Source organism: Heloderma suspectum, chromosome 14 (genome assembly GCF_057233095.1).
Source record: "Heloderma suspectum isolate Gila_16-S chromosome 14, 16-S_ref, whole genome shotgun sequence".
Taxonomy (NCBI): Eukaryota; Metazoa; Chordata; class Lepidosauria; order Squamata; family Helodermatidae; genus Heloderma; species Heloderma suspectum.
The window spans coordinates 10544828-10765191 of record NC_139471.1 but is presented as its reverse complement, the minus strand read 5'-3'; the positions used below and the strand labels follow the sequence as shown (position 1 = coordinate 10765191).

Below are 220364 nucleotides of genomic sequence, written 5' to 3'. Positions count from 1 at the left end.
TGGTTGCCATAATCTTGGTTTTTTTGAGGTTTAACTGCAACCCAGCTTTTGCACTTCCTGCACTTTTTTCCCTTCATAAGGCACCCCTATTGGTATTTCACCGCAGGAAGAGACGCATGCCCAGCAAAAAAAGAGGATGCGTTTGAAAAACAAAAAGGAGAAGGAAAGAAAAACAAGCCGGTTGCTATCTTAATTTGACAGCTGGGGAAAGTAATGTATTCGGTCGAAGAATTATGGCCCCCTCTTCTATAACTCCCACCTATTGTTCCTTCTAGTCTACTTAAGTCGTTAGGCGTATACTCATGCACAAATAATGTCTTTGCAGCCATATGAAAGCAGAAAGACTCCACTTGGTGTTGATAGTGGAAATCCAGGAGTTTTGTCCCAGCCCCCATCACGCTGTAGGACCTGAACCATTGGACCTGGGACTGGATTCATTTCCCCAAAGAAGAACGTTTCATAAATCCCAGAGCACGTGCTTTACCACTGAGGGATGGTTGGTCGAGGAAGAGAAGAAGGCTCCTGTGAATGACTAGGATATTATCTTTTTATGTGCTTGTACGTTTTAATAAATTTGCCTGAGCTTTCATGGGTTAGGAGAACCCATTTCATCAACGCTATAAGTGGAACTGGAGGTTTGGGGTCTGACGCCGACTCTCAAAGCCTCCCGTTCCACGTATAGCATCCGATGAAGTGAGTTGCAGGCTCGGCCCACAAAAGACCATGCAAATGTATGAAAAACATCTTTACAACTAAAGCAGGTGGTCAAAAGGCTAACGCGGTTATACTATAGCATCTTTTTATATATTATATATACTTCACCAGAATGACGTGTGAATAGTTTATATAGTGTTTGCCTTTGTGATGGAAAAGAACTCAAACCAAGCCCATGCAGTCAGCCCAGTACAACAGCACTGTGGATGGCAGTCTGGAAGGTTCTAAATGGTATTTCCATTCATTCATTCATTCATTCATTCATTTATTTGCATTTGGGGGTAGCTGTTTCCTCTCAGGGCCAGGATGAGAGGCGAGAAAGAAAAGTGGGTTGTTAACCAATAGATGCTGTCTTGTGAAAACTCTCCCTGCTTCATACTGGAAGTATTTGCCCTAGTGAAAGGGTGGGGAATAGCAAGAGATGAATCTGTCAATTTTGGTTTCTCCCAGTTTCTCATTTTTCCAGTCTTAGGTTCAGTTCATCTTGAGCTTTGAGAATTTGTTCCAAAACGCTTGCCTAAAAATTCAGAAGTATGAGAAAACTGGAAAGCATCCAAAGTTGATTCAAAAACAGAGAACTAGTCTCAAGATGCTGGAAAAGTATCTTGAAAAGCTCAACATGTTCTGGCTCAATATTTTATTTGGGGCCATCCTCAGGGGCACATTTTTTGCAAGGCATTTTCCTTCTATAACACATATTATTTCTCTAATATATGCATCTAGATAATAGATGCATATCCAATATATGCATTAAAAAATATGCATTTTTGTATGTACAAAAAGTGTACATACAAAAATATGTACACTTTTTAAAAAAAAAAAATCCCAGGCTTAGAGCTTTTCTACATGAGGCATTTCTTGTGCACTCATCATTCCTTACTCACAGTCATTTATGGGTTCTTTAGATGATGATGTGACCCTCCAGTTTCACTTCTGGGTTTTGTGGGGGGTTAGCACTTTTGCAGGGGGGGGGGTTTAGAGAGGGGAAAATGGAGTATTATTTGTGAAAGTGAAAGAAAATGTATTTTCCTATTTGTGGAATTGCATTATTCCACTATAGCACAGCACCACCTAGAGGTTATGTAAAGGAAAGCTGGAAAGAAAAGCTCTTTGCGTAGAGCTCAGATCTCAGTTCTATGATGAAACCGAAAGATACAGTGGATTAACAGCCTTGTGTTGAAAAGCTCTTTGACTAAAGTATATCTGATATGATACCCTTCTTGTGTATGCCTTCAACTCCCAGTGGGGTAGCTGTGTTCATCTCTTGCAGAAAAACAATGAAGAATCTTGTGCCACCTTACAAAGTAGCCCAGAGTCAGAGACCCACTGGCTGAAAGGGGGCGGATGTCCAATGTGGAGGCCCCTGGTGCTCCCATGGAAAGCTCCACTGACCAAGATTTACTGCTGCTGGTAATTGGCCCCCAAACTGGACATCCTAGGGGCTGGCTGGATGCAGCCTGTCAAGGGCTCCTTGGAGGGCTCTCTCAGTCTAATCCAGTAGCCAAGTCCAGACACAGACAAAGGGATTCTTTTCAAAGCTTTATTCTTCTTTTACAACTTAACAGCTCTACAGGTAGCAACTAGATCTGAGCAGCAGCATCCCTATGCCCTAAGTTGGAACAGTTGGTCCCCGTTTGAAAGGCAATTACTGGCAGACCCCTGAATATAAGGACTAGGGAGAATCCCTCCTCTTTTCCCTTGAATCCTCTGGGCGCAACTGTTCTTTGAGCGCCAACCGGGCGCTACGCCTCCTTTCCGCACTCTCCATTTGGCGCCGCTCTCTGCGTCTGCGCCGCGCATCCAACCAGTCTGCTATCGGTGCTGGGTCACTCCCTGGACTGCTCTCTAATCTAGGAATGTTGGTGGGAGGAATCTCTGTCAGCTACGGGCCCTGGGAAAAAGGGGCGCGCTCCTCTCCCAGGAGCAACTGCTCTTCCTCCGAATCAGAACTACTCTGGGATTCTATGGGCTCGGTGTCCACCCTGACACAGCCTTGCATCTACTGGTTCCAAACTGCCTTCATGTCCAAGATCAGGCCTCTCATCTATGCCAGATTGGAGGTGTTGGGAATCCCCTCTACCTCCTTCCCTTCACTCCCCACTCAGGACTGTTCTTTTAGGGCGCAATCCTATGGGGATAGGCGGCCGCCGCTGAACTCGGAGGCAACCACCTATCCAATGCAGGGCAGGAGAAGCATGGAGGGGATTGTTCCCTCTGCGCTTCTCCTGCCCTGCATTTGTGGCTGTCTAGCTACGGGAGAGTGGAGCGGGGAAGGAGGCTGCTGGTATGACACATAGGGTGTGTCGTACCAGCATTTCTGCCTTCCCTGCCCCAGAATGCCCCATTTTGGTTGCTCCGTGCTCCTCTTCGGAGCATGGTGTGCAGGACTGTTCCATGCTGCCTTGCAGACAGAGTGGAAGGGAGGGAAGGTCGGTTCTCCAGAAACCGACCTCAGAGCACGGGCTCCGAAGTCGGTTCCCGGAAAACCAGATATCCTACAGCTATCTAGCCGCTGAGTAGCAGCCATAGGATTGCTCCCTTAATGACCAGCAGATTGATGGTTGCAGAAACTCCTACACAATAAGGTGTAAGACAAGCGCAAGACACATTGCTGATTAAAGGTGGATCAGAGGAGGACATGCAAGATGGTCACATTAGGGAGGCCTCCCAGTCCAGAGAATATTGGTGATACTTAAGTGGCAGTGAAAACAACGAGACATTAGTTGCAATTAGGGATGTCAGAGAAAACCACAATGGAATCAAATGAGTTTGGATTTCTATGAAACTGACCCACAGATTCTGCAGTGGAATGGCTTTCCCTGTTTTGCATGGATTCCACAGGCTTGCAGACCCGTTTTTTTGACTTTCCAGAATTTTATGCAAATGTAGTTGTTGAAAAATATGTAATATAAAAAAATAACAACCAAAAAGGCACATTTCCTTCATAGGCTAAAGCATGAAAATGAGCATTGGGTCATTTTAGGTATTTTAGGGAGGATTTGTGCATTTTGGGGGGTTCGTGCATTTACTCAAAAGCGAATTCGCACAAATTCAGAAAATTGGGAAAAAAATCCAATTCCGCCAATGAGTGGACGATGGAACAAAAGGCTCCTGACAATCCACGAAACGCAGATGGGACAGATTTTGCAAAATCTGTACATCCCTAGTTGAAATTAACTGCTGTTTGTTGCAAAGTGACCGAAGCATGACTCAATTTATCTGGATCAGGCCTGTGCATCACTTTTCTTTCATTGGCGGTGTCCAAGTTCAGACTGGGCAGAGATTGGGTGGGAATCCTTTATGTGGATGTTGGCCTACTTTAGAACAGGGAGTTGATTCAGGGCTGAACCAGATTTCTCCTAAAGAGGTATGCTGTCTCCCCTCCGACTGCCATCACAGATGTGCAAGGGTTGTAGAGTCAGAGTGGGGACCCCCTTTCAGTCCAAGAGCCAAATTCAATTTCAGAGAATTTAAGAGAATTCAATTTCAGAGAACTGAAATTGAAATTTCAAAATTGAGAATTGAAATTGAGAATTGAATTTCAATGTCAGAGAATTCAGTTTCAGTGTCAGAGAATTCAGTTTCAGAGAATCCTTTACGTGGATGTTGGCCTACTTTAGAACAGGGAGTTGATTCAGGGCTGAACCAGATTTCTCCTAAAGTGGTATGCGGTCTCTCCTCCGATTGCCATCACAGATGTGTAAGGGGTGTAGAGTCAGAGCGGGGACCCTCTTTCAGTCTGAGAGCCAAATACAATTTCAGAGAAGCTCTCGGGGGTCACATTTCAGTGGGGAGCATTGCAAAAGGGTCAGGGCCAAAAATGCAACACTTGCCAGCATGTTGTAGCTTAAAGCTTTTAAAATGGGGAAAATGTACTGCAGAAATGTAATTTTATATACAAATAAAAATACCCAAACTAGTTGCTGGCCAGAGCTCTAAAGCGGCATTCCCCTATGTGATGCCTGCTAGATGTTTTTGACTATGATTCAAATAGTTTTTGACTATTATCAGCCCCAGCCTGCATGGCCAATGGTCAGGGTGATGGGAGTGGTAGTCCAAACATTTGGAGGGCACTATGTTGGGAGAGGCTGCTCCGGGGGACCCATTTGGGTCCCTACCTCCAACTCTAAGATGGCACGTACGGTCCTGCAATTTTTCATACTCGTACAGCTTACCTGACCGCCTCCTGACACATAGTTCTGGGGGGAAAACATTAAGTATGCAAGGAACCAGGTGTTCTCTCTCCTGGCTGAGAAAAGCAGACAGGATACTGGAAAAGAAGATGAGGCAGCTGTTTGGAATGGGAGTTTTGGAAGCTAAGTTGTGCTCCAATGCTGATCCTTCGGGATTAGATGCTGTTCTGAGCCAGTTCTTGAACAGAAGCCAGTCCGACCTTCCTGACTGTGCTTTCTGGAGACCCTTCATATCACTTTCATGTGCCGGCTGGTCTTGATAATGACAAGTAAATGAAATCTAGGACTGTGGGCAGCCAGTTCTGCATTGTAATGAAATCTAGGACTGTGGGGTAGCCAGTTCTGCAGTGTAATGAAATCTAGGACTGTGGGGTAGCCAGTTCTGCAGTGTAATGAAATCTAGGACTGTGGGGTAGCCAGTTCTTCATTGTAATGAAATCTAGGACTGTGGGGTAGCCAGTTCTGCATTGTAATGAAATCTAGGACTGTGGGGTAGCCAGTTCTGCATTGTATTGATCTGAACGTTGTTTAGGTGTGTGTTGGGGGGGGGGGTACGAGCTGGGGTGAGAGAAGCATCTCTAGTATTGATGTATATCAGTCGGTTAAAGACACTGCAAAGTCGGCGAGGGAGCTGGTTTGGAGGCACCGCCCCTTCATGCCTGAATGACTGGGCAGACCTCGTGGCGTCTGCCCCTCCAGTGAAGTAGATCTAGCATGTGGTTGGTGTCCAATGCTGTAACATGTGGACTTGCGAAAACTCCTTAATAAAAAGGAACTCATTGTTACAGATCTGTTGCTTTGTGTACTGCTCTTTCTCAAGACATACATGAGAGTCATCCACCACTTTCTCCTAACAGCAACAACCCTGCGAGGTAGATTAGGCTGAGAAAGAGTGGCCAACCAGCCCTAGAGCCTCAACTGAGTTTTCAATGAATGCCAGCGCATTCAGCCCCCCAAAATTGGTGGAGAAACGGTCTGCCACCCCCCCCGCCACCCCCCGGGATGGGACTTACCTTGGTTGAATGTCCCTGGCGGCAGCGGGGCAGCGGCGGGCCGGCGGCAGGGCAGCGGGGCGGCAGCGGCAGCCAGTCTTCCGACCGGCCGCCGCTGCTGCCATTTCCAAGTAAAAACAAACAAACAAACAAACGTGATAGGCTACGTAAAGATTTACGTAGCCTATCACGGCTAGATTTTTAAAAAACACCGTGATAGGCTATGTAAATGTTTACGTAGCCTATCACGGCTGACTTTGGGGGGAAAAGAAAGTGCGTATGCAAATGGCGGCGCCCATGGGCGCCGCCATTTGCGTTCCTTATTTTGGCACGTGTAGTCTGCGTAAACATTTACGTAGACTACGGCGAAAATAAGGGCAATGCAAATAGCGTTGCCGTTATTTTCGCCAGAGTCTACGTAAATGTTTACGCAGACTACACGTGCCAAAATAAGGAACGCAAATGGTGGCGCCCATGGGCGCCGCCATTTGCTTACGCACTTTCCCCCCCCCCCCAAAGTCAGCCATGATAGGCTACGTAAACATTTACGTAGCCTATCACGGCTGACTGCAGGGACGCAAACAGCGGCGGCTACAGCCGCCGCCATTTGCGTCCCGGCAGTACTAGAGGATTCGCGGCCGGAGGGATGGGGCGCCTCCCCCCCGGCCAGAATTTCGGCGGGGAGGGATGGGGCGCCTCCCCCCCGGCCAGAATTTCGGCGGGGAGGGACGGGGCGCCTCCCCCTCGGCCAGAATTTTGGCGGGGAGGGACGGGGCGCCTCCCCCCTGGCCAGAATTTCAGCGAGGAGGGACGGGGCGCCTCCTCCCCAGCCAGAATTTCGGCGGGGAGGGACGGAACGCCTCCCCCCCCACCGCGAAGCAAGCTTCAGGATCAGGTAAGTGACTTTCGTCCGTCCCTAGTTTTCATGGATGAATCAGGGCTCAGATCCAGGTGTCCTCCATCTGAGCCCAACATTCTGCCTACGAATATCAGAGAAATCCATTTGGGGGGTGGAGTTCAACAGGTTTTCCTAGGCTCAGCCCCTGGGACTTTGTGTCAGTTCCTGCTGCAGCGCTCAGCTTGAATTGCAGTGAGTTGGGCCAGTTAATGGATTTTCCAAGGATTCTGTGCAATTACAGCCAACTTTGTGCAAATTACAGCTGAGTTTGCAAAAATTCAGCTGTAATTAGCGCAAATTGCTCAGAAATTTGTGCAAATTGCAGACCCTTCCCCAAAACTTAACAAAAAAGTTCCCAGAGTTCGAGGAACAGCCCACAGCCCAGCTTGCAGATGCAAAGCGAATTGTACACACGACTCTGTCAAGCCAAAAAAGAACCGGATTTCCCAGCGACGGACATCCCAAGTTCTTCCTGGCTCTTCAAAAAATTGTTTTTGCCCCGGGGAGTGGCACGAACAGAACCAACAGCATGAGAGCCTCGCAAACTTGGCAAACTCTTCGCTGACATGAAGCACCCCTATCGGAGCACCAGCTTTTAAGACTGAGAGCTGTAAATCAAATTAGTGCTCAGCGGAAAGCCCTGAAGCCAATCCTTATAACCAAGTATCATGCAGACACAGCAAGTGCTTAGGCCTTGTCCAGCAACGGATGAGGGGTTAGATCTGAAATCTGCCTTCTGTGGAGTGAAGGACTCCACTCACAGAACATCCCAATTTGGGGGGGTCCCTCCTTTGCCCCTCCACCGCAGCTCACCTCATCCAGCAGGATCCCCTGACCCTCTGTGTGGCATTTCCAGGGAGCTGAAGGGGCTACCGTGGGGAGGAGGGGGCAGAGAAGACCATTTCCCCCAGCACATGTGTGAATCTGGATCCAACCCATAGGGGCCAGCTGCCAGCACTGATGGGGGATGTGTCCCCTCCTGCAGAATTACCTTCCTGCTTTCAACCCTGCCCGGGAGCAAAATGTATTGTCTTTTCACCTGCAATAGCCCCAAACCAAAAAAGAATCAAGAGTGGCTGTTGACATTCCAGCTTGTGGGCTTACCAGAGGCGTTTTGTGGGTCATTGTGGAAAACAGGTAGACTGTTGCTGTGATCCGGCTCTTCTTATGTTCTAACAACAGAACAATCATTTCTCAGCTACATTTCAGAGAACCCTGGGATTGTACAGAGCCACATCGGGACTAGAGTTTCTCACGGCAGCTTGGTGTGTCTCCTGCCAGCCTCTCCTGGACAGGGATCGCTTGGCCACAGTGCGCTGTACGTGGGGCTGCCCTTGGGGCTGGTCCGGAAGCTGGAGCTAGTGCAGGGTGTAGCACTTTGGTGGCTTGTAGGATAAAATTCAGCACCTTGACTGTAGAGGCACCGCTGCTGAGAGAACTACATTGGCTGCCAATTTGCCACTGGGCCAGGTTTCAGGGCCTATTTGCCACCAGGCCAGGTTTCAGGTTTTGTTTTTGGTGTATAAAACCCTAAACAAGTCGAGATCCAGATATCTGAGAGACTGCCTGTGGCTCCAATTTCAATGGGGCAGTGGATCCATTCCGGTTTCACTCAGAACCAGCCAGAACACTAAAGGAGCTATCCAAGGTGCAAAGAGTTCTGACTGAAACCTGGAGCAGATTCACTGCCCGCTGGGAGAGTTCTGTGTATAGTTCTGCTCCCCCCCCCCAAAAAAAAAGAATATTGCAGAACTGGAAAATGCACAAGAGAAGGCACCCAAATGATCAAGAGGCTAAAACATCTCCCATACAAGGAAGAGCTACAATGTTTGGGGCTCTTTAGTTTAGGGGGGAAAGTGGCATGACAGGGGTATCAAATTTGTATGGTGTGGAGAAAGCACAGAGAGAGAGACAGAAGTTTTGCTCTGTCTTTCATAATACTAGAACCCAATGGGGTCGCCCCATGAAGTGGATTGGTGGGAGATTCAGGACAGATAAAAGTTAGGTCTTTTCACACAGTGCAGGGTCACACTATGGAATTTGCTACCACAAGACATAATGATGGCCACCAATTTAGATGGCTTTAAAAAGTGATTAGACAAATTCATGGCAGAGAAGGCTATCCATCTAGTCCTGATGGCAATATTCTACCTCCAGAATCAGAGGCAGTGTGCCTATGTACCCCAGTTGCTGGGGAATGGGAGAGAGAGAGCTGTTGCCCCCATCCTCATATCCTGCTCATGGCCCTCTTAGAGACAACTAACTGTTGAGGGGTCATGTAAATGTCCCCTATGCCCACTTAAACTCAATGGAACTTCCTTCTGAGTAGACATGTATAGATATGCACTGTAATGCTTGTGAAGGATTTTGACCACTTGAAAGCACTACACAAATGTTAAGTATATCATCATCACCATCACCACTCCAGTGCCGGCCTGTCTAGTGAGGACTGACACAGTTCTATTGAGGCTTTATAGGGCTATTGTCCCTTTCGTTAGCAGCTTCCTCCTTTCCCCTTTCTTTTAAAGCTGTTAATTAGTTGCTTCCTGTTCAGTCTTACAAACCACTGGTTCAAACCCAACAGAGAGCAATTTTGCAATTTGTCAAAAATACCCAAAGACCACTTACCCTATCTAATAGTACACACACACACACACGGTAACCATATAGCTTACCTTCGTTGTCAGTATCACTTTCTTCTTCTTTGCCATTGCTTGGCACTAACTCAAAGCTAATTATCAAGGTGGGCCTGGAGCTCCTTTGGGTTTCTGTCCTTTTTTCTTTGACTTTTTTAATATCTCAAGCAAGCTAAACAAAACGGAAGCTTGAGACACTCATCAGGACGAGCCGTCAGCCCATCGTGGAAGCTCAAACCAGCCCAATCAGGTCTTTGCATGTGTCCCCCTCCCCCACCCTGCCATGACCCCAACAACCACAATTGCATCCTAGACTCTGGAATGCACAGCAATAAGCTTATCGAAGTGGAGGGGAAGGTGATAATTAATGAGGGGTCTTATTTAAGGAACAGGTCACATGGGCACCTCACTCGCATCCCAGTCTGCTGTACAAACGGAGGAGCCTCGGATCCAGAAGGAGCAAAAACGTAAGTACTCAAGCGGCTTTGCATTATTTAGACAGAGGAAAATGAACGGCTGTTCATTCATCCATCCATCAGTCCATCCATCCATCCAATAATATTTTCCCAGCAAGAGTTCTCTCTTGTAAAAGACTGCGTAAGTATCCATTCCTATTTGGTAACCTCTGCATTCATCTTTCCCTTATCTAAGGTGCCTTCCCCTTGTCACTGAGTATCTTCAGCCCATCCTTATACATCAAAATATTGGGGTACGCGTCCCCCACCCCCTTCCTATTATGTGCTAAGCGGCATAACAATAGCATATGACATCACCAAGAGCCGATCAGGTTACAACGGCCTTGTTTTAATGGAACTAGCATGCCTTTAATGTGACCTTGGGCACCGTTGCTAATGCGGAGGAGACGCTTCATTCTGCCCAGAAATAAGCACCAAAAACGTGGATAAATCCAACCTTTTTGCTCTTTGCCCCAGCACCCCAAGGCATTTACTTTGCCAAGGCAGGCACCCCTGGGGTTTGGGCACCTTAGTCCTTGTTTGCTTCATCCCTCTGAAGGAGCTACAGTGCTTGCACATCAGGAAGCAAACAGGCAGGCTACAGCTGTTGGTTGATTTCCAGGGGTAGTCAAGGCACGGAGCTACGGATTTCCGAAGCAAGATTCTGATGAGTTCCTGAGTTGAACTGAGCAGCTTCGGAAGCAGCCTGAACTGAATCGGGCTGTTTTCTAGATCGCTGAATCAGGGTCCAAACCAAATCTTGCCGTCAGTGCACACCCCTAATTTCAGTACTGTAACCCTTGTGCTGTTTTGGCCATGGCACCATCACTAACAAAGAACAGACATCCCATTTCATCTAGAAGCATGCATTTCAAATGTGGAGCATTCCCACACACACACACCTACACACACACTGCGTTGCAAGGCTCTTACTTCCGTGAGACAGGCACCCCTGCAATTTTGACACTTTAATTAGCTGCCAAGTTTGCCTGTATGGTTGAGCCGGCTTTGAAATGTAGATATAAGTGCCCTTTGTACAAATGGAGCCCCTGGCTATGTTTTATAATAGGGTGGCCACGTGTCCTGATATACAGACATCAGTCCTCTATTAGGGATGTCAGAGAAACCCGCAACAGAACCAAATGGGCTCAGTTTCTCATGGATCCCACCCGTGGATTCCACACTGGACTGGTTTTTCCCCTGTCAGGTGGATTCCGTGGACTTGAGCACCAGTTTTCTAACTTTCCCAAATTTTGCCCAAATTTTGTCATAGAAAATACGCAAAATAAAAAAGCCCAGCCAAAAATGAGCATTTCCTCCATAGGCTAAAGTGTGAAAATGCGCATGGGGGGATTTGTGCATTTACACATGTGCGTATTTGTGGAAATGTGAATTTGCGTGAATTTGGAACCAAAAAAAATCTGATTCCATCAATGGGCAGACGATGGAACGAAAGGTGCCTGACAACCTGCGAAACATAGATGGAACGGACTTTACATATGCCATACATCCCTTTCCTCTTTTGAAGGTATCCTCTGTTTTAAGGACTGTCCCATCCATTTCCAGTTTGAAGATAAGGCAATGAAGCCAGCAAATTATCAAGCACACAGGTCTCAGTCCTGCGATGTTCAGGCTCAGGCAGGAGTGGTCAAGATAGTGGGCAAAGGTCAATACACAGTTAGGCAATCAGATACATTACACAGTCCAGACACAGAGTCAAGGAGGAATCCAAGGCTCAGTAGCACAGGAAGCTGTGGCAAGCTTTTTCTATTGCTTGGACCCTTGATTAAAATTTGGTAGGCCAGTTAAAATCGCCACAGGACGAGATTCGGCTCACTAGTCAGCCCTCATAGAAAGCAAAGTATTCCAATGTCTTGGCACCATATGGATTCCATAGATGTCTTGTAAAACCGAGAGTAGGTACAGCAAAACAAATCAATCATCATATTTAGACAGCTTAATTTGGCAAGCTCAGCAGACTGAGTCAATTTCGGTCACATCTGATTTTATTATGCTGTGATTCAGAGGGCTTGATGTGGGGTCCCCTTTGAGCCAAGCCCCATATCTCACGTATGGGCTTTTGGAGTACAGAATATTTATGTCTGCCTTTTGCGGCTCTGTTGCTGTGAAATTAATGCCCTCTTTTGAATGGCAAAATTTGCTCACCTTCGAAAGTCCCATTTGCTCTTGTCTCAGAGGATGTGATGGACTGTCAGTGACGTATGGTTTATTGAATCGTGGTGTAAAGCATTGCAGGCTTTGATGACCCATAGCTGACTTTTTCAAACACCGGTGTTTATTCATAAACAACAACAGATAAAATTATAAGAATAGATCTATTTTACTTCAAGCTGATGACTGGTTGCTTAACTTTGGGGTTATTTTTACACCTTTACTTATCTGAGCTCTTCTACATATTAACCTTCACACCAGTGGAGGCGGGTGGCTCCTATGTCAGTGGGGCAGTGAATCTGCTCTGGGTTTCAGTCAGAACCAGTCAGAACTCTAAAGGAGCTCTCCAAGGTGCTCCGCATCTTAAGAATATAGGAAGTGGCCTTAAATCCATATGCAAAGTGTCACCTACACCAGGGGAGCAAAATCCGTATGCTGCATGCAGCCCTCTGCTGTGGGTTGTGCAGGCCCCACCTGCTTTTCCCCGCAGGTCTTTGCACGTCTACTCAGAAGGAAGCCCCAGTGCAACAGGTTTCTGGCATGCAAAGCACAGCTCAGTTCTTTGCTTTCTACTCAGATGTAAAACACCCAGACTTTTAAAACACAAGCCCGAAGCCTCCAATATCCACATCTCCTTGAGCGACCGGTTTAAAAATCCCCAAATGCATAAACTTAGTGAGGCCCTTTGAAAGCTTCTCTGCCATGCTACAGTCCTGCAGGGAGCACAGAACATTGGATTGACTGCAGGATGGCGCTCAAATTCTGGGGAACGGGAAATCCTTCATGAAAACTATAAGCCCCATTCCCTGAGCGCCCCCCCCCCAATTTTAGCCAACTAATAGCTCCCCTCTGGACTTCTAAAGGGGACCAGCACAAAAGGCAAGGGGGCAACCTTCTCTAGCCCCCTCCTCTGTAATCTGAGCATTGGCACACTTCATTACCCTAGAAACCCTCATTTTTAATTTAAATAAAAAGCACGTTTCTAGCCCTTATGATTAGAAATATAAGTTCTCAGGAAAGCAAGTGGGCAATGCCTGATTGGGGCTGCAATCCTGTACCCACCTACCCGGGAGTAAGACCCATTGAACTCAATGGGACTTACTCCTGAGTAGACATGTACAGTAAGTATATGTCTGAGTAGACATGCATTGTAAGGGTGGCCAAAAAAAAAACATTTGGGGCAAGGGCTTTGGAGCCCTGCATAGTCCCTTCTCTGTCCACAAATAGCAAGATGTAGAACATGTTACGCAAAGTAAGAAAAATCACACTAATGTGCTTATTTTCCGTTAATTAAACAGGATGCAGAATACAGACATAAAAGCAGTCTTGTTGGATCAGGCTACAGGTCTGACTAGCCCAGCTTCCTATCCCTTTCAGTGGCCCCCGCCAGAGGTCTCCAGGAAATCACAAGCATGGCATGAAGGAAGCAGCCTTTCCTATTGTTGCTCCCCATCAGCTAGTTCTCATGGAGGTTGCATATAGCCAGTGGGACAAATAGCCTGTGGCTGGGTTCACACATAATGCTAAACATGGTCTGGGTTGTTAAATTCTGGGCTGTTGTGCTGCTTGAATCCAGCCTCACTAACAAACCATGGTTTGTTAACCATGAACAATCCAGAAAGAGAACCTGTGGTTTGTTTTCAGGTTGTGACTCTGGGGTGTTTAAACTAGGGTTGGCGGAGAATTTCTCCCTGAAACTTCGGGGGGCCAAGCGCCAACGTGTTCGGCCCCCCGAAGAAGTTTCAGGGAGAAATTCTCCGCACCCCCCCCTGCACCCCGTGCCCCCCCCGGGACGGGACTTACCTTTGGCGAATGTCCCTCCCGGCGGCGGGTCTGGCCGGCGGTTCGGCGGGTCTTCGTCCGGGGCGGGAGCGGCAGCCGGTGTTTTGACCGGCTGCCGCCACCGCCATTCCAATAAAAGAAAAAAAAATGCTCCCGTGATAGGCTACGTGACGATTAACATAGCCTATCACGGCTAGATTTGCAAAGTCAGCCGTGATAGGCTATGTAAATCATCACGTAGCCTATCACGGGTGACTTAAAAAAAAAAGCGTGTATGGAAAAAAAAAGCTGCGTTGCCCTTATTTTCGCCGTAGTCTACGTAAAGATTTACGTAGACTACAGCGACCAAATAAGGAACGCAAATGGCGGCTCCCTATGGGGGCCGCCATTTGCGTACGCGCTTTTTTTTTTTTTTTTAAAGTCACCCATGATAGGCTACGTGACGATTAACGTAGCCTATCACGGCTGACTTTGCAGATCTAGCCGTGATAGGCTACGTTAATCATCACGTAGCCTATCACGGGGGCGTTGTTTTTTTTTTTTTACTTTTTAGTTCGCAGCCGGGCGAGGCGAGGCGCCTCCTCCCCAGCCTGAATTTCGGCCGGGCGAGGCGGGAAGCCTCCCCCCCCGGCCTGAACTTCGCAGGGGGAGCAGCGAAGCGCCTCCCCCCCACCGCGAAAAGCTTCAAGGACAGGTAAGGGACTTTCGTGCACCCCTAGTTTAAACCATGGGTTGTCATTATGTGTGAACCTGGAACTTTGGGTTGTGCGTGGGTTGTTTCGCCAGGATTCCGAGATGGCGGGCAAAAGTGGTAAAAAAAAAAAAGCACCAGCCATTCTAGATCCTAGCACTACAGCACAACAAAGGCATTTGGCATACAGGGAGGGAGCGAGTGAAGGATAAGGGAAACAAACAACTCAGGGGTTGAATAAAGGAACAGTGGTTTGTTCAATCGTCTGTCACACAAACCCTGGGTACGACAACAAACCATGGGTTAAACAAACCATGGGTTAGCATTTTGTGCAGACCATGGCACTGATATACTTCTCCTTAGGGTGGCCAGTTGTGAATTGCTAAAAAAAGTGGACACGCTTCAGCAAACAAAGAGGTTGCATACATTTGACATATGCTTGCAGGTATAGATGCAAATTTAGAAATAATTATGATAATTTAAATAGAAATACAGTACATCTCACCACAGTGTGGTGGAAGATTGTGAGCTGGTAACCTCTGGCCAGGCGCTGTGGATGGGCAGTTTCAAGGCCCAGGTCTTCTGAAGAGCCTTCTGATGGTTCTTTCTCTTTAAACCAGCCTTGGACTGGACCATCCTTCAAATAAAGGACACCTTCAAAAGAGAGAACAGGGCTCTGGCAGCCCTTCAAATAGAGGGCTGCCTTCTGTAAAAGCGGACACATGGCCTCTCCTCCGGCTTCTCCATGGATTTGTCTAATCCCTTCTGAAGGCCATTTGCGGTGCAATCCTACGCATCTCCTCAAAAGTAACTCCTACTGAGTTGGTTGGGGCTTACTCCGAGGTAAGCCAGTATGGGCTGTCAGCCAAAACTAACGAATATTTCTTTGGTTCCTGCTCTGTAGATGAAGATTCCCTGCTCCTTCTTCTGCTTCCTCTTGTTGAGCTCTGGTGTCTGCTTCCCTCCAGATGAGGGCTGCAAGTCGAGATACCCCGGAGGGGAAGAATTCCAAGCAATGGAGGAGTGCCCCAGTCTCCTCTGGGCGGCCGAAGCCCTAAAGCGGCGCCATTCCCCCAAAGGCCCGAACTCCCCGCTCTTCAGCATAGCCAAAGGGCTGCAGCAGGGTTTTGGGAAGGAAAGAGCCGGCATCCAGTTCCGGTTTGGGAGGCAGCTAGATGGCCAAAGTGATGAGAGCGAAGCTGTCAACTACCTGCCTGAGGAAGACGGAGAGAAAAGGGGTGCTACCTTGGGGAGTCTTGCAGAGGAGCTGACCGGCTATAACAGAAAGAAGGGCGGGTTCAGCTTCCGCTTTGGGAGGGGGAGAAGAATGGCTGCTTTTTTCTAAAGTCAGCCCCACCACCACCACGGGAACTGGAGCCCTCACTTCGTTCTGTTCTGTGCCACATCCCCATTCCTCTGCCTGTGAGCAATTCTCGCTGGCCTATTCTTTCTCTTTCCCCGCTTTCAAATCTTTATCATTTCCTGCGGAGGGACGTCAAATAGATCAAGTCCTTCATCACCACCTCTGCTTCCCTGCACCACAAGTCATTCAGACTGAGTGCCTGGCAAGGCAACACATATGGGGACAAAAGAAGAAAGGCGGAAGAACATCTGGCCCAGCCCTACCATTAGGCGAAGTGAAGCAACTGCTTCAGGCAGCAGATATTGGGGGGCGGGGGCAGCTTCCTGGGCCATTCTGCCTGAGACCCTAGTACAGGAGTAGGATCAAGATGCACATACAATTTCTCATGAGTAAATGCACCAAACTGGGGGGTGAGGTGGGGGCAACATACATCTTGTATATACTATATCTTATACTGTACCTTATAGCAAATATTTATCCCTGGTCCTTGTCTAGGTTCTTTGGGTTTCGGAGACCCGTATCTTCAGTCCCTTGGGAAAAAGGAGGCAGGTGGCATACTGGTGTGGATTATGTTTGCTCCATCTCCTGACCTAAAATAAAATGTTCCCTTAAAGTCAATTCTGTGCATGTTTTGGGGATGTTATGCAACTTGACATGGTGTTGGGAAGACATTTGCTCCTCTGGCTGGTCTTGAAGAACTGCCCTCCAAGGCAGTTTGTCCACCACAACAAAACACCCCCTGCCATGTGCCACGACAAGGAGGTGGCCTTCTTTCCCGGGGGTGGGGGGACCTGCGAAACCCACAAAGCCTGGCCAGTGCTTTCATCAGGGCTGCACAACCTCTTTCAGCCTGACAGCCAAATTCAATTTCGATGTAGCTCTTGGGGCTGCATTCCAGTGGTATGCAGGGCCAAAAGGGAGCAAGCAACACCCCCTCCCCAAATACCAGCATAGTTTGGCTTAAAGCCCTTCCTGCTAGTAACAAAGCCTCAGGGGAGGCATTTCTACCTTTGAGGCTGGGGCGGGGGGGGGGGGGAAACGGCGCAAAATCTGGGAACCCACCAAAGGATGAGCGGTTGGGGAAACAAGGCAGGGTTCTTCTGCATAACCTCACCTGAAGTTCTGTACCCCTGACCTACAGGAACTGAACATATGCCCTAAAACAGGGCTTTGCAAATAGGTAGATCATCAGATGGTTTGGACTAGAACTCCCAGAAGGCCCTGCCAGCATGGCCAATGCTCAGGAATGCCGGGAGCTGAAGTGCAAAACACCTGGAGATCTACCTTCTGCCCGCCGCTGCAGATGCATTTGTGGAGAAAAAGCTCTCTGGAAATCCACAACTGGAAAGCCCTTCACTGACCGAGAGTCTTGGCTTTTCCTCTCTTATTGCTGCCTTGCTGCCCTCGAACGGAAGCAGGAGCAGTGGGCAGTCATGGGGGGAGGGAGGGAGAAATGACAACAGCTCCATCCCCACCTAATCCTGCAGCAAAAGAGCACCTGATATCACAGCCCCGATATCAAGGGTCAAAGAAAAAGGGTCCAACTGAGGCAATATAGTATTATTTGCATGGAGAGGGAGAGATCTGAAATCTGCTGTTGCACAGTGGTTTTAAAAAAGCTACCCTGGCAGCTCGAGGCCCTTCGAAGCAAGGCTGCGATGATGAGCTGTCAGTCCATCGGTCCCCTAGCAAGCGGCGCCCCGACTGTTCTGAGCAGTTGCTGGTCCTTGCATTTCTGTGACACAGGGTGGGCAAGGGTGGGCGAAGACGCCCCTCGCCTTGGAGCGGAAGGGGGTGGACGGAGCGGCTGCGTAGCCCGCACTCAAGGCGCTGCCACGCTCCGTGGGGAGCCCCTGCTGTTGGCATCCAGTGGGAAAGTTCTGCCTCACTTTCCCTGGCCCATTCATGCCAACGTCCCTCTAGCAGCACATTTTGGTTGAGGGTGGCTGGATCAGGAGCACCGATTCAGGGTTCAATATTTATTTATTTATTTATTTTATTTATTTATTTATTTATTTATTTCGTTTCTATACCGCCCAATAGCCGAAGCTCTCTAGCCGAAGCTTCAATGGGACGGGGATGGGGAAAAGAGATTCTCAACATCGTTTTGAGGCCATTACACCGAGGCCCCTTGAACTTGTGGCAAAAAATTAAAGGCCTTTCATGATTCAGGGGCCAAGAAAGAAAAAAAAAAGACCTGCTATGTCTTTGGAGATTATCCATTGCAAGTTCTTTTTGATATCTGCTTATAAACTACAGAAATGCCATCAATATAAAAGTAAAAAAGGCTGCCCTTCCCACTTCTATTTTTTTATGTCTGTACCACCCAGCAGCCAAATGTCTGGGCAGTCTACAAAGATTAAAACCCTAAAAATACCATATAACAACATAATATAAAACCAAAATAGATAAATATAACAATTTTATACAATCAACAGTAAATCCCATTAAAAACCTTATCATATGATGTCAAATGCCTGGCAGTAGAGGAAAGTTTTAACTGAGCACCAAAAAGATGGCAGTGTTGATTCCATGCGGGCCTCACTGGGGAGTGTTCCTTGATTGGGGGGGGGCACCACCAAGGAGGCCCTCTCCCTTGTTGCCATCCTCCATGCCTTCCACAGAGGAGGCCTTTGGAGGCCTCAGATGATGAACATCATATACGGATAGGCTGTGTGTGCTTTTGGTCTGCAGATTTAGTAGTTCATTGGCCCAGTTATGGATAACTATGACTTGGATCCAGAATCTGCCTTCCACAAGAGGAAGGGTTCACCTTTGGAAGATCCCTCTGCCCAAGTGGTGGGGATTCTTGCTCCAGTGTCAGCTCTAGGTTTTGGAGGGCCCTTGGGCAAGACACCCTTAATGGGCCCCCTCCCTCCATGTATTTCTTTAAAATATTTCTAGACCACATTCTAGTACAGGAGCCCACCCAAGGCAGCAAAAATCCATACAAACACCAGCAATAAAACATCTGGCCAAAACAATACTAAAAACATACAGCACAATTGCAGCTATAAATGACCACAGTCCAAGAAAACATAATCAGAAGAAGGCCAGAGGACACAGGTAAATTTGCAGGTAGATCTCCAGAGGAAATAGGTAAATTTGTAAGTTTCCCCTAAAATTTACAAATAAATAAATTGAATTAATAATCATCGGAAGAAGGCCAGAGGAAATAGGTAAATTTGCAGGTCAATTTGCAGGTCGATTTCCAGAGGAAATAGGTAAATTTGTAAGTTTCCCCTAAAATTTATAAATAAATAAATTGAATTAATAACAATTGGAAGAAGGCCAGAGGAAAAAGGTAAATTTGCAGGTCAATTTGCAGGTCGATTTCCAGAGGAAATGGGTAAATTTGTAAGTTTCCCCTAAAATTTACAAATAAATAAATTGAATTAATAACAATTGGAAGAAGGCCAGAGGAAATAGGTAAATTTGCAGGTCAATTTGCAGGTCGATTTCCAGAGGAAATAGGTAAATTTGTAAGTTTCCCCTAAAATTTACAAATAAATAAATTGAATTAATAACAATTGGAAGAAGGCCAGAGGAAATAGGTAAATTTGCAGGTCAATTTGCAGGTCGATTTCCAGAGGAAATAGGTAAATTTGTAAGTTTCCCCTAAAATTTACAAATAAATAAATTGAATTAATAACAATTGGAAGAAGGCCAGAGGAAATAGGTAAATTTGCAGGTCAATTTGCAGGTCGATTTCCAGAGGAAATAGGTAAATTTGTAAGTTTCCCCTAAAATTTACAAATAAATAAATTGAATTAATAACAATTGGAAGAAGGCCAGAGGAAATAGGTAAATTTGCAGGTCAATTTGCAGGTCGATTTCCAGAGGAAATAGGTAAATTTGTAAGTTTCCCCTAAAATTTACAAATAAATAAATTGAATTAATAACAATTGGAAGAAGGCCAGAGGAAATAGGTAAATTTGCAGGTCAATTTGCAGGTCGATTTCCAGAGGAAATAGGTAAATTTGTAAGTTTTTCCTTAAATTTACAAATAAATATATTACATTAATAATAATTAGAAGAAGGCCGGAGGAAATGGGTCCATTTGTACATTTTCCCTAAAAGCTTGAAATCATGGTGACTGACGGCCCCCGATGGCAGCTTATTCCAGAGGCATGAGGCCGCCGCGTACAGCTGCTCACTGCGCTGATGGCCAGCTGATGGCCAGCTGATATTGCGTCTCAGCCCAGTGGTGTGAATGGTAAATGCCAAAGAGCAGGTGCTCTTCGTGGCGATCCCCATAGCGACGCCCCTCAAGGAGTGTCCAAAAACTCAGGCGGCTGCGTTGATCCAGATGAACAAACCCGCTGGAGCAGTTGTATTACATTTTATTATTACTTGTATATCCCGCCTTTTTTCCTCTGGCAAGGAACCCAAGGTGGTCCCCTCCATTTTTATCCTCACAACAACCCTGTTGCTTTATCTCCATCAAGAGCAGGTTTGTAACGCTACTGGTCTTAACTGCCCATTCAAGAACAAGGCGCCCCAAAGGACCTTGTGTTACAAGGGGAAGCAGTATCTTGTTGCAGGGAAAATTAGTTTCCCCCCAGCTACTGTGGGAATTGCAGCTAAGCTCAGATGGAACAGGATGGTGGGTGACTGCTTGGCAGCCATCTCCCGCTCCTCCTTCTCACCACCACTGTTGTCTGGGCCGGAGCGAGAGGCAGGGGAACAAGCGGGTCGCAATGGCGAAGAGGAGGAGCAACTCCAGGGGGCTTTTGTCAGTCAGTGGCCCATGCTGGAATGTGGGCCCTTAGCAAGTGCCCAACCATGCCTGCCCTTGACGCCGGTGCTGGTCTGACATGTATCAGGACTGAAATACATGCTCTGAATATCCGAATAGCCACTTCCCCCCAGTCCCTGAATGGTGTCTAGGGAAGGAATTGAGTCAGGTCACAGAGGGCCCAGTGACAAAATCGTACAGAACAGGACCGTGGCAGTGTGTGACTGAGGATGAAAGCAGGACAGCCAGAGATCCCATCATCAGCCCCTGAAATTCCATCAAATATAAATATAGATGCCTCCCCCCGCCCCCTTGCTTGAGCGCAGCTGACAGAGTCGCTGTTCCCGCAAGCTCAGCGGACCCGTAGATTGCACGGCTGGCTCCGAGATCTAATTAGGGAGAGCGGCCTTTTATTAAACATTTATTAAAGCTCTCACAAGCGATAAAGTGGCTGACAATTTTACAGTGCGCCCTGCCTTGCTGTCAGATTGCATCTACCTTTAACCCATGATAGGGGATTTGAGGCCTTGAAATTACCTCCCTGTTCAGAAAAACCACTTGCGGGGGAGGGGGGGGGAGAGAGAGAGAGAAAAAGAAAGAAAGAAAGAAAGAAAGAAAGAAAGAAAGAAAGAAAGAAAGAAAGTCTTAATTTTACAGAGGCAGTGGGAGAGAGAGATTCCCTTGCCACGGTCTCAAATTGTCACTGCATATTCAACACAGCTCCGTCCAGTGAAACAACCCTTGTGGTGAGGTAAGCAGGGCCAACATCAATGGTAGGCATGGCTGGGCTTTTGCCAATGGCCCACACCCCAGCTGGGGCCCGCTGACAAGAGCCCCCTGGAGTTGCTCCTCCTTGTAGGCCCCTTCCAACCCTACTATTCTATGATTCTATGAACTTAAAACTGGTTCAGAATGTCAGCCTAGAAGCAATCTTCTCTGTGGCTAAAAATCTGTAGTTGTTATCATTTGAAATTTAAGCATACCTAAGGCATGCCATCAGACATCTCTCTGGGGAGATAAAATTGCTTTGATAATGGAATTGGGAAGATTTGTGATGGAATGATAACTGGAATGCTAATGAAAAGGGTGTTTTTTTCATTAAAAAAAAGAGAGAGGAAGGAACTGATCCTGTATGCCCCCATATAAGAGCCATCTAGACAGATCTGGGATGCACAGAATCCCGCCAGCTGAGAGCTGGCGGAGTCAAAGCGAGTACTGAGATGGGAAGATACAGAACAATCTATAAACCTCCATGCAGACGTATCTTAGTAGCTCATTGTCCGTCACAGTTCTTGTGGACTCAGACAACAGAGAGCATGTGACTGTGTATATGTTCATTCTGGCTGGCAAAGCTAAGGATTCGCCCTTTACAAATGCAGGACTGGGGTCCTCTTAAATATGTCTAGGATCTTTTAAGGGGTCTTCTTGTAGGTCTCCCCAAGACATGCAGAAAAGGGCAATTAGAGTGATCAAGGGGCTGGAGCAACTCCCCTATCAGGGTAGGTTGCAACAGCTGGGATTGTTCCGATTGGAGAATAGGTGAGTGAGGGGAGACATGATGGAGGAGTACAAAATCATGCCTGGTGTGGAGAAAGTGGAGAGGGAAAGTTTTCTCCCTCTCTCATAATATTAGAGCCCGATGGGGTCATCCCATGAAGATGATTGGTGGGAGATTCAGGACAGATCAAGGTAAAGACTTCTTCACACAGCAAAGAGTTAAACTATGGAACTCTCTACCATATGACATAGTTATGGCCACCACTTTGGATGGCTTTAAAAGGGGATTGGACAAATTCATGGAGGAGAAGTCCATCCATTGCTTCTAGTCCTGGTGGCTCTGTGCTACCTCCAGTACCAGAGACAGCAGGCCTATGCACACCAGTTGCTGGGGAACATGGGCGGAAGGGTGCTGTTGCACTCATGTCCTGCTTGTGGGTTTTCTGTGGACAACTGGTTGGCCACTGTGTGAGCAGAATGCTGGACTAGATGGACCCTTGGTCTGATCCAGCAGGGCTCTTCTGATGTTCTTAACCCTCATTCAGACCATTCAGCCATTCCAGATCAGACTAGCCCTCTTCAATTTGAAGTAGCCTCTTCAGTCTTTTGTTAGCAAAATTATATAACCCTTTCAGTGCCAGTTTAACAATAGGAAGATTGGAAGCTGGCTTATACAGAGTCTAGATGGTCCGTCTAGATGGGTACTGTTGACAGTGACTGGCAGTGGCTCTCCAGGGTCTCAGACAAGGGTCTTTTCCATCCCTACCTGGAGAAGCTGGGGGCTGAACCACTGTCTTTCTGCATGCAAAGCAGGGGCTCTACCACTGAGCTACAGCCCCTCCCCTAGAAACACATATAGGGCCTTCCCTTGTATGGAGAGTGTTTCCAGACAGAGGTTGCTTCCAGCTGGTACTAACAAGCAGAAGGCATTATGCTGGCATTCCATCTTTTCTTCTTTAATGGATTTACCATGGTAAGGGAAAAGATGGGGGAAGCAGTGAGGAAACCCAGAAGGGTCACAAGAGGGAGATGTCGTGTGGGCCTCCTGTAAAATCCCACGATTGCGAAATAAAAGCTTCACAGAGCAACATCCAGAGTCAGACGCCTGGTCCTTCTCACTCCATATTGCCTGGACCAGCTGCTGCCAGTCAGTGCTGGTTGGCTTTGTTTCTGCCATGGGCCACATTCCTTCATAGATCATCTATTGGGGGCCACATGGCCGCTGTGGTCAAGGCGGGAGCTCAAAGTGCGCGGGTCTCACCTTTCTTCTTTCCCTTGCTCCCTTTTTACTCTCTTTCAGCCACCCCCTTCTCTCTCTCTCTCCCTGGACAGATCGCTCTTGCCAGAGTTCTCAACTGATCACTGGCACAGGGCTTTCAAAATTAGGCTGAGGGGCCACATGGGGCCCAGCCCCAATCTATCCTGACCGACCGCAGCTCTCCAAAGTTTCAAGGAGGCGTCTTTCCTAGACCCACTCTTACCGGATATAGGGATGCTGGAGAAATCCACCGTGGACTCAAATGAGGCCAGGTTCCAAAGAATCCAACCTCCAGAATCTGCAATGGACCAGCCGCACTCATCTCTGCATCTGGAAGAGTTCCCACAGGGTGGCTCTCCAGCTTTCTGCAATACGCTAATGGCAGCTGCCATTAGCCTATCGCAGGAAAGTTACAGCCGTAAGTGGCATTTTGTACTCCATTTGCGGCCGTAAAGCACTTACTTTTACCTAACTACAGCTGTAAACAGCTGCAATTTAGGTAAAAATAAGTGCTTTACGGCTGTGAATGGCGTAAAACGCGCCATTGACGGCTGTACTTTTCCCGCAATAGGCTAATGGCAGCTGCCATTAGCGTATCGCGCTTTTTAGAAAGCTGGAGAGCCACTCTGCCAACTCTGGCCGACGTGGCAGGGCTCCAGAGGAACCCGTGGGGCCCAAAGCAGCCCGAATTTCTCCGTGGCGGATTCCTGCCCCCCCGGACCAGACATTAGGAGGCTTGTACATCCCTAACTGGAGTATTGGAACAACCCTGCAAGCTTCCAGACACTAGGGGATGATAGAGAACATGTTACATCAACAGCCACTTGTCTTGTTCATCGCCCTTGTTGTCCTGTAACTTCTAGCTCCTTTTTCCTGCTCTCTCCCCTCCCGCTTCCTTCTTGTCTCTCTGCCTCTGCAAAAGCACCATGTGCTCTTCCCAGAAAGGAAGCAAGTAACAGTATCTCATGCCTTTGCTTATTTACACCCAGTGTTAGGGGATGCTTGTAGTTAAGCAGTGTCAGATCACCTTCCCGGACTATGTATATAAAAGCACTAATAAGTGTCAATCAAGTAAGTTGATTTGAACTTCTTCTAGATCAGCTCTAGCCTGTGTTTATTGCCTCCAATACTGGATGCTGTGTTGCTGTGCTTTCTCTATATTAGCCAACTCTGCTGTAAGTCCGGCCAGACTTTCCAACAACTTGGAGGTGCCGGGGATTGAATCTGGGACCTTCAGTATGGAAAGCCTACTGAGGTATGGCCCTTCTCCTAGATGGCAGCAAGGCTGCTAAATCATCGTACATGGCTGATTTCTGGGTGCCAAAGCTGGGATGGGGGAACAGAGAACTGGGGGTGGGGTGGGGGGATAATGCATAGACTGAGTCCCTGCCTGACAGCCCTCACATCGCCAGTTCCAGACCCACTGTGGGTTGATTGAGGTCCAGGTAGCATCCATTCTCCTTTCTGTTTCGCAAAGTGCCAGCAAAGTCAACCCCATTGCCTCTTCATCTGCTTCTGCAAAATAAAACTTCTGATGGAAAGCAACCGGGCTGTGTCCAAGTTGCAATGGAAGACCAGGACCCAGAGAGCAGAGGCCCACCATCAGGATCCTTCACAAACCACTCTGTAGCCCCGGCTTGAGTCCCATTCTGCAGAAGACCTCAATTTCAGAGAACATCCCTGTGTTTTTATGATTGAACAGCAAAGCTGCAGGGAGCTTTTATTGACGTTACTATGGAAACAGTTCCCTTATTTCATACCCCCCGCCACCACCTTAAGTGTTCAAATCCTTAATAAATATTCACCCCGTCAATTTTCTATTGAGCTGCAATGAATGGACAGAGATTTCAAACTGCACCGGGCTGTGCTAATTGGGAGCCTCCAAAGCCAATGTTGATTTTTCTGAGCTGGGAAGCGGGTGAGCGGAGAGGCTAACAGACCAAATCGGCTTTTGCCAGCTTGTGTGGGTGCAGCCAGTTCAATTAGGAGACTGTGGTGCTAAGGGGGAAGGTGGGATCCTGTTCCCTGCTTTGAGCTGGGTGAGGCATATATTTTTATTATTATCATTATCATTATTAGTATTATTATTATTATTACTACTGCTGCTACTACTTAAAGTATTTTGATCCCAATCCTCAGTAGGTATGGCTTGTTTAAAATCTGTTCCGTCTGTGTTTTGCTGATTGTCAGGTGCCTTTCGTTCCCTTGTCTGCCCATCACTGGAATCTGAATTTTGTTTCCGAATGTGCACACACGTGTGAAAATGCACAAATCCCCTCGAAATGCGCATTTCACACATTAGCCTATGGGAGAAATGTGCGTGTTTGGCCATTTTAAATTTTTTTGTGTATTATTCTATGATGATATTTGGGGGAAAGTTAGGAAAACAGTTTGCAGGTCTATGGAATCCACTCAACAGGGGGAAAGCCGGTCCATTGCAGAATCTGCCAGTCAGATTCATGAAAATCTGTACTCATTTGTTTCCATTGCGGATTTCTCTGACATCCCTATTCCTCAGTCAATAAAGGCTCTTGGAACGGCTTACAGTCAATCAGCAAAAAAGACAGGCCCTGCTTAGAATCTTATGGTCTAAAAAGATACAACCCATAAGAAACTGGATGGGGAGGGAAGAGGAGGGGAACCCCCCCCCCCAAAAAAAGATATTTACAGCACCCTTCCCTTCCCCAGTCTGGTGCCCAGCCAGCAGTGCTAATGGTCAGGAATGCTGAGAGCTGTAGACCAAAACATCTCAAGGGCACCAGGTTGGGGAAGGCTGATTTACTTGAATCCATGATCTGGAAACCACTGAGCAGATTTTGATGGATGGTGCAGAACTCACTCCTGGGTTGCCAAGTTTCCTTTGAGCCTTGGGTGGGGTGGGGTGGCTGGAAGCACTTGGTGATGCAAAAAAGAGCAATTTCACTCTCAAGCCTTCGTTACTCATTCATCTCTACTGCAAGATTACTGTGCTTTCCCCCCATGTTTTCTTTTCAATAGATTCAATGTAGTATTATACCTGAATTGGTGTCTACCTCTTGCACAAACGGTAAAGGTGTCCCCAACCAGTCGTGTCCGACTTTAGGGTGCGGTGCTCATCCCCGTTTCTAAGCCAAAGAGCCGGCGCTGTCCGAAGATGCTTCCGTGGTCATGTGGCCGGCATGACTGAGGCGCACGGAACGCTGTTCCCTTTCCCGCCGAGGCGGTACCTATTTATCTACTTGCAATTTCTTGCTTTCGAACTGCTAGGTTGGCAGGAGCCGGGACTGAAGACGGGAGCTCACTCCGTCACGCAGCACTCGGGTCTCGAACTGCTGACCTGCCCACCTTCCAGTCTGCAGTTCAGCGTCTTAACCACTAAGCCACCGCGGCCCATATCCTCTTGCACACAGCAGTGCTATTAGGCAATTTTACACTCTGGACATTATGATCTTAGGATTCCCACCACCCCCGCTTTATTTTTTAAAAATTATTGTTATGTTTCTATCTTGCCTTTTTTCCTTTTGCAAGGATCCCAAGGTGGCTTACATAACCCTCCTCCTCTCCGTTTTATCCTCACAAGAACCCTGTGAGGTAGGCTAGGCTGAGAGTCAGTGACTGGCGCAAAGTCACCCAGGGAGCTTCATGGCTGAGAGAGGACTAGAATGTGGATCTCTCAAGTCCCGGTCCAGCACTCTAACCACTACACCACACTGGCTACTCTTTAGATAGCAGTGTGTATTAAAAATGTCTTAAGACAGCCCTGCTGCATTTGTGCTATGCACCAGGCCCACCAGGCCCAGTCTTCAGCAGCTTCTGACCCCCCCCCCCTCCTCAGAAGAAGAGGCTCCAGAGGCAATGGTTCAGGAAAGATGACTTGGCCATGGGGCCAAGATGACTTGGCCAAGATGACTTGGCCACATCATGAGGTTTCCATCTCACCAGGACCAAGTTCTCCAGAAAGGCCCAAGGAGTTGGCTCCCCTGTATTCAGAGGAGGTTGCAATACCATCCTCAGACTCTGAGGGCTCGGGCCATGAGGACATTAGCATACCTCAGTCACCCCCATGTCACTGGAGCCTGAGATTGCTAAAACAGGCCAGGCCCCTTTAAGAGACCAAGCCTTAGTCAGTACAGAGGCGGGGCCAACCAGCCTAAATGCAGCCAAACTCCTACTTAAGTCTCAGCCTTGCTCTGCTCCTTGGAGCAACATAGAGACAATTCTGTGTGGCGTCCAGCCCCAACACCACTTGGAACGGTTTGTGGTGCTGATCTCTTCCCAAATTGCTTACCTGAGAAGCCTAACCTGAACTCTGCTCAAGATCTGATCCCTAACAGATCTCTGCAAACCAGGCTAAATTTGCAATAGGGGGTAAAGTTCTGGTTGGCCCATCTTGGAAAGGATTAGTATAGTTCTAGGAAAATATGCATAATGTAGCCAAAATGATCCAAAGGGCAACAGCAGGGCCTTATTAGTTTAGACAGAAGATAACTGAGAGACATTATAGGGGTTTATGAACATTATGAATGGTACAGAGAAAGTGGATAGAATAATTTTTTCCCCCATCCTCTTTCATGCCGCTAGAACTGGGGTCATCCAACCAAGCTGATTTGCAGGAAGTACATGACAGAGAAAAAACACCATCATTTGGGAATAAGCATGAAATGTTATAAGTTCCATAGAACCAATTTCTCTGCATTTATGGATAGGGAAAGGTGGAGGGCATCTGTCATTTTTTGTTGAACTGCCCATTGTATAGGGCACCTAGAGATTTTTATCCAGTTTTCTTTCTTGTCCTGAGATGTCAGATTTTGAGAAAATGTGTAATTTGGTTGATCAGAACAAATATGTTACATATTTGCTATTTGCAACGGTTGCTTTTAAAATCAGACAGAACAATAACTATATTTATTAGTGGTGATTATCTGACTTTATGCTTTGTTGTGGATTTGTTTTGAGCTTTTCCCTTTCTCTCCTATTTTGAAGTGACTTTTTGGTTTTGGGCAAATAAAGATTGACTGATTGCTCGGTTGATATAAAGGTGCACATTTCTATTAATGCACCTCTCACTCTTGAAACCCAGAGCTATCCAAACTTTCAAAGTGTAGTATGGGGTGGGGGGTGGGGGTTGAGATCCTGTTTTTACTTTAGCTAATCATAGAATGATAGAATCATAGAATAGTAGGGTTGGAAAGGGCCTATAAGACCATCGAGGCCAACTCCCTGCTCATTGCTAAGATGGACTAAGATGGACTGCATTTTGCCAGCCAGGAAGTAAAGAAGAGGGCTCTTGAATCATTAGAGAGGATTGCTGGCCAGAACTCAGGCCAGGGTGATTGCACAAGCAACGTGAAAAGTCAGTTTGGGAATGGCACTTTTTTAAAGGGCTCCAATGCAACAGTGCACATCCCGAGGGGTGTATGACTGGGAGACAATTGTCCCCGGTGTTGGGGGGGGGGGTGCTTGGATACATCACTGCCACGTGCAACTGGCAACAGGTTTCAGCCCAAGAAGCATTAGCAGGTGGTATGAAAACTTTAAAGAGAAATGGCATCCAGTGTGGATGTCTTCCAGGGAACTTGGTTCTGGATTCTCTTCACGGACACAGCTCCATTAATTTAAAAACCCTCCTTGCCACCTTTGGTCCACCTATAAATTATCATAATGCCGAAGGGACGCCATCCATCATTTCCAAGGTAGGCTGGTGAAGCAAGAATCGAGCCACAGGTCAAGCCAAGCAAAGATGCGGAAAGCTTTTTATTCCTTTGCTGAACTTCTTCTCTGAAACAGGGGAGAAAATGTGGAGGGCAGCAAAAAATTGCCCTTGTTCACTCCCAGATCTGAGAGCCAAGCTTACTTCAAGGAGAGGTTTCTCACACAGGAGGCGGTGGCAGGTCTGCCAAGGGAACAGGAACCAGGACCAAGATTTTGCTGGATCAGCCGCTTTGTCAGTTTCAGGTGATATTTTCTCTACACAGAAAAGATCATCTGAAACGGACAAAGTGACGGAGCCAAAGTGACTCTCTCACAGCCACTCCAACCCCTGACCTTGGACTTCTTCCAGCAACAGGGGAAGTTTGCCAAGACAGAAAGCAGGGGCAGGGTTGAATGACCCCGCAGATGGCACGCTGCTCTCCCTTAAAGAGCATCTCAAACACCACAGTGTCCTGTGTTCAGTGGTGCAGTGGTAAATTTTGAAGTGCGGGCGCTCATCGTGACAGTCTCCACAGCCACATCCCTAAGGAGAGCCCAAAAATTCAGGCAGCAGTGTTGATCCGTATCAGTGCACCTGTTCTAGCTAGTGCTGTGCTGAAAATTTCTCCCACATTTTTTCAACCGCTCTCATTCAACTGATAGAAAGGGAATTGCTTTCGAAAAGCAATTCAAAGGAGAAGAAATTTCAGGGAAATGCTCAAAAGTTGGGTTTGGGGTTCTTGTGCTGACCGTACATAGGAGGTGGCCAAGGGGCGTACACAAGTGTCCTGCCTTTCACTGCACAATCATCTCTGTGGCAGCCTGCAGCCTCCTCAGCTTCCCACACTTCAATTCAAGCCCAGGGGGAGACCTAATAAAATAATACCTGCCGTAGGGCTTTTGCAGATCAGGAAGCGCAGGCAGCCTGGGAGGCTGCAGAGCAATTGGGAGATGTGTAATAGAAAGAAAATACACACACACAGTGCCCTTCGCCACAGTGCAGTGATACGGTAAGCTCAGAAACACCACCAAAATAAATAAGAAAATGCCCTGAGAACGATGCAGAAAAGGGGAAGCCTCAAACTTAATAGTGACAGCAGAAAAAAACCAAAAGCCCTTAGGAAAAAAAAAGAGAAGCTGTGCCAGAACCCCTGCCCATAGTGAGCACTACCTGTGAGAAACTGTTGGAGGATTTCTCCTCCCCTTGGAGAAATTTGGTGAAATTGTCCCCCCAGTTTCTCTGCCCACAAATACTCTGGAGAATTTTGAGAGGCCATTTGCACACAGCTCCAGTTTTAGCCATTTTCATCTCCACCAGGATTGGGTCTTTGGTAAAGCTAATGGAGCTTAATGGCCCGTCCCAGACCAAGCCGTCCCCAAAGACTTCACCTTACAGCAGGGAACAATACTGCTACTGCAGCTAAGCTCAGAGGGAATAGGGAACTCTGATGGGGTTGGCAAATGGCATCAGCATCCCTGCTCCTCAAAAGCTCCTGAAGTTTGGACCCTGTGAGCCCTGGGTCCACAACAATGTTGTCTCTTTCTCCTCCATGAGTGGCTGAAGTTGACAGGTGTGAGCAGTGGAAACAACATGGTATCAGTACACACCTAAATCCCATTAGGCGTTCCATGGGAGGGGAGAATTAAACTACAGACCTACCCTTTTTCATGGTGCTTGCACATTTAGAATCCCCATTTTGTTTGGCCCTTGAGACTCATCCCACACATTACCTTCTTTTGCACACACTTGTGTTTGAACATACACAGTAATCTGTAAGGATCTGGAATTAACATCATGAACCAGAGGGACCATTTTGCATAAACAGAGGCCTGGGGAAAAAAGAGGGTTCTTTGCCTATCCCAGTGTTAAGCTTGAGACGCTTAACCCGGCCATTACATAATGTACAATGTAAGCTCTTAGCATCTATGCAAAGAAGTTCCATTAGAAGTCAGAAAGTGTTTTCCTTTGGTATTCTCTCTCTGGGCTTCTTCACATGGAACTTTTATCCTGCTATTGAGATTGGTTACTCAAGGAAGTTTGCGGGTCCTTTGGATGACGTTGTCAACCTCCAGGGCGTCTCCCACACTAAATGACCTTTATTCCATTTTGTAAAAGATCAGAAATAATGAGCTATGAAATTACAGTGCTTGAGTTACCTCGTGAAAAGAGGACAACTCGCAATAAGAGGAGCTAGACCACAGCACCGTCTAGTGGCTGTATAATGAAACATATGGAAGACTCAGATAAAGGGGAAAGGGGGGGGAAACGGGAGGAAGGAAGCATGTGTAAAGGGAGTCTGTCATGATCCTGCATTTAAAACGGAAGCAGAAATCCCCATTTTAAATGTGGGATTTTAGGCTGGTGTAGAGATGCGCTCTCTCTCTCTCTGACATTTTCCACCTAGGAAGCTGAAGTTATCTTTCTGCCAAGTTCCATCTAAAGTGCAGGCGGGCATTAAAGGCAGGCCTGACAGTAAACATTACCATTTCAACCACCAAAACACCAAATAAACAAACACTATTTTTCCCCTCCAGGGTGCTTGCACATTCAGGCTCAATAACCCTGAAAATTGGAGCTATCAAACTGTTAAATGCATCAATCTGTTAAATCGACTCCCACTGTATTAGGCTAAGTTTAGTCTTCAACCCCACTGCCGCTACTTTGTCCTAACCCCCGCCAGGCTCGCTCCATTCAGTACAGGAACGCTTCTTCTCCTGACCAGGTCCAGCCAAAGGAACACATGCCCTCACACCCCACTCTGTCTGCTACCCAGAGGCAAATGGAGCATCTAGGTCAACTTCAACATGGCTGCTAATTGTGTGCAAGTCTTTTATTCCTGAGATGTAAAATGCATTTATTTATTTATTTATTTACTTACAATATTTATATACATCAAAGATTTCGGAGTGGTGAACAACAAGATAAAAGAATAAAAACCCATAATTAAAACAATTAAAACATTTTGAAAGAACAGATTCTGAACTTAATAAACCACGGCTAGTCACTCAGGGAAGACTTCTCGAAATAACAATGTCCTTAGAAGGTGCCGAAGCAACACAACCTTGGCGCCTGCCTGACTTCCAAAAGCAGAGTTCCACAGGAAGGGAGCCAGCACTCTGAAGGCTCTTTTCCTGGTGGACTCCAACCAGGCCATGCGGAACCACTAGGAGCAAGCCCTCTGATGACCTTAGTGACTGGGCAGGTTGGTAAAGAAGGCTCTCTCTCAGGTATCCTGGTCCCAAGTTGTTTAGGGCTTTGTACACTAGTACTAATACCTTAAATCTGGCCCAGTAGCGAATAGGCAGCCAGTGCAGTTCCCTCAGCAAACGGCTTACCTGCTGAAAAGGGGCAGCTCCTGACAACAGCCGAGCTGCTGCATTCTGCACTAGCTCCAGCTTCCAGATTAGCCTCAAGGGCAGCCCCACATAAAGCGCATTGCAGTAATCCAGTCTTGAGGCCACTAGGGCCTGTACCACTGTGGCTAAGCTATCCCTGTCCAGGAGAGGCTGTAGCTGGCGAACCAGCCAAAGCTGGTAAAAGGCACTCCGAGCCGGAAATAATTTCCAGCTTTCCATCTCTCAAAGGGGGCACCGGCAGCAAACGGCTCAGAGCTACCTGCACTATGATTGTGTGGGCCCAGCGAAGGAAAAATGAAGAAACAACAGATCCAGAACTGGTTAAATCTACAATGCCACATACCAGCATTGCTGATTCTCCTTTCTCTAATTAAAGGCTCAATTAACTCTTCCCTGGGGCAGCTACCAAAACCAGCCGGGTGTTTATCACTTCCCAGTTTGGGTTGCACTGAGTTTTATATAATTAGTCTTGGGATAAGGACATAGGAAGCTGCCTTATACCGAATCAGTCGTTGGTCCATCTAGCATCTGACTGGCAGGTGCTGTCCAGAGTTTCACACGGGGCTCCTTGTAAACTTGAGATGCCAGGGTTTGCCACAGAGCTTTGGTATCTCACCTTAAACTTTAAAGATAATGGAAGGATGACCGGTCTGTCTTCTTCTGTTCTCCACCTTCCAAAGCACTTGTGAGTTCTGATTAGGACCAGGGACAGATTTTGTTAATTGCTAATTAAAAGGGGCAGGGAGGAGAACTCCATTTCTTCACTATCCCAGCATGCTTTGCATAGTCCAATAATTTTTGTCCCATGAGGCTCAGGGTTTTATCCAGATTAGTCTGCAGTGGGCTTCCTCAGTCCCCATCTTAAGACGGAAAGCTGAGGATGGGGCTCACTACCACGCACTTTAAAGATCTCTCCCCCCACCCCTCATTTTGTTTTGGCATCCTGTCTGTAGGAGAGTTTTGTGAAACTGAAAAACTTGCACAATACATAATGTAAAATACAGTTGTAATAGAGACACATTTTTGTTGTTGCTTGTCTTGTGGTTCCTACTTGGATTTCTTTCCCCTAATGAGCCCACACAACTACCTATCTTTGATTTACAATGGAGCACTCAAATCCAGGAAAGCACAACTATCAAATCCCTGTTAAGTACATTGTTAAGAGAATGAGGTGGTCTGAGACTGGAGAAAATCACCTTAGGCAGAGGGCATTTCTGTCTTCAAGAAATCTGGGTTGGATCCAATCCTAGTCATAGAGTCAATCCACTGGAATCAATGGAACTTAGCCACGATTAATGTGTCCTATTGATTTTCAATGGATCTACTCTAAGCATGACTTAAGTCTGGAGCCAGCGCTCTTATCCCCAAACCTTAAAATATATAGGTAGCGCTGGGAATGTTGGAGACCCACAGTCAGACAGTACAGACCAGGGGTAGGCAAATGTTTTGGACCCGTGGCCCCATTGGGTTGAGAAACTGTCATGGGCACCACCACAAAATGGTTGTCACGGGAGGCATGACTACTCACAAAGGACAAGTAATTTCCCCACTCGACTGCATACAAGGCAGAAGTGGGGTCTGAGCCACAACACGCTAAGCAACTTCGTTGACCCTACACTTTTCAGTGTCTACTTCTCCACACCCCGTTCTTTTTCTTGGTGGCTGGGCGGACTGCAGAAGAAAGCATGGGTCTACAGTCGCCTGCATCTTCATTTCCCAAGAATCTCTCGGCCCCATCATGTAGCCCAGAGGCATTCATGGGAAAAGATGGCAGCAGCTGGAAGCCCCCACTTTGCTTAGAAGTGATCCCAGCTGCCCTTCAAAAATGTGCCAATAGGAAAAAAAGTAAGAGAAAATTTAGGAGGGGTGGGGCACCTTGAAAGGTGCCAAGGAAGGTGCCTGGGGGCAAATCAGCACCCACGGACACTTTGCCTATCTCTGGCATAGACAATACTAAACTAGATGGGACAAAGGCCTGACTGCATATTAGGCAGTTTCCTATAATATTCCTATGGCAAGCAGCCATCATTCCTTCTCCTCCTCCCTTTCAGCCCTTTTTAAAGGCTCAGCCCCCTCAAGCAGGAATGCCAAATTTCTAGTATTGCTCTGCAGTCTTTCCTAGAGCAATAATATTCAAGCCAGGTGGCCTTGTATATAAAGAACCACATCATGTGTTAGGGAAGAGGGGTGGGATAGGAAACACACATCACCAGCACTTCCTATCTGGCTGCTTCTACAATTCAATTAACAAAAAACCTTTCCGTTTAACGTGTTAAGGGTCTTCCGTATTCACTCAAGCTCCAAAATGCTGGGAAATTATAGCTATTAAGAGCCACGCCCTTAACGGGCACGTTATTTTGGCAATATGCATACAGCATGGTTTCCCGTGCTGTGGTTAGTTCCAGTTTCACCACTACCTTGGAGCTGGATGGCTGTCAGGGGCCATGAATCTAAGTACCAGATTTGTCTGTTGGCTGGAGTAGGTAATATGGAACTGAAGCTACCATTCCACATCACAAGTACCCAACCAGCTACCAATACCACCCACATTCCACAACAGTCTTTAAACTCCTATAAATAAGCCCGTTCTTGCCCCTTCTACCTCAGTAGCAGCACAGGGCATCTTCAAAACCACCTCTCCTATACTGCCAAGTTTCAAACCAGCCTGTTGAACCATTTTCTCAGTATAACCCATGCAACCTACTCTGCACCCCCCATTTCTGCTTATAATGGCGGAAGGCAATTCAGTCGACCCACCCTGAACACAGGGCCGCTACAGCAGCCCCATGATATGCAAAATGGCTCTAAGGCTGTCAGAATTAAGCTATCGGCATGTTGCAAAGATCCGCTGTCTCCACTGCAATGCGTAGACAAGGGCATTGTCCATTATCATCCAGGAGGGTAAATACATTTGTGGCGTATACACGATTTTGTTGTTGCATGTGCAGGCATGCCTCTGTCTGTCTGTCTGTCTGTCTATACCACCCAATAGTTCTTTGGCCAGTTCACAAAAATTATGAGAGTTCCTAGAAGAGAATAGGAAGGGTCCTGCACACAGTTTCACCTAAACTTCAGGGATTCTTATCCATGCTCCAGAACCAGACATCAGGTAGCACTGTACTAGTTTAAGATTCTCCCTGATACACTGGCTTTCTATGTGCAAGGGTTTCCTTTTGTGGAAGAGCATTGAAACACACAACTCCCTGCCTACAGTCTGAAGAGGCAGATTCTGGGAGGTTTTGCCGTATGATGAGCTGTTTCGCCTAATCTGAAACAGCAACTTTTGTAGGGGCTTCTGAACACGCAGAATGCTTCAATGCAAGAAATTCAGAGATAGAAGTGCTTCTCTCAAAGGCTCACACAACTAGGTTTAAGCAGCTTGTCAGGCATTAGAGGACTTGAACCTCTGTTACTAAGGTCAGGAAGGATGGGTACAAACCACGCTGTACAGAGGTAAACTGGGGATAATAAACACGGTAAAATTATCTTGCGATTGCTGTCAATACCCTGTGATAAAAGCAAACATTAGAAAGCACTCTGATTTTGCCAGTGTTTCAAGAACATACTGATTCCCCATGTGACCAGATTTTGGCATGGACTTGTGGTTTCAATGGGCGTTGGGATAGTGGGGGGAATACCAAAACAATATCAAGGTTCTGGTCCTCATGCTCATAAAGTGAAGGGAGAGTTCACTAGAGAGCAGCCTAAATGAAAATTCCAACCTGGAAAGAAGTTTCCCCATTTCCCAGTGTTATGAAGTCTATCCCTCTTTCTTCTGTTCCACAACTGGGGCCATCTCAGATTAATGCTGATGCCACAGATCAGCCTTCTCCAACCTGGTGCCTTTCAGATGTATCTGACTGCAACTCCCATCATCCCCAGCTACCATGGCACCAGGTTGGGGAAGACCGCCATAGATGCTATGTGCTGCAAAAGTGTTTTTGGCTCCAAACCCTGGGCAGAAATAGACTCGATCTCTGTCTATACCGCTCCTGGGGATTTGCTTCCAATGGTCCATCCAGATCTGGTCCCAATCCTACTACAATTTGCACTTCACGTCCCATGTACTCAGCTCCTGTGCTCAGCACTGACAATGTACCCAGGCATGTGCATACAGAAGTGTGTGAATGTATGTTTAGCTATCTAAATTTGAGAGTCTACTTAACAGAAACACTTCTTTCTTGGACATCAATTTATTTTAAAAAATACTAAGGAAGAAAATCTGGAATTATTTAAAAAACAAACACGAAGTCAGAGAAGGAGAAAGCCCTGTAGAGGGTGGGGCAGGGGTTTGAACTGGACAATCATAAGCAGGAGAGGAGGAGGAGGAGGAAAAAGACCGAGGCCTGTGGGTATTACAGAAGTGAGAAAAGAGACACAGCTATTTATACAATGGAAAAAATGCCTACAAAAGCTGTGTGTAATACTGAGATACAAATGTATACTATAGTGGCAACAATAGATTATCCACAAAATATCAGTACCCTCTGAAAACAGTACAATCCAACAGGTAAAGGAATTGTTTTGTTTTTCATAGAGCACACATGAGTCTTTAAAGGCAGATTGTGGTCATGTTTTCATTTTTGCTTTTATTGTCATGTACAAAACATGTCAGTTAGGCAAGGAAGTGCGTGTGTGTGTTGGGGGGGGCAAACAGTCTTAGAAATCTCACACTTGAATTTATCTTAAAGGAGAGGGGATAAATATAATTAAAAGTGGTTAGTGCTGAAGAGCCACAAAAAAGTATTGCTGTGATGCAAGGGGTGTGTGTGTATGTGTGTGTGTGTGTCAGTAACAGAAAGGGCGAATCATCCTTTTGATGTCTTGTGTCTGCCTTTTCAGGCCGAAAGGAGGTAAACAGTGCGGTTCGTAAACTGTTGAGCAGGGCTTTGGTCCGCAACTGAGCAATAGTGTCAGGAAGATGGCATGTAGGGTTGGCACTGTTGTCAAGGCAGTGAGGATGACGAGGTGATGGGGAAGAGGCTTGGTTGGCTAGATGAAGAAGCGTGGTGGTTATTTAGCAATGGAGGCCTAGTTATTCCTCATGATTAAGAGGTTCTCTCGATAAGCATCTCATTCTGCTGATAAAATTGCTCCTGGCTCATACTTCTACATGCACAGTGTGAATATGATCAAATGCTCCCCCTGTGGGGTTGGGGACACAAAGCCCTACAAGCAGAAAACTAGAATGTCGGGGAGAAGACCCCGACATGTTTGTTTTCTATGTGCAGGGAGTGATTAAAAGGGGAAGGAGCACTCAATCATGTGATTCCCTAGGTGAACTCTGAAGCGGTACAGTCCAGGAGTGGTTCTACCTTGGTTGAGAGCCTCTCAATGCACGGAGTTTCCAGGTCGTTTCTACTAATGGAAGCTCAAAGTGAATCAGCTCAAAGTCAGCCCCCAAAGGCTGTCACTTTCTTCCTATCCTAGATTTGTACTGCATGCCTGGGACAGTTCTCTTGCAACTTCCTCCTGCTTCCCTCTAGATGCAGCCAAGGCCAGAGAAAAGAACATGGGCAAAGGCACCTCTGACAGTTTTTTTCCCAGCGGTTTCGAACAATGGCAGAGAAACCTCACATGCAATCCTTCAAGAAGGGGGTGGGAATAAATGGATCCAACAGAATTAAAGTTGATCCCCCCTCCAATGAAGGTTCCCTGTAAGTGAGGCAAGGCAAAAGCGGTGATTTGGGCAGAAGGATTTTAGTCAAGGGGTGGTGAATTCCAAGTGGTTCACCTCAACGGCCAGAAATTTAGCAAAGGCGACCGCTGAGATATCAGTGCTTGTCCATCAGGACTGTGCAAATTTAACCAAAGCAGGCCTCCAAAAGGAGAGATGTTTTCTTGCACTTCTACTGCATCTCCGTGTCAGGAATGAATGGATCAATCACACCTGAGGCAGGGCACACCTGCAGGGAAGGGTGATTGTGAGGAAGCCAGGCCGGCGGGGCCTCTCATGCAAACGGGCAACCCCCTGTATGGATGCATATTCTGACCTCCCGGGAGCTTCCCAATTAAGTTATTTCTAGCAGGACACTTGCAAGAGATCTTCAGTGACACACATTTGGGGAATTTCTGCTTTAACTGACGACCTGGTTGTCTCTTTCCAGCCCCAAGTTAATTTCTCGGAAAGGAGGGGAATGTTTTTGATTAGTGGGTGTGGATAATGGTGGAAGCCCTTCTGGTAACACATTGCATCATTGCCAACACACATACACTCCACCCATGGCCAGTTCCCAATTTAACACTGGGGGAGGGGAGAGAAAATGGTGATGGGGGGATGCGCCGCGGGAATATTGCTATCAGCATACACCATTGGGGGGGGGGGGATAGGAGGAAGGCATTTGAATGGATCCCTCCAAAGAAACCAGTCCTGACGGCCACGCCCGTCAGGCCCAGCTTCCGATGTAATGCTCAGTCCAAAAGTAATAAAATATGAATATGAATATGAGAAATGATGCAACCTCGACATTTTAAGTCTCGCTAAATCCCCCAAGGCAAGAACTGTGCACAGATAAGAGGATTTCGAGTACGCGAGAGGCCGGAGGGAAATCCGGGTTAGAAAAAGAAGGCACCAGGGGGAAAGACATCTCTCTATCTCTCAAAGAGTCCCTGGCTTCTGGGCTAGGCCTGCAGTGAAGGGCTGGGTATGTGCACGCCTGATGGCAAGGGTGGCCCAAAGAAAGGCAACCGTCTCTGTCAGTGGATTCTGAGTGCCATTCAGGGCAGCCAAGAGGGAGGCAGGCAGAGACCCACGGAGCACAAGTCCTCCTCTGCCAACCCCATTGAAATCGATGGGAGCTGCTCTCACACAGCTCCTGTCTATTTCAATGGGGTTTGCACGGGAGAACTCTCCAGCAAATTGTGCCCCATGTTAATACGCCTATGTGTGCGTGCGATTGCTTTCTTCCGCCTCAGGCACCAAAAAGCATCGGGCCAGCCCCAACCAAAGTCCCCCAAAGTCCCCCATTTGCGCATAATGCCGTGGCAACCCCACAGTCTGCTGATGACACAGAGACATCTGCTGGCTCCTGCTACCTCTGGACGATATCGCTGATTTCTTTCACGGAACTGAGCAACTTGCTAAAGTCTTGTGTGGCCGCCGGGCCGCTGCTGGCTGTGGCGGGGCAGATCTGGAGTTCCCGGAGGTTGTTCTCCAGTTTGTTGATGGCCTCCCGGAAAGCGAACTTGTTCCGCATCTGCTGAATGGAGTCCACATAGCTCACGCAGAAGGTGTAGAGGTTCTTGCCTGCCTCCAAGACAGCGCTGTGGCTGGCCATCTGTTCGGAGTTTTTGCTGATGGCCGTCCGCAGTGCCTCGGAACTCTCCAGCACCGTGCCCTTGGTGACGGTGCCGCTGGCAATCTTCTCGGGAGGATGGCGGGTCTTCCGCAGGGAGACGCGGGTGGAAATGAGGGGGATGAAGGCCGTGGAGGTCGGCTGGTCCGTGCTTGGGGCAGAGGAGGCAGTGGGGGCACAGAAGGGAGAGGCAGGAGAGGGGGATGTTGCCATCAGGAGCAGCTTTGAAGAGGAGGGGAGCTTTGGCACAGAGGAGATGGCTGCCTTCTTCATCCCCTCCACTAACACACCAGGCTTGGGGGTCTCGGCATTCACGGAGTCTGCAGCCTGAGCTGGCTGCTTGCCCTTGGCCACGGACCCCTCCGGCCCGTCGTGGCTAGGGCCGGGGGCCCCCTTGCCACTTTTGCCAGCGGAGGGGGCCGAGGAGAGCGGAGGTGGCGGGGCCGGCTTCAGCTTGGCGTGCTTGCTCTTGTCCTTCTCTGCAGCCCGCTTGGCCTTCCTCAGTCGCGGCTCTTCAGCAGCAGCCTTGCCGATGCCAAGGAACACGCCAGCACCCGCTTTGGCCGCCGGACCTTGCTCCGTCGCCAGCCCCGCTCCTACGGCACTGGACTTCACAGCTTCCTCTTTGTGGGAGAGGCTCACGGCCGGAGGGATGAGCGGCTGCCTCCGGAGGAGTTTCGGCGTTAGGGCGGGCGGGCTGGATCCCGGGCTGGGCTCGGCATCTTTCGATACGTCCTCGGGAGGATCCTCGCTTTTCTTGAGTGGCCGGGGAGGCGGGGTCACTGTCCCCCTGGGAACCAGGTCTGCCTTGGCCTCATTTGCCCGCTTCCGGGGCAGGGCGGGCTTTTCGCTTTTGTGCCCGCCAAAGGTGGAGGAATCAAACTGTCGGCCCGTGGGCTGCGGGTTCCGGGGTAGAGTCACCGACCTCCACTCTGTGTCCTTGGCCCCATGGGGCACACAGGAGGCCGAGCACGAGCGGAGGAAGCGCTTGCTGGAGTTCAAGCTGTTCTCTTCTTCATTGGCCCCTGGTCGGCTATTGGTCGTGGGGCCGGATTTTTTCCAGAGGTGGGGGGACAGTAACCCTGAGTTCCCGGCCACAGTCCCATTGGTGACTCCAACCTCGTTGCCGGGGCTCTGGAACCTGGAACGGTCCTCCGTGTCTGCAGGGTGCATGCTCAAGGCTCCGTTGCTGCCGTCTTTGTTCTCTTCCTCACCCCCACCCTTGCGGTCCAGATGGCTCTCGACCTCACGGAAGGAGCTGCTGCGCTTCGGAGGGGTCGGGGCTATCTTCTTCTTCTTCTTGATCAGAGCACTGAAGAGGTTGGTCTTTCTGTCTTTCGGGAGCAAGCGGTCGTCTTCATTTAAACCACTGTCCGCAACGACCCTTTCCTTCCGCGGCAGCAGGGGAGAGACAGCTGGCTCGTGCTCTGTGGCATCTGCAGAGTAAAGAGAGAGGGAAAGGGGGAGAACAGGTTGGACGGAGCTTTGCTGAAATAACAAACCAATCGCCTCACCTTAGAGGCCCCTGTCTGGAGGCTGGTTTTAAACAGAGCACACTTCGCTTACACTCCTCATGCTTGCAATAATGATGAACCTCCTCCTTCACCGTGAATTTCTAATCCCCTTTTAAAGCCATTTAAGCCAGCGGCCAACACTGCCTCTTGCACTTGCAAATCGGTAGCAGATGAGCTTCTTGGATGAGCTTCTCCCAGGCTCTGAAAACCTGGCTGTTTCAGGCTTGGATTAGCTTCTGCCAGGCTTTGAAAACCAGGCTGTTCAGGGCAGGCATCTCAGGTGGGTTAGGGATTTTTAGAGCAAGGTCGTTTTTTTCAGCCGAATATGTAATTTTGTTGTATTTCGTGTTGTTGTTGGTACTGTACGCCGCCTAGAGTGGCCAGGTAGCCAGCCAGATGGGTGGCTAATAAATCTAATTAATAAATAAAATAAATAAAATGATGACGATGGTGATGACGGCGGCAACTTGGTATTTATTTACCTTTTCCCCCTAAGTGCTCAAAGTGCGTAACATAAATTATGTCAGTAACCCCTATTAAAACACTCCAGATCCGGGAGAAAGGAGGAGGCTGAGAAACAGCAGCTTATCTAACAACACCAAGTGAAGCTCATTCTCTTAACTCAGGACTGTTGAACCTCTTTCAACCCAAAGGCTGAAATAAATTTCAGAGAAGTTTGGTCTGTGTGTGTGTGTATGTGCGCGTTCAAGTGGTGGGTGTGGCCAAAGACAAAAAGAGTTGGGCCAAAAACACCAGTATATTTTAGCTTAAAGCTCCTACTGCCAGTAACCAGGGCCGGCGTCAAGGGTCGGCATGACTGGACACCTGTCAAGGGCTCACAACCCAGCAGGGGCCCAATGACAAGAGCCCCCTGGACTTGCTCCTCCTCTGCCCCATCGCAACCTGCGTGTTCCCCGGCCTCTCGCTCTGGCCCAGATGACAGCAGTGGTGAGAAGGGGAAGCAGGAGATGCCACGGCCTCCTTGCCCACTGGCTCTCTGCCTGCCAAGCAAGCAAGTGGGAGCAATGATGAGGAAAAGGAGGAGCAGCAAGGGCAGCTGGCGACCATGCTGGTGAGAAGGGAAGCTCACTGTGGGAAGGAGGGTGTCTTGCTGAAGGGCCCCCCAAAACCTGGAGCTGGCACCACCAGGAACTAATGGGGAAAAACTGCACAAAAGCTGGGAAGCCACCAAACCACCAGTGGTTGGGGGAAGGGGTAGTGGCACTCTGGGGCAGAGTTTCTGCGCCCCTGTCTTCACTGCTGCTGCTACTGATTTGCAACTGCGAGAGGTGGTGTTGGCCACTGGCTTAAATGTCTTTCAAAGGGGATCAGATATTCACGATGAAGGAGGAGATTCATCAACAGCTATTAGCCGTTATAGTTAAATGGAACCTCCCCATTCAGAGGCAGTGTACCTCTGAATATCAGGCGCTGGGGAACGATAGTAGGAGAGATCTATTGCTCTCATGACACGCCCATGGGCTCCCCCGAGGCATCTTGTTGGCCACTGTGCTCAACTACATGGATTCTGACCCAGCAGGACTCTCCTCTGATGTTCTTAATCTCATAACTTGCAGCGGAGAGCCCTGGGCTATGGACCAATTCATAGAGCTTGCCTGGTGTGCCTGGAAATGGGCTGGAGCGATCCGGGTGGCAGTTCGTTTGTGGCGATGTGTCCATCACGAGCACCCATCGCGAATGGTTAGCTCAGGGGCAGAGGACCTGCTTTGCACACAGAAGGTCCTGGAGTCCATCCCCAGCATCTCTGGGTAGGGCTGGAAAAAACTCTTGCCCCAAACCCTGGAGAACGGCTGCTAGTCAATCTAGAGTAGATAACCTTTTTCCGTTAAGAAGCAGCCACCAAATAGTGTCTCAGGAGATTACTATTTGGCCACAGGTGCTGCTAGAGAATAAATGGCCTTGTACCTTGCCCCAGGATGTGAATCAAGGGCTATAAAGCCTTCTTCAAATTGCACTCTGAGGGAAAAAGTTAAAGTGGAAATAGGTATCTGCTCCTGCTCCGAAACTGCTGCCCCTTCTACCGAGGAGAGAAGAATGACTGAGGCCTGAGAGAAAGGGATGATTCCTCAGCCGCCCAGCTGTCATCCTTGGATATAGCCTGCCTCCTACTGGCCACGCAGGGAACATCATCTGGTGTCTAGGGTCCATGTGCCACAATAGGGGAAAAGCACTCATGACAGCACCCAGCTCTGATTATACAAACTCCCCCAACCTCTCCAATTCAAAGGCTTTGCACAGAAACAAACATCTGTTGATCTTTCATTATTGTTTCAACAAAGGGAGTTTTGTGGCACCATAAAATGCTAACAGGTTTACTGTGGCAGAAACTTTAATGGCCCAGAGGCCACCTCATCAGGCACGTGTCAGACCAAGTGGGCTTCCGGCCCACAAAAGCCCATGACACAAGACATCGCCTTTTACAGCGTCACCAGACTCTTGCTTTTGCTGCCGCCAACTCATACTGCTAAACCAGCCTGGAATTTGTTAGCCGTTCTATGGAAGCTGCCCGCCACTGTGAGTGACTGATTGAAAGGCTGTTTAATTTCATGGTAGATTTTTGTAAATAAGCACATGGTGCCCCTTGCTGAAATTATATTTGGTACCTGCCAGAAGTGATACTCTTCAATGTTCACTGAACAGACACCCAATACAAGGGGGCGTGGGGGAGGAAGGAATATCTGGCCCTGAATTCTACTCAAGAGGGGAAGAAGAGAGGAGCTGGGAAGCGTCTCTCTGCTTGAGTCCAGCACGAGTAAAGTAACCCTTTTTCAGTGTCCACGGAAGGCAAAGGTGAGCCTGCCTATAGGCACTGCTTGAAGGGACACAAGGCCTTCTCAGAACTCCAGTCCCCAACCTTTTTTGGGAGAGTGGGCACATTTGGAATGCTGAGCTGATGTCGTGGGTGCTCTCACAAAATGGCCGCCCTCACAAAATGGCTGACATGGCCGGTCACAAAACACTCATTTCCCAAAAGGCAAACAGGTGAGGCTAGAAGAAAAGTAACTTGCCCAAGAACCGAAGTACAAGGCAAAGGTGGGGGCTGAGCTCCAAAACACAGCACCGCTCTTTGGAACCCAAATAAAGATGATGCTGGAGGGTACCACTTTGCTTTGCAGCATGCTAGGCTCCCAATTATATATATATTTTAATCTTAAGAAATAAAATAGAAATCAGCAGGGGTGGGGAGCCTGGTGGGTGCCTTCAAACCACGCCCTGGTTTGGTGTGAGACGGCTCCCCCATATTCCTAATAATGTCACATAAAATGACTGTAATGGGTGGCCCTGCTGTATGGTTGGTACAGTAATTGGGGATGGGCACAAAGTAGACTCTTACTGGTGGTGGCTGATTTTCTTCATAAGAACATAAGAAGAGCCCTGCTGGATCAGACCAAGAGTCCATCTAGTCCAGTATCCTGTTCACACAGTGGCCAACCAGCTGCCCAAGGGAAACCCACAAGCAAAGACGAGTGCATCAACACCCTCCCGCCCATGTTCCCCAGCAACTGGTGTACACAGGCACACTGCCTCTGATGGTGGAGGTAGCATAGAGCCATCAGGACTAGTAGCCATTGACTGCCTTCTCCTCCATGAATGTGTCAACCCCCCTTTTAAAGCTACCCAAATTGGTGGCCATCACTACATCCTGTGGCAGCGAATTCCATAGTTTAACTCTGTGCTGTGTGAAGAAGTCCTTCCTTTGATCTGTCCTGAATCTCCCACCAATCAGCTTCATGGGAGGACCTCCTTGGGTTCCTGTTTCCTGTTCAGGAGATGCCAGAGCAATAACTCTGCTTTTCGACACCATGTAGACAATGAGATTTGTCCGTCGCCAAATTGGAGTGAGAGTGAAGTCCCTCACTGTGATTTGGCTGCATCGTCATATATCTTATTTATTTGTTTGTTTATCATTCATTCATTCATTTCATTTCTATACCGCCCAATAGTGGAAGCTCTCTGGGCGGTTCACAAAAGTTAAAACCAAACGGCACACAATAAACCTCACTGGCTACATGGCGTTGACATGAAGCCAAGACAGAGTGATTACTCTACCATCTTCTGGGTGGCCAGTGTGGAAGACACATGGGTGTCTTGTGGATAGAAAGCACTGAAGTAAAATGGCGCCCAACAGTGGTGGAATGCATGATTTCCTCCACCGCCAAGACTTCATGAACAGGTGATAGTGAAAAAATCTGAGAATTTTGTGAAATCTTTTACCCCACTCAAGTTTTGAGCTGAAAATGTTCTCTGAAGGTATCTTGGCTCAGCCCCCCTGGATTCAAGGGAGTGATACAAAGGAGGAGGCATCCAAATGGTGCATCAGAGCTCTTAACGCCATTGCTCCTTTTGCTCAAGGTCCCCTCCAATCCCCTTTTTGGCCTGCTTCACAACCAGAGCTGGAACGTACCACATTCCCCTAGGCCTTTTGTGGGCACCGTCTCCAGGCTTTCATTGGCATCTTTGCATTCGGCTGGTCTTCTAGATGTTCTTGTTTTAGTCGGAAGTTCTGGAGCTTGCAGGAAGGTATTCACAACGCTCCTCATCCCTTTCTTCCCCAGCTCTTTTTCCACCTCTGGAAAGTAGAGGATTAAAAACAAACACTCAGCAGACTCTAAAGGGTTGTCGAGGGCTGCATTGCCTCAGGGTTATCTGGTGCGGGGCGGGGGGCACATAACAGTGGTGGGTTAGCCAGCAGTGGGCATGGCCAGAGCCAAAAGTGGGCAGTCACCCCTTCTTTCTCCTTCTGTCACCCCCCCCCGACACCCCTTATCTTGCTCTCTCTCTCCCTTTCTGCCCAGTTCTTGCCAGATTTCTAAAATGATCACTTGGCAGAGGGCTTTTGAAATTACCCAGCTAGCGACTAACAGAAATTAATACTATTCTGCTATTAATGCCTTCTGCTATTTCCCCAATCCTTCACCCTATGCTCTAACTTCACAATGATCAGAGCTGCAAAGTTGCTTGGGTTTTCTTTTCCCATTACTTCTAATTATTTATTTTTTACAACGCTGACAAAAATGCACAAAAGTATACAAACAAATATTATCAACAATTGGTAGAGAATATAAACAAATTTACCAATAAAACCAGCAAATATCACAAGGCTCCCAGTAACACAAAAGGTTGTGCATTCTCTTGATTCTTGTTACACTGATATGTTACAAATAAGGACCACTTTTTTATAAATCTATTATTTTGCTGTCTTCCCTCCCTAACCCCTACTATGTTAGTTAACTTAGGGTGCAATCCTACATAAGTTTAGACAGAAAAAAGTCCTACAGCTCCCAGCACTCCCCAATCAACCAATCTGGCTGGCAAATGCTGGGAGTTGTAGGACTTTCTTTCTGTCTAAATATGCATAGGGTTGCACCCTTAACCATATATATTATTCCCATAATTTAATAATCCAATCATCAATTGTGGGAGCTTTCGGGTTTTTTTTCCTCCAGTTTGCGGATATCAGCATTCTGGTGGCTGTTAGTAAGTACACTATCATCTCTATGTCATCAGATAGAACAACTTCCTTTACATAACCGAAGAGAAGAACTATTGGATCCAGTAGGAGACTATACCCTTTATTAAAAAAAAAAATAGAATTTTTTCTGAAGGCAACATCCCCCAACCCTGATCTGAATTTATGCTTATGCTATCAGCATGGCTACACATCATGCCAAAAAGTGATGTACATTTGCCTGTATTCTGTCATTTGTTCCAACCGCTGTGTTTGTGTGCATTTGCCTGGGGGAAGAATTCTGAATATTTAAGGCAAGGACTGAGGTGATAAAAGGGAGATGAAGGAGGGATAGGATGGGGCTGGGAGTGGGACAAGAAGCTATGGAGAGCAATAACATCATACTCCGTGCCCAGTTGGAGCCCTTTTGGGTCTATGTTGAAAAAACCCCCAACAAGATACCATAACTTGGCTCCAGAAAGGGGAAAAAAAAAATCTGTCTGGCACATAATATACTTTCCCTCTCCTCCCACACTGTCTTTCTGCATTCCTGGGACTTTCAAAGCAGGCGCTCTACAGCCTGAAGCATGGGTCCTCTCTTACCACCTCCAGTCATGCATGAAGCTTAAATGTAGGGTGGGAATTCACCTCCATGTCTCAATCCCCCCAATATATAAAAGTTACTGGGCCGTGTTGCTCACTGATCTCAGGTTTTCAGGCCCAGCATTCTAATGCGTTGAAGATCCCATGCTCTGGCTTACCAAAAAAAAGAAGAAGTACGTTTTCCATCGCAAAGAGGGAAACGAAATACGCGTGGGGTTATGCAGATGGAGCAATCATGCGGAAAACAAAGCACTTATCTCGCCTCCCACAGAGCGGGAATTATCTGTGATGGCACCTACCGTCAGATATGCTGGATTCTTGAAACATTGTTTCAAACGCTTGGTGGATTTCGGCAAAGGAAGGCCTGTCGGAAGGGCTCCACTGCCAGCCTGTGAGGACAGACGATATGTTAGTGCTTCAAATACCTCGCTCTCTACCGCTCTCCAGCGAGGGTCCGACCTTGGGGCGAACGTCCGGGGCCCCCACAGCCTAGTGGGGGAGGGCCCGAATGACCACCCAGAAACCAGCAGATGCAAACTCAATTTGGAGTCTGTTTATTTGTTTTTCATTCTTGTTGGCAAACAGTTTTGTTGTGGTGGTTCTAACCTATCGGGAATGTAGAAGCAGTTTTAAAGCATGGAAGGGTGTGTGTGTGTGTGTGTGGAGAGGAATGTTATTTTTGTGCTTCACAACTGAAGTAATACAGTTCTAAGGGGGCCTGTCATAATGCCACTAAATCCAGGATCTAAAATTACCTCGCTGCCCCACCCAGAAGCAAAGAAAACAGCAGAGCGGGCGGGGGGGACACCCTCTCTCACTGCTTTTTATTCATTCCAACCAAATAATTCCAACAATTTATTCCAACCAAATAATAAAATGAGGAAGCCTTCTTACTGTCTCCAGAAACCATACAAATACACTAAAAGGAAACAGTTCTAAAGACAGACCACCAGTAAAGGGGAGGAAAATGTTTAAAATAAAACTGTCATCACATGGGCATGGATGGCCACTAGCGTTGTGTGAGAATGTTGTTTTTGCTCACAAAACAGGCAGGCACGCTCTGTTGGAAGCCCCAAACGTGATCGAAAATGTTCACGAATTGCCGGGCACGTGCTCACGTTCGATTTGCGCAACGTTCCCCTGCAGATGGAAAACCCCGCTTTAGTCTATGGAGGAAATTTGTGCAAATTTCACATTAGCTCTCTGCTCAATTTGCACAATTTTCCTGTTTGCACAGAGTGAGCAGCAAACATGAACAGGAATCAGGCATGAGACGAGTGGTGGGATGAAGTTCAGTGAATCCTAGCGACCTCAAACATCGCCTTCAGAAGCCACCTCAGGATATATTGAGGAAACGCATTCTTGGAAGTAGATTATAAACAGATGGTAAAGAAAGGCACAGCATTATGGAATGTATTATTGCAACTGATGTGTTTTTGATGTAACGCTTTAATTTTTTTTTTATTTGTTACATTTATATCCTGCCTTTCCTCCAAGGAACTCAAAGCGGTTTACATAACCCGCCTCATCTCCATTTTATCTTCACAACAACCCTGTGAGGTAGGCTAGGCTGAGAGTCAGTGACTGGCCCAAAGTCACCCAGTGAGCTTCATGGCTGAGTGGGGACTAGAACTGAGATCACCAAAGTCCCGGTCCAAGACTCTAACCACTACGCCACACTGGCTCTCTTTTGTATTAAGGTTCTTGTTTATTTGTTATTTATTTATTAACAGCATTTGTATACCGCTCCATATCTAAAACAGATTCTGGAGCGGTGAACATAAGAAGTAAAAAAAGATAAAAATGATTAAAACATCATTATTAAAATTGTTCTTTTAAGAACAGAATGCCAATACAAAAAGTTGTGTGAGAAAGCAGCAAACAAATGAAAAGTGATGGTGCTCTTGGCGATGGATGGGGCATACAGGTTTTTAACGTCTGACCAGGAGGAGGCTAAAGCTGTTTGGGAGGGGTAGCCAAATTTCTCAGAACCGTGGGAGAAGCTGCCCCAGTTTGACTTCACCCTCTGATTCAGTAGAAGGGTGGGGCAACAGGGGCACCTAGCCCAGGCGCAGTGTGAACATGGGTGCAAAGTGTCAATCGAAGGCCATATGAATATACTGAGAGTTACTAAAACCATGTTTGATGAAGCAGCATTTCCTTTTCCATTGGAATAATAATTAGACACATTTTCAAGGTGATATCTGGGCTTTTCACCTATCAGCTTGCTGTGAGGCTTAGTAAGGGCAGCAGGTTAGGTGGAGCACCACCACTGCAGCTTCTCTGTGGATCTGTGGCTGCAGCTTAATACGGCCAAGCACATTTGGCCACTGAGAACTAGAGACAGGCAAATCAGTCTGTTTCAAATCACCACATACACACACGTAAACACACACACACACACAGGTGCCACTGGCTGTTTTTCATTAAGACAATGGCATGCCCATTCCTAAGGATTTAAACACATTACCATCTGAACAAGTTAAATTAGGGAGGTGCCCCAACCCCAACCCCTTTTAAGGGAAAAGACCCAGGAAAGGGAAGCCTTTGGCTCCAGAGGAACCTTACATGCTCTCATGAGTTCATAGACTTTCTCTGGACAGCCTTCGGGGCGTTCCATGCGATAGTCCTTCTCCAGGAGTTCGTAGACCTGTGAGAGGTCAATCCCAGGGTAAGGGGACATGCCATATGTTGCGATTTCCCAAAGCAGGACGCCGAAGGCTGCAAAGGAAAGATAACATGTTTTGAAACACGGTAACTCACAAACATGGTGGGGGAGACACATAACTCAGGGGAAGAGCACCTGGTTTGCAGGCAGAATGTCCCAAGTTCAAATTCTGGCACCTCCAGCTAAAGGAAGTCTGGGGGAAAGACTTTGGGGAGGGGCCATAGCTCAGCAACAGAGCACCTGCTTACACATAGATGGTCCCAGGTTCAACCTCTGGCATAACCACTTAATAGGATCAGGAAGTAGGTGATGGGGAAAACCTTTCTTTAACTGAGACCCTGGAGATCTGCTGTCAGATGAGAGTCGTAGACAATACTGTGTTAGATGGACAAATATGAAGTATGCCTTGTACGAAGCACATTCCTTCCTTGCATGCGGCAGAGATATGCAAGCAATACATAACTTACACAATGAAAGGCTTCTGTAAGCCCAAACACCCTGCCTTTCAAAGAGGAGACTGCCTGTTGCACCTCTGTATGATTCACTGCCCTGGCGCTGCTGCCTTTCAAACTGACTCCACTATGAGGAGGAAATTCTGCTTCCTCTCTCCACCTGAAGTGATTGGAGTGTTCAGTGTTCACCCAATGCAGAAATAATGCAGAAACAGAGGAGGCTGCCCAGTGCATCTTTGCATGAGTCACTAGGACAGGCTCACCTCCTCCCAAATCATTTTAATTCCAGGAGCAGAGGTGAGGAAGAGCTGCCTCAGCCAGAACAAATTTGGGAACGTATAAGTGCGTTTCCTGGGGGGGTGGATGCATGAGCTAAGTGCTCCGGCACTTTCCTGCTTTGGGCAGCCCACGTTCCACGCTCAATGGCAGTGGAGATGTTAAAGAGGACTTACAAGCCCCCTTATCAATCCAGACAAGTCTCCTGAGATACGACAGGGCAGAATTAGCCTAATTTTCAATTTACTAGCTTGTCTCCAACCTGAATGCCTCGAGTTCCTTCAAATCCTGTTAAAGGCACAATTAAGAGATGTCACAGCAGATTAATTGAAACCTCTGCTGGTGTGCTCTGTAAATCAGATAAGCTCTTCTTTATCTCCCCTACCCTGCCACACCCACTTCTGACCTCTCTGATGTCAGGTCTGACCCCAAAAGTGAATATTTCGGGGGGGGGGCCTTTCCTTCCTCGAACAGAGCCAAGACCCCAGGTAGAGAAAGCAACAAGTTCAAGCGGCAAGACAAAATTGATTCGCCATAAGCCAAATGAACCTAAACCTCCAGGCAGAGGCTGCAGAGATGGGATTGCAGCTGGAAAGCACTGCCCTGTCTCCTTTCCCCCACTCCCCTGTAACACCTAGAATAGCCTTTCCCAACTGGACACCCTTTGGAATGGCTGGACTACAACTCCCATCGCTGGAAGTTGGGAGACCAACACATATGGAGAGCACCAAATTGAGAAAATCGGATCTAAGGCAACATCTCAACAAACAACGAGGGGGCCATTTTTAACTGACTACCACCCCCTCTCTCTTTCTCTCCCCTTGCCTCATCTTCCCCTTCCCTTGCACCCTCTCTTTCCAATCCTGTCTACTGCTCTTTTCCCTTCCCTTAAAAGAAAGGACAATACCAAACTTGCAACCTATCTGCACAGAACAGTGGGTCTCAAACCAGCAACAGCCGGTCTTCAGTGCCTTGCTTCCGGCGCCACAAGTCCTCTGGACCCTCAGGCTCAGTAGGCTCTCTGGATTAAGGGCGCTCTCTAGCGACATTTCTAGCCTGAACCCAGTCCGCTGAAGCCACAGGCCAATCGGGACACAGCTGGCTGTATAAAGCCCTCGCATCTGAGACAGCACCTCTTCTTGTCTCATTGGGTAGCTACACAAACTGCTGCACTTTGCCTGGAACTTAACCGTCTCCACTGCTTCTGGTTCTTTGCTGGGGCTACGACAGGACTCTCATGCTGCAGCCAGTCTTGGGGTTTGGCCAAGGCCTGACAGCACCTGAAGCAAGGGGGTGGCCCAGACCATTTCAAAGATTTATCTGAAGGCTAGTGATCTAGGGAGATTCAAGGCATGACACAGCATAAGCCCAGGGTTAATTTTACCCAGAAGGTGCAGCTAGTGAAGTGGAGCAGGGGCAGGAAAACCCATTGGCACAGTGATGTCATGTCATGCACTGACAATCCCTAGTCGTTACAGCAGGGGTGGCGAACCTCAGGTCCATGGGCCAAAATCAGGTCCCAATCAGGTCCCCCTTTTCCTCGCCACACCCCTTTCCCCTGACCACCAGTCACTTGGTGGCTTTCCAGCTTTTGCACGTCCCCCCGCCCCAATCCTAAAAGGTTGAAATGCCTCTCTTAAGGCTTAGTTATTGGCAGCATTAAGAAACATGATGTTTATTAATGCGGCTTGATTGGCTGTTGAATACAAGTGCTGATTGTTAATCCAGGCTCTCTCATTGAGGTTTGGCCTGTTCCTGATCGGTCCTGGGTCAGCTTATAAGTGGTATCGTAGCATGCTCTTATTTGTAGCCGAAGCTGGTGTTTCTTACCCAAACATTTCACATTTTAAAATATATGTGCGTGTGTGTGTATGAATCTATCTATATATGTGTGTACGTGTATGTGTGTGTATATGTGTTTATATGTGTGTGTATATGTGTGCGTGTATATGTGTGCGTGTGTGTATATATATGTGTGTGTGCGCGTATGTATATATATATGTGTGTGTGTGCGTATGTATATATATATATGTATGCACGTGTGTAAATGTGTGTGTATATGTGTGCATGTGCGTATGTATATATATACGTGTGTGTGTATATGTGTGCATGTGCGTATGTATATATATACATGTGTGTGTGCATGTATGTGTGCGTGTCTGTGTATATGTGTGTCGGTGTGTGTGTATCTGTGTGTCTGTGTCTCTCTCTGTGTGTATGTATGTATAGATGTGTGTGTCTATGTGTGTGTGTGTGTGTCTGTGTATATGTGTGTGTGTCTATCTATGTTTTTAAAAATTTAAAGCTGTAAAATTTTAAATTTTAGATTTGTAATTTTTAAAAAAATCTGTAACAGTTTATAAACTGGATGCACTACTGGAGGTTTTTTGTTCTGCCTTTGGAGCACGGTGTCACGCGCCTGGCATCGCCTGCGTTTCGGGTGATTTGGCAGTCAGAGCTTTCAGCTACAAGATGCTGGTATTTCGGCCTTTTGGCCTTCTGCCCTGCCCACCATTGGAATGCAGCCCCTGAGAGCTTCCCTGAAACTGAATTTGGCCCTCCAGCTGGAAAAAATTCCCCACCTCTGTGTTAGAGAGAGAAAGAGGAGACACAGGCTGCTGGCTCCAGCCTGACAGGGCACCTGAACATAGCAAAACCGCAGGAGGTGGAGGAGTCTTCCTGAAACCCAACGAAGGAACTAGACTAATGTGACATCCCATAGTACAAGGTACGGCCTCTTGCTATCAGTTCAGCGACCTGTATGTAATTACTTCGGTCACCCTGCACATTCCCCCTGAATGCGAAGAGAACGCCGCTGCCATCTCGCATAAGGAAGGGCATCACATCATCTTACGTGAGAAATAGCCACCGGCCATTTCAGGCTAGCCTTTTCCAGAATAGTCCTTTGTCAGAACTCTGTCCTCAAGTAGCTGGGGATGAGGAGGAAATGTGTTGTTAAAGAAAAAAAAGCGTGTGTGTGTGTGTGTGTGGGGAAACCTGAACTCAGCATCACAGCAAAGGCACTATCTAGCTGGGAAGGCTCTGCTTTACACAGTTATGATGGAATCCAACCCCCACAGAAGCCAGGCACAAGGTGGCCGGCTGCTTCCCTGACCCTCAACTGGGATTGGAAGATTCACAAACATGGGCCAGTTGTACACACTCCTCGTGACAATATTGAGCTTTTTTTGTTTTGGAGTGGGGTGGGCAGTTTATGAGGAAAAATGAGACTGATCTGTATGAACAATGCAGGTAAATTTACAGAGGGAAATCTGATTCTTTAGTATGATTGGCAAAAGCAGATTGAGGCGGGGGGAGCAAATCTATGCACACTTGCGCAATGTGCATGCATGTTCACAGTCTGAATGGCCACACTGTCAGGGATGAGGGACTAAATGGATCTGCCCCAGACTGACTCAAGAGAACTGGTCCACCTAGTACACGATGGCCTACTCTAACGGGCAGTGGCTCTCCTCTCAGGCAGAGCTCTTATTAAGTTCCAATGTGCTCTGCTCCTGTGCGATTGGGCTCTCCTCACAATGGAGAGTTTGGGCTCCCTTGGCACATCGTGTTGACTTTGTTTTCCCACAGCAGACAGAGCTCTGACTCTTAGGAGCCTTGAACTAACTTAGGAGTGTTGAACCACTTTCAGTTTGAGGGCCCAATTCAATTTCGGAGAAGCTCTCGGGAACTGCATTCCGGTGCTGGGCAGGGCCAACCCCCCCACCCGAATAGCAACATAGTTTAGTGTAAAGCTCTTACAGCCAGTAACTAAGCCTTAGGAGAGGCATTTCAGCCTTTTAGGATGGGAAATAAACTGCACAAACGCACTAAATAATCTGTGGATAGGAGAAGGGGGGTGGGGCCAGCTGGGTACTGAGACCCCAGGAAGGCTGGATTTGGCCCCGGGCCTGAGGTTCTGCACCCCTGATCTAACTGCTTGAAGGAAGTGCTAAGCTCTTACCCCAGACGTCAGACTTAATGGAGAACTTGTTGTAAGCGAGGCTTTCTGGCGCAGTCCACTTGATGGGGAACTTGGCTCCAGCGTGGGCTGTGTACGTATCGCCCGTCATCAGCCTGCTCAGGCCAAAGTCGGCCACCTTCACCAGATGGTTCTCCCCTACAAGGCAGTTCCGGGCAGCAAGATCCCTAAGGTGGGATGGGGAGAAAGAGAAAGAACACAGGCGATGACATTTCTCACGAAAGAAGGCATACGTCCTTACTGCAGCGACAAGAGCAGCATCCGGCACACAGGAAGAGGCTTCTGAAGAACAGGGATTGTGCAGCAGATGTGCAGAAGGTACCCCTGAAGGGAGAAAGCTTTGAAAAACATGGCCCGGTTGGAGTCCACCAGGAAAAGAGCCTTCAGTGTGGTGGCCCCCTTCCTGTGGAATTCCCTGCCTTTGGAGGTCAGGCAGGTGCCAACATTGTATTCCTTCCAGCGCCTCCTAAAGACACTGTTATTTTGAGAGGCCTTCCTTGCATGACCAGCTGTGGTTATTCAATTTGACCTTATTGGAATTTCTCTTTTCAAAAAATGTTTTCACTGCTTTAACCTGGTGTTTTATTCTTTTATCTTTGTTGTTCACCACACCGAAATCTTCTGATGTGGAGCGGCATATAAGTATTGTAAACAAACAAACAAACATGGATCAAGAGAATTTGGGAGTGAATAGCACCAGGGGCAGAAATAGGAAGGTACTTTATCCTGAGTCAGACCATCTAGATCAGAATTATCAATATTGACTGGCAGCAGCTCTCCTGGGTTTCAGGCAGGATTCTTTCCCAGCCCTACCGGGACATGCCAGGGATTGAACCTGGGGAAACAGTACCAGAAAGAAATCTATCAAACAGTGTTTGTGAATGGGCCAGGAAACCACATTGGTTGATACTGCCAGTTCCTGATAGCGCTAAACAAACTGGGGGAGGGAGAGCAACATCACTGAGAAATGTTTTAGAAGCCTTAACATATAAGAAGAAGATGAAGGAAATGTTTCCACACTATGTCATGCTAAATTGGAAATTGATCCTACTGCAACGCTCTCCCCGCATCCGAGCAAGAGATATGAATCTCTGTCTCCATGATTCTTGATCTTTGAAAAGTCACTAGCAGAACTAGTAACAGACTCCTTGTTCGATAAGAGCAAGTCGTAGCAAAGGGCACGTTAATTTGTCACACAACGTTCCGGCAGGTCCCCTGTTCTTGGCGGCAAATGCTGCTGAAACCTACACATAAAGAAAAGTGCCTTGTCATTAGCACTGATCCTGCCCCCTCTGCTGCTTGATTCATTCAATGAGGTCACTGCTGTGCATCTGAAAACTACTGAGGAGGACAGTGACAGCACCCCTGGAGGGATTGGGTAGAAGGCTGAGGGGGTGGGCGGTTTGTAAAAAAAAGACAGCACTGACAAGGCAGAAGGGAAGAAAGCCTTTTTTCTTCTCTTTTTTTGCTCTCTGGGATCATAGGCAGCAAAGCAGAGAACACAGTGCCCAAGAGCGCAGAAGAAATGAGCTAGAGCACGACACTTTTTTTTTTAAGGTTAACACTACTGCAGGGGCGGCCAGGGAAAGGAACCCATCACAGAACTGGCTGGGGCAACTCTGCTTGCCACTGACAGAGGTGCTGAGCCTTCAAAGCAGCATAGGAAATGTTACGCCATAGGACAAACCTTTAGCATGGCACTAAACAAAGTCAAGAAATCACTGGGACAACATGCAAGCATGGCCTTGGTGTACAAAATGAAGCAGGACAAAGGCTAATAGAGTTTTGTCAAGAGAACACGCTGATCATACCAAACACTCTTTTCCAACAGCACAAGAGGCGACTCTACGCATGGACATCACCAGATGGTCAATATCGAAATCAGATTGATTATGTACTTTGCAGCCAAAGATGGAAAAGCTCTATACAGACAGTAAAAACAAGACCTGGAGCTGACTGTGGCTCATATCATGAGCTTCTTATTGCAAAATTTCGGCTTAAATTGAAGAACGTAGGGAAAACCTAACATGACCTAAATCATATCCCTTATGAATATACAGTGGAGGTGAGGAACAGATTTAAGGGATTAGACCTGATAGACAGAGTGCCTGAGGAACGATGGACGGAGGTCTGTAACGTTGTTCAGGAGGCAGCAACGAAATCCATCCCAAAGAAAAAGAAATGCAAGAAAGCAAAGTGGCTGTCTGATGAGGCTTTACAAGTAGCTGAGGAGAGAAGGGAAGCGAAAAGCAAGGGAGAAAGGGGAAGATATATCCAACTGAATGCAGAGTTCCAGAGAATAGCAAGGAGAGACAAGAAGGCCTTCTTAAATGAACAATGCAAAGAAATCGAGGAAAACAATAGAATGGGAAAGACTAGAGATCTTTTCAAGAAAATCGGAGATATCAAGGGAACATTTTGTGCAAAGACGGGCATGATAAAGGACAAAGAAGGCAGGGACCTAACAGAAGCAGATGAGATTAAGAAGAGGCGGAAAGAATACACAGAAGAACTATACAGGAAAGATCTTAATGTCCCTGATAGCCATGATAGTGTGCTCACTGAACTTGAGCTGGACATCCTAGAGAGTGAAGTCCAGTGGGCCTTAGGAAGCATTACTAACAACAAAGCTAGTGGAGATGACAGTATTCCAGCTGAGCTATTTAAAATCCTAAAAGATTATGCTGTTAAAGTGCTGCACTCAATATGCCATCAAATTTGGAACATTCAACAGTGGCCACAAGACTGGAAAAGGTCAGTTTACATTCCAATTCCAAAGAAGGGCAATGCCAAAGAGTGTTCAAACTACCGCACAATTGCGCTCATTTCACATGCCAGCAAGGTGATGCTCAAAATCCTACAAGCTAGGCTTCAGCAGTATGCGAACCGAGAACTACCGGAAGTACAAGCTGGGTTCCGAAGAGGCAGAGGAACTAGAGATCAAATCGCCAACATTCGCTGCATCATGGAGAAAGCAAGAGAATTCCAGAAAAACGTCTATTTCTGCTTCATTGACTATGCTAAAGCCTTTGATTGTGTGGATCACAACAAACTGTGGCAAATTCTGAAAGAGATGGGAGTACCAGACCACCTCACCTGTCTCCTGAGAAACCTGTACGAGGGTCAAGAAGCAGCAGTAAGAACCAGACATGGAACAACCGAGTGGTTCAAAATTGGGAAAGGAGTATGACAAGGCTGCATATTGTCGCCCTGCTTATTTAACTTATATGCAGAGTACATCATGAGAAACACCAGGCTGGATGAATCACAGGTCGGAATTAAGATTGCCGGGAGAATTATCAATAACCTCCGATATGCAGACGATACCACCCTAATGGCAGAAAACGAAGAGGATCTAAAGAGCCTCTTGTTGAGGGTGAGAGTGGAGAGTGCAAAAGCTGGTTTGAAACTCAACATTACAAAAACTAAGATCATGGCATCTGGCCCCATCACTTCCTGCCATATAGAAGGGGAAGAAATGGAAGCAGTGACAGATGTTATTTTCTTGGGCTCCAAGATCACCGCAGACGGTGACTGTAGCCATGACATTAAAAGACGCTTGCTCCTTGGGAGGAAAGCTATGGCAAACCTAGACAGCATAGTAAGAAGCGGAGACATCACCTTGCCGACAAAGGTCCGCATAATCAAAGCTATGGTTTTCCCAGTAGTAATGTATGGCTGTGAGAGCTGGACTATAAGGAAGGCTGAGCACCGAAGAATTGATGCTTTTGAACTGTGGTGCTGGAGAAGACTCTTACAAGTCCCCTGGCCTGCAAGGAGGTCAAATCAGTCCATCCTAAAGGAAACCAACCCTGAGTGCTCATTGGAAGGACAGATACTGAAGCTGAAGCTCAAATATTTTGGCCACCTAATGCAAAGAGAAAACTCCCTGGAAAAGACCCTGATGCTGGGAAAGACTGAAGGCAAAAGGAGAAGGGGACGGCAGAGGATGAGATGGCCAGATAGCATCACCGATGCAATGAATATGAACCTGAGCACACTCCGGGAGAGAGCGGAGAACAGGAAGGCCTGGCGTGCTATGGTCCATGGGGTCATGAAGAGTCGGACACGACTTAACAACTGAACAACAACAAACAATTGTGATGTTTGCCACAGAAGACAACATTCATGCTCCTATTAAATGGGCAGGAAAGGTCACAACTATGAAACGGAGAACATCTCAATATATTTTTATATACTGTAACGTGCATGTATGTATACCTATAAACACACACACAGATATGCAGCGCAAGCACAGATATACATTCCTGGATGGCACTAAAAACTTTTCTCCTCAGCCCCTGCGTAGACTGAGGCTAAGTCAACACATGCAGCAAAATGAAATGGTAGACTGGATTGTGTCACTTTGACTGCAGATGGACAGTGTCAATCTTGAATGCTCCCCCATGGAAAAATTCTGCCACCCCCACCCCCACATCCCTAGCACATCAGAGAGAGAGGTTCTATATCAGCCAGCTCCCTGCCTCCTTTGATAGTTTTTTACCTGCAGGGAGGTTTTTGGGTTTGGTTTTATAGTAGAGGAACATTAAACAAAATGCAGTTTCTCTCACCTGTGCACCAAATTTAAGCTTTTTGGATTGTGTAGAAGTGCCTTAATCATTTTGAAATGTATGCTGGGTCCTTCATATAGGAGAAAGAGATGCACAAAATGTCTCGTTTCTGGATTTGTCCAGAAATAGTGGTATCTTGGAGTACATGGTGGAAGTGGACTTCCCTGCCCCCCTCCTTCCCAGGGCAACCCCTCCAGCCCCCTGAAAATGCTACATGGAGAGTCAAGAGACCCCGATAAAAGGGGTGAGCTGTGGTGTGTGTGTGAGGGGGAATCCCCCAAAATTGGGCAGAACCTTTCCTTTTGTATAAGGTGGATCCAGGATCCAACCCCACATCTACTGAATTTCAGCTTTCTAAGTCACAGGGAAATATCTCAACAATTTTGACACCCTTCAAGGCAGTGAGTGAGGCCCAACTTTCTTTGTGCGCGTGAGACACATACAGACAATTCAGTAAAGTTGATCAAGTCCCCCACCAAGATCTGCTATTACATTGCTCAGAGGCCATTTCCACAGACAAAGAATGTAAAGCACTAACCATAATTGCAGCACACTTAAAGGTCAAAATCCTCCAGACAGCAAGACTTGCAAAGATACTTAATAGAGAGCGAGAGAGGCACACAATCCAGACAATAGCAGGGAAAGAATCGCTAAAGCGCAAGATGACAAGGTGAGAGAAGGATGGTAGGCATGCTGAAAAGGTGCCGGAAAAAAGACTGGGAGAAACAAAGATTTTCTGAGAACTCTGGTAAGTGTAAAGCAGTGCCAATGGTTTGGGGGGAAAGGTGTCATTATGGGCGATTTGTCGGCTTCTGGCAGAAGGGAGGGAGAGATCTATTCCACAAAGAGCTGCAATGATTAAGGAAGGAAGATTTCATCATGAGCCTTATTGTAAAATTGCAGGGGAAATGGAAATAGTGGCTCACCTTACTGAGCTTGGCTATACAAAATGCAGGAACGGAAAGAGATGCAAGCAATGTGGGCTCAAGAGGCTTCTGTGGGTCACCACTGCACAGTGGATGGAAACACTGCATTATTTAACCTCCCTCCCAGACCCCTTGGCACTATGTTCCTGGTAAGAAATATGACAGCCACCACTGTGTGTGTTTGCACAGAGATGCCCCTGAATGCAACCCAAATTAGCTTCCCCTTGTCTCAAGTGCTGTGGGGCTTGTCCTTGAAGACAGCTTTTGGGAATCACATCTTTGTTCCCAGCTTCCTGCACCACTGATTATCAGGGCCTGCTCCAGCGTAGAGATGTAAACTTTCTGGAAATTTTGAGGCCACGGGAAAAAAAACCTGGGTTTTTTGGGGAAAAAAATGAAAATTTTGGAAAAAATGGAAAAATAAACAATACTTATATTTTTAGTGCTCTTTCCAGATGTAAAGTCACGTTGTTGCCTTCGGACAGCCTTCCCTAACCTGGTGCCCTCCAGATATTTTGGTCTTCAGCTCCCATCAGTCTCAGGCAGCATGGCCAATGGTCAGAAATGCTGGGCATTGTAGTCCAAAACATCCGGAGGGCAACAGGTTGGGGAGGGCTGCTCTAGGAACATAAAGCAGCCTTTCACTTCCTAAAGTTATTTTACGTATAACTTAGTTTGCTCATAACATTATTATATTTTAAAACCTTCAAAAGTAAACTCAGTTAGTACATTTGTAATTATTGTCTGAATGGATTAGAACTACATTTAATGACTGCTACAGCATCAGAAACACAAGACTCTATAGAACAAAACCCAAAATGTCAAGAACATTTACTGCAAATTTACTGTCGAGAATGCACCATGGTGATTCTACTCACATATTGGGAAACTGAGCATAAATGTCTATAAGTAAAATATACTTTAGATAATAATTTTAATAAGGAAGGAAAGAACTAATTTTGTTGGGAATCTTACAGAGAGGATTAAAAAACATTTTTCATTTTTTTCGGGGGGAAACAAAAATGGTCTTCGGAAAGAACAACAACATTTTTTTCAGATTTTTTCCAGGTGTTTTTTTTCCAGGCCTTCACATCTCTACTCCAGATGGATTGTCTCCCTGCCCCACAGAGCTAACTGACATCAATGGCCCTGTGGGAAAGAAGTTGAAGTGAGGGAGACAGGAGGAGGCACAGGGAATATCAGGGCCTGCTCCAGTTGTACTGCCCCCACCCCCTGGAAGATAAGAGGGTAAGGAGGCCATTCCACCTGCCCTGGTGAAAGCCTACTTAATTTTTTCCTCTTCCCTCCCCATCCCTTCTTCCTTCTGTGTCATGTCTTTTATAAATTGTTAAGTCTGTGGCCAGGGATTGTCTTGTTTACTGATTGATTGTAAACCACTCCAGGAGCCTTTTTTGGCTGAGAAGAGGGATAAAAATACTTTAAATAAATAAAGGAGGTGACTGCAGGCAATTCAAGTGAGGACATATTACTTATTTGTCCTGTACTATACTTCCCTTCATAGACTAAAGTGGAGCCGATTCAGTCTACTAAGGGAATTTGCACAAATTGAACTGGAAATCAGGAACAACATGAATGCGAGCGTGTTCAACAATTTGTGAATATTTTTGGTGGACATGTGCTCACACTCATGTTCGGGGCTTCGAATGGGGCACGCGTGCATGTTTTGTGAGCAAGACCAAAATTCTCATATATCCCTATCTGAGAGTGTTCAAAGCATTTCACATTTGTTATCTTGCTGCAGTCCTAACACCAGCCCTGCAGGATAGGCCATTATTATTAACTCAACCAGGCAGATGGGCAGTTGAAGCTTTGCCTAAGATTGACTTTGTGGGAGAGGTGAGATTCGATCTGGTTACTTCCTGGTGCAAAGCTCAGGCTAAGCGACACCAGCTCATATGGCTGTGCTGCCAGGAGCACACTTCTGTCCTGGTTGTTGGAGCACAGAGGTCCACCATGCACTTACGGGTCCAGTGAATTGACCCTGAGACTCAGAGGACTTACTTTTCTGTAAATGGTACATTTGGTATGTAAAGTACACTTGGGAGGAGAGCTTACCCCATCTTCCCCAACCTGGAGCCTCCAAATATTTTGGACTTCAACTCCTAACAGCCCCAGCCAGCATGGCCAATAGTCAAGAATCCTGGGAGTTGTACTCTCAAACATCTGGAGAGCAAGGCTTGGTTAACCCCTCCCTGCCAGCTGCTTTCCCCCTAAACCTCTCCCCAGCTGCTTTTCCCCGTTGAGGGATTCTAGACCTGAGGTCTTGAGGCAAAGGTGGATCTGTAACACTTGCTGGGATGGGGAGAGAACAAGGAGCTGGGGGAGGGGATTTCTGTGGAGAAACTTTGGCTGGCAAGGAAAGGATTGAGTACCCCCCACCCCTCTCTGCTGCAAATACCCCCTCTCAAAGGTGTTCTGCAATGGAAAAGGGACTGCCAGTCTCACGTTATATGCGGCTGCAGAGTAAACATGTACCTTCGCCCTGAAAACAGCTGAAAGCGAGAGCTTGCCAAAGGCTAAGCTATGTATGGATGTGAAGTAGCCTTGGCTGGAAACAAGAGGCAACCCCTTACGGACTGCTGGTACATTCAAGGATGACGCAACACAATTTCATGTAAAGCTACAACAACATGCTTGTTTGCTAAAATGTTGTTAATGGTCCCTGTGGAACTTGGAAGAACAGTTTTGGGCATGTGTTGGGGCGGGGGAAGGAGGAATGGCTCTGTTTTCTCTCCTACCTGTGGATGAAATTCTTCTTCTCCAGGTACTCCATGGCAGAGGAGATCTGGGTTGCCATGTACAAGAGCACCACAGCGTCCACCTCCTGCCTGTTACAGTCTCGCAGGTAATCCAAAAGGTTTCCATAGGTCATGAACTCAGTGATGATATAAAATGGAGGCTCCCGGGTACATACACCTATGGAACAATTAAAAAAAAAATCCTGCTGATGTGCACTTTATACAGCTTGTAGTAGCTTGAGTGTCTGACCTTAGAGCAGTGTTGCAGACAAAGGGCGAAAGAGGAGAAGAACAGTTTCCCCAGAAACTGGTTAAAGATGTCTAAGCTTTAGTCCTTTCATATATTAAATACAAGTAAGAGGAGTTCATTGAAAACACTGTTTTACATTTTATAAACTGCCAGCTCCTGCCAAAAAATTGAAATGTCTCTCTGTGAAGCCTTGGGATGGTAAGCAGCTTATCTGCTTCTTAACATGCGTATTGCTGCGCAGGGCTTTGGTTCAAGTCGCCCTGCTTGGTTTTTCTGTCACTTACCCAGTAATTGCACCAAGTTCGGATGCTTGATCTCCTTCATTACTGCCGCCTCTTTCAAGAATTCTTCCACCTCCATGGTGTCCTCCTGCAAAGGGAGGAGGGGCGTGGGGGGGGGGGAAGGAGCCAGAAAGGACAATGTGCATTGGGAAAAGAGAAATATTTCAGCACATGGACTAGATGATGGGATTGCTGGTAGTTAAAGCTGGAGGATGCCAGTAACCTCCAAGCACAACTCTGCCCTCAATGCAACTATGGCCTGGTTCACACATAATCTAGCCCATGGTTTGTTGCTCTACCCAGGGTTGTCTGGAAAACAACTGAATAAACCATGGTTTATTTTCCCAAAGCCTGGGCTGTTTGTTTACTGCCTCCTTTGCCTGCTCCCTCCTTGTATCTGAAATGCTTTTCAGCACTGCAGTATGGGCATGTAAAGAGGCTGTTTTTGTTTTTTTTAACTGCTCTTGACCACTGTTCTGTAGCCTGGTGAAACAACCCATGAACAACCAACACTTCTGGGTTCACATGTAACAAGAACCCAAGGTTTAAACAACTCACAGCTGACAACTCAGAAGCAAACCATGGGTTTTCTTTCTGGGTTGTTTGTGGTTTGTTAGCATGGTTGTGTTCACACATCACGGCAACCTAGAATTCAACAACTCATACCATCAGTTAGCGCTATGTGTGAACCAGGCCAGAATGGCTATTTCTTTTGCTGATGCTTTCCCCAAGTATCACAATGTTGTGACATTTCACCTGCTCGAGTCCATTTTCTTTTCCCAACGGCTTCATAAATACGAAGCTTTTTGTCTGTTTTGAAAAGGCCACAGGTGCAATCCCCCGCAAAGATGCTAATCAATAAGAACAACTGAAATCAATGCAACTTAAAGAAGAAATAACCAAAAACTACCAACACCATGACAGCCTATTTTCACGTGTGGTGGGGAGGTGGAGGACAAATCAGAGGTTAAGAGTGAAGTGAAAACTAATCCCCTTGGAGAAATGGATGCACTTCTGGCCGAACTCTTCATTTGCTCATTTACTTGCTTTTAAGGCTGTCATCCGATCAAAGAACCCACAGTAACTTTTTGTCTGAGTTTTAATCAGTGGAATCTGCATTCCTTTGCCTATATATAAAACAATAATTCCAAAGCAGCAGTGTGCTTTGTTTTTAGATGATTGGTGTATTTGTCCTGTTAGTTAGTGTTGTGTGCGAGAAATGGGCCAAACAGATGCCACTGGAAAACCCATAAGGAGAGTATACAGGCAACAATCCTCCCCTGTTTATCCGCCAGATGATCTTTTCTATTATACAGAAAAGATAATCTGAAACGGACAAAGTGACGGAGTCAAAGTGACTCTCTCACAGCCACTCCAACTCCTGACCTTGGACTTCTTCCAGCAACAGGGGAAGTTTGCCAAGACAGAAAGCAGGGGCAGGGTTGAATGACCCCGCAGATGGCACGCTGCTCTCCCTTAAAGAGCATCTCAAACACCACAGTGTCCTGTGTTCAGTGGTGCAGTGGTAAATTTTGAAGTGCGGGCGCTCATCGTGACAGTCTCCACAGCCACGTTCCTAAGGAGAGCCTGAAAATTCAGGCAGCAGTGTTGATCCGTATCAGTGCACCTGTTCTAGCTAGTGCTGTGCTGAAAATTTCTCCCACATTTTTTCAACCGCTCTCATTCAATTTGATAGAAAAGGAATTGCTTTTGAAAAGCAATTCAGAGGAGAAGAAATTTTGGAGAAATTCTCATGGGCTGGGTTCAGGGTTCTTGTGCTGACCGTACTTAGGAGGTGGCCGAGGAGCGTTCACAAGCGTCCTGCCTTTCATTGCAGAATCATCTCTGTGGCAGCCTATAGCCTCCTCAGTTTCCCACACTTCAATTCAAGCCCAGGGGGAGACCTAATAAAATAATTCCTGCCATAGGGCTTTTGCAGATCAGGAAGCGCAGGCAGCACGGGAGGCTGCAGAGCAATTGGGAGATGTGCAACAGAAAGAAAGCACATACAGACACAGCACATCACGGTGATTCAGGAAGCTCAGAAACACCACCAAAATAAATAAGAAAATACCCTGAGAATGATGCAGAAAAGGGGAAGCCTCAACACTTAATAATGGCAGCAGAAAAAAACAAAAGCCCTTAGGAAAAAAGAAAGAACCTGTGCCACAACCCCTGCCCATAGTGAGCCCTATCTGTGAGAAACTGTTGGAGAATTTCTCCTCGCCTAGGAGAAATTTGGTGAAATTGTCCCCCCAATTTCTCTGCCCACAAAGAGGCTGGAAAATTTTGAGAGGCCATTTGCGCACAGCTCTAGTTTAAAGCAGCTGCTGCCAGTCACTAAAAGCCTTTGGACAGACAGTTCAACCTTTCAGAATGAAGAAAAAGCTGCACAAAAGCCAGGAAACCACCAAACGATCGAAGGTTGGAGGAAAGTATGCAGGGTTAGGGGAAGGGGGCGTGGCCTTCTGGGGACGCCTGGAGGGCCAGATTTGGCTCCTGGGCCAGAGGTTCTACACCCCTATTACAGCTAATAGCTGTTGATAGGTCTGTCCTCCCCCACAAAATTTGCTGCATCGCATTTAAAGCCGTCTAAGCCAGAGGAAATCACCACATCTTGATAATTTCATGCTGAGTTATGTGATTAAGGGCTTACTGTGGCCACTGTGAATCTACCACCCATCAGCTTCACCAGGTGACCCTGAGTGACAGCATCATGAGAGAAGGAGAAAAAGCTACCTATCTACTTTCTCCATGCTATGCACAATTTTATCAAGCTTGATCGCGTCCCCCCATTAATCATCTCCTCCCCCTGCCTAAACTGCTGTATAAAAAGACCTGTCTCATGTAAGACATCAGGTAATCTGACATTCAAGGCTTGATTAGACAATCAAGATTCACGGAAGACAGGTGTATCAGCAAGTATTGGCCCTGGCTGCTGTTCATAGGCAGTATACGTCATCCTTATAAATAAGCCCACAAAAGTTACTAGTCTGCAAATGTATTTACTTGCCTGCTAAGCAGGTAGTACCGAAATGTAGGCTACTAGCTGATAAGCAGGCTACTAAAAACAAAAACACCCCCCCCCCCAAAGCTGCCTTCTGCCAAATGGATGAAAGGCAGAGAGTTCTGTCCCTCCTTGTCCAGTCTGCTTGGTTTCCATGCTAGCTATGGTAGAAACACATGCTCACTCACTTGGCATGGAATTCCTGGTCACCTATGGAGACCAGGTGAATTGTTAAATACCCACATGGTTTGGGGACAAACAACACTGGAAAAATCATTGGTTTGTGTCCTGCTTGTGAGCTTCCTCGAGGCATTTAATCTAGCTGGCAAGATGCTCTGATCCAGCAAGGCGATTCTTAGATTCATATAAAAAAGTAGATAAACCCATGGTGGACAGGTCTGGCAACAATTATTAACCATGATAATTGATAATGGAACCTCCATGCTTAGAAGCAGTGTACCTTTGAATTCTAGATGTTAGGAACACACAACATGGGCAGAGCTTTGCCTTCATGCCTTGCTTCCTCATTTCCCCAGAACCATCTGCCTGGCTATCACAGGAAACAGAATAGGGGACTACAAGGGCCTTTGGTATGATTCAGCAGGGCAGTTTTTCTAATCTTATTCAGAGGTTTTAACTGGATTGCTACTATACCAAAACCACCACTTTTGTGTGTACATCAGGGGTGGGGAAACTGTGGCCCTTCAGATGTTGTTGGACTATAACTGCCATCTGCCCCAATCAGCATCTCCAGTGACCAGGGATAATGGGAATTGTGGCCCACAAATGGAGGGTCACAAGTTCTCCATCCCTGGTGTACACCCAACCAAAGGATTCCCACTCCTTGGTGACTATCTTAGATCGCTCATAAGATCACTGCGTTTCTCAAAGCGATTGTGAAATATATTTGCTAGGCAGAAATTCCCACCCCAGAATGAAAGAGAGGCCAAGTCAAGAGCCCCAGATCATATAAGGAGGTTGTTTTCTCCCTTTGTGCTCCCTTTGGCCCAATAAACCTTTGAAGGTACATCCTGGGACAATTCATTGGCTCAATACAGACATTACGTCAAATAGCGTAATGCCTAAAAACTGACAAACCATGGTTTGCAATCAGCTGGCAATCTAAAATCTGAAAACCATGGTTTGCCTGTAGATCTGGATGCTCAAACAATGGCTAGGAATCAAAATTATAGTTAGTGCAAACCATGGTTTGGTGCAACGTCTGAACTGAGCTGTGGTGTAAAAGAGCCACTGAGTTGCATTTTGAAAAACTATTACGAGTTTCCTTGCAGGGCCAGCATCAAGCGTTGGCATCGTTGGGCACCTGCTGAGGGCAGCAGGGATCCCCAGGAATTGCTCCTTCTCTTCAGCCCTGCTTCTTTACCTGCCTTTTGCTCTGGACGAGACAACGGTGGTGGTGAGGAGATGTCATGGCCTCCTTGCTCACTGGCTCCCTGTTTGTCAAGCAAGTAAGTGGTAGCAATGATGAGAAAGGGGGGGGGCACTGAAGGTGTCTTGCCAAAGGACCCTCAAAACCTGGAGCTGGGTGTGGTTTTTCATCACTACAATTCCTCACTGACTATGCTCAACCTATTGTCATAACTTGAATAATTTGCCCCATTTCACTGGGGCACCTAGTTATGCTCAGATAACATCTGTGTTAACAGAACTGCACTGGCTGCCTATTAGCAAGTGAACCACGTACAAGGTTCTCATATAAAGCCCTAAACAGCTTGGGACCAGGATATGTAGCAGACCCCCTTCCCTTATATATACCCAGCCACCATCTAAGATCATCAGAGGAGGCCTTTCTGGTCATTCCAAAACGAAAGGAATGTCGGCATGAAGAACTCTGATGGTGGGCCTTCTCTGTAGGGGCACCCACCCTCTGGAAAACCCTCCCCTGTGCAGTTTGGGAGGGAGAAAATGTGGCATCTTTCACAAAACGCACCTTTTCACCCAGGCTTTCCTTGGGTTGTAACTGCTGCTAGGTTTTACTTGGTTTTATATACTACTTTTACACTTTTAAAGTCTTATGTTTTATCATGTTGTATTTTATGGTTTTAATTGTTGCGAACTGCCCAGAGAGCCTTAGCTGTTGGGCAGTATATAAATGTAATAAAATAAATAAATTTCACAGAAAAGGAGGAGGGGAAGAGAGGCTAACGAGATTTAGAGGAGAATTCAAGAGCAGCACGATCCCTCTAAAGAGGAAGTGTGCCTTGACAGAACATTTTCCAATCCTATCTGCAAAACCACAAGGGCTAGAAATACATTTCAAAAAAAGTCTGATAACCCAAAAAGTCTTGCCCAAGGGCTGGCACTGACTTCTTGGTGTGGAGACACTCACAACGGGTTAAGAGCAGTCCTGCTTCATCAGCCCAAAACTCAATCTACTCCGGCATCCTGCTTTCCACAGTGGCCAGCCAGATGCCCCCAGGAAGCCCACAAGCAGGGCATGAAGACAATAGCCCTTCCTAACTGTTTGTTCCTAGACGCTGCTATCCAACGGCACATGGCCTCTCTGAATGCTGCGGCTAATAGAACAAACAGAAGTTTGAGAACTTCTGCCACAGATTTTTCCCTCGGACATTTTGGTGCCATCTGATCTGTGGAGACACAGCCTTGGATTAAAAGTGGCTGCCTTTCTTTTCCACAACCTCTTCCATTGCTACAGTTAAAATTGCATTGCAATGTCATTAGCTGAAAGGCATCTCTGCTTGGCCTTGCTCTGAAGCGAGGAAGGTACAGTTCCTGCTCAGCGGGGCGTCTAGGCCAAGATAAACACAAGCTGGGTGGCCAGGAGGTCATTTCAAAGCAGGCTGTGTCTTTATAGACAATGCTGCTCTCTGTACCTGGGGTTCTTAGCATGGAGTAAAATGTTGATGGGATAATACAAACAAAGACAGAAGGAATTAATTGCTGCTGCTGCTGGTGAGGCTGAAAATGACACTCACAGCCTCAGGGTTTCAGGTGCCAGAGTGGAGGAAAGGGAGATCTGGACCACAGGGGCAAAATCCAGTGGGATATTCTTCTGAACAAGTGCTATTCACATGAACATGAGCTGCAAAAGAATGCAGCTTTTATTTAGGTATTTATACTCCACTTTGTTATTAATAGCTTATTGGATTTTTCCCCATTTTTCAACACAATAAAAACTGTGAATGTTTCTTCAATCCTGCCCCATCCCCTCCCCTTTAGGTTTCCCGCTCCTCTCTTTATGTCATCCTGTATTTAAAGAGTAAATCTTTCATGTATATAAGTAAATCATAAATGATAAACAGAAATGGTAAAAAATAGCGTCGTGCACATCTCTTTGTGGACTTGCACTGATTTTGCAGTGGATCACATTACTCTGCATATATAATCCAAGGAAATCCCTCCTCCCCCATATTAACTGGAATTTATTTTATTTTAGTAATTTGGTGAAATATACCTTTTCATGGGCAACTAAGGTCAATACAGCTCAAATCCAATTATGTATATTTGGGGTTTTATTTGCTTTCTAGTGTTGTGGAATAATACACGGAGAGAGCAATCCTATGGGGATAGACGGCTGCCGCTGAACTCCCGCCTCTGAACTCGGAGGTGATCGCCTATCCAATGCAGGGCAGGAGGAGTGTGGAGGAGTGCATCTCCTCCATGCTCCAGCCGCCCTGCATTCGTGGCTAGACAGCCGATTTTGGCTGTCTAGCTGCGGGATCTCAGAGCACGGGACGGGGAGGCTGGACAACACATCGGAAGTATCGTACCGGCACTTCCAAACTCCCGCCCCCACAAACGCCCCATTTTCCCCACTCCATGCTGCTCTTCCGAGTGTGGAGGATGGGGCAGATCTGTGCTGCCTATGAGGTGGCGGGGGAGGGGTGGAGGGCGGTTCTCCAGGAACTGACCAATCCTATGGCTGTCTAGCCTTAGACATTAGTGTGTCCTTACTAAATCATGCACCATGCCCCTCTGCCAAGTCCCACTTGCTTGGAATGTATCCCCACTATCCCACTAAGACATGGGTATCTTTTACACTGAGTGAGGATGCCACGTCAATGTTGATCCTGGTTAGCACCTCAAGCCAAAAAGGCATCCCAACTGGGCAACCCCATAACATCCATACTAGATTAGCCTGTTATACATCCAACACTTACCATCCTGAGCGATGTCCAGGGGTCTGAATTGCTCTGGTGTCCAATGTGCTCTGTATAAAACCTCTTGCTTTATAAGCCGCAGCCTGAGGTCTACGGGAGATGGTTTGACAGATTTCAAGGCTGCTTTGCAATGGGAGGGCTTCAGCTTAGTTTCTAACTCTGCCTTCCATTTAATCCTCGGGGGTCCAAATCTGGAGCAAGGGTATCTCAAAACAAGCCATACAGGAACCAAGCCGTAGCCCACATTTCAAGGCAAAAAGCCTTCACAAAGCAGCTTAAGGTACAGCTAATAGATCAGATCTCATTCTTTTCAGTGGGGCTTGTGTGGGAGAACTTCTTGGGTGGATTCTCCCCTCCCCCCCATATTAATCAGCAGAAGGGGCAATGCCATTTGGGTTTTCTTCTGGAGAGGCCAGAAGGTCTTCGACCAGCCCTCAGGACACAGCTGTCGCTATAAAACCTTGCTGGTGCTTCGTTTTGCAGCTCCGCTTTGTGCCTTTGCTCAAACGGCCTCATTCCATTTAGTATTTGCTTCCCAGTTAGTTTGACTGGTAGCTTTGCACCAGCTTCAGGAGCTCTACGACAACTTCCTCTCTCCTGCCAACGGGAAGTGGGCTAAGAAAAATAACCCCACATGCTCATCTGATATTGGGATGGGACACAGAAGGGTCAAAAATACAGCCTGCAATAATTACACAGCTAAGAATCCAGTGGTTTGGGCAGAATCTGGCAAATCTCAAGTTTCAAAAACAAGCTTCTCATCCTTAAAAGTCTTCTCCAAAACTTTGAGAACATGGTGGCTGTATCTGCAAAAAAACTCACAAACCAGGGCAGAACTAGGCTTTGAGACTGGGTTTGGTGATCAACCAACAGGGTTTCTCTAGCTCACAGGCTGCCTTCCTGCCCCTCCCAAAGCCACTGCCCATTTATATCTTATATCGGCCTTCCCCAAACTGGGGCCCTCCAGATATATTGCACTACAACTCCCATAATCCCCCAGCTAGCATGGGGAAGGCTGCCTTATATACTTTGCTTCCCTAATGAGCCATCTATAGAGGACGTTTAGTGTAGTAAGCACTGTGCATTTTTTGCTATCACAACTGCTTTGCTTTCCATTTTTAAGTTATTTTTTTTTACAGAGAGTGAGTGGAGGGCAGGAAAGGAATTTTCACAAGGCTACCTACACAGATCCCACATTTGGGCAGGAATCGGAGCCCATATCCGCCCAGCCCAACAGTCTCCATCAGAGAATGCTGCTCCCCTCCCATCTCGTGCTGTGCCAGTCAGGCTTCTTGGTTGCACGGTTTGGTCCCTGCACGCCAAATGTCTTCCAGAACCTCTCTCTGTCTTCGCTCTGCGATGTCCACCGACCATCTCCTCCTCCTCCTCTTCCAGGAAGGCTGGAGCATGCACGAAACAGCAGGGAAGGCATGACAGTAACAATAATTTGTTTGCAAACCTACTGGGCAGGAAAAAGTTTCAAATGGCTGCTCTTTGGTCTCCCATGCTACCGAGGCTAGAAAGAGGTCTGGCCGGGGTCAGCCACAGGAAAAGATTTCCAAAAGCTGCCCAGAAGGATGTCTCAGCCCTGCCCCCAGGGGCACCCAGGTAGTTCAGGCTGCTGGATTCGATCACATCACAGGCCTCTCGGCTGAAGAAATTGCTGGATTGCAGGGCCACAGTAGATAAGGGGTGTGTGTGTGTGTGTGTATACACACACACACACACACAGTGGTCCTTATATACTTAGGGAAGGCTGCTTTGTATATTTTGCTTCCTTAATGAGCCATTTATAGAGCACTTTTAGTGTAGTAAATACTACGCATTGTTAAGACAGTTTTCTATCACAACTGGGAGGGGGATCAAGCTCTTCTGCCTTGGGGTGTGGGGGAGAAGCAGGGAAGAGGAATGGGATAATCTGCTTGTTTTTATGTAGGCAACTCATACTCCTCAAGCGGGAGCGACTTTTTGGACAGAATCAGAACTGGCTGGCAAGTGCTTCATTTGCCATCAACAACCAAGACAATTCTCCTTCCTTCTTAGCCTGATAGTGATGCAAATGCCTCCAGTGACCATTGTAGTGTAATACACTCAGGGATTTATTTGGTTTGATTGTAATTTGGCTGTAGGTGCCTTGCTGGACCTATAATGGTGGGAAGATGGAATATTTAATTAAGAACATAAGAAGAGCTGTATTGGATCAGACCAAAGACCTCTCCAGGCCAGCAATCCATTCCCACAGTGGCCAACCAGATGCCCCAGTGGGAAGCCCACGAGTAGGACATCAGTGCAACAGAACCCTCCCTCTTGTGTTCTCCAACAACCGGTGTACAGAGGCATACTGCCTCTGACACTGAGTATTATACAGAGCAGGGGTGGGCAACTCCAGAAGTTTTGGCCTACAACTCCCATCATCCATCACCATTGGTCATGCTGGTGAGGGCTGATGGGTGTTGTAGGCCAAAACATCTGGAGGGCCACAAACTGCCCATCCTTGCTATACAGCTATCATTATAAGTAGCCATCATTATAAGTAGCCATAGATGAAGCAGGCTGAAGTTCCCTTATTGATTTGAAATAACCAGGTAAATCTCCGGTTATTTCAAAAATCCAGACGAAATCCAGAATATGTGGAATTCAAGCTCAGGCACTGGGGAACTTTGCAAAGTCAAAGAAGGGCAGCTTGTAAAGTTAGGGTCTAAATGGGGATTGTCCCTGGCAATATTGAGCGAGCTTCCCACAGCTCTGTTTGGGGCTCTTCAGATGTTCAAATGCACCTGACGCGTACTTGATCTCTTTCTCTCCGCAAATGCACCACACTAATTGAACTCTTACTTAATGGCACCACAGAGCGAAACGTTACAGAAGCACTGAATGGGGTAGTCTAGCCCTCACTTTCCTCTCTGTAGAAACTACTTTGTCAAGCCAGCTCTGAGCTGCTTCCAGCTACTTTGAAACAGGATAATAAATAGGCTGCAGTAAAAATAATTTATCAAGAACAAAGTCTGTAGGAACTACCGAGGCGGCCTTCTTCCTGTTATTATTTTAATGCGTTGAACTTCTTTGCATGGGAGAAAGAGGGAGGGTTGGAGGCAGGGGGATGTCCAGAGTGCTGTGGAAATTTTGGCGGGGAGGACAAATTATAGCTCTCAAACGCTTCCCCCGAAGAAGCCACTAAGAGCTTGTCTCCCCCTGCTGGTGTCTAAATATAGATGCCAGGGTACTGAAAACTCCCCCCCCCCGCCATGTTCCCCCATATCTTTGAAGAGAGTCATAATCCTGCCTGTCAAAAGACGAGATTGACGGATTTGAGAAAGGTGAATTAAGAAGCTGCTTTCAAGTGTGTTTTTTGGCATGCATAATTTCAGACCTGCACCTTTTTGGAGTTTCTTGGAGTGTTCTGATATCTCCCCCCACAGAGCGAGAGAAAGAGAGAGAGAGAGAGAGAGAGAGCTGCTTGGCATTATTTTAGTCTTCACTTCCAGTCATCCTTCATTAAGTATTTATCTGGCGTTTTGGAATCGGCGGCGGAGCGTGTCAAAGTACCTGCTTTTGACTCACAAAAGCATGGAGATTTTACAATGGAATGCCTACTGCAACATCTAAAAGGATCTGGTATCTGGGGTGGGGGGAGTCTTGGGGATGAGAAAGAACCCTTGGGCAAGTGGAAATGTCAAACCCTCCCCCCAACACCCAAACATGGTCCAATTCACTCCTCTTCCTGGCCCGGAATGAAAATGCTAGTCTCAAACCTATAGAAAAGGTGAGCCTTGTTATTCCAGAAAAGCACCAGTCTCAAACGGGCAAGTTTACCTAAAATGGATTAAAGCAACACCTTTTGAAGATAAGAGGAGAGAGAAAGGAGCGCAATGACAGAGCTGAACTCTAGATCAGGGATGGGAAACTTTGAAGGGGTCAGGGATGGATTACCTTCTACCCCATGATGCATCCACGGTCTGAATAACATCAGGGGATGGGGGCCACACACTCAGAAGTTATTCAGTTTTGGTGCACACCAGGGAAAGCCCTCCCACACCGAAGCCTCCCCAGTCAAGGGGCTGGGTAGAAGAGAGCTCCCCCAACCCATGCCTTGTTGGGGTAGCTTTGCCTGCCTCATGCCTTCCTCCACTTGGGAGGATGTGGGGTGGGCAAAGCGCTTAGCATGCCAGTTCCCCTCCCAACTGGGAAGATGAGTGGCAGAGCAAGGGGAATCCCCCTGTTATCTCAGACCAGTGATCTGAGATAAGAGTGGGGGTTTCCCCGCGCACTACTTACCTTACCAATTGAGCGGGGGAGCAGTGTGATTGGAGATAACGGCAGGGATTCCTCTCCCTGCTCCCTTTGCCAAGCCCCTGGTAGCCTCCAGGAGGCAGGAGCCCACAGAGGGAGTCCAAGCTTCCATGAGCCAGATGTGGAACCTCTGTGTGCCAGATTAGGCTTGCTGGCCAGAGGTTCCCTATCCCTGCTCTAGATAAGTGGGAAAAACACAACAATTGTATATTATTACATTTCTATCTCATCCTTCCTTAGCTCAGGACAACAACCCCGCAAGGTAGGTTAGGCTGAGACATTGTGAGTCTCGTGGCTGAGTGGAGATTTGAACCCAGGTCTCTGTCCCCCGCCCATCAAATATTCTGTCCTGTATACTACACTCATTCAAAATGCCTATGCATTTGACAGGGGTGTGTGTGTGTGTGCATGCGTGCATGTGTGTAGGCATGTATGGCAGAAAACAAGGGGTGCTGAGTGACACCATGGCAGCGGGGGGGGGGGGGGGGCTGGCTAAAGTTGCTCCCAGCCATTAAGAACAGAGCCCGTTTCTAACTGCATAGCCCCACCCTCCATTCTCTCTCTTGGTCATGACAGAATGTGGAGTGTTGGGACCTGGATTTTATAAACAGAGAGAGCCAGTGCGGTTAGAGTATTGCACCAGGACTGGGGAGATCTGGGTTCGACTCCCCACTTGGCCACGAAGCTCAGTGGGTGACTTTGGGCCAATCACCAACTCTCAGCCTAACCTACCTCACAGGGCTGTTGTGAGGATAAAATGGAGAGTACGAGGATCATGTACACCACTTTGGACTCCTTAGAGGAAAGGTAGGATATAAAAGTAGCAAATAATTTATGTATTTATTTATTATATAGACAGAAGCTAAAGACTAAGTCCTGTATTGGAGGTTGGGGTTAAAAAGCGAGTCCCAAGCCTGAAAGTGGTCAAAGGCCCATGCGGCAGACACCTGCAGTTCCTCAGAAGAGCAGCAACAGAACGAAGACGTGATGTGGCATTACAGAGGTGGCCAACATAAAGTTATTCAACCATTATGGAGGCATGAAGTTTCGGAGGTAATAGGCTACCTCATCAGATGTGCAGGTTTGGACTGATGTGGTGGTGGTTATATCTACCCAGGGTTTAGAAGCCCAGCTTACAAGAGTTAAAGCTAACAGGATGCACCACAAAGCCCGATTATTGGGAGCACCAGGATACACAAATACAAGATGCGCCCAAATGGGAGACACCTTTCTAAGTGGCACAGGAAGAAGCAATCTGCCATCTGTGTTCTAGCACCAAAAGCATCACATTTGTTAATGAATGCCAAGTCTGAAGTCGCAGACTTGTTCCCTGCTCACCAGGGATGCAAGAGCATGGAAAATTTCTCCCCCTCCAGCATCTTATACTCAGCATTGTTAACACTAGGTGTCACTCTCTCCATATGTTAAAAAAGCAGGAAGCAGACTTGGAAGTGTTTGCTTTTCTGGGGGGCAAAATCAAGTCTGAAAACAGCAACAATTTATAAGGAGCCACTGCCTTTGGGGCACCACACAACACTCTTAATACAAATCCTTTGAAAGTCACACAACAGCATCTGTCAGTACTGTGGAATGTCTGTTTCACACATGAAGACAGGTGAAAGAGAAAGAGGGAGGTGTGTGCATGTGTGTATGTAGAAGCAACAAATAAAACGATGGCAAACAAAACTTCTTTCCCCCCTGCTACTGAAACGTTTTCAACGGCTGAATAAGAGATTCCATACATTTCTCTGACAAGTCATTCAACAATTTCAAAAACGCTGGCATCTTATCACTTCTCACAGGGCTGGAGTCAAAGGTAGGCATGATTGGGCACTTGCCAAGGGCCCACACCCCAGCAGGGGCCCATTGACAAGACTCCCCTGGAGTTGCTCCTCCTCTTTCCCATTGCAACCTGCTTGTTCCTCTGCCTCTCGCTCTGGCCCAGACGACAGCGGTGGTGAGAAGGGGGAGCAGGAGATGCCATGGCAGACTTGCTCCCTGGCTCTCTGCCTGTCAAGCAAGCAAGTGGTCGCAATTATGAAAGAGAGGAGGAGGAGCAAGAGACCATGGCAGTGAGAGAACAGACTCACTGAGGAAGTGGGGGACATTGGGGGTGTCAGCCAGTTTTCAGCACCAACAGAAATCTATTTCACAGAAGGCAAACTCTTTTCTCTCTCCCTCCGCTGCCCACTCTGCCAGCCACCTCATTCCCCCCCGCCATCTCTTTTTCTGCATCACTCACCACCCATACACATCTTCCATCTCATCATGTGAAGGTTTTTTAAAATAAAAAGTGGGAGGGATAGAACACCTTGGCAAATACCAAGAATGGTGCCCATGGACACCATTTTGCCTACCCCTGGCCTAGGGTGTTCAGGTGAGGATTTGCCTGTGGTGACAGACTGAAGCTGACTGGCATCAGCTTTCCAAGGCCCTAGGCACAGTTCTTTCCCAAGCAAAAATCCTACAGTGTGCACGCAAAGTAAATGACATCCTTTAATACAGTTCAACCTTTTGGTTTTTGATGAACAGCAAAGTCTGCAGTGTTAAAAAGAGCAGCGGTAACCAAATGAAAGGGCAGGAAAAAACAGCACGATTTCAGCACCTACCTTTAAGGTTTTCACGGCCACTGTAAGGTTATACTTTTTCCAGACTCCTTCGTACACCTCCCCATACTGGCCCCCTCCCAGTTTGTGTTTCATGGTGATGTCCGTTCGTTCGATCTCCCACTTGTCGTAGTTTGGAGACACGCCATAGATTGTGGGCTTGTTCCGCTTCGGCGCTGGGTAATGGAGAGTGGTGATCAGTCCATCTGCTACGGTGGAGTGGTGATGGACCAGCTCGGCCAAAGTGTTGAAGCGGCTTTCCGAGGAGACGTAAAGCTGGGAGGTAATCACAGAGAGAGGGGTGTCAGCACAACTCCAAGCCACAACTAAAAGCTTTCTTATGCACGGTGGAAGTTCAAGACTGCCCTGTGTCTCACCTGCTACCATAGTCTTCTCATGCTATCATCCTAATAAAAATAATAATGATGATAACGTAAGAGTTAGAATGACGTGGCTTATTGTTTGAGTCGGACCTGCCAAGGTTCAACAGCTCACAAACTGAAGATCCGTACCCATTTTTCTTCTTGTCTTCCCTTCCTTTCCTGGCGAAAATTCTTACCAATTTTTCTTCGGTTCCCTCTCACCTACCTCCTTGGTTTTCTTTCCGTCTCCCACCCACCCATATTCTGTGCCCACTGAGTACGTTCAATCCTAATTGAGTTGCTTTGGGGTGTCCCCCAACCCCCAAGGTCTTCCCCCTCAAGATTGTTTGCATTTCTGCAGATTTTGGGCTTCCCGGGGGCCTGTTGATACCTACCTCTTATGCATGGATGGTGCTGTTTTGGCTATGTAACAATCCACAGCTGGAGAATCAGTTTCTTATTAGTATATAGTGGCCTTCTCCAACCTGGTGCCCTCCAGGTGTGTTGAACTATAAGTCCCATGCTGGCTGGGGATGAACAAATTGTAGTCCAACACATCTGGAACGCACAAGGTTGGAGAAGGCTGCTAAAGAGGGTAACAACTACTTTGGCAGATCAGATAAAACCCATCTAGTCCAAAACTGTGTTTCCTATGACAGCCTGCCAGCTATGCCTGAAAAGTCAAGGGGATGACAATTCACTCTTTCTCCCCAGCACACCTGGGGCTGCAAGGTATACTGCCTCTGTACATGGAGGCTTCATTTAGTGGTCTGTCTGTAATTATAAGGCCAACTCAGTACAGTCCAGGAGATTACAAGGAGCTAAAAGAGGCAGTCAGGAAGAGGCAGAATCTATATTCCCAGTCTAATCTCCACCGTGACAGAAATCACACCACAGAATAAGCAGAAAACGCACTTTCAGCTCTCTCAGTGCTGACACACTGCAACAGCCGAACTTCTCCATGCAAGGAGCTGAGGTGAGCATCTGCAGGTTTTTTTAGCATAAACAATATTAAGCCTGGCAAATGTATTAGAACTTGCAAGTTGGGCAGGCCACAAAAGAGACTCAAGCCAAATACTCTCCCAACAGACTCCAGGGCCAAGGAGTTGACATCAGGCCACGTTTTCCATCAGGCCCCTTTTGCAAAAGTGAACATAATTGTTCAAAGGTATGCCGTTGACAAATGCAAGCCCCACCCACTCTGCAGCCCCTCTGCAACTGATCATACCATCTCCTTACTCCCACGTAGCCTAACAGCCCTTCCCCAATCCCAGACAAGCCACATCATACAAAGTTGCCTTTAAAAAAACAAAAAACAAACCTGGATCACAAGATTTATCCATTTAGCCCATTATGCAGCTACTCTGACTAGCAGTGGTTTTTCAGGGTCTCAGGCCAGGGTCTTTCCCGTAACATGCTACCTGATCCTGCCACCTGAGACTTTCTGCAAGCAAAACCTGCACTCTTCCACTGAGGACAACACCTCCCCAGATGAGATCACGACATGCCTCTTATTAGCCAGTATAATATCCTAGTTGCAAAGCTTGTGTGAATCGTTTCCACTGTCTGCCCACTGGGAGAGAAACAGGAAGGCACAAAGAAGAAGAAAAAGAAGAAGGAGAAGAGGGAGGAGGCTTAAGAATCTCATTTCATGAGCTGTTGAACCTTGAGGCTCTGAATCAAATTTCAGCCACATTATTCACCATTACACCCATATGTTTTTCCTTTGGGAAATATACAGAAAAATGTGTGTGAAGGGAGGGCTCTTGTATGGCAAAGACCTTGAGCCTGGGGAGGTGCATTGCATCCCTCTGTGCACTCTGCAGAGACACACTGCAACCCGTGCAAGCTCTCTTATTACCGAGACCTGGGTGGAAGGCAGGTTTCTCCCTCCCAGCAATGGTGCACCCAAGAGTGTCTCTTTCTTCTTCCCCACAGGAGTGAGTGGAGACCGTTTTCTTTTATGGGAAAGAGAGTGAAGGGGAAGACTTGGGGACATCACTGACCCTGGTGACACCAGCCATGGAGAGTCAAGTCTGCTCCTATCTGGATTGCTCCTCCCTTTCACTCGCATATGTTCTGTCTCTCGGTTACACTGGAGTGTGACCCAAGGCAGGGAACTAGCTATGTCTATATAGCATTTACGCAGGAAGGATTAAAAGCTGTGCTGTGCAGGGCAGCAGGGACAGCTGCTATGCTACATATCTTTGCATGCTTTTCTTTCAATGCCATATTGACACAGTCACGGGGTGTGACCTCCCTGCCCCCGCCTCCTGCCCCCAAAGCCACGTGTCCTAACTGTAAAGGTTTACAGATATTAAATTCCTCAGGCAATCTGGGAACTGTGACAGCAGGAAGGGGTTGCGCCATCTGTTCTGCCTGGTCCTCCTGCCGCCCTCCCAAGCCCCAGTGTGGAGAGAGATACGATATATTATTTTATCAAGTGGCTAATATCGTTTTATACCGCAGCGATGTAAAAACTAGGTCCACCTAGAGCCTCATTATCTCCCTCTGTTGTCTTCATCTTATTTTTTTAAAAAAATATTTTATAGATTTCTAATGAGAGGCCACTGGCTGTTTTCTTTAATGAACTCTCCTTGTCGGTACGTATTCTTGACAATGACGATTAAAACAACTCCGGGGAAAGAGGAGCTATTAACCTGCTTAGCGCAAATCTAAACTAATTACCGTAGGCACTGCTTGGCTGTCCCCTAGCATAAACAGCACTGGCGGAATGCAACACCCTTGCAACGAAGCTGTAATGGGCAACACATGGTGGAACATCTCGCCGCTAATGTGCCGTGGAGCTATGCTGGCTTATACTGATGGGAGGATCTCAGTAGATGCATCCATATATTCCTAGTGATCCATCTGGAAAACTGCAATGCTAGCTTCAAGGCATAAAAGGGAGTCCTATCGCTACAGGTAGTTCTTGCTCAGATTGTGCACCACAAAATCCCGGAAAGGTTCAGTAAGAACGCAGAAGCAACTCGATACAAGTTCCTTAAGGCACAGCTGTTCAAGCTGGATAATCCTGCCTTTAGATGTTGCATTACCCTGTAGGGCAGCCTTCCCCGAAATGGTGCCATCCAGATGTTTTGGACTACAATCCCCAGAATTCCTGGCCATTTGTGATACTGGCTGGAGCTGATGGGAGTTATAATCCAAACCTATGGAGGGAACCAGGTTAGGGAAAGCTGCTATGTTTATCCAAAAACACTCACAAGACTGGTTCACACATGACATTCAATTATGGATTAGCATTATGCAGATTAATTTGCTCAAGCCTTAGGCTCATGTGCTCTCACCTCTCCTTAGGTGCAGCTGCAAGGAAGAGATAGGAAGGGTCTGCTTCCAGTTTTAGACAAACCACAGCTCCAAAGTCTGTGTCCAAAGTCAGGAAACTGTGGTTTGTTTAAACTATGGTTAGTGAGCAAGCCAGGATCAGAAACCACGGTTTGATCTTGTCTTATCTGAATTTACAAACTACCACAGCCCCCCCAAAGTTAGTTTAAAAATGGAAACAAAAGCATCTGATCTCTTCCTCCATCAGCTTTATTGCCATTCAGGGGGCAATCTACAAAGGGGATTGCAGCTGGGGAGGGAAGCATTTACCCCATTTCCCACATGATGCAACCCCCCCCCCCCCGCAAATTCCCCAACTCACCCCGGCATAGTAATTAAGCCTAGAAAATATATTTCCATCGGTGCTACTGGGAAATTTTTCTTAAGCCTCACTACAATGCAGAGGAGGGTGGATTTCCAGGGGGATACCAGTGGGGAAGGGAAAGAATCACAGAAACATAGAATAGTAGGGTTGGAAGGGGCCTACAAGGCCATCGAGTCCAACCCCCAAAGGGAAAGGTTACCATCCTTTTCCTGTGCACTGTGGGCCCCCAAAATCCCCCATCTTTATGGCAATTAAGCTTAGGGGGGGAACCCTTTCCACTATAGCAATGAAAATACTGGGCCCAAATCTTTTAAGAGCCTAGCGATACCCCTGATCATAGGGGGGGCACCAGTATTATGGAAAAGGTGAAAAAAAAAAATCCTCCCCTGGTGCCATGGTCCCAATCTGAATCCCAGCCACCCACCTGCTATAAAATGTAAGAAAAAACAAGGGAGATCCAACTGCCAATTTCCCAATGCCATGTCCAGTTATGCCTTTGTTTGTATTTATTAGCAAGAGATTAAAGCACACTCGGGCTGCACCTCCAAGCTGCACACAGAAAGGCAATGAGGATCTGCTCTCACCTTCCCATCAGATGCCGTGTTTATCCGGTAATGGTAGACTCTCCCCTCGTATCTCAGCGAAATGGACCGTTGTCCTGGGCTGCTCTCACTCTCCCGCACCAGGAAGCTGCCGTTGATCCCACTGCTGAGCAGATATTCCGCAGCGTTCCGGGACACGGGCCCGTGGTACCAAGAGTGCTTCTCCAAACTATTGACGGGAGTGATGTAGTTGCTTGGGACCCAGCCCTGCCCATTCTTCGTTTGGGCTTCGCACCATTCTCCGTTATGGTTGTAGCCCAAGACGCGAAGCTTTTCACCTTTCCATTAAAAGAAACAAATTAAAATCAACGAAAAATATCACTCTCAATGCTTATTTTTACATGTATGAAAAATACCCAAGGAGACAATAAAACTACAGAAAATCCTCAGCAGTATTAACAATTAAAAGCATCCTCCAAACATGAAATTCTTTCATTTGTTTAACTGGAAACGTTCACACAGTGCCACAAATGGAGAATTTGTCAGGGGGAAGCGGAGCTATTCCACCAGCCCAGCTGGAAGACTTAATTTTTCTCCTCTTCTCTTCTCAATCCTTTTTCCTTGTGTGCTGTGTCTTTTTGGATTGTGACCCTGCAGGCAGGGACTGTCATGTATTACTGCTTATACACATGCAGCTTTAGGAGCCTTTTTGGCTGAGTGAGCTAAAAATACTGTAAATAAATAAATTTAGTCACATATACAGGAAGTGTTACCCTCCGCTGGCCAACCACAGGGTTGCTAACAGGTGACATTGTGTAGAACCGCTGCAGATACAGTCAACAACCTGATTTCAGGCGTTTGCACTGGAGGATTCCCGGCGGAAAAAGCACCTGCCATTTCCAAAGACGGCTCACAGACTGCCGCTTGTGTGCAACAGAGCAGATCTGGGGGTCTGGAAACATGAGATTCATTTTCCATCAGGATGAAATCTGGTGCTTACATGAAGACAAAAAGGGGGCCCATCAAAGGGGGGACTTTTGTGCTGCTATGGTGCCACTTCCAAGAAAGCCCTGCTCCAAGTGTTGCATAAGGACATCTCAGAGAAAGACCAGGGGCAGGGAGTCCCTAGCTGATCTTAAAACACTAGGAGGTACATTTTGAGAGATGATGCTCTGCAACAACACTAGAACCAAGCTGCATAGTTGCTGTCAGGGTGGACACTGAGCCCATAGAATCCCAGAGTAGTTCTGATTCTGAGAAAGAGCAGTCGCTCCTGGGAGAGGAGCGCGCTCCTCTCCCAGGAGCGACTGCTCTTCCTCAGAATCAGAACTCCTCTGGGATTCTATGGGCTCAGTGTCCACCCTGACAGTTGCATAGGTAACCAGGAGCATCTGAAGTTGAGCCCAGAATCAAACTGGAAGTTGGCACAGATGGAGCAAATAAAGGAGAAAGAGGCTGTCTTAAACTAAATGTCTGCACTCCCAGGTCAGCATGTAAATCATTTTCAGAAAAGGTCTAGACTCTTTCCCCTGTGACTCCCTTCCCATCATGTCCCTGAAAGGAGGAGGCTGGCCACACACCATCACCTGTCAGCAGCCACATGGATGGGCAGGGGGAGCTGAAACTCGTTGCATGCCTGGGTTGTGGCATCTGCATAGCACCCCAAGAGCATGTCCGATCCACAAATTAAGCAAAACCGAAAATAATCCTGGTTTTCTAAAAATCTAAGGCTCAAAACATTCTCCTCAAGGGACTCAGAGCCCTGATTCTTCAAAGACTTAGTATGAGTAGGCAGTGAGCCTTAGTCCCATAAACAACGAACGGATGTGGTGTAAGCTTTTGCAGACATAGAAGTTTATGCCACAGTAAGTTAGATACTTTTTAAGTGCTCCAAGATCCTTTGCTGTTTTTGCAGCAATATCCTAACATTAAGACTGCATGTCTTAATGCAGTCTTATACACTATTACCCGGGAAGTCCCATGGGACTGATTTCCGAGTAGATGTGTGTAAGATGGCACAAGAGAAGTGCAATATACTTATTGTTGATTTGTTTTTGCTTTAATTTTTGTATGCTGAATCTGGTCTTCCCAGTCCTTATCCGATCATGACGCTACACTTACTCTCACACTACCTGTTCAGTTTGTATGTGCGTGCGTGCGTGCGTATGTGTATGTGCGTATGTGTATGTACACATGCACATTTTTAATGGAAGAATAACAACTGAATTAATAAAACACAATTATTTGTCAAAATTAATCTGGACTTTGAAATTAACCTGGACTTAATTCAAGAAATTAAGTTTACTTAGGATGCAGCCTGATAGGGCTGCGGCCTGCTAGGTTGAAGTCTCCATTCTCAGAAGCTTCCAAGTATCCTATGCCCTGCCTGGCTAGTGCCAGCAGGGCAGGAGGAACAACAGAGGTGATTTTCACCTCTCTGTCCTCCTCTTAAATTTTTTCCACCAGACAGGTCTCTGAGCTTGCAGGGTCAGGTAGGGGGCTGGAGAGGACACAGGATAGAGTGTATCTGGGCCTCTCCTCCCTCCCTTCCCACTCACCAGTTGCATGGAGCTTTATGCAGTGGCTGGGAGGGGGCAGGGGTGAAGATCTGACCAGGGATTTTCACCTCCGAGGTCCTAGCTCTGTCTACAGCCACGGAGGTGAAAATCCAGAATAACCAATGCCCCCTCAGACAACGTTTAGGGGCCATAGGACTGCAGTCTTATTTTATTAACTAATTCTCTCTCTCCCTCTCTCTCTCCCCACCCCCATGTGTGTTTACTCCCTTTTTCCTCCAGAACCTGATGAAGTGCCATGGATTGTTCTCTGTCAGTGAAAGGCTCTAATCTCATTCTGTGTATTTCCTCCTTGGGCCCTTGCGATCTGCCAATACATGTGCCCACCGCCCCTTCTAGACTGTCTGAATAGCAGAGCTAAGACCTAAAGCATCTCAATTGTTCCTCTCGGCCTTTGGAATTACTTTCCTAAAGAAGCTCACTTCTTTAAAAGGTTTTAAAAAGGTGCTTAAAACCTTCTTTTTCAAGGAGGCTTTAAGTTCGCAGTGCAGGGTGGTGATTTCTACTGCCGTCTTCTTGTTGCTGATGATGGATTGTGTTGAGTTGAGAAATGTATTCATGATTTTAATATTTGTGATCTGATTTATTTTATTTTTTTAACGTGAGATGCTTTTGAGATTCCTGGGTGGACTAACAAACGGAAGATGCATTTTAGAATGAATAAATGAATGAATGGTTTTCAGGGAAATCCCTACTCTAAAACTAGCGCTTCCCCCCATTTCTCCTTTTAGACCAGCTTTTAGACCAACATGCTGGGAGTTGTGGTCCAACGGATCTGGAGTGCACCAGGTTGGGGAAGACTGTTTTAGACCAATTCCTACGCACTACAACCCTCTTACCTTTAGTTATGCTGAGAGTGTTGTCTCCACTTGCTACAAAGTCATACAGGGCAACGAAAAGGTTAGGGTCATTTTCACCAGGACCAGAAAGGAGATTTTCCTTGGAGTTCCAGCGGGCGGCTTCACTCAGGCCCTGGGGTTCGAATTCGGAGACTACGGGCCTCTGAAGTGCCTCTGAAACAAAAAGTAAAAAGGGGGGGGGAGAAGAAAAAAGGGTCATTCTCAGAGATAACCCCCCCCAAATCCTCCCACTCCTGACCTATTATGACTTCTAAATTATTGTATTTTTAAAAAAATATTTATTAGAAAAATTGTATCATAAAACAAACACATAAAGGCACACACCCCACACAACAGTGAGTGAAGCTTAAGATGGGGGGAGTCTACTCAGATGCTACTGCGCCAGGGAAGCACACCAGCGGGACCCCTCATCTACACCACAGTAGCCATGTAACACTAAACCGCCATGTGAGAGGGCTGAGCAACACAAAGCAAAGGCACAATTTATTATATTAATTTATATTCTACCTTCTTCCATGATGTAGCTCAAGGTGGTGTACACAGGGGGTCCCCTATCCAGGAACTGATCAGACTAAGACCTGTTTAGCTTCAGCACAGTGGCTGCTTCATGGACCTTCAAACCATAGCCCTCGGACCATACTCCCCCCTCTCCAAACATGTTCAGAAGAATTAATCATTCTCTCCATTTGCTGGCTATCAATATCCCCCCCTTCTTTCAATTTCAATATTTTTATCTCTAAATAGGGAGTAAACATATGGAGCAAAACCCCACCCTTCCCTGTATTCCCCTGTGTTGCATTTTCTACTGTAAGCTCCTCAGGACAGGGGCCTGTCCTCATGTACACTCCAAAAGTACTGTGCACACTGATGGCACTAAATCAATCAATCAATCAATCAATCATAGCATAAGGCTAAACAATCAATAAAGGCAAATGAAGATGTAAGATACCAGCCCTGCCTTGCATAACAACTAAACTCCAATAAAGTAGCTTAGGACAACTGTCTTTAGTTTCTATATATACGTATGTGCAACTATCAACATTTTCAATTTTGTATTTCTTGTTCTGTCTTCCCCCATGTCCTCTGTGGTCCTTCGATGCAGTCTATTTTAACTGAGAGCCCTTTATGGAGTGTGGAGCTAATGCATACAATTCACAGTCAACTTTCTAGCTTGGGAAAAGCAGACCTATCCAGTTACCCACCCTAAGCAACCTTGATAGGGTAGGAAACAAAATCAGTACCAAACAAATACTACGCAAGTTACACAGTGCAGTTGAGAGATACACAAAAAAGTACAGGGGGCCAAAATTGGAGGCAATATCCATGACTCAGACACATGGGGAGGGGGAGAGAAGTAAAAGTGCAGAGGAGGATGAAACATGTCTAAGGTTTTCCTAGTTTATGCTTCTCCTATCCTCACGGTCAGGGGCAATAGCAGGACAGCTGTTGCATCTGAACTGTGTGATGTGATGCGATGGACACTCAATTCCAGTCTTGAATGAATTCCAGATTTATATTGCCACTTGACAATAAAACCAATTACCCAGAGAAGGTTTTTCCCTTGCTGGAGGTCTTCAGGTACAGCAGGGTTGGGCAACTTGTGGTCCTCTGGATGTTTTGGCCTACAGCTCCCTCACCACTGACTACACATGATAGGGCTGATGGGAGTTGTAGCCCTCCAGATATATTGGCATACAAGTTGCCCACCCTTGAGGTAGAGGCTGGACAGCCATCTCTTTAGGATGCTGATGCTTTGGATTTCCTGCATGCTGCATGATGGGTTGAACTAGATGACCTAAAAAAATTCTAGGATTCTATGACTTTTGTGCCACAGAGCACTCGGGTCATTCTCAGAGGCATGTATGCTCCACCACCGCCTCTAAACCCCATTTCCAAATATTTGGAAGAGAAAATCAGCAGCCTCTTTCTCCCTGCCACTGCTGTCCTCTAGGTGCAACTGTCCCTGTAGCAGCAGCAGCAGCAAGGACAAAAGATGAAGGACATCTGTTAAAACTTCTTCTAAGTGTTTTTAAAAGGGGGAGGAGGGCAGAGAGAGAGAGAGAGAGAGATTGGTTTGCGAATGCCTGTGCATGCGGGGAGACCCTTAAGATCTGAGATCGTTATGAGATATACACAGCATGACAGCTGGAATTTTAATCCAGTTGGGATACCACGGGCTTAACTTTATGCTGATATATTTTTAGAGTTTGTTTTAGTGAAATACTTTTGCTATATAGAATATGCAGCAACAATAAATTCTTGGGATCAAAATAGAAATAAATGTTCACATACACACACATACATATTAGATAAAGCCAGGCTCTCCCTAAAAGTATGGCACTGCTGGTGGCAAAACACCATGAGATATCACAGGACTTATTGGGATAGATGTTTTACCAAGACAGAAACTTGGTTTTATCACTCTAATGGGATAAAACACCTAACTAGTCCTAGTTTAAAGACCTGTCTACCTCCAGTTACCTTCTGGTATTACACCACCTTTACAACCAAGGGGGTGATGTTGCAGCTATTAAAAAAACAGTGCGTGTTGTTTCAGTTCTGGAGTTCGTACTTGGGGACTACAGGCATGGGCAGACCACGGTTCATTAAGCGGGGCAGATGGTTTGGATGCAAAAGACCCCAAGTTCAACCCCTGGCATCTCCAGGATAAAAACAGACCTTTTTTAATTTGGGAAAAAAGACAACTAAAAGCACCATTCTATTCATGTTTAGAGAGAAATAAGTCCTACAATTGTCAGCCCTTGCTGGCTGGGCAATGCTGGGAGTTGTAGGGGTTTCTCCCCGTCTAAACATGAATAGGATTGCGCCCTAAGTCATGAATGCTATGTGCTTATCTCCAGGATCAGAGGCTGCATGCCTCTGAATACCTGTCACTGGGGAACTGCAGCGAGGCTGTTGCCCTTATGGCCTGCTTGTGGGTTTCCTGACTTGGATTCCTACATTGAGCAGGGGGTTGGACTCGATGGCCTTGTAGGCTCCTTCCAACCCTACTATTCTATGATTCTATGATTCCCAGAGACATCTGGTTGGACACTGCGGGTAACAGAATGCTGGACCAGAGAGGCCTTTGGTCTAATCCATAATGGCTCTTCTTATGTACTTATAGCATTTCATAAAAAAAATTATGCATGGTGTAGAGGGAGTGGACATTGAGGACCCTTTTCCTATTTCATATAACACCTGAAATCCAGGGTCACCCAATAACATTGACCAGCAGTAGATTTGGGACAGATGAAAGAGACAAAAGAGAATACGTCTTCACACAACGTATAATTACAATATGGAACTCACTGCCAGAAGATGAGCTCCAGTGGCTTTAAAAGGCGGTTAGGCAAGGGGTGCAGAACCTTGGGTCAGGGACCAAATCCAGCCTGCCCAGGGATCCCAAGATGACCACAGCCCCTTCCCCACTCCACCCCATCACCAATCATTGGGTGCTTTCCCAGCTTTTGTGCAGTTTCTTCACCATTCTAAAAGGTCTAAAAAGCCTCTCTAAGGCGTAGTTACTTGCAGTAAGGGCTGCTGGTATTCTGGGTAATTTGGGCCCTGCAACCACTGCAATGCAGCCCCCTGAGAGCTTCTCTGAAGCAGAATTTGGCCCTCGAGCTAAAAGAGGGTCAACACTCCCAGCCTCAGAACAACTCTGTAAGATAGGCCATTCTTATCATCCCCATATACCAGGTAGATAGCTGAAGTTGACAGACTGGCTTGTCTAAGCGAAGATCATGGCTGAGGCGAACCTGGGACTTTGTGGTTGGTGGGTTCTCTTCACCATCATGCCAACTGCTGTAGCTTTTGATGGGAAGTCACAGCATGAGAACTTAAATGCCTTGCTTAGCTTCAGCAAGATGGCTGCATTATGGACCTTCAAACCATAGCCCCGGAACGATATCCCCTTGCTACCAACCACCATCACCCATATTCAGAGGAACTAATCATTCTCCTTGTTTGCTGGCTGCTATCCCTATTTTCCCCCTTTTCTTTCAATTTCAATATTTTTACTTTCAAATAGAAAGTAAACATACAGATCATGGACCCACCTTTCCCATTTTGCATTTTAGATTGCAAGTTTCTCAGGACAGGGACTTGGCCTCCTGTACACCGCAAAAGCACTGTATGCACTCATGGTGATAAAAATCAATCCATAAAATATAGCACAAGGCTAAACAAAGAATAAAAGCAAATGTAGACATAATATCTTTTATTCATATGTTTTGGAAATGCCCAATGGCCGCCTCCTTTTGGGAGGAAGTTATTGTACGGATAAATTTCGTATTGGAAAACTCTTTAATATTTACTGATGTAAATGTACTTTTAAATTACATACCCGCTTCTTTGGAACGTAACACATGGTCAGCATAAATGGATTTTTCGCGCCCTTTTGATTGCTAAAAGACTGATACTACGATTTTGGAAGGATAAAAGCTCACTGCCTATAACGCAACGGACTGAAGACTTAACAACACTAGCAACATTTGAAAGCGTGGTATATAGATGTAACTTGCAAATGGACTTATATGCAGATATTTGGTCTGCTTTTACTGAAGTTTATGTGTAACCTTTTTTTTTCTTCCCTTGTTTTTCTCGAATACTGTAATGTTAGAAACTGAGGATTTTGAATACGTTGTTGTATTTTTATTTCATTTTTTAAGGGTTTGTAATGTTTTCAGTTTGTTTTGTAAAAATTCGCAATAATATATATATATATATATATATATATTTTAAATGAAGATGTAAGATCCTATCTCCAACTTGCATAACAACTGAACTCCAGTAAAGTAGCTTAGGACAACTGTCCTTCGTTTCTACGTAAACGTACAACGATCAACATTTTCATTTTCGTATTTCCTGTTCTCTCTTCCCCCAGCCCGGGAACCCCAACCTGGTGCCCTCCAGATGTGCTGGACAGCAACTCCCATGAGAGAGAGACAGACAGAGACAGAGACTCATAGAGGCAGTGGTGCACCTAGTGCTAGACCTCAGGTCCCACACAACTGAAGTGATATACATAGCCATCTAACACCCCCCCCCCCCCGGCAACCATTAAGTCCAAGGTCTAAAATGACTTAGCTGCACTACTGCACAGAGTTACACATTCACACACTTGCAGATACGCACACTCACAAACACATGAGACTCAGCCAGCACCTTGCAATGCCATTTCTCAGAGCGCCACCTGAGTCCCACGTGTGCATGACTGTATGTGCAGATGTCCCTAGAAAGATCCTAATGCCAAAGGATCGTTAAGGAGAAAGATGGATAAAAGCCACAAAATGAAAAACCCTGGCTAACTGGATTACTGCCAATTAACAATTAGATCTGGAAGACCACGGAATTCATTGGAGAGCAAACTGGAGGTCAAATTAGATGTGATGAGAGAGATCCGTAATAAGATCTCCCATCACTTGAAATTTCAGCAAATAGCAAGCCCACCCCACCATCACCCTAGACAAAAAACACGGATCAGGACTACAGTCCACACACTCCCTGCACTGTTTTCCTAATGAAAGTCCCTCCCTCAATCTGCTGTTTCCCATGCTAGGGGCATTTTATGTGCAGAGTCCCACACTCCCTTCACCAGCACTGTACACCCAATCCAAATGGGGCAGGGGATGGGGAGAGAAATGCAGCTGTTCTTTGCTAAAATTTAAAGAGGTGGGAGATCTGATCACCAATCTCCATTGCTGTGTCTAGCTAGGCCCTCAATGTGGTTTTCCACACTTGATAGTTAATTTGTAGAAATTCCACTGACCATTTCTCATTTTGCGAGTCTGTGCTATGATTCTTCTTAAAAATCCTGGGCATTAGCGCCTTCTGTACTACAAAAATGTGATTGTTCCAAATTTGAATCTCACTTTGTCTCCAGTGTGTTTCACCTTTAAGGCTTCTCAGTTTTGCAGGGGCAATTTCCTTTTTGTTTTGGAAGTTTTTTAAGCGGAGGCATGTTCTTCAACCTAGCAACATATGCATATAAAGGCAGGTTTGGAAGGGCAGTTTTGGATACTGAATTGTGATTGGGAACTATTCTTATACTCTTACTTTTTCTCTAAAAATACGCCTGATGGCCACAAAACAATTGAGTTTTCTAAGCTCATCATGGAGATTCAGTCTTCCTCCCGCCCACCTCATTTTCACACACGGATTATCCATTTTGTTATCCCTGCCGTGCTTTAATGGCAACAATTATGGAAGTTACAGAAAAGCCACTTGGAGAAAATTAAACTGATTAATCATTTTACCAGGAAGAATGCTTTGATCTCTTCAAACCCATTAAAGCTCCCTTATCAAGTAAGAGGCGCCATATGGACTGGAGTTCATCCAAAAAACAAAACAAAAGTGACATCATCAGCTGGGTAAACACCTGGAATAAACAGACAGCGAACAGCTGGAGGTGGTGGAAGAGCAACATCAGTTTGGAGCATGGCTGTGATGAAAAGCCGCTGCCTTGCCCCCACCACTCCCGCCCCCACACAGAGGCTATATTGTAAACTGTACACAGTGGGACGTCATGTAACCTCGGTCAGCAAGAAAAAATGCCTCCCACCAGGGACTGATTCAACAGGAAGACCGGAAATCCAAAGCCGTCTCCCCTCCAATTACTCTGTGACCAAGGACGAGCGGCGGATGGCTCATGCCAGTTCTGGAATTAAAGTCCTGGAGAGAGGCCACGCTGTATGCCACAAGAGCCCTCCTCTTACTCTCAGCCCGTGTTTGGGTCAAAAATTCAACTCTGCTTGTGTTTGTGCATTGTGTCTGTGCATGTCAAACTCCTTGCTCCATTGTCAGACTACAAGACGACGTAGCGTGCCATGCTTCAGAACAGGAGTGAAACTGCAACATGGAAATCAAGGAAGACATGCTTCTCTTCAAGTCGCTTCTTTTACAAAAAAAAGGAAAGGAAAAAAATGCTCACAGTATCAGCTGGCCATAAATCTGGAAACCTGTGAGGATGGGGTGACCACAGCTATTATGTGGGAGATAACACAACTTCCTCAGGAGGTCTTTGTGTAACCTGAACCCTCAACATCCAGGCTTCTTGGCAAGCCACGTTTAGGGAGGGGGTCTAGCTCTGTTGCAGACCACCTGCTTTGTATGTAGGGAGAGCCAGGTTCAAACCATGGCATCTCCAGCTGAAAAGGAATTCATGTAGAAACTGCTGGTAAAGGCACCTCCCTGCCTGAGACCCTGGAGAGTTTTTACCACTTGGAAAAGACCATACTGGGCAAGATGGACCAAGGATCTGACACAGCATAAAGCAGCTTCCTTATGTTCATACGAAATTGTGCTGCTCCAATTTATGCCCTCTATCATGCAAGTTTGAGAGTGCCAGGTAAACATCATGACTCTACTAGGCAACATCTCTCTTCCCCCGACCCTCCTGCCTCTCTCTCTCTCTCTCTCTCTCTCTCTCACACACACACACACCCCTTACGTGTTCAATTTCTGACAGACTTGAAAGCTTGCACTTCCAGCACTTTGAAATTCACTGGCACCAATAAAAAGGTATCACCCCAGCATCCTTCTGGCAACCATTATCTACCCAACATTTAGAAGGAATGGCAAGATCTCTGTGAATAATGTCCTAGCCTAAACTTCCATTAAGAAATTAAGCAGAAAAGAATCAATTATCATGGCTGATTAACTCCTTTCATCAACCCTTTCTGACTTTGTCGACTTGAAGGTTGCTCTCCCCATCCACTGATCCACTCCTCACATACAACAGGCAATGAAACCAAAAATGGGCCTCTGACTCAGACACCAGGGGATTCCGGGTGGAAGGTTCCTACTATGAATAATCCAAAGGCATTGTGCAGTTATTCTATCTTTTCATTCTTAACAGAACTTGTTTCTGTTAGGAAAAAAGACAGAAGAACGAGTGGGAAAACACAGGAGGGGGACAAATCGAAGACAACGATGTCTGGATCCCCATAAAATTGAGTGAATTGTGCAGTGCAATTGCGTAATAAATGTTTCACCTGGAAACATTCACTTTCTCTTGCTCTAACCCTGGATATTAAACTCCTTCCACCAGGAGAATCAATATCCAGGGATAGGGCAGGCCCCATGTTCAAACAAGTGAAAGATCTCCCAGTTTGGGCACATGTAGACTCAGTTTATGTGTTACAGCCAATTCCTGGGTTGTTTAACCTCCTGCCCACTCACCGCTTCCACTTTTTGAAACAACCACGGAACGCCCCATACCTGGGTTACTGTGACATCCAAACCCAGAAAGTCTGGGTTGTTTAGGCATTAAACAACCCAGAATTAACCCAACAACAAATTATGGGCAATTGTTGGGTTAATTCTGGGTGGTTTAGCCCCTAAACAACCCCAAAGTTCCTGCAACAACAACCCAGGAACAGAGCATTCCTGGATTGTTTCCAAAAGTGGAAGTGGGAGAGAGGACAGGAACCAGCATGCTTGCTTGCTCATATGCTCACAAAGAACCCATGATTTATTAATCAAAGGTTGTTTGATTGTCCGAACCAGCTTGCAGTGAAGGAAACTGGAGAGGTGGGGAGGAAGGTCATGACACCAAAGTTCACTACCAATAGCTAGTCTCACAGTATGTAGAGGTGGGGGATCAGGAAGCCACGTCTGAACAGCCTTGATCTGCTGCCACATCAGCCACTGTTTTCACTTTTGCTCTGCAATACCCCCTCCCAACCTTGGAAAACAGCCTCTCCAACACTCCCATTTTAAAACCCAACTTTTCACCTTTGTTTCCTTCTCCTGGGGGCATCTGTTCCAAATGGAGAGCCAAGTTCTTTAGATCAACACACTGCAATCTCATTTTCTCTCTCTCACACACACACCTTCTCCTTTGGGCAGGAACTACATTTGGCTGCATTGCAAGACACTCTAGTTCTGGACCCGAACCAATGATGGCAGGTTAGAAGCAACATAAGCCCATGACTATTCCCTTCAAGGCTTTCACATTAAACTTTGCCTCCATTTGTTTAGAGCCAAGTGCTTATGAGAAGATGATATATGGTTACCATCTTTTCATTTGTTTCATTCCCAATATTCTCTTCCAAAGCTGCAGCATTAGCAATACATCGAGCAGAGTAATTTCCCCATGCTACCAAATATCTGAGCTTCCTCCTTATATTCATGTGGGGAATGGCAAGAAAGAGATGCACCCACAGAGACACTCAAATTCAGTGTTATGGCTGCATTCTTTTCCATGTAGGGCATCGTGACCTCCTTTTAAATCATCATGCTGTGACTTCCCATCAAAAGCTACAGCAGGCAGTGTGGTGACTGAGAGACTGACCACAAAGTCCCAGTTTCACCCTCAGCAATGAACTTCACTTAGGCAAGCCAATCGGTTAACCTCAGCCTCCTACCTGTTATATGGTGATGATAATAATGGCCTACCTTACAGGGGTGTTGAACCTCTTTCAGCCTGAGAGCCAAATTCCATTTTGGAGAAGCTCTCGGGCGATCAAAGGAAAAAGGAGCGGGGCAAAAATTACCCCAAATACCAGCATATTTTAGTTTAAAGGTCTTATTGCTAGTAATTAAGCCTTAGGAGAGGCATTTGAACTTTAGAGAATTGGGAGGGGGGGAATGCATAAAAGCCGGGAAAACCACAAAAGGCCAGGGAAACGGGGTGTGGCCATCAGGACTGGGGCTCAAGTAGAGACAGGTTCGGTGCCCGGTGCCTGAGGTTCTGCTCCCCTATTCTAAGGGTTACTGATACAATGTTTGTAATGCTTTTTGTCCACTCCAAAGTCATATAAAAGAACTGTGCTCTCTTCATATGAACATTCCAAAATGTTAATCTTTTTCTTACGTGTTACTTCCAAAACCACAAATAGTCATTTTTAGATCACAAAAAAGTCTCTTGAACATAAGGATTTCCACCCCAGACTAAACTTTGAGCTTTTCCTCAACAATTTAACAACAAACCCTGGAAACAAGTAAGGGAGTCCAAAAGTAACTTCCAAAATCTTCCGACAGCTAGGGAGCCCCAACGGAAAGACAGCATCCAATATCTATCGACAAGAACAAACACCACGTCCCATGGACGTCCAGACAACACAGTCACTTCCCCCAAAAGTTAGCCTTAAGAAGCGGAAGCAGACTTCCTTCTCCAACCCTGCTATTTCCTTGGCTGCCAATTCTTATAGGCTTGCTTACACAAGCAGCAACATACCATGTTTGTTTCCACTGTAGGAACTGAAGATGGGCATCCTGAATTTGAAACCTCCAATTTGGTTCACATTTCAGAGGCAGAGGATAAATCTTGCTCATTGAAGAAAAGAGGGGGCTGACACTTATATTGGCCCATTTTTAAAAGGAACAAGAGAGGTAAAGGGAAAGTTCCTTTGCCAGTTCCTTTTTCAAGGAGTCCGAATGGTAGAAAAGCACTTTTCAAATGGTTTGTAGCAAGCGGCTGGTCAATATATTAACTTTAGGCTGTAGGGGTAAAGTGGTGAAGTTTGAAGATACCAAATTATTCAGAATGCTGAAAGCCCAAACAGTCTGCAAAAAGCTCCAGAAAGAGCTCTCCAAATTGGGTGAATGGACCATAAAATGTCAAATGATGTTTACAGTGTGAGTGATGCATATTGGGGCAAAAAAAATCCTAGCTTCACACTGATATATTAATGGGGTCTGAGCTGCAGAGGCTAACCAGGAAAGATATCGTGGGGTTATAATACGAACAAAAACACCAACTGTGAAGTGGCAGAGAAAAAGGCAAATTCCAAGCTAGGCGTTATTAGGACAGGGATCGAAATGAAAACACAGTTCTACACAAATTACTAGTGCAGGTACATGTGACTTTTGTGTGCCAGTAACTTCTGTGGATTTGCAAAGTTCTAATAATAATGTATACCAGCATTTAAGAGTGCCCATTAGCTTGTGGTGACCCTTAAAATGGATTATTATCCCCACATGGTAGATGGGGCACTAAGACTGTAAGAGAGGAGCAGAGCTGAGATTTAAACCCAGGCCTCCTTGGTTCACAGCTCAGTTATCTTCACCACTATGTCACATTGGCCACTATGCTATATAGCAGCTCACCTCTTAAGTCACAAAATCAGTGCATTCATATAGAGGAGGAAGATCTAAATGATGATCTTCCAACTAGTGTTTTCCCCAGCACTTCAGGAACAAGACTATCCCTTTTTTAAAGTACTTTTCTGTAGGCTAAGTTCTCCTCTCAATTCCCCTTCCAGCAAAAGCATCCGTCGAGCCGTTTATTTAACATGGCTGCAGTTGCTTACCTGACCACTCATCCCAGAATAGCAGAGAAGCAAGCCAAGAGAGCTCCCTAATGACCAGCAAATCATTAATGCAAATCTTTTCTATCGTTTGTTCACAGCTGAAGAAGTGTATTCTTCACACTGCTTGCAAAAGTGCCTTTAAATGAGTCAAAACAAATAAGGAGGCATAGATGCTTCCCCGATACTGCAATATGCCATCGTGGTGGCCCACTAAGCTGGCCTATGACATCAAGGTGTAAAGAGCTGTATTATACATACTCCTGCAAATCAGTGGCCTACTACCTTGACCATCAGTGGCTCTCTGAGGTCTTGGCAGGCATCTTACACAGCCTGCCTTAAGGATTATTAACTAGATTCCAAACCCTAGGGACTGAACCCTTATATAATGAACTATGTGTATTCCACACTTAGAAATCTAGTATGTAAGAACATAAGAAGAGCCATGCTGGATCAGACCATGGGCCTCTCTAGTCCAGCATTCTGTTCATACACTGGCCAACCAGCTGCCCATGGGAAACCCACAAGTAGAACATGAATACAACAGCACCCTCCCGGTCATGTTCCCCAACAACTGGTGTACAAGGCAATGCTGCCTCTCATAATGAAGGTAACAAATAGCCATCAGGACTAGTAGCCACTGATAGCCTTATCCCCCATGAATTTGACTAATCCCCCTTTAAAGCCATCCAAACTGGTGGCCATCACTACATCTTGCGGTAGCGAATTCCGTAGTTTACCTGGGCACTGTGTGAAGAAGTCCTTCCTTTCATCTGTCCTGAATCTCCCACCACTCAGCTTCATGGGATGATCCCGAGTTCTAGTATTATCAGAGAAGGAAAAAAACTCCCCACCCCTATGCTAGACAAAGGGAGGTTGAGGAGCAAAGAGCAGAATGGACAAACTGAGGCCCATCCATCTCTGGACATCTTATTCAGCCACGCTCTACGGCTCCTGAGGTTTCAGCAGATGTTACCCAGTCACTTTCAAGCCTATCTTTGCAACCATAAGGACTAGAAACTTGCTGGATTTCATTGCTGCTGTTTTAATGACAGCTAACATTCTCAGGAAGCCATCCTGAGGAATCACAGCAGCACATACACAGCCCCATTTTTTTTGCATAAAAGGTGTACTTTGCTACAGTCCTATAGCCACCTGTATTAGGTGAGCGCAGTGCCAAATTTCCTAACCCAAGGGCACATTGCATCACCATCATCTGCCTATAACATTGCAAACATTTGGAATCTGCTTAGCTGAGATGGACTGAGTCTTAACCCTAGGGCAAAAAGAACATGGCTCCCTTTCCACCTGCTCTGAGGCTGGTTGATTTGGAAAGCTTGACCATTCTTGATATAAGTAAGGCCAACACTGTTTTAAAATTGCATTCTGTCTTGTGGACTTCTCAACTGAGCCACTGAAAAAATAAATCTATGCGTGCTTGTCATGCACATAATGAAGAAAGCTCATGCTACAAAGAACTTATTTTATCTTTATCTCTTCTAAACAAGCCACAGCACTATTTGGTTGTGTATATATTGTTGGGGATTGTGAACGCATAGGATCTCCCACAGTGGGAGATCAACCATGTGTGGGATCAACAACAGGCACCTTTCATGAAATTGTATTGCTTGCTTCATTACGACCGGGTGTCGTTGAAAGGGTGATGGGGAGAAGCCAAGCCTTTAGTGAAGAAGTGAGATGCTACACTCACTGGGGAGATAACAAGGAAGTACAAAGTCCTGATCCAAGCAAAGCAGCAGAAGTCTGCCTAACAAAGCTGAGGAAGAAAAGCATGATGCATGAGAAGATGGAAGCCAACCTTCCACTTTCTCTTATACACTCACATACGTTTCACGTTCAACAGTGAGAGACACCAATCTGGACAGCACTAGCATTGGCCTGGGTGGTGCAAAGCACCTTTTTTCAGTTTAGGCTGTCATACCAACCACACCCCTATCTAGACAGAGATAGCCTGGCTACAGATATACATACTCTGGTAACCTCTCATTTGGATTACTGCTGTGTGTTATATGTGGGGCTGCCTTTGAAAATAGTCTGGAAATGTCACCTTGTCCAAGATCGGGCAGCAAGATTGTTAACAGTGACGTATGATCATATTATGCCAGTGATCTGTGATAAATCTCAAACGACAAACTATGGCCTGCACTTACCCTCTGTACCAGAACTGCAAAGCAGCTTCAAGATATAGTTTGCAATCCAGGTAAGAGGGCATGCACAGTCCATAGTTTGCCAGTTCAGATGTACCAGCGAACTATGGTTTGTGCTAAAGGGGAAGTAAGCCACAGAACTGCAGCACAGGAGGGTTTTAGGTGCCTGAATTCTCAAACTGGGGATTCTGGCAGCAGGGCACAGACCAGCCTGATATTTGTGATGGCCAGAGGTGGTACTATTACTTTGTCAGCCCAGTCAGGGCAGGTGACTTGGGGAACAAAGAGGGGCCAGGTGGCCTGATATAACTGTTGTTCCAGGCTTGGTTCCACACTATGAGCAATTTGTATATGAAGAAAGGTGGTAACCTGCCTTTGCTGGAACCTGCCCACCAATCCTTCTTAAGACCATAGTGGGCTGGATCCAGCATCTGCCTTCCACTGAAGGTCTCTGGCTGATTTTGAGGGATCTCCCCTTTCCCTCCCACACCACTGCTCACCCTATTCAGCAGTGTCTCCCAGCTCTCTGTGTAGCATTTTCAGGCAGCTGGAAAAACTGCTGTTGGAAGGAGAGAATAGGAAAGTCCACTTCTGCCAGCACAGTTGATCCAGCTTAAATCTGGATCCATCCAGAAGTTTGGAGGATGGAAACAAGGGAGAGGGCCTTCTTGGTGGTGGCCCCCTGACTGTGCAACACTCTCCCACTGAGGTCTGCCTGGCGACAACAGTGGCATCCTTTCAGCGCCAGGCTATGTGCTTCCTCTATCCGCAAGCATTTGACAGGATATAATAGCGCAGGACAGGAAGGCCTGGCGTGCTATGGTCCATGGGGTCACGAAGAGTCGGACACGACTGAACGACTGAACAACAACAACAAATAAAATTTTAACCAGTCCTGGGATTTTTATTGTTTTGTATTTTAAATTATTTTGTAAATGGTCTTTAATATTATGTTTTATATTTTATATTTTATATTGTATTTTTAAGTTTTCATCTTTTGTAAACTGCCCAGACAGCTTTGCCTATTGGGTGGTATAGAAATGTAATAAATACCAATAAAATATATTTTTTAAAATCCCATTGTCTGCTTCTGCCCCTTTGGATCCCCATCTGCCTGCTCCGGACCCTGACACTAGCCTGACTGGGCCACACTCTTTGCCTCTGAGCCCTGACAGTGGGGACGAAGGAGCATGCGAGCCCAAGGCTCAGCCCTGTCTCTGCAAATGTGTCAGTGATCAGGGGGTAAAGCTTCTTTTGTCCTGGAAGATACATTACCTTTTCCTTCGGTGTACATCTACAAAATGTAAATCATGAATGAGACTTTTAAAACAAACAAACGAACACTGTTTAGAAACCCTTGTACTGGTGCACTTCTCAGAGCCAGCGTTCCATTGAGTGTATACTGAGTGGCAATGGCTGTGTTTGTCACTGTGCAATGAAGGGAACGGCCCTGAAAATCTCTCCCTTGCATGCTTGCATGTTAGTTCTGTGGAACACACCTAACTGCCTATGCCTTACACATCTCTTCACCTGCTGCCTAGCCAAGCTTGGCAGGCAACACGCCTAAGAGATCTATTTACAAAAACCCTGACATATTGGGATTTGGAATTAGGGCTTGCAAATCAATAAAATGTATGCAACGCAACCCCACATATGCCGATTTGCATAATTGATTCTGAGTGTAATGAGCCAGGTTCCTTTTAGGGCAAACTCTCTCTTCCCAATGCAAAGAGAGAGGGGAGGAGGAGCAGGAAAGAGAGATGCTCTTCTGTAAAACGTACACTATGGGCACAATCCAGCCAAAGGGGTGCTTTTGCTTAGCTTAGACTGGTGCACCAACTGCATGGTTCTATAATATCAGGCTGGCCAAGACAAAAAGTGTACTTACCAGCCCCCGACCCCCATCCTTCTCTGGCAAGCAAAGCATGGCAACTTGCTTGAAGGCATCCTGAGAGTGGTGCCCCAAATTTCCCTTGACCATCTTTCCCTCAGGCAGAGCCAGGGGGCAGAGAAGTGTGCCAGGTTGTATGTTGCTGCTTGGAAGCACGACAAAAGCCTTTGCACAGAAGTGCCCAACACACACATAAACATACATACACCCCAGTTTCTCTCTTCAGAAGGACTGGTAGAGAGGGGAGCATGCCAGCTTAGGCATCACTGTTCGAAGGTGACCCAAGTGCCTTCAGGCCTCCCAACCTGCCCCCCCACACACACACACACCCTCAGGCTTTTCCCAAGGGCAGGGTCTGCAAGAAGGAGTGTGGGCTGGTGTGGCCACCACACCTGAAGTGGCAAGCACAAGAATTCCAGCAGGCTGTATAGAAGATAAGGTGGGGAGCAATGCCATTCAACCAGCTCTGCAGAAAGACTATTTCATTTTTTCCTCCTCCCTCTGCATTCCTTTTCCCTCGTGTGTCATGCCTTTTTAGACTGTAAGCTTGTGGACAGGGACTGTCTTGTTTCTGATTGTTTGCAAGCCTCATCGAGTGCCTTTTTGGCTGAAGAGCGGGATAAAAATACTTTAAAGAAGTAAGTGAGGTTGGCTCGCATACCTCCGGAGATACAAGGCTGGGAGGAAGGATGGCCACTCATCATGTTTGCCAGAGGCGGTGCCAACCTTGCCATGGCAAGCAGAATTATTGAAGCTTGGCAAACCATGCCCATTCCTGGGAAGGTCTGACCTACCCATGGTGACACACACACCACAGTTACTGCCAGATTGGATTGTTGTGCTGCATTCTACACGGAGCTACTTTGGAACAACTCTCCGGAAAGTTCCATTGGTCCACGATTGTTTCTGGCCACAATTCAAAGTGTTGGTGATTGCCGTTAAAACCCTAAATGGCATGAGTCCAGGATATCTAAGGGATCAATCACCACCTTGCACCCCAGCCTGCCCATTCCATTAGATTTTCTGGGAGGGTTTTTTGAGTCCCAGTTCACTGGTAGGCAGGACAGGGCCTTCTCTGTGGCTGTTCCTAGATTGTACAACTCCCTAACTCAGGAGGCCTGTTTGGGTCCCCCTCTCCTTGCCTTTCGCTGCCTGGCTAAGACTTTAACATTTCGCCAGGCATTTCATGTGCCAGGTTGATTATCACTTTGTGGATGACCTTCCCCTATGTTTTTCAGACTGTTTTTATCTGCTGTACCTGTCTCTGTTTCTACTGCTACTTATTTTTTTTTGCTGATTGCTTTAATTTCTGTTGGTTTTTATTGTTTTTTAATTGGTTGTAAGCCACCACAACCGCTACAAATGCAGTGGAAGGTCAGGATAGAAATATTTTAAGTAAGTAAGTAAGTAAGTAAATAAATAAATAAATAAAGGAAAGCTCTTTGTTGTCTCATTTGTTTGTTTGTTTGTTTGACTTCAAAGACAGGAACTTAAGCACTTGCTTAACTTTCCAACTGAAATCAAAGGGACTTCAAAGGCTAAACTTTGTCTGGACTGTACCCTGTATGTTTAATGCAAGTTTATAAATAACAAGTCTCCTTCGTTTAGTGTGAATCTCCTCTTCTTTTATGCCACCAACATTCCACAAATTACTATTTATTAGTAGTAGGAGTCTTCAAGGTATCTGGTGCTTTATAGCAGCATTCCCAAACTGGTGCCCTCCAGATCTGTTGGTCTACAACTCCCAACAGCCCCAGAAGCATTGCCATGTTGACTGAGGATGATGGGAATTGTAGTCCAATACATCTGGAGGGCGCCAAGCCAGGGAAGGCAGCTTAAGAGAATTAAAGAATTTCATTATGTATAGAATTTTATTAGCCTCCAAATTAACTCATATGGACCTCTCTAAGTTTTGAGATCTACTGATTGTTGAGATCTAGTAGCTGTTAAGGTCCATCTCATCTGGAAGATGACTGGCCCCTTCCTTGACTGTCAGCCCAGCATTTTGGAAGGTTCTTCCGCAAACTGTTCATTCAGTCCCTCTTTCACAGTGTTCCAAAGAACAAAAAGACAATCCCATTTTATTGCAATCCCAGTCACCTTCTGGGGACTCTGCCCTGCCATGCGTTTGTGTTGATTTTGTTTCGATGTCGATTTTTTAGTCCGCAATCTTAAGAAGTGATAGTTTGACTGCTTTTGTACCCAGCTTTGGGAGTGTTCTGCTGGAAAGTGGTTTAGATTGCAATTCTATGCATGTCTACTCAGGAGTGAGTCCCATTGAATTCAGGATTGAAAACTTAGAAATCTTGTAAATATCTTCAATAATAATAAAGTAGGATTGTGTGCGTGTCTGCCTGCCTGTCCATTCGTCCATGCCATAGCGCACGGCCGTGAAACCTAGACACCTGAAATTCAGCATGCGTACTAAGGGGACCCTAGGGGTATGCACCTAAGGGTTATTTTGTTTTTGTTTTTTAATGCATTAAACAATTTTAATTAATTTAAATGTGTCCATGTGGTTGAAGCCTGCAGTAACATCTTCAGCCACTTGGGGCAGGCTTCCCTAACCGGCACTTACTGTAGCTTTGCAGCCCATATCGTTCAAAGCCAGCGGAGATTAGCAGGCTGAGAGACAGAGCTGTAGCCTGCTTCTTCCTCCTGCTGTGGGGCAGCCCCTCCCCAATGGAACGGAGCAGATAGACCCCTTCCTCTGGGGGCTATAGGTGTTCACCATGGCAGGGGCCGTGCCTAGGGGTGCCAGTGAGTATGGCTTCACTCAGATGGCGTGAGCACAATATGTCCAGCTCTGACAGCTGTATTAAGTTTGCTTGAAGGCTTTGCTGTATCACACTAAGGGCTATTCCAACCTGTGTGAAGCCAGGTCCATTTGCTAGTATAAAATAAAAGGGGGAGGGGAGAAACAAGACAGGTCCCTATCTCCCAAGGAGCACAGATTACAAAATCGTGGATATGACAACAGAGGGAGGGAAAGATCACAAGAGATGGATGCAGTTGCACAAACTTACAGCACATTCCTAGGCATGTTGACTTGGAAGTAAGCCCTGTTGTGTTCACTCAGGTAGGTGTGCATAGTCTGGGATGATGGTGAAGATATTAACTTTAATTAAGGCCTTCAAAGAAAAGACAAAGTATAGTATGAGACCTTTAGGGAATAGAGAGAGCAGTGACATCACACAAGTGTTTCAGGAGAAAAATCCGGGCCACAGTGGCCAGGAAGGGAGAATGAATGGGTGGAAATATTTAAAGAAGTAGGAGACCTTGGGACAGATGACGGTTGGAGTGAAGGTCAGGGGCAGGCATATAATGGAAATAAAGATATGAGTGGATAGGCAGGTGAGGCCAGAAAAATAATGTAATGAGCAAGTAGTCTTTTGGGCTTGCTTAACCAGGCTGCTTAAGACATAGATATAGAATTATAGGGTGGGAAGGGGTCTACAAGACCATCGAGTCCAACCCCCTGCTCCGTGCAGGAAGCCTGATTCCCAGGCGGTCTCCCATCCAAGTACTAACCAGGGCTGACCCTGCTTAGCTTCCGAGATCAGACAAGATCAGGCACATCCAGCCTTTTGCTCAAGTTTTATATATGTCAACAGTGAACATTTTTAAAATGTTCCTCTCTCTTCCAGAGGGGTAGCTGGGCTTGGGGCACCTTAGAGACGAATGGATTTATTCTGGCAGACGTTTTCAGGAAGTTTGTTTGTCTGAAATATTTCTCGTCCGCCTTTCAGGGTAGGAGCCCTCCCGAGGCAGCTTACCACAATAAAATCCCATATAATAAAAATCCATACAATGATAAAATAGCAAAAATCCATAAAACCGATGGACACTAGCAATAAAACATTTGGCCTAGACAGTACTACGATCTACATGATGGTGCAGTAGGGCTCTTGTCTGGTCCATGAAACCTGATGCCACAATAAATTTGTTCATCTTTAAAGGTGCTACAAGAACCCTGGTTGTTTGTCCTCTCTCTGAGGGCCAAATTAACATATTAAATGCACTATTGCCTTTAACACACGTGGTTTATAAAATGGAAATTGTTGTCATTGGGAGTGTGGAGTAAAATCTACACAAAGGATTTTTACCTTTTCCCAGATGTCACACTCCTGACAAACTCTCTCTCTCTCATTCTCTCTCACACACACGCGCGCACACGCACATGCACACACAATCAGTCGCAACTGGCGTCTGCCTGCCCCCAGTGGCATGAACTGCTGAATGTCGTTTAAAATCACATCTAGTTTGTGATCTTTTAAACATCTTTTAAAAGAGCATCCAAGATGCACACAAATCAGGAAAAATGCAAATCACTGTACAAATGTTACATCTGTCTGCATGGTCTAATTTATTGGCAACATGTTGCTATGTAACACAAATTTTGTGTTTCCTTGGAACTGGATTTCCATCTCTATCACAGTTTGCTCATAATCTAACGATGCCATCACAAGGCGGCAGGGTGTGTGTACTTCAGTTCTCACAACGAGAGAACCTTACTGGGAACAGAATCTGGCTGAAGCAAACTGCAAAGCACACAAAGAGAAGCTCTTTCCAAGAACAAGAGCAAACGTCAATTGGTTATTTCTTGCCCTGGGCCGGTCTGGGGTTACTGTAATAAGACACTTTTTACGTACAAGAATGTCTGCAGAATCTAATGGTTGGGAGTTAAAGAAATTGCTTCTCTGGTTACTTTACAACCAAAAGGGTTTCACTAGCATGAGCTGAACACGTTTCTTCCCCCTCCCTTCTTCATTTGAGTCAAGTTTTATTAGGAGTTTAAATAAAAGCCTTTGCTTTAAAGGAATATTCCTGCTTTAAAAACAGCCTCTTCTTTAAAAAATAAAAATAAAATAGCAAAATCGTTTTATCCTCTCTTTGGGCCATATGGATGCAGTTCATTTTCAAGACCACATCTGCACAGAGACCAGACCGTAGCTCCCCCATCTGCTGTGCCCCTTTTCGTGGTGCAATATGTGGGCAAAGAGGAGGAGGAGGATGGCTGCAGCTGCCAAACATTTGGTTCTTCCTGCCTCTTAAGATAATATTTACCAGGTGGGATCAAGCGAGAAAAAAGAGGCAGAATGCGCCCTGTGGAAGCCACAAATGGGGAGTTCAGTTAAGCACCACAATACGGTGCTAACGGATTGGTATTGCATGAGCTAGCCTAGCACACAAAACACATTAACTAGCAGAACTTCAAAGATGTACATATGCAGATTGTCTCCACATATGATGCAGCTGCAAGGTAAGGAATTCTGGAATGAAATAAGGAAAAAAAAGTAACTGAAACGGCAGGGGACACCGTTTCTTTGAACCGATAGGTATTTTTATATTAAATTTATTAGACAGGTCAGTCAGGAAGGTTCACAGAAGTTTTTTAAAAAATAAATACCAAATAGTTGGAATCTTGTATGCTAATTGCTGCAGGACAGAAAAGATTCAAGGATACCTACAATGGATGAACGGAGTAGGAAGACCTGCCCTGTTATGATAATGGCAAAGGTGACAGTCTTGAAGATTTGAGAGGGCCAATGTTTGAACAGAATGCTGGATTGGATGGACCCTTTGTCTGATCCAGCGTGGCTCTTATATATCTATGGGATGACCTCTCTCCAGATTCTAGCAGAGGAGGAAAAAGCTATATCTAGCCACTTTCTTCATACCATGCATCATTTTATTAAAAATGTTATGGAGGGGGAAGGTGGACCTTGGATACATGGCAGCCTTGGCCATGACTGATGGACAGACAGAATAAAAATATTTATAATAAACAAACAAACTTTTCAATACAACAGTAGCTCCACGGCAAAGACCACAACTAATTTTGCCCTTGATTAACTCAGTCGCCAATATTTTACACATATACCTGAAAATAAGCCCCTGAACACAGAGGAACTTAATTCTGAGTAAACATGAATAGAGCTGCATGCATAAAAGCGCGCTGAAGACCTTTAGGTTCAAATGTATATATATTTATGTATTTTCTGCCACTCACACACACACGCTACCAGACCTGGAGCTCATATATGCATTCACACAGAGGTTTCAAAAAGTAACTACAAAGCCAATCAGATGCTGAAATGTCCAGGTGAACTGGCAAAGCACAACAGCTATGGGTAAATGCTTCTCCTCGGGTGAGTGTTGTTTATATATTATGAGCATAGGAAGCTGCCTTATACAGAGTCAGACCGCTTGTCTATCTTGCCCAGTATTGTCTACTCTACATTGGCATGTTTAACCCAGGAACTGACGGGGCCATGTGGCAGCAAACGAGCACGCTGCCTCCTGCGCGTTCACCGCTTCTGCTGGGTTGTTATCATGACATCCAAACCCAGAACTCTGGATTGTCGAGGGATTAAACATCCCAGAGTTAACCCAACAATTGGCCATGGCTTGTTGTGCGAACCATCTTGTTGGCTGGCAGTGGCTCTCCAGGGTTTCAGACCTACCTGGAGATGCTGAGGACCTGCTGCGTGCAAGACACTGCAAACAGCCCTTCCCGGCTGCTTTTTAACTGTTGTTGTTTTGGAAGTGGTTTACCACATAAGGTTGGATCCAAATTTATGCTGGATCAACAGTGCTGGCGGAAGTGGACTTCCCCAACTCCGCCTTCCCACGGCAGCCCCCTCCAACTCCCTGAAAATGTTACGCAGAGAGTCAGGAGAATGGAGTGAGCTGTGGCGTGGGGGGAGGAGGGGAGACACCCCAAAAGTTGGGTGGAGGGGCCTTCCACAAGTAGAACCCTTCCTCTTGCAGAAGGCAGATCTTCGATCCAGCCCATAATGTCTAAGATACTACCATGACCAATTAAAACACAATAGGAAACCCAGTTCAAGCCCAATGAAACCTTAACAGAGCAAATGAAGAAGTAGCAGGATACACCACCATCTCAGTTAAAAGGCCTGAGGGAATGTGAATGTTTCTGCCCATCTCTCCAAGGCGTTGAGCAAATTCTTGTGAGGGAGGGCACTTCACAGCTTTGGGGCAACACTGAAGGGGTCTCACAAAGATGGTATCCCAAAAATGATGATACCCTGAGCAGGGCTTCAGTGACAGATCTCAAAGTGTGTGGGTGGGGTGTTTTGTATGGGAAAAAAGACACTTCATGAGATGGCCAGACTATTTTCTGTCACTGTTTTCTCAGCCATTTTCCTTGAGAGAGAGAAAAACCCCCAAAACAGAATCCATAAAAAAGCATCATGTCGATGGCCACCAACTTATATGACCTTAAAAAGGATTAGACAAATTCATAGAGGATAAGGCTATCAATGGCCACTAGTCAAGAGGGCTATATGACACCTCCAGTATCAGAGGTACTATGACTAGGTATATCAGTTGCTTGGGAGGAACAGTGGGAGAGAAGGCTCTTGCTCTCATGTCCAGCTTGTGGGCTTCCCAGCACAAATGCTGCAGCAGGAAAGCGGCTGGCACAGTCTCTGGAGCGCCACCCAGCACTGGGTGGGTTCACTCTCTGGGAAGCCCCGCTGAGCACTTAGAGAACTTCAGGAGATTTACTGGACTGGAGTGCCAGATAACTCAAACAGTTACATACGTTGTTTGGTATGTTAAGTTCATATTTTAGCAATTCACCACACCTTCTGCTTCTCATTCCTGTCTGCAGAACAGCCATGTGAGGCTTGGGAGTTTGCATTCTACTTCCTAACCAGGCACCGGCCAACAAAAGGGTGCTCTCTTACCTATACGTGTGTTTGTAATTAAAAAACAACAACACAATTCCCCTGTGGGCAGTAGTAGCTGCGACAAAGATATTAAAGAGCTGTGCTACATTGGAGGAATTTGAAGGCTCAGGTTCAGACTTGGCTTAGTGAGCTACTTATGCTCAAAGCTTTCATGCAACATCAGGCTCTGTGATTGGCAGGCAGTGTGAAACTTCTAGACTGACTAGGCCTGGAATAAATACAAGGACTCTGGCCTTTTTGTCCTTGCCCAGTCAACAGAGTAAGACCTCCTGATAGCTGCACTTCAGGCTTCAGCTCACCCTGTTGCTCTGGCCCACATCCAGCTCTAGGTCACAAACGAACTGCCCTCAGATCTGGATTTGACCCTGGAAAGGCCCTTACACAAAGAGAACTCTTCAATTAAGTTAAACTGCATATTAAAGCATTTTTGTTTGTTGTAATGCCAGCATAGTAAGATGCGCATAGAGGGGGAAAAACACAGGGGTCACCACTTAAAAGGCCCTGTCATTGGCACCCACCAGCTGAATTGACATTAGTGATGGGTCAGAAAGCACGGCCTCTGAGGACAATTCTAGGTTCAGGGCAGACTGCTATGGGTGAAGGCGGTTTGTTAAATAACCTTCAAAGCCTTGAATAGACAGGGACCAGGTTAAGTATTAGAAAAAAAAGAAAAAAAGGAAAGGATGAAACATGAGCTTTGCATTGGTGTATAGAGGAGCATATGAAGGAATTCAGAAGCACTACAAGCTAAAGAGCAATGATACCATGAGTGCCTACCAGGGAAAGAGCCTTTTTTGTAGTGCCATGTCCCCCATCCCCTCTTTGTAGAATGCCCTTCCCCGGGAGATCTTCCTGCCATCTTCACTGTATACATTTAGATGCCAGGTAAAGACTTTCCTTTTCTAGCAGGCATTTAATCTTTAATCTGTTTGCTCTGATTATTTATTTATTATTTTATTTATAATATTTATATACCGCTCCACATCTAGAACAGATTTCAGAGTGGTGAACATAAAAGATAAAACAGTAAAAGAATAAAAGATTAAAACACCACATTAAAATTATACATAAAAAAAGAAACAAAATGGCATTAGAAGGTCAATTAAGAAATGCCTCCTGGAACAGTGCTGTTTTCAGGAGGCACCGGAAACATTACAATGTTGGTGCCTGCCTGACCTCCAGGGGCAGGGAATTCCAAAGAAAGGGGGTCGCCACACTGAAGGCTCTTCTCCAGGTGGACTCCACCCAGGCCATACATCCATGTGGAACCACCAGAACCGTGCCCTCCGATGACCTCAGTGACCAGGCAGGTTGGTAAGTGAGAAGGTGCTCAGGTATCCTGGTCCCAAGGTGTTTAGGGCTTTGTACACTAGTAGTAAAAAGTTAAACCTGGCCCAGTAGCGAGTAGGTAGTCAGTGCAGTTCCCTCAGCAAAGAAGTTACATGCTGGAAAGGGGCAGCTCCCGACAATTACTTTCAGTTTTACTGCTGGCTCCTTCATGTTTTTGATGTTTAATATTGCATTACTTTGATACTTCTATTGTTGTGTTTTGGTCTGGTGATTCTGTTTTTGTTGTTGTTTTGGTCTTTTATGATTGTAAATCGCCCTGAGGGCATAAGCCAACCGGGCAGTACACAAATGTGACAAAAAATAAGTATTTCACACTGACAATTCACCCCAGCAAATGTTTGGCTACTCAACTCTTTGGGGTTAAAAGTATTCCGAGTGTCAGTAACAAACAATGAGAGATTGCTGTACCTCAGGAATCAAGCTGTTACAAAAATTATTCCATCTTTGAATCAATTCACTTTTGGATAGGAAAATTGGAACCTGCCTTATACTGAGTCAGACAATCAGTCCATCTAGCCCAGTATAGTCCATCTAGTATATTCCAGTATAGTCCAGTCCATCTAGCCCAAACACTGGCTGGCAGCAGCTCTCCAGGGTTTCAGGCAGGATTTTTTCCAGCCCTACCTGGAAACACCGGGGATTGAACCTGGGACCTCCTGCATGCAAAGCAGGGGCTCTGCCACTGAGCTACAACTCCTCCCCTCTATTTATTTCTTGCAGATAAATAAATAGTTTATTGTGGAGTATGGAAAATAAGGGGATCATTCTGGGCAATGCTGCTTTATCGGCCACACAGGACTGGGTATGTTGGTGTAGGAGGGAACCGAAGGGATGTTGGTGTAGGAGGGAACGCAATTCCCACGTCACAGGAATGGGACACAGAAATGAGGTGTGGAAGAAGCAATCAGATGCCAGGGTACAAAAGTCAGCTCAGACTTGGAAGTTTGAGCGATTTGGTTCCTATTATGAGACTTTACAGACAACCACCCAACAGAGGGGGGCTGGGGGGAGATCTACCAGACCAGATTTTACCAGACTCCCAAAGATAAAGGCCTATCAGGATTAAACTGGGGCCAGGTGTGCCCGTACTTGAACCAAGACCTGGAGCATGTGCTCTCCTGTTGAGCATCCCTGATGTTAGAGGACAACAGGTGGATGGTAATTGCTCTGTGGACTATTCTTATATACTCCCTCCTATGCCTTGAGATTTGCCAGAGTGCCACATCTTGTGGGGGTGACTAGAACACGAGGTCTTCTCCACAGTGGCCCCACTTCTGTGGAACACCTTGCCTATGGAACAGCTTGCCTACGGGACCCTGGCTAGTTACCTCTCTCCGTGTTTAGGAGACTAACACCTTCCTTGTTAGGACTGCTTTAGCTCTTTCGTTGATTTTAATGACATCATTGGTTGTTTCTGCACCTTCCTTCTGCTGTCTTTTATTTTGTGTTGCTTTTAACTTATAGTATATTTTGTTGGTTCTGTTGGTTCTATCCAAGCTGCTTAAGGCCTGAGTCAGGCAGGAAGCTGGCTAAAATAGAAGTCAATAAATGGAAGCAAGCCAAAGTGATGTATGAGCTGCCCCTCAAAGGCAACTCATGAATTAAGGCCACTCCAAATCATCATGTCAGGGAGGCATCCAAAAAACTGTTGCAACCATCTCTCGTTCACAAAGCCTAACATCCCAGAATACTAGGAATCAGCAACTGGAGCTTCCAGAGCCAAATCCAGCTCAGTGAGGAGTTCCTGTTTACCTCCCCCACCCCTGGTAACCAACCCAAAGGCAAAAGGAATGTGTTCAGGGACAGAATGCTGTAGTAATGGAGTGTGCTAACACTCCACTTTGCAGGATGGAGTGGGGGGGGATGACACGACACCTCAACCCACCATCCTTTATCTCTTTCCAATCTACTTGATGACTAAGGGGCTACATAAAATTTTCTAAATGCTTGTATAGGAAAATGTCCAGTCATATTTAGAAATGGGGGAAAGGTCACCATTTTTGGGAGCCAGATTTGCATTCTTTAGGTGTCTGGGATTTTTTTCAATGCTGCCCAGGAACAGTGACTGGATTTTTTTTATGAGGGCTTTTAAAAAATTGATTCTGGCACCTAGGAATTTGATCCCCCCCATCCCTGATTGGTTGGTCTCAGTCCAAATACGCTGAGGCCTACCTAATTAATATTACAATAAAGGTGGCATAATATTGGAAAAAACAACTCCTTAATTCAAAATTGGCTGAGAAGATGGAAAGTGTGAGGAAAGAAATTTTTCCTTTTGCTTTGTGTTGAGAACACAACCCAACAACTGATGCAGCCCCAAATATATCTAAAAACTGTAGCTTCTCAATTCAGAAATGTATATAAGAGGACTATAATTTCATCTCAAAGGTACTTTTAAAAGCTTTATGATCCACTTTTTCAAATTGTTAGTTTCTCATAGAGAATTCTCTAACCAGCTTTCAACACTCAAGACAGAGTGCTGACTGGTTCAAGACAATCACGTGCCTTCGTTTCCACTTTCTAAACTGACAAATGAGAAGAACCGTCTGGCACGCGTGATGTTTACATATGAGTGGCATCCAGAAGCCTTGGCCAAGCCCTGGAAAAAACGAAAGCCATGGTCTGCCTGAAAAGGCCAAACCATGCCAGAAGTGACATCCTGGGCAGGAAAAATACATATTGTTGCTCATTGAAGAACTGGGATAATGAGATTAAGTAACTTGCCCAAGTCCAAATAAAAGTCTGTGGCAGCATTAAAATTGAATTCTGACGTTCCAAATGAAGATCATAACTAACATTACCAATCCCTCCAATGCTGGTATATATTTAAAGCAGTCTTTCCCAACCGGACACTCTCCAGATGGGTTGGACTACAGCTCCTATAATTCCCAGCCATTGGCCGTGCAACACATCCGTAGGGAACACATCTGGAGGGCACCAGATTTGAGAAGAATGTATTAAACAAATTCCTCCTAACAAAACAGCCTTTCCCAACCTGGCATCCTCCAGATATGTGGGACTAAAACTCCCATAATTCAGGCTGAAAATTATGGGAGTTGTAGTCCAACTCATCTGGAAAGCACCAGGTTAGGGAAGACTATATTCAACGAAGATTGCCTTTTCTCTCCTAACTCTCTTGTGGCTTAGAAGGTCACTCTGAACAACTATGCACACCAAAGAATTTGTGAAGTTTTTGTAGGTGGACACCAAAAGAGAACTTTAAAAGATGCATCTGCTGCCACCAAATACACACACACACACACACACACACACACACTTTTTCTATATCACATAGATCACTTTTTAGATAAATTCATGCCAATCTCTTTCCAAGAGTCTCTTGTTTTAAATTCTTACTTGAAGGCCCATACAGCTTTGCCCCCCTCTCTGAAAGGCATTGGTCTAGGCATAAAAGAAGCCCAGGGCATATAGATATGGTTTTGTTTAGTGGGTTGTCAGAAAGCTCTCTTGATATTCTTCAACCATAAATGGAAAAGAAGCAGGCATGCTTTTGTATACTGTAGTTAATAAAAATCACCTGGTTTGGCAGATGTGTGGATCCCACCTAGAGTACAAGTTCTCTTCTTGCCTCCCCTTCCCTCCCAGGACATTAAACAATCACGTACAGGATAACCCTGGGGGAGGGACACCAGAAGGCTCTCAAATAGGCCCCCCACCGATGCACTTGATCCTCTCCGAAGGCACAAGAGCACAATTTACTAGAGGCCTAAGCAAAGGGAATCCAGACAGAACAATCCAGCTAAAGGGCCTCTAAGATAGACAAGCTATCTATCCCGAACCCACAGAAGGGGGAGGGGGCACTTCAAACGGCCGCAGCTCTGAACTTACCTTCCAAATAACAGCTGGAGGATGAGGAGAGTCCTTTTTTCGACTTGCAACCCACTAATTTCAGACAAATCTCCAACATTTTCATGGGTTAGAGCAAGGGCCTTGGTTTTGCACGCTATCTCCCTGTTCCTCTTCTCCTGAAAACTTCACACACTCACACAAAGTTCCCTCGGTTCCAAAAAGCTTACAAATCCAGCCTTCCTAAAACCGTTAACTCAGGAAGCCAAAACGGCGAATCATCCATTTTTTACATACTCCATTGTGCCGCCCCCCACCACAATTTTTTTTAACTTAAGCCTTTTTTCTTTTCTTTTTACATTCTTCAGAGTTCCTTGCTTAATTCAGGAAGGCAGGGAGGAGGAGAGAGATTGTTGTTTTTGTAAAAAGAGAGCTGGGATAAGTTACTTTGAGTAAGAGCTCCTAAATTTTGCCATTCCACCCTCCGGCTCAGTCCGACAGCCACACCGCGCAAGCAGAGGCTGCTTACGTTGAACTGCCAACAAAGGGCCCCCTTCAGGCTTTGGTTGTCTGGCTTCATGACATCAGGAAAGCAAGGAACGCCCACCGCATACTTAACCCCTCATGGCTCCACTTTGCTAGGGTGGAGGGTCAATGATAGGACTCTTTGGGGGATGCCAGTAGCCCCCTGGAAGCTTCTAAAGGTGGTGGTGGGGGGAATCTTCACCTTCTAAGCTCAGAAGCAGCATACGGTTTCTGAAGGGAGTAAAAAGAAACTCAGAGCAAGAGCAGAATCCTAGTGTTGGAAGGGAAATCGGAAGCTGCCTTATACCGAGTCAGATCATTGGTCTATCTAGCCTAGTACTGTCGACACTGACTGGCAGCAATGGCTCTCCAGGGTTTCAGGCAGTAGTTTTCCAGTCCTACCTGGAGATGCCAGGGATGGAACCCAGGATCTTCTACAAGCAAAACATGTGCTCTGCTGCTGAGCTATGGCTGCCTGATGACCTTGAAGATCATAGAGTTGGAAGGGGCCATTTAGGCCATCAAGTCTAACCTCCTGCTTAGTGCAGGAATCCAGTTTAAAGCATCCCTACTCCCTGATCTGGCGTGGGCTGGTCCATGAAGTTATGAAGAGTCGGAAGCAACTGAACAAATAAACAACAACAAACTCCCTGATCAATGCAAGAAAAAGATAACACTATAATACTTACAATACTATAATACTTACAAATACTATAATACTTACAATACTATAATACTAATAACATGAGCCAGTGGATTTATCTGCTGACTTTGCAAAACACGAACTACCTAAGCTGAAGCAGAAAAGTCAGTATTCCTTGTGGCATGCCTGTCTTTGTTACCATTTTTTAAAAACTTTTTTATTTTCAGAAATAATTAATCACAATAGAATACAACAATGGATGTGGGAATTAATTAAAGATAACTTCTTGAAGGTACTAATAGTGTAGAGGATAAAGAAGAAGGTATGGAAACCAGTTGTTTATGTCCTTGTCCAATTCAAGGAGAATCATCAACATGAAGCATGTTATACAATCTGATTGATAAAACAAGTGGGTATATTATGCTAACTACATAATAAAGAGGCTATTAAACCTTTCGGGGCTGGAACATCGGTTGTTTTGCTTTAGCAAAGGTAATGAAAGGAAGCCACATTGCCAAAAACACTCTCACAAAATGGCTGTCATGGGGGGGAGTGCCCATTCATAGCATGTAGGGCATGGCTGGCCCTAAAAACTCATTTCCCAGAAGGCAAACTGTTGAGACTAAAAGAAAAGTAACTTGCCCAAGAACCTAAGTCCAAGGCAGAGGAGGGGGCTGAGCTCCAAAACGAAACCACTCTTTCAAACCCAAATAAAGATGGTGCTGGAGGGCAACACTTAACTTTAAAACTAGGAAGCTGAGGGGCTGTAAAGCAAATCAATAAATAAATATTAAGAAATAAAATAAAAATTAGAAGGGCCGGGGAGCCTGGTAAATGCCAAGAGAGAAGCCTGCAGGCATACTGGTGTCCATGGGCACCACATTTGAGATCCCAGGTCTAATATCTGACTAGCAGCGGGTTTCCGAGGTCTCAGATGGATTGAGGCTTTTTGCGGCAATCTTTTTAACTGGAGATGCCTAGGATTGAAGCACGTACCTCCGTACGCAAAGCAGATGCTCTACCACTGAGCTAACCTACCCTCCCTCTGAGGTACCATTCACAAACCACATCTTGAAGGAGGCACACTCTTGCAGGATGTCAAGTGGCTAGTATGTAGCCCAATGGCAGAGCATGTGTTTTGTATGCAGAAGGTCCCAGATGCAATCTTTGGCAACTCTAGGTGGCACCAGGTTGGGGAAGGATGGAGTAGATCATACTGGACAATTATCCGACCTGGTCTAAGGCAGCTTGTATGTTCTATGTAGGAAGTGATGCTTTTGAGACCCCTTCCAAGTGCCTCTCCTCCCAAGACGCATGCCATCTTTTTATGTATGCAGTTCATCCTAACAGCATTTCACAAGCCAAGCCGGACCTTCTGCATCTCTAGTGTACAGATCCCATTTTAGCAGCCAGCCTAAATAGTCATCGTTCCTACATGACCTTCCTTAATGCTTTGGTAATTCAGGAAGGAGAAGAGTCAGTTCAGAGACGGCCAGGTAAGAAATTCAACTGAATGCATTTCACTGTGTAATTGCAGAAAAAATCAAAATGCAGATAATAAATGTTCTCTGTTTGGATAGATGTATCCCCATCTGTAATGTGTTCAGATTACTGCAATGCACTGCATGTGGGGCTACCCTCGTGCTTGGTCCAGAAGTTGCAGCTGGTGCAGAATGCAGCAGCTAGGATGCTGAGCAGAATGCCTGGCCGTGCACATATTACACTTGTGTTGAAGCATCTGCACTGGCTACCTATTAGCTACCAAGCCAAATACAAGGTCTTGCTGTTGGCATATAAAGCTCTGAACAGCCTGGGACCAGGTTACCTGGCAGACCACCTAGCCTAATGAAGACCTGTGTGATCATTAAGAACATTGGAGAAGGTCTTGCTGGTTGTACACAACCTACAGATTGCCATCTCACAGCAACCCGGAAGCAGGCTTTCTCCGTGGTGGAGCCCACGTTATGAAATTATCTCTCCGCTTCCTATTTGGGAGATACCAACTGTAGAATGCTTTACGTGCCAATTGAAGAACCATTTCTTTACCCAGACCTCCCCTGAGTGAGTGTGCTGCCCAGTTTGTTTGCAATTGCAGTGTTGTATTGCTTTTAATGTTTTTAGTAAGATTTTATATTCATGTTTTAGCAATTATAAAATTATTTTAATTGTATTTTAATTTGTAGAATAAGGTATTTTATTTATTTAATTTCTTGTAAACCACTTAGAGATTTTTTTAATGTGGTAAGTGGTATATAAATCTATTAAACAATAAATTAAAGAAATTGGTCATCTCTACTATCCTCAACCTGCCTGAAGGTCTTTGTCCTCTAACACAGCTCTGTCCCTCCTCACAGTCAGGGCCAGAAATATTGGAACAAGGATAACTGTTTTGGCAGTTGGCCTCTGTACACCACCACACTGAAGTTGAAAAGAAACACAGCCAGATGGGAGTGAAGTCAGGACTTTCAGCTGTAATTCAAGAGGTTTGACAAAAGCGGGGCACCAACCATTCAGGAAGAACAGCCAGTGGCGCACAAACACACCCATCGTTGGTGGCTCATAAATAATGGAATGAATGGCTGACAAGCAGCTGCATGGCCAGGTGTGGCCTGTTTCCTGGGTACCCCATGACCAATCAAGCAGGTAAAAGGCCTGGAGGTGGTTCTGAGTGTTACATTTGCATTTGGTAGCTGTTACTGGAACTCCCAACATGAGGTCCAAAGAGGTGTCCATGCGAGTGAAGGAGGCCATCATTAGGCTGAGGAAACAAAATAAACCCATCAGAGAGATAGCAAAAACAGTGGGAGTGGCCAATACAACAGTTTGGAGCATCCTGAAAAAGAAGGAATTAACTGGCAAGCTCAGCAACAGCAAAAGGCCTGGAAGACCACGGAAGACAACTAAAGTGGATGACCGCAGCTCATGGTGAAGAGGAACCCTTTCACAACATCTAGCCAGGTCAAGAACACTCTTGCAGAGGTAGGCATGTCATTGTCAACATCTACAGTCAAGAGATGGCTTTATGAATGTAAATACAGAGGCTTCACAACAAGGTGCAAACCACTGGTAATGCTCAAGAACCAAAAGGCCAGATTAGCCTTTGCCAGCAAACACCTAAAAAAGCCTGCCCAGTTCTGGAATAAGATTCTTTGGACTGATGAAACCAAGATTAGCTTGACCAGAATGATGGGAAGAGAGAAGTATGGAGAAGGAAAGGAACAGCTCATGATCCAAAGCATACCACATCATCTGTCAAACATGGTGGAGGCAGTGTTATGGCATGGGCATGTATGGCTGCCAATGGAACTGGGTCACTGGTGTTTATTGATGACCTGACTGCTGAGAAAAGCAGCAGGATGAATTCTGAACTGTATAGGGCTATACTTTCTGCTCAGATTCAGCCAAATGCCGCCAGACTGATAGGATGCCGCTTCATATTGCGGGTGGGTAATGACCCAAAACATACAGCAAAAGCTACCCAAGAGTTTCTCCAGGCAAAGAAGTGGGCTGTTCTTCAACGGCCAAGTCAGTCACCTGATCTCAACCCCATAGAGCATGCTTTTCACTTACTGAAGACAAGATTGAAGGCAGAAAGACCCACAAACAAGCAGCAGCTGAAGGCAGCTGCAGTCAAGGTCTGGCAAAGCAGCTCGAGCGAAGAAACTCAGCATTTGGTCATATCCATGGGTTCCAGACTTCAGGCAGTCATTGACTGCACAGGATTTTCATCCAGGTATTAAAGGAGATCCTTAAGTTTGAAATGATGTTGGTCTGTTCCATTACTTATGAGCCCCCAACGATGGGTGTGTATGTATGCCACTGGCTGTACTTCCTGAATGGTTGGTGCCCCGCTTTTGTCAAACCCCTTGAATTATAGCTGAAAGTCCTGACTTCGCTCCCATCTGGGTGTGTTACCTTTCAACTTCAATGTGGTGGTGTGCAGAGGCGAACTGCCAAAACAGTTATCCTTGTTCCAATATTTCTGGCCCTGACTGTATGTCTTGATCAAGCTCTCAGAACACCTATGTGATGCCACCACTCTCCCTTCCCTCAAATCTCATCCTCAAAATCCATTTTTGAGAGGCCTCTGGCATAACCCCATAATCCCTGTAATCAAACATAAGCCCTATAAGTTTTGTGTTTGCTCACATTCATCCCTGGAGACCCTCATGCCTCCCTCTGTTGTTTTGCCCTCTCTCAGTTTTATTATTTATGTAATTATTCTAAGCAATTTTGCCCTGTCCTTCAGCTGAAAAAGCCTCCTAGTGTGACTTACAAAGATTGGTGTGATATACAGGCAGATAAATGGAAAGACTTCTTCAAAGAGCACATAGATGAACCATGGAGTTCACTACCACAAGATGCAGTGATGGCCATCAACTTGGATGGCTTTAAAAAGGAGTTAGACAAATTCATGGAGGAGAAAGCTATCTATGGTTACTAGCCCTGATGGCTCTATGCTACCTCCAGTATCAGACAGTATGCCTACATACACCAGTTGCTGGGTAACACAAGCAGGAGAGTACTATTGCACTCATGCCCTATTTGTGGCTTTCCTGCAGGCAGCTGGTTGGCCACTGTGTGAACAGAATGCTTGACTAGATGAACCTTGGTCTGATCCAGCATGTTGTTGTTATTATCATCATTATTATCAGAAAAAAAACAACATCAATATAAATCATAATAAGCACAATAATACAAATAAAAATAAACACATTAGAAACATAATGCAAAACAATACACTACAAAAAGTGTTCATCCACAGTAAATGAAATCTCCCACCCCCCTCACAGCCGAGGAAGAACACCGCAAAAGCAGCCCAGAACAACTGGGCCATAACTTAAGACCCAAATGCCTGGGGCAATAAGGACATCTTTTCCTGGTCCTGCACAGATGACAGTGATGGTGACAGGTGAGATTCCTTGGGGAGAGCGTTCCATAAATGCGGGGCTATCACAGAAAAGGCCTGTTCCTGAACTGCCATACACCCTGATCTTCTCTCAGAGGGGGCACACAGAATCGTCTCCGAAGCCAAGCTCAGGGACAGGGTAGGTTCAAATGGGGAGAGGCGGTCCTTGAGAAAAGAAAAAGGTATTGAGGAGGAGGAGAGGACAAAAAGCCGATTCAGGCACTAGTTCCTAGTTAAGAAGTTCTTATTATAACCTTTCTGGCAGGAGAGGGCGAAGCAGGCTCCTGCCCGCCATTCCTCCTCTGGCCAGTTGGTCTCCTTCTTGCTGTGAGGTTCTTCTTGGGAGGAAAGGGGCGCAGTGCTGCCTACCAGTGGCCCTTGGTTACAGTGAGAGGGTAAGCCTCTTGTGGGAAAGGACTCTTTCTATTCTTTGTTCTGTGAATCTGCCTAACGGTAAGAGCAGACCCAAGGTTCACCTATGTGCAAAGTGGCTGGGAAGAATCAGCAACAAGCAATCTATGTCATTTTTGGAAAATAAGCCATCATTCCTTGCGCACAACCAGGCACACCATACCTGGAATTAAAAGAGACATCGGTATATCATGGCATATTTGAACAATGCTTTCAACAAAAGACACGGCTGAGCAAAAGCTGGGGTGCAGGGAAAGCTAAACTGCAGGAAAATTGAGCATTATGTAACACAGAGCGCGGGGCAGTTCTGGCCCACCTCAACAGGAAAACAGTTCTGGGAAACTGCAATGTGGTCTCATTGTACTGAGTGTCACAAGAGCATACCCTGAAACTGAGCAATTCTGAGTACTTCTGCTTTCCATATTTTCCATAGCATGAGGTCTCTTCAGAACTGCAGCTGCAGGAATGCAAAATTCCAGAAGAATTCCAGTGGAATTACTAAATGGGACTACTAAGACCGCCCCCATTAACGCTCAAGAGAGCCGAACAACAAGGTTAACACACTCAATGCCAAAAGAATAAGAGTGGGGAAGATTATTTCAACAGCTTTATGCTTGCACAAATCCTCATAACTCCGTACCCTCAAGACAAGCACAAATTAGACAACTAACTACCAAAAGGGAGCACTTAATTTCCACCGCTTCAAAACCAAACAAGAACGTTTAGGATGGGTGGGTCAATTTGATCTTTTCAATTTCCTTTAGAAGAACACAGATATTTCCATCTGGCCTCTTGGGTGCCAATCCAGGGGTTGCTCAGATTCTTTCTGCTCCATTTTACAATACGTTCAGCCACAGAGATGTCCACTGCATGATCCCACTTTTACCAACTATGTTATTCCCCATCATGTATTATGACCACTGGAACTGAGCCTGAGCTCCTTCCTAAACGTACCATTTGGGACAAGGGTGGGAAACCTTCTTTCGTTGAGGGCTGTCTTCCGTCAGGGGTAATCTGTCAGGGGCCACATACTAATGGCGGTTGGAGCCAAAGACAGCAGTGAGCAGTGCCAGAGCCAAAAATGGGTGGGTCATCCCTTCTCTCTCTCTCTCTCTCTCTCTCTCTCTCTCTGACACCCTCTTGTTTTTCCTCTTTGTCCAGCAGTCTACTGGGAGAGAGACATATCACTCTTGCTGGAGGTCTGAACTGACTGCTGCAGAGGGCTTTTGAAATTAGGCCTAAGACCTCCAGTTGCTGACCCCTGATTTAGGCCAAGGACAGCCAGTATCTTTGGGGCCATTCTGTTCTCCAGACACTAGTCCAGCAGCTGGACCTCATATGGACTGTCAGGCTCCATAAGAACATTCAAATAATCTAGCAGGAGGGGCTTCACAGATATGGAGTGCATGTGCTTGGATTAGATGAGGTCATGGACGGAGGGCCAAGGAACCATCTGCTTCCTGAAATATTCTTTCAAGAGGCGGATTGGTGACTCCTGTGCCATTTCAGAAGCCACAACAAGTATGTATTTATTATTAACATTTATGTATCGCCTTATTTGCTAAAAACCCATCAAGGCAGTGCACAGCACTTTAAAACGATAAAACCTTAAAACAATAAAAATAAGAACATTAAAAACAGTAAAACATCAGAACGTTAAAAAAAAAACCTACATAATTTAAAAGACTACATTAAAAAGATGTGTCTTCACACCCTTTTTAGAAACCAAGAGAGCCTTCAGCACCATTTTCTTGGTGGAAAAGCAGGGTATAAATCGAATAAGTAAATAAAATAAGAGAGTGGGGGCAACTGTAGCGCTTGAGGGAGACTATTCCATAGTTTGGGAGTGTCACAGGAGAAAGCCTTTTATGAAACATACAAAGTTAAATTTTGTTTTTCTATGTGAAAAAATAAACCAGGGGCGTATGAATAATTCTTGACACAATAGGCCATTTATATTTTAAGTGTGTGAACTATAAATGTTTAAACTGCCAACCAAAGGGCATGGACACTGATTTCTCATCTCATGGAGAAACACTGTTCTAACAGCCCTTGCTTCTGGAAAGTGCTAAGTAACCAGTCTTTAAGTCAGAGATCTTGCTCGGTGTCCTTGCCTGTGTACAGAGCAAGTAAAACATCTTGCTTAGTGCCCTTGCTTGTGTACAGAGTATGCCGAACATAAATCCTTAATTTCAAAAGCTCCCAGGTCTCTAAGGAGATGTAAATTATGTACTGCAAAAAGCACATGTGCTACACAAAGAATTTAGGTTATGCTCCCAGGTTATATGATGGCTCTATTTAGCTGTAAAGTTACATGTTTTAATTGCTATAGCAACCAGAAACATGATTTAAACCGGCCTTTAGCAACTCTACATATGGAATGTCATGAAATATGACAGCTCTGCCTTTTTTCTTTTTGCTCTGCATGAAGAATTACCTACGAATTAGGAAATGTAAGCCTGCAAGTACTGGCATTGCTGGATCAGACCAAAGGTTCATCTAGTTCAGCAGCCTATCTCTGATTGTGGCTAACAGATGCATCTGAAAAGCTCATAAGCAAGGCAAACTGGAGATTGCCTTCCCCCATTGCTTGCCTCCAGCATCTGGTAATCAGAGGCGTCATCAGGGAGATAACCCAGGTTGCACAACAGCTGCGAGAGGATGAGGTTCCCTGAGCAGAAAATGGATATTGGTGCGATCCCACTTAAAGATCATATGGCATGAACCTCGCCATGATCACATTAACAGAACAGCAGATTGAGAGCTTTTGGTTAACGTTAACATGCAGTTGGGTTTATTTCAAATAACCACCAGTTGTATTTGGGGGGGAGGGATGTCATGTGTGTAAAGAAGTGCAAGAGTGGGATAGGATTATCTCAAGGGATAAAGCAAAACTTGGTCACTAAGGAGAGGTTAAAGCATAACCTGGTCACCAGCAGAACTAGATGGAGTAGTTTTCCATCTGAGCCAGGATTTGAAGCTGGTCTGAAAACCTAGTTAAGGTTAATGATGGCCAGCACCAACAAAAACCTTAATCATGGTTAGGCTAGTTGGGGACGGGCAAGGTGTGTGTACAATCTGCACAGGGAAGAGGGAGTTTGCTTGTGCATACTGGAATAGAACAATAGAACCACAGGACAGAGATATATGCTTTAGCAAGGTGTCACTGAAGGGTGATCTGGATGAGGAAGCAACTAAGTCAGCGGACCTGTTATAAGATGCTTTTAATTGGCAGGATTGTCAGTTAAAATGTGAACAAGTCTGATGTGCAGCTTAAAATAAGCCAAGTGATCATTCACAACAGCAGTAATGGGTGACGAGCTTGTTACAGACTTTCTGCATTTTATTGCCATTTGACCCCATTGTTTCTATTTCCCCCCTTTCTCTTTGTGCCCATGTTTGTGCCAACTGAAGATGGCACTTCATGCTTGTGAAGTAGGGGACTCTAGTCCATGGAAGCTTATGCCATTATAAACCTGACAGAGTCTAACAATTAGACCTGAAGGTGTCGCATGCCTCTTTGTTGTCCCTGTGTTGCCCTTACTTAGCAAGTACGACAGAGTGTTGTCTTTTAACAATTGTATTAAACTAGCCTTCCCAACCCGGTGCCCTCCAGACGTTTTGAATTACGGCTCCCAGAATTCCTGACTATCGGCCATACTGGCTGAGGCTGATGAGAGCTGAAGTCCAAAGCATCTGGAGGGCACCAGGTTGAGGAAGGCTGTATTAGAATGTACACATGTGCATTAGAGATTCCACTTCCTTTAGCCAGCAGTCAACGTTAAAACCAGGCATGGGAATTAGATCTTGATTCTAGATTAGGTGCATATGCACGTGAACTGCTATAAACACTGTGGCACCATATAGTTTATAACCTGCTACCAGTGATCCTTGGTGTGAGAACAGGAGTATCATGACTACAGACGTGCGCACACACACACGTCCCTGTTTTTGTCTGAGAGATGCTGAAGGATGTGGAACCATTTGAGCCCACAACTACAGACTGCAGCATACCAAGAACTAAGAATGATTCTCGGTGGGGAAGAAATAGTTAATATAAGTCTTTACAGAGAAGTGGACCAGGCCTAAGAGATCAAATTACAACTGAGGGGGTGGAAAGTGGGGGGAGGGAGAAGAAAGAAAAAGAGAAGAAAAATATGTGGAGCTGTTGCACAAAGCCTAAGACCCAGCAGGGATGCGGGTTGAACAAGGAGGCGCCAATACTCCTCCAAGTTATCTCTAGGGCGGGGGGGGGGGGGAATGCACACACCATCAAGGCTGGCCAACTATTCAGATCTTTTTAGCGCCTTTCAACCAAAGGGCATACAATAAAACATTGCCTGCATGCCGCACTCTGGCTCCCAAACAGTGGTTGCAAAATTATTAGGGAATAAAATCAAGTGCTTGAATTTCTTTTCCTTCCCAAACCCACATTTAATTACAAGCCGTTTGTCCCAAAGGGTTATCCAAACAAACATTCAACTAGAGAAACAAATCCAGCAGAGAGCACTTTTGCTTGATGACTTGAGCGATCCCACGCATACACGTGCATGTTGAAATGGACAAACAACCGCAACAGAGGATAGAAGCTAAGCCCCTAAGCAGGAAGGCGCAAGAGTGGATAAAGTGGATATGTAGACCCTGGTTCAGTGTCGGCTCCAGGTTTGCAAGGGCACTTGCGCAAGACACCCACAGTGGTTCCCGTCCTTCAGTGAGTGTGTCTTCTCACTGCCATTGTCACCAGCTGTTCTTGCTCCTCATCCTCTTTCTTATCATTGCTACCACTTGCATGTTTGACAGGCAGAGAGCCAGGGAGCAAGTAGGCCATGGCATCTCCTGCTCCTCCTTCTCACCACCACCACAGTTTGGCCCAGACTGGAGAGGCAGGTGAACAAGCAGGTTGCAGGAGGAAGAGCAAATCCAGGGGACACTTGCCAGTAAGCCACTGCTGGAGTGCAGGACCTTGGCAGATCCCCGGCCATGCCTACCCTTGATGGTGGCCCTGCTCTGACTACCCATCCCATTATCTGGGGAGCCCCAGCTCAAATCTTACTGTCAAAGCCAGGCTGAGACTATAGGACATACAGCTTGAACCAGACTAGGAATGAGCATTGTGACCTGTCCTGCTTCTGGTAAAACATTGTCCCTATTTTTTGCCTTTTAGAAGTGCTGTATTAAAATTTTGTTAGTATGAGTACCCACAGCTGTCATTCTTCAAGAATATTTACATCTCTGAGAGGGGTGCAGATGCATCTTCAATGCACATGCCCGTAAATGCTCATGCATGAACACTAAGGCATTAAGTAATGTGCAATCTGCTATTCCACATGCTACAGGAAGGTGAGGTTTACTTTGAACAGTTGATAGCAGATTACAAGACAAACTTCCAGGACACTCTGTCAATGACTTTAAGGTGGCTATTCTTGAACAAAGGAATTTCAAAGACAGATATCAACGCGAAATTGCTGAAGTACAATTCATCAAGAGATTCAGCTCTATTTCCTGTAGTTTGAATAAGGACAAAGGTGTTGTTCATCCCACTACATATATTATTTGGCTCACCATGGCAATGATGTCTGTGTTATATTCCAACAATTTTTGTGACCTGCAAATGTGAAGATAATTATCACTGTCTGTACTTTTTGCATTTAAATTCCCTCTGACAACACAGTTTACAACTCCCTCCTCTGCCCTCCCCTGCATGTGCATAGAGATCCGCCAATTTGAGGTTAACATTTCATGCATTTGAAGAAGTGGACAGTGTCTACAAAAGCTAATGCCAGAATAAATTTGTTAGCCTTTAAGGTGGTACAAGACTCTGTTGTTTTTGCTGCAACAGACTAACATGGCTACCCTCCGGAAATCAAGACAACCATGTTTCCTCCATTACTCAATTGGTAAATGACCAGCAGAAATGGAGCCAAACACTCACCTCAGATGTGAACCTGCTGCCAAGTGGCCTTTGGGAAGACACTGTCGCAACCTCAGCCCCTTCGTCTCTAATTTGAAGATAACAATTTTGGCAAATCTTCCAGGCCTATTGAAATAACCAGGGATTATTTATGCAAAAGACTTCCAGTGCTTGAAATGTATTATTTAAATGCCAGGCACTCTGATTATTTATGTGAAGTATTAATCAGTCTGCCTTAAGGCTCAGTTTGAAGCTTGAAGCACGAAGCCTCTCGATTCTTAAAAAACAAACTGAAAAAAACTGTTCCCTGGGCCAGCGCTCAGCTCCACAACCATTATTTCCCATTTCACAGCATGAATATTCCTACAAACAAGATGCGGCTTCCAGTTCAATAGGCAGAGGCCTGTGTCCATTCTCCCTTCAAACGTCGTTCTGAACATCTGCACTGTTTTTGTCACTGAGAGACAATGCAAGCATTTGAGGATTCATGCTTGGACTGCAAAACAGAGGCTAGCCTAGCATTTAGCTGTGACTGGGGCAGCCATACAGGTTGTGGCTAAGAGAAAGGAAAATTTGAGGGGAGAAAATAGAAAAAACAGCAACTCCTTCATTGTCAGCAAAGGCAAATGAGGTATAACTTCCTCAGCTAGGCAGACTCGAGGCAATGAAACAGATGAACAGCTGCCTGCCATCAGCTGGAATAATTCAAGGATGCCATTCCAGTGCAGGCAGAAGTGGGGGGGTGGGGGGCTGAAGAAAGAGAGAGAGAGAAAAAACATTCCACATACTTTAAACCCCTTGAACACAAAGCACTAGTAAAGGAAATATTTTATTCACTGCACTTTTTCTGCACAATAGAAGGTTTTTGTCCACCAGAATTCTCTTCTGATTTCACTCACACATGGAAATACAACCTTGGTGTTGTAAGGAAAGGGACAACAGAAATAGGCAGAACAAAAGCAGTGGGGCAGAGTGCGGGGGGAGCCTTAACCTGAGCTCCAACTTGGCTATCAGTTCACTAACTGAGTTCTCTTCAGAAAGGCTGCAGATTTACTTTTCTTTCGGGTGTGTTGGGCTCCTGGTTTCGGCTGTAATTCAGTCTTGCAAGTAGACACGTGCCCAAGACAGGTAATAAGTCCAGGGGTGCAAAAAGTGCTGCCCATGGGCCACATGAGGCCCACCAAGCCATTTCTGGTAGCACGCCGATGTCATGCCCCAACTGGAGGAGTCCTCCTTAGAGGAGGAGCTAGAGGCCCCAGAAGCCCAGGGTACCCCAGCCCAGGGGCTGCCAGCAGATCCACAGGAGCCTGAGCCCTTAGGGGAGGGGGCTGCAGGGCCATCCCTGTCAGGAGAAAGGGGCTCCTCAGGAGCAAGCTCTGGAACAGGAGCTCTGATTGCTGCAAGCTGAGCTCTGGGTGGGGTTCGGCTGGCTTGGGACTTAAAAGCCTTTGCTGGAAACTCAGCCAGCATTGGAATAACTTGATCCACCCAGCCTGTGGTGTACTGTGCCTCCTGAATTGTGCCCGGCGATTGATGCTCTGTTTAACTGACTTTCTGGACTGCCTAATGACCCTGCTTCTGGACTGCAGAACATACCTGACTGATTTACTGTGTTTGAGCTCCTGCTTATTACGTTGACCACTCTGCTGCTGCCTGATCCTCATTGCCTGCCTATGTTCTGAACTCTGCCTGGATTTTGACCACTCCTGCTTTCGCCTAAACCTCCTTGGACTGAAACCTGTGTGCTTGACCCTTTGCTTGCCAACTTGACTATTCTATTGCATTACTCCCTTTATTTGCTTGCAAACCGTCAAGACTTGATCTAGAGCAGGACAGCCTGTCCTCGCTGCATCTGCTGCTGCCGCAAACATTATGGAAGCACTGCCTGGGGTCTGTTTTACCTCAGTCTCTGCGAGAGACTGGATATAAGAAAGGGGTTTCCTTTGTAGTGCTACCAAGTTGTGCTACCAAGGGGTTTCCTACCTACTGCTATTCTTCTTTATCTTCCATCTCTGCTGAGAAATGAGAGATAAAGAAAGGGTTTTCTTGCTAGCACTAGAGAAGGCCTTCCTTGCCTTCCATCTCTGATGAGAGATGGGAGATACGTATAAGGAAGGGTTTCCCTTGCTAGCACTAGCAAGAGAACCTCCAGGTTTGTGCATGTGTCTGTGTGTGCTTGGGTAGATGCACTTGTGTGTGTGGGCATGTGTGAGCACATGCATACGTGTCTAGTCCCTGGCCCATGTGACTGCACCCTCCCCACAAAAAACACTTGTGTAGGCAAACATCCACTCCCTCCACCACAAAGATCCTGGCTGGGTGGTCAGTCTTTGCCCTTAACCAACCGTTTTCTGGGTGGGGGGGGAGACCCTCTTTTTCCCACCATGAAAATCAATGGAGGGGAGGGGCTGTTTAAACGTGTGGTGTTGTTGTTTTAATTAGTGCTATAGCACTCTTTCCTTACGTGCTATTGTGCAAATATTTTAGGTGGTATGTTTAAAAAATATGTAGCCAGAAACATGTTTTAACGCTAATAAAATGACGGATAAAAATAAGTAAATGGTGTAATAAAATAGCACCCACTGGAAAGGTAACAGTGAAGGTGTGTGCGGTGATGTATTGGCTACTAAGCGCATCAGAACCCTGCCTCTTTACAAAGACAGAAGAGCTGTGCTAAGGCCATCTATACCTGTGGAGATTGCGCAACATTCATTCATTTATTTGCTTTACTTCTACTCTGCCTTTATACTTAAAAAAAAAAACTGTGCTCAAGACACTAACAATAAGAAAATACAGCCAAAAATGTACATGAATAAAACAAAGCCCAATTAAAACAGCTAAAGCACATCTGTTAAAAAGAAATAAGAAATAAACAGCACCCACCAGTTATAAACCTGGTTCAGCAAACAAGACACTAAATGTATTTGTGTTTAGACAGAAAAAAGTCCTACAACTCCCACCATTCTCTACCAAAAGCCTGCCTGAATAAAACAGCCTTTGCCTTTCTTCTTCCTTTTCAGGTGCCTCTCTCCACAGGGTTCTCTACCCCTTTTATTCCCTGCTTGGGCCTGTCTACCCTCCTCTCCAGCTTCCCAGGCCCCTGTGCTGGTTCATCAGGAAGCCATCCAGGACACCTTGGTGTTCTCACTTTTAGGTGACAGGAAGGTTTCTCATTAGTGCCAAACACAGCAGGTTCCTGTGGATCAGCCATGGCTCTCCATAGCCCCATATACATACCTGACCAATTCTACTATCTTTAATAGCACCCCAAATCTACCAGCTCTCATTCCCCCATGAGAAGGACAGCTTTTCACACCTCTTTATACAGAATCACTTACAGTAATGGGGTTGGGGACTGAGATATTCATCATGGCGATCACTCGTGACCGAGTAAGATTGTCTTCCAAAGATAGTCTATATAGATAACTCTTTAAAAGGATCATATATATATATATATATATATATATATATAGAGAGAGAGAGAGAGAGAGAGAGAGAGTGAAAGAGAGCGAGCAGCAAGAAAATAAGGCAGCCCCGTGAACAAGAGGACAAGTCGTTCATTGTGCAGTACTAGACGGGTTTCCATTCAGGGCTGCTTCACAAGTTCTGTGACAGAAAATCCAGTTATACCACCAACTGTGTTCTTGTCAATGACCTGTAGTCAATCGTGGCTCCTTAACAAGTGTAGCTGCAAGAAACACAGGCTTTAAAAGACAATTTTGCCAATGTTCGATCTGTATGTCTTTCAGGTGTTGGTTCAAAAGTATATTCTAAACAAAACCGTAATGACCTGGTTCAGTTGACACAACAACCCACTGTTTAAGCAAACAATGGGCTGTTGTGAATCAGCGGGAGGGAGGGAGCTGGCTCCTGAACACTCCTGCTGTGCTAAACAACCCAGGGGTGCTCTGTGCCTGGGTTGTTTAGCATGATATGCAATCCCCAAATGGTGGGTTATTGGGGGAGGAACAACCCAGACTGGGTTGTTGTGTTATCTGAACCCGCCCATTATGTGAATTCAGGAGGGGTAGCCCTATTAGTCTCTTATAGCAAACACAGAGAGAGTACCTCACAGAAACATAACATGGCAGAACTTTTCATGAAAAAGAGCCCTCTTCATTTGCACGTGCATGTGTGAGTGCATGAGAGAAAGAAAAGAGAAGAGGCCCTCCTTCTTTCAAAGATCTCCGTTCCTGCTCAATTCAGCCTAACCTTGGCAGGGCTCACCATTCTCTGCAAGAGTCGCCTCTCTCAAGCCCAAAGGTGCCTCTCTCTTGACTTTCAAACAGCTGAGAAAATATTCATGTTCTTACATATACTAGATCCCTTACGTCTCTTCTGGAGCTTCCTGAGAAACTGAAAAATGCCAGATTTTGCATTTAATAGTAATCAAAAAAAGCTGAGGACCATGACAATAAGTCATTTTGTGTGCAGAGCCTGCTCGAGTTTGCCTTAAATTCTTGTCCAGTGTAGACCATTACAATGGTTGGAGTGATGTGCATTCAAGTTAAAGACAGCAGAAGACAGTGGGCCAAATTCAATTTAACAACAAAAAGCTCAGACAGAAAAGCAAAAAAACGAAACAAAACATTGACTTTTGTCAGGAAAATTGCTTTTTGTCACTTTCATGGAGAATGTGCCATAAAATAGCCTCAGAAACACGGTGTCCAAAGCCCTGGGAGGTCAAGAAAGATTGTATCACTATACCAGTGCAAATGGAGCATTTTTATTTTTTTTTAAGAACTCAAACGTGCCATTCCCCCAGGTGTCTAAAGAAATTACAGAGCTCAGATTTATCTTATGCAGTGGTTACAAAGTAAGCCTCTACCTTTGTGTTACATTTTGGATTCAGGATTTAACAGTATTAAACAGTATGAGTCCCAGTATTGGGGAAAAGACGGGATATAAATAAATATAATAATAATAATAACAACAACAACAACAACAGCTCTGCTGCAAACACAACTGGTTATTTTGCACCCCATGCCCAGATCTACAACTCAAATATCAAGAGACCCTCTACACATCTAAAGGAGAGCCTAAAACCTCAGTTTAAGCGTAAATGGAAAGGCTGAGCTATACAAAGTTGCTATATTCTAGATTTGTTACCTGGGCAAAACATATTGTGTTTAAAGTATCCACATAAAAATATGAGGTCTTCCCTCCTTCCCCCTCAACCTATTTTAAGAAAGAATGAAGCTGTGATGGGAACTGGTGGCCTGTGAGTCAAAGTTGAGGTGTAGGTGACCTCCCATTGGCCCACTCGCTTGTACCATTCTAGTGGCTAAAAGTAGGGCTCTCTGTAGGTGCTACAATTCCACAGGAGCTCAGAGGAAGCCTATGGTATTGGGCACAGAATTCAGAATCTCAGCATTTGGGGGTTTGTTTTTTAAAGAGCAGGTTTCTAGCCCTTTATGGCTGTAAAGGTATGAAGATGTGTATGGGCAATGCCTCCTCAAAACTCAGAAGGCAGAAAAATGACTGATTAAGGGTGCAATCCTATGTACATTTAGACCGAAAAAGGTCCTACAACTCCCAGCATTCCCCAGCGAATGCTGGGAGTTGTAGCACTTTTTTTAAATTTAATCTAAATGTGCATAGGATTGCACCCTAAGACTGCAATCCTAAATATATGCATTGGGGGTGTAAATGCCATTGAATTCAGTGAAACTTACTTCTGAGTAAACAGGCTTTGGGTTGCTCTGCACAGTTTCAGGTCATTAGGAATCCTGTATACCTCCTTGTCTTTCCCCATGATTAACTAAACCAGAAGCCAAGAAGCAAAATAGTAAAAACTGACAGGCATTTTGCTCAATCTATCTGAATAATGAATTCAGGATGCAGAATTCAGCTTTTGTTGACACATCATTTGAATTGAGTGGGTGCAGAGCATTAGTCATTTTTGCACAGAGTACACATACCTGGTTAAAGGAAGCTTTAAATCTCAGCCAAACATCTCATAGCTGGCTTCTGTAGGGAGCAGGATTTGCCAGAAACATACAGGCCACCTAACTACAGGAACCACAGAGGGGTTGTGGCACAAGAGAGCTTCGGCTATTGGGCTGTACAGAAATGTAATAAATAAACAAATTTATTGTGGCATAATTCTTTAACGTGCCACAAGCTTCACTGCCGTTTCTGCTGCAGGACTGCTGCAAGACGTCTGTTTCTGCTGCAAGAAGCTGGAAGATAGAATCATAGAATTACAGGGTTGGAAGGGGCCTACAAGACCATCAAGTCCAACCCCTAAGTGCAAGAAGCCTGATTCCCAGGCAATCTCCCATCCAAGTACTAACAAGGGCTGCTTAGCTTCTGAGATCAGACAAGATCAGATGTTTTTTGCCATCTCCCACTGCTCTCATTAAGAGCTTTCAATCTAAGTGAGAGGTGGGGAACCCCATGCCCAAAGCCAAAAATGGCCCCACCGCTTCCCCCAACCACCAATTCTTTGGTGATTTGTCAGCTTTTGTGCAATTTTTTTCCCCATTCCTCAAGATTGGAATGTCTCTCCTAAGAGTTCATTACCGGCAGTAACAGCACTAAGCTACAATATGCTGGGTTGGGGGGGGGGGTTGCCCCACCCCTTTTGCTTCTGCCCCACCCTCTTTGCCGTCAGTCCTGCCCACTGCTGAAATGCAGCCTCTGAGAGCTTCTGGGAAACTGAATTCAGCCCTCAGAGTGAAAGAGGTTTCTCACCTCTGATATGCCTATGCTGCTCAGAGGCCAATTAGACAGGTAGTGGAGAGTGACTCGGGTCTCTGATCCTCGGTTTCGCCCTACAGTGGCCAATGTAGTTGCCAACCACTGGAATAAACCTCCATTTTAAAAGAGCGCACGTGAGGAAATCCAGAGTTATTAAAGAGCGGCAGCTCTTCTCAGCCCCAAGCCAGGATTTCCCTACAATTGTTGGTTCTGCTCAGTTCTTTTATTAAAAAAGGCTCTATGCCTGGAAGCCAGCCAAGGAGGATATTCCTTGTATGAAATACCCTACCCCAGAACATCTTGGAGAGATTTATGAAGGGTTCTGGGTGATTCCATTTCAAAAACATTCCCTATCCTCCCTCCAAAAGGGGGGAAAAGAAAAAAAAAAAAAAAAAGGAACAAGAAAGACTCAAAGGCGTGCCAAAGTCAAAGGGTTGGAAAGAAAAAAAAAAAATCACGGTTGTCCTAAGCGTGAAATGGTAAACATGTTTTTAAGATATGAAGTAAAAAGGACTTCACGCCACAGATAACATTCCATTCATGTATACAGCCCACTGAAATCAACTAGGGAAGTGATTCACAGATCTAAGTGACAGCTCATTTAAAAGATGAGGTGTCTGGAATTCTTATGTATCTAAAGCAGTCCCATAAGATCCTCCCGGAGTTTATTGCCATGCAAATGGATCTCAGATATTACAATGCAACTGCAGCTTCACCAGTTGATCGAGGGCTTTGATAGCTAGACTCTCTTGTGCTTACGTACAAGAAGGGAAGGTGGGGGGAAGCTTCACGGCTGCAAATAAAAACTTTTTCAAAAAAATTCCCAAACATCTGCAATGTATGCCTGCCCTTCTCATCAAATGCCATAGGTCTCGAGCCATGGGCTCTGGGGAGCCCCATTCCCAACGCCACTGAGGAGCAAACCAGACATGACGTTAAGTGCATCTTTGCCTTGAACATGGGCTTTTAAAGCATGTAAATAGCAACCACTGGCACGGATAGAATCGTTCTTTCCAATGCAAACAGCCATTTTGGGGAAGCAGGGGAGAAAATGGTTAGGCTATCCCCACTTACTGTGATCTAGATAACGGTCAGGGCCCCCATGACAGTTATACGCCTATTTTTTTTTTTTTAACTAATATGCACATTCAATACAAAGACAAATTTAATGTCACATCCACTTGGGCCCTTAGCCAGAAGACCACAAAGGGGTCCCACCTCTCATGCTGCTCCCCTTTGTGGCAAGAATGGGAACTGCAGCTACTTTGGCCACAGTGACCTGGTTTGCACATAATGACAACTCAGAGTACGGGTTGCGTATGGGTTGTCGAATCGTGGGTTGTATTACATATGAACACTGCACTATGGTTTAACTATAAGTTGTTAACCACAAACAACCCAGGAAGAGAACCCATGGTTTATGAACTCTGGGTTGTTCATGGTTCACAAACCATAGTTAAACCACAGTGTAGGGCTCACACGTAACGGCAACCCATGATTCAACAGCAACTCATATTCAATCTGTACTCTCAATTGTTGTTATGCATGAACCAGGTCTATGCCTCATGTGTTACCTCCTCTTCCAAACTGTCTTGCCCATCCTTACGTTGCTGTATCCAGTGCATTTTTTTCACACCTCTATTGCCCTGTACAGACCTCTGTTAACACAAATGCTTGTGTGTGTGTGTGTGTGTGTGTGTGTGTACGAATTCTGTCGGCATGATGAACAATACGACCATTCAGCTAAGGGTGACATTTGGTCCCTGAGCATAGCGCAACCTTCCCCAACTCGGTACCCTCCAGACATATTAGACTACATGCTGGCTTGGGATGATGGGATTTGTAATCCAACACATCTGGAGGGCATCAGGTTGGTGAAGGCTGAAACAGAGGATAGGTTTGTTAGTAGTTATTAGCTGTAATGGATGGGGACTGGATAGATGGAAAAATTCAGAAGCAGTTAATGCTGGCGACAAGTCACAGAGATGACTCTTGCCTGGCCAATCTGCCAGGCTCATGAGCTTTGCTGGAGTCTCTGGCTGATCACTGTTGAAGACAGGATACTGGGTAAGCTGCATCTTTCAGTGTATCACTTGCTGGTGAGCAAGGGCAGAGGAAGGACTCCTGACTTCATGCCCTGGTTGTGGTCTTCCCAGAAGCACCTGCTGGCTATTTTAGGAGACAGGATGATAGATTAGATGGACCTTCAGTCAATCCAGCAAGGGATTTCTTACGGTCTTATGTCCATCCTGCTGCACAGCAAATTACTTTTGAAGCTGTGGGGAGCCTCAAACCCAGCTAGTGATATGGCATGGGGCAAGAAACCACACAGGGGAGGCAGTTCCAAAGGGTGGGTGCCACTACCGAGAAGGCCCAATTTCTAGATGTCACATGGCAACGTTCTATTGCCCATGGAAAGACCAGCAAGCCTGCATAAATTTAACCTCTAACTGAATGGTCACAGACTATACTTTTTGCATTCCACTGCCATTTAACTCCAAACATTTCCCCCCTTTACACCCAAGTGTGTATATATACCTGACAATTGAGGATCACACTCCATGAATCTGATGAGGGGAGCTCCATTCCACAAAAGCTTGTGCCCTAATAAAATGTTAGTTTTTAAGGTGCCAAAAGACCCTCTTGGTTTTTGCTGCATCCGACTAACACGGCTGCCTATCTAGATGCTGCAAGGCTGGCTTTCTAGTGTGTTTTAAAGTTTCTCTCTCTCTCTCTCACACACACACACACACACACACACACACACACACAGTTTCTAAATTTACTCTACCTTCTGGGCTCCCTTAACCCAGCACAAGCCAGCAAGTGAACATGGAGAGTCTTATGCATAGTTTTGTACATGCGGCCCAGAGTTGTATGTGAGAGTCTGTGGATTGGGGAGGAACACAGAAAGACACCTCTGTCCCCTGCCTAATACCACACACAGGGAAACTCCATTTGAACAAGGAAGCAGCTCCTCCCAAGTCAGGTTGCTATGATGGGTACTGAAGAAGCAGTCATGCCCTGTGGATCGGCAAGGGCCCACTACCAAGGGGCATTCAGCTCAATGCAGGTCTTAACTGGGAGAGGAAGGCTTTACCTGCCTCAGCAACATGCCCAGTCCTCTAGGCAGGGCCAGCCCTACCATTAGGTAGCGTGAGACAGTTGCTTCAGGTGGCAGATGCTGGGAGGTGGCAGCAAGATGTTAGAGGAGACAGCTGTGTGCCACTAGCCTGCTGCCTTCAGGTGCAGTGGAGGACACTGTCCCATTGCTAATGTTGAAGTAAAAGTCAACTGTCAGTCGAGTCGGCTTTTGTACATGGAATGGAAAGAGGTACCATCTTGTTCTTTACCTCAGGCAGCAAAATATCTTGGAGCAGCCCTGCCTCCAGTTTGAGAACCCATGTGCTCAACCATAAAGCTAGGAGCACAGGATGGGGTGGGGCTGAAGGTGCAGGAGAATTCCTCTTACAGACATGCCCTCAGGTATAATGTACAACCTTTCTGCCCTTTTTCTGCCTGGAATGTGACATGCTATCAAGAGGACACAATAAAAATGCCACTGTAAATACACCACAGCTTCCAGAAATGCTTTTCCAATACAGATTCCACGTGGAATTCTTTCAGAGCCTCATCTCCTCTTACTTCTTTATAAGCAACACAGAACACGAGAAAAGAAAAAAAAACTATGGGGGTATGGCCTATTTCGAAACCGCTTCCAGTAACACGGTTTTGTTTAAAGAGAATGCATTAAGTGAAACCAGCTGTCCTGAAGAGGTTGGTGCTATCTGATGCTAGATGCACGAGAGCAGTTCTTTAGCGACATGGGGGTAATATTTCACTACTTAACATTCAATAATGGTGGGTGTGTGAGCACCAAATATATCAACATTATACCTCTATATTTGGCATACTATAAGGCTGTGCAAAATGTTTACATCATCAGGGTTTTAAAGAGTTAATTCCTACTGAAACTGGTTAAAAAGGCATTTCCTTCATCACCATCTCGGAACAGCTCGAGGACGAGGATAGGCAAAGCTCTGCCAGGAGGGAAAGGAGCTCATGTCTTTGGTGAATGGATCAGCTCATGGTGCCAGAGGATCGGATGATCCGAGTCACATGAGACTCTGCTTTCACAAGAGCTCCTGGCGAAAGCGAAGGCTGCTAATTAAAAATAGACGGTCACAAATACATAGAAAGAACAGCTTTGAAACGTCAGCCGTAAAACCAACAAACAATGAGCCGAGGCCAGAGGCAGTGCCAATGGTTGAAAGGAAAGCTGGAAACAAGCGAACAAAGAGCCGAGCCATTTATAAAAGCCAAAAAGAGCACAGAGTTTCAGCATCCTAAATATTTAAAAACACAAATATTGTTTTGGGAAGAGCATGGGAGAGCTTCACATTTTTAACAGGAACACATTTGGGCTGTTACCTTAATTTCACTGGTGGACCAATTCTTAAACGCATCCCAGTAACATTAGTTATCAGGGCCTAATTCAGAAAAGAATCAGTTGTCCATTTGATGAAGCAGACTCTAGTTCACGAAACTTTAAGCCACAATGTGTTTGTTAGTCTTTAAAGTGCCGTGAGAGTCTTTGTTGGTTTTGCTGCAACAAATTAACACTACCCCTCCGGAAGCAATCCCTTTCTCCAATTTTCAAACCTAGGATCCAACCAAATGACTTTGAGGTCAACATCGTTTAGACTGCATCACCAACGTTTGTTATTCATAGATGTGTACATTCTATTGAATTTATATGATGTCTTAAAGCATTTCAGAGAAGCTCTCAGGGTCCACATTCCAGTGGTGGGCAGTGCAAAAATACCGGCATATTTTCGCTTACAATTCTTACTGCCAGTAACTAAACCTCAGAAGAGGCATTTCAGCCTTTTAGAGGTGGCGTGGGGGGACTGCACAAAAGCCAGGAAACCACCAAACCATCAATGGCTGGGGAAAAGGTGGCATGGCCATCTGGAGGGCCGGATTTGGCCCAAGGTCCTAAGCTTCTGCGCCCCATCTTAAAGTGACTCAGAATCACCTTCTTCCAAGTGAAGGCAAACCCACAGGGGCAACAGCAGGGTGCCCTTGCTGTTCACACCACTGAGCAAACCTGTCCTGAAAGCTATTATGGCGGATGGATCAGGAGAGTATCACATGACCCACAGCAGTATCTTGGTGGTTCTACAATCTTTTTGGTACCAGGTTAAGATTTTCCTACATGCCCAAGCGTTTTAGATGAAATTTCACTCTGTGTTTATGCTTTAGTTATTTTTTTTTTTTTAAATCTGCTTAACTGGTTGTTGTATTCTGTTGTGGTTATTTGCAATTTTTATTTATATTGTATTTATATGTTTGTTTCCTTAGATTTTTTCACACCTTTGTAAATTGCCATGAAATCTTTTCAAAGAAGGCTGGTTAAGAAATATTTTAAATACATAAATAAAATTATGTTATTAATTTGCTGTTAAGAAACTTTCTGATAGGTCTCCACATGGTTCCCTCTTTAAGCCAGATGGCGGCTTTGATGGTAGCACACTGACCAAAGCCCAAGTTTAAGACCTCCTGATAGTGGGCTTAATTTAGCTGTATGTCATACATTTCAAATACACCAAAATGCATCTTCTTCCTCCACTGTTACCAACAACAACCATTCCAAGCAGGCTATATGAAGGGAGATGAGAGGGAGAGCAGCGCCAATCTACCAGCTCTGCTGAAAAAATTAATTTTTCCTCTTCTTCCCTCCTCATTCCTTTTTCCTTGTGTGTCATGTCTTTTTAGATTGTAAGCCTGTGGGCAGGGATGGTCTTCTTTAACTGATTGTGTAAGTAGCTCTGGGGGCCTTTGGGGCTGAGGAGCAGCTTAAAAACAGTTCAAATCAATCAATCAATCAATCAATCAATGATTTTATGTTCAGGAAAGGACAGAATTTAGGCAAACCTAAGTAGAAACAAACACTTAGGGCCATCACCTGAGATCCATTATTGTGGAATTTCATTCCACACCACAGGAACTCTCCTTTCTCTAAGTGGGTTAAGTTAGCGAATAGCCCCACAGATTTTGGGTTAAAACAGGGCTTGGGAGCCTCAGGCTCAGGGGCCAAATCCAGCCCTCCAAGGTCCCAACCCAGCCCTCCAGGGTTCTCCAGATGACCCCACCCCCTTTCCCCCAACCATGTGTCATTTGGAGTTTCCCAGCTTTTCCCTCATTCGACAAGGTTTAAACTACAATGCAATGGTTTCCCTGCCCCCCCCCCCATCCCTTTTGGCTCAACCCTGGAATGCAGCTCCTAAGAGTGTGTCCAAAACTGAATTTATCCCTCAGGCTGAAAGAGGTTCCCCATCCCTGGGCTAAAAGTTCTCTGCCCAATTACCTGCAGTTTGAAGGGTGGGGCTCTCGCTTCCACAGTTTGTGCCTGATTTGGAGCCAAAGTGACTCGCAATGACCGAAATGGCCCCTGAAATAGGAAGCATTGTGCAGGAAGTACAGAGGAGATGCTGGTAGTTGTAGTCTGACACATCTGGAGGGTACCAGATTGGGGATGGCTGGAATAATGTTTCCCCAAATGAACCACTGGCAAAAAAGATATAGAATAGTGTTTCACCACAGTTCCAATAAGTGAAGCATAATTTTTCTTCTGAATTAAAAAGAGACACACTCTTAACTTTCCCAAAGGCTTACTTTTAGAATGTGTAAGAATGAGAATTACCTATCCCCAGAGCTGCCCACCCTCTGTGATTTTGCTAGTGAGCTGCAAGAGCCTTCTGACTGGAAAGAGGTATGCCCAAACTAGGAACACCAGTCAACCTGCCCCCAGCAGGCAGGCTTCTCTGTGGATGAATCAATTTATGTATTTATTTAAATATTGCAGCAGAAACTGTTTCACAGTACCCAGTGTGGGAGGAATTACTGAACAGAATCTGTGGACAAACTGTACTCATCAAATAGAGGCACTGAAACATCCGGACTGTAGTGGTTAAGCAGCTCAAAAACATCGCATACCACTTTAAAGTGGAGAACAGCCATCTTACTGAGCAACACCATTTGCCAAGCTCTTGCTCATTAGTAGAATTTCCAATTGGCAAACCCACATTCTTTGAGTCGCGTGACACAGAGCTGATAATGCCCAAATTAACAGCAAAAGTATTTCCGTGTGGCTCACTTGGGCTAGTCAGGCTGTAATGAAATGCTGCGGTTGCAAAGACAGGGCATTTTATTCATCACTCGGAACACCAAATGTAAGATGGTGGCGGAAGTGAAAGCTGTGATTCACTTGTGTGTGTGTTTTCCCTCCAAAACTGCTTAAAACACAGAAGCCAAAAGAATGAATTGCCTTTCCCTTTATTTAAGGTTATAAAGTTGGCAGCCTTTTAGGTCCAAATCCCATTTTATACTTTTTATACATCCATTCCAATAGGTGTCACCTATCAGGATGGAATTGCATGTCAATGATGTAATGAAATCAGCTTGCTTTATGGCCACGAGGTCTTCACAAGACTAAAACACAGTAATAAGTGAGAGGAATGGAGAAGTGACTCTAAAGACCAAGCTATATGCTATATGCAAATACGCATCATGAGAGCAAGATTTGCTTTTCCAAAAAAATACATACAAAGCCAACTTGGGAGCAGGCAGTTGGGAATAGAGCAGAGGGCAGGAACGTTTTCAGCCCAAGGGCCAAATTCTACTTTAGAGAAGATTTTGGGGGCTGCATTCCAGTGGTGGGCAGGGCTGAAGGCAAAAGGAGTGGGGCCAAAAATGCCAGGTTATGTTAGCTTAAAGCAGTTCCGGCTTTAGGAGAGGCATTTTGACCTTTTAGAATGGGGAAAAAGCTGCAGAAATGCCTGGAAATCACCAAACAACTGGCGTTGGTGAGGGTGGAGGCAAGAGGCATGATGATCTGAGGAACCCGGGAAGGCCAGACTGGGACCTCAGTCCTGAGGTTCTGCACCCCTGGGGTAGAGAAAGGACAAGTAGTGGAAAGGTGCTTGACACTTTCTGCACCCGCCATTTCCCAGTTCCAAATATCACACCCCCTCCTCATCCCCCAACAGCATCTCTACACCATGCTTTCAAATGCATGTTTGCTGTCACAGACATGCATGAGGAGCCCTGTTAGTGGAATATGGCACTGGGAGAAGAGGTGATCTGGAGCAGAGAAACGGAAGGCCGTGGTAGGATCGAGGGCATTTCCCCTACCCTGCCACTTCTTTGCTCTCAGCTTACTTTTAAAAGCCCTCTGCGAGCAATGAGTTCAGATATCTGGCAAATGCCATCTATATGTCCCCTGAAAGCCCACTGGATGGGGGGAGATAGAAGGGTGGGCAAAGAGGAGGCAGAGAGCAGGGTCGGGGGAGAATGGGGTGGTTTGCCAGCTCATTGCTTGCAGAGGGCTTTTAAATTAAGTCTCGGGCTCCTTGCAGCCATAGGGCTGCAGGTTGTCTACTCATAATCTAATCACCCACTATTTGCAGTGTCTGGTATCCCCCTGCCTCTGAACACATAAGCTCCATTTAGCTCTCATGACTAATACCCATTGACAACCCATATCTTCTGTGAATTTGTTTTCTCCAGGGCTTTTTTCTGTTGCTTCCCTGAGAAATTACTCTGCCTCTAGCCTTTATGTTCTGATTAGCCCTAAACTGACTACTCAGAAGAAGAGCCTTGCAGGTTCAGAACAAAGGTCCATCTAGTACCACATCCTGATTCATACAGTGGCTAGCTAGATACTTCTGTGGAGTCCCAATGGCTTCTATAAGGTCACTGGGACTCCACAGCTACAACCCCCACAAGCCACCCTCACGTCCACCCCATTTCTTATGGGGGCTCAGAAGCATTTCCCTCACCACAAGCACATTTAACGGCTTCTCCAAAATGCAGAGCTTTCACCCAGTAGCCTTTAAAAAAACAAAACAGAAGACAATCTGCATGGGTTCAGGACCTGAATCTACTACCCACAGCAAGGGTAGTTGTTCACCACAGATTGATTAAATATTCATTTCCCCTCCCCAAGAAACCTTGGGAACCATAACTCTATGGGAGGTAGGTGGGTTAGGGATCTCTCCACAGAAAGAGATATTACTTGTGGAAAGCCATGGGTCTTATATGGCTATGAAGCCAGTATAAAGATTGTTCCGTCAACATGCCCTAAAATAAAAGAAATTCAAAGCCAAGTCATAGTATAGTTTTACCAGCTGTGGCCATATTGATAGTGGCACAAAGCAGGGCCAGGGAAATTCTCTCCACTGTCTCCATAGGACAGATGCTTAAGAAATACAGCTTCCTATTCAAGGGCTTGATATATTAAAACAGGATAAATATATTGCACACAATCACTCACAAAGCAGCAAGGCTGTATGGTGGCAATGGTCCCCATGGACAAACATCAGAACATCTGATTCAACTTCCAAAACGTTTATGCTTCCTTAGCTGCTCTCCCATCATCCCCAAGTCCCAAATGGCAAGAGTAAAGACCAGGATTCATTGCGTCAGTCTATAATATACCTTTTTGTGTGAATTTATTTGGGGCCAAAGGTATTCTGAAGGGAGCTGCACTTTCAAATCACCTGCAACATGTATCGTTTTTGGAATGTAAGGCCTGCAATTTGGAATAGTATCTCTTCTCACTCAAGCCCACAAAAGACACCTCTGTAAACCTAAGGTTTTAATTACAAACAAGTCAGTTATGTTGTAAGATCTTTCATCTTCCCCGAGGCATTAAAACTTTCATGTTTAGGAGGAAAGGCTTCCTGTAAAGAAAGGTTTTCTTTCCTATTAAAGAATACATGCTATACTGCCTGAATCAAGAATCTTTGGCAGCTTTATCAAATGTTACATGATCACCACATAAGGTCGGACAAATTTTCTGTATAGGTGTCATTTCTGTGTAAGGAACATATGTATATATATGTGTGTGTGTATATATATATATGTGTGTGTGTGTGTGTATATATGTGTGTGTGTGTATGTATGTGTGTGTGTGTATATATGTGTGTGTGTGTGTGTGTGTGTGTGTGTGCCCACCCTGCTGCCATATCTTTCTATGTTAATTATCCCTTTGGGGTTGGCAAACAATTCAGGGCAAACACTTCATTTTCAACAATTTCATTGTTTCATCACCATTTGCTGTTCCCTGGTATTCACTGCGGAAAACTGTTATGGTACTCTGCTAAGTTTCTTTCTAATTAAATGTAAGAATTGATAACATTATATTTGGATAGATCTCTTTCTCTCTCTCTCATACACACACACACACACACACAACTTCCCACTTTCTATCTTTGGCCCACCAAGTTACCATAAAGTGGACATATATACATAAAACAGGGCTGTCAACCAATTTAAGAAATGTAATTGCTTAATCCCCTGCCTTTTAGCCAATGAACTGATTAATTTGCAGAATACAAAAAAGGTGTCTTTTTGAGACAGTGAAGGAAATGTGACATAACTTTTGTTTATTAAATAAGTTACCACCCCTTTTCAAAAGAAATGGCCATCTCTAAATTTGTTTTGCTCCATTCCCTGTTACAACACAACACAGCTGCAATAGCCTAAAAACAAAAACAGACAATTGTGTAATTCATAATCCCATTTATTAAAATTGACCCTTGTCGATTAAAATTGCACCGATTAATTAATCAACTAGTTTCAGTTGATTAATCTGCCAGATAAACCTTGTAGCCCCAACAGCTTTCCATCAGCTCCCCTATGAACCTCTGCAGGGCAAAAGCACCAGAAGAGTTAAAAGCATTTGAAGAGCCACCCCAAATACACAAAGTAGAAAGAGGAAAACATAACTGGAATCCCACGGGATAATTGTGCAGAAGTTTTGCCTCAAGGTCAGCATGACTAACCAGGGTTTGTAATTTGGCTGCAAATACCTAATCAGTATTAGGTAAACTATACAGCAAGAAAAAACTATGTACTAAACTGTGTTCCTCTTATAACCTCACATCTCAAAAACTATGTGGGTGAACTATACCTCGGTGGTACAGCATACGGTTTGCATGAAAAAGGTCCAGGTTCAATTTCTGGCATCTTCAGTTAAAAGAACCAGACACTATGTGGTGGGAAAAATCCCCTGTGGTGGGGAACCACAGTCCCAATCTGGCCTTCTAGGGTTCCCCAGATGTCCACACCCCCTTCCCCTGACTACACCCCCTTTCCCCCAACTACTGATCATTTGGTGGTTTCCTGGCTTCTGTGCATTTTTCTCCCCATTCTAGAAAGTTAACTGCTAGTTAATGGCATTAAGAGCCATATTTTTGTATTTTTGGCCCCACCCCTTTGCCTTTGGTCTCGGCCACCCTGGGAATGCAGCTCCTGAGAGCTTATGTGAAATTGAATTCAGCTCTGCGGCTGAAAGAGGCTCCCCACCCATGACTTAAGAGAACTGCTGTTAGTCAGAGTAGAGAGAAATTTGGGGCTAGATGCACCAGCGGTCTGACTCAGTAAAGGCAGCTGCATATAACAGCCATTTATTTATTTTTAAACACAATGTGGAACAAGTCCCAAATCTGAACAGAAAGGAAAAGTTAGGGACACAGGAGGAAGATTAGTGCAGGAAACAACACCTTCCCACAGCCTCAAAATAAAACGATTCAGCTACAAACCAAAACACAAAGAGGAATTCTAAGAAATTCCTTGAATATCAAAATATTGACTTGATCTTTAAAATATTAACCCCCACTATTCCACCCTGCTCCCCATTCCTGGTTGGGTCACTGTGTTCCAAAGTTTCAATTTGCAGTGAAATCTCTGTTCTTTTGCTTACCATTAAGTACAATAATATTCACTAGGAACAATTCATGGCATCCCACACACCCCTAAACAAAAACACTGTTTCTTTAAGACCATTCCCTCTTTTCTATTCCAAGTTTCTTTCCAAAGCCCCACTGCAAACTCCCCAGGGGAAGGGATTGACTCGCTGCCTTTTCAGGATGCCATAAGGCACAGCACAACTCAAAAAACTGGCTGCAAACATTTCCAGTCAAGGGATGGCCACCAAAGCAGAACATTACGCTGTCTTGGACAGCCAGCATCCCACTGGGCAAAGAAGATACAACAGGGAGCCATTCCAACAGAGGAAGAAGGGGTAAGATTGTCCCTCCTAGGCTCCAGTATGGCTCCACCCACATTGGTTCTCCCCATCCAGGACAGACCTGGATCTTTACGGGGGCAACAGCCAGCTTCCCTAGTCTCTTTCTCTCACCATCTCTGCTTGCCAACCTAACCTTTAATCATCTTGTGTGCCTCTGCTCCTCTCCGGGTCTTCCAACTGTCTGCCACCAGGGCAGTCACTTACACATTGCCCAAAAAGGAGAAAATGCATCACCCCAAAAGAGGACATGGGTTTGCTTAAATTTGTATATGTTGATTTATATATAACTTCCCCAACCTGGTGCCCTCCAGATGTGTTAGACTGTGACTTCCAAAATCCCCAACCAGCCATTGGCCATGCTGGCTGGGAATTATGGGAACTGCAGTCCAACACATCTGGAGGGACCAATCTGGGGAAAGCTGGTCTAGATGAACATTTAGAAGTAATTGCTGTAATTTAAATACAATGCATCTTACCACAGAGGGGAAGACTGTGCAGGTGAGCTGTGTGCCTGCTGCTCCATCTACTGTTCTCATTGTTGATGGGCAACATCAAAGCCCTTGTTCTCCCTGCTTAAGAGGTTTTTTTTTAAATCTTTAAACTGGACTTGGACTGTCCTTCAAATAGAACAGGGGTGGGCAACTTGCTGCCCTCCAGATGTTTTGGCCTACAACTCCTATCCACCCTAGCCAGCATAGTGAATGGTGAAGGATGATGGGAGTTGTCAGCCAAAACATCTGGAAAGCTACAGGTTACCCACTCCTGAAATAGACGGTGCCTTTAAACAGAGGACTATCCTCTGACAGTCCTTCAACTAGGACTGTCCTCTATGAAGTAGGACAAATGGCCACCCTACTTGACACTTCCCCCCATAAGAACTGCTTTGCTGGATATGACTAGTCCAGATGTGGGCAACTTGTGAACCCCCAGGTGTGATCTAGTCCAACATTCTGTCTCTCACAGCAGCCTCTTGAGCTCACATGCAGGGTGTGATGTATGTAATGGCCGGGCTTTAGTTTTTCTTCCCCAGCTAAAGGAACAGATACTGCCTATATTCTGCAACACTATTTGCTAGTCTCTGTCCAAGCTTTCTTTCAGTGGACTCCTCAGCTTAGACCCCTGGCCTGTGATCGACCATCTCCAATGGACTCTCCTGTGCTACAGTCTCGTACACACTCTGCTTCCTACAGCCTACTGAGGCCTTTTCGTTGAGCCTATCCCATAGCGCCATCCCAATTTCACTTGTTGGAAGTTGTACTGTCAAGCCCAGCATGTCACCCAGAGCTGATACTTAAACTATGCAGGTGTCATAAGTTCAACTCCTGTTCTGCCACTTAACTGTTATATATTCACTGCCAAGTTATAGACTTTGCTTCTCCTCTCATTAGCGAGAGAGGGGATGGGATGTATTGTGTGTGCGCGTGTGTGTTTAATGGCTGCCTAGGTAGATGGGAGCAAAAAGATTTGGCAGGAACGGCCTGGTGTAGCCAGCTTCCTAGATGCCCAGCATTAATCCTGCCTTGGAAGTAACACTTCCCCACTGACTCTGGCTTCCCAACTATTCCTTTGCAGAGGAAAAGCATACTGACAAAGAGAAGCACAAGGGTCACGTGCTTTCTTGTCCGAAGAGAACTGGTCTTGAGAAGATCGTCCTCATCACTTCTCATCACTTAGTGATGAACTTCTCATCACTTAGGGGAATGAGAGCCAATGTTTTTTTTTAATGCAACTCTAACTTTACGGTATCTTGTAGGTTCAAACCAGATGCAAATGTGGCTGTTCTGTGGGTTTAAACTTGGCACTGCTGCAATCACGTAGAAAGAGGGTGGAGAGAGTCCAGTTCTATAAGCAAACCCCCACCCCTTGCCTGTGATTTAACTCTCCCTTCCCCTCTCTCCCAGCACTTTTCACCCAGCTGTGGCTTCAGTATCGGCAGTGACCTTAGCTGAGAGAACAAGGTTTGGGAGCTGGGGTTGTGGGGAAATCAGCTCCCTCCACCTATGTGCAACTTTTTCTTTTAAAAAGTGGATCTCCCTTCTTTGTATGTGATCAAGGTTGGAAGTGATAGAATTTGATGAAACTATAAATGACGCTGAAAAAGTGGATGGGGCGATCTTGTCTCCCTCTCTCAGAAATTTAGAACTTGGACTCACCCAATGACACTGATGGGCAGTACGTTCAGGCCAGAAACAACAGCAGCAACAACACTCAGCTGCAGTTGGTAATGGGAGCAGCACTTCAGCAGTTATTACACCTAAGCTGAGGGAACAGCACTGGCTGCCTGACAACTCAGCACCAGGAGACCGCCTGATCCTCTCCTGGCATGCTCAGTTGCTGTGCCCATCAGGAGATACCCTCCTGGTGGTGTCCAAGATTTAGGAGGAATGGTCAGGCATGGCTCAAAATAGGTCCTTTGGTGCTGTAGCGCCCACTCTCTGGAACTCCCAACCACCTTCTGGGTTTTCGGTGCCTACTGCCTTTTCCAACAGGCATTCCCAAGAAGGGAACACTTGTCCTGTATGAAGATTTGTTTTGGGATATCACTTAGACATTTCTTTAGTATAAGCGACTGATAAATATGGTTAAATAAATGTATGGAACTCACCATCACAGGATGTGGCAATGGCCAGTATCTTAGATTATTTTAAAGAGAGGGAGGACAGTTTGACAAATTCATGAACAATAAGCTTATCCATGGCTTCTAGTCATTATGGCTATTTAATTATTTATTTCTATACTGCCCAATTGCTGAAGCTCTCTGGGCAGTTCACAAAAATTAAAATCACAGAGTGCAGCATAAAACAATATAAAAGATTAAAGATTAAAACCACAATATAATAGTTGTTGTTTATTTGGTCAGTCGCTTCCGACTCTTCGTGACTTCATGGACCAGCCCACGCCAGAGCTTCCTGTCGGCCGTCGCCACCCCCGGCTCCCCCAAGGTCGAGTCCATCACCTCCAGAATATCATCCATAATATTGGATGTCATCCAGAATATCATCCATAATATAACAGTACAACCAGAATAAAACTAGCAGCAATGCAGAGTTTTAAAATACAGATTTAAAACACTAGAACTAAATGATTAGGAAGCTAGAATGCTAAAATACTGGAAGAATAAAAAGGTCTTCACCTGGTGCCGGAAGGAGTACAATGTAGGCGCCAGGCGAACCTCTGTTGGGAGCTCATTCCACAGCCGAGGTGCCACAGCAGAAAAGGCTCTCTTCCTGGTAGCCACCTGCCTCAATTCCTTTGGCGAGGTTCCCAGAGAAGGACCCCTGAGGATGATCTTAGGGTCTGGGCAGGCACGTATGGGAGAAGGTGATCTTTCAGATAACCTGGCCCCAAGCTATGCTACCTTCAGATCCCAGGTTCAGTCCACAGCATCTGCCTGAAATCCTGGAGAACCACTATCAGTCAGTGCCAACATACTCCGCTCAGTGGACCCATGGTCTGACTTAGTATAAGGAAGCTTCCTGTGTTCCTATGTTAGCAAGCACACTTATGCCCCAAGTTTAGGAAGCTGTCTGCTTTCATTCTCTCTTGAGCACATCTATTATGCAATGTCATTTTGAGGCTAAGCAAGCCAGGGATGAGTCAAGCTAAGTAGTTAGGGTTTTATACAAAGGCCCTTAGTTGCCCAATGTGAAAATTAAGGGCTGCATAAACTCTGCTGTTGTCACAGCCCACCCAAGTAAAAGCAGCCACCCTCTGAGCGAGCCAAAAGAAGCCACTTGATCCCCTGGACTGTAGACTGGGGGAGTAGTAGAAAGGCACAGAGAGGGAACTAGGAGATCCCACGGAAAATGTCTGACCCATTTTAAGTAAATGGCCATGATGCTCTTAAAATGAAGTCTTTCCTTGCAGCTGCTTTTTCAGTTTCTTTCCCTCTGTTATTGCTGGTTGCCATGGCCACCTGAATCATTTGTACAAATTGCACACACATGTCTCAGGCCACATTATTTCCACTCGCTCCGGCCCCAGAGATCAGCTTTTGTTCACCTGGCAACTGCTCAAGCCAAACAACGTCACCATTGCTAAAGGAGATGCAGGGGAGCTTTCAATGGGCATTAAAAGATATGGACAAAATATAAGTGCAAGATCAGATTGAAAAAACCGCGACAGTACACAGTACAACTAAACGGGCGTAATCCAGGGAATTTTAGAGACAGACTTGAAACAGGTATGGACAAAAAGTAGATCAGGATCTACTGGAGAAACTTTAGGTGATTTCAAGTAGATCGGCAAAGATTCCTGGTTCCCAGTTGTTTAACAATGGCAACAACAAAATTACTCCTCCACCCCAAATTATACTGCTAAAATAAAAAAAAAAAACTAGAGTGGGGAGGGTAACCATGAGTGGACTTTTGTGTGGAAAGACTGAGCTCCATTTTGTTCAGTACCCAAAACAAATTCCTGGACTCAGAATTCTTTAATTCTAAGTATACGTCCTTTTGCACCTGTCTCTGGTTGGTGGATCTTGGGGTCCTAGTAAAAAAATAAATAAATGTAGATCCTGCAAGCTAGAAGTCTACTCACCCCTGCTCAAAAGATCAACTAAAAACTGAGTAGGGACACCTAACATTTTGTGGAATGCATTTAAAAAATGAAAAATGAGGATTCACTTTATGATAGAGGTATATGTTGCCTTATCTCAAAAGGGACAAGTCAAATTTCCTTAACCTGTTCATCTTGACAACAATCTTGCGTGGGAGGTCACTAACATGCCCATTTTACAGAGAGGGGGACTGAGACAGAGAGAAAGATTAGATTGCTCAAGACCTTCCAGTGAGTAATTAGCTAAAATGGGACCTGAACATGATTTCCCAAGCCACAATCTACTGGCCAACAATGCCAAGAGAATGGGACTTGAACCTAGTTCCCTAGCCATACATAGGACTTGAACCTGGTTCCCTAGCCATAATCTACAGGATTATCAATTTTGGCATTGATAATAATCAATGCTAAGAAAAAATGCCACATGCTAGGCTCTGTGGCAGCAACAACATTCAAATCTGAATCTTTCTGAGAGCAAAGAGGGATCTTGCTTTCTCATCACCACTCATTTACCAGAGCAAATGTTTTGCATCCAGGAAGTCCAAATTTCAATCCTTGGTATTCCCAGTCAAAAATGGATCGTGTAGCAGGTGATAGGAAAGACCTTCTCTCCCTGACACCCTGTTCTCCATATTTTGGGGGCTTCCAAATCTTGGGAGTCGGAATATTAGTGGTTTTATTTTAATACTTAGGATTTCAGACCAGATCTGCAGCTAATGTACGTGTGTGGAACAATTCCAATTCATGCAACACAAATTGTCTTGCTCTTGATAATCAGACAATTATTCTCACAATACTTCCTAGTGCCAGTGAGGTACTGTCTTAATTTCAGAGACTGCGCGCTACCGATTCCAGCATCATAACCACACATCAATCCTTAGAACTTTAAAAAAGACAAATGAGACTCTAAGTAAGCTAAGACTAATTTTTTTGAATTTGTTATCATTCAGTTACTGCTTGCAAGCTTTTTTAAACAACTAGCTTGTCCTATTGAAAGATGTTACTTCACAGCTGTTTCTTCTCAAGCAAGGGGAGGATATGATTAAAATGTTTGGAGGAGCGCCACCAAGTAGTGAAAGCAAGGATTGCTGCTTTGAATCCTGCACTTCACTGGAAAATTTTGAAATTCCACATTTATTTGAAACAGTCAAAGTATGAAGAATGTAAACTGCATGAGACTGAATATACACATATGCAGTTCAGAAGAAGTCTGCATTTGGGGGCTAACCTCAATGCAGTAAGCTAAAATGTGGTGATTCAGTCCCACAATTGATCCTATTGTCTGCCAGGAAAGAACTCTGGGTTGAGGCCCTGGAGAACGGATGCTGCAGAGTTATTGCTCCGCCCCATTTTTCCCTATAAGTGCACTTTTTCCTTTTGCTTCCAACCCACCCTTCCAACCCCCTTTCTCCCTGTCCCTGTCCCTGCTCCTGCTCGCAATGAGAAGCTCCCCTAAGCCCAAAAGATAGTTACTATGATAAAGCCATAAAGTAGAGAAGGGACTTTACATAACAACAGAGAAACTACAGAACATCAAAGAAGAACTACATCATCAGAGAAGTGAAAGAGTGCTTTAGGGCAAGTTACTAAAGTTAGCCTTTAACCCTTTCACTGCAGGGGAGCAAGATTTATTTCTCACTTCTGAGTAAACATGCACAGAAGGGGGGATATGTTAAAGATTAAAAGCAGGCTACCTAAGGTGACTTGAGTGTCCCCACTACAGCGGTAATGTGCAGGGTCACTGCTGTGCTCTTAGGGATTTTCTCAAAGGGAATGGGAAAAACTACTTCCACTGGGGAAACAAGAAGGAATGGGGCATCCCACCCCCTTGACCACGTCACTGCCAGGTCACAGAGGCACGCCCAGGATTTAATCCACGGGGGGCAGGGACATGGCACACTGTGGTAAAACCACCAGGGAGCCGCTTTCAGTAAAAAAGTCGGAGTAAAAGGAGTTTCAGAAAATGTGGCTTTTCAAGAGGGAAGCGGCTGGTTGGCAGTGGATTGGCGATGACATCATCTATCCCAAAGTAACTCAAACTCCTCTAACTTTGCACTAAATCGCTCATGAAGACAGCCCCCTAAATATGGAATGGGCCATAGCTCAATGGCAGAACACATGCCTTGAAAGCAACAGGTCCCAGGTTCAATCCTCAGGATCTTCAGCTAAAAGGATGCTGGGTTGCTGGGCGAGAAGTGGCCTACAGCCCTGAAGAGCACATGACAGACCAAACAATCCTAAACTAGATGGACTGAATCAATATAAGGTAGCTTCCTATGTCGGAAGCTGTCAGTTTTAAATCTGCAGCGGTGATAAACTTTTTTTACTGGGGATTCCACCCACATCCCCAAAATAAGGCAGAATGCTTGCAGCCCTGAATGCTTGCAGAAAGCTTGCGGCCCTAATGATCTGTGCAGACAGGATGTCCTACTGCATTACTGTTGCTTAAAAGGTCAAATACGATTTATTTATTTATTGCATTTATACCCCACCTTTCTCCCTCTCGCAAGGAACTCAAGGCGGCTTACATTATCCTCCTCCTCACCGTTGTATCCTCACAACAACAACCCTGTGAGGTAGGTTGGGCTGAGAGTCTGTGACTGGCCCAAAGTCACCCAGTGAGCTTCCATGGCCAAGTGGGGACTAGAACCCAGATCTCCCGGCTCCCAGTCCGTCACTCTCACCACTACACTACACTATTGGGGTGCACTTTGAGTGACGGTACAAGACAGACCACGTTGACTCAGATTGCAGCCATGACCCAATATCCAATGAAACAGCCATCTTATGGATAACAATTCCAATGTCCTACCAGACATTAACAGTGGGAAATGGGGGGGGGGGGTTGTATTATTTAAACCAGCCTTCCCCAACCTGGTGTCCTCCAGATGTGTTGGATTACAACTCCCATAATCCCCCAGCCAGCTTTAAAGGATCATTTATATCGCCTCAAGACTTCATACTTTGTTGTTGTTGTTGTTCAGTCATTCAGTCGTGTCCGACTCTTCGTGACCCCATGGACTATAGCATGCCAGGCCTTCCTGTCCTGCGCTCTCTCCCGGAGTATGCTCAAGTCCATATTCATTGCATCGGTGATAGTATCTAGCCATCTCATCCTCTGCCGTCCCCTTCTCCTTTTGCCTTCAGTCTTTCCCAGCATCAGGGTCTTTTCCAGAGAGTTTTCTCTTCGCATTAGGTGGCCAAAATATTGGAGCTTCAGCTTCAGGATCTGTCCTTCCAATGAGCACTCAGGGTTGATTTCCTTTAGGATGGACTGATTTGACCTCCTTGCAGTCCAGGGGACTCGTAAGAGTCTTCTCCAGCACCACAGTTCGAAAGCATCAATTCTTCGGCGTGACTTCATACTATTAGATGTCAAATCCTGGCATTCCCCACCCCATCAAAAATCAAGCTTCTAGTCCTTAAGGTTGTAAACAGCCTTCCCCAACCTGGTGCCCTCCAGATGTTTTGGACTACAGCTCCCAGCATTCCTGACAACTGGCCAAGCTGGCTGGAGCTGATGGGCATTGTAGTTCAACAAATCTGGAGGGCACCAGATTGGGGAAGTCTGCTTTAAAGGATCGTGCATCTCATCTCAATCCCCTCTCTACAACAAACTTTGCTGAAGCCAGGTGCTCTTCGGGGCACTTGGTACAATTTCATCCAGCGCTCTGAAAAAACAGAGGTGCACCCAATAAAATAATGTAATGTCACCACATTTCTTTGACAATCTGCCCTCCTATAAATGATGCAAGATTGAGGAGTCTGAAGAACAATTGTGTACGGCATGAAAGCTCGAATGCACCTTTGATAGAAATATTGATTTACTAGAGCACATGCCGAAGTACAAAAAAAGAGAGTAGAAATGCCAATAAAAAGACAGAACAATACACAAACACACACAGACCTGTCACTCTCAAACTAAAGTGGGTACACATTGCCCCGACCTTAGCACTTGGAAAATTCAGTCAGCCATTTTCTTGAGGTTGCTGTCAGTACCATGTAGTAGTAAATTTTAGAGTGCAGACACTGATCATGACAGTGCAGTCCCCATAGCCACACCCCAAAGGAGAGTCCAGAAAATCAGGCAGCTGGGTTGATCCATATCAACAAACATAGTAGTTTTCATCTCCACCAGGAGCAAGTCTTTCATAAAGTGAATGGGTCTTAATTGCACTTTCAGGACCAAGCCACCCCAAAATACTTTGCATTACAACAGGGAACAATATACTGATGTTGGGAAAATCCATTTTCTCCCAACTCCTGAGAGAACTGCACCTATGCTCAGAGGGAGCAGGGAATTCTGAGTGCGATAGCAGCTGATATCCCTGCTGATAAAACAGCGCTGGTATTGCGCCCCTGTCAGCCCTGGTTCTCCTATACCACTAGTTGTTCTATCTTCAGGTTTGTTTTTGTACAAATACTGAAGTTTGGTTGTATTTTTTGTTTTGGTCTTTCAGTGGAGTTTGTAGACTTCTTAAATGGGAGAGGAATGGCCTTGGCTCAGTGATAAAATACACGAAGAAAAAGTAGTGTGGATTTTCTGGAAAATTTTAAATCAGAATATTTTCAACTGCCCTAAATTGGTGAACTTTTGAGTCAGCATGATTTGACTTGCATTCAGATGTTTGTTATTATTGCTGGTATTCATTGATTTTATTACTTTTTGCCATTTTATTATAGCATGGGGTTTTATTATGTAATCCACCTTGACAGGGCTTTTGCCCTTAAAATAGCATAAAAACATTCCTATATAAATAAATACAACTTTTTAAAAGTATGTCATGCTAATTTTACATGCTGTATAAATATCTGAAAAGGGTTTTCTAATGGCCAAACATAATTGAACTGAAACGTTTGACGGGACGAGGGATTCGATTAAGTGCACTTAGGGCACAATCCTATTCAGATAGGTGGCCACCTCCGAACTCAGAGGTCCAATGCAGGGCAGGAGAAGCATGGAGGGGATCGTTCCCTCCGTGCTTCTCCTGCCCTGCATTTTCGGCTAGACAGCTGATTGTGGCTGTCTAGCCCCGGGAGGGTGGAGCAGGGGAGGAGGCTGCTGAACGACACACTGGATGCGTCGTGCAGGCATTTCCGCCCTCCCCGCCCCGGAACGCCCCCAGACACGCCTCTTTTCAGCCGCTCTGCGCTCCTCTTGCGAGCACAGGGGACGGGGCTGTTCCATGCTGCCTCGGAGGCAGCAGGGAAGTGGGGGGAGGTCGGTTCTTCAGGAACTGACCTCAGAGTTCGGGCTCTGAGGTCAGTTCCTGGAAAACCAGATATCCTATGGCCATCTAGCTGCTGTCTAGAGGCCATAGGATTGCTCCCTTAGTGTGGTTTAAAGGTTTTTCAATCAAATTCAAAACTTTACTTAGAAATAATTTTGATGGAATACTTTTAAAGTATTTTAAGACATCACAGCTCAATAGTATTTTCATTACTTAGATTTAAAAAAATGAAGGCACTGAAAACTGTTAACATATTTATTTTAGCATGCCTAAAGAGCTATGTGCATAAATATATGTGCTGCTTAAGGATAGTCACATGAAAAAAGTTAATTACAACTTTGATTTTATATCTGACTAGTATTACATCCATGAACTTGAGCACACTCCGGGAGAGAGCAGAGGACAGGAAGGCCTGGCGTGCTATGGTCCATAGGGTCACGAAGAGTCGGACCGGACACGACTTAACGACTGAACAACAACAGTATTATATCCATTCCAGTCATCCAATTCTACTTGCATTGTGGTCATTCATTTGATTACGCATCGGATTATGCATCAATGTTATGAAACAATGCATTTCTAAAAGTCAAAACATTTCCCTGGTAAAATGTAGCTGTGGATTTTTCCCCACTCCATGTCATATTGCACAGGCCTCAGGTTGAAATCTTCAGCATCTGCATTGAAAAGGATCAGGGAGCGGAGCTGGAATAGACTTTGGAGAGCCACTGCCAGTTGAAGCAGAGAGTACTTGGTGAGATGGAACAATGGGCTGACACTATAAGGCAGTATGCCACAGATCTGGGGGTCTCCCAACAGCCAGTGTGCCCACAGACATCTCTCTTGGTGCCTGCCAGGTTCCCTGTCCCTGCTGATTTTTAGTTTATTTCTTAAGATTTCTTTTTAAATCCCATTTTGTAAAACTGGGAAGGCTTCCATGCTGCAAAGTGAAGCACTGTCCTTCAGTGCCATCTTTATCTAGGTCCAAAAGAGTGGTTTTGTGTTTTGGAGCTCAGACCCCCTCCTCTGCTTTGTATTAGGTTCTTGGGCAAGTTACTTTTCTTTTAGTCTCAACAGTTTGCCTTCTGAAAAATGAGTGTTTTGTGACTGCCTATACCCACCAAGGCAGCCATTTTATGAATCAGCAAGTTGGCCCTACAGCAGACATTTTGTGAGAGCACCCATGACCCTCTCTCAAAATTTCAAATGTGTCCACTTGAGTAACTGATGCAATAACTCTGGTCACCCTCTGCCTTGGTGACATTGGATGAGCTTGAGAAATTTATTTATTTACCATATTTTTACCCCACTTTTCAGCCAAAGAAGGCTCCCAGAGCAGCTTACAAAGTTTAATAATGAGACAGTCCCTGCCCTCAGGCTTACGATCAAGTAAAAACAATGTTTATAATTGGTTCAGAATCTGCTCAAGCAAATTTAGAGGAAAAGAAAACCCACAAGATAAAAATTATTGAACAGAAAATGTAAATCCCTACGTTACACTTCATTTCTAAAATGAGGTGTGATAGTGCTCAAACGTGCTTAACCATAACCTTAGATGCCTTCCCACTTGCCCCAGATGTGCTGAGATTGCCTGTGATTAGGAGGTGCGGAGGTCAAGGCACTTTGCACATGCTCAGAAGCATTGTTCTTTGGGATTACGTCACATATTTCAAATCTTAGCCCTGCCACTGATTCTTATAATGAAGGCAGCGTGCAATTCATTGATCAGAGTATAACAGACAACCCAAAGTTGCTTTTTTTTTTTCAGGATTCTTTAGAATAAACAGTTTAGAAAAGATTTTGGGCTTTCAACAACTTCCCTGCTGTTTTACTCACTGTTGCAGCTGAGCTGAGTAAGGAATTTTAAGGTTGGAATAGCTGTTTGACTAGACATGACAATGGGTACACCATGGAGAACAATGGGTTGGTTTGGCACTGATTAACAACTATCCTTTGGCATTATGGGTACAAGTCCTGTGCTCACACATTTCCTTCTCCTCCCAGCATACTCCTCTTCAATGAGTTACATTCCTGGTTTGATCAAACCATAGTTTGTTATTACATCAGAACTTGTATGTGCACGCCCTCCTAACCAGGATTGCAAAGTATCTTTGGCAAGGGCAAACCATAGTTTGCCAGTTCAGATATAACTGCAAAAGTGGAAGTAGCTTGTTAAAGCAGAGAATAGAAGAGATGGGGGAGACCACACAGATCATTTGTGCAACGGCCAACCATGGTTTTGTGTTACATATGAACTGTTCCAAAGGCATGGTTTGGACGTAATGGGGATCTAACTGACACTGTGACTTTAAAAAATAAGGCACATCCAACCCCTCTTGCAGTACACAGTTCTGAGAATTGCTGCCCTACAGTTCTGGCATCTACAATGCTCTTGTGGACACCTCATTTCAGAAAGTGATCGACAATCAGTGAACAAACAAATGAAAATCGCTTTCCCTCTCTCAATTTTATAGTGTAACAAGCCTTACTGGGTTGACGTGGTTCTCAAACAGGAAAAAGGCAATCATGAATGGGCAATGGAGCAGCCAGAGGAGGAGGAGGAGAGTCAGGACTAAGTTATGCCTGGAATCAGCCTGTGGCATGCACTGGGGTCACATTCCTGAGCGGGTACCATCACATGCCACATGTTCCGTGTCTATTGGCTTTTTAAACCTCCTGGAAGGAGACTTCTCTGAGGCCCTGGGAAACGTGATGTAGGCGATGACCTGTGCCCATTTCGCCTTTATTCTGCTTAGCACCTGCTGATCACATTTGGCTTGATTGAGTCAAAAGCCGTCTCCCTCCCTCCCAGCCTATTCTCTGTCCAAGGAATAGACTGTAGGCTCGCAAGATCAAATGTGAGTGGCATCAGATATGACTGCCCTGTGATTACAATCTCCGACACCAGCCCTGTCCACCCCTTTCAGCAGTGATCTACCATCTCAGGGGAAATAGTTTCTCCCCCCACAGCCCATCCCAGATGCTGCCAAGCACCATCAGATGTTGCTTCTCCTCAGCCAGGCCAGATAGATCCGGCTCATCTCCCAGTAGTAGGACAGCAAAGACAGGTATTGTGTGTGTGGGGGGGGGGGGGCAGAGATGATATTAAAAACTCTCCCCAGGCCTCCGGTATTCCTGCCACTGTGGTCCTCACAGGGCCTGTTCTGCAGTAGTTCATAATTGTTTACACAAATTCTCTACAAACACACAAGCTCTTTGGTGAAGAATTCCTCTGAAGGTACCAGAAATGTATCTATTACACACACACACACACGTATACTGGCTCTTCTCTCAGGAAGCTCAGGTAGGCAGATAGATTAGGGTTGGCAACATTAGTGTGTTGCCCATGGACATTTTTTTGGCGCCTGCCAGGGTTCCTACCCCTCCTGATTTTTATTTTAAGATTTAACTATTCTTATTTTAACTGGGAAGCAGAAGGCTTGCTGCAAAGTGATGTTCTGCCCTCCAGTGCCACCTTTATTTGGAATCAAAAGAGTGGTTTTGTGTTTTGGAGCTCAGACCCAACTCTGCCTTGGACTTAGGTTCTTGGGCAAGTTACTTTTCTTTTAGTCTCACCAGTCTACCTTCTGGGAAATCAGTGTTTTGTGACTGGCCATGCTCACCATGGGAGCCATTTTATAAATGAGCAAGTCCCCCCCATGGCAGCCATTTTGTTAGAGTGCCCACAACATTCTTCTCAAACATCCAAATGTGCTCACCGACCCAAAAAGGTTGGGGACCCTGGATGCTGCAGTGGTCTCCAAGCAGCAGGCTCCCATATAATTCCTGCCCCCCCCCCCATCACCAACCTGCTTCACTTTTACAGTATCATGTGTCCTTTAGTGATTCTCCAGTTCTCTGTGGGGAAAAAATTATAGGGCCACAGTTGTAGCCCTATGTTATGGGCGAGACAGATGAATCACATTCTGCCATTATAACCAGACATTGGGGGGAGCTATGACTTACACTTAGAAAATGGCTCAATGAATTGTTTTGAAACTTGGCAGTGTAAGAGAAGTAGGCTTGAGAATGATCCATGGCAATTATGAGGTAAGAAATTGCCTATTTTGAAGGGAGTTAAAAGTTTGATGAGTGATGTCAACAGTTTGACAGGTACTATCAGTTTTTTTCTCCATAGACTTTGCTGGGGTTGGAATTTGTTGGCTGATTTCTCCGTTTTTACTGCATCTTTTGGGAGTGTGTGTGTGTGTGTGTGTGTGGTTAAGGCAACATTTACCATGTGCTTTGCCCTAGTACTACTGTAACATGTTTGTAATTTTTATTAAAAATGCAGATTTTGGGCCCATTTTAGCCCACAAGGTGTGTCACGGCACACGAGGAGGAGGAGGAGAAGAGGAAGAGGAAGAAGATTTCTTGGACAGTTTTCTTAAAGTAAGACTCTTACAACAAAATTGAAATACAAAATTTAAAACAGCTAAAACAATTATCCACTAACTAGGAATCTGTGTTGCCTAGCAACAGCTTTGGAATGAGGTACCCTGTGAGGGGAATGACAGGCTTAGTTTTATTTAGTATCTCAGTTAGTTTAGAGCAGCATTCCTCAAACTGTAGACCAGGGACCACCCATGAATCCCAGCCCACTTTCAGGTGGGCCTCAGTGATATCAATATATAATTATATCAGTAACTGCCAGCTGATAGTGACAAATTCTGCCTCCATCTGCCACCATTTCATGACTGGCTCTGCAACTGCACTACCATTCTGTGATGGGTGCATCTCGTCACTTTCAGCTTTCTCAAGTGGTCCCTGAGGGTAGAGAATTTGGGAATCCCTGCTCTAAAACAGTATATAATTGCTCAGTATTATTAATAACAAAGAGTCTTGTGGCACCTTGAAGACTAACAAATTTATTCTGGCATAAGCTTTCATGGACACTGTCCACTTCATCAGATAAAATCCACAAAAATGTAGGCCAAAATAAATGTGTTAGTGTTTAAAGTGCAACCAAGACTCTTTGGGTTTTTTTTCTGCAATAGACAAACACAGCTACCACTCTTGAAATCAGTATTATTATTAACCTAAGGCACAGTAGGATTCTGTAGCTTTTTGCTTTCTCAGCACTTTTAAATTTTGGCATTTTAATTTCTCTTTTCTTTATGTTCATACTTGTTATGTATTTATGGATGCAACTAGAAGCTTGGGACATTGTTTTAGGAACTATTATCCTATATTCCAACTTTCTAACAAACGGCCTATATGGTACAGAAAGGGACCATGTGGTACAGACCTCGGAGAGGATTCTTTTCTGCTTTGCAGTTCACCACTCCAGAATCTTTTTTAGATCTAGAGTGGTTTATAAATTCTGTTAAACAAACAAACAAACAAATAACTGTTGATGGACAACTTCAGGGCTTTGCTCTTCCTTCTTAGGTTCTTCATCTATAAACTGGACTTTGACTGGATACCTTCAACTAGAATATTTTCCTCTGACAGCCCTGTTCTATGTAAAGTAGCGTGCGTGTGCGTATGCGTATGTTTGAAGGTTCAGCTCTGGCCTCTAATTAATGAACAGAACGAATATACAAAACATAAGAACAAACCCTGCAGATCAGACCAAAGGTCGACTTAGTCCAACATTCTGTTGCTATAGTGGTCAATCAGATGCCTACAGAAAGCCCACAAGCAGGAATGAATGGAACAGCAGCCTCCTGATCATGTTCCCCAGCAACTGGTGTTCAGAGGCATATTGTCTCTGATACTGGAGGCAATATGTAATAGTAGCCATTTACAGCCGTATCCTCCATTCATGCTGGTGGCCATCACTGCATCTTGAGGTGATGGAAAGAGAAGATCAAGATCAAGAAAGAAGAAACATGTGGAGCTACAGCACTGAGCTGCAGACATTTATCTCCTTTTCCCAGTGTATGTGCACACACACACACACTATAATTACATGGCTCTGTGTATCTTGTAATGGATTTTCATTGTTAACTACTTTGGAAGCCTATCTTGGTTTAAAACCAGGGTATAACAGCATGTGATTTCTAGCCATACTGTTTGCATGGCTACATCCATAAATTTATATATACTTCCTTTCCATAAAATGCTCAACAGAGTGAGCAACAGAACACCACAACATAAACCATCGATCATTAGTATTAATTTGGGTTGTAAATTGCTACTTGCCTGGTCACAATTTAGGAGTAAAAGGAATACCTACTGGCAACCAAGCTTTTACCAAAACCTGGGGATCTTTGCTTTTCTTGTGAGCCACAGATGATTAAATCTGGGAGTTAGCCCTATTGATCAGAGTGGGTCATACTGCTGAGTAAATATGCCAAGGACTGCACTGTAACACAGGTTATGCGTGGGCAGGCGGGCTACTAAAATGTTTGTGGCCAACTATTTTTCATAGTCTTATGTGCACCACTAACACTAGCGAATCTAAACATTACAAAGTAGAAGCAGCAGTTACAATATAGCACAGAAAAGAGAATATCCCAATCAGTTGCAAATAATTAAGCCAATGTTCAAACAAACTTGACCAAGCTTGTCTAAAATCACCTGCATAAAAATATCCAATATTAGTATTAAAAAGGAAATTCATTTCATGCATACATACATAATAGTCCTGCTTTGTAGAATATTTATGGCACACCATAGCCCAGACTGCAAGCAACAGACTATTGCTAATTAGAGTACACTGACAGATACATATGCATGTCTCATTCTGTGAAAAAGTTGAGGGGGGGGTGGATACTGAAATGCTGCTTGTATGAAGAAGGATATCAAGTCAGAGATCTCATCATTATTTGCTTTCTGATTAATTACCATATCATTATTTCTGCAGGGGGTGAAGACAGAGAGAAGAGAAGCACAAAATGATTTCCTCAATGCTTTGCGGGAAGCGGATCTGCTGTGTCCCCCGCACACTACATCAGCCCATGTGGGAATAAAACGGACAGCTGGAAACCCTAACAGGAAATGACAGCTGGCCTCTGGGAAAGGCACAGCAGAGCATCTGCCTAAAGGAAAATATATCCTTTAAAAACAACAGGCAGCAATAGAAGCAAAGCTGTATTATAGAGAGTGTCACGTGGTGGTCCTAGCAGCCAGGTTTAGTCTCCTCAGTGTTAGTTAAATACTAATCAGGCAGGAGGCTGAAAAACACCCAACTATGTACTTTGCTGGTTCCTTTTAAAGACAAAACCGAACACCAGAATGAACGTTGCCAAACTAGGAAGTCCTTGGTTTAAATTTTGCCTCTGCTTTGAATGACCTATGTGGTCTTAGACAACATAATTCTCTCAGCCCACACCCCCATCTGTAGGGAGGAGATAATAATATTGGCCTACCTTAAAGGGATGCTACAAGTTTCATGAGATAATGGGTTTGAAACACTGAACTCTCTTAATTTTGTGAGCAACGTCAAGGGCCTTTTGTGGGCCAAACAGCAGGGAAGAAATCTGAGTAAATAAAAGATGAAATACGTTGTTGTTGTTGTTGTTGTTGTTAATTAGTGACCAACATGCAGTTACAAAACAAAGCAACACAGAAGGCACAAAGACACAATGTAATGAGCTTTGATGATTATATGTGCTTTGATGAGCTTCCCCCGGGCTTTGAAAACCTGGGTGTTCAGGTGGGCATTTGGGGTGGGTTAGGGGTTTTGTTTTTGTTTTTTTTAGAGTAATGTTGTTTAGTTCAGTGGATTTGTTGTATTTTGTGTTGTTATTTGTACTGTACACCTCCAAGAATGGCCAGGTAGCTGGCCAGATGAGTGGCTAATAAATCTAAATAACAACAACAACAGTAGTAGTAGTAGCAGCAATAATGTGGCCTTACATTGTCAGACTAGGCCTGGGGAGACCCAGGTCCAAACCCCACTCAGACACTGGATGACCTTGGGCCAGTCACACACACTTTCAGGAAAGTGGGCGTTAAGGGCAGGTATGGTTAAACACCTGCAGAGAGGCCACACCCCAGCAGAGGCCCACTAATAACAGCCCCTTGCAGTTCCTCCTCCTCTTCACCAATGCAACCTATTTGTTCACCTGACTCTCTCTCCGGCCCAGACAATGGTGGTGGTGAGAAGGAGGAGCAGAGATGCCACTGCCTCCTTGCTCCCTTGCTGTCTGCCTGTCAAGCATGCAAGAGGTAGCAATGATGAGAAAAATGATGAAGAGGAAGAGTAGCTGGTGACAATGGTGGGGAGAAGGTGGACTCGCTGAGGGAGGGCGCTCCCACTGAGTCTTGCCCAAGGGCCTTCAAAACCTGAAGCGGGCATTGTCTCTCAGCCAAACCTATCTCACAGAGTTGCTGTGAAAATAAAGGGGGGGGGGAGACACCATGTACTGTGTCTTTTGCTCCTTGGAAGAAAGGCAAGATATAAATCTATCTAAGTAAATATCTTGGACAGAAGCTATTCTGTCCAAAAATTATCTGTGCCCTGGTAACTTCTAGGTTGGATTACTGTAGTGTGCTTTATGTGGGACTGCCACTGAAGATAATCTGGAAACTGCAGCTAGATTATTCAAGGCAACTGGGTGAATAGATAATCTCTTGCCTGTATTGAAAGACTCTACTGGCTCTCAGGAAGTTTCTGAGCTCAATTCAAAGTGCTGGACTTAACTTTTAAAGCTCTATATGGCTTACAATCCAAAAACCCATTGGACTACCTTCTCATGCATCAATCTGCCCATCAGTCTCTGGGTGTCTGAAGTGCACAGGTGGCAACCAGAGAAAGAGAGACTTTTCAGTGGTGGCACCTTTCCCTTGGCATCCCCTCCCCATGGAAGGCCACCTCACACCCTTACTAGCATTCTTAAGCACCAAGCAAAAACATTTCTGTTTTCCCAGGCTTTTAAGAACCACTAATGTTAGCATTTTAACATAGGGCAATTTTGATTTTACTGTCTAGCTGAATGGACTGTTGCTAGTTTAGTTTTTCATGTACAGTATGCTTTATTTTTATTATTTTTTCATTGTACTTTCATCGTACCTTATTTGTTAGCCGTCCTGGGAGCCCAAGTTTATGCTGAAAGGCCAGAATATCTGTTCCTGTCAATACCTAGATTAAATTTAACCCCAAAGCTCTGGAATGAGGCTTGAACTGTAAGCAATATGGTATAAAACCTTGTTATTGCTTAAAAAAAATCAAAACAGGAAAAACATCCTCAAGGACTCTAGCTAGAACACTGGTCCTTAGCTGGTGGAACAGGTCCCACAAATGGGTCATATCGCTGCAGACTAGAATTTATTTATTTTTTAGTTTGGGGGGGACCTTAGAGAAGGAGAGAGAGAGAAAAACAGAAGCAGACACATATAGTAAGAATGGAAAGCTGATATAGGATAGTCCGTCGATACAATAAAGTGGTTTGAGTATCTATAACAAGGTGTGCTTGTGTGTTGGGGGGGGGGAATTGTGAGGGGGTGATGGGTTACAGCAGCAACATATCAAACATAATATTCAGTGGTGTAGAGGTAAAGCTTGAAGTGCAGGTGCTCATCATGACAGCCCCCATAGCCATGCTCCCAAGGAGAATCCCAGAATTCTGGCAACTCTGTAGATCCATATCAACAAACTAGTTCTACCAAGTTCTAGCAGTTTTCATCTCAACCAGAAGCAGGTCTTTTGTAAAGCTAATGAGTCTTCATTGCCAATTCAAGACCAACCCACCCCAAAATACTTTGCATTACAACAGGGAACAATATATTTTTCCTGGGTTGGATGATTGAACGACTCATGGTTTCTTAACCGTGGGTTGTTTGTGAGTGGTATGGAGCAAGTGAGCTGGCTCTTGATCGCTCACCCACTTCCGCTTTGTTAAACAACACAGTTCCTGGGTTGTTCACCATGATGTCTGAACCCAGAAATCTCGGTTGTTGAGGGAGAAACAACCCAGAGTTTTCGCCTATGGTTTGTTCTTGGTTAAAACTCTGGGTTGTTTCTCCCTCAACAACCCAGCATTCTGGGTTAAGAAAGCAGTGTGTGAGCAGTTGGGAGCCAGCATGCTCACTTATTCCCACACACTCACAAACAACCCATGGTTTGTTAACCATGGGTTGTTTCACCGTACAAACTAGGTTATTACTTCTGGGGAAATTCATTTCCCCCCAGCTACTGTAAGAGCTGCAGCTAAGTAAGCTCAGAGGGAACGGGGAATTCTGAGGGGGGTGGGGGGTGGCAGATGGCATCAGCATCTCTGCTAATCAAAAAGTGCTGGTTTGGCATCCCTGCGAGTCCTCTCTACTACACCACTGCTAATATTTGAGAACAGCTATGTGAACATAGGAAGCTGCCTTTGCATTTGCTCCAGCTGGCTAGTGTGCTCTCCATGGTCTTTCCCAGCTTTGCTATCAGATCCTTTTAGCGAGAGATGGCAAAAACATCGAACCTAGGACCTTCTGTATGCATAAGTTGTGCTCTGCCCCTAAGCTATGGCCCACTCCTCAAAATCTATGCACATACAGCTTTATGTCAAGTCAGATCACTGGTTTATCTAGCCCAGTACTGTTTACTCTGAGTAGTAACAACTCTCCAGGATTTCAGGTAAAAGATTCTTTCCCAGCCTGATAGCTGAGATTCTCTTAACTGGAGATGCGGGGGATTGACCCTAGGACATTTTGCGTGCAAATTATGTGCTCTACCAATCAGCTATAGCCTCACCCCCATGAAGTGGCTGCTTTTAAGGAAGGAGGGGGGTTATTAAAAAAAAAAAACCCAAACACTTTAGCTGAGTATGCTAACTTAACCTAACAGCCCTTTCTCCAACTGTGTGGGAGTAAAAAACACTGCAACATGCAATCAACAATAGTTATGCCTGACTCCTAAACTACAGTTTACCACAAGGAACATTTTATACTAGATCACCACCAGCTACTTAGGGCTTAAAAAAAAACATACAGGGTTTTTTTTTCCAAAGGAGAAGCCTGCTGGCTTAAGCCACTCGCTTATATCTTTTTTTAAAAAGAAGCTTACGGTAGACTTGAATTTTTAACAGAATGTTCTTTGGGGAACATGTAAATAACACACTGATCCTCACACCAACTATGGAGACTGCATATTAAAAGCACTGAGAATTAATAAAATCAAAGGGCTCCAGCAACTCCACTGCCTCCTCAGGGCAGTGTACGAACATTTCCACCCAGGCGCTGACCAAAGCCGAACTTAAGAACATAAGAAGAGCCATGCTGGATCAGACCAAGGTCCATCTAGTCCAGCATTCTATTCAAATAGTGGCCAACCAGATGCCCCAATGGGAAGCCCACAAGCAGGACATGAGTGCAAAACCACCCTCCCAACCATGTTCCCCAGCAACTGGTGTACATAGACATACCAAATCTGATACTGGACATAGCACAGCACTATCATGACTAGTAGCCATTGATTGCATTCTTCTCCAGTGAACTTGTGCAATCCCCTTTAAAAGCCACCCAAAGTGGTGGCTATCACTATCTTTTGTAGTAGTCAATTCCACAGCTTAACTATCTACTGTGTGAAGTCCTTCCTTTTATCTGTCCTGAATCTCCCATCATTCAACTTCATGGGATGACCCCGTGTTCCAATATTATGCGAGATGGAGAAAAATGTCTCCCTATCCACTTTCTCCATACCATGCATGATTTTTTACACTCCTATCATGTCTCCCCTTACTTGCTTAGCTTTAGCAAGGTTGAGGCATCATGAACCTTCAGGCCATGCTCTGGATATGAAGGTCATGTTCTCCCAAGCAACCTAATCTAAAAGAACGAAAATGTCAAGGCCCCTAAACAGTCTGGGCTGTACCCAGGGCTATAGCTCAGGAGTAGTGCACTCTTTAACCACCTCTCAAACCCTGACACCCACTTTTAAATATTCAGTGCTCTGCCTAGCTAAGAAGGTCAATATTCCACTCGACCTGCCACAATTCCCACCTGAGAAACCTAATGACAAGATGGCAATGAGTTTTTAGCAACTTGCCAGGTTGTGCGACCTGCCTGCATAAAGTTTTTTTTAAAAAATGTGTGAATTAAACAGGAATGGAGAAAGAGAGCCATTAGCAAGCTGCTGTCTGCTTTCAAGGCCACCTCAACCCCAGATCAAATGTCAAGAGTTCAGTTGAGCTAATGTTACATGTGCAAGAAGAAGTAACTGGGGAACTGCTTTTAATTGGCAAGCTGGACTCGCCAGCACTGGACACTGAATCATTTAAAATTAATGTGAATGTAACACGTTTCTCACCTGCGCTATTTACACTACTTGGGAAACAACCCTCCCCATAAGGCAGGGATGGGCGAATATGTCACACTCGATTTCGCTCAAATTCTCATTTTCCACTGCTTGGTTTGTACTGTCTCAGTTCCTCATTGGATTGCGAATTTCTTTGTCTGCTTTTAGTCCACACAAATTGTACATATTTTTACATGCAGTTTTGTCGACGATTTTTTTTCAAGTGTACCCATTTTTGCACACATTTTTTTCAAACGTATGCAGCTTTGTATGCAACTTTTCCATTGAATAAAGCATTTTTGTGCACATTTCTACAGATATAAGCATTTTTTAACCTACCATTTCAGATATATTCATTTTTGTGTGCACTTGTTGAAATGTATAGATTTTTGTACACTTTGCAAACTGCATTGCAAACTTTGGGAAAGTGCAGATTTTGACATCTAAATACGTTTTGGTTCGTGTTTAGGTTCAGGAACTATGAATTTGATAAGTCAACACTGAAATGCAAAACAAACTTATTTCTCACCGATCCCTAGTAGCAAGTTGCCAGAGGAGGAGAGCTGCTCCCCTGTACCCCAGTGCCACCAATGTGGATGGCTAGAGGATGGTATTGTAGTGAAGAGCTACCAAGTCTAGAACCACAGGAACCCACTAAGCTGGGATCTGCTGCCACCTATAGAGGCAGGTTACTCGGGAGAGAGGCCTTTTCAGTGGTGGCATCATGGCTTTGGAATGCACTCCCCTGAGAGGTACACTGGGTGCCCATTCTGATGTTTTTCCAGAACCAGGCAAAGACTTCTTAAAAACATGTTTCCAAGTTTTTAAACTTTTGTTCATCTGGTTTACTAAGATTATTTTGCTGATTTTAGCCTATTATGTTTTAGCATATTAAATTATTTTATTGTAAGCTACCCTGATAATGTGTTTGAATGATGGTGTATAAATATAAATACATAATTTATATTTTTAAGACTATTGTATAAACTTTAAAATGTAACAGTACTCTCACTTTCCCACCAACACTTTTTTCTTTTTAAAACCATCAAGTCATTCAAATAGAAATTCATGAGGATAAAGCTGCCCTGTGTCAATTCTGTACATTTAGCTTCTAAGCCCTCTCTCCAACTCCATTTAGCTATGGAGGGAGGGGGAATTCTATAGAATCAGCTCTTAAGAGACTTGAGCAAGTTACTTTTGAATATATTAACAGTGCGCTCAAGAGTGAAATAACTTCTGTATATTAACTACTTTAATGTGCCTCACAACGTTAAAATGCTACATGCGAAAGCTGAAGATAGGGAAAACACTGTGCATTGGGAAAATGGGTAAAGGGAACAATAAAAAAATTAAGTATTCCCCAGCGTGGCTGCTTTCAGCCACAAACTGATTTTCATTATCTTTTATCTGCCAAAAAAACAAATTAAAATATCAATCAAACATAGTGACCCAGGTAGAAACTTCAAAACTGCAACTCTCACTCAATAGTGGCAATTACTATGTCATTGTTCTCAGCTCGGTGAGCACCTCAAATGAGTCCAGAAACGACTGCAGTGGGGAAAACAAAATCTCAACCAAAAAAAATAATCTTTGGGGTCTGAATTATTTCTGAATTGAGATGTTTGTACCCCTAACACAGGAAACAGCAGAAGGAAATTGAGGTTGTCAGTACTTCCATTTGTGAAACACTGACCATAAAAACTATCATCGGGAAGCTTCAGCATTTTCTTTGTACTTTTTTTAAATCTTTAAACTAAAGGTTAGTAGAAAATCGAGCAGGAGAAACAGTTCCCTTGAAGATAACAGGGCACAGTTTGAAGTTTACTCATCAGACGTCCACTGGATTTTTAAGAAATCCAACATATGTTGGTTCATTTAGCAATTCTAATGGTACAATTAGAAGCCCTTTAGATGTGCCAATGTCCAAAAATGTTTCCTGATTACATGGCTATTCAGTCCACAGACAACTGACCCAAATTGACTCACATCAGCTAGTAGCTGATAATACCTTGCACAAGTAAATCATATTAAACTTCCTATTGGGGTGTAACAAACAACAGGTTTCGATGTTATATCCCTCATGAGGTTCTCCTCCGGGAGAGATCAGGAAGATGTCTCAAGCTCATCATGGGGAATAGTGTTATTCCCTTTCATTGAGGGGAGGACTACGCACCTAAACTCAGAGACTGGTTATTTTAATGTCCAATGTCTCCTTTAGTCCTTGGAGATGAAATCGAAGAGCATTAACTCTCTTGGGGTGGCGGGGAATTCCAAGTTCAAGTCAGATTTTTACCGATGTGCTTGGTGAGGAGGAATCTCTTAGTTGCGACCACACTTGTAAAATGTAAATCTGTTTATTATACCATTAACACTAAACAAATCAAGAACATGTTAACTGGCCTCTCAACATAACTGCAATGGAAGAAAACCCTTAGCAACCTGTTTCAGTAACTACAGAGTTGATGTTGGCTAAACAATAAGATACATAGAACAAATTGTCACTACCAGGAAACTTAGATAATACAAGTGTAATCAGTTCTCTCCTAATATCCCGATAGAAATTATAATGTTAAAAATTAAGTTAAATTAAAAAAATTAAAAGTTAAAATGCTTGGGCAAAAAGGAATGTTTTAAGTTGCTGCCCTATTTATTTATTTAAAATATTTGTGGATTGCCCCTTTGCTCAAACAGTTCTCTCATAATATCCTGATAGAAATTACAATTATAAAGATAAACAGAGCAATCCTATGGTCCCTGGGATGCTCTCCCAGGAAGACCATGATATAAACCATATCAGATATATCTGATATGGTATATATCATGGTATATATCAGATTCCGCCCCCCCCTCCTACTGACTCGGGAGGGAGAATCCGACATCAGATTCCTCCTCCCACCCCCTCGCAGCTACCACGGAAAGAACCGCAGCGCCTCCTTTCTGAGGTCACAATAGTGACTTCGGATGACCTCCTAGAGGTTGAAAAGGGTGGTGGGTGGAGAAGGGCGGGCAGAGGAGAGGCCAGAGCCCGAAGATCATATGGCCTCTCCATCGATGCTGATAAGTCAGCTAGATAGGCTCAGAGGCCCATCTAGCTGACAAAAGGTTTTTTTTTTAACGTCCACAGCAGAAGCTCCCTCGGCACCTAGGTAATAGGGGTGTCCATCTGCTTCAGATGAATCCCAAATCCCGAGGGTGAAATGGCTCACTTTAGAGAGATTTCTCCCTCCTAAGCCAGGCAGCTCTTCTGAAGCTGTCCGAACCAAAGTATCCCAAAGCTTTGGATCTGCTTTGGAGGCTGGCTTTTAGTTTTGGTTTCCAAGCCCAATCTGATATGTTTTGACCCTCCCACAGGCAAACTCTCCAAAAAGGAAATTGCTGGGCAGAGGGGTGTGGCTTTGTGGCTGACAGCTCTAGAATCAGAGAATCAGAGAACAGTAGGGTTCGAAGGGGCCTATAAGACCATCGAGTCCAATCCCCTGCTCAATGCAGGAAGTTTCCAACCCAGGAGTGACTTTACTGGGGCTCTCCTTTTCAGTTTCAATCATAGTGCTTGGGGGGTGGGGGGAGGGATAGAAGGGACTTGCAGAATCTGCTCTAGTGTTTGCACTGCTTTTTTGTGACTGTGCGTCTGTAGTAGTAGAGGGAGCACCAGCACTCAGGGCTTCTAGCAATGGCCTGAGAACCACGACTAAGGTGCGCCACTGCTGCCTGCTCGGTGGGTGGCTGTAGCCAACACCAATGCCCCAGCCAGGGATGTGGAGTTCCATTGTGCCCCCGCAACCTGAATCCTCCAACACCTTCTACCTGGCTGCAGGCAAGGGAGGCATGACACCTCCTTCCTGCTAAAGGCAGTGCCTGGCCTGCTGGCCACTTTTAATAGAGGACTACAAGCTCTAGGCCAGGGGTAGGCAAGCTGGTGCCCTCTGGATGTTTTGGACAACAACTCCCATCAGACCCAAGCAAACTATTTAAAAAAAATTATTTGCAATTATAACACCAGCCAACATGACCACTGGACAGCCAACATGACCACTGGACAGGGATTATGGGAGTTCTAGTCCAAAACACCTGGAGGGCATCACGTTGCCTACCCCTGCTCTAGGCAATAAGGGAGTGTAATTACGGGGAGAGAACCGGTCTTGCCACCTCTCCTGACTCCTCTCCAACTGCTTAATATAAAGCAAGAGCGATGAGCTCGGCTTCTGAGCTGCAAAACAGTATGTGAGAAGGGCCTACATCCTCTCTCTGCCTGAAAGCATAGGGTTCTGGTGCTCTGCAGGCTTTAGAAGCAGGTATGGTTTTACAGGTTGCACCAAGCACTATTATGATTTCACACACAGAACACAGCAAATTGCCCACAAAATCACAGGGTGGAAGACCATCGCCACTTTTTAAAAGCCCAAATTTTAAAGGCTTCCCTTGCACAAACACCCTGGCACCTATTTGCCATTTGGCAAGCTTCATCTCAGAAGGGTAGTTACCATGCCTGCAAAGTTCATCCCATTCTAACAAACATTTATTGATTTCCCCATTATAGTTAATGGGGAGATATAGCCAAAATGGGGAAATCAACAATGTGGAGATATCCAAAGCCCCAAAGCCTTGCTCTGGATATCTCCAAAGATCCAAACCAGAGTGTGATGCCTATCTGAGGCTCCGAGCCAAAGCAGCCCCCTATCGGAAGCAGGCTCCGAACCCAATCTTTTTTTCTGTGCACATCCTTACTGGGTAAGGTCCAAATGGGTAGATTAGCCATTACTCAACAAAGCTACTTAAAATACGAGGGAAATGGTAAAGACTCCACTCCAGTACTTTTCCCTTGCAACTGCTCTTAACCAACTCATCACCTCCATTTAGTTAGGTTTACTCTGCTTTTTTCCTCTTTCCAAAGTTAAATGTTTATTCTGGCTCCAAACTGGCAAGACACATTTGACCCTATTAGGCTGTAAATGCTCTTGCACTCTCATAACTGACAAAATAACTGCCCCATTACTGCAGCTCTTCACCTCTTTGCCAACATACGCAGAAATCTCTGTTAAAACATTATTCACCTTTCCCTACCAGGGATTGGATTCAGATTTATGCTGGATCAACTGTGCTGGCCCCTCCTTCCCATAGCAGCCCCTCCAAGCCCCTGAAAATGCTACACAGACTCGGGAGACCCTGCTGAATGAGGTGAGCTGTGGTGTGAGCGGGGAAGGAGCCCATCAAAATTGGGTAAAGGGATCTTCCATGAATGGAACCCTTCCTCTTGTGGAAGGCAGGTCCTGGATCCAATCCCAAGTCCATACCACCATTCATTTCAGTTCCATGTTCAAATTTGTCCAATGCTAATCATTGTAATGGGCCTGCCATGCAGTCGGTACAAAATACATTGGCATCTATGCTCTATTTCCTGGACGATAGATGGGTCTTGTTACAATCTGCTTCCCTACACCCCAAACAACTGCCACGTCTGTGACAGCCTCAGCTGTGAGGCAAATGAACAGGTACTGAATGAGTTTCCTAAAAATGGCAGCCCCATGCCATGGATGAAACGTATTTCTTTAGAGGGATATTGGCAAATCCTGGCCTGTTCTCTGGATCGCGCACCTGTTTTGACAGCAGTCAATGCTGGTCTTCAAGGGCTGTCAATCCAGCTCTTTTCACAAGTGCTAAATCCATGTAAATCAGCCACTTCCCCCCACAAAGCAAATTAGTTGCGCATAATTCCATGAAGTTATTTCATTTGTTTTTGCTCCTGTTCATTTATTCCAATCTGCTGCACCTTCCCCCAGCGAGGTTATTAGCTCTCTGCTAATGGCTGCCAGCACTCATTTAATTCTTCTTAATGAATGTATGAGTGAGCAGCGGAAGCTATTATGTAGGACTTAATAAAGGGCGGGAATGAATTTCCTAAAAATTTATTGCTACGGGCTGCTGCTTGAAGATAAAATAAATGGTAATTGCTTGGAACAGGAAGGAAGATGATAAAACATCCCTTGACAGGAGGTACCCAAAACACCAACTATCATGAATCTAAGTCTCAGAGCCCCAGAGGAAAAATTCAAGATGGCTTCTTCTCACATGACTTTTCCTCTGGGGAAAAAAAAGAAATAATTAATCATTATAATCTTAACTGAAAACGGGATTATTCTAGACTACATCCTGAAACAGCAGATGAGGGGCTAATATTGTTCCTGGCTTGTACCACTTCAAATTGCAGGTGGGGGATTATGTGGTTGAATTCTCCCTCACACAGGCACAAAACATTTCCCTACACATAGAAACTTAGCATGTCAAGGGGAAGCATGTCAAGAGGAAGTCTTCTCCCTGACATCTAATTTTCTATATGAGGGAGAGTTCAATCATGTGATCGCTCCACTGAAACCTGAAGTGCCACAATCTGGTAGCATTTTTTATTGTCTCATCTGTTGTTGTGTCAATCAGGTATATTATGATGACAAACACGGAGCTCCAAAGCAGGGAGAAGAGGTAGCATAAACTCCTGTGGCATCTTATAAAAGACTGTCAAGCATATAGACTCCACAGTATACAAGAATAAGTATTGCTGAAGAAGAATCAGCATGGCTTCTGCAAAGGTAAGTCCTGTCTGACAAACCTTTTAGAGTTCTCTGAGATTATAAACAAGCCTTTAGATAGTCGTGATCTGGGACAGGCATTGTGTACTTGGGACTTTTTAAATGCTTTTGACAAAGTCCCTCAAGCAAAGGCTCCTTTGTATACTTAGCAGACAGGAGATAAGAGGAAGGGCAGATCTCCAGATGTTTTGGACTTCAAATCCCAGATGCCCCTGCCAGCATGGCCAATAGTCAGGAATGCTGGGATGTGAAGTCCAAAACATCTGGAGATCTATTTTCTGCCCACCCCTGCTCTAATGGATCAGCAACTGACTAAAGATGAGAAAGGAAAGAGTAAGAATAAATGCACAGCTCAAAGCAGAGGGATGTAACAAGCGCTCTCCATCCCGCCCAATCTGTATTGAGACTGGTGCTTTTTATCTTCTTCATAAATGATCTGGAATTAGGCATGAGCATTGAGGTGGCCAGGTTTGCTGATGATACCAAATTATCAGGGGTGGTAAAAACAAAAAAGGATTGCAAATAGTTCCGAAAGAATATCTCTAAATCGAGTGAATGGGCAATGAATTGGCAAAACCAGTTCAATGTAAACAAGCGTAGAGTGAGCCACACCGAGTCAACACCCCTTAACTTCACATATACACTGATGGGGTTTGAGGTGGTGGAGACAGATCAAGAAAGAGATGTAGGTTTATGGTGGACAACATGAAAGAGCCTACTAAATTCTGTATTAGATACAATTGTGATCATCTACTCCCCAAATTGGCAGTCCCCAACTTGGCAGAATAAACTCTCCAACCTGGCAGAAGTGCCCATTCAGTGCTGTATTGGTGGTGGGTGGTTAAAAATAGCTGGCAACATGTGTCCCATTTTTGCAGTTGTCCTTTAAAAAATAAAAATCGATCGAGCGAATAGAAAGCATCTGCCGCAGAGGTTTGGTGCGCCTGTCCTACATTAAGATGCCACAATCACACTGCCATCATTGCAAGCGAACTGCAGGTCATGTCTCAGCAACTGGGGAAAAACAAAGTGCAAATCAAAGACTCATCCAGTATAATAGAAATCTGGAAGAAAAATACAGGCTTTCAAAATGAGGCTTTTTTATGGCGAAACACAGCATTTACTTTTTTTTCCAGCCCATCTAACTCCTTCTTTGAACTTTACTGAGAATATACAATCCTACCATACAGATGAGTCAATGACACAAATTCATTCAGTACTTGCAGGTCAAAGAGGGTACCTTCAACATTGATTACATATGCTTTACAATTTCCATCATGAACATTAAGTAAGAAGATGTCATCTACAGGATCTTGGCTACTGCCAGTACATATTGCAAACAGAGAAGAAAAAGAAAAGAAAGCCAGCCGACAAGCCATCATAACACCGAGAGAGAATAAGGAATGTGTGTGTTCCATAGGAACATAGGAAGTTGTCTTACACAGAGTCAGACCATTGGGCTATCCAGTTCACTATTATGTACACTGTCATTGATGGCAGCAGCTCTCTAGGGTTCCAGGCAGAGATCTTTCCCAACCCTACCTGGAGTTGCCAGAGATTGAACCTAGGACCTTCTTGGTGAGTTCACAGAGGCTAGATCTGAACCTGAGGCTTCTTGATTCATAGCTCAATCTCTTAGCCATAACACTACACAAGTGTTCTATTGGACAGGTGGAGGCAACGTAGTGATGCTAGGGCCTTCTGGAACAAGGGACTTGCCCTCTGCTCAGGCAACTGGAGAAATTCCACCAGCCCTGCTGAAAAGCTTCTCCCCCCCCCCTTCCCTCCCCAGTCCTTTTTCCGTGTGTCGGGTCTTTTTATATTGTAAGCCTGCAGGCAGAGACTGGCTGGTTTTACTGGCTTGTAGCACTTTATTGCAAGCCTGTGCAGAGACTCTCTTGTTTTACTGGACTGTACCACTGATTAAATGCAAGCCGCTGTGGGAGCCTTTTTGGCTGAGGAGTGGGATAAAAATATTTCAAATAAATAAATAAATCTCCTTTCCACTTGGCAGGGGAGGTAAGGGGTCAGTAGGAGGACATAGCTGGTCCGCCCAAGGGGTAGGCAACCCCCCATGAAAAGAACTACTGTGACTGTGCACATGCTAACGAACGCCCACGGCTCAAAAACAGGCAGCCACAACAGTCTGGAACAATGGGGCAGCTATTGCTCTTTTGCAAGCATCCGCTTGACCACAGAGAGCAGGCATTTTCTTGACACAAGAAAGCATGATGGCTGAAGAATATCCTTCCTCATCACAGTTTGCGACCTGTCAGACATGTGCCCAAAACAGCACCAAGCAAAATGACACTGCCCTATGGAGACAAACAGCACCGAACTTACTCTGAGGGCTGAATTATGGGGATATGTACCCTGCCTCCTGCAAAACTTTGACTTATTTGATGGTTCAGCAGAGGCATGCTTTGAGGAGAAATTGAAAAGTAGAGGCATTTCCCCCCCTCTGAACGTACAACATATTACTTTTGTAGTGACCCAAAACACATAAACTCGGGGAGAATTTATTAAGCTTGTGTACTGCAGAAGGAGTTTTTCTTTAAACTTTACATGCATAATTGTTAGATTTCAGAAATCACTAGACTTTTTGAGTTTTCCATGCACTATAGCAATGCCAAAATGCTGCATTTTTAATACATCCATCCAGGGCCAGCCTTAGGGGTAGGCAAACTGAGTGGTAGCCTGAACACCGAGCTGAGGAGGGTGCCAAGCTGAGCTGAGGGGGTGCCAAGCTGAGCTGAGGGGGGCGCCAAGCTGAGCTGAGGGGGGCGCCAAGCTGAGCTGAAGGGGGCGCCAAAGCTAACCACAGGGGGAGGCACCAAAGGCACTCCTCACCCGGGGCGCAAAATATCCTAGGGCCGTCCCTGCATCCATTATCCGCATTCCAAGATTTGGGCAGGGAAGATGAACATTCTGCATGTCTCTTACGCACATGAAGGTTGCACAGTTTGTCACCCACCAAACTGCATACAGCTCATTAACCACAGATTGTGGACTGGAAGGATTCAACAACCCTTCCCATATTTTTTCCAGTCCAGATAAGCGTATAGCAGGGGTGAGCAACTACAAGAGGTCCAGGGGCCACACATTCCGCAAGGCAACAGGAGAAAAAGGCATCCAGAGTGCCAAAGGGGTCAAATTTACCTTGCTTGCAAGCTAAATTTGACCCTTTTGGCACTCCACAGTGCTACAGATGCCACTACTTTTGTTAAAAAAAAATCTAATTTGGTGGTAAGGCAGAGGCCATATGCAGCCGGCATATTGTCCACCCCTGTAATACATGAACAGGGAGACTGCCAAGCCCCTAGGGGGCTGCCATACATGGCTGGTATGCTACAGACAACCAACACATACGTTTCTAGCCTTCATGGTTGTAAAAGAAAAGCTTGGAAATATTTTCCCCTCCTTCTTTTACCTGCATCACTTTCTTTGCCAAAGTATTCCACAGTAAGTTGAACAACAGGAACAAATCTATACACATTGCGTGCCAAAGAACATAAGATAGACCTATATAAGTGTGTGTGTGTGTGTGTGTGTGCATGCATGTGTGTGTGTGTATATATATATGTGTGTGTGTGTGTGTCTCTCCAGACACACACACACGAAAGATAGACTAACCACAGAGTAATTTCAAAATATATTTAGATCTAAACATTGCAGCTTCTGCCCTCATCAGCAGCTGTGATGTATATTGCATCTACTGATGAGGGCGGAAGCCAAAACGTTTAGCTCTAAATATATTATGAAATACTCTGTGGTTAGACTACCTATCTTTCGTGTATATTTTAACTTAAGACTGACGGCATCCATAGTGGATCCGGAGCCTCCATGTTGCTTTGCTGTTGTGCAGCTTTACATCTCCCTCCCTCCCTCCGTGTGTGTGTGCGCGCGCGCGTGTGTGTGTGTGTGTGTGTGTGTGTATATATATATATATATATATATGCAGCCTCAGGTGCCAGGAATTTGGGGAAGTAAAGCAGGAGAAAGGAAAGGGAAGCTTAACTCCACCTCCAGCTGTTTCCTTTCCTGAGAGTCAAAATGCCCATGAATACATCCACAAAGCCTTTCGGCATGGGAGACACAATCTATAGAGTGAAGGAGCAGCAGGCAAGTAAAAGATTAAGTGCATACACACCCAGCTTCTGTTTTTGGATGCCGTTTATCATTAGACTATTGCTCTTCTTGAGTATCAGGGGTGGGGAACCTTAGGCCCAAAGGCCAATTCCAGCCATTCCGGTATCTCACTCCCACTCTCTGCGGTTCCCCAGATGGTCAAGCCCCCTTCCTCTGGCCCCATCCCCTTTTCCCCAAACCACCAACTGTTTGGTGGTTTCCCAGCTTTTGTGCTGATGTCCCTCCATTTTGTGAAGTGTCCCCCCCGCCCCCCGGTTAAAATGCCTTTCCTAAGGCTTAGTTACCAGCAGTAAGATTTTTACACTGTAAGAGGGTGATATTTTTGTTTTTCTTTATCCTTTTGCCTTTGGCCCTGCCTACCACTGAAATGCAGCCCAAGGGCATCACCAAAATTGAATTTGGCCCTCAGGCTAAAAGAGGTTCCCCACCAGTCGTATATGGATGCAAAACCAGTGTAGTCATAACATACCACTGGCTCCCAAGTCAAATTCCCCCTGCCTTCCCTTGACAGCATTAATCATGCTAACCACAGATTCACATAAACCAGAATTATGAACAAATATTTGAATGAGTTTGCAAACCACGTTTATGAAGGAATCTGGTTAGCATTAACCATAGTTAGCAAGGAGAGACTTGCACCTCTAAACCATAATTAATGGCAACAAAGGAAGTGAAAGAAGAATTAGCTTGAGGGACAAGGGGGGATGCTTCCCGGGCCTGGTTCCTGATGAGAGAACGAAGAGCAGTTAGTCTGGGCTCAAGCATGCTTTCTAAGTAAGAAAGGAAGGCTAAATACAGTTTTTTTCCTTAATTGCACAGCATACCCCATGGGTAAGTTCTAGATGGGGGAAAGGCCATGGGCAGGTGAGAAGAAGTGGGCGAAAGGCAAGAATCAGAGATTTTGTGTAATGGTCTTTTACTGAGCAACACACTGCAGCCAAAACAACAGGGAGCTCTATCATCCATGCTAGCACAAATCACCCACGCAGCAGGAAACAGGAGAGCAGCTCTGGAAATTTGCCCTCCCAGCCTCTCATCTATTTTCACGTTTTGTGTGTTGCACATTCATTGCTATATAAACCGGCACAAGAGGCCAGCTCAAAACCCCACGCTTCCCAATCTTTTACAAGAAATGATGATATTGCTGCACTCGTGTGCATCTTCCACTCATTACAATGTGGTTCGTGAAAGACAATTTCCTAGTTAATTGCTCCCCTGCGGAGGTCAGGCCTTTTGGCCTCCAATTCTGCCACCCTTAATGGTATCCAAGGTCTGCTGCCTGAGCCAAATGCTTCTCTACTGCCACCTCCTCCCACCATTGCCATGACCACCACCAAATCTTTAAATGTGGTTCTCGGCTGTCGATTACAATTACAGAGGAGAAGTTATGCATACAGAAGTGATGACATCCTCTTCCGCCCAAACAACTCTGAATAGTTAAAAATGTCTGTGCTGCCTTTCTCAGGAATGATCATGTGGCCCTGCACCATATCTGAACACCAGTGCCGATTCTCCTGAGCCACATTATTCCCTGAGGACTTCTTTGGGAGATTGCTTTCCTGGAGAGATTGCTTTCTTCGGTGCCACTTTAGCACGGAAGCATACGCAGGCACCAATGTGAAGGATACGGTCACTGAGCAAAAATCAAGGCAGCTTGTATGAACAAGCTGTAAAAAAAAACACTTTCAAGGTTGACCGTCTACACCCTTACCTTGAATACATCCACTTGCTTTTGCCCACAATATTTTTTTATTTAAGCGGTGCATTTTTAAAAATTCAGACGTCGACAATTCCAATTTGAGAGGCATAAAAATATATCATATTAATAATTGAGATCTTAAAATGCCTGCTTGCCTGGCGCTGCTCGTCAGCCATCCCCTACCGCACCAAAGGGCTCTTTTGCCTGGGGGGAACATTTTGCAGCTCCACTTTTAGAAACAGCTTAAAGGCCAGGCTTGAGTAACAAACAAGTGCCTTAAAGCACCAAGGACACAAGAAAGGAGCCATCTTGCTAACAAGTACAGTGCTAACAAGCTAAGTACTGCTCAAGTAAGTGGAAGGATTGCAGTCCCCAACCTGTTGTCCTCCAGATGGGTAGCACTACATACGCAACCCCAGCCATGCTGGCTGGGGATGAATGGAGTAGTAGTCCAGCCCATCTGGAGGGAACCAGGTTGGAGAAGGCTGGCTTACAGGGTATTTGCCCTAAAAAACAAGGGTGGTACAACACAGGTCGAGAAGTTATGCAGAACCCACGACAACCATAATTTACTGCAGTTATTTATAAACTATGTTTCGGGAAAGCCTGGGGTTCCTAAGAAGGTTATTACATTTTTATTCCATTGCTCCTCCAAGGAGCTCCAGGCGGCATACACAGCCACCTGTCACCACCCGCTTTGTTTTTTATATAAATCACCCTTGGAATTTGATTGAGGGGCAGGATAAAAATAAATTATCCTTGAAACAACCCTGTGAGGTAGCTTAGGCTGAAACAGAGTGACTGGCCCAAGATCACCTAGCAAGGTTTACAGCTGAGCAGGAAATTGGAACCATTCTAGTTCAACATGAATCACAACACCACACTGACTTATGATCACTGATGTAAGCTTTTTTGAAAGTTTTGGAAACTTTTCCAATGCCCTAAATCGACTGGGACTTGATTTAGCAGATTTAACTTCCATTTAATAAATACTATTTTTAAAGTATCCCATGCTCATTTTATATTCTGTATAAATAGCTGAAAACCTTTTCCCCAGATAGCTGAAAGCATTTGAACTGAATATTTGATTAGAAAGAAAATTCAAGAAAGAACCCACACAGTACAATGCTATCTATGTTTACGTGAAAGTAAATCCTAACGAACGCAGTGAGGCTTACTCCCAATTAAGTACACTCTGGATTGCAGCCTTAATGTGGTTTAAATGTTATATTCAAACAAAGTAAAAAACAACAACATTTACTTGGAAGTTATTTTTCTTGGAATACTTGCAAATATTTTAGACTTGCATGCTATTGAATTGACCTTTCCCTCAGATACTCTGGATCCAACCAAAACTTAGTCATACTTAGAGTAGACCCACTGATATCAATAGGACTGTTACTCATGACTAACATAAGTCCCAATGATTTCAATGGGTCCACTCTAATTAAATCTGGATTCAACCCTTTTGATCAGGGGTGAGGAACCAGGAACCAAATCTAGCCCTTCTGGGGTGCCAATCCAGCCCTCCAGAGTTCAACAGATGGCCATGCCCTTTCCCCAGGTTCCATCCCCTTTTGCCTAACCACCGGTCATTTGATGGTTTCCCGGATTTTGGGCGCAATCCTATGCATGTTTAGACAGAGAAAAGGCCTACAACTCCCAGCATGCCCCAGCTAGCAATGCTGGCTGGGGCATGCTGGGAGTTGTAGGCCTTTTCTCTGTCTAAACATGCATAGGATTGCGCCCTTTGTGCAGTTTTCCCCCCCTATATTGAAATGCCTCTCCTAAGGCTTATTTACCGACAATAAGAGCTGGAGGAAGCAATCCTACCAGGATAGGCAGCCGCCTCTGAACTCAAAGGCGACCGCCTATCCAATGCAAGGTGGGTGGAGTGCGGAGAGGATCTTCTCCTCTGTGCTCTGGCCACCCTGCATTTGGGGCTAGACGGCCGATTTCAGCTGTCTGAAATTTCAGCGGGACCTGGGGGGGGGGGGAGAGCAGATGACACATAGGAAGCGTTGCACCTCCACATCCACACTCCCTGCCCCTCCCCACCCCCGGGAACGCCCCCTTTTGCCCTGCTCCATGTTGCTCTTACAAGCACATAGCATGGGGATGATCTGCGCCGCCTCTGAGACGGTGGGGGCAGGCAGGCAGTTCTCCAGGAACCGACCAATCCTATGGCCATCTAGCTGCTGACTAGTGGCCACAGGATTGCGCCTTTAAGCTACAATAGGCTAGTATTTTTTATTTTATTTTGAGCTCTGCCCACCACTGGAATGCAGCCCTCAACAGCTTCTCCAAAATTAATTTTGGCCCTCAGGGTAAAAGAGGTTCACCCCTGCTTTACATTTTAAGGGGGCAGGAAGGATAAAGACACTGAATACTGTTAACGTACTCATTTTAGCACGCCAAATGAGCTGTGCATTACCATACAGATGTTTCCTAGGTATGGTCATCCGAAACTATTTTGTAACAGTCCAATTTGGCACTGTATCCATGCATTTTGTTACTAATTTTATGACCAAAACATTTTTAGAAATGGAAAATATTATACAAATATAGAGTGGCAGAACATTTTTCACTTCCAAGCAGTTCCTCAGTGAGAATTATCAGAGATAGCACTTGTGCTTCCCTGCAAGATAGCTGCACACACTACTGAACTTCTCATGCAACAGACAGCTTCACGGCAGTGTTGGGGGTATTCGAGGCTGGGCATTCAGCTCATAAGGAGCACAAGTGAGCTCCAAAAAGGCTGGGCCAGCAACCCACATGGGTCTCAAGGCTCCTCTGCAAAAGGACTGGGGCAGTAAAGAAAAGGGCAACTAAAATGATCAAGGGGCTAGAGCAACTCCCCTACGAGGGAAGGTTACAACAGCTGGGATTGTTCCGCTTGGGAAAAAGGAGGGTAAGGGGAGACATGATAGAGGTGTACAGAATTATGCATGATGTGAAGGATGTGGATAGGGAGACATTTTTCTCCCTCTCTCATAATGCTAGAAACTCCAATGGGGTCATCCCATGAAGCTGATTGGTAGGAGACTCAGGACAGATAAAAGTGCTTCTTCACACAGCGCATGGTCGAACTATGGAATTTGCTACCACAGGATGTAGCGATGGCCACGAATTTGGATGGTTTTAAGAGGCGGTTAGACAAATTCCTGGAGGAGAAGGCTGTCAATGGCTACTAGTCCTAATGGCTATATGCTACCTCCAGTATCAGAGGCAGTATGCTGATGTACACCAGTTGCTGGGATACATGGCCAGGAGGGAGCTGTTGCACTTGCTTGTGGGTTCCCGGTTGACAGCTGGTTGGCCGCTGTGTGAACAGAATGCTGGACTAGATGGACTCTTGATCTGATCCAGCAGAGCTATGCTTATGTTCTTATGGGCATCTCTTGTCATTGTCTTTTCAATGCAGAAAAGGTCCTTCCCCAGGGCAGAAAATCCCAAAGCCATTAATCTACTAACCAGCATGGGCAACTTGTGGCCCTCCGGATGTTTTGGCCTACAGCTCCCATCATCCCTCACCACTGCATATGCTGGCTAGAGCAAATGGGAGTTTTAGTCTAAAAGGCCACCCCTTGTTTAAGATACGGCTGAAGTGCAAAACCTGAGCTCAGCTGCACACTGCTGCACAGCTTGTGCTAAACCAACACCCAGCAAAAGCACCAGTGCAGACCCAGCCTAAGACACAATGAGAAACACTCTTCTGACTGATTCCATTGCCATCCCAACATTAAAGTTCCCATTATATCACAACCACAGGTCTCTCAGTCCTACTCCTTTTCTAACCATGAAAACCTGTCCTTACCCAAAATACAGCATACTGCACCATTTTGCTTATGACTCACTCGCAGGCTAGGACAGCGATGCATCTGTATGTCTAGATGATTCAAAAATCGACAAGCGGCTTTGAAAGATGCATCATACCAGGAGCTGTACGTCATCAAGGTTTGTAAACCCAGCTAAAAGTTCAGCTTCCTAATTTGGAACTACTGAACTGCCTTAGCTGTTGTCTATAGACTCCAGAATCTTTCTCCCACTTTCTCCTCTCTCTCTCTGTCTCTCCCTTTAAAAAACACTATTAAGATGGAGGGATTATAGTTTTTTTCTAAGTTGTTATCCCCAGATGATAACCCCTGTCTACGTAGAAAAGGGATTCCAGGACCTTTCACTCATACTCTTTGGCTGAAAAGAGAGAGAGAGAGAGAGAGAGACATGCGAGTGACCTACAAAACATAATAGTATTTACATGGTGTATTATGTACATTACGTACATTATCTTAGTAATCCTTATAACAACCCTGTTAAGGTAGTGGGGGGCATAGCTCAGAGGTAGAGCACATGATTTACGTGCAGAAGGCCCTAAGTTACTTTGCTGGCACCTCCAGTAAAAAGGAACATGTTGTAGATGACAGGAAAGAGCCTGGGACACTTGAAAGCTGCTATGCATCAAGAGTCAACAACAATGGGCTAGATGGACAAATAGTTTGACCTTGTAGAAGGCACCTTCCTATGTAGGTATATGCTATTATCATCACTACACTAAATATAATAGGATGGGCTGTAGCTATCTAAGTTCATGGCTGATGAAGATCTCAACTGAGGACTTCTTGCTCAAAACTTACGTTCTTAGTCTCTATAGTAACCTAGCTTTCTGTGGAATTATGAACTTTACTCAGCTAGCTTTTAGATGTCCAAGGATGAGAGAGACTAATCAGGAACATGCATACACACATCAGTTTGGCCAGGGTTTGTTTGCTCTCAACTCACTCCAACTTGCAATTTACCCTTGAATATATAAACATAATCAGAGGTTGAACTGAGTTCAGGGGCTGTGATTTCAGAATGGCCTACTGTGTGAACAGGACCACTGTAATCAAGCCTCACCTCTTAAATGAGTTGGGCCCCAGAGGCCACAAGAGACCTCTGTCTTCCTTTACCACATGTGAAGGCAGCCCTTAGATGGCTCTTCTTTTGAGTCTTACCTTGACCTATTTGTTTCTCATCCCTTTGCTGTTCAGGACCTGTGCTGGATATATGAATTTGGCCAAAATAAAATTATGTTGACCTCGAAGGAACTTAAAATACTATTCTAAAAACATACAAAGCAGAACTAAACATGCTCACTTATTGCTTACCATTATTTACTGCAATGAGGAAAGAATAACACAAAGGAAAGATGTTTACACCCCCAAATTCTCTCCTAGAATGAAAATATTAGTGTTTTTTAAAACTTTGTGTCATCTTCTAGAGACAGTATAAAGCCACCCTCCTTCCCTTGAAGTTCTAAGCACCACCATATGAAAACAAACCGATCACCTGGTCAGTGGTTTGCCAAACCCCATGCTGCCCAGACTTTGTAGCGAGGTGCTAATAAGGACAACAAGCACAACATTTACAGGGAAATACTCAGCGTCAGCAGCAGCTGTCAAAAATCCAGCCATTATTATTCTAATCTGACCTGTGTTGTGGCTCAGAAGATTATCTTGTTAAATGGGGAAGATTGATAGTGTTGTTAAAGCTTCAACAACCATACCCAAAAGGATGCAGTAACTGTCTGTTCCTCCCACCTTGCCCATCGCAGCAGCAGCAGGCCCACTTCTCTGAGCCAAAGATCCTCATTGTCTAAGCGCTCTGAAGAACTATGGAGAAGTGTACAGCTTAAGAGAAAAGAACAAAGAAGGGTATCCCTGTTTTTCTACAAGGATGCAGCACAGATTTTATAATGCCAGAGTGCTAAGGGGGGCACCACAAATCCACCATTGGGCAAATATAACCACATGGTTGGCATGCCAAACAGCTGACCAGTCATATAGTGTCAGCTGACTATCTATTATCTGATCATGGTCAAATATTTTCAAATACTCCCTGAAGCCACAGTGCTGATGATGCTTGAAGAATTAGCACAACCACCTTAAAGAAATAGCCGTGATGTTAAAAACATTTAGCTCTAAATATATTTTGAAATTACTCTGTTGTTAGTCTAACTTTTTAATATACTTTAACTTAAGACTGACTGGATTCATAGTGGATCCAGAACCTCGTTGTTGCTTTGCTACTGTGCCGTTTTACACCTACCACGACCTATATAAATCAACTATAAGCTGACCACTGCATTTCAGGATAAAATATTCCACTGCTATGGGGTTATGGATATGATTTCAGGATAAAAGCCAAAAGAGAGAAATCTTACCTAACACTGCTAAAGTTATAAGAATTCATTATTATTTTTTATAACAACTGCTATTGTGAAACCATGAAATAAGCTAATTCATTTTTGCACTTAGCACAAGTATTAAAAACCTCCTGATGACTGAAGTAATGTTTTTGTTGTTCTAATAAAAAGTTAATACTTTCGGAAAAATACCTGACCATTATTTTACAATTTTCGACCAAATCTTTTCTGACCAGCCACAAGCCCAATGCCATACAAATACGGCAATGACTCAGTTCAGTTGCAGCACCAAACTGTGGTTCGGTTCTTCAGGAATGAGCCCTGCAGCTGCATGCTATAAGAACATAAAAAGAGTCCTGCTGCATCCAAACAAAGGCCTGTCTAGTCCAGCGTTCTACTCCTAATGTGGCCTACCAGATGCCTATGAGAAACCTACAAGCAGGACATGAGCACAACAGCACCTTCCCACTTGGGTTCCAAAACTCCTCTTCAAAGGCCAGGTCCAGACAGTCTTTCCCAGCTTCATAAGCCATGGTTTACAAAGGCAGGAATGAGCATCCTCCCTCACCCTTCCCCTTTGCTCTTTGTTCCCAGGTTTCTGTGCTTCATTCCTGGCTTGCATTAAACCAGAGCTCCCCATCGTATCTGAACTGGGGACTTCTGGTTTAATGTTAATTAACTAGCCAAGATAATAAGCCACTATCCTGGTTAGCTAAGTGAGATTAAACCAGAGTTCCCTGGTTTTGACATAAAAGAGTTGGTATGCAAGGGAAGGAGGGGGTGTAAAACTTCCTGGTTTAATCAAACCACAGTTTGCCATTACATCCAACTGGAAACCAGGGTTTGTACAAGTCTTCGAAACTTGGATTGCAAATTAGTTTTTTCACCCCTACTCCCCACCATTTTTAGTTCTCTGGAGTCTGTATGCTCCCCTGCTCCAACTCCTCTTACACATCACAATTTGCTATCATTTTTAAAGCAACTGAGTCAGTCTGATCAAAAGACGCAACTCTCCTAAGTTAAGTCTAAAGAAAAGTTCATGGCATTTGAAAGGGTCGGGGGGGGGGGGAACCAGATGGTTCCTCTTTTCTCATTTTAGGTTTTAAAGCAGGTCCTAATTAAGAAACTTAAAACAGCCACTAATTAGGTAGTGTCAAGAGACATATTAATCATTGAGACATTTTTTAAAAAACAGTCAGAAAGAGAGAGAGAGATTAAGAACTCATTATTACACAAGTCTTTAGGTTTGAACAATCTGAATCACACCCACAACTGCAATTCTCTGATCGGTATATTTTGCACAGACAATGTAGCATTTCAGAATATCCTCACCATCACCACCGAATCCCATCACTTTTAAACATGCACACACGCGCACCCCTACAACTCTGTTGGCCTTTTAAACATGGGCTTGCCAAAATGAGATCAATACTGACAAACATAATGGGATGAATAAGATTTATTTCTAGGGCAGCCAAAGTAATGTTTATCTTTGGGAGGGGGACAGAGAACCGTGAAAGTGTATGCATTGAAAGCTAGCTTTTTGGACAATTTAGGGGTTACTGTTGTTTTTTAAATGGAGAAAGATGTACTATAATTGATGCACTGGGAGAAATGCTGTTGAATGCCAATCTAAAAGGCAGAAGTTCAATCACTAAGAGCAGGTAGTGTCAACAGAGATATCCATCATCAATAAGACATTTCAGAAATAGAGAAAGAGCCTGAAATTCCATCTTGAAGGTTGGAAGTTGTCTTTATTCTCTTTCTGGAGCCAGAATTTTTTTGGTGACAAATTCAGTGACAATTTTTTTTAATTTCTCCAGGCCTTTTAAGTTGGTGTTTTATCTTAGTTTATATTATTTTATGCTGGATTTTTAACTGCTGCTGCAATTTGTTATTGTCATTTTATGGTATTTACTGTATTTTCTACGTTATGCTATATACAGCTCTGAGAGCAAATGCTCAAGGGCAGCCAATAAATGTCTTGATAAATAATAACTACAATGGCACAAAGATTTACAGAAACGAGGAAGTGCAAGGAGCATGGAAGGGCAGAGAGTAGTCCCAGCTGCTTAAAAAAATAATCAACCCCAATCAGCATGGCTCAATGGTCAGGAATGCTGGGAGTTGTAGTCCATCTAGAGGGCACCAGGTTGGGGAAGGCCACCATAATCTATGAACCTACTGCCTGATATTGATCCTATCATCATCCTATTGAGCCATCTAGTATAGCGTTCTCTAGTTTGACTGGAAAAAGTTCTCCAGGGTCTGAAGCAGAGGCTCATCCACATCCCCCTACTACTCATGTCCTTCCTTGTAACTGGTGATGCCAGGGATTGAGTTTGGGGCCTGCTAATACAGCCAGCCAAACTATTTGTCCCTTAAGGCCAGTGCTGTCTATTGTGATTTGCAATAGGGTCTCAGGCAGAGAACCGTCTTCCACATCACCATTTTAACTGGAGATGCCAAGGACAGAACCTTCGACCTTCAGTTTGTAAAGCAAGTTGCTCTACGGCCGAGTGATGCTCCCTCCCCATATGTCAGGGCTACTGAACCTCTTTCAGCCCAAGGGTCACATTCAATTTCAGAGAAGCTCTCAGGGACCACATTCCAGTGGTGGGAAGGGGGTGAAGGCAAAGGGGGCAGGGCTAAAGACAACAGGGCTAAAGAGAACCAGTGGTGTAGTGGTGAGAGTGTTGGACTGGGAGCCGGGAGATCCGGGTTCTAGTCCCCACTCGGCCATGGAAGCTCACTGGGTGACTTTGGGCCAGTCACACACTCTCAGCCCAACCTACCTCACAGGGTTGTTGTTGTGAGGATAAAATGGAGAGGAGGAAGATAATGTAAGCCGCCTTGGGTTCCTTGCAAGAGGAAAAAAGGCGGGATATAAATGCAATAATAAAAATAAACAGGGATGGAGCCAAAAATGCCAGTATATTGTGGCTTAAAGCTCTTATGACTGGTAACTAATCCTTAGGAATGGCATTTCAACCTTTTAGAATGGAGAAAAAACTGCACAAAAGCCAGGAAAGCCACCAAATGATCAGTGGTTGGAAGAAAGGGGGCATCGTCTTCTGGGGAATCCCAGAGGGCCAGACTGGGACCCCAGGGGGGCTAGATTTAGCCCCTAGACCCGATGTTTCCCACCCCTGCCATACATGCATGCAAAACCATGCATTCTGGCTCCACCCTGGAATTCCCCCGCTCTGCATTTACTATTTCCCCAAATATTCTGAGTTTCCTTCCCTGATCTTGCATGTTCCTCTCATTAGGATGTTCCACCCTCCATAAAAAGCACAGAGACTAGCCTTAATTCTTCATGTAAAGATCCAGTGAAGACATCTAGTGGCCAATAAAACCTATTGCAGGTTTTCAGGTTTGTTTGTTTTTTCAAAAAAAGGACAAATGGTAAGCAAAACCTTAAGCAACAACAACAAAGGAACAGCTGCAGCTGCCTGTCCTGTGTCATGTCCTCACTGACAGGTTGTAGCTGTTTCGAGAGAAGCTAATGAAATCAGGAACACAACATGCCGCACGTTACTGGCTCATTAAACAAGTTGCGCCGTCAGCACAGACAGCTTTTGGAAAGCATGCCACTTTCGCCAGCATAAAGGGAAATTCTTGCCGGAAACTTGAACCACCTCCAAATTGTCCTGCCCTCCTGGCACGTGAATTCCAAATATTTCAAAAGGGAGGAGAAGAGCAACAATCGTTCCAGAGACAATGAATTACCAAGGCTCTCAAATACTAATAACTCCACCACCACTCTCACTCATTCTTCTGATTGCTGAGTAGGAACTGTTGTTCTTTTTCTACAACAGAAAAATTGAGCTGGAATGAGAAAAGTTAAGCTGGAAGCATTTTCCATTAGGACTTCAGACAAATACACTGTGGCTCAAGTTACATAGGGGACATAAACTATATGTAGGTTTGCCCCAGACATTTTCCTTTCTTTCTCCACCCTAAAGCAGCTTCCGGTAAGAGACACACATGTGTCTGGGGTGGGAAAGAGAGAGGAGGGAGAGGGTCATCTAAATCCTTTGCTATCTGCCAGTTTCCACCTCCACAGTATCTTGTAAATATCTCCTGTTGGTACCTGTTTTCTCTCCCAACACAGGGCCAAAAGCAGGGGTTAGTTAGTTAGTTATAACATCTGTATCCCGCCCTATATCATTAAGATCTCAGGGAGGTGTACAGATAAAATCAATTTAAACAGTATAAAACAATAAATAATTTAAACAGCTAAAAACACATTAAACGATTAAACAAGCTAATACCAATTACAATCTAAAACAATGAAACACAACAGTGTGCTACTTTAGGGAATGCACTTAGCCCTCAAAGGCGCTGGTAAAAAGCCATGTTTTTACTTGGCACTGAAATGAAACCAACGTACGTGCCAATTGGGCCTCCAAGGGGAGGGCATTCCACAACCAGGGTGCCACAGCGGAGATGGCCCTCTCTCACGTCCCACCATGGTGTATATCTCGCACTGGTGTGATGCAGAGGGGATCTCCAAGAGATCTCAGTCCTTGGGCAGGCATATATAGGGAGAGGCGTTCCCTCAAATATCGAGGTCCCAAGCCGCTTAGGGCTTTAAATATCATCACCAGAACCTTGAATTCCGACCAGAAACACATTGGCAGCCAGTGCAATTCCTTTAAAAGCAGGTGTTATGTGATCTTTACAAGATGTTCTCGTCAGCAGTCTAGCTGCTGCATTTTGGACTAGCTGCAACTTCTGAGTCGTCTTGGTGGGCAGCCCCACCTGAAGGGCATTGCAGTAGTCTAATCGGGAAGCTACCAGCGCATGTATTACTGTGGCTAGGTTATCCCTGTCCAGGAAAGGCTGTAGCTGGTGGATCAGCCGAAGCTGGCCCCAAGTACCCCAGGTACGCCAGGCCACAGAGTCCATCTGGGACTCCAGTGACAGGAATGGATCTAGGTGTACTCCCAAGCTGTGCACCTGCTCCTTCAGGGGGAGTGCACCCCATCCAGGACAAGTCGCTTACCCAGTTCCCGGACTCGGGAACCACCAATCCATAGAGCTTCTGTCTTGTCAGGATTTAGCTTCAGTTTATTGCCCCCCATTATAGCCTCCAGGCAATGTTTATATACCACTTCTCATTTGGAGTTGGAAAACTGGCAGAGAGGAAAGGATTATGGTGCCTGTCTCTCTCCACTGCTCCCTAAATGCAATGATCTCCTGTAGGGAATAAAAATGAACTTGGTCGTAATCAATCTCAGTTTGAATTCCAAAAGTAATGAAGTTCGTTAGATCAAGGTCTGAACTTGTCACACCAACTTTCCTGAACCCAGTGCTATCCAGATGTTTGGACTACAACCCCAGTATGCCTGACCAGGCTGGGGAAACTGTGTTAAACATTCAGGAATTATGACTCTAATGGATTCAAACTACAAAGCAAGTCAATTCTGAGTTCCAGTGGCATCCCCAGTTGGGAAGTTGCAACCTGGGCAGCTACGTCAGGTTAAAAAAACATGAAATGATTGATATCATATGTAGTTTGGTCTTAAAGCAGCGATTTTCAGGCACTCTACCCTCAAGGAATTCTGTCCACACCAGCTTGTCTGCTATGGAACCAGTAAACTCGGCAGAAGATTCTGGGGCATGCTCTAATGCTCACACTCATTTGTGCAAAGCACAAGACAGGCTTTGCAGGCCTCAGCGTTGGTCTGTGTGAACCAAGAGTGGGTGTTCCAGCAATCATCTGCCCCATTCACTGAATTCTGAAGGCGGTTCAGAGGACAACATCTTCCATTTGTAACCCTCTTAAGTTTCCCCACCACTTTTTTAAAACTTCCACAGAAAACGCATTAAGGAGGGAAAAACAGAACAGCTGCACAATGTATTTTGATTGTTAGTGGTAGGAACCAATGCTCTCCTGAAAGTGTACACTGCAGGGAAGACCAGTGTTCAGATTCATTGCTCAAGTTGGTCTTTTGGCACATCGGTTCTTGTGGAAGGGCAAATTAATTCTTGAGGGCTGATCACTATTTATTTATTTGTTACATTTATATCCCACTTTTCCTCCAAGAAACCCAAGGCGGAGAACATGATCCTCCTCCCCTCCATTTTATCCACACAACAACCTTGTGAGGTAGGTTTAGGCTGAGACTTAGTGACTGGACCAAAGTCACCCAGTTGAGCTTCATGGCCAATTAGGGACTTGAACCTGGGACTCCCAAGTCCCAGTCGAACACTAACTACGACACCTGATTGGCACTCTTTTTTGTATTTATCTGTATTACTACTGTATGGTGACTTTATTTTTTAATTGAATCAATGCCTGAGGGCATGTGGGAGTACCTGTTTTCTTTGGGGGGTTTCAATATATTCTAAACCATCTTTCCACGAGCTGGTGCCCTCCAGATGTTTTGGCCTACAGCCCCCAACATTCCTGACCACTGGCCATGCTGGCTGGGGCTGATGGAAGCTCAAGTCCAAAATATCTGGAAGGCACTAGGTTGGGGAAGGCTGTTCTAAACTATAACGGATCCTGTGACCATTTTTCAGGCAATACTTCCCAGACTCGCATTATGTACAGCCTCCTCCTGCCACCCTGTGGTCATCTCACAGAAGATTTCTTTTAAGAAGAGTTATATATAAAAAGCAATGCCCAACAAGCAGAACCTCTTAGCACAATCCAAGTCAAACAACAGCTACCCCATTCATCAACAAACTGCTCATTCCAGGGTTCAAAAATGTTGGCTTGGCTTACAAGGCAGGCTTAATTTGTGGCTCCCATTGATCCTTGGGGAAGCCCCCAATTGGGGAAGCCCCCAATTCCTCTGGACATGCTAGAGAAGCTGGGAACAGGGATAGGAGGAGAGCATTTCTTTCATTTCACACTGGGCTTTGGAACTGGCAGAAGCTGCAAAAACCCCTCTTCTGTGAGCTCTAAAGCTCAATACTGCATTGGCAGAAGCTGCTCAAAACCCTCACCTCATCCCTTCCTCTAACCTGGGAGAGAAGAAAGGTCTCACATATTGTACAGCAGGGGTGGGGGACCTCTTTCCAGATGTAGTGATGGCCACCACTTTGGATGGCTTTAAAAGGGGGTTAGACAAATTCCTGGAGGAGAAGGCTATCAGTGGCTACTAGTCCTGATGCCTCTATGCTACCTCCAGTGTCAGAGGCAGTGTGCCAAAGTACACCAGTTCCTGTTTCACTCATGTCCTGCTTGTGGGTTTCCCATCGACAGCTGGTTGGCCACTGTGTGAACAGAATGCTGGACTGGATGGAGCCTTGGTCTGATCCAGCAGGGCTCTTATGTTTTTATGTTTCGGCCCAAGGGCTAAATTCAATTTCAGAAAAACTCTCAGGGGCCACATCCCAGTGGTGAGCAGGGCTGAAGGCAAAGAGGGACAAAGCAAAGAGGGATGCAGCCGAAATACATAAAAAGACCAGCATGTTGTAGCTTAAAGCTGTTACTACCAGTAACTAAGCCTTAGGAGAGGCATTTCAACCTTATACAATGGGGGGGGGGGTGCACAAAAGCTGGGAAAGGGGGTAGTGGCTACCTCAGGAACCTTTTGGGAGAAGTGGGGCAACTATCTCAGGAACTCCAGAGGGCCAGTTTGGAACCCCTCGTTTCCAAACTGGTCAGTTTCCAAACCAAACTGGTCAGTTTCCCACCCCTGTTGTATGAAGGTAAAGCCACATGCAATACGGGAAACCCCACTTCTCCTCTCGGGAATGTACAGAGGGTAAGGTAGTTTCTCATCTAACTATGCTAGACCCCTCCCCGCTTCAAGAGCTGGGAATGAGAGAGGGGTTTTGCACATCTCTCTGAGCAGAAGGACCATGAAGGAGAGAGACAAGGCCTCCAAAGATGCACTGAGAATACCATATTAAGGGTAATATGAATGCATTTCAAGTCCTAACACTCTTCTTCAGGGGTAGCTGCAAAACAAGGATAAGAAAGCAGAAGAAGGGGTTGGACTCGATGGTCTTATGGGCCCAACCCTACTATTCTATGATGAGGGGTTGCTCATGATCACCTTTTCATTGAAAGGTGGTTTGAAAATAGTTTGATCATTATCATTAGCATCATGTGGGGGATTCACACTCATGCCAGTCTTCAGGACACGCTTGATCTCTTAACCATGGTTTGGAAGAGATCAGTCAACACTCTGCTTACACTGGGACTCTGAGCCAATTCCTATACGGGGCTGTATTCCTGGGTAATACCCAGTAAGACCCCAGGCGCTGCAACCAGGCTGCATCATCAGAATATGGGGGAGTCACAACCACACATCTTCCACAGGGAAGTCCCCTGAAGAGACTAAACCCATTCTCAGGTGTATTGCTAATGGACTGCTCTGCATCTCTTTATATTCATATGTCTCAATTATGACCCCATCTAGATATTCACAGCTCAGCAGATTCTGGGAGTTGCAGCACGAATCCCGTAAGTAAAGTATGATCCGGCATGTTATTTTCATAAAAGCCATCTCTTATTTCTGTCCTTTGCAGCACTTATATCTATTCTTATACTATCATCTTGTATTTCACGTAAGCTGGAGAAATGGCTACTTGATTAGCTCCAGCTCTTTTGTTTATATGTGTTACTAATGAACTCTGGATTACTCCACTTTGTACCACATACTACAAGCCTCTTAGGACAATGAGTTCACTCCTTTCAGTCGAGATAGACATGGATTCCACAGACTATAGAGCAGGAACCTTGAACTCCGCCTTCAGCTACAACAAACATACGAACTCAGCACTTCTCAGAAGCAGCAGCAAAAAGGAGATCTGTTCCCCCACATTCTGTGCTGGCCAGAAATTAAACTAAAGCCAGGTGAAAATTAATGCCTGTATAGGCAGCTATTTTATTTCTTTGTTTTTAGAAATGATAATGTATTTTGTAACTTTATACCCTTGCTAAAAATAAAGCAGATGCTTTCCCTCCCAGTGGCTCTGTTGGTGAGGAGAACCTAGCATTCAGGCTGCAAATTGTTATTCCTGGCTGAATCCAATTTTCTCCTCCAGTGTTGTGTCTGTCCAACACTTGGGGGCATCTACTGGTTGGTGAGCAGGATGCAATCCATGAAAAAGTAGAGATGCCTGTTGCTGGGAAATTTGCCCCTTTGGGGGCTTGCCGGACTCCCACGGAGCACCTGACTCGGCTTGCTTTTGCAAGCCAAACCATGTGGTTTCCCTGAGTTCCGGGAACTTTTAATTCATTTTTTTGTCTCAGCCATAATTTGCTCAAATAGAGATGTCTGAAAGTTATGGCCGCAAATTTGCATGATTTGTGCAAATTATGGCTGTGGATTGTGCAAAGTTGCATGATGTGCACAAATCATAGCTGTGATTTGCGCAAATTATGCACATTTGTTCAATTTGCAGCTGTAATTTGCGCAAATCTTTTATGCAAAAAATACTCATTTATGGAAATTCCGCCAGCCGGCCTGACTCATTGCACACTAAGTCAAGCCAGCTGGCGGAAGATGAAGTGGAGTCCGGGGGTCTGAGCCAACGAAAGCTTGTCTTTTCCATCCCCCGACCAAATTCCTCTGACATCCCTAGATGAAAGATGCAACTCCCTTTTCCAGCACACAACACACACCAATTTACATATATGCTTGGATAATGTGGGATGTTGTTTTAAGGTTACTCATAAGCAAGGATTCCTCTTTCCAGAGCAGTGCCCTGCCATCTCAGAAGTCCCTTTTAATGTTTTGTTTCTTTGAAAGACATCTCTCATTTGTTATTTTTTTAAAAAGTGGGGTGAACACACTTTTCCCTGAAAGCAAGGTTACCTTTTACTCCCAAGAGCCGTAGCTCAGTGGTGGACAACATACTTTGCATGTAGATAGGTCCCACCTTGAATCCCCAGCATCTCCAGTTAGGGCTGAGAAATACCCGTCTGAAATCCTGGAGAGCCACTGCCAGTCAGTGTAGAACTGGGGTTAACAACATGGTGTCCATGGACACCAATGTGCCCACGGACACCTGTCTTGGTTTCCGCCCATGTTTCTGCCCCTCCTGATTTTGATTTTGTTTCTTAAGGTTTTGATTTTTTTTTTTTTTTAACTGGGAGGCTGGCATGCTGCGAAGCAAAGCACTGTCCTCCTGCACCATCTTTATTGGAGTCCAAAACAGTGGTTTTGTGTTTTAGAGGTCACCCCCGCCCCTCTGCCTTGTGCTTAGGTTTGTGGGCAAGTAACTTTTCTTTTAGTCTCACCAGTTTGCCTTCTTGGAAATGAGTGTTCTGTGACCAGTCACACCCACCATGGCAGCCATTTTACAAACAGGCAAGGTGCCCCTGTGGCAGCCATTTTGTGAGAGCACCCACAAACCCTCAAAATTCCAAATGTGCCCACTGACCCAAAAAGGTCGGTGACTTGTCGTGTAGACAATACGGAGCTAGATGGACCAATGGTCTGCCTCTGTATAAAGCAACTTCCTTTGTTTCCATGGTTCCCTTTTTACTGGCACAGGGTCTGCACTAGCTACCTAGACAATGTACACACACAGACTACTCTTCATAACGTGATAATTAACCAAGCCTCCTTGAAGCTGTACAGAGGGCAACCTCTTCAACAGTGAGAGCCACTCAAATATCACGAGCCGTTATGAGAAAGACTTCTATCAGATTTCTGTGGAGCCAAAAAGCATGCTGGGAGGTCACGCCATTCAGGCTTTCTACCATACCTCACTAGGCTGTTGTGAACACTATGTTGTAATATACATCAAGCCTATGGGAGAAGGCAGAAAAGAAACAAATATATTGGGCTTGGGTTGGGGAACAGATGTGCCTTGCACAATTGGTTTGCAAGTAATTAAAGTAACTGGTATGTCAAGTCTATGGGTTGGATCCAGGATCTGCCTTCCGTGACTGTGAGAGGAAGAGAACTACCACAAGAGGCAAGGTTCTGTTCATGGCAGATTCCTCTGCCCAATTTGTAATCCCCTCACTCTCCCACACAACAGATCACCCCATTCAGCAGGAACTCCTGACTCTCTGCATAGCATTTCCAGGGCGCTGGATGGACTGCCGTGGAAAAGAGCGGGTGCGGAAGCCCACTTCCTAAAGCCCTCCAGCCGAGTAGTGATGCAACAGGGACCTGCACAATCCACAAACTCTTTTATTCAGTTAAGAGCACCTCTTCACACCTGAGGTGACTACAAAGGCTGGGAGTTGTCCTCTGGGCCTAATTAGCTTTTGTTAAGAGAGCTACTGAAAGCAAGGCAGTTGCCTTCCAACTTTTATATTAGTTTTAAGCATTCATATTTTATATTGATTTGTGCTGTACCTTGTGGTTTTAATTTTTGTGAACCACCCAGAGAGCTTCAGCTGTTGGGCAGTATAGAAATAAATAAATGCATAAATAAATAAAACAATGGGTGGGTTTCCTGCCATGTTCGGCAGGCTTCTTCTGGACTCCTCCCTTCAGGGAGGACCCTCCTAACCCAACTTCTGACATGCAGCCAATCTGGCGGGACATTTCCCACCTCCTCTCAGCTCCGCCCACTTAACTAGGCAGCAGGCTGTGGCATCTGTCAATTTTGGTGCTCCTTCCCCCTCTGACAGAGGCAGGTACCCACGGGGATAGGGGAAGACGGTCTCTGAGCCTGGCCCTCCTGCTCGATAAACCCCTGGGAAGGTTCTTCACTGACTCCTGGAGAATCTTGGGGAATTTCCTTCCCTGATCCCTGTCTCGGCTGGGCTTCTTCTAGCTCCGTCTCCAAATCAGAGTCAGAGACCAAACCAGGGAGCCTGGGCCCAATCCTGACACCTCCATCAGCACATCTGATCCAGTGAAAATCTGGATCCAACCCCATGATAAGCAATGACAAGCAATTGTTAAGCTTTTTCCATAATATTCTTGTTCTTTTAAAAAACAGCAAAATATGCTATGGTGGTGGGATTATGACTGGGAAGGCCAATGTTCAAATCCCTCAAATGGAGCTCACTCAATGATCATAAGCCAGTCACACACACACACTCTCTTTCTCTCTCTGCCTAACCTACCTCACAGGAGGGTTCTGAGATTAAAGGAGACACTACAGCTCTAAGCACCTTGGAAGAAGAGCAGGATAAAAAACGTAATAACAAATAATATCGAACTCATGTTTTTCCTCCAGAACGGACAGTAAGATTTTATCTTTTAAAATTCAGTCCCTGCCCTTTGTGAATTCAAAGTGTTCTTCTTCAATCATGAGGATTAGAAACCCTTTTTTTAACAAACCAACAAAAATAAGAAGAGCAGCAGCCCTCAGTGATGAGATTCTTAAAGCTTTTGCTAACAGCACACAGCAAACTGTGCAAAAGCCCTCAACAGCCTCAGGTGGTCTAAAGACCATTTGCACTCTTTTACACTGTGATTTAATAACAGTAGAGGGGTGGGAAAGAGGATAAGCATAGGACATACCAAGCTGCTTCATTTATATAGCAGTTAAAGCTTCCTTTATACAGAGGAAACTCACGCATGCATCCCCGCCTCCAGTTTTCTATTTAGGATAACATCTAAACAGCTTTGTTCTGTTACTGCAAAGATAAGCAATAGAGCCAAGAACCTCCCTCTGCTACCCCACTCTTCTTCTTTCAGTGTCTGAGGTGCACACAATTAGCAGTTGCCAAGAGAGTCACATAACTTTAATATGTGCCATTACTTACAGTTTAACCACATTGTTTGGAAGCTGTCAGGAACAACAAGGCAATTGAAATGAACCAATGCTCACTCTAGTTGCTTTCACCAAATGATAAAAGTAGGGCCCTACCATAATGGCATTATCTAGGGCACAGGTGTTCCACAGTCTTCAAGAAAGCATTTTAAACCTCATATATATACATACACACAAACATGCAACATCTGCTAATTAAAATCACACTGAAACATAAAATTCACAGTTCTTTCTTTAAAAGCAAATGTCAACTTTCAATTCACCTGAATTTCTTGAATCTAAGCAAAAAATTAAAATGTGGAGGAGAACACAATGGTTTTCAATATTTTCTCTCCCCTGCCCCCCATCCCCAATCAAGCATTAGAAGCCAATTACATTTGAAGCAAGATATAATTGGTTGGGATGCAAGATTGAATATTTGGTACAAAGGTACACAGACTAGAGGTGGGAAACCTCTTTCAGCCCAAGGGCGAGACTCAATTTCAAAGAAGTTCTGAAGGCCGCATTCCAGGGGTGGGTGAGGCCAAAGGCAAAGGAGGCAGAGCTGAAGACAACAGGGATGAGATCAAAAATACAAAAAATATCAGCATATGGTAGGTTAGAACTCCTCAGCCTTTTAGAATTTCGGCAGGGGGCGGGGAAGCTGCACAAAAGCCAGGAAATCACCAAATTATTGGTGACTGGGGGGAAAGGGGAGTGGCCATCTGGGAAACCCTGGGCTGGATTGGGACTGCAGAAGGGCCAGATTTGCTCTCCGTGCCTGAGGTTCCCCACCCTTGCCATAGGGTGACAGTTTCTTTCTCCTAGTTTACTTAGCTCACCCTGACTCTCCAGCAAGGATGCCCAGCAGCACCCAGACCGCCTCTCCAGAGATCTCAATGGTCCCACAACACGGTCAAAGCACACGTGATATAGTCATCTTGCTGAAGATGCAGGTCTGAATCTGATCAGTGCCTGGAAAAAAAGCCTATGGATTCTAACTTGAGTTCCACAATGGAAGAAAGGTGGGATATAAATCTTCTAAAAGCATCATCACCTTCTCCTCCTCCTCTGTGAATTGCAGAGAACTCCTGGAAGGTCTCTTATGTTGTGCTGAACTCTGCAGAAGGCAGAGGGTTCCCCTTCCTCTTGCATGGATTCTGCCTGTTTCAAAGCACAGGATGCTCACATACACACCCCTCTACAGAGTTCTCTGGGATGTGCTGAGGACTCGGGGGAGGTGAAACTTCTCCCTCATCCAAAGTTCAGCCTGACATAAGAGATTTACCCCAAGGTCTCTGCAATTCATGGAGAATTCAGTGGAGAGGATCAGCATGCTGCTGGGTGTTCTTTTTTAATCCTGCTTTTCCATTTAAAGAAATACTCAAAGGGGCTTACAGTCTGACCAGTGTATGAGAAACAACAATAAAAGGAGGAAGAGACAACAGATGAAACACTATGACTAACATGTCAGGGAGATTAAAATTAACAGTTTGGGAGGTCAAATGTTTGCTGGAAAAGAAATGTTCTTACACAATGGCAGAAGGTCTTCCAGGCTGAGGAGAAAAAATAGGCCTCCCTTAGCAGGGAGTTCCAAAGTTTAAGTGCAGCTATGGAGAAAGCCCTCTCATGTCCCAACCAAGCACAACTTTTTCTGTGTAGATTAGCAGCAACCAACAGAGAGCAATACAGTCTCAGTACTGTATTGAGAGCCAGTGTGGTGTACTAGTGCTGCACAGGGAGTCGGGAGATCCGGGTTCTAGTCCCCACTTGGCCATGGAAGCTCACTGGGTGGCTTTGGGCCAGACACAGACTCTCAGCCCAACCCACCTCACAGGGTTGTTGTGAGGATAAAATGGAGGAGGAGGAGGAGGATTATGTACGCTGCCTTGGGTTCCTTGAGGAGGAAAAAAAGGCGGGATAGAACTGTAATAAAATAAATAAATAAATACAGCACACTGTTTTATTTGTTTTAGATTTTAAATTGGTATTAGCTTGCTTAATGGTTTAATGTGTTTTTAGCTGTTTAAATTGTTTATGGTTTTATACTGTCAAAATCTATTTTATCTGTATGCCCCCCTGAGATCCTAATGACATAGGGCAGGATATAAATATTTTAAATAAATAAAAAAGAATAGCTTCTGGCATTAGCTGTGTCGATTCAGGGCACGCATCACTTCAAGAAGTTTCCTTCAGCAAGTAGTCATCTGTATGAGCCAACTTAGATAACAAAAGCTTTCTGGATTAGAGGTTCTACCTTCCTCATACAAGCGACTTCCAAAAATCAAAACCTGACTTATTTATTAATATTTACTTGTTACATTTATATCCCAGTTTTCCTCCAAGGAGCCCACAGCAGCATACATGAGCCCCTTCCTCTCCATTTTATCCTCATAACAGCTCTGTGAAGCAGGTTAACCTGAGAATCAGCGACTGGCCCAAAGTCACTCAGTGAGCTTCATGGCCGAGTTGCAACTAGAACCCAGGTCTACCCAGTCCTAGTCCAACACTCTAACCACTACACCACACTGGCTCTCACTGATGCTAGCTGCTGACCCTCATCAAGACAACTCCAGAAGCAAGTCAAGCCTCCTGAGAGATGCCCCGCACCACATCTGCAACCCAGATACAAGACACATGGAGGCAATGGCAGCTGTGGAAATGGGACATTTCCTTCCCTGATCCCTGTCTCGGCTGGGCTTCTTCTAGCTCCGTCTCCAAATCAGAGTCTACAGGAACTTTAGGGGGTAACTGGAGATTGGGTCTTTGGTCTACCCCACTTCCCTAATCCTTTTTCAAAGGGGCTCTCTGGTTGCTGACCTAGCTGCTAAGGAGGGCTTAGGAGACAAATTGGAATATATGCAATATTCTGAGGAGCGTGCATGTTTATCTGGTTTGCAATAACAAATGGTTAAGGAGGACAAATTGCATGTCGCTGTGCAGACACAAGCCTTATAAACAGCATGCAGTCTCTTTAAGAGAGTATTTGAAGTATAACTCTTTTCATCCACAGAGAGCGGGGAGATAGGAGAAGCAGTTAAACTCAACCAACCTTTATTTGTAAAGTAAGAAGAAAACAACTGATATGCCATTTGAGAGGAAGAAGACCTTTTCCACAATTCACAGATAGCGCCCGGGCACTTTAAAGTTTCATACAATTGTTCCCAGGATAAGATTCCAAAGGTCAAACTTTGACTATAAGGTTTTATTTACAGCACAAATTACTATAAAGCAAGGCAGAATGGGAAGACACCACACAATTTTAGCCATCGAGTAGCATTTGAGAGCCATTGTGTCCAGTCAGACACTTATAAAGGAAGACAGTTTTCCTCGTGTGGATAAGCAAGGCTGAGCTGTTGCTACTCCCTTAACAGATGTATTAGCCTTACTCTTCCATTTCAAGTTATAGTCCCCTTTTTCCTTTCAATTAAGGCACTCAGAGCTCTCACAAACATATGGAGTGGGGACATTACAGAAGCTAATGAGCTGGACCTTCCTGACCCAAGGTCATCACAGTGCAGGAAAAAATTAAGAAGTTCCCATCTGTCTATTCTTCTTAGACGATCAAGCTACATCTTTGATCAAGACGTTGAAGCTTGCTGAAAGATTGCTGAATGCAGTTTTTCTTTTCCAAAGTGTTCAAAGAACCCAATCGATTTCCAACTCTAAGGCAGAAAATGTAAAATTCAGTTCTCTGTTGACAGCAGCAATTCCCAAACCTTGTACCAGAATACATTAGTCTGCCCTGAGATGTTAAGCCACCATGTTAGAGGTATCCACAATTAGGAATATAGGAAGCTGCCTATACACTGACCACTGGTCCATCAAGCCCAGTACTGTCGACACTGATAGGCAGGGGCTGTGGAGGTTTTTGTTTTCCCCCAGCCCTACCTAGAGATTCCAGGGATTGAACTTGGGACCTCTGCATCCAAAGCACGTGTTCTGCTCCACCACGGACTTACATCCCTGCCCATCGGAACACAGATGTCCCATGTAACATTAATCCCTCTGCTCTCTGACAATACACGGCCACTGACATTGTTCTAAGGATACACCAGGATTCTCAGGGGCTATTGACACTATAGAAGACAGGCACAGGAGACTCTCAGAAGCATCACGGTTACCCAGAAAGCAATGCCCCATCCCTGTGTCCCAAATGAGCGACCAAAAAGAAGGCAGGATGAAGCATTTTTAGTAGACTATCCAACAGGACAAAGGAGAATACCTGCTTGTTCGTCCGGTCTGGTGTGGAAGAAGTGGTTACGTCAGAACTTAGAAAGACACTTTATACAGAGGCAGATGACTGGTCCATCTAACTCAGTACTGTCTGTATTGAATGGCAGCAGGGTTTAAACCAGGAGTCTTTCCCAGCCCTACCTAAAGATTTTATTATTATTATCATCATCATCATCAATGTTTCTATACCTCCCCATAGCCAAAGCTCTCCGCATGGTTTACAAAAATTAAAAACCATTACAAATGCATTATACAAAGTGTAAAACCATTTACATAAAAAACGTATAAAAAGACAGCGCACACAGCCAATATATATATATGTAAAAACAATTTTAAACAATCAACCATAAGACAAATCCAGGACGTGATTAAAAACTCATCATATGCTGCCAAATGCCTGAGCGAAGAGAAAGGTCTTATCCGGGCACCAAAAAGATAACAACATTGGCACCAATTTGGGGGCCACCACCGAGAAGGCCCTCTCCCCTGTTGCCATCTCCCAAGCCTCCCTCGGAGGAGGCTGCCAGAGGAGGGCCTTAAATGCCAAAACTGAGAGGTTGAACCTAGGGCCTTCGGCACATAAAAGATATGCTCTGCCACTGAGCCACAGACCATCCCAATGAAATGCTCTCATGATGCTACAACTTGGGGTCACCACCCTCCTGCCCATGTTTCCCAGCATATGGTTTACACAGGCACACTGCCTTTGATACTGGAAGTAGAGTACAGCCATCAGGACTAGTAGCTACTGATAGCCTTGACCTCTATGAATTGGTCTAACCCCCTTTTAAAGCCATCCAAATGGGTGGCCATCACTACATCTTGCGGTAGTGAGTTCCATAGTTTAACTCCGTGCTGTGTGAAGGACTTCCTTTTATCTGTCCTGAAACTCCCACCAATCAGCTTCATGGGATGACCCCGGGTTCTAGTATTATGAGAAAGGGAGAAAAATGTCTCCCTATCCACTTTTTCCATGCCATGTATAATTTTATACATCTCTATCTTGTCTCTCCTCACTCGCCTTTTTTCTAAGCTAAACAATCCCAGCTGTTTCACCTGGCACCTACATTGCTATCTTTTCGGTGACAGGTCAAGACCTTTCCTTTCACCCAGGCATTTTAGAGAGTTGGTTTTTAGATGCTAGGGCTATTCTTATATATCCTGTGCATTTGTTATTTGGTACTGTATTGTATTAGAATCACAGAATAGTAGGGTTGGAAGAGGCCTACAAGACCATCGAGTCCAACCCCTGCTCAATGCAGGAATCCAAGTCAGAGCATCCCTGACACATTATATTCCTTTTAACCATTTCTATTGTATTGTATTCTTTTAACTTCTTTGTAATCTGCCCAGAGAACATTTGTTATTGGGCAGAATAAAAATACAATAAATAAAACTCAGGACATACAAAAGAGAGGGCTTCTTCACAACACAGAATGTATAAAATTTGCTGCCACAAAATTTAATGATGGTCACTATCTGATTAATCTTTGAAAGGGGATTACTGGGTTGTTGTGAATGACACGGGAGTGAGCAAATATGCTGTCTCCCTCCACCCCCCTGGCATTGCTCCTGCTGCAAGGGGGAAGAGCGAAACAACCCAGGGATGTTCTGTCCCTGGATAGTTTAGTGTGATGGCTCATTCTGGGAGAGACAATCCAAAGTTGGAACCCATGTAGATTTGAACTCTGGATTGTCTCTCTCACAAGAACCCAGAATTCCCAGTTCAGAAATCACACTGAACAACTTTAATGCAAAGCAGACAGAAGCAGCAGAGTGCAACATTTTAAAAATCTCCCCCAACTCCTCAGATCAGGGCTACGTGTTTGGACAAGCAAAGACACACCAGCTAATCAGGCTGCATTACTCGCAAATGATGAGGGTTTACTTGCACCTCAAAGGGTGTTTTTGAAGGGCCCCATCAGAAGCAACCTAAATTTGCCAGCACACTTTATTTGAGAATCCCAATGGCCTGCTAGTTTAGACTTACAAGAAGCACTTACTTGTGGGGAATGCCGCACATGAGGAGCACAGTGTTTAGAATCCTTACCATGTGGTTTGCACTCTGTGAGGAGCTTTCAAACGACACTTCTGCCACATACAGCATCATTGCAATTCAAGGCCTCCCCATGGCCTGTACATGGGAAGAGTGATGTAGGCATTGGTCCTAAATCGCAGTAACAATGTTTTTATGCCATCTGCATTTTTAAGAGAAGATATTTCTCAGCCCTAACTGGAGATGCTGGGGATTCAGCCTGGGACCCATCTGTACGCAAAGCATGTGCTCTACCACTGAGCTACAGCCCTTGCGAGTAAAGGGTAACCTTGCTTTCAGGGAAAAGCGTGGTCACCCGACTTTAAAAAAAAGAACAAAGAGAAAAGAAGAGAAGAGAAGAGAAGAGAAGAGAAGAGAAAAGAAGAGCTGCAGTTACAAAACAATCATACTCTGTAAGGTAATGTGACTTGCTACATGAGTAATAAAGTTACTTTCCGCAGCTAAGGGTTCTGCACAATCACGAGCAATACCTGATTCAGGGCTGAACCAGACCTGATGTTAAATGCGAGCATTGAACTCTTTCCTCCCATGCTGAGGTCCTCAGGAAAATCCCTTCCTCTGAAGGTACTATTTGCATTGGAAGGACATTCCACCACCACCACTACCATGCACCTGGCCAAGGAAGCCTATATACAGCCCTCCCCATCTTGGTGCGCTCCAGATGTGTTGAACTACATCAACTGCCAGCAAGCATAGCCACAGAAGTACTCTACAATCCTATGCATGTTTACACAGAAGTAAATCCTAATAAATTCAATGGAGCTTCCCCCCAAGCAAGTGGCCCAAATGCTGCTCACTATTTGGCAGCCAGTAAGAACAGTTCTGTTTCAACAGGCTTACCTAGATATTGCTCTTAAGTAAGACACGCCTGCTGATAATTTTTATTTAATCATTTTGGGTTACTTACTGAGTTAGATTAAATTTTTCAATTATAAATTTTGGATTATTGTTTTATTGGTATGTTTAATTGTTCTTTAGCCACTTTGAATATTGTATAGAAGGGTAGGTACAAATACTCAAAAGTAAATAAATGTGTGCATAGGACTGAAGCCTGAGTTCTGAAGCGGGAAGTCCCTGGTTTAAATGCATGAACTTATTAACTAGCCTTAGGCAAGCTACTCTCTCTTAGGCCCTGCCCTTGCTTATCTACCTTGCAGGGTTGTTTTAAGGATTTCTGGGAATATATGAGAAGCATTTTGAACACTCTCAAGTGTCAGATAAATGGTAAGCGTTCTTATCATTAATCAAGAAAAGGATCAGCAAACACTGAGAATAACAGAATTCAAAATGAGCAGTGAATGAAAGAAAATCCACCTTCTATATACCTTTTACCACAGGAATGGCAAACATGCAGCCCTCCAAATACTGCAGGACTGCAGCTCCCATCAGTCCTCCCAACATAGCCAATGGTGAGGGATGGTGGGATTTGCAGTCCAACAACAACTGGAGAACCACATATTCCCTGTCTGTTTTTACAGACATAACCTCGTAAAGTTCATATAGGGATGATTTACAAATGATCAGTACAGCAGGGATAAACCTTTTCACCCCAAGGGTTGTGTTCTTTTGTGGGTAACCTTCCAGAGAGTGCATGTCAGCGTGCAAGGAAGGGAGCATTAACCCTTCCCTCCCCAGCTGTGACCCCTCCTCAGAATTGCCCCCCCCACACACACACACACACACTGCAATTAGGCTTGGAAAAAACGCTTCCTATTGGCTCCAATAAGAGGCTTTTTTCCTGCCTCGCTGCTGCAGCAGAGACAGAACAGGATTGGGGCTGCAAGCCAGTCATAGAAGCCAAATGGGCCTCATCCGGCTGGCTGGCTGATGGTTCCCCACCCCTGGATCAGACAAATGTCACCACTAAGACATATTTTCACCACCAAGACACACATTTAATAAGACTTTGGAAGCCACTCAGCCAAGTGTGCATCTTAAGTCCTAGGCACACATCCATAAGAAACAACCTTGGAAGAGATTCTGAGAATCGGACCAATATTTCTGAAATATGACTCTCACATTGCAAGGGACTGAAAAGCAGAGTCAAATTAAAAGGAATATGTACTTTCAGGTTTCCTACCAACTGTCACAGTCAGCCCCAGGGAGCATGAAAACACTAGCAGGATGAGGCTCCCACAGGAGAGAAAGGTCCCACAGCAAGGACTGAGTCAGATTTTAGTACCAGAGGCAAACACAAGGTCACTGCCAGGAAATAGGTTTGGAGAGTGGACTGGGCAAGCAAATGGGAAAAATGATCCAGACCAGAGTTAGAGAGAAGCCAAAGTCAAAAGTTCAGTCTGGTGCAAAGACTGCAGCGGGGAGGATGAGTTGGAGGGATGAGGGGAAAGGCAGAGTTGAACTGTAGGAGAGCAGGAAGAGGAACAAAAAGTCAAGTGTGAGTAAGGAAAACTGTTGCTCAGGCAAGTCAAGAATCAACCTGGAAGTATGTATGGTCAGTCAGGATCATGAAGGGCCAGCTTAGGGCATCTCACAAGGTACCACCTTGCAAGACCACTGTGGGTACCACCTTGCAAGAGCAAAGCAACTCTTAGATGCAGCACCCTATGCAGGAGAGTACAAGTCCCCCAGCTAACATACCCTGTAATCCCACTTGCCAGGAGGAATTAACATACCCAAAGGCAATGAAAACACCCACAGTCACACAACCGATACCATTCCATAGGCACAGAATAGACTGACTTCTGTCCGTAAGATACAGTTTGTATTTAGCGAGATGGAACAAGTAAGTGAGCCATGCCCTGTACACTTACAGAGAATTCCTGAGCCCTGTCTCCTAAGCCAATTTGGGGGGAATGCCTTGCCTATCCCCAACAGGCTAAGTTGTTCAGCATGACATTGAAATCCCCCGAACATCCAGACCCTGCACATACCTAGTACCTTTTCTTAGTGCTGTGCCTCTCGTCCATCCTTACCACCATCTTCAGGGGCAACAGTTGTGGCCAGGGGAAGAAGAAACAGAGATGGGAAGGTGCAGCATTCTAGAGTCTGACTACATTCCACGGATTCAAAGTGTCTAAACTTTTTCCGAGTGTCAGAAGGCATTCACTTAACTTTTGAAGAGTCAATGGCTTCTCACCCAAGCAAGGAATATTACATAGCAAATACTGCCTAGAGGCATTCCATGAACTTAACACTCATCACAACTTCATTCAGCTCACTTTTAAGTCTAATAAAGATCTTCTTAGAAATATTTTTAATCATTCAAACACACACACTTTTTTCTTTCAGAACATACTCAGGACCAGTGGTTGTCAAACATACCACAGAACCCCTACTGTGAGCAGGGATTCTCTGGTACATGCATATAGGTTCCCTGTTGACAGAAAGTTTGAAAAACACTGGTCTAAACATTTATTCTCTTCCATGGTGAAATACAGGCCTGATTCACACATAATGCTAAGCCATGATGTGGTTTGTTGAAATCTGGCTTGTTGTCATGTCTGAATCCATCCCTGAAAACAAACCATGGTTTGTTAACCAGTTACAACCACAAATAGAAGCCATGGTTTGCCGTTGGCTTACAAAGTCTGGCTTATTTAAACCACAGCTTGTCATGACATCTGAACCCAGAACCATTGCTTATCCCTGGCTTGTTTGCGCTGCTATCCATCCTGAACAGAGGCACCTGGCAAAAGCAGCCTAAAAACTAAACTACTCTGAAGGCAGGCAAAATGGGTGGGAGAGAGACAAACCAGAAATAGGGAAATGTTTTGTTTGCACTACAAGAGAATTCACGGCTAAAAGAACAAACCATGGTTAATATAAACCATGGCTTAGCATTATATGCAAATGCAGCCACAAAGATGAGTCACCTACACAGGGCTCTCAGCACTGGAGGAAGTACAGATATAATAACAAAGGAAGCATCTTTCTCAGCCCATGACACAGAGGCCTCATCCCAAAATACACACGAACCTCCACAAGGATCAGAATCCGAAATAAGCTGATTATTTAAACATATGTAACAGGGCTCGGGAAACAGTGGCCCTCTAGATGTAAATGGATACTACTTTCATCATTCCTCGCCACTGGCTTAGTGGGGCTGATGGGAATTGGGAGTCCAGCAACATCTGGAGGGCTACAGGTTCCCCAACACTGCTGTATAACATAAGGTAGACCCCTATGTTGTATTCAAAAACCAAGCCCGTTTATACAAACGTCTTGTTCTTCGAAGATGTCAAATGTTATGTGCTTCCATGAATAAGATTTTACGGTGTTTGCAAATACAAATTAAATTACTTAATACAAGCTAAGCAATTGCTCTTCTCAATTAGACACAAATGAAGTTTCTTACCATGTTCCAGAAAGACATTACAGTGGGGTCCCCCATGTCTGGATGTTTCCTTCTTCCCTGCTCCTTTGATAAAAGGCAGGGCAGGCAGACTTGGTCTCCTCTGGTCCCCAAGAACTTTTCCGGGCTGCTGACCCATAAAGTATCGAAAGTCAGTTTTTCCCAACACAAAAAGACACCAACCTTCCAGACTGGCAGAGAGCTTCACAGGAGGTGTGTTGATTGGATGGATGTTTGCAGACCAGAAATCACTCAAGGCACACGTTTCAAGTCAAGATTCACAGTGCTTCTTTAGCACTGTACTCACAACGTTCAGTGGGCAGAACACTGAATTAGATGTTCCACTTAGTGGTGCCGAAAGCCACCAAAACTTTTTAAAAAACCAAATGCTATTGTACCTTATTTTCCACTGCCTGTGCAGGTACTAGCTCATCTTACACAGAGAAGCAAAACTGCATAGGGGTCACGCAGGGCAAGGAAAGGTCCCGTCGCTGGAAGTCAGTATCAAAGTTCTTTTTTTCTTTTGCATAACATTCACTCATCACAGGCCAAAATGGCAAGCATTTGGCTTCAAGTATTATTCAAGTCTGAGACAAAGATGTGTGACACAGTCATTTCCCCCCCCAAATTACAGACAAGGCATGAACACTTCAAAACTTCTGAGGCTCCAGAACAGGATTTGATAGAAGGTGAAATATTTCAGTGGAATTCACGCTCTCACCCAAACTCTCTCTGTCCCATAGCAAATCTCCTATATCACTGCCACTTCTCTGATGTTCCAGTGAGAGCGAAAGGAGTAATTATGCAGGTGGGGGTCATTTTGAAGAACACACTAATGAGTCATCAGGAAAACCCAGCAAACTGTGATGGCAGTGACAACAGCGTGGGGCTTCAATGAATACACCCCTGACAGGCTCCTTACTGGTCACATGAAGATACGGATGTCACTTGACACCAGATGTTCAGAACTCCTGAACGGAGGTGGTTAGTCCAAATCAGCTCTCCAGGAGGAAGGTTTTTATACAGCAGGCAGAAGTGATCGAGGTGGGATGATCCAGCAGGCTGCATCCCAGTTCAGTGCTGGCAAAGTTGGGGGTGGGGGTGTTCCTTGAAGGCAGATGCTTTGGATCACTTGGGCAAAACTGAGGAAGGCACGAGGACACCTAAAATGCCTAACATTCCGGAGAGTCAAAAATATTTTTCTTAAGGACAGCGGTGCGCAATCAGCTCCGAAACTGCAGGAGCCGAGAACCCCAAACTCCCCAAATCTACAGCAATTTGGACCCCCTGAAGATGAACGTTAATAAGTACCACCGGGGAGTCAGAGAGGGTTACTTGCAGTTGCATTCAAGGCTGGGAGAAAAAGAGAAGGGAAGAAGAAAGTTAGAAAGAGAAACATAGACGTCTGGAAAACCCCTGGGCCAGAGAATGAGAACTATCAGCAAGGCGTGAATTCCCCCCACCCCTGCAGCAATGGAGATACAACAACAACAACAACAACAACAACACCTTGAAGAATATAGGCAGCATCCCTATAGAATGAGGAAAGCAGATGGAGCCAAAAATGCTTCTTTTTTGGAAGGCGGGGGGGGGGGGTGATTAAAGGTTCTTTGGGTGGAAATCAAAGCCTGACAAGAGGGAGGCAGAGCTCAAAGAAAGGCTGCACACCCTAAACTTTAAAAATAAAACCAAAGGAGAAGGGAAGATGGGAGAGAGCGGGCGGGGAGGGGGCATGAATTAAAGCTCCCTCGGGCTGGGTGTGGGGAAACCAAAAGTCTGCACGAAACAGGGCAGGGAAAAGAAACGCACTCGCGCCACCAGAGACTCTTTTTAAATGGTGATGAGGTGGGTGCAACTTTTTTTAGAGGGGGGGCGGAGGAACGGGGCCCGAGCCCGCGAGGCTGGGAGGGCGAGAGCTGGGGGGTGGGCGCCGTGCAGCCCCTCGGGGCAAGCTGCGTGGGGGGGGAGGGGCGGGGGTCCCCCCGCTGCCCTCCCGGGGGGGAGGGCCAGGCCCGAAGCGACGGCGACAGCCGCAGCCCGCCCGCCCGCCGGCCCCTCTCGCCGCGCCCCGGCGCTCACCGGCTCGCTGGCCGGCTCCCTGCCCGCGCGGCCCGCCGCTCCGCCTCCTCCTCTCCCCCAGCCGCCCTCTGCGCGGGGCGCGGCGCGGCGCGGGCGGCCTCGGCCAGGGAGGGCGGCGCGAGCCTCCCCTCAGCGCGGCGGCGGCGGCCGCCCGGCGGCCATGATGGGAAGGGAGCCGGCCTGCTCCTGCGGCCGCCTCCGGGGGCGAGGGGAGGGGCGCGCGGCCGGGCCGGGCCGGGCCGGGCCGGGCCGGGCGCCGCAGGGAGGCAGGGAGGCGGGGAGACCGGCCGACGGCTGCCTCGCCTCGCCTCGCCTCGCGGCCCGCGCGCGCGCTCCCCGATAATCGTCCCTGATGATAATGGGATGAGGGGAGACGGAGGGGCCCCGTCCTAATCATCACTAATAAGAAGAATAATGGGATGAGGGGAGACGGAGGGGCCCCGTCCTAATCATCACTAATAAGAAGAATAATGGGATGAGGGGAGACGGAGGGGCCCCGTCCTAATCATCACTAATAAGAAGAATAATGGGATGAGGGGAGACGGAGGGGCCCCGTCCTAATCATCACTAATAAGAAGAATAATGGGATGAGGGGAGACGGAGGGGCCCCGTCCTAATCATCACTAATAAGAAGAATAATGGGATGAGGGGAGACGGGGGAGACGGAGGGGCCCCGTCCTAATCATCACTAATAAGAAGAATAATGGGATGAGGGGAGACGGAGGGGCCCCGTCCTAATCATCACTAATAAGAAGAATAATGGGATGAGGGGAGACGGGGGAGACGGAGGGGCCCCGTCCTAATCATCACTAATAAGAAGAATAATGGGATGAGGGGAGACGGAGGGGCCCCGTCCTAATCATCACTAATAAGAAGAATAATGGGATGAGGGGAGACGGAGGGGCCCCGTCCTAATCATCACTAATAAGAAGAATAATGGGATGAGGGGAGACGGAGGGGCCCCGTCCTAATCATCACTAATAAGAAGAATAATGGGATGAGGGGAGACGGAGGGGCCCCGTCCTAATCATCACTAATAAGAAGAATAATGGGATGAGGGGAGACGGGGGAGACGGAGGGGCCCCGTCCTAATCATCACTAATAAGAAGAATAATGGGATGAGGGGAGACGGAGGGGCCCCGTCCTAATCATCACTAATAAGAAGAATAATGGGATGAGGGGAGACGGAGGGGCCCCGTCCTAATCATCACTAATAAGAAGAATAATGGGATGAGGGGAGACGGAGGGGCCCCGTCCTAATCATCACTAATAAGAAGAATAATGGGATGAGGGGAGACGGAGGGGCCCCGTCCTAATCATCACTAATAAGAAGAATAATGGGATGAGGGGAGACGGAGGGGCCCCGTCCTAATCATCACTAATAAGAAGAATAATGGGATGAGGGGAGACGGGGGAGACGGAGGGGCCCCGTCCTAATCATCACTAATAAGAAGAATAATGGGATGAGGGGAGACGGAGGGGCCCCGTCCTAATCATCACTAATAAGAAGAATAATGGGATGAGGGGAGACGGGGGAGACGGAGGGGCCCCGTCCTAATCATCACTAATAAGAAGAATAATGGGATGAGGGGAGACGGAGGGGCCCCGTCCTAATCATCACTAATAAGAAGAATAATGGGATGAGGGGAGACGGAGGGGCCCCGTCCTAATCATCACTAATAAGAAGAATAATGGGATGAGGGGAGACGGAGGGGCCCCGTCCTAATCATCACTAATAAGAAGAATAATGGGATGAGGGGAGACGGAGGGGCCCCGTCCTAATCATCACTAATAAGAAGAATAATGGGATGAGGGGAGACGGGGGAGACGGAGGGGCCCCGTCCTAATCATCACTAATAAGAAGAATAATGGGATGAGGGGAGACGGAGGGGCCCCGTCCTAATCATCACTAATAAGAAGAATAATGGGATGAGGGGAGACGGAGGGGCCCCGTCCTAATCATCACTAATAAGAAGAATAATGGGATGAGGGGAGACGGAGGGGCCCCGTCCTAATCATCACTAATAAGAAGAATAATGGGATGAGGGGAGACGGGGGAGACGGAGGGGCCCCGTCCTAATCATCACTAATAAGAAGAATAATGGGATGAGGGGAGACGGAGGGGCCCCGTCCTAATCATCACTAATAAGAAGAATAATGGGATGAGGGGAGACGGGGGAGACGGAGGGGCCCCGTCCTAATCATCACTAATAAGAAGAATAATGGGATGAGGGGAGACGGGGGAGACGGAGGGGCCCCGTCCTAATCATCACTAATAAGAAGAATAATGGGATGAGGGGAGACGGAGGGGCCCCGTCCTAATCATCACTAATAAGAAGAATAATGGGATGAGGGGAGACGGAGGGGCCCCGTCCTAATCATCACTAATAAGAAGAATAATGGGATGAGGGGAGACGGGGGAGACGGAGGGGCCCCGTCCTAATCATCACTAATAAGAAGAATAATGGGATGAGGGGAGACGGAGGGGCCCCGTCCTAATCATCACTAATAAGAAGAATAATGGGATGAGGGGAGACGGGGGAGACGGAGGGGCCCCGTCCTAATCATCACTAATAAGAAGAATAATGGGATGAGGGGAGACGGAGGGGCCCCGTCCTAATCATCACTAATAAGAAGAATAATGGGATGAGGGGAGACGGGGGAGACGGAGGGGCCCCGTCCTAATCATCACTAATAAGAAGAATAATGGGATGAGGGGAGACGGAGGGGCCCCGTCCTAATCATCACTAATAAGAAGAATAATGGGATGAGGGGAGACGGAGGGGCCCCGTCCTAATCATCACTAATAAGAAGAATAATGGGATGAGGGGAGACGGGGGAGACGGAGGGGCCCCGTCCTAATCATCACTAATAAGAAGAATAATGGGATGAGGGGAGACGGGGGAGACGGAGGGGCCCCGTCCTAATCATCACTAATAAGAAGAATAATGGGATGAGGGGAGACGGAGGGGCCCCGTCCTAATCATCACTAATAAGAAGAATAATGGGATGAGGGGAGACGGAGGGGCCCCGTCCTAATCATCACTAATAAGAAGAATAATGGGATGAGGGGAGACGGGGGAGACGGAGGGGCCCCGTCCTAATCATCACTAATAAGAAGAATAATGGGATGAGGGGAGACGGAGGGGCCCCGTCCTAATCATCACTAATAAGAAGAATAATGGGATGAGGGGAGACGGGGGAGACGGAGGGGCCCCGTCCTAATCATCACTAATAAGAAGAATAATGGGATGAGGGGAGACGGAGGGGCCCCGTCCTAATCATCACTAATAAGAAGAATAATGGGATGAGGGGAGACGGAGGGGCCCCGTCCTAATCATCACTAATAAGAAGAATAATGGGATGAGGGGAGACGGGGGAGACGGAGGGGCCCCGTCCTAATCATCACTAATAAGAAGAATAATGGGATGAGGGGAGACGGGGGAGACGGAGGGGCCCCGTCCTAATCATCACTAATAAGAAGAATAATGGGATGAGGGGAGACGGGGGAGACGGAGGGGCCCCGTCCTAATCATCACTAATAAGAAGAATAATGGGATGAGGGGAGACGGGGGAGACGGAGGGGCCCCGTCCTAATCATCACTAATAAGAAGAATAATGGGATGAGGGGAGACGGAGGGGCCCCGTCCTAATCATCACTAATAAGAAGAATAATGGGATGAGGGGAGACGGGGGAGACGGAGGGGCCCCGTCCTAATCATCACTAATAAGAAGAATAATGGGATGAGGGGAGACGGGGGAGACGGAGGGGCCCCGTCCTAATCATCACTAATAAGAAGAATAATGGGATGAGGGGAGACGGGGGAGACGGAGGGGCCCCGTCCTAATCATCACTAATAAGAAGAATAATGGGATGAGGGGAGACGGAGGGGCCCCGTCCTAATCATCACTAATAAGAAGAATAATGGGATGAGGGGAGACGGGGGAGACGGAGGGGCCCCGTCCTAATCATCACTAATAAGAAGAATAATGGGATGAGGGGAGACGGGGGAGACGGAGGGGCCCCGTCCTAATCATCACTAATAAGAAGAATAATGGGATGAGGGGAGACGGAGGGGCCCCGTCCTAATCATCACTAATAAGAAGAATAATGGGATGAGGGGAGACGGGGGAGACGGAGGGGCCCCGTCCTAATCATCACTAATAAGAAGAATAATGGGATGAGGGGAGACGGGGGAGACGGAGGGGCCCCGTCCTAATCATCACTAATAAGAAGAATAATGGGATGAGGGGAGACGGGGGAGACGGAGGGGCCCCGTCCTAATCATCACTAATAAGAAGAATAATGGGATGAGGGGAGACGGGGGAGACGGAGGGGCCCCGTCCTAATCATCACTAATAAGAAGAATAATGGGATGAGGGGAGACGGAGGGGCCCCGTCCTAATCATCACTAATAAGAAGAATAATGGGATGAGGGGAGACGGAGGGGCCCCGTCCTAATCATCACTAATAAGAAGAATAATGGGATGAGGGGAGACGGGGGAGACGGAGGGGCCCCGTCCTAATCATCACTAATAAGAAGAATAATGGGATGAGGGGAGACGGGGGAGACGGAGGGGCCCCGTCCTAATCATCACTAATAAGAAGAATAATGGGATGAGGGGAGACGGAGGGGCCCCGTCCTAATCATCACTAATAAGAAGAATAATGGGATGAGGGGAGACGGAGGGGCCCCGTCCTAATCATCACTAATAAGAAGAATAATGGGATGAGGGGAGACGGAGGGGCCCCGTCCTAATCATCACTAATAAGAAGAATAATGGGATGAGGGGAGACGGGGGAGACGGAGGGGCCCCGTCCTAATCATCACTAATAAGAAGAATAATGGGATGAGGGGAGACGGGGGAGACGGAGGGGCCCCGTCCTAATCATCACTAATAAGAAGAATAATGGGATGAGGGGAGACGGAGGGGCCCCGTCCTAATCATCACTAATAAGAAGAATAATGGGATGAGGGGAGACGGAGGGGCCCCGTCCTAATCATCACTAATAAGAAGAATAATGGGATGAGGGGAGACGGGGGAGACGGAGGGGCCCCGTCCTAATCATCACTAATAAGAAGAATAATGGGATGAGGGGAGACGGGGGAGACGGAGGGGCCCCGTCCTAATCATCACTAATAAGAAGAATAATGGGATGAGGGGAGACGGGGGAGACGGAGGGGCCCCGTCCTAATCATCACTAATAAGAAGAATAATGGGATGAGGGGAGACGGAGGGGCCCCGTCCTAATCATCACTAATAAGAAGAATAATGGGATGAGGGGAGACGGGGGAGACGGAGGGGCCCCGTCCTAATCATCACTAATAAGAAGAATAATGGGATGAGGGGAGACGGGGGAGACGGAGGGGCCCCGTCCTAATCATCACTAATAAGAAGAATAATGGGATGAGGGGAGACGGAGGGGCCCCGTCCTAATCATCACTAATAAGAAGAATAATGGGATGAGGGGAGACGGGGGAGACGGAGGGGCCCCGTCCTAATCATCACTAATAAGAAGAATAATGGGATGAGGGGAGACGGGGGAGACGGAGGGGCCCCGTCCTAATCATCACTAATAAGAAGAATAATGGGATGAGGGGAGACGGAGGGGCCCCGTCCTAATCATCACTAATAAGAAGAATAATGGGATGAGGGGAGACGGGGGAGACGGAGGGGCCCCGTCCTAATCATCACTAATAAGAAGAATAATGGGATGAGGGGAGACGGGGGAGACGGAGGGGCCCCGTCCTAATCATCACTAATAAGAAGAATAATGGGATGAGGGGAGACGGGGGAGACGGAGGGGCCCCGTCCTAATCATCACTAATAAGAAGAATAATGGGATGAGGGGAGACGGGGGAGACGGAGGGGCCCCGTCCTAATCATCACTAATAAGAAGAATAATGGGATGAGGGGAGACGGAGGGGCCCCGTCCTAATCATCACTAATAAGAAGAATAATGGGATGAGGGGAGACGGAGGGGCCCCGTCCTAATCATCACTAATAAGAAGAATAATGGGATGAGGGGAGACGGGGGAGACGGAGGGGCCCCGTCCTAATCATCACTAATAAGAAGAATAATGGGATGAGGGGAGACGGGGGAGACGGAGGGGCCCCGTCCTAATCATCACTAATAAGAAGAATAATGGGATGAGGGGAGACGGAGGGGCCCCGTCCTAATCATCACTAATAAGAAGAATAATGGGATGAGGGGAGACGGGGGAGACGGAGGGGCCCCGTCCTAATCATCACTAATAAGAAGAATAATGGGATGAGGGGAGACGGAGGGGCCCCGTCCTAATCATCACTAATAAGAAGAATAATGGGATGAGGGGAGACGGGGGAGACGGAGGGGCCCCGTCCTAATCATCACTAATAAGAAGAATAATGGGATGAGGGGAGACGGGGGAGACGGAGGGGCCCCGTCCTAATCATCACTAATAAGAAGAATAATGGGATGAGGGGAGACGGGGGAGACGGAGGGGCCCCGTCCTAATCATCACTAATAAGAAGAATAATGGGATGAGGGGAGACGGGGGAGACGGAGGGGCCCCGTCCTAATCATCACTAATAAGAAGAATAATGGGATGAGGGGAGACGGGGGAGACGGAGGGGCCCCGTCCTAATCATCACTAATAAGAAGAATAATGGGATGAGGGGAGACGGAGGGGCCCCGTCCTAATCATCACTAATAAGAAGAATAATGGGATGAGGGGAGACGGGGGAGACGGAGGGGCCCCTTCCTCCCCTCAGCTCTCCTCTGAGGGCGCGTGCGTTCAATAATAATAATAAGCATAACAACAAAATAAGGGATGAGGGAGAGAGAGGCAGGAAAGCCGGAGGGGCCCTTTCCTCAGCTCACCTCAAGAGCGCATGTATGTGACTTAAATGCTGTGGTGTGTGTTTTCAATAATAATAAATAACAACAAAATAAGGGAGGAGGGGGGAGAGGGAGAGAGGCGGGAAAGCCGGAGGATCCCTCTCCTCAGCTCACCTTTGAGCGTGTGTGTGTGTGTGTGTGTGTGTGTTTAATAATAATAATCAAATAATAACAACAAAATAAGGGGGGAGAGGGAGAGAGGCGGGAAAGCCGGAGGATCCCTCTCCTCAGCTCACCTTTGAGCGTGTGTGTGTGTGTGTGTGTGTGTTTAATAATAATAATCAAATAATAACAACAAAATAAGGGGGGAGAGGGAGAGAGGCGGGAAAGCCGGAGGATCCCTCTCCTCAGCTCACCTTTGAGCGTGTGTGTGTGTGTGTGTGTGTGTGTTTAATAATAATAATCAAATAATAACAACAAAATAAGGGGGGAGAGGGAGAGAGGCGGGAAAGCCGGAGGATCCCTCTCCTCAGCTCACCTTTGAGCGTGTGTGTGTGTGTGTGTGTGTGTTTAATAATAATAATCAAATAATAACAACAAAATAAGGGGGGAGAGGGAGAGAGGCGGGAAAGCCGGAGGATCCCTCTCCTCAGCTCACCTTTGAGCGTGTGTGTGTGTGTGTGTGTGTGTGTTTAATAATAATAATCAAATAATAACAACAAAATAAGGGGGGAGAGGGAGAGAGGCGGGAAAGCCGGAGGATCCCTCTCCTCAGCTCACCTTTGAGCGTGTGTGTGTGTGTGTGTGTGTGTTTAATAATAATAATCAAATAATAACAACAAAATAAGGGGGGAGAGGGAGAGAGGCGGGAAAGCCGGAGGATCCCTCTCCTCAGCTCACCTTTGAGCGTGTGTGTGTGTGTGTGTGTTTAATAATAATAATCAAATAATAACAACAAAATAAGGGGGGAGAGGGAGAGAGGCGGGAAAGCCGGAGGATCCCTCTCCTCAGCTCACCTCAGTGTGTGTATGTATATTCAGTAACAATATTTATTTATTCATTTATTTATTGCATTTATATCCCGCCTTTTTTCCTCTTTCAAGGAACCCAAGGCGGCTTACATTATCCTCCTCCTCTCTAATTTATCCTCACAACAATAATTGCTAATAATAAAATAAGGGATGACTGGAGAGAGAGGTGGGAAAGCAGGAGAGATCCCTTTGCTTTGCTCAGTGTGTGTGTGTGTGTTAAAATCTGTGGTGTGTGCATTCAATTAATAATAATAATAATATAAAGGATGAGCGAGAGAGAGGCAGGAAACCAGGATGCTTAGAGTAGACCCAATGAAACAAATGGGACTTCACTTAGTCATTTTCAAAAGACTTCCTGCTTTTGAAAACATGGCCATTGTTTCATATGCTCCAAGCGTTCCTCTTTATCAGGAACAGTCCCTATTTCCTGGTACCTGTTCTTGATGAACTGCTGTCCCTAAGGATGCCTTATTAAAAAGTATTATCAGTGTGGTTTACCAGAGTTATGCTGCAGGGGTTATGTTCCTCCCTCTGAGGTTTCTGTAGGGTAGATCTCTAAATGGGGTGGGGGGGATGCATCTATGGCCAAGCACAGTGTATCTGCGCAAAACACATTGCAGGTGCTGTTGAGGTACGTTCTGACCTGTTGATGTAACATATGGTAGGAAATTTATGTCTTCTAAGTATATACTATAAATAGACGGGCCAACCCCCACCACCACCACTTTGGATTTTAAATCAGTGCAGGTCGGGCAATTGCAGTCTGAATGAACACTATTTTTATTTTATTTAAAAATATAAACAATACAGAACATAGGGTAGAACATTCAGCAGGTAATAATTGTGGGGGAGCAAGGGGAGTTGTGTGGCTCATGCAATGATCCTTGGAATTCAAACTGGGGGCAGGGTTTCATTTTTGAAACTTTGGAGGGTGCAAAGTTTCATAATCAGGGAACAACTACCATCTAGTGAACGACAGGGAACTCTGTTGCAAACAACATATTGGATATATTCTCCCATTATTAAAGGCCTCCTCTGTAACTACCAATCTGTCTGGGGCTCTGCTCCTCAACTTCCTTAATATGATCGTTAATCCATCCCTGTTTGTTGTCTGCACAAGAGACAAGATCTTCCAAAGAAGAAGAGCCCAGAATGAGACATTTTGCAAACGCAAAACAGATTCTCTGTCTTTATTAGTGGAGGCAGGCAGCACACATAACCTGACACTAAAGCAGCCCCAGAGCCCAATAAACATGACAGTAAACTACACATTGGTTGATTTATCGAACTTCTCATGCTGCCATGTGCCAAGAGTGGGAGAGAAACTGTGGCTTCACAAGGCAGTTGCTGTGGCATCTTGGAGAATCGAAAAGCTCTCATGTGTTTCAACTGAGCAGTAAACAAACTAGTAATCCTGGGTCTTTCCACACACCAATGTGTCATAAATTTGTTTTCCCTGACATCCATATTGCTTTGGGGACCATTTCTTTCACGCGTTCTTTCTCCGTTTTTACGGCTAAATGAAAATACAGTGAGATATATAGCTGCAGAAGCGAAGATATTCACAACCCTTGATAGGGGACAATTACTGTAGAATACCCATTTAAATTTTTCTTCCAGGAACACGCTGTGTCAGACTACAGCTCTGCCTTGTCCAGAACAGTGAATGATCTCCAAACGTTTGCACTGCAGTGGGACCTTGCAGTGCAAGTCTGC

General features: G+C 45.6%; 3 protein-coding genes across 4 annotated transcripts in view; 1 reads left to right on the top strand and 2 right to left on the bottom strand.

Annotated features, from left to right (window-relative positions):
- The first annotated feature begins 15437 nt into the window (after positions 1-15437).
- QRFP (pyroglutamylated RFamide peptide) lies at positions 15438-15949 on the top strand. The gene has a single exon (XM_084821103.1). The coding sequence runs from the start codon at positions 15438-15440 to the stop codon at positions 15876-15878; it is 441 nt and encodes a 146-aa protein (XP_084677229.1). The 3' UTR covers positions 15879-15949.
- Positions 15950-31051: 15102 nt separating this feature from the next.
- ABL1 (ABL proto-oncogene 1, non-receptor tyrosine kinase) lies at positions 31052-210985 on the bottom strand. 2 transcript variants are annotated; one of them, XM_084820822.1, is made up of 12 exons: positions 210795-210985; positions 208719-210068; positions 85498-85671; positions 82125-82420; positions 77512-77784; positions 63467-63551; positions 62933-63110; positions 54659-54843; positions 49867-50019; positions 47598-47687; positions 45652-45816; positions 31052-41147 (listed from the first exon to the last, which is right to left on the bottom strand). In XM_084820822.1, the coding sequence occupies exons 2-12, from the start codon at positions 208852-208854 to the stop codon at positions 39448-39450; spliced, it is 3435 nt and encodes a 1144-aa protein (XP_084676948.1). In that variant the 5' UTR covers positions 208855-210068; positions 210795-210985; the 3' UTR covers positions 31052-39447. The 2 variants fall into 2 exon arrangements, with proteins under 2 accessions (XP_084676948.1, XP_084676949.1); XM_084820823.1 differs by lacking the exons at positions 208719-210068; positions 210795-210985 and adding an exon at positions 113750-117275.
- An 8426-nt stretch (positions 210986-219411) lies between these two features.
- EXOSC2 (exosome component 2) overlaps positions 219412-220364 on the bottom strand; it is a 23881-nt gene continuing 22928 nt past the window's right edge. The window contains exon 9 of the mRNA XM_084820819.1: positions 219412-220364. This exon is cut by the window's right edge and continues 6507 nt beyond it. The gene's annotated coding sequence lies outside the window, so the exon portion shown is untranslated.

Bases quoted from the DNA above. Each gene is read 5' to 3' on its own strand.
- ABL1 (XM_084820822.1), bottom strand. From the start codon at position 208,854: ATGGGTCAGCAGCCCGGAAAAGTTCTTGGGGACCAGAGGAGACCAAGT. The intron at 85,672-208,718 runs GTAAGAAACTTC...TTTTTGTTTCAG, and splicing joins TAATGTCTTTCTGGAACATG to AGGCACTTCAGAGGCCCGTA. The intron at 50,020-54,658 runs GTAAGAGCTTAG...TTTCCTTTGCAG, and splicing joins CATTAAGTCTGACGTCTGGG to CCTTCGGCGTCCTGCTTTGG.
- QRFP (XM_084821103.1), top strand. From the start codon at position 15,438: ATGAAGATTCCCTGCTCCTTCTTCTGCTTCCTCTTGTTGAGCTCTGGT.